This window comes from Trichomycterus rosablanca, chromosome 1, assembly GCF_030014385.1.
Source record: "Trichomycterus rosablanca isolate fTriRos1 chromosome 1, fTriRos1.hap1, whole genome shotgun sequence".
In the NCBI taxonomy this organism is placed as follows: domain Eukaryota; kingdom Metazoa; phylum Chordata; class Actinopteri; order Siluriformes; family Trichomycteridae; genus Trichomycterus; species Trichomycterus rosablanca.
This window is the reverse complement of record NC_085988.1, coordinates 55,983,489-56,271,846: the sequence shown is the minus strand read 5'-3', so window position 1 is coordinate 56,271,846 and position 288,358 is coordinate 55,983,489. Positions and strand designations below refer to the sequence as shown.

At 38.8% G+C, this 288,358-nt stretch overlaps 2 protein-coding genes across 2 annotated transcripts; both read right to left on the bottom strand.

Moving 5' to 3' along the window:
• Positions 1-51,299: 51,299 nt before the first annotated feature.
• Positions 51,300-115,187, bottom strand: ptprb (protein tyrosine phosphatase receptor type b). Its single transcript, XM_062994664.1, has 30 exons — positions 114,978-115,187; positions 114,592-114,874; positions 106,773-107,036; positions 101,721-101,984; positions 98,828-99,097; positions 97,519-97,791; positions 96,305-96,571; positions 92,090-92,347; positions 91,508-91,771; positions 88,857-89,120; positions 87,161-87,424; positions 85,470-85,739; positions 84,446-84,709; positions 83,520-83,777; positions 80,750-81,025; positions 79,659-79,937; positions 74,924-75,073; positions 71,872-72,133; positions 70,117-70,223; positions 69,923-70,028; positions 69,543-69,623; positions 65,528-65,609; positions 65,268-65,358; positions 63,924-64,000; positions 62,152-62,286; positions 61,910-62,032; positions 61,156-61,319; positions 59,874-60,009; positions 59,615-59,735; positions 51,300-54,107 (listed from the first exon to the last, which is right to left on the bottom strand). Exons 1-30 carry the CDS (start codon positions 115,029-115,031, stop codon positions 54,085-54,087), a joined length of 5,730 nt encoding a protein of 1,909 aa, XP_062850734.1. The 5' UTR covers positions 115,032-115,187; the 3' UTR covers positions 51,300-54,084.
• A 6,133-nt stretch (positions 115,188-121,320) lies between these two features.
• Positions 121,321-194,159, bottom strand: ptprr (protein tyrosine phosphatase receptor type R). Its single transcript, XM_063004357.1, has 14 exons — positions 194,078-194,159; positions 183,487-183,785; positions 167,779-167,892; positions 166,282-166,431; positions 161,357-161,467; positions 157,071-157,417; positions 149,976-150,165; positions 147,425-147,509; positions 130,887-130,966; positions 126,283-126,420; positions 126,097-126,207; positions 124,369-124,526; positions 123,047-123,160; positions 121,321-121,445 (listed from the first exon to the last, which is right to left on the bottom strand). Exons 1-14 carry the CDS (start codon positions 194,136-194,138, stop codon positions 121,343-121,345), a joined length of 2,061 nt encoding a protein of 686 aa, XP_062860427.1. The 5' UTR covers positions 194,139-194,159; the 3' UTR covers positions 121,321-121,342.
• Between the last annotated feature and the right edge of the window lie 94,199 nt (positions 194,160-288,358).

Sequence of the window (288,358 nt, the reverse complement as noted above, 5' to 3'; positions counted from 1 at the left end):
TCAGACAGCTTCCTCTTGCGTCCACAGTTAATCCTGTTGGATGTGGTTTGTCCTTCTTGGTGGTATGCTGACATTACCCTGGATACCGTGGCTCTTGATACATCACAAAGACTTGCTGTCTTGGTCACAGATGCGCCAGCAAGACGTGCACCAACAATTTGTCCTCTTTTGAACTCTGGTATGTCACCCATAATGTTGTGTGCATTGCAATATTTTGAGCAAAACTGTGCTCTTACCCTGCTAATTGAACCTTCACACTCTGCTCTTACTGGTGCAATGTGCAATTAATGAAGATTGGCCACCAGACTGGTCCAATTTAGCCATGAAACCTCCCACACTAAAATGACAGGTGTTTCAGTTATTTTGTCCAACCCCTGTATATTAGTGATGGGAATTATGGCTTCTTGACGGGAGCTGGATCTTTTGGCTCGGTTCCTTTCAAAGAGCCGTTCAAAAAGTGACTCTTCACGCTACTAGGTAAACTAGGTAAGACACCCTCGATATTAACATCAAATTTGCATTAAATGTAGGGCTAATTCAAACATCACTTAAATAAGAAAGATTAATTTCAAAAGGCAAAAACACTATAGGGAAGAGGCAGACTGTGGTTGCATTTCATTAAGTTTCAGAAAAATCCTCTCGTACAGAGATGTGACTGTGTTTGTTTCTGCTTTAAAACATAAGCACATTTAAATAATCAGATAACAGAATTAAACAAGTTTATAGTTTATTTCTCAATTATTTGTAATTATACTACCAGCTCTCTCTCTCTCTCTCTCTCTCTCTCTCTCTCTCTCTCTGTGTGTGTGTGTCTCGCTCTCCGCAATACTGAAAGTGTTTCGGATTTGAATATCGACAATACACAGCCTTTATTACGATTTACGATTAATTCCCCTTTACTGATGGAAGCTGAATGGGTGGATTACAGCCGATAAGAATTGTGCAGAAATAAAAGACTCGGCTCCTTTCGTTCATTTCAAAGATCCGTTCAATAGAATCGGCATGTGAGTGAGTGGGATGCGTCTGTTTAGCGGAGCAGCCAGGAACGAGATCAGTGAGCTTCAAACGCAGATCTGATCTGATAAAAGCGAGAGATCTACTGATAACTTTACTGATAATTTTACTGATAACTTTACTGATACGTTTCGGAAATTTCCAGATGGAAACCGCGAACGTGAAGTATAGACGTAATGAAGTACGGTGTCTGCGCAGCCCCGAATGTTTTAAATAACACATTAGTTTGAATACGATTTGTTTTAATTAAACTGATTTTATTAAAACAGAATTATAAGAATTTTATTAGTAATTTACACATTTTGTTATTTTTTTATTTATTATTATTAATTTTTTTTTTCGGTGCATGTAATTACTTTTCCGAGATTATCTGGCGTACCACCTCGTGCTGCTTCACGTACCACCAGTGGTATGCGTACCACAGTTTGAGAACCACTGATTTAAGCAATATTTACAATTTTTTTTTTTGATTATGAGTTAAATTTGATGGGTTAAATGCAGAAAATTACTTGTAATTTATCTATTTATTTACCTTTATTTAAACACTAAGAACAGATCCTCATTTACAATTACAGTCTGGAAAATGCCAAGGAACACTTGTGGAAAGAAGTGAAAGAGGACAAAAAACACTCAACACATAAAACAATTACAAAAGTCATTAAACATGCCTTTAATTAAATCCTTAAAAGCAGCAATAGAAATAAATGTATCTAGTTTTTGTAGAGATTTTAATCATTAGAAGCAGCAAATTGAAATGATATGTGACCAAAGAATGTCGTGGATTAAGGGGCTTTCACTTTGATATAGTGAGTGGACCTTGTATTATAGTGACTGATTTAGATAAGGGGGAGGGCAACAGAAAAGAGTTTTGTAAATAAACATGAACCAGTGGATATTGCTACTCAAGTGCAAAGAAGGTCATTTAGAGTAATGATGTGTTTTAGAGGGAATTGGTGGCAGTTGAAAAGCTGAATGATAAAAAGTATCAGGTGGAGATTTTAGCAATCATTAGTTTAGCAGCAGGAAGATGAGTAAAAGAGGAACAGTTCCTGTACAGAAAGCCTAACTTTATCCTAACCCTAGAACACAGTTTATTACTATGGTATGAAAAATAGAATATACAGCTCATCCATATTCCTAGGTATTTGTAAACCATAGCCTGCTCCAGGATGATATTATATCATATTGGGTAGTAATGTTAGGGGTGGAAGGGGGTAAAGTGACTTTTTGACTAAACCACATAATTTTAATCTTGCTTGAATTTAAAGATAGATAAAAGTTAGTAGAGGCCTGCTAAACTTGGAGGAAGCTTACCTGCATTTAATATAACACAGCGAGTGAGAGTTTTTGAAAACTTGAGGAATATTATTAATATAAAAAGAAAAAAGGGTAGGATCAGGTATTGAACCTTGGGGGACACCTTCAGTCACATACAGGGACTGAGAAAGAATGTGTTCAAGAGTGACACTTAGACAACATTAGGCAAGTTAATTTATACAGTACATTTCATACACAATTGAAAGTGCTTGAATGAAATGAAAAAGAACAGCATACATAGTTAAAATTTGAAAACAAATAATAAAATAAGTTAAAATTAAAGGATGATTATAATTAGAGAACAATATATATATATATATATATATACAGTATATATATATATATATATATATATACAGTGTATCACAAAAGTGAGTACACCCCTCACATTTCTGCAAATATTTCATTATATCTTTTCATGGGACAACACTATAGACATGAAACTTCGATATAACTTAGAGTAGTCAGTGTACAGCTTGTATAGCAGTGTAGATTTACTGTCTTCTGAAAATAACTCAACACACAGCCATTAATGTCTAAATACCTGGCAACATAAGTGAGTACACCCCACAGTGAACATGTCCAAATTGTGCCCAAATGTGTCGTTGTCCCTCCCTGGTGTCATGTGTCAAGGTCCCAGGTGTAAAGGGGGAGCAGGGCTGTTAAATTTGGTGTTTTGGGTACAATTCTCTCATACTGACCACTGGATATTCAACATGGCACCTCATGGCAAAGAACTCTCTGAGGATGTGAGAAATAGAATTGTTGCTCCCCACAAAGATGGTGAGGCTATAAGAAGATTGCTAACACCTTGAAACTGAGCTACAGCATGGTGGCCAAGGTCATACAGCGGTTTTCCAGGACAGGTTTCACTCGGAACAGGCTTCGCCAGGGTCGACCAAAGAAGTTGAGTCCACGTGTTCGGCGTCATATCCAGAGGTTGGCTTTAAAAAATAGACACGAGTGCTGCCAGCATTGCTGCAGAGGTTGAAGACGTGGGAGGTCAGCCTGTCAGTGCTCAGACCATACGCAACATACTGCATCAACTCGGTCTGCATGGTCGTCATCCCAGAAGGAAGCTGACGCACAAGAAAGCCCGCAAACAGTTTGCTGAAGACAAGCAGTCCAAGAACATGAATTACGGGAATGCCCTGTGGTCTGACGAGACCAAGATAAACTTGTTTGGCTCAGATGGTGTCCAGCATGTGTGGCGGCACCCTGGTGAGAAGTACCAAGACAACTGTATCTTGCCTACAGTCAAGCATGGTGGTGGTAGCATCATGGTCTTGGGCTGCATGAGTGTTGCTGGCACTGGGGAGCTGCAGTTCATTGAGGGAAACATGAATTCCAACATGTACTGTGACATTCTGAAACAGAGCATGATCCCCTCCCTTCGAAAACTGGGCCTCATGGCAGTTTTCCAACAGGATTACGACCCCAAACACAACCTCCAAGATGACAACTGCCTTGCTGAGGAAGCTGAAGGTAAAGGTGATGGACTAAACCCAATTGAGCACCTGTGGCGCATCCTCAAGTGGAAGGTGGAGGAGTTCAAGGTGTCTAACATCCACCAGCTCCGTGATGTCATCATGGAGGAGTGGAAGAGGATTCCAGTAGCAACCTGTGCAGCTCTGGTGAATTCCATGCCCAGGAGGGTTAAGGCAGTGCTGGATAATAATGGTGGTCACACAAAATATTGACACTTTGGGCACAATTTGGACATGTTCACTGTGGGGTGTACTCACTTATGTTGCCAGCCATTTAGACATTAATGGCTGTGTGTTGAGTTATTTTCAGAAGACAGTAAATCTACACTGCTATACAAGTTGTACACTGACTACTCTAAGTTATATCCAAGTTTTATTTCTATAGTGTTGTCCCATGAAAAGATATAATAAAATATTTGCAGAAATGTGAGGGGTGTACTCACTTTTGTGATACACTGTATATATATATATATTTAGGATTGGTAAGTGTGTGCAAAAATCTACAACTGAATGAGTTATGTTTACTGTGTAGAATGTAGGTAGGTCATGGTCAAATTGTAATTATGTGGTTATGAAACCAGTTTTGGCTACCTGTTTTAACACTAAATGAGTTTCAGATAGATATCTTTACTTGGAATTACATTTAGACAAAACAAAAGGTGTGATTTCTCAAATGTACTTAATGACTAGTCATAATTTAATTGAAGATATCTGAAATTTACATTAAAGATAACAATTATTAGCAAATCTCTTGAACTGGAGCTTCCATACAACTCACTGGTAAATTTGATGTCATTCACAATAGTCAAAATATAATTATATATATCTTAATTCAGTAATATGTCTAGTCATAATTGAATTACAGGTATTTGAAATGTAAGTCTGGTCACACAATTTAATGATAAAAAAGCTTGCCATAATAAGACAGACTTCGTTTTCACAGCTCAGAAGTTATACCGATAATAAAACAAAATTTTTGTACAACAAATATATTAATGAATATTAAAGTGTAGATAAGCACAATTTGTTTCCCAGTGATCATACTCCATAGCTTAGAAGCTTAAAAACTTGACTAAAATTTGCTTATGATCACATAGACAAAGTGGTAGCACTGGCTTCTTTCTTGCATGGCAGACTTTAAGTCCATTGCAATGTAAAGCTTGCTTAACTGTGGGGAGTGTTAACTGTGTTTCAATGGGTCCGGTTCAAGTAGCCCTTCTTATATGAGTACACTACATCATAATCACTAGTAAGAAACAAGAAGGCCATACAACAAAGTTTTCCATTATTTTTATTATCTGAATATTTTAAAGAGTGCACATTAATATTCATTTCTTTAATTCATTGATTAACTTAATAGTTGGAAAGTTATTGCATTTTACATTTTTTTACATTCGTTTCTCCGCAAAACGTAGATGTGAACGTTAAAAACTAATTTTTTTAAACATAAATTTTTACAAATGTTGCATATTTTACAAGACCATACTTTAGTTTACATAGCATTATATTGCCTCTTAATATATTACTTAACTTAACTTAACGTTATGTAATTCTTAATTAATATAACGGAAGATCTTTAATAGTAGCTTAAATCATATCAGTAGTACTTTACCTAAAACATTTACTGTGCAAACAGATAATACAGAGTGAGCAGCATTAATCAGTGTTCTTCAATGATGGATATATTACTACTGATAACATAACAGAAAAACCTTCATATAATAATAAATCCTATGCTTTCAAAAATATTTTTGGCCTTTGGCTAAAAAACTTACATATACACTGATTAGGCATAACATTATGACCACCTTGTTTCTACACTCACTGTCCAGCTTATCAGCTCCACTTACCATATAGAAGCACTTTGTAGTTCTACACTTAATGACTGTAGTCCATTTATTTCTCTACATACCTTTTAACCTGCTTTCACCCTGTTCTTCAATGATCAGGACCCCCACAAGACCACCACAGAGCAGGTATTATTTAGGTGTTGGATCATTCTCAGCACTGCAGTGACAATGACATGGTGGTGGTGTGTTAGTGTGTGTTGGGCTGGTATGAGTGGATCAGACACAGCAATGCTGCTGAAGTTTTTAAATACTGTGTCCACTTACTGGTCACTCTATTAGTGACTCCTACCTAGTTGGAGACGATCTTAATCTATTGCTCCTGTTTGAGTTGGTCATCTTCTAGACCTTCATCAGTGGTCACAGGACGCTGCCCACGAGGCGCTGTTGGCTGGAAATTTTTGGTTGGTGGACTATTCTCAGTCCAGCAGTGACAGTGAGGTGTTTAAAAAACTTCATCAGCATTGCTGTGTCTTATCCACTCATACCAGCACAACACACACTAACACACCACCCCCAAGTCAGTGTCACTGCCATGCTGAGAATGACACACCACCCAAATAAAACCTACTCTGTAGTGGTCCTGTAGGGGTCCTGACCATTGAAGAACAGGGTGAAAACAAGCTAAAAAAAGTATGTAGAGAAACTGATGGACTACAGTCAGTAATTGTAGAACTACAAAGTGCTTCTATATGGTAAGTGGAGCTGATAAAATGGACAGTGAGTGTAGAAACAAGGTGTATTTGTATTAAAGCACAGAAAGCTTTTTTAACTGGTCTGAGAAGTGGGGACTGTGACCTTTACAGCACAGGTTTGGATCATTTATATAATACCAATGGGTAAATGACCCATTTGTATGTTGCTGTATGGCTACTATTATAACATTATTGCTATTATGTTAAAAAAATAAATTTTAAGCAAATTATGAACTCCCCATAAATCTAGCTCCTATCACTATTGCTTTCTTTTTAAAATTGTAAAGCCTGTGCCGAAATGATTGAACTGCATGTGCTTGTCAAGCATTTTTAACTGTAACTGTATTAACACAAAGTATTTGTATACTTAACACTGAAAGTAACGTTTAAAAAAGTAAAACAATAACCTCTCACATGCCTTCCTGCTATTTACAGTATTCCTATCATTTACAGTATTCCAAGCGTTTATACTGTTTTGTCATTGTAACCAAAAATATTGTTTATGTTGCTTACAGTACTGATAATACATAATTGATCAAATAAAAATTATAGTGTAATTGTACGTATAATTTAGCAGAAATTAGATAGGTAGATTAATGTGAGGTCATATATTACAGTTCTGTCAAAAAGTATTTGTCCCCCCCATTTTATTTTACTATTGCATATTTGCCACACTTAAATGTTTCAGATCATCAAACTACTTTTAGTATTAGACAAAGATAACCTAAGTAAACACAAAATGCAGCTTTTAAATGATCATATAATTTTTTGAAGGAGAAATGCTCAGTTCAGTTCTATCTGGCCCTATTTGATAAAGTCATTGCCCCTATAGCGACTAAATCAATCAAATTGAGTTACGAACGGTTTACCATACAAACATTTCGGCTTACGAACGATTTTTTGTAACTTAATGTACGAACAAATTTCGGATTACGAACAGAAATTCGTGAAACACGTGACGTCACGAACAAGTTGACTCCAACCGTCTCTATCTCTATATATATACAGTGAGCGAACATTTGGACAGCGGATGGTGTTTTTCCGGTGTTTTTTTTTATATTTTGTAAAATTCTATATTAAAATGTCCCCAAAGAAGGTGCAGAGGAAGCTTAGTGGTGAGAAAATGAAAAAAAAAATCCCTATTTGTTGTTGTATAATTACTCCTGCCAGTAGGTGCCACTGTGTATCAGACAGAGGGGACAGTGAGTGAGAGAGAAGAAGGAAGTTGCTGAGTAAAGTATTCTGTCTTTCGTGCAATTACACCTACAAAATACAACACTATTGAAATAAAAAAGGAAATAATAGAGAAATATGAGAGTTATTGTTATTTCTGGTATAACAATATAATTTTTTATAATTTTATAAAAAAAGAAGGAAATGTATTATTGTGTATGGTACAGCACATGTACTGTACTGAAATGTGATGTGTTTTTTATGTACAGTACAGAACTACTGTGTATTGTTGTTTACTATTGTTTATTAGAGGAATGTCTATTCTATAATTTAAGAGTAAGGGAAAATATAATTGTATTTATAACAAAAAAGACCTTTTAAGACATTAGAAGAGTTAGGTAAGGGGGTTTGGGAGGTCTGGCACAGATTAATTCTGTTTACATTATTTCTTATGGGAAAAATAGGTTTAACTAATGAACATTATGACTTAAGAACAGCCCTTTAGAACCAATTAAATTCGTAAGTCACGGGTCCACTGTAGTTGGAAGATCTGAAATGTGACCAATTAGCAAAAACAGAAGAAATTAAGACAGGGGTAAATACTGTTTCACAGCGCTGTACTACTATCATACACTGGAACAAGAATAATGAAAAACCTTATTAAATATTATCCTGAGGTCTTACAAGTGACTTCTGAAGAGGAATCATTATTTTGGGATTGTGTCACATCAGAGCATTTTGTCTGGCTGAAGCTCATATTTAATTCTGTCATCATCCCGTGAGGTTCCTGTGATGGGTAACGTTGTACCAATTTTATGCCACAAAAGCAAAGCCACGATCACAGCAGCAATCTGGTAAAGTAATAATAATTAGTACATGATTATGCTGTTTCAGAGCAAATCGACCAACACATTAGTTCTGGTTACAACACTTATACTGGTAAAAAAAAAATCTTATACTGGTAAAGTATTATAAATAAAAATATTTCAAACAAATATATTGTGTAAAAAATGCATCCATGTGAGCTTGCATTATACTTTGCTTTTATGTTGTATATAGCTTTATTTGATAAATACAAGTCTATGTATAGAATTTCCATTTTACCCATCAATTTATACTTAATTACCCATAATGATAACATGAAAACATGTTTATTTTTCTATTTTATTTATGCATTTTCTAAAATTCTCTCACAATTTAGTGTAGTCAATTTGTCTTTCGCTGCTGGGGGATCCCTGATTGCAGTCGAGGTGGGTATATTGCTGCACACGCCTCCTAGCGGAACCCTTTTTCACCTATGCACTCTACACAGGCGCCTCTCTATCTGCCAATCAGGGTCCTTACACAGCGTTTGAAGACCCTACCCACATAGAACTGTGTCTGCTGCAGGCACTGCCAATTATGCCAGCTAGATGGCGCCCAGCCGACCGGTGGCAACGCCGAGTTTCGAATCGAGGAGTTCAGAATCTCAGTGCTGGTGTGCTAGCGAACATGTTACAAACATGTTTTTAAAGTTTTTTAAAAATCAAATACAAAAATTAAAAATACATGAGTATTCAGACCCGTTATTCAATATTTTGTGGAAGCCCCTTTGGCAGCAATTACAGCTGCAAGATTTATTAAATGTGTCTCAACAAGCTTTGCACACCTGGATTTAAGCACTTTATGCCAATTTTTTTTATTACAGATCATTGCAAGCTTTATCAGATTTGATGGCAAGCATCTGTGAACTGCCTTTTTTAGATCTGTTCACAGATGTTTAATATAAAGCTTATTCGATTCATCCAGCCATGTGGGGCTCTCATCTTTTCATCTTATCATCAAATATTAATGCAGCTAGGAAGCTTATAACTTGTGCAATTCTGGAAAAATTAAAGTTTGAAACTAAAGTATTTTAGTAAAGGTTCAGTCTCACCTTAATAGTTGCTAAAGTAAATATGATTCCAAGCAAGATCCTCATGACATTCCTCACATATGCCATCAAGATTGACCCACATGTCTGAGACAAGACAAGATTTTTTTTTTGTAATAATCGAGTGTGGAAAGAAAGTGAGAAATTACAAAAGCATCTTTTTATTACTTACCATCTTGTAAACATAGTATGGTCCAACCCAAGTGTTCCAAGGTGTTGTCAGTTCAGAGTCTGCTTTTGACATCCACTATATAAAACAGAGAAATAAACCAGAAGTATACACCGATCAGCCATAACATTAAAACCACCTCCTGGTTTCTACACTCAGTTACCATATAGAAGCACTTTGTGGTTCTACAATTACTGATTGTAGTCCATTTGTTTCTCTGCATGCTTTGTTATCCCCCTTTCATGCTGTTCTTCAATGGTCAGGATTCTCCCAGGACCACCACTGCGCAGGTATTACTTAGGTGGTGGATCATTCTCAGCACTGCAGTGACACTGACATGGTGGTGGTGTATTAGTGTGTGTTGTGCTGGTATAAGTGAATCAGACACAGCAGCACTAATACTGTATCCACTCACTGTCCACTCTATTAGACACTCCTTGTAGATTTACATTTACATTTACATTTTTAGCATTTAGCAGACGCTTTTATCCAAAGCGACTTACACACAATGAGCGGAACACGATGAGCAATTGAGGGTTAAGGGCCTTGCTCAGGGACCCAACAGTGGCAACTTGGTGGTGGCGGGGCTTGAACCGGCAACCTTCTGTTTACTAGTCCAGTACCTTAACCACTGAGCTATCACTTGTAGATGTAAAGTCAGAGACTCTCATCTATTGCTGCTGTTTGAGTTGGTCATCTTCTAAACCTTCATCAGTAGTCACAGGACGCTGCCCATGGGGTGCTGTTGGCTGGATATTTTTGGTTGGTGGACTATTCTCAGTCCAGCAGGGACAGTGAGGTATTTAAAAACTCTTCTTATCCACTCATACCAGCACAACACACACTAATACACCACCGCCATGTCAGTGTCACTGCAGTGCTGAGAATCATCCACCACCCAAATAATACCTACTCTGTGGTGGTCCTGTGGGGGTCCTGATCACTAAAGAACAGGGTAAAGCAGGCTAAAAAAGTATGCAGAGAAACAGATGGACTACAGTCAGTAATTGTAGAACTACAAAGTTCTTCTATATGGTAAGTGGAGCTGATAAAATGGACAGTGAGTGTGGAAACAAGTAGGTGGTTTTAATGTTATGGCTGATCGGTGTAGTGCAGGTCTTTAAACCCATTCCTGAGGATCCACAGCTGACACACTTGATTGAACTGATTAGCTAATTATTAAGACCCTGATAGGTGCTGTGTAGTGGGGACCTAGGACTGTTCAATACTTAGAGCAAAGATAACAATTAATTAAAAATGTTGAGTGAATAAAATAAATCTTATTTGCACTACTTTCCCAGAACCGTAGTGGTTACTTTAACATCCTGATTAATTATCTCCAAAATTGTTTTTTGTCTATATTACATATAGAAGGTTTTTAATAATGTTTTTTATATTCCAGCTTATTAAAAAATAAGTCAAACAGTGAACATTACAAGTTGATTGCATGGCTTTATAAATGTTGTTTAAATTGCAGTTGGCAGTCAAATTATACCTCAGTATTGCTCTGCACATAATGACATTTAGCCTTTTTGTCAGGGTAGTCTGAAGGACAGTTGCATGAAGGCGGCATGTGGTTGTTCCAGTCTGTGTAATTCTTCAGACCACAACATTCAGCCTGTTAACAAAAAGAAGATTAAAGAAATTAATATTGGTCACATTTTATTTTTGTTATACTGAGTAAACTAGTCATGTACAACCCCAAATCAGAAAAAGTTGGGACCGCATGAAAAATGCAAATAATAAAAAACACAGAGTTTCTTACATTTACTTTGACTTATTAGATTGCAGACAGGATGAACCTGAGATATTTCATGTTTTGTTTGGTCAACTTCATTTCATTTATTAATAAACATCCATTCCTGCATTTCAGGCCTGCAACACATTCCAAAAAAAGTTGGGACAGTAAAGCATTTACCACTTTGTAATGTTGCCATTCCTTTTCACCACACTTAAAAGATGTTTTGGCACCGAGGAGACCAAGTGATTTAGTGTTTTAGCTTTTATTTTGTCTCATTCTTCCTGCAAACACGTCTTAAGATGTGCAACAGTACGAGGTCGTCGTTGTTGCATTTTTCATTTCAAAATTCTCCATCCATTCTCTATTGGGGACAGGTCAGGACTGCAGGCAGGCCAGTCCAGTACCCGTACCCTCTTCTTAGGCACCCAAGCCTTTGTAATGTGTGCAGCATGTGGTTTTGCATTGTCTTGTTGAAAAATGCATGGACGTCCCTGGAAAAGATGACTGCTTGAAGGCAGCATATGTTGCTCTAAGATCTCAATGTACTTTTCTGCATTAATGCTGCCATCACAGAAGTGTAAATGACCTTTGCCAAGGGCACTGACACAGCCCCATACCATGACAGACCCTGGCTTTTGGACTTGTTGCTGATAACAGTCTGGATGGTCCTTTTCATCTTTGGTCTGGAGCACACGGCATCCATCTTTTCCATAAAAAGACCTGGAATGCTGATTCATCTGACCACAATACATGTTTCCACTGTGTGATGGTCCATCATAGATGCCTCTGAGCCCAGAGAAGTTTCTGGACATGGTTAACATAAGGCTTCTTTTTTTTTGCACAGTAACGTTTTGGCATTTAAAGGCATTTGTGCATGTAACTCTGTATTGTAGTGCTTGACAAATGTTTACCAAAGTAATCCCTCACCCATGTGGTTATATCAGCTATTGTTGAGTGGTGGTTCTTGATGCAGTGCCGTCTGAGGTATCGAAGATTATGGGCGTTCAGCTTAAGCTTGTGCCCTTGGCCTTTACGCACTGAAACATTGAATGGTTTAATGATATTATGCACTGTAGAGGGAGAAATATGCAAATCCCTTCCAATCATTCTTTGAGGTACATTGTTTTTAAACATTTCAATAATTTCCTCACACATCTGTTGACAAACTGGAGATCCTCTGATCATCTTTGCTCATCAGAGACTCAGCCTTTCCTGGATGCTGCTTTTGTACCAAACCATGATTACAATCACCTGTTGACATCACCTGTTTGGAATCACATCATTATTTAGTTTTTTTTTTTTTTTTTTTTAAACCTCATTACTAGCCTTAAATTGCCCTCATCCTAAATTTTTTTGGAATGTGTTGCCAGCCTGAAATGCAGGAATGGATGTTTATTCATAAATGAAATAAAGTTGAGCAGACAAAACCTGAAATATCTCAGGTTCAAACTGTCTGCAATCAAATCAAAGTCAAAGTAAATGTAAGGAACACTGCATTTTTATTTGCATTTTCCATACTGTTCCAACTTATTCTGATTTGGGGTTGTAGTTAATTGTCCACCTGCTAAACAAATGTTAAGAAAAAATCTGGTACTTCTTAAAACACAGGATTTGTCTTACTTTCTCTGTATATATAACAGGCAGGTTGCACCTTGCTATGGAAGGGCCAGATGAAGCCCCACTCATGTGAGCTCGTTAGAAATTAACCTAAATGCAATATACTGCATCATAATAGAACAATACTGTGGCTAAAGAAAACAGAAAAGGAGAATAAAAAAATCCAAAAATCAACAATCTGGAGCAACAAGGCAATAAAATAGATACACAAGGGTATAAGACATCACACACCACACACTCACCCTAAAAGAGAAAAAAGGGCGCTTGCCTCAAAGTGACACAGGCATAAGCTGCCCTAAGCAAATGTCAGAAAGCGCAGGTAGCCATGTGCTCACCCCACAAGGGCATCAGTAATAAGCCTTCAGCAAAATGCACAACCACATAGAAAAGCAAGAAAGGATAGGTAAAAGAAAACAGAATAAGAGCTGAGCTATTAAGTCTACATGCCAGTAACAGCCCAGGCTTCCAAGAAAGAGAAAGGCAGGGAGCTCTATCAAATTGGCAGCATATAAAAAGAAAAAAAAACAGACTATCACTCCAATGCATGACGTTATCTGCATCCAGAAAGGATCTCACATGGCAGCATGCTGCAAAGGATAAAATCCAAGTTTTTCTGGTTAAGTTCCCACAAAAAAGAGCCAGCTGGAAAAAAAAGGAACTGGGCATAGGCAAGCCAAACACCTCAGCCTCGATAGCATGCAGGTTATAGAAACACACATAAACATAACACAACAATCAGAAAGTAGGGAGGAGGTCAACAAAGCTGGTATTTAAAGTCCCCTTACAGCTGCAGCGATTTACCTTTTAATGAGGTACAGAGACTGCTGATTAATGAACCAGCACTGTCAACAGTGAATAAGGCAATTTTATATTAACTAAATACTACCTTTTGCATACAAAGAATACAAAGAATATTATTTTTTCCTGCCACTTAGCATCAAAATATTATTATCGGAAGCACTGTTAGTAGTAATTACCTCATGTTGTAGTTTGTCTAGCTCTCGCTGAAAGACCCCATCTGCATTATGAAGTGGGATAACTTTGACAAAACTGTCCTCAATTGCCTTATCCACCTGTTAAATAATAAATAACATGTCAAAGAGCAAAATCATAGTTCAAGCAGAAAAGCAGGACAGGTGTTATAAGCAATAAATACAGTAAATGTAAGGGTCAAGAAATCCAGGTATTAGGACTTACCTGTGGTTGTGCTACAATTGCTATGATGGCCAGGGTAATGAGGGCAATAAATTCAATGGTCATGAAAATGCAGTACTAAGGAGGGAACACAGGTTTTTATTAGGTGTGTTTGTATTCATTGTTAGCTCTTTTGACATCACAAAGTACTTGGTTAAAAGTTCTACAAAGATTTATTTAAACTGACAAATACTCTTGTGTTATAACTTAAACATGTCATTTAGCATTTACAATTTAAAGTGGCTTTTGAAGTGGCTTTGGGTTGGATTCTTTTGTTAAATAGTTGGTTTAAAAATTAGAAAAAGTGCTAAATGAATTCCAACAGCGGATAACAAACAAGTCTGTAAAAGATCATAGAAACTGTAATGTACCACTAATCCAGTAAAACAGAATAGTTTTCATCTTATACTGAGGCTAAATAGGACTGAACACTTGTAAATATACAGATTAACATTATGAATATTTATTAATACATACATGTCATTTTGAGAACATATGTTAATAGACAGTACACCAATCAACCACAACATTAAAACCACCTCCTTGTTTCTACACTCACTGTTCATTTGATCAGCTCCACTTACCATATAGAAGCACTTTGTAGTTCTACAATTACTTTCTGTAGTCTATCTGTTTCTCTGCATGCTTTGTTAGCCCCTTTTCATGCTGTTCTTCAATGGTCAGGACTCTCCCAGGACCACCACAGAGCAGGTATTATTTGGGTGGTGGATCATTCTCAGCACTGCAGTGACAATGACATGGTGGTGTGTTAGTGTGTGTTGTGCTGGTATGAATGGATAAGACACAGCAATGCTGCTGGAGTTTTTAAACACCTCACTGTCAATGCTGGACTGAGAATAGTTCACCAACCAAAAATATATCCAGCCAACAGCACCCCGTGGGCAGCGTCCTGTGACCACTGATGAAGATCTCAAAGATGACCAACTCAAACAGCAGCAATAGATGAGTGATCGTCTCTAACTTTACATCTACAAGGTGGACCAACTAGGTAGGAGTGTCTAATAGAGTGGACAATGAGTGAACACAATATTTAAAAACTCCAGCAGCGCTGCTGTGTCTGATCCACTAATACCAGCACAACACACACTAACACACCACCACCATGTCATTGTCACTGCAGTGCTGAGAATCATCCACGACTTAAATAATACCTGCTCTGTGGTGGTCCTGGGAGAGTCCTGACCATTGAAGAACAGCACGAAAGAGGGCTAACAAAGCATGCAGAGAAACAGATGGACTACAGTCAGTGATTGTAGAACTACAAAGTGCTTCTATGTGGTAAGTGGAGCGGATAAAATGGACAGTGAGTGTAGAAACAAGGAGGTGGTTTTAATGTTATGGCTGATTGGTTTCTTTTATTAATTGTTTGGGACTTTATACTGTTTGACACTAACTGTTGCAGTTTTGCAAGTTAAATTCTTGCCCATTCTTGCTATGTGTAAGAGACAGATCTGGACTGCAGGCAGGCCAGTCAAGCACACACACTTTGTCTATGAAGCCACACTGTTGGAATAGGAAGATGATTGCTTCAAGTGGGCAATTCTTAACTCTGCGTAGGCAATGCCCACCTCAGCCCACCCATAGACATGGCCCGGTCTGAATATTTTTGTTAATGATAAGTTGTCGTTTTTGAATTTTAATTAATTTTTGAAAAACATACTTTAGGTAAAATGATTGGTAATTAAGTGTAGATGTGTAGATAAAGTGTAGATGAAAAGTTTAATCTAAAATCAAATCACACAAAGTGTGCTTAAAAAGTTAAAGGGTCTGAAACGAGTTCTGAACCCACTGCACAATACAACGTTACAGTACATCTTAACATTATAGCACACATGGTTCATTGCCTCCAGGTCATATTGCCATGAGTTTGGATTCACATATTTGGATAAAGCTGACTCCTTCATTATAAAATATAGATGGCTACAGATTAATAAGCTAACTTAATTGGGTTCAAATGTGAGTTTTCCTCTGAAAAAGAAACATCATGCTGCCTCCAGGGCAGCTTGCTCGTTTAGGGCAGTTTTCTACACATCCAATAAAGGCCACAACAGCTGAATTCCCAGAAATACTGTAGATAAAAGTGTGCTGGCCTCATTCACCAGCAGAAAACTGGATCAGACCAAGCCTGGCAATACAGTTTTAAGAAAAAAATTGGCAGTCTGTGAGGAAAAAACACTTCAACCTGGAGCAAATTATCATTCACTGAGGCACACTTAACTGTCAAATAAGAGTCTCTTGATGCATGCGCAATAATCCAGGTACACAAATCCCAGATATACAGATCCTTTAATAGAAAACATTGGGGAACTGTCAGACTATGTGAAATCACAGGTAAAGAATCTTGGGGTAATATTTGATTCTGACCTGAAATTCGATAAACAAATAAACTCTGTTGTTAGAAGCAGCTTTTTTCACCTTAGATCAATTGCTAAGATCAAATCAATTTTGTCACCACAAGACCTGGAAAAGGTAATTCATGCACTTATTTCATGTCGCCTAGACTACTGTAACAGTTTGTATATGGGTATAAGTAAGTCTTCATTAGCTCGGTTACAGCTAGTCCAAAATGCAGCAGCACGTCTGCTCACAGGTACAAAGAAGTTTGACCACATTACCCCGGTCCTGGCATCACTCCATTGGCTTCCTGTAAGCTACAGGATCCAATTTAAAGTTCTTCTGTTTGTTTTTAAGTCCTTATATGGATTGGCACCATCTTACATAAAAGACTTGCTCCATTTCTATTGTTCTCCTAGATCTCTTAGGTCATCCGATCAATTGCTCTTGGCTGTGCCACGGTCACGGTCAAAGCTCAAAGGTGATCGAGCCTTTGCAGTTGCTGCTCCGAGGTTGTGGAACAGTCTACCTTTGGACATCAGGGCCGCTTCCTCCATTTCTGTTTTTAAATCTAGACTAAAAACGCACTTCTACCAACTAGCGTTTCCTGGATGAGTGTCATGGTCTGCGTTTATGTTGTTCTTCTGTTTTATACTTTGTGTTGCTTTTTTATATGTGTGTTTTATGTTTCAACATGTACAGCACTTTGGTTGTAAATGTGCTTTATAAATAAATTACTTACTTACTTTACTTATTACTTACAAATCCACAAAGTTGAATCAGTTCATTTGGACACAAGTTTGTTGTAGAGATACATTTCATTACTCATCCAAGTGACTTCTTTAGTCTGAGCTGGTGGTGAGTACCCCAACCTTATATGCAGTTGATTTGCATAACGACCGATCACCGCCCATTGTATAACAATGGAACCGGTGATCAGGTCCATATGCAAATCACAAAGACCATCAATTACAATATCCATGTGTTCCATTTACATATGATTGGGGTATAGCTCCTATCACGGCATTGTAAGATGGTGAGAGATGTACTCTCAGGCCCCCCGCTCGGTTCAGGGATGGTCGTTCCCTCTTCACATACAGTGTATCACAAAAGTGAGTACACCCCTCACATTTCTGCAGATATTTAAGTATATCTTTTCATGGGACAACACTGACAAAATGACACTTTGACACAATGAAAAGTAGTCTGTGTGCAGCTTATATAACAGTGTAAATTTATTCTTCCCTCAAAATATACAGCCATTAATGTCTAAACCACCGGCAACAAAAGTGAGTACACCCCTTAGTGAAAGTTCCTGAAGTGTCAATATTTTGTGTGGCCACCATTATTTCCCAGAACTGCCTTAACTCTCCTGGGCATGGAGTTTACCAGAGCTTCACAGGTTGCCACTGGAATGCTTTTCCACTCCTCCATGACGACATCACAGAGCTGGCGGATATTCGAGACTTTGCGCTCCTCCACCTTCCGCTTGAGGATGCCCCAAAGATGTTCTATTGGGTTTAGGTCTGGAGACATGCTTGGCCAGTCCATCACCTTTACCCTCAGCCTCTTCAATAAAGCAGTGGTCGTCTTAGAGGTGTGTTTGGGGTCATTATCATGCTGGAACACTGCCCTGCGACCCAGTTTCCGGAGGGAGGGGATCATGCTCTGCTTCAGTATTTCACAGTACATATTGGAGTTCATGTGTCCCTCAATGAAATGTAACTCCCCAACACCTGCTGCACTCATGCAGCCCCAGACCATGGCATTCCCACCACCATGCTTGACTGTAGGCATGACACACTTATCTTTGTACTCCTCACCTGATTGCCGCCACACATGCTTGAGACCATCTGAACCAAACAAATTAATCTTGGTCTCATCAGACCATAGGACATGGTTCCAGTAATCCATGTCCTTTGTTGACATGTCTTCAGCAAACTGTTTGCGGGCTTTCTTGTGTAGAGACTTCAGAAGAGGCTTCCTTCTGGGGTGACAGCCATGCAGACCAATTTGATGTAGTGTGCGGTGTATGGTCTGAGCACTGACAGGCTGACCCCCCACCTTTTCAATCTCTGCAGCAATGCTGACAGCACTCCTGCGCCTATCTTTCAAAGACAGCAGTTGGATGTGACGCTGAGCACGTGCACTCAGCTTCTTTGGACGACCAACGCGAGGTCTGTTCTGAGTGGACCCTGCTCTTTTAAAACGCTGGATGATCTTGGCCACTGTGCTGCAGCTCAGTTTCAGGGTGTTGGCAATCTTCTTGTAGCCTTGGCCATCTTCATGTAGCGCAACAATTCGTCTTTTAAGATCCTCAGAGAGTTCTTTGCCATGAGGTGCCATGTTGGAACTTTCAGTGACCAGTATGAGAGAGTGTGAGAGCTGTACTACTAAATTGAACACACCTGCTCCCTATGCACACCTGAGAACTAGTAACACTAACGAGTTACATGACATTTTGGAGGGAAAATGACAAGCAGTGCTCAATTTGGACATTTAGGGGTGTAGTCTCTTAGGGGTGTACTCACTTTTGTTGCCGGTGGTTTAGACATTAATGGCTGTATATTGAGTTATTTTGAGGGAAGAATAAATTTACACTGCACACAGACTACTTTTCATTGTGTCAAAGTGTCATTTTGTCAGTGTTGTCCCATGAAAAGATATACTTAAATATCTGCAGAAATGTGAGGGGTGTACTCACTTTTGTGATACACTGTAGATGGCCTGTTTGACTCCAAACCAGCGTTCCTCCTTGTCAAAGTTCTGCACATCTTCATCATTAAATGAGTGGCCGCTGGCTTGCAGGTGAGTGTAAACTGCGGAGTCCTGGTCAGAAGAGGTTGATCTTCTATGTTGGGCCATCTGTTTCGCCAGTGGCTGTTTAGTTTCCCTGATGTACAGTTCCCAGCAATCCTACCGGCACCTAACAGCATACACTACGTTACTCTGTGTCTGGGTCTGGGACCCGGTCTTTAGGGTGAACTAATTTCTGGTGTAGCGTGTTTTGGGTTTTGAAAGCAACTGATAAGCTATGTTTGGAGAATATGCGTCTCAATTGTTCTGCTACTCCCGGAATCACCACTGGTTTGCACTTAGACAGCGGTTGTTTTTCTCCTCCCTTCGATCCACTGGAGCCATGTTTGGGCATTTTTCCAGCTTTTACGAATGCCCAGTTGGGATAATCACATTCAACCAGGGACTTCCTGACATGAGATTTCTCTCTATCCTTGGCCGTAGTGCCTGTGGGGATGCTGTTTGCCCGGTGGTGCAGCATCCTGATGACTCCTAGTTTGTGCTCCAATGGATGATGGTAGTCAAACCTTAAGTACTGGTCCGTATGTGTTGGTTTGTGATACACATTTACTTTCAAACGTCCCCCAACTTGAATTGCAATTTCACAGTCTAAGAAGGCTAAACTGTTGTCAAATAAGAGGAACTGAGACGTTAGTCATCTGCGCCTAAATACCATATCTGTCGGCCATATCTAGCAAGGCAAAAAGGACATGATAACATAACTTAGCCATGCTGCTGATCACCACGGAAAGTGGCATTTTTATAAATTGTAATACTGTTTACCAAAACATTGTAATTACGAGATTTTTTGTAAATTCTTAATTTAAAAATCATATTGCCCTAGGGTGGCACAGTGGTTTGGTGGGTAGCACTGTCACCTCACAGCAAGAATGTCCTGGTTTCTAATGCCAGATGGAGCAGTCTCAGTCCTTTCTGCATGGAGTTTGCATGTTTTCTGTGCGTCTGCATGGGTTTCCTCCAGGTCCTCTGGTTTTCTCCCACAATACATAGACATGCAGTCAGGTTAATTGGAGATACTAAAATTGCTCTAGGTATGAATGTGTGTGTGTGTGTGTGTGTGTGCCCTGTGATAGACTGGCGACCTGTCCAGGGTGTTTCCTACCTTTCGCCCAGTGAATTGTACCCACCATGACCCTGAATAGGATAAAGCGCTGGTAAAACAGACAATGAATGAATATACTTGTTCTTGCTTTTTCTGTTTAATACTTGTTGGTTAAGCACAATGAATGAACACAATGCTCGTAGTCATAAATTATTGTGTCTAAAGTCCACAAGATTATTGTGGACTTTAGAAGAACAGGAAGTCAGGCACACGCCCCTATCTGCATCAACGGTGCTGTAGTAGAATGGGTGCCCTGCTTCAAATTCCTTGGCGTACACATCTCCGAAGATCTCTCTTGGTCCCACAACTCATCAGTCCTGGTCAGAAAGGCACAACAGTGCCTTTACTTTCTACGGAGACTCAAGAAAGAACTCTTGTGCTCCAGAATACTTGTAGACTTTTATTGAGAGCATTGAGAGCATTCTCACAAACTGTATCTCTGTGTGGTACGGCAATTGCTCCGCAGCTGACCGGAAAGCTCTCCAGCGGGTGGTTAAAACAGCCCAACGCATCACTGGCACTCAGTTACCCACCATACAGAACATCTATTACAAACGGTGCATGGGCAAAGCGAGGAACATCATCAAGGGCGTTTCTCATCCCAACCATGGACTTTTCACCTTGCTTCCGTCTGGCAGGCGTTACAGGAGCCTCCGCTCTCGCACCAGCAGGCTCAGGAAGAGCTTTTTTCCTGAGGCTGTAACCCTGCTACCACAACACTTTAAAATATCACTGCACCCTGGATCGCACTAAATTTTTTGACTTTTTAAGTGTTTCATCTCATCTGTTTACATATCAGTATTTGCAAATTTGCACATGGCACTACTGCACTAATCAAACCAGCACAACAATAATGTATGTACTGTATATATTGTATATTATCCACTGTACTTATATACTCTCTTCTATTTATTATCATTCATTTAGCCACTGTAGTTAATTGATTTAGCCACTGTAGTCACCTTGTAATTATTTAGTAGTCTATACACTGTACAACCATTATCTGTTTACTGTTTTTAATATATGCACCTTCATTTTTACTTATCTAGTCACTACTGCACTTTTTACTGTATTATACAGTGTATCACAAAAGTGAGTACACCCCTCACATTTCTGCAGATATTTAAGTATATCTTTTCATGGGACAACACTGACAAAATGACACTTTGACACAATGAAAAGTAGTCTGTGTGCAGCTTATATAACAGTGTAAATTTATTCTTCCCTCAAAATAACTCAATATACAGCCATTAATGTCTAAACCACCGGCAACAAAAGTGAGTACACCCCTAAGAGACTACACCCCTAAATGTCCAAATTGAGCACTGCTTGTCATTTTCCCTCCAAAATGTCATGTGATTTGTTAGTGTTACTAGGTCTCAGGTGTGCATAAGGAGCAGGTGTGTTCAATTTAGTAGTACAGCTCTCACACTCTCTCATACTGGTCACTGAAAGTTCCAACATGGCACCTCATGGCAAAGAACTCTCTGAGGATCTTAAAAGACGAATTGTTGCGCTACATGAAGGTGGCCAAGGCTACAAGAAGATTGCCAACACCCTGAAACTGAGCAGCAGCACAGTGGCCAAGATCATCCAGCGTTTTAAAAGAGCAGGGTCCACTCAGAACAGACCTCGCGTTGGTCGTCCAAAGAAGCTGAGTGCACATGCTCAGCGTCACATCCAACTGCTGTCTTTGAAAGATAGGCGCAGGAGTGCTGTCAGCATTGCTGCAGAGATTAAAAAGGTGGGGAGTCAGCCTGTCAGTGCTCAGACCATACGCCGCACACTACATCAAATTGGTCTACATGGCTGTCACCCCAGAAGGAAGCCTCTTCTGAAGTCTCTACACAAGAAAGCCCGCAAACAGTTTGCTGAAGACATGTCAACAAAGGACATGGATTACTGGAACCATGTCCTATGGTCTGATGAGACCAAGATTAATTTGTTTGGTTCAGATGGTCTCAAGCATGTGTGGAGGCAATCAGGTGAGGAGTACAAAGATAAGTGTGTCATGCCTACAGTCAAGCATGGTGGTGGGAATGCCATGGTCTGGGGCTGCATAAGTGCAGCAGGTGTTGGGGAGTTACATTTCATTGAGGGACACATGAACTCCAATATGTACTGTGAAATACTGAAGCAGAGCATGATCCCCTCCCTCCGGAAACTGGGTCGCAGGGCAGTGTTCCAGCATGATAATGACCCCAAACACACCTCTAAGATGACCACTGCTTTATTGAAGAGGCTGAGGGTAAAGGTGATGGACTGGCCAAGCATGTCTCCAGACCTAAACCCAATAGAACATCTTTGGGGCATCCTCAAGCGGAAGGTAGAGGAGCGCAAAGTCTCGAATATCCGCCAGCTCCGTGATGTCGTCATGGAGGAGTGGAAAAGCATTCCAGTGGCAACCTGTGAAGCTCTGATAAACTCCATGCCCAGGAGAGTTAAGGCAGTTCTGGGAAATAATGGTGGCCACACAAAATATTGACACTTCAAGAACTTTCACTAAGGGGTGTACTCACTTTTGTTGCCGGTGGTTTAGACATTAATGGCTGTATATTGAGTTATTTTGAGGGAAGAATAAATTTACACTGTTATATAAGCTGCACACAGACTACTTTTCATTGTGTCAAAGTGTCATTTTGTCAGTGTTGTCCCATGAAAAGATATACTTAAATATCTGCAGAAATGTGAGGGGTGTACTCACTTTTGTGATACACTGTATGTAAATAATCTCTGTTTTGCACTTCTGGTTAGATGCTACTGCATTTCATTGGCTCTGTACTTGTACTCTGCACAATGACAATAAAGTTGAATCTAATCTAATATAAAAAGTGCATTATGGATGCTTTATTAATTTATTTTTATTCACAGACCATATGTTATCCTAATTTTTGCATGAAACCACACGGGCGGTCAATTCTCTCTCAAAGGCAATTTCAATGTGCCCCTAGAATTCGTCATTTCTCAGTCAGTGGGAATCAAACAATTACAATGCATTGTCTGTTATTGCATTCCATACCAGTGGCCGGAAGAGGTTACAGGTCACTGCAAGAACTGTTGCAATTCTCTGCCACCCTTGCCCCCAACACATGCAAAGTGTTTACTTCCTGTTTTCTAATTCCAGTGTTTAACTGCAAGTTTTTATGGTTAAAATGTGTACAATTACATTTAGTTGTACCACATTAAGCTGCAAGGAATTCAATAAAAACTTTATGGATACAACACAATACAAATCTGGGACAATTATTTATTTCAGCTTTTATTTCTTTCATCACCTTCCCAGTGGCTTAGAAGTTTACATATACATAGTTAGTATTTGGTAGCATGTAAATTGTGTAATATGGGTAAAACAAGCTTCTCATAGACTTTAGTTTAGCATTCAACAACATAATTCCTCAGCTCCTGTTCGAAGAGCTGAGTTTGCTGGGCCTGAACACTTCTCTCTGCAACTGGATCATGTCTCAGTCTGTCCGAATCGGTAATAACACCTCCAGCACAACCAAACTGAGAACTGGAGCTCCTCAGGGCTGCGTGCTCAGTCCATTGCTGTTTACTTTGCTGACTCCTGACTGTGCAGAAACACACAGCTCCAATCCCATCATCAAGTTCCCAGATGAGATGACCATGGTGGGTCTCATCAGCAGGAATGAAGAGTCAGCTTACAGGGAGGAGGTGGAACAGTTCATGGACTGTCAACAACCTGTCTCTGACTGTGGACAAAACCAAAAGGTTGTTTGGAGATTGTTAAAGGTTGTTGACTTCAGAAGAACACAGTTACCACTCTCCACTGAACTAGTCTCCTATGAACATCATAGGCTCCTCCCAGGAGATTGTCAAGAGCAATAAATACCTTGGTGCTCAGCTAGCAGAGAACCTTACCTGGTCCCTCGCCGTGATCTTTTCTCTATTTTTCTTTTCCTGACTTCTTTCATCACGCTGGATATTATGGACTGAGATTCTCCTGTTTTTCGGACCGCTGCTGCCGTCTTGCTCGTTAATTTACTATGCGTATTATACTTGCGCTACTAACTTTTCTTTCTAATACCGGCTGCTACTGTTTGGCTGCGAGCCCGCTTACACGAATCGGCCCTGTAGCTTCGGCAAGGTGAGTGAATGTCTTTTCATTCTTTTTGTTGTTGGCTATCAGCTTCCATCAGTTTCGAGTGTTGCTGATTGTTTGTCTGGTTGGGTTCGGCTCTGTTTTGGCTAACGTAGTGCTTGCAACTTTGTGTCACGGTGTTGTAATGACGAGCCGGCGGCTATGCGGGTTGTCGGAGTTTTTACTTTTGGTCTACATTTTTGGAACTTCTGAATTTGGCTCTGTGATGGATGGGGTAGTTGGCACTCAATGCTCTAACCCCAAATACACATACACTACTACGGATCTCCGATGTCTACGCTCATTCCACCGGCTTGATGCTTCAGTGTATAGTCTATGCCGTTCTATTGGCATCACTAGGCGACCTCGCTACATACAGTGTATCACAAAAGTGAGTACACCCCTCACATTTCTGCAAATATTTTATTATATCTTTTCATGGGACAACACTATAGAAATAAAACTTGGATATAAGTTAGAGTAGTCAGTGTACAACTTGTATAGCAGTGTAGATTTACTGTCTTCTGAAAATAACTCAACACACAGCCATTAATGTCTAAATGGCTGGCAACATAAGTGAGTACACCCCACAGTGAACATGTCCAAATTGTGCCCAAAGTGTCAATATTTTGTGTGACCACCATTATTATCCAGCACTGCCTTAACCCTCCTGGGCATGGAATTCACCAGAGCTGCACAGGTTGCTACTGGAATCCTCTTCCACTCCTCCATGATGACATCACGGAGCTGGTGGATGTTAGACACCTTGAACTCCTCCACCTTCCACTTGAGGATGTGCCACAGGTGCTCAATTGGGTTTAGTCCATCACCTTTACCTTCAGCTTCCTCAGCAAGGCAGTTGTCATCTTGGAGGTTGTGTTTGGGGTCGTAATCCTGTTGTAAAACTGCCATGAGGCCCAGTTTTCGAAGGGAGGGGATCATGCTCTGTTTCAGAATGTCACAGTACATGTTGGAATTCATGTTTCCCTCAATGAACTGCAGCTCCCCAGTGCCAGCAACACTCATGCAGCCCAAGACCATGATGCTACCACCACCATGCTTGACTGTAGGCAAGATACAGTTGTCTTGGTACTTCTCACCAGGGCGCCGCCACACATGCTGGACACCATCTGAGCCAAACAAGTTTATCTTGGTCTCGTCAGACCACAGGGCATTCCAGTAATCCATGTTCTTGGACTGCTTGTCTTCAGCAAACTGTTTGCGGGCTTTCTTGTGCGTCAGCTTCCTTCTGGGGTGACGACCATGCAGACCGAGTTGATGCAGTGTGCGGCGTATGGTCTGAGCACTGACAGGCTGACCTCCCACGTCTTCAACCTCTGCAGCAATGCTGGCAGCACTCATGTGTCTATTTTTTAAAGCCAACCTCTGGATATGACGCCGAACACGTGGACTCAACTTCTTTGGTCGACCCTGGCAAAGCCTGTTCCGAGTGGAACCTGTCCTGGAAAACCGCTGTATGACCTTGGCCACCATGCTGTAGCTCAGTTTCAGGGTGTTAGCAATCTTCTTATAGCCCAGGCCATCTTTGTGGAGAGCAACAATTCTATTTCTCACATCCTCAGAGTGTTCTTTGCCATGAGGTGCCATGTTGAATATCCAGTGGCCAGTATGAGAGAATTGTACCCAAAACACCAAATTTAACAGCCCTGCCCCCCATTTACACCTGGGACCTTGACACATGACACCAGGGAGGGGCAACGACACATTTGGGCACAATTTGGACATGTTCACTGTGGGGTGTACTCACTTATGTTGCCAGGTATTTAGACATTAATGGCTGTGTGTTGAGTTATTTTCAGAAGACAGTAAATCTACACTGCTATACAAGTTGTACACTGACTACTCTAAGTTATATCCAAGTTTCATGTCTATAGTGTTGTCCCATGAAAAGATATAATGAAATATTTGCAGAAATGTGAGGGGTGTACTCACTTTTGTGATACACTGTACATCACGGTCGTAAACACCGATCTCACCCTCTACCTCCTGTGCCCTGTGTTAGTTACCCTGCAGTAAGGATTACTGATCGTGGGTTTAGGAGACGCTCTGGAAGTTTGCACCGTGGAGTAAACCACAGTGTTCTACGGGAGGTTCCTTGCTCTACCACTGTGCATCAGTCCACTACATCCACATCATCCCATCGTCTGTTTAATCTGGCTCTGCTGAACTGTCGCTCACTCACTGACAAAGCTGCACTAGTTAATGACCTCATTGGACAATACCACTTGGACCTATTTTTTCTAACTGAAACCTGGCAAGTACCTGGTGAGTTTTTTCACCTGAATGCTGCCACTCCCCCTAACTTTAAATACCTAGCCTCACCTAGGAAAACTGGCAGGGGCGGGGGTCTTGCAGTACTTTTCAGTGAAGGAATTGAACTGTGTATGTGCAATATACAGGAGGTCTCCTCTATCGAGCTCATGGTTCTCAAGGCACACGGATGCAGCCCATTTATCTTTGTGCTGGTTCATCGTCCCCCCAAGGGCTCTATACCTGAGTTTCTGTTGGAATTTGGAGAGGTTTTGGCTTCAGTCAGTTCACTTTCTGCCTCGTTTATTGTTCTTGGCGACTTCAATATTCACCTCGACTCTGGATCCTCTTTTGCCTCGGAATTTCTGTCACTTTTGAGCTGTTTTGATCTAATACAACACGTGGACTTCCCGACTCACAAGAAGGGACATATTGTAGACATAATTTGTTCTACATGTGGGATTATCAATAATTTGACTGGACATTGCATAGGTGTTTCCGATCATTTACTAATCAACACCTCTTTTTCTCTACCTGCTCCCAAATCTCGGCTCAAAACTGTAGTCTCTTATCGTAATGTAAAAGCTGTTGACTCTCTTTCTCTGTCTGCTTCTCTGGAGGCTTTCAACCTTGCTTGCATTAGCTCTATGGAATCTGTTGATGATGCAGTTTTATTTTACAACCAGACTCTCTGTGCTTGCCTTGACACCTTGGCACCAGTAAAAACTAGGTCTGTGCCCTCTACCCATAGGTCTCCCTGGTTTACGCCTGCTCTCCGAATTATGAAAACAGTTGGTAGACGTCTTGAACGTCTCTATAAGAAATCTGGGCTGCAGGTTCACTTTTTAACTTATACTGATCATCTGTCAAAATACAAGTCTGCATTAAATGATGCTCGTTCATCATTTTATGCAGATGTACTTAGGAAAGCCGGACAGGATCCTAAGCTTCTGTTTTCAGCTGTGAACAAGCTCCTACGCCCTCCGTCTGAATTACTGGCTGCCTCAACTGATTTATGTAATGCCTTCCTGAGTTTTTTCGATAACAAGGTGTCAACCATTTATCAGGAATTGCTAAACTCTCCTGCTGACCACCACTGGTCCCTCTCTTCCTCTTTTTCCCCATCATTTTCACTCTCAACCTTCTCTCTGACTGATTTAGCCAATATTGTCAAAATCATAACAAGCTCGAAGTCCTCATCCTCTCGACTTGACCCAGTCCCTACCCATCTTCTTCAATGCTGTGTCTCTGTCCTATCAGAACCTATCTGTCACCTAGTGAATCTTTCACTCTCCTCTGGTTATGTTCCTGTTCCATTAAAAACTGCTGCTGTTACTCCGATCATTAAGAAACCTGACCTGGACAGGTCAGTTCTGAGTAATTTTAGGCCTATTTCAAACCTTCCCTACATTTCCAAAGTCCTTGAAAAAGTTGTGGCCTCCCAGCTTCTTGACTTTATGAACTCTAATGAACTCTTCGAAAAATTTCAATCTGGCTTTCGTTCTCACCACAGCACAGAGACTGCTCTTCTGTGTGTCCTAAATGACCTCCTTTCATCTGCTGATTCCGGTTGTGCATCCATTTTATTGCTCCTGGACCTTACTGCTGCCTTTGATACAGTCAACCATAGCCTTCTTCTAACTCGGCTCACTGAGATTGGTCTCTCAGGGACTGTACTATCCTGGTTTAATTCGTATCTGACTGACAGGCATCAGTTTATCGCAATCAGGAATTATGTATACAGTGTCCATCAAGCAAGGTGTTCCTCAGGGGTCCGTCCTTGGTCCCCTTCTCTTTATTATCTATATCCTCCCACTCGGCAACATTTTTCGCAGGTACAAGTTAAATTTTCATTGTTACGCTGACGACACTCAGGTTTATCTTAGTTTCACTGAATATCTTACTGAATGCTCAGAAAACAGAGTTTCTAATTACTGGTACAAAGTCCACCGTCCACTCTCTCTCTAACTCTGTCCTTTCTATCAATGACATCATAATCACACCCTCAGACACTGTCCGCAATCTCGGTGTTCTGTTTGATCCCCTTCTGTGTTTTGAACCGCACATAAAATCTCTATCCAGGTCTGCATTCTTCCATCTCCGCAACATCACGCGTATCCGCCCTCTACTGTCCTCTGCGGCAGCTGAGACGCTGGTCCATGCCTTTGTGACTTCTTGGCTGGACTATTGCAATTCTTTGCTCCATGGGCTTCCCTTTAAATCTATACGCCCCTTACAAATAGTCCAGAATTCTGCTGCACGGATCTTAACCCATACAAAGAAGTTTGATCACATCACCCCAGTCCTGGAGCAGCTTCACTGGCTGCCCATTACCATGCGCATACAGTACAAAATTATACTTCTCACCTATAAGGCACTCCATGGGTTGGGTCCCCGTTATCTTTCAGACCTCCTAAAATTTTACAATCCATCCCGTAACCTAAGGTCATCAGATGCCGGTCTCCTAGTGGTCCCCAGGTTCAGACTGAGCACCATGGGTGGCCGATCTTTCAGTGTTGCTGCCCCTGCGCTTTGGAACTCTCTTCCATCCTCGTTACGGTCTACTACTACTCTATCCAAATTTAAAACTTTACTAAAAACCCATCTCTTTTCTCTGCACTTTTCCCCTTACTCCCCTGCTATTTTGGTGTGATTGTTATTTTTTGTTATTTTTGTTTGTAAAGCGACCTTGGGTTTTTGTGAAAGGCGCTATATAAGTGTAACTTATTATTATTATTATTATTATTATCTCTATAACCAAGAAAGCTTAACAGTGTATTTACTTTTTACAAAGGCTGAGTAAAGCTCATCTTCCACCTCCCATCCCCACCACATTCTACAGAGGAACTTTGTAGAGCATCTTGAGCAGCTGCGTCACTGTCTCGTTTGGGAATTGCACTGTATCTGACTGCAAACTCTCCAGCGAATAGTGAGGACAGCTGAAAAGATCATCAGGATCTCTCATAGATCTCTAACAAATATTTACAACAAACGCTGCATCTGGAAAGCTCTCAGCATTTTAAAGGACTGTCACACCCCTCACATGAACTCTTCATTTTCCTGCCATCTGGAAGAAGGTAACATAGCATTCAGTCCCTCACTGCTAGACTGTGCAACAGCTTTTTCTCCACAATACATCAGACTGAAGTCTAACTAAGTCTAAACTGATGAACACACTCTCTCTCTATCTCGCACACTCACACTCGCACTCACATACAGAAAATAAACACACACACTCACATACATACACACATTCACTCTAACATACACACACACACACACACTCACACGTACATACACACATTTACACACACACACATACACACTCCCATACACATACAAATACATACTCATACACACACAAGCCTACTGACACTCAGTTACACACACACTTATACACACACTCATGCACATATACTCACACTAGCACCAACACACACTATCACACACCTACACACTCATACTCACACACACATACAACCACACACACTCATACGCACATTCGTACTCACATACAAGAAATAAATACACATACACACACTCATACTCACACTAACATACAAACACTCACACACACATACACGTAAATACTCGTACACATACACAAGCCTACCCCCCCCACACAAAAAATAAATACATACTTACACACACTCACACTCACACATACTTACACACACACACACACTCACACATACTTACACACACACTTATACACACTCACATACAGTGCTGGCCAAAAGTATTGGCACCCCTGCAATTCTGTCAGATAATACTCAATTTCTTCCAGAAAATGATTGCAATTACAAATGCTTTGATATTAAAATGTTCATTTAATTTGTCTTCAATGGAAAACCACAAAAAGAATTGTCAAAAAGCCAAATTGGATATAATTCCACACCAAACATAAAAAAGGGGGTGGACAAAAGTATTGGCACCCTTTGAAAAATCATGTGATGCTTCTCTAATTTGTGTAATTAACAGCACCTGTTACTTACCTGTGGCACATAACAGGTGGTGGCAATAACTAAATCACACTTGCAGCCAGTTAAAATGGATTAAAGTTGACTCAACCTCTGTCCTGTGTCCTTGTGTGTACCACATTGAGCATGGAGAAAACAAAGAAGACCAAAGAACTGTCTGAGGACTTGAGAAGCAAAATTGTGAGGAAGCATGGGCAATCTTAAGGCTACAAGTCCATCTCCAAAGACCTGAATGTTCCTGTGTCTACCGTGCGCAGTGTCATCAAGAAGTTTAAAGCCCATGGCACTGTGGCTAACCTCCCTAGATGTGGACGGAAAAGAAAAATTGACGAGAGATTTCAACGAAAGATTGTGCGGATGGTGGATAAAGAACCTCGACTAACATCCAAACAAGTTCAAGCTGCCCTGCAGTCCGAGGGTACAACAGTGTCAACCCGTACTATCCGTCGGCGTCTGAATGAAAAGGGACTCTATGGTAGGATACCCAGGAAGACCCCACTTCTGACCCAGAGACATAAAAAAGCCAGGCTGGAGTTTGCCAAAACTTACCTGAGAAAGCCAAAAACGTTTTGAAGAATGTTCTCTGGTCAGATGAGACAAAAGTAGAGCTTTTTGGGAAAAGGCATCAACATAGAGTTTACAGGAAAAAAAACGAGGCCTTCAAAGAAAAGAACACGGTCCCTACAGTCAAACATGGCGGAGGTTCCCTGATGTTTTGGGGTTGCTTTGCTGCCTCTGGCACTGGACTGCTTGACCGTGTGCATGGCATTATGAAGTCTGAAGACTACCAACACATTTTGCAGCATAATGTAGGGCCCAGTGTGAGAAAGCTGGGTCTCCCTCAGAGGTCATGGGTCTTCCAGCAGGACAATGACCCAAAACACACTTCAAAAAGCACTAGAAAATGGTTTGAGAGAAAGCACTGGAGACTTCTAAAGTGGCCAGCAATGAGTCCAGACCTGAATCCCATAGAACACCTGTGGAGAGATCTCAAAATGGCAGTTTGGAGAAGGCACCCTTCAAATCTCAGGGACCTGGAGCAGTTTGCCAAAGAAGAATGGTCTAAAATTCCAGCAGGGCATTGTAAGACACTCATTGATGGTTACCGGAAGCGGTTGTTCGCAGTTATTTTGTCTAAAGGTTGTGCTACCAAGTATTAGGCTGAGGGTGCCAATACTTTTGTCCGGCCCATTTTTGGAGTTTTGTGTAAAATGATAATTGATTTGACTTTTTTTTCATTCTCTTTTGTGTTTTTTCATTGCAAGCAAAATAAATGAAGATATTAATACCAAAGCATTTGTGATTGCAATCATTTTCTGGAAGAAATTGAGTATTATCTGACAGAATTGCAGGGGTGCCAATACTTTTGGCCAGCACTGTACATGTAAAAATACATACTCATATACACACACAAGCCTACTCACACTCAGTTACACACACACACTTATACACACACTCATGCACACATACAAACACTAGCACCAGCACACACTATCACACACCTACACACTCATACTCACACACACATAGAACCACACACACTCGTACTCACATACAGAAAATAAATACACATACACACACTCATACTCACACTAACATACAAACACTTGCACACCTATACACGTAAATACTCGTACACATACACAAGCCTACCCACACACACACACACACAAATAAATACATACTTACACACACACACACAAAATAAATACATACTTACACACACACGTACATACACACAAAAAATAAATACACTTACACACACACTTACACACACACACACACACTTACACACACTTACACACACACACACCCACACACCCACACACACAACACACAGAACCAACACAGCCTTGCTCCCCGGACTCTGACAGCTTCAAAAATACAAAACTACTCAGTGACTGAATTTTTACCTGCATCTTTAAACAATATTGCATTATTGAACACTTTTCTCCAATATATCTGCTGCTACACAAACACTAAACTGTTACTTATATATCAAAATATATTGTATATTCTTTTTTTGTCTTGACATTTACTCAGTACCATGTACTGGTCAACACCACAGTTGACTTTTGGTCCCACTGTTTTAGGTTAGAAAATGTCCCCTGTATTTATTGTACATTTTTAATCTGCAATGTGTATATTGTGTTGTTTGCACTTGTGTTCTGTGTTGCACCCTGGTCCTAGGGAAACAGTGTTTTATTTCAATATGTGCTTGTGTATAGCTTAAATAACAATAAAGTCTCTTGAACTTGAATGCACTACAACAATGTGGCTTCAAAGACCCAGTGTGTGTGTACATGACTGTCAGTTTGATCATTTTAAATTAATTTGCTATTTTAGTTTTAGTAAGTTTTGCTGTTTTGAATAACAAATGTGTCTAAGATAGTAGAACAGATATACTTAAGCTAAATTCTGTGAAAGCAATACATATTTCTTGGTATTTGCATTCTACAGCAGTTACTGTACATTAACGATTCTTTTAGAAATATTTATGGTTTTATTATTTTAGAACAGTTTATCATAGATTTAAATTAACCAAAATAACCTAAAATAATTGTTATAACTTTGCCCTGTCTTTCTGTCATTTTCTGTGTCATTGTCATTCTTTATCAGTAAAATATATTTTAGAGGGTCCCTATGGGTACCCTAGCACACACATTTCTAGGTGACTAAAGCTTATCTCAGGATACAATCAACAGTAAATTTGTGGCAGTTTGTACAAAAAACTGATTGTGCAATGTGTATATAATACTAAAACAATAAATAAAAAGCCGACTAACCAAAAGAAGAGCCATCAATTGCTGTTGGTATGCTCCATAAACTCCCAGGATAGCAAGCAGGATGGTGGCCAATCCAAACCCAGCACTGAAGAGTACACTCTGTGAGCCATCCTGTATGACACACCAAAATACATTTGCTTTGTCTTACCACAAATATAGCTCATACATACGATGTAACAGGCTTAATAATAACCTGTGGTCATTAAGTACACCATCCATGCGCTCTACACACCTAATGCAAATAAAAATAAATAGATGTTTTATGTCTTTAAATATCTTTTTGATTGGACCACATTGGACAAGTGTTATGTTAACATATAAAGCAATTGTAAACAATAAAGAAAGCAGTAAAAGGTTTAAAACTCTCCATACAGATCTTACTTGCCTCTAGTGGTTCATACTTCACACTGTTTGTCACTATCCCATACAGAAACAAAATTACTCCAAATATCTATGAACACAAACATAACAGTGATAAATGTCCATTCTACTAAGACAACATGCTCTCAAATGCGATAAAATAGAAATAAAGTGCATTACCCCGAGTAGAATGTTGAGAATTATACATAATCCTTTCATGTAGGTTCTTCCTTCAGCCATTGTGAGTAGAGAAAAATAGCCCTTGGGTTTCAGTTCTTATATAATAAATAAGCAGAGGTCCTCTGAGTGTTTTTTAATGTGGTTCTTGGCAGAGACCTTCTGATTTAGGGCTGTTTAAAGATACTTCACCGGACTGTTTTGGTTACAGTAGTGGAAAATTACCAAATTTGGAGTCTTGCATGCCTTTATTGAACCTTCAAACAAATCTCCAGGACATTCTTGGCCAAGAGAAATATGTGTTCAGTTGGACTTGGTTCACAGCACTGTTTACTGCAGACTGTGATAGGCAAAGCTACATTTTTGGGCATTTCCTCCAATTATGAGAACATTCTTATACCAGGAGGGTACAGAGTACATAAACAAACAATTAGTGCCAGCAGTCATTATCCGGTTGATAAAGGCGTGTGCACACACACACACACACACACACACACACACACACACACACAGGGGCTGGACATGGCTGATTAGGTCTTAGATAATGATCTGATAAAAGCAAGGACACAGACAAAATAGACATAATATGATCTAAATAGCTTAAACAAGAGCAATGGGCAACATTTTTATGGGCATAGAGAGTGCACTGTTAGTTTGAAACACTGTAAAAGCCTATGTAGGGTGCATTGGTAGCGTATAGAAAGTTATTATAAGTGACTCTGGAGTGGCCGTCACCAGGAGCGAAAATCGTAGGAAGGGAAGGGGGGTGAGAGGGGTGCAACTCTGTTTTTCCCAGGAAGGCGGGGACATGTATAGTCTTTGTGAAACAAATCGTAAATCAGTAAGTTATATAAAGCAATATGCTGCATTGTAGCTGCATTAGATAACTTGCTGATTACAGACACAAAACATTTGTTTTTATGTTTTGAAGGATTAAATTTTCCCTTCATATGCCTCACAGTGGTTTTGTACACTGCCAACCTCACAAACAAAATTCTTCTGTATAAGTGCCTGGAATTGTGTTAGTACTGGCTGACCTTTAGTTACTACTTTGCAAAGGTTAAAACTAAAGGTGTGTCAGGCATTTTGCTTAACTTCTACCACTCAATAGTATAAATACATGTACAATGTAACCAAACTGTACTTTGTTCACTTCATTACCTTGCAATTGAATCTTGTGTGTCTCCTAATATGTAGCTAAGTTAGCTAACTGTGTCTAGGGTGACAGGAGATCCACTTTAAAAATCAACATCATGCGCTGAGTGTTTTTAAGCAGTTGGGTTTGTTACAAATGCCAGACATGTATTTATGATACAGGGTTACAGGCGGTGTGTGAGTGTGGTCTGTGTGGTCAGCCAGCCAGATCAGTTACAATAACAGAGAAAAGAAAATCATCTGCCAGGAATTTGTTAGATTCAGGGACACCTGACTAAATACATTTTGGTTGTTTTGTTTAGTCACACAGTGCTGCATGTGTTCTCCTCTGCCATAGAAACAGGTTGAAGTATGCTAGACATTGTGATTTAGTTTTAGTGTGCTACACAGTTATATAATTTTGACACAGTGCAGTATGATTAATTTACATTTCATTTATTGTTTAATGATTTACTTTATACTGTCACAACGGATATATTATAAAGAACAGTAAATGTTTAAGTTGCCCTACATTGGTAGTACATAGTTGTTCGTGGTTATTCTTTTAAAAGACGATGATACTGTGACATCTACAGGCCATTTTTGGTATTACATGTTGAACATACTAAAACCTGTAGACCAGTGGTTCTCAAACTTTTTAGACCGAGTACCACCCATTATCAAACCGAAACTTCCAGGTACCACCTATGTTTCTCATCACAGAACCACATAAGGCTCACATTCATTAGGTGTGTGTGTGTGTATATATATACATATATATATATATATATATATATATATATATATATATATATATATATATATATATATACAGTATATATATATATATATATACTGTATATATATATATACGTATATATATACTGTATATATATATATTAGTGATGGGAATTATGGCTTCTTGACGGGAGCTGGATCTTTTGGCTCGGTTCCTTTCAAAGAGCCGTTCAAAAAGTGACTCTTCACGCTACTAGGTAAACTAGGTAAGACACCCTCGATATTAACATCAAATTTGCATTAAATGTAGGGCTAATTCAAACATCACTTAAATAAGAAAGATTAATTTCAAAAGGCAAAAACACTATAGGGAAGAGGCAGACTGTGGTTGCATTTCATTAAGTTTCAGAAAAATCCTCTCTTGTACAGAGATGTGACTGTGTTTGTTTCTGCTTTAAAACATAAGCACATTGAAATAATCAGATAACAGAATTAAACAAGTTTATAGTTTATTTCTCAATTATTTGTAATTATACTACCAGCTCTCTCTCTCTCTCTCTCTCTCTGTGTGTGTGTCTCGTTCTCCGCAATACTGAAAGTGTTTCGGATTTGAATATCGACAATACACAGCCTTTATTATGATTTACGATTAATTCCCCTTTACTGATGGAAGCTGAATGGGTGGATTACAGCCGATAAGAATTGTGCAGAAATAAAAGATTCGGCTCCTTTCGTTCATTTCAAAGATCCGTTCAATAGAATCGGCATGTGAGTGAGTGGGATGCGTCTGTTTAGCGGAGCAGCCAGGAACGAGATCAGTGAGCTTCAAACGCAGATCTGATCTGATAAAAGCGAGAGATCTACTGATAACTTTACTGATAACTTTACTGATAACTTTACTGATACGTTTCGGAAATTTCCAGATGGAAACCGCGAACGTGAAGTATAGACGTAATGAAGTACGGTGTCTGCGTAGCCCCGAATGTTTTAAATAACACATTAGTTTGAATACGATTTGTTTTAATTAAACTGATTTTATTAAAACAGAATTATAAGAATTTTATTAGTAATTTATACATTTTGTTATTTTTTTTATTTATTATTATTAATTTTTTTTTTCGGTGCATGTAATTACTTTTCCGAGATTATCTGGCGTACCACCTCGTGCTGCTTCACGTACCACCAGTGGTATGCGTACCACAGTTTGAGAACCACTGCTGTAGACTATACATACAGTACATTTCTAACAGTAGTCTCTTTGGTAGCACCTTTGGCACAACTTGGCCAACATTTAAATAAAATTTACACCCTTGTTTTTACATGTTATTAGGGTGTGAGTGGCATCATTTTGATTAATGTGGCTTCTAGACAGTGCCATGTTTATTGCTGTATGTGAGTTTATTGAACATGTTCAATAAGTCACTAATAAACCACATATTCAGGGTTATATAGGGACAGTGGTAGTCTAATGGGTAGGGCTTTAAGCTATCAACTGAAAGATTGAAAGTTCAAGTCCCAGCTCTTTCATGCAGTCACTGTTGGGCCTTGACCCTCTTTGTTCCAGGGGCACCGTACAATGGCTGACCCTGCGCTCTGACCCCAGCTTTTAAACAAGCTGGGATATGCAAAGAAAGAATTTTGTTGTACTGTACATCTGTATATGTATATATGACAAATAATGGAATTCTATTAAGATCTTGGTCTTTTTTAATAAAAATGAATTTAGAGACTTAAAAGCACTTAAAGTCCCATATTTGGCCTTTCATACACAGGATTTAAATTATTCTGTCAATATGTCAAAATGCCTGTTGTAATTTTACCATAGGAAAACTCATATACGCTCACAGTCACACTCACACTCACACACTGAATTTTAATCACCGGGAAACAATCTCCATCACCCTTGATATTCTACTCGGACACATCATTGTAAAGCACAGCATTGGGTATTCTCTTGTGGTTTTTCTCGGCTGTTTTTCACTTGAAACTTAGTCACTACAAAAATCAGTGACTCTTTAAATGCCATAATAATTTTTTTTGTTTCAATTAAATAATTCAAATAACAATTAAACAAAACAGACATAATACATGACAATAGCATAAGGCTCTACAATTGGCCTCGTTGCAGCTCACAAGTTTGTGTGTAGGTTTTTGGTGGGCGATTGTGAGTAATGTGTAATGTGGGTAGGTCACAAATTAACCACATATTCAGGGTTTATTAGGGTCTTAATAAAAATATTTTTTTCTAAACAAATTTAGAGACTAAAAAACATATAGTAGCTATGGATCATAATATTTTCATGTTTATAGCAAGAATTACTATCTACAGTCATGTGAAAAAGTTAGCACACCCCATAAAAAAACCTGTCTTTTTTAACATATTTAAACATATGAAGATTTGAGCTTCATTTGAACAGTACTGAGAGATGGAGCTTATATCATTGAAACAAAAACAAAAAAACCCAGAAAAAATTACTTTTAAACACAAGTTGTAAATTGTAATTATCAAAATGGAAACTGATTGTGAGGAAAAAGTTAGGACACCCTATGCCCTTAGAGCTGGTGTTTCCCCCTTTTTTTACATGACTGTATGGATAAAATACTAAACTGATTGGCTGCTTTGGTTGCCAGCAAAAACTTTACAAATGACAATTACAAGTGACTGTAAATTGTAAATATATTGCTAATACATTATATTGGTATTAATGTTTAATTGGTTACAATAAGCATGAAGGTTAGTTTGTCAAATCAAATCACTTTTATTGTCACGTCACATTAACACAGGTGTGAAAATCTTGGGTGCACAGTCCCTCACACTTGTAATACACATTAAATACAAAATACACACATTTACTTACATACATTAGCACCATTTGTTCAGTACATACAGGTTAAGCTATTAATGTACTGCACAGACCGTGATTAGGAAAAGGGAATAAGGAATGTAAATGTTTAGAAAAATTATAGTATAAGTCCAAGATGTACAGGTATTATTGATGGTAATGTACGGGGTAATGTACAGGTCTGTCATATTTACCTTAGAACAGGGGTGTCAAACTCATTTTCACAGAGGTCCACATTAGCATTACGGGTGCCCTAAAAGGACTGTTTGTAACTGTAAGCCGGTATAAATGTAACTACTCCTTAACATATTGTTAAATAACCTGAGACATCATATCACATGCCATCCTCATCCATTGATTTGTTTGGTGTCAAAATGCTGATGTATACTTTGTCATCACTGCCTCATAGCACAAAAGATATTCCATTTTCCCCCTCAAAGCACAAACATGTATTCGCCGTTTTCTCTTTTTGGACATTGAGATTATTTGTAAATAGACCTCAACTCCACTTGTTGGAAAACCACTTTAGTTAAACACTGATGTGGAAACACTGCAACTAGTGGTGGGATGCGGGACACAGTCACATTGTGGCTCACACGAGCAACATGCATGTAGTTTATGTACGATTTTACAACATATGCTTCAAAGCATACCTTTTAGGCTCTCGATGGCCACATAAAATGACGTGGTGGGCCAAATTAGGCCTGCGGGCCTTGAGTTAGACACATGTGCCTTAGAACAAAAGTCCCATAATAGAAAGGGACTTGCACAAGCAGACCTATGAACTGTAGCTGGAGGAGTAGATTCAGTTGTTAAGATTCCTCATAGTTGATACTTTAAAACAAGACACCTTATACAGTTCTGATTTATGGTCAAGATCAAGTGTGGACATTATTGGAAATAACAGACTCACAAATGAGGAGTGGTTATATGTTTCATGAAGCTACAAATAATAGAAATGTCAAAAGTAAGATTGTGGAACAAAGCCAGTTAAATGAAGCAATAAGAGATAAAAAAAATTCAAAAAAGGTTTCTAAAGGCAAATTTTGCATCCATTGAAGAGTAGGCGGAACCAAGATTTAACCTCAGAGAGACACACATTATGGATTTTATAAACCAGAGGAAAAAGAGGGCGAATCAAACAGTGATTCTGAATGGTCCAGTAGCATGAAAGTAAGTGACTGAAGTGGAAGTAATCAGATTAAAAAACACAAAAACATCAACATTCAAAATGTAGAGAGAGAGAAAAAAATGCCAGACTTATTTGATGTGTACTCTTAAGTCAGTCAAAAGGAATCAATAAACTAAGACAGCCATGGACCCACATTCTTTATAACCAATTTAAAAATGAAAATCCCATGTGCACTTCATTTCACATACCAACATGTACATCTTTCAGACAGCAGAAAAAGCATGTCCTCTACCTGACAGTGCATGCCCTTGATATTTATTTACAATACAAAATAAACCCAACCAACTTTGGACAAGCATGACAGTGACCATTCGCTGTTGCTGACCTATTCGTCATCTAAAAACGGAGACACAGTTTAGGCAAGAGGAAAAATTGGGAGAGCAGTCCTTCATGGAGTTAGTCAGAAGTACAACAGACAAGAACACCACCAATCAAAGGGCTGATTGTTAGAAATTAAGAAAACCCATACATGTACATGACAATATTCTGATGGCATTGTACCTCACAACAAATTATGGAGTTCATTTATGCATGGAAACAGGGATTAACATCTTAGTACACCATCTCAGCAAGAAAAAACTGTTTTACTATATTTACACGCAACAGGTGTGGTGTCTAAAATACCAACAAACTCAAAGAGTCTTGTATTACTGTCTTAACTTACCTACCAAATTGTGAAATGCTTACAAATGAGTGCTTCATTGTCCCATGTACATTTTGGTTAATGCAGTGTTAATTAATAACAGCAGAGTAAAAGACATGGACACAAAGTAATTTACAGTTTGCACCTTTGCTCTGCACATACACTGCCTGGCCAAAAAAAAAGTCACCACCTGGATTTAACTAAGCAAATAGGTAAGAGCCTCCCATTGTATAATTACTGCATGGGTGATTATGTTTCAGCTGGCAACAAGTTATTTAACCCTAACTGATGCAGTGAGTAGCTTCTCATTTGTTAAACAACCATGTTGAAAGACACATCCTGTGGTCGTGGAAAAGATGTTAATCTGTTTCAGAAGGGTCAAATTATTGGCATGTATCCACCAGAGAAAACATCTAAGGAGATTGCTGAAACTACTAAAATCGGGTTAAGAACTGTCCAACGCATTATTAAAAAGTGGAAGGACAGTGGAGAAACATCATCTTCGAGGAAGGAATGTGGTCGGAAAAAAAATCTTGAATGATCGTGATCGGCGATCACTTAAACGTTTGGTGAAATCAAATCGTAGAAAAACTACAGTAGAACTCAGGGAGATGTTTAATAAGGAAAGTAAGAGCATTTCCACACACACAATGCGAAGGGAACTCAAGGGATTGGGACTAAACAGCTGTGTAGCCTTAAGAAAACCACTTGTCAGTGAGACTAACTGGCAAAAACGGCTTCAATTTGCTAGGGAGCATAAAGATTGGAAGGAGGTCATGTGGTCTGATGAGTCCAGATTTACCCTGTTCCAGAGTGATGGGCGCATCAGGGTAAGAAGAGAGGCGGCTGAAGTGATGCACCCATCATGCCTAGTGCCTACCGTACAAGCCTGTGGGGGCAGTGCTATGATCTGGGGTTGCTGCAGTTGGTCAGGTCTAGGTTCAGCAACGTTATGTGCCCAAAGAATGAGGTCAGCTGACTACCTGAATATACTGAACGACCAGGTTATTCCATCAATGGATTTTTTCTTCCCTGATGGCACGGGCATATTCCAAGATGACAATGCCAGGATTCATCTGGCTCAAATTGTGAAAGAGTGGTTCAGAGAGCATGAGACATCATTTTCACACATGGATTGGCCACCACAGAGTCCAGACCTGAACCCCATTGAGAATCTTTGGGATGTGCTGGAGAAGACTTTGCGCAGTGGTCCAAATCTCCCATCATCAGTACAAGATCTTGGGGGAAAATTAATGCAACTCTGGACAGAAATAAATGTTGTGACATTGCAGAAGATTGTGGAAACGATGCCACAGTGAATGCGTGCCGTAATCAAAGCTAAAGGCGGTCCAACGAAATATTAGTGTGTGTGACCTTTTTTTGGCCAGGCAGTGTATTTTCAAGGCAGTAATTTCTGTTAATGGAAAGTAGACTGATGACCGGGAACTTGATATCTCTACCTTTGTTTTTGCCAGACTGTAGAACACTGCCAACAAAACAGTACTGAAGTGCTTCACAGGCTTCCTTTACAGGTTAAGAACCTATGGAAAACTGGCAATTCAGCAACTGTCATTTCAGTCATACAATCCCCTGATGAAAATTTGACCTACACTTTGGAACACTGTTGCTCCTAACCTTTTCTGTGTTAGCAGATGCATTTGGTTAGTCTGTTAAGTATTGCATGAGGTTAATCATTTACTTGGCACTAGCTTTACTGGGTATGGTGCTTTTACTTCTATAATCAATAAACTTGTTCTGAACATCATATCTTGACCCTGTCCAGTGTATCTAAACCCATGTGCCAATAGATATACAACTTTGAATATACACTATTCAAGTTTATATTTTGCTGTTATTAATTATTAATTTTTTTTAAGACTTATCTGATGTGTTTACTCTTGATTAATCAATTTGGCCTAAAATCACACAGAGAAGAAAGAAAAGAAAACAACCATGGAAAAAACCCTCCAACAGCACATATAATGGAGGAGAGTAGCTCCCAAAAATGTATCAATAAACTAAGTCCAGCATGGACCCACAATATTTATAACCAGTTTAAAAAAGAAAATTCTTCATGTGCACCAACATGTATGTCTTGCAGGCAGCAGAATAAACCTACCTGACCGTACATGCCGTTTGCAAATCATCATCTTGTAAAGCTCAATATTAATTTACAATACAAAATAAACCCGACCAAGCATTACAGTGACTGTTTGCCATCATGGACCAATTTGTCATCTACAAAGAGACACATTTTAGCCCAGCAAGCAATATATGCAGTGGGAAAAATGGGAGAGCAGTCCTTTATGAAGTTAATCAGGCGTACTACAGACAAGAACACCAGTTGAAGAACTGGTATCTGGAAATATCACTTGGAGCCTAAATAAAAACATCATGAATATAATTGCCACAGAATTAAGAAAATCCATGCATGTACATTGTACCTCACACAGCACATTTTGAATGAGTGAGACACCAGTTTTTATAGTGCACCAGGTTACATACAGCATTTGCAGGTCAATCCTTTTGAAGTTTACTTTTACACAGAAACAGGGATTAGCATCTTGGTACACCATCTCAGGAGGAAAGAAAATCTGTGCTACTGTACTTACATGCAACAGGAGGTGTGGTGTCTAAAATACCAACAAACTTGAAGAGTCTTGTATTACTGTCTTACCTTAGCCATAATTTATCATACCTATTTGTGAAATGCTTACAAATGAGGCTCAACTCTTCCATTAACATTTTGGTTAATGCCGTTTACGCTTAAACTGTACAGGTACACCAGCCTCAGCAGAGTGAAAGACATGGACAGACAAAGTTTACATTTACAGTTTTGCATCTTTGCTCTGCCCATATTAACAAGTCAGTAATTTCTGTTATTGAAAAGACAACTGATGACTGGGGACTTTTGCCAGACTGTAGAACACTGTTACTTTGGAGGAAGCCTGTAATGTCTTCAGGCACTTCAGTACCATTTTGTTGGCAAAGCAGTTTAGTACAAAAGCCAAAAACTGTCTTGAACTTTAAGGCCCTTATATTCAACTAAAGATCACAAGTCCTTAAACATTGTACAAACCAGCAGTCTGGGATGATGAAGCTGAGAGGATGTCAACAAGACAATTATGGGCAGATGCCCATATTCCAAAGATTTTAAAAAGGTTTATGAAGAAGTAAAAACCACAAAGGATATGGATAAATGTGAAAACAATGAAGAATATGCCCATCATTGTCCTAAAATTCTAAAAGTTGGAATATTTCCTTTGTGGAATGGTACAATGCTAGGGGATCTCAGAAACTATGCAGTTAATAAAGAAACAACAAATGACAACCTTACTTTAGGGCAAACAAGGGACACAAATATTCATGTTAAGAAGTGGTTCCTTACTGTAAAAACTTCCATGATGCTTCAAAGAGAGATCCTATCCTGAAACAAAAAGCAGCATGAATGTGAAGGAATGTCCAGATCAATATATCCAAGAATAAAGAAACAAACCACTGATGGTATTGCTTGAAATAACATTATTTCAGTCATAACTTAGCAAATAAACCTAGAATCATATGTAAATACCACTTTTCACATATAAGGAACTTATGGAAAACTGCCAACACACAAACTGTCATGGAAGTTAAAAAAATCCCCTGATGGAAAGTTGACCTACACTTTGCAACACAAAGACTGACACTACAGCCCCATGAGCTGTTGAACGGCCATGTCAGTTCTTCATTAAGGATTTTATAAATATTAAAAAATTTTACCACCCAACTTTAACATTTTTAATTTGAACCAGTCTGTTTCACATTTTTTTAGACAATTGAATGCTACATTCAAGCCATTCTGAAAAAATACAATACAACTGGGCATCTACTTCTACTCAATCACTACATCAGTGGTGTAGTTCTTAATTGGACAAGAGAACAGGTCACATATGTAGACGGAAATGTGGAGAGGGTGAACAAATTCAACATCTTTTTTAATCGTTTTGACTACGCTGTTCCAGCACTAACTGCTTCTGACTGCTGAGACACCACACCCATACCCACCAGGATCCTGCTACTTCTACTGTTCACGCCTGTCCTGCTGTTAACTCTCACCTTCTCAAATGCAAACCCACACTCACCTCCCCCGGGATATCGGCACAGACACCACAGCCACATCTATACCATCTTCACACATTCTATTTACCAGCGCTTTAGACCAAGTCATCAGAACCCTTCCTCAGTCTCACCCATACATCACTGTGGATCAGGTTAAAGGTGAGCTAAAAAGACTTCACACAAGGAAAGCTGCAGGCCCGGACAAAGTGTGTTCTAAAAGTCCTGTGCTGCTGATCTGTACATTTTTAATCTGAGCCTGTGACTGGGTAGGGTCCCCACACTGTGGAAGACATCATGCCTCATTCCTGTGCCAAAATTGGGCATCCCAGTGTGCTAAATGATTTTAGGCCTGTTGCACTGTCACACATCATAAATACCATGGAAAGACTGCTCCTACAGTAGTGTTAAAAAAAATAGCAGTGATTTTAAAAAAGTGAATAAAGCACAAAATCATTATAATAACTTTTAATTCCATAAATGCAAATGCACTGAAAATACTACACTTTCAATTCTAAATCAAAACATTAACAACATTTAACCAGTTTGTGTTAATCCTTTACAGAAAGTTAAGAAAAATGAATATTAGGCTGTTCAAAAAAATAGCAGTGCCAGCTTTTTTTTTTTTTAACTCAAAAAATGTATCTATAAACTGAAAATGTTTGAGGTTTCACTTTACTTTAAATTACTGAACTAATATTTAGTGGCATAACAATTGTTTCCGAGATCCGTGTTGCATGGAGTTGACCAACTTCTGGCACCTCTGCACCATACCTGTCAAGTTTTGGATTTAAAAATAAGGGAAATTTTCCGCCGCGCACTTCGAGCCGTCCCACCAGCCCAACCGAGGTTCAGTATCCCTTACATTTTAAGACAGGTTTACAAGAAATCTAAAATAACCACCTGTGAACCACTTACAAATTACAATTAGATGATCAGAATCTGATAGGCCTACCTTTGTTGACACTGAAATGCTGTGGACATTCCTACATATGTAATTCTTATAATACAGCCTAAATGAAAACACAAAAGGGAATTGAAGCACATTTATTTATTTTACATATTTTCAGCATACAGTGTATCACAAAAGTGAGTACACCCCTCACATTTCTGCAGATATTTAAGTATATCTTTTCATGGGACAACACTGACAAAATGACACTTTGACACAATGAAAAGTAGTCTGTGTGCAGCTTATATAACAGTGTAAATTTATTCTTTCCTCAAAATAACTCAATATACAGCCATTAATGTCTAAACCACCGGCAACAAAAGTGAGTACACCCCTTGGTGAAAGTTCCTGAAGTGTCAATATTTTGTGTGGCCACCATTATTTCCCAGAACTGCCTTAACTCTCCTGGGCATGGAGTTTACCAGAGCTTCACAGGTTGCCACTGGAATGCTTTTCCACTCCTCCATGACGACATCACGGAGCTGGCGGATATTCGAGACTTTGCGCTCCTCCATCTTCCGCTTGAGGATGCCCCAAAGATGTTCTATTGGGTTTAGGTCTGGAGACATGCTTGGCCAGTCCATCACCTTTACCCTCAGCCTCTTCAATAAAGCAGTGGTCGTCTTAGAGGTGTGTTTGGGGTCATTATCATGCTGGAACACTGCCCTGCGACCCAGTTTCCGGAGGGAGGGGATCATGCTCTGCTTCAGTATTTCACAGTACATATTGGAGTTCATGTGTCCCTCAATGAAATGTAACTCCCCAACACCTGCTGCACTCATGCAGCCCCAGACCATGGCATTCCCACCACCATGCTTGACTGTAGGCATGACACACTTATCTTTGTACTCCTCACCTGATTGCCGCCACACATGCTTGAGACCATCTGAACCAAACAAATTAATCTTGGTCTCATCAGACCATGGGACATGGTTCCAGTAATCCATGTCCTTTGTTGACATGTCTTCAGCAAACTGTTTGCGGGCTTTCTTGTGTAGAGACTTCAGAAGAGGCTTCCTTCTGGGGTGACAGCCATGCAGACCAATTTGATGTAGTGTGCGGCGTATGGTCTGAGCACTGACAGGCTGACCCCCCACCTTTTCAATCTCTGCAGCAATGCTGACAGCACTCCTGCGCCTATCTTTCAAAGACAGCAGTTGGATGTGACGCTGAGCACGTGCACTCAGCTTCTTTGGACGACCAACGCGAGGTCTGTTCTGAGTGGACCCTGCTCTTTTAAAACGCTGGATGATCTTGGCCACTGTGCTGCAGCTCAGTTTCAGGGTGTTGGCAATCTTCTTGTAGCCTTGGCCATCTTCATGTAGCGCAACAATTCGTCTTTTAAGATCCTCAGAGAGTTCTTTGCCATGAGGTGCCATGTTGGAACTTTCAGTGACCAGTATGAGAGAGTGTGAGAGCTGTACTACTAAATTGAACACACCTGCTCCCTATGCACACCTGAGACCTAGTAACACTAACGAGTCACATGACATTTTGGAGGGAAAATGACAAGCAGTGCTCAATTTGGACATTTAGGGGTGTAGTCTCTTAGGGGTGTACTCACTTTTGTTGCCGGTGGTTTAGACATTAATGGCTGTATATTGAGTTATTTTGAGGGAAGAATAAATTTACACTGCACACAGACTACTTTTCATTGTGTCAAAGTGTCATTTTGTCAGTGTTGTCCCATGAAAAGATATACTTAAATATCTGCAGAAATGTGAGGGGTGTACTCACTTTTGTGATACACTGTATATACACATTGCTTGTCTTAAAGTGAAACACATTTTATTTTCATTACACATTTGCATCTCTCCCTGTTCCAGGTTTGTTCCCGCTGTCCGCACTAACCTTGCGAGAACTGCCACTTGCAGCAGCCTGGGTGGCAGTTCTCACGAGGTTAGTGACATTTCAGTTTGGAGAGGCACAGGAATGTTTTTTAAAATTATAATATAATACGGGAAATTTACGGGAAAATACTAATACGGGAGAACGGCGGGAAAGAGGGGTAAAATACGGTAGTTTCCTGGCCAAAACGGGAGACTTGACAGGTATGCTCTGCACAGGTATTCCAGTCCAGGATGATTAGACGACATTCCACAGTTCTTCTGCAATTTTGCGTTTTGCCTAAAAAAAAAACGTGTTTCAGATGTCAGCGCACAAGTTCTCTCTTGGATTGAAGTCAGGGGATTGGGCTGGCCACTCTATTACCTCAATCTTGTTTGTCTGTAATCAAGATGTTTTGGGTCATTGTCATGTTGAAACACCCATTTTAAGGACATTTCTTTTTCGACATAGGGCAACATGATCTCCTCAAGTATTCTGATATATTTAAACTGATCCATGATCCCTCGTATGTGATAAATAGGCGTAACACCATGGTATGAGAAACATCCCCATATCATCATTTAGTACCACCATGCTTTACTGTCTTCACAGTGTACTGTGGCTTGAATTCAGTGCTCGAGGGTCGTCTGACATACTGTCTACGGCCACTAGACCAAAAAAGAACAATTTTGCTTTCATCAGTCCACAAAATGTTGAGCCATTTCTTCCTTCTGCGTCTTTCAGGTTTTGGTTGTCACTTCAAGGCATTTGAGATCATTTTAGCTGAGCAGCCTATCATTTGCTGCACTTCTCTGTATGTTTTTTCCCTCTACAATCAACTTTTTAATCAAAGTACGCTGTTCATCAGATCAATGTCTGGAACAACTCATTTCACTGAGTATTTCAGAAGGAAATGCGCTATGACCAACATGTGCAACATTTGCCACCCTCCTACCTTAAATAAGGGCCAAAATTGACACCCGTTCTTCTGTAGAATGAATGACTTCACCAATTGAACTCCTCACTGCTATTATTTTGAACAACCCCCTTTAAATCAATGCTTCGATTACTCAGAATGAGCGGCATGCATGTCCTAATTGTTGGGTTTGTTTTGTTTTCACTACTCTACTACACTTTCAAGTAAATTTTTTGCTATGTAGAAATATCACTTCTACTTAAAACAGAGATTTATCAGGTTAATGGTGCTGTACTGCTATTTTTTTTAACACCACTGTACATCTCATCAGGCCCCAGGTTAAGCTGTGCTGCACTGTGAGAATCATGGTTTTTGATTTCTCCAGTGCCTTCAACACCATCCAGCCCCTCCTACTCAGAGATAAGCTGAGCAAGATGCAAGTGAACCCATACCCGGTAACATGGATCACGAAATACCTCACTGGCAGACCACAGTATGTCAGACTGAGGGACTGTACGTCAGAGACTGTGGTTAGCAGCACTGGAGCACCACAGGGAACTGTGCTTTCCCCCTTCCTGTTCACACTATACACATCAGACTTTAATTACAACTCAGAGACTTGCCACATGCAAAAGTTTTCTGATGACACTGTGATTATTGGGTGTGTACGGGACGGACAGGAGGAGGAGTATAGGAATCTGGTTGATGACTTTGTTGCTTGGTGCCGGTTGAACCTTCTACAGTTAAATACAGCAAAAACTAAAGAGATGGTGGTGGACTTTCATAGATCTGGGCTTCCCTTGCAGCCGGTCTCTATTGAGGAGTCTAATGTGGAGTTGGTAAGGACCTACAAGTACCTTGGTCTACAGCTGGACGATAAATTGGACATTTTAGAGGACCACGTGTTCCTCTAATACCACCCCACTGGTAAAGAACTCATAACAATGGCTGTTTTGGTACAGAAGAAAGCTGGTCTGCACCCACACCTTATGATGACAATCATTGCAACACAGAGAGCACATTAACATTTCTAAAAAATATTTTTATTTCAAAATATTTATTCAAAGTTATATGAAGCAGACTTTGATCAGGGTTATTTACACACTAGCATAAGACTGTGTGTTTATTCCTCCTCAACACTATCTTCTGCCCTGCCGGGCCATGTCTTTGTGATTGATCCAGCTCTTGCTGTGAATGATTTTGAAGGTTCAAGAAAAGCTGCCCCAAAATACCAGCAATATACACTGATCAGCAATACGATTAAAACCACCTCCTTGTTTCTACACTCACTGTCCATTTTATTAGCTCCACTTACCATATAGAAGCACTTTGTCTACATACTTTGTTAGCCCCCTTTCATGCTGTTCTTCAATGGTCAGGACCCCCCACAGGACCACCACAGAGTAGCTATTATTTGGGTGGTGGATCATTCTAAGCACTGCAGTGACACTGACATGGTGGTGGTGTGTTAGTGTGTGTTGGATCAGACACAGCAGCACTGCTGGAGTTTTTAAACACCTCACTGTCACTGCTGGACTGAGAATAGTCCACCAACCAAAAATATCCAGCCAACAGCGCCCCGTGGGCAGCATCCTGTGACCACTGATGACTTTACATCTACAAGGTGGACCAACTAGGTAGGAGTGTCTAATAGAGCAGACAGTGAGTGGACACGGTATTTAAAAACTCCAGCAGCGCTACTGTGTCTGATCCACTCATACCAGCACAACACACACTAACACACCACCACCATGTCAGTGTCACTGCAGTGCTGATAAAATGGACAGTGAGTGTAGAAACAAGGATGTGGTTTTAATGTTATGGCTGATCAGTGTATTTCTTACTTATTATTTAACTGATGATAAATTGTTGATCTGAATTGTGTCTGACAGTGCCTAATATTTGCAGAGATTACTTCAGAATGTACCTAAATTCTGAACAAGGATGGTTCAACATTAAATGGAAGCCTTGAATAAATCAGCACACTGTTCAAACAACTCCTCTCAATGCTCAATGCTAACAACAATGCTTTTTAATCCAGTTCTCTAGATCTGCTATTTAAAAAGGATAAACTAAGTTGTCCGACCAGACTTACAGGTGATGTGATGGCACAGCAGTCTATGTTTGCCATTGCCCCAAATAAATGAACCATCAATAAGCATTTGGCCTATTTGTTTTTAATGTTGTATGTACACTGATCAGCCATGACATTAAAACCACCTCCTTGTTTCTACACTCACTGTCCATTTTATCAGCTCCACTTATATAGAAGCATTTTGTAGTTCTACAATTACTGACTGTAGTCCATCTGTTTCTCTACATACTTTTTAGCTTTCACCCTGTTCTTCAATGGTCAGGACCACCACAGGGCAGGTATTATTTAGGTGGTTATTTAGGTATTATTAGGGCCACTGTAAAAAATAAAAAATAGGTTTCAATTTTGAGAATAAAGGTGGTTGTTTGTATTGTACGCTTCCATCCACATGAATTGACGACTAAACCCATCAATGCAACCATGCATAGTGATGCCATACGGCTTTAGTTTAGAGTCCATAAGCCTCGGTTGAAGTACTGGTGACGGCGCAGACGCCAAGCGCATCGGTGGCACACGTTCTTCTAAATCAACACAGTTTATTGCAAAGCCGAAAGTCTTGCTGCATACAAGCATAATTACATACCAGCTTTATCTTACAGACAGATAAACCTATATTCTTCAACATTTTATTAAAACAAGGTAATACAGGTAAACAGGATTTTTTACATTTCATTATTAGGTATCACAGTAAATCCATGCCCATAATTTAATTAATTATGCATATATTGATGTATAAAAATCACTCTTTGGGTAATAGTTGAATTAAAGTTTTTATTATAAAGACACATTTTTATAAAAAAAAAGTTTTACAGAACAGATTGAATTTATTACTTGAATGGTTAAATTAATTAAATAATGCAATGTCATTAAAACGGGTTTTGTGATCACATTTCAGTAATATGCTAGCTTGATTCTACGGCATGGCACAATTGGGCCTTAATCTAGCCAAATAAGGTAGATCTATTGATCATGCCATATTCTTCTTGTTTGTAATAAAATATACACTGATCAGACATTAAAACCACCTGCCTAATACTGTGTTGCCAAAAAGGGGCTAACCCATCTAGGCATTAAGGCATCTCCAAGACCTCTGAAGTTGTCCTGTGGCACTAAGATGATTGCAGCAGCACATGTCCCTTTGGCATTAGAGAAATATGTGTGTACAATGTTCAAGTAGCTGGTACGTGTGAAAGAACACAACCCCACAAGACCAGCAAATTAGTGGACGCTACTGGCCATCACAACTTGGCCCTTTTCAAAATCACACAGATCCTATGCTTGCCCATTTTTCCTGCTTCCAACACATCAACTTCAAGAACTGACTGTTCACTTGCTGCCTGATGTATCCCACCCCTAATGGGAAAATCAATGTTATTCACCTGTCAGTGGTTTTAATGTTGTGGCTAAATGCTCTACCATCCCAACTTTTTTGGAATGTGTTGCAGGCCTGAAATTCTTGAACTGATGTAGATTTACAAATAAAATAAGTTGACCAGACAAAACATAAAAAATATTTTAAATTCATATGAAAAAAATGAAAAAAATCAGTCCTTACTGATTTGAGGTTGACTTTTGAGGCAAAGTAATAGGTACAAATGTTTGTTGTATGAGGTAGTGGCAGCCCAACAGCATTCAAAATACAACAGTATAAATGCACAGCTTATTACAGTAATGAACTATTACTAAATGTAATGTTGATTGTATTTCGATTAGCTTTAAACAAAATATAACACAGTATAACAAAAATATAACACAGTACATAATATTATTTGACTGTTGGGTATGTCACAGAAATATCTATCTTTATTTAGCTACAGCATGTCAGCCTTTAACTTTTTAAATACCATAATATTTCATGTAAGGTAGATAAACTATCATGCAAAAAAAACCCAATATATTCGTAAAGATTAATGGCCAAAAAGTGAAAAGACAATGCTGGCAGTGTAAATGACCTGTTTTATCCTTTCTTTTACAGTAGGCTGAATTAGGCATGTTATATATTTATGCAAATATGATTCTGTTTATACCGAGATCATACTTTCAGCTGTTCAATACACATTTGCTTGTAATTTGGTTGTAATATTAACAAATCAATATTCCATCACAATATTCCTGCTTTTACTGGATTAAACCTTATTCAATTCACTGGTAAGTGCAACTTGTATAATGTTTAATTTCATTAAGCATAAACATTCATAAACAGTAAATGTCACCATTTAAATACAAACCCCATTTCCTAGAAATGTTTTTGTAAAATGCAATAAAAACTAAGAATCTGTGATTTGTTAATTCTTTTAAACCTTTATTTAACTGATTGTATATTGTAAATATAAATACAAATGCCATGATTGAGTATAAAATGAGGCTCCAGTAAAAGCTCAGTCTTTGCAAGCAAAGATGGGTTGTAGCTCATCATTTTGTGCCAAACTTTGAGGGAATTGTCAATCAGTTCAATAAAAACATTGTGAAAAGATACAGAGAATTCTTGGGAATCTCAGTCTATGTATGGCAAGGCTGGAATGTCTGTGGTCTCTGACCATCATGCTACTGTAATTAATACAGCCACTTTGGTTTGGGAGTACTTTGGAAAACATTTGTCACTTAATACAGTCTGCCGCTGCATCAAAAAATGCAACCTGGAACACTATTATGGAAAGAGATATAAATACATTAGTTGCCAAGTTCATTGGGCCCAAGTTTGTCTCAGGTAATTCTCCATGGCAAGGATAAACAGGACCATCCAGACTGTTATCAGCTATAGGTGCAAAATTATTTTAGTTTATGGTTGATTTGTTTAACTCTAATTCATTAAAATACTCCTCCAGGCCACCCAAGAAGGATGGGTCCCTGCTGAGTCTGATTCCTCTTAAGGTTTTTGGTTTATCGGTCCTGGATGTTGTGAAGTTGCTGAGGCAATGTCTATTGTAAAAAGAGCTATACAAAATATAATCGACTTGACCTGGGGACTTGCATATGTGTGATGTTTCAGTGACATAGAGGCATATATTGGGATTTTAGAGAGACATATACTGTTATCAAGGCAAAGTGTTTTTTCCCCAAGTCTGTATGTGACTCAACAGCATTTCTTTATGTGCTTGACTGGCCAGATCTGTCTCCTATTAAAATGTATGATGCATCATGAACAGAAGAATGAGACAGACTGTTGAGCACTGTTGACTGTTGAGTCTTGTATCATGCAAGAACTGGCAAAAATTTCACTTGCAAAACAGCAACAATTAGTATCATCAGTTCCCAAATGATTAAAATCTAATAGAAATGGTGATACAGTGGTAAACATGCCTCTGCCCAAGTTTTTTTTGGTGTGCAAATTCTAAATTTGTAACAATTAAAACATTGTACATCTTGTACTTTTGTCAGTTAAAAAAGGTTCTTATTGATTGACCAATTGTTGTTGTTTATTGCATTTTACAAAATGTCTTTATATTTTTTAAAAATAGGGTACATCTTACAAAGGTTCTACACAAATAAATGCTTTTACTGTAGTGCTCCAATAAATGTCCTTTCTATAGCAATGCTCAGTGCCCAGTATACACAAAACCTGTAAAAAAGGAACAGAGGCACTGTTATTATATATGTGTGTGTTCACTAAAATACAAAAATAAACACTAAACATTAAGTTTTTGAATGATCATATATTGCATTTCTTTTTTAGCTTATCCAAAAAAAAAAATCACAAAGTAACCCAAACAAACTTTGAATGAACTGTAAGCCGTAAAAAGGTTAAAAACGGGCATTTATGAACAAATCATTTATGACTTATACTAAATTAAAAAGACTACAAATACAATATATTAGTTTTATTTAATCAACTTTTTATTTACTCTCTTTGACAGGTATTTAGCTGGAAACAGCACAGATATTAGACATTTAATGTTTTATCTCATCAACTTTATTGATTTTTGTAAGTATGTATAAAAGTATTTTAAAGGCTCAGTTGTTTAAAAGCTAAGGCTGGTGGAAGTTTGCCTTACTGTGCTGCTATGTGGATTGCTTCTCAAAGCACAATAGCAAGTAATTCAAGGATTTCACCATCAGTCCAAAATAATATAACAAAAATATAGAGAATCCAGAGGAATTACTGCATAAAAGGCCAAAACCAATATTGAATGCCTGTGACCTCAGATCCCTTAGAAAGCACTGCATTTCACGTGCTTCTAATGTAACCACATGGGCTTGAAAACAGTTTGGGCAAAAATAAAAAGGTCATCTCAATGCTAAATGTAGCCAGAAATGCTACTAACTTCTCTCTTCTGTAGAAATACAAATGAAAACTTGCTGTGATCTGAAGAGTCCACACTTCAAGTTGTTATGGGACATAATAAACAATGCATTTTCAGAGCCAAAATTTAAAAAAGGACCATGCCAGTTTTTAACAGCCCCCAGATTGCTGGACATTCTGTGGTGCTACTTGGCAGTGTCATATGCAGTGATCCCTAACATCTCAGAGGTTCTAAATTGGATTCAGATTTGCGAAACGTAAGGGCCAGTCAATGAGATCAATGCCTTTATCATATATATATATATATATATATATATATATATATATATATACAGTGTATCACAAAAGTGAGTACACCCCTCACATTTCTGCAAATATTTCATTATATCTTTTCATGGGACAACACTATAGACATGAAACTTGGATATAACTTAGAGTAGTCAGTGTACAGCTTGTATAGCAGTGTAGATTTACTGTCTTCTGAAAATAACTCAACACACAGCCATTAATGTCTAAATAGCTGGCAACATAAGTGAGTACACCCCACAGTGAACATGTCCAAATTGTGCCCAAATGTGTCGTTGTCCCTCCCTGGTGTCATGTGTCAAGGTCCCAGGTGTAAATGGGGAGCAGGGCTTTTAAATTTGGTGTTTTGGGTACAATTCTCTCATACTGGCATCTGGATATTCAACATGGCACCTCATGGCGAAGAACCCTCTGAGGATGTGAGAAATAGAATTGTTGCTCTCCACAAAGATGGCCTGGGCTATAAGAAGATTGCTAACACCCTGAAACTGAGCTACAGCATGGTGGCCAAGGTCATACAGCGGTTTTCCAGGACAGGTTCCACTCGGAACAGGCTTCGTCAGGGTCGACCAAAGAAGTTGAGTCCACGTGTTCGGCATCATATCCAGAGGTTGGCTTTAAAAAATAGACACATGAGTGCTGCCAGCATTGCTGCAGAGGTTGAAGACGTGGGAGGTCAGCCTGTCAGTGCTCAGACCATACGCCGCACACTGCATCAACTCGGTCTGCATGGTCGTCATCCCAGAAGGAAGCTGACGCACAAGAAAGCCCGCAAACAGTTTGCTGAAGACAAGCAGTCCAAGAACATGGATTACTGGAATGCCCTGTGGTCTGACGAGACCAAGATAAACTTGTTTGGCTCAGATGGTGTCCAGCATGTGTGGCGGCGCCCTGGTGAGAAGTACCAAGACAACTGTATCTTGCCTACAGTCAAGCATGGTGGTGGTAGCATCATGGTCTTGGGCTGCATGAGTGTTGCTGGCACTGGGGAGCTGCAGTTCATTGAGGGAAACATGAATTCCAACATGTACTGTGACATTCTGAAACAGAGCATGATCCCCTCCCTTCGAAAACTGGGCCTCATGGCAGTTTTCCAACAGGATAACGACCCCAAACACAACCTCCAAGATGACAACTGCCTTGCTGAGGAAGCTGAAGGTAAAGGTGATGGACTAAACCCAATTGAGCACCTGTGGCGCATCCTCAAGTGGAAGGTGGAGGAGTTCAAGGTGTCTAACATCCACCAGCTCGGTGATGTCATCATGGAGGAGTTGAAGAGGATTCCAGTAGCAACCTGTGCAGCTCTGGTGAATTCCATGCCCAGGAGGGTTAAGGCAGTGCTGGATAATAATGGTGGTCACACAAAATATTGACACTTTGGGCACAATTTGGACATGTTCACTGTGGGGTGTACTCACTTATGTTGCCAGCCATTTAGACATTAATGGCTGTGTGTTGAGTTATTTTCAGAAGACAGTAAATCTACACTGCTATACAAGTTGTACACTGACTACTCTAAGTTATATCCAAGTTTCATGTCTATAGTGTTGTCCCATGAAAAGATATAATAAAATATTTGCAGAAATGTGAGGGGTGTACTCACTTTTGTGATACACTGTATATACAGTGTATCACAAAAGTGAGTACACCCCTCACATTTCTGCAGATATTTAAGTATATCTTTTCATGGGACAACACTGACAAAATGACACTTTGACACAATGAAAAGTAGTCTGTGTGCAGCTTATATAACAGTGTGAATTTATTCTTCCCTCAAAATAACTCAATATACAGCCATTAATGTCTAAACCACCGGCAACAAAAGTGAGTACACCCCTAAGTGAAAGTTCCTGAAGTGTCAATATTTTGTGTGGCCACCATTATTTCCCAGAACTGCCTTAACTCTCCTGGGCATGGAGTTTACCAGAGCTTCACAGGTTGCCACTGGAATGCTTTTCCACTCCTCCATTATGACATCACGGAGCTGGCGGATATTCGAGACTTTGCGCTCCTGCACCTTACTCTTGAGGATGCCCCAAAGATGTTCTATTGGGTTTAGGTCTGGAGACATGCTTGGCCAGTCCATCACCTTTACCCTCAGCCTCTTCAATAAAGCAGTGGTCATCTTAGAGGTGTGTTTGGGGTCATTATCATGCTGGAACACTGCCCTGCGACCCCAGGGAGGGGATCATGCTCTGCTTCAATATTTCACAGTACATATAGGAGTTCATGTGTCCCTCAATGAAATGTAACTCCCCAACACCTGCTGCACTCATGCAGCCCCAGATTATGGCATTCCCACCACCATGCTTGACTGTAGGCATGACACACTTATCTTTGTACTCCTCACCTGATTGCCGCCACACATGCTTGAGGCCATCTGAACCAAACAAATTAATCTTGGTCTCATCAGACCATAGGACATGGTTCCAGTAATCCATGTCCTTTGTTGACATGTCTTCAGCAAACTGTTTGTGGGCTTTCTTGTGTAGAGACTTCAGAAGAGGCTTCCTTCTGGGGTGACAGCCATGAAGACCAATTTGATGTAGTGTGCGGCGTATGGTCTGAGCACTGACAGGCTGACCCCCCACCTTTTCAATCTCTGCAGCAATGCTGACAGCACTCCTGCGCCTATCTTTCAAAGACAGCAGTTGGATGTGACGCTGAGCACGTGCACTCAGCTTCTTTGGACAACCAACGCGAGGTCTGTTCTGAGTGGACCTTGCTCTTTTAAAACGCTGGATGATCTTGGCCACTGTGCTGCAGCTCAGTTTCAGGGTGTTGGCAATCTTCTTGTAGCCTTGGCCATCTTCATGTAGCACAACAATTCGTCTTTTAAGATCCTCTAAGAGTTCTTTGCCATGAGGTGCCATGTTGGAACTTTCAGTGACCAGTATGAGAGAGTGTGAGAGCTGTACTACTAAATTGAACACACCTGCTCCCTACGCACAACTGAGACCTAGTAACACTAACGAGTCACATGACATTTTGCAGGGAAAATGACAAGCAGTGCTCAATTTGGACATTTAGGGGTGTAGTCTCTTAGGGGTGTACTCACTTTTGTTGCCAGTGGTTTAGACATTAATGGCTGTATATTGAGTTATTTTGAGGGAAGAATAAATTTACACTGTTATATAAGCTGCACACAGACTACTTTTCATTGTGTGAAAGTGTCATTTTGTCAGTGTTGTCCCATGAAAAGATATACTTAAATATCTGCAGAAATGTGAGGGGTGTACTCACTTTTGTGATACACTGTATATATATAAACAAATCTAATTGTGGCCTAAGACCTATAGTACTTAATTTCATTTGTGAATAAACGCCCATTCATGAATTTCAGGCTTGCAACACATTCCGAAAAAAGTTGGCATGGCAAAGCATTATTGCAGCTGTATTTCAATTCCTTCCCACAACAATTAAAAGACCATTTGGCACAAAGGTTACCAAATGCTGAAATGTTTCAGGTGTTTTTTTTTTTTACATTCTTCCTGCAAACATAGCTCAAGATGTACAGTACAGGATTGTTGTTGTTGCATTTTTTTTCTAAATTCTTCACACATTTTCTATTGGGGACAGGTCAGGACTGCTGGCAGACCAGTCCAGTATCCGTACCCTTTTCTTCCATGCCTTTCAGCCATGCCTTTGTAATGTACGCAGCGTGTGGTTTTGCATTGTCTTGTTAAAAATGCATGGACGTCCCTGAAATCTAAGCTGGCATCCCAGAACTTTACACAGTGTAAATGACCTTTGCCAAAGGCACTAATACATCCCCATACCATCACATACCCTGGCTTTTAGACTTGTTGTTGATAACAGTCTGGATGGTCTTTTCGTCTTTGGTCTGGAGCACATGGCTTCCATTTTTTCCAATAAAGATTTGAAACACTGATTCGTTTAACCAGAATCACAATCAGAATAGTTTGCCAAGTACATTTTCATATATGATACATTTTACTTGGTGTGAAGTTGGTGGCAATCAAAATAGTACAAAATAGAAAACTATTATATCTAACAAAATGCTAAATATATACAAAAGTGCAAAATTATTTTAGTTCATGTAAGTTTATTTTGGTAAAGGGACGCCTAAAGTTTTAAGTGGTATTTTTGAATGTGCCTGTGTGGTTATATCCGCTACTGATGAATTACGGTTTTTGATGCATTGCCGTTTGAAGTATCAGAGATCACAGGTGTTCGGCTTGCCCTTTACACACTAAAATACCTAATTACTAGCCCTAAATTGCCCCAGTCCCAACTTCTTTTGGAATGTGTTGCAGGCCTGAAATGGCGGAATGGAGGTATATGAACAAATTCTAAATAAATTTGACAAGATAAAACCTGAAATATTGTGGGTTCATACTGTCTGCAATAAAAGTCAAAGTAAACATAAGAAACACTATCCTATTTTTTTCTCTGAACTTAAAGACACAAGTAAGATACTAAGAATCAAAGAAACCAAAGCCATTTTTAACATTTGAAATCATACTAGGTATTGTGTGTAAATTGTGTAATCCATTTACCTCTGAAGTACTCAGGGTTAAAGTTCTCATAAATGGGATAAAGCAGATTCTCCTGTTCACATCGAAGTTTTCTGGCTCTTAGAACATCACGCACACACTGATGTATGTACACATATTGACCCTGGGAAACCACAAGAGAAATTTACGTGTTTGTCATTTATTTATTCTTCACCACAATTGCAACACTGATGTGCTAAACACATATTACAGACATTAATAACAATGACAGCTAATAACAGAAATCTTTAAAAATGCTGACCTCAGTTTGGACCATGTGAGAGCGTTGCAGTCGTATATCAAACACACATCCATAAATATCGATAGTGCCGCGATTATCCAGCTGCTGCAGAGCACGGTCCAGCACAATGAAGGTTCCTGTACGACCAACTCCAGCACTGAGGGAAAACATGTAAATATAATTTAATATAATGACACACTATCATCAATATTTAATAAATGAACCTTATACTGTATGTAATTGTTTGAGTTTAGTCATATTTCATAATGACTGGCTATGAACTGCTCTCTTTTAGGTCCCGGCTCCTGATTTGGCCACTGAAGAACATTCACTACTCTATCTTTAAGCCAAAGTTTTGTTTTTTTTGTGGTGTGTTTAGGGCCATTGTCGTGCTAAAAGATGAACCTCCTGCACACTTCCAGTTGTCTAGCAGAGGGCTGCATGTTTTTTTTTTTTTTAAGAATTTGGATTTATTTTGCAGCATCCATTTTTCCTGCAATCCTAACCAATTGCCCAGTTCCTGCTAAAGAGAAACATCCCCATAACATAAAGTTGCCACCTCCGTGATTTGTGGTAGGTATGGTGTATTTTCAGTGCTGTGCTGTTTGATATTCTTTAAACATACCACTTTGAGTTCAAGTCCAGATATTTCGTAATCTGTTCAACCTTTTTAACCCATGGCATAAGAATCTTTTAAGTCTTTCAGCATGGCACTTCTTCAGAAAACACAGCCATATGCATTGATTTCCCTGATCTATTCCTTGACACAGGATGATCACAGAGATCAGACCTTTATAGACCCAGGTGTGTACCTTTCCAAACTATGTCCATTCAGTTTAGATTGGAACAGGTGTACCCAATTAAGTTCTAGACAAATCTTAAAGATAATTAAAGTAAATAGGATGTACCAAAATCTGAAGTGCCACAGCAAAGGGTCTGAGTTTAATAAATAAGAGATTCTATGTTTTAATTTCACATTGTCCTTATGGATGTGTAGATTGATGGGTAAAATGGTAATTATATCCATTTAAAATCGAATCCATAACAGTGTGCTAAAACTCTAGGGATGTAATTTATGAATACAGTGTGAAACTAAAGCAAATAATGCATTAGAAGCAGAAAGCTTTAGCGTTATTGAAGAGGTTGCTACAACCTCTGAATTTTATTGGCTCACTATTGCTTTTGACAGCACAAGCAAACATAGACAGCTGACCATTTCATAGCAAAAGATGCATTTAACATAACTTAAATGCATCTTTAACATAACAATAAAAAAGAAGAAAAAAACTTAATTTACACTTACCTACAGTGGACCACTGTAGGGCCCAAACCTGGTGCCCTGTCGATGTAGTCTCTTACAGTTCTCACAAACTGAACTAGTGACTGTGTTGACTCAGGCACACCATGATCTGGCCACACTGTGTAATGGAAGTGACGGACTATTCTTGGAAAACTCAATTGACCTTCCTAAAAATAATAATAATAAAAAAGGATATTATAGAATAAATATCCTAACATCATGTCTATACATTTACGCTCAGTAGCATTATCTGTAAAAATGGCTTTAAATCTGATTTTGTAATAATGCTGGGAAAAAAATGGCTGATTGCCATATGGAGACTTGATTTATTGTTTTAAATCACATATTTTTTTATTCAGATCACTTATTATTATTATGATTATTAATGTTATTATTAATAATCTGCAATCACATTTTAATTTAACATTTGCAGTTATTATTTTAATAAAAAAACTGTCAATTTATTAGTATTTTCTTGATTAAACAGCCAATTTCAGGCCATAATAATGCTTGCAATGCTTTCAAAGTGTACAGAGCAACAGATAATAGTTGTTATACAGTAAATACTTGTATACCCACAAAGTTCATCTGTATGACAGATGTAGCTTATAAAATAATCAACTAATGTATGTATTAAATAGGCATACCTAAGAAGTTCTCATTGAGTGTAGATTAGACCACATTTTATGAATAACAAATGTTTTTTGCAACTGGATTAATGTTAATAATAAATATAGTATTTTATTCCTTAACTCACACAGCATATCTTGATCTCACGGATTGTCCACTCTGGCAGGACAGACTCAGATAGCATGTGGACCATAAGATCACCATAGTACATTGGCTCCCTGTCCATAGGCCAGTACTGATCACACTTTACCTGCGCACACACACACAGAAGCGAATAAATGACTTCAGCTTTTAAAATGACTGTTTTTACTTTCTTTTTTTGGGTGATGTGTTCCCATGACAGCTGTGATGCCCCTCATAAGTACTCACCCTGCCCTTTTCAACACACTGCGTCACCATGACTATGTTGTGCACATTTTGCTCCCAAACCATACGCCAGAAATCATCCTTGGTGTTAGGAAGTGGTCCCTGTGTGGCTATGTACTCCCGCCTGAAATTATTTCCCTGCAAAACAAATCCGGGGAGAGAAGGGATGTCATATTATTACTGTTACTTATCCAGACATGTAAATCAGCTATGATTAGTGAATGTAAAATGCCTTGTTGTTTTTTAGCCAGACAGTTTGTTATATATATATATTGTTCTTGTCTGTATTGTGTGTCAGATGTGAATTTCAATATTCAGATAATTAGAGAATGATGAGGTCTCTTAAATGTTACATTTTTTGACACAAAAAAATCACAGCATTGAGGGACAACATATCTACAAAGTTGAATCAGTTCATCTGGACACAAAGTTTAGTGTGGAGATACGGTAGGTTCCGTCACTTGTCCAGGTGACTTCTTCTCCAGCTACCATTACTTCTATTGATCCTCACACTGGACACCAAACACATACACAACTACAGGAAACTACTGACAAAATCAATCTTTTTCTCTAGCTACCATTATGTCTAAAGTGGGAGAAGTCACTTGGATGAATGATGAAAGTTTTTGTTTATGTTGCGTTCATTTTGCTTATGTTACTAACCTGAAGGTTCATGCCGTTTCTTTCTCACATCAGAGATTCAACCATTACTTTCTAAAGAAGCCACTCAGGTTTTTGTCCAGTCCCTTGTCAATTCAGGGCTGGACTACAACAATTCCCTCCTGGCAGGTCTTCCCATGTTTACTATTAGACACCTGCGACTCAAAATGCAACTAATTAACCCAAAAGCTGCCACATCACCCCACTGCTGTGCTCTCTTATTTGCTTCCTATTGCTGTCTGCATTCAATTTAAATCAATGATGCTTGCTTACACAGACAACAATAGATAAGCCCCAACCTACTGTAGAATTTTACCTTATCAGACCCTGTTCAGTACCACATACACTTCAAGCCACAAGATTTGTCAGAACTCGAGGAAGACAGGTATCAACGTTCATTTCCGTACTAGCACATAGGTGTGGAATGAACTTCCCATGTCTGTTTAAACAGCTGAGTCTCTCATTGTCTTCGAAAAACTACTAAAGTCCCACCTGGGTAAACACATATAATTTGTTTAAATAACTGCTTTATTTATTTATGGAAACACCAACTGCAACACCAACTGGCCCTGTAAAAAAGTAATTCCTCCTTATTATTGAGTTCAGGTGTTTCAGCTATACAGCTTTGGAGTCATGACTGGTGTCTCTGTCCATTTGGAGGACCCACTTGCACCCAAGCTATAACTGCCTGGCTGATATCTTAAGATGGTACTTCAACACCTATACATTGTTTTTCTTTCCCATAATGCCATCTATTTTGTGAAGTGCACCAGTCCCTACCTCAGCAAAGCACCCTCACAGCATCATGCCATCATGCCAATGCTTCACAGTTGGGATGGCTTGCAAGCCTCCACCTTTTTTTCCCATACATAACAATGGTCAGTTTTATTTTCGTTTCATTAGACCAGAGGACAATATAGGTGAAACGATCTGTTTGTAAACATTTGTTGGTAAAATTGCTTGTGTCATGTACAATATAGATATCCTAAACAACTTGCTACAGCTAGTTTTTTGGCATGGAATCTGTGGAGGGGATAAATACATCGTTTTTAAACTTGTTCATATTGGTGGTCCAGTGGTGGTGTTCTATTACTATAAATCATTTGCTAACTTACTGGAAGAAAGCTGGCGTTGATAAAGTCTGAACAGGGGTCATCTTCTAAGCATGAAAGTTTCACCCGGGTTGAGTCATCTACAAAAAAAAGGGAAAAAAGTTTGACAATATGATTTATTGTCATATTTTTATAAAATGACTTTCAAATCGTAGGATGAACTAGAAAAAAAAGATTTAAATGCCATAACAGTATGTAGACATCCCTCCTTTTTATTGAGTGTAGGTGTTTCAGCCATGCAGTTTGCTTAATTATATTCAGTTATACAAAATTTAGTTTTTCAACTTTATAAAATAGAGCACTAAGTCAGCCATTGTATCAAGCCCTTGCTCAAGGGCTACCCACTGTCCCAAAAATACAGCACTGTGTATTCTTAGGTGGTCTCCCATCTAGGTACTGACTAAGCTAAACCCTACTTTGTACTGCACTGCTGTACAGGTGTTTCTAAAAATGTTTGAAATAATATGGAATTGTGCATTGTAAACTCTATGCATTTATAAAGAATTTTTGCATACATTATATGGCCAAATGTATGTGGACACCTGACCATGAGCTTGTTGGACATGCCTATTTTAAAACCATAGTGTGTTAGGGTGAATTTTGTGCATATTTAATCAAAGCCTTTTTGAGATCAGGCACATCAGGTTTTGGATAAGAATTCCTGCTTGCGACTGATGTTTCAGTTTATCCAAAAGATGTTTAATGAAGTACAGTAGATGTCAGGGCTCAGTAGATGTACAGGCTACTGGAGTTCCTCTGCACCAAACTTGTCAAAGGACATCGCTTTGGGCACAGAAGCACAGTCATACTGGAACTGGAAAAAGGGTCTTTGCTAAAAAGAAGTTTATAGTGTATTTTATAAAATGTTAGCAATGGGTGTGGCTGAAGAATCTGAAAACCAAATTAGAAGAAGTGTTTACATTCTTTTGACAATATAATGCATGCTGAACACTTGACTGATTTTTACTTGCCTAGTCAGGTGAATTCAATTCACTGTGATTGATACTATAAATGTAATACAGAAGTACCGTCTAAACTCAAAATCACACTAACACAACTCGATTTTTAGTTGTTTTGAATTGTATTTCAGTTTTTTATATTATATTTGTGGTATTTTTAGTGTATAAGTGTCAAAAACAACCTCATTATTTTACATTAGCCTAAAATATATGCAATTCCACAGGACCATGGAACACATTAACAGGTTTCCCATACATCCTTATGGAAAAATACCTTGAAACTCGACGCCACTCCCGAACCAACTGACTTGAAATTCAAGGTATCACTGTATAAGTATTGTAGCTGTAACTGTGTAGATTTTTGCTTTAGGCCATTCCCTTTACTTACATGGCAGTATATTGTTGTATCGATTCTTGCAGCGGTTCTCGGGTAAACGTGCTGCATCCAGAGTTTGGTTACGCCCCACATCCTTTAGGTCCTGTTACATTAAAGATAGTTCATAATTTTTAGTTTTTAATAACTTATCACGTTCATTTACCTAAACAATTCAAAGGAGTGATGCATGGTTAATACCAGTACTGCAGATTTAATAGGACTTTAAAATAGGCCTGTAAATGCACTAAAATTTAATATGAAGTGTCTCCTACCTCAAACTCTTCTGAGAAAAAGTAATTGGAGTCTGCCTGAAGTTTAGCAAGATGGCCTTCAAAGTGGATTGCTTTGATGGGGCTGATTAAAAAACACCAACAAGCAGTCTTTTTTAAATCTTCATCAAGTGGTTACATTAAGCATTAAAGATGGTATTTAATTTTTAGAAAAAAAATGTTTACCTTGATATGCGCTTATTGCTGCAAAAAAGAATTGTAATATATAATTAAATTATATTTATCTTTGCAGCATATTTAAGAGCACAGAATTAACCACACAAGCAGATCAGACATTCACTCATAATCCAAAGAAAGCACATTCAAAAGTTGATGTTCAGGTCCAGCACAAAATTATTATTTTACACCCCAACCATCAGTACCGGTCTGTCGGTCATTTATCACCGGGCCACATAGAAAGAATAAATACAGATTGCTACAAAAGTAATAAAAACACTGCTTCCATTTCCAACATCCTATTTTGTTAAATGGGATTTTCTGCAGTGAAAACAAAGTTATGGAGTAGACTGGACATAAGGAATACACTTTGTGTGGTATTGTCTCCTATTACCCCTAGGTGGGAGTGTCTCGTTCCAGCAAAATAAAGCTCAGGGTTCCCACTGATTTACCATCATTGGTTAGTAGTGTTGTTATGCACTCTTTATGCATGTTTTTTTTTATTATGCTAGTCCTATAATTTTATTTTAAATCTTCCTGCCCTTGCCAGTCCGTGTAATTATATCTTATATGAAACCGGTCCATGGTGCAAAAAAGTTATGGGACCACTGTTCTACACTGTAAATTCTGTTTCGAGATTTTAGTTAATTGAGCAGATGAATCCAGATCAGTTTAGGGATCTACACAGTGCAGCTGCATTAATATGCTACAGTGCATCTGGAAAGTATTCACAGCACTTCACTTTTTCCACATTTTATGGAATTTAATGCGTTTTCTCCCCATTTTCCTTCTGATTTAGTGCACTCCAGTTTGTCTTCCGCTGTTACCAGAGATACCAGATTGCATCCGAGGAGAGCACGTTGCTGTACACGCCTCTTCCAACACGTGTACAGCCCTCCTATTCTTGCCCCTGCTTTCTGCACAGGCGTCTCTTCCGCCAATCAGGGTCCTTGCACAGCGTATGAAGACCCGCCCACCCACACATAGTCCGGCCCCCACCCTGCAGATACAGTGGCCAATTAGTATATCCTGCATGAACTGCCAATTAATTATGCCTGCTAGATGGTGCCCAGCCGACCGGAGGCAACACCGAGTTTTGAACCGAGGAGTTCAGAAACTCGGTGCTGGTGTGCAAGCGGAATAACCCACTGCGCCACCCAAGCGCCCCTTTTTCCACATTTTGTTATTCCAAAAGGGATCAAATGTATTTTTTCCCTCAAAATTTTACACACACAATACCCCATGATGACAAAGTGAGTTTGAAAATTTTACAAATTTATTAAAAATAAAACACAAAAATATAACATATACAGTGGGGGAAATAAGTATTTGATCCCCTGCTGATTTTGTAAGTTTACCCCCTTACAAAGACTTGAACAGTCTATAATTTTTATGGAAGGTTTATTTTAACAGAGAGAGACAGAATATCAACAAAAAATCCAGAAAAAAGACATTAAATAAAAGTTATAAATTAATTTGTATTTAATTAAGGGAAATAAGTATTTGATCCCCTACCAACCAGCAAGAATTCTGACCCCCACAGACCGGTTATGTGCACATGAGGCACACAAATTAGTCCTGTCCCTGTATAAAAGACTCCTGTCACAGAATCAGTTTCTTCCGTTCAAATCTCTCGACCACCATGGGCAAGACCAAAGAGCTATCAAAGGACGTCAGGGACAAGATTGTAGACCTGCACAAGGCTGGAATGGGCTACAAGACCATCAGCAAGAAGCTTGGTGAGAAAGAGACCACTGTTGGTGCGATAATTCGAAAATGGAAGAAATACAAGATCACAGTCAATCACACTCACTCTGGAGCTCCATGCAAGATCTCACCTCGTGGGGTAAGAATGATTCTGAGAAAGGTGAGGTCAGTCCAGAATTACACGGGAGGAGCTTGTCAATGATCTCAAGGGAGCTGGGAGCAGAGAAATGCTGGATATGACCCCAAGAACACCATCCCCACCGGGCATTTCTTTGCCTCCAAACACGGCAAGTGGAGTTGATGCCAAAGAGCTCAATTTTTGTCTCATCTGACCATATCACATTCTCCCAAGCTTTCTCTGAATCATTCAGGTGTTCATTGGCAAACTTCAGACGGGCCTGTACATGAGCCTTCTTGAGCAAAGGGACTTTGCGGGCACTGCAGGATCTCAATCCATTACGGCGAAGTGTGTTACTAATGGTTTTCTTGGTGACTGTGCTCCCAGCTCCCTTGAGATCATTGACAAGCTCCTCCCGTGTAATTCTGGACTGACCTCACCTTTCTCAGAATCATTCTTACCCCACCAGGTGAGATCTTGCATGGAGCTCCAGAGTGAGGGCGATTGACTGTGATCTTGTATTTCTTCCATTTTCGAATTATCGCACCAACAGTGGTCTCTTTCTCACCAAGCTTCTTGCTGATGGTCTTGTAGCCCATTCCAGCATTGTGCAGGTCTACAATCTTGTCCCTGACGTCCTTTGATAGCTCTTTGGTCTTGCCCATGGTGGTCGAGAGATTTGAACGGAAGAAACTGATTCTGTGACAGGAGTCTTTTATACAGGAACAGGACTAATTTGTGTGCCTCATGGGCACATAACCGGTCTGTGGGGGTCAGAATTCTTGCTGGTTGGTAGGGGATCAAATTCTTATTTCCCTTAATTAAATACAAATTAATTTATAACTTTTATTTAATGTTTTTTTTTCTGGATCTTTTGTTGATATTCTGTCTCTTTCTGTTAAAATAAACCTTCCATAAAAATTATAGACTGTTCAAGTCTTTGTAAGGGGGTAAACTTACAAAATCAGCAGGGGATCAAATACTTATTTCCCCCACTGTACATAAGTATTCACAGCCTTTGCTCAATACTTTGTTGAAGCACCTTTGGCAGCAATTACAGCCTCAAGTCTTTTTTCACCTCCCTGACTATAGCCCTTCTAACCTGATTGCTCAGGTTGGCTGGGCGGCCAGCTCTAGGAGTCCTGGTGGTTCCAAACTTCTTCCATTTATGGATGATGGAGGCCACTGTGCTCATTGGGACCTTCAATGCTGCAGAAATGTTTCTGTACCCTTCACCAGATCTGTGCATCGATACAATCCTGTCTCTGAGGTCTACAGACAATTCCTTGTACTACATGGCTTGGTTTGTGCTCTGACATGCACTGTCTACTATGGGACCTTATATAAACAGGTGTGTGCCTTTCCAAATCATGTCCAATCAACTGAATTTACCACAGGTGGACTCCAATCAAGTTGTACAAACATCTAAAGGATGATCAGTGGACAAAGGATGCACCTGAGCTCAGTTATGAGTGTTATGGCAAAGTCTGTGAATACTTATGTATATGTTATATTTTTGTGTTTTATTTTTAATAAATGTGCAAAAATTTTAAACAAACTTTTTTCACTTTGTCATCTTGGGGTATTGTGTGTGTAGAAATTTGAGGGAGAAAGTGAATTGAATCCATTTTGGAATAAGGCTGTAACATAACAAAATGAGGAATAAGTGAAGCGCTGTGAATACTTTCCGGATGCACTGTAAATTTTAAAATGCTTTTTCTCATGTAATATTAATTTAGATTAAGAAATACAATCAACAAAGTCTGATTTACAAGTGGGAAACATACATTTGACCCAGGCAACACAATGCATCTTACTCTGTCTATACAAGATGTAACATAAAGCATCCACAAGGGGGCCTTTGTGTACAAGCTTATTTAATTATTTTTTTTCTCTGCAACCCATTTTTTTCGGCTCGCAACCCACCTAAGAGTGCAGGCAGCACTTGAATTTGTTGCTGGTAAATCAGAAACCATTGTGTTAGCTTATTAGATCTGTAAAACAAACTTATCATACCTCCTGACTCCCAAGTACATTCCAGAGGTGGGCATGTCCTTCCACATACTCATCCTCACTAGAGGGCTTTCCTGCATAGCTCTGGATTGGAACACACACACACACACACACACACACACACACACACACCACAAGTCAAAACAGCTTCCAAACTAATTCTATTTTACTTTATAAATCTAAAATAATCAATCTTGGTTTAACGTAAGCTATTGGACAGATTTAATTACTGAACAGGAGATTTGTTTGTTGTTTAATTCCATAATTTTATTATCTATGAATTCCAGATCCACAGCTTTCCTGTTCCCATTTACCAATGTCACAGCTAATAGCTTGCTGGTAATGGCTTGCTAAAGGAAATGAGTGTATGTATATAAACTCACACTTTGCGGACTCTCTGTCTGTAGATCAGCAAGGCAGTTACAGCAATCATCATTCCAATGAGAAACAAGCCACTGCTAATGCCCTCAACAATGCCTCCCAAAGGCTCTGATTGAAAAAATAAACACATTAGTTTTTGGTGCTGGAGCACTGAGATAAGCAAGTAGAGGGGTGGAGTGTGTTTCTCCTGCTTTACCTGCTGGTGTTCGGAGTGGAAGTGAAAGGTAGGTGTCACTGAACAAAGGATTAGACAACTCTTTACTCTCATCATCATAGAGTTGAGTAAAGGCTCGAACACTTAGTCTGTAACAGATAAAGCTATCATTATTGATGGTAAGCTTTTACATGTATATGTAAAATGCAATAAAAACAAGAATATGTGATTTATAAATTCTCTTTATTTAAATGACAAAAATACAAAGATTGTTTTACTGGCCAACTTAATTGTATTTTAAACAAATGTATCTCTTGATGCATGTAACACACTCAAACAAGGTTGGTACTGTGCCATGTTTACCACTCACCCTTCCTGTTCATTGTTTAATTGTTTGAGAACTGAGGATACTATTGCCTCTTTGCTACATACAAGACCTCAGTTGCTCAATAGTCCACGATCACCATTTTCTAATTCTCCTCTTCATGCATTTTTAATAATAGACAAATCTGGACTGCAGGCAGGCCAGTCAGGCACACGCACTTTGTGTCTATGAAGCCACACTGTTGTAGTGTGTGCAGAATAAGGCCTAACATTAAATCTAAGTGATGAGCCATGGCCCATCATTGCTTGCAAAGACTGAGCCCTTTGTGTATCCTTCTATCATACCCAATCAATACCCATTAACCTGTTACCAATTCACCTGCATATAACTGGAATGTTTCAAGATGGTGTAACCCAAATATTCTACGTATAACCTTTTTTATTTTAATTTGCTCCTGTCTTAACTTTTTGAGTGTGTTGCAGGCATAATGTTTACATTTGTTCATACTTACAAAATAAAATCCTGTTTTTTTATTTATGGGTAAAATAAAATTAACCAAAGAGAGAGAGAGAGAAAATATATTGCATTTAATTACGTATTCTAGGTGGGTTAAATTATAAAATAGGGGGTGTTTGGAACACAATATCAATATAAAAACACAGTTAATTTGCAGTTTACATAAAATTAGAAAATGAAGTATCAAGCTGACGGTGGCTCGGTGGGTATCACTGTCGCCTCACAGCAAGAAGGTCCTGGGTTCGATTCCCAGGCGGGGTGGAGTTTGCATGTTGTCCCAGTGTCTGCGTGGGTTTCCTCTGGAAGCTCCAGTTTCCTCCCACAGTCCAAAAACATGCAGTCAGGTTAACTGGAGACAATGAATTGCCCTATAGGTGAATGTGTGTGTGTGTGTGTCTGCCCTGCGATGGCCCCGTCCAGGGTGTTACTGTGTGCCCCCAACCCTAATTGGATAAGCGGTTAAGAAAGTGAGTGAGTATCAAGCTGATTAAAAATAATAATGACATTTTGTGAGATGTTAAAGAGGCTCTGGGGTCTCAGGGATCCCAAACAGAACATACTGGTTAAATTATCCCAGTCTCAGATCTCTTTCCATGCTGTCTCCTTTAGCATTATGGGAAAAGATTCTAAGCTGTTAGTTTTTCAAAGAGAGGCTTCACAATGAAGTGGTGAAGGGATGCCAATGATTGTGATTTTTCCCAATCACTGCTTTTTAAATAACTTTTGTTTAAATGTTAAATAAAAGATTAAAAGGATAAGCAATAAAGAATGTTTTACAGCCTATTTTCTTAGTTTTTTAGGGGTACCAATAATTGTGGAGGGTACTATACATACATTAATAATTAAAGCACCACATTTCAAGCATTACACTACACACAGTAATGACCTAGTAAGTAAAAGTAAACCTCAGTAATCCTGTATAATGCACTTTTAACATTCAGTTTTATCAGTACTACCTGTAGGCCGTTCCGGATTTTAAAGGACCATCACAGTAATAGATTCCATTCTGTCTGAACTCCATATCTCGTTCACACGTTCCGCCGAGACGATCCATTCCAGCCCCGAGGTTGATCTCAAACAACTGATTTATTGAATCGGTGTCATCTCCGCAGAGGCTTTGGAAGTAGTTGGTCTGATAGGCTAACACAGAGCTGTTGTGCCTGTATTCTAGGTAGGAGGGTAAAGGATGTCTGTGTTCTGGCAGCACAGGTTCCACACCTGCAAATTGTCATATTAAAGTTTCAAATGTGAGCAGTAGTCAAATCCTACTAAAATTCTAGGAGGACCAACAGGGTGTCCTTCCTAATAACAGGTCAAAACAAAAATCATAATCAAATAATGCTTGAGAATGCTTATAATGGCATGTCAACTGTTTGCAATAAACCAATTAAACAAGAACAATTTAAATAACTCAACACAACTTATAACAAGCGGTTTCTCCAAATTCAACACAAAATGCCACCTTTATTTACTTCTGCAGTGTCAGCACTAATCAGCCCTTTAATGACAAGCATCTTAGTAGGACTTAGTAGAGCACCATTTTGCTGTGATACATGGCCAGATACCTGCTTCTGGCAGTGTTCCTGAAGAATCTTAGCCCATGCCTCATAGGCAACGGCCTCCAGTTCACTAATATTCTTGGGTGAAACCAAGCCTTGATGGACTTAGAAGGTCCAATGACACTCAAGCTTCAGTTTTCTCACAAAAGGCATGATGTTTTCTCCTAGAATTTCCTGATACTTGATTGAATCAATTTGGTCTTTATACACTCCAGTGGCAGAGAAAGTAAAGCAGCTTCCAAAGCATAACCATGTTCTTCATTCTTTTCCCTTCAGACATACCGCTGATCCATTGTTCCAGTTTTGTTTCATCTCACCAAAGAACAAAATCCCAACACTTCACTGGCTTATTTATATAGTATTGGAGCTGATTTCTGGGTCACCAGGGCATGGAATGTGTCCTACTGTGAAACTTCAGTGCCTGCTGCCACCAAATGTTGCTGCAGGTCTCTTTCAGTCACTTGTGGGTTTTTGACCACATATCTCCACATGAATCTGGTGGTAGCCAGTGATACCTTCCTTTGCCACATACAGGCGATATAGCCATTGTTCAAATAACTTTGAACTTCCAACTGTATCTCTAGGAACATTTAGTGCCTTTGCTATCTTTTTATATCCCTTTTCTTTTTCATGCAAGACAATTATCTCTTTAACTACACTGCTCAAAAAAATTAAGGGAACACCTAATCATCACAGTATAACTCAAAGTCATTTAAACTTCAAGGATATCAATCTGCCCAGTTAGGAAGCATAAGCGATTGTGAATCAAGTTCACCTGCTTTGGTGCAAATGAAAGTGACAACAGGTGCACTGGAGAGGCAACAGCAAGACAACCCCAAAAAAGTGAACGGTTTTGCATGTGGTGGCCACAGACAATTACTTAGACAACTGATTCTTCTCTAGTTTTGCATTTTGCTAGTGTCCTTGTCACTACTGGTAGCATGAGGTGGTACCTGCAGCTTTTTTAGGTTGCACAGGTAGTCCAGCTCCTCCAGGATGGCACATCCATATGTGCTGTTGCAAGAAGGTTTTCTGTGTCTCCCAGCACAGTCTCAAGAGCATGGAGGAGATACCAGGACACAGGCCGTTACACGAGGAGAGCAGGACAGAGCCATAGAAGGACATCAACCCAGCAGCATCATCCAGCATGACCGGTTTGGTGGTGGGTCAGTGATGGTCTGGGGAGGCATATCCTTGGAGGGTCGAACAAATCTTCACGTGATAGCCAATGATACCCTGAATGCTGTTAGCACTGATGGTCTGTAACGCGTTACTTAGTAACGCGTTACTCTAATCTGACCAAATTTTTCAGTAACGAGTAATCTAACTATTTCCAATCCAGTAATCAGATTAAAGTTACTTATCCAAGTTACTGTGCGTTACTATTTTTGTCATTTTCCTTAGTGAAAAGATATTTTTGCTTTCTTCTTGGCAGGGGTGGAGCCAGGGGGTGGCCAGTGGTTGCCATGGCCACCATAAAGTAATTTTGTTGGAAAACAATTTAATAGCAGGTAAATAACACTTCTATTTAAAAGAAAATCTTCCGTTTTAAGAAGCTCCAGCATTGTAGAAGGCTATTAAAAGTAAAGTCAATTTTCAATGCTGATTTAGCGTAATAGTGTTGGTCAGTCTGTATCATATTCTTGAAAGAAAATTAAAATTTGTTTTCCATGCATTCACACTAGCATGTTCTGGGATTCAATTGAGTCTCATCAGTACACACAAGTTGGCAGCCAAATGATAAAGTATTGCAAAGGAATATCTTTGAAATATTCCGCATTATATAACTAATAAAGTAACTTGTAATCTAACTTAGTTACTTTTAAAATCAAGTAATCCATAAAGTAACTAAGTTACTTTTTAAAGGAGTAATCAGTAATCAGTAATCAGATTACTTTTTCAAGGTAACTATGCCATCACTGGCTGTTAGGTACTGAGATGATTTAAGTGTTCCTTTTTTTGAGCAGTGTATTTGGATAACTCTCATGACTCTCAAATTTCTGGTAATGCACCCGATGAAACCAATGAAGCCCTTGATTAGTTGCATCAAGAGTGCTTAAGACAACACCTGATGTGCAAATATGTGCTCTTATTGGGAATTCTATCTAGGGGGTTGAATTATTCTATTATTGTACAGCTGTACTCATTATAAATGGCATTTTGTGTTGAATTTGAAGAAACCATTTGCTATATTAGTTTTGTTGAGATGTTTAAATTGTTCTTGTTTTATTGGTTTAACAGTGAAAAGTTTGTAAACTTTGCTAATAAACTTAATTTGCAGGGTGAATAATTCTGACTGCAACTGTATACACATGCCTTATTGAAAATAAGTGATGAATTTATCACAACCTTAAAAATATCGACAAACATTGATGTATTTTTAAATACATTAAAGGCATGCATAAGAAGTAAAGCTGTAGTTCATTAGGCCTTTCAGATGCAAACGTACCATCAGACTCTGCAACAATAATGGCAAAGAATCGAACAGCCCCATTGGTGTCGCTGAACCAGCTGCAGTTAAACTTGAAGAAAATGGTGGACTGGGTGATGTGGGAAACCTTCTCATTAACACGCACCATGGGGGGCGGGACTGGCGGGTCTGCAAACATGATGAACTAATATAAAGACTGTACCACATTACAGTTGTTAAGCATACTTAAAGTAAATATACCACTAAGGTCAGAAAGACCTTGTTTTAGGTTGTAATATCTTTAATGGTTAAATGATCACCTTGAGTTACTATAGTGATACATGAGCTATTAGATTATTGTACTATTATTATTGTTTTAATGAATATAGTTTATATAGTTTTTTAAAATTTATATTTTATGTGTTCTTTCTCCCAATTTAGCGTATTAAATTTGTCTTCTGCTGCTGGGAATCCCCTATATATATAAAAGTATATACAGTATATATATATAGTATAAAAGTATATATACAGTATATATACAGTATATATACATATATATATATATATATATATATATACTGTATATATATATATATATATATATATATATATATATATATATATATATATATATATATATACAGTGTATCACAAAAGTGAGTACACCCCTCACATTTCTGCAAATATTTCATTATATCTTTTCATGGGACAACACTATAGACATGAAACTTGGATATAACTTAGAGTAGTCAGTGTACAGCTTGTATAGCAGTGTAGATTTACTGTCTTCTGAAAATAACTCAACACACAGCCATTAATGTCTAAATAGCTGGCAACATAAGTGAGTACACCCCACAGTGAACATGTCCAAATTGTGCCCAAATGTGTCGTTGTCCCTGCCTGGTGTCATGTGGCAAGGTCCCAGGTGTAAATGGGGAGCAGGGCTGTTAAATTTGGTGTTTTGGGTACAATTCTCTCATACTGGCCACTGGATATTCAACATGGCACCTCATGGCAAAGAACTCTCTGAGGATGTGAGAAATAGAATTGTTGCTCTCCACAAAGATGGCCTAGACTATAAGAAGATTGCTAACACCCTGAAACTGAGCTACAGCATGGTGGCCAAGGTCATACAGCAGTTTTCCAGGACAGGTTCCACTCGGAACAGGCTTCGCCAGGGTCGACCAAAGAAGTTGAGTCTACGTGTTCGGCGTCATATCCAGAGGTTGGCTTTAAAAAATAGACACATGAGTGCTGCCAGCATTGCTGCAGAGGTTGAAGACGTGGGAGGTCAGCCTGTCAGTGCTCAGACCATACACCGCACACTGCATCAACTCAGTCTGCATGGTCGTCATCCCAGAAGGAAGCTGACGCACAAGAAAGCCAGCAAACAGTTTGCTGAAAACAAGCAGTCCAAGAACATGGATTACTGGAATGCCCTGTGGTCTGACGAGACCAAGATAAACTTGTTTGGCTCAGATGGTGTCCAGCATGTGTGGCGGCGCCCTGGTGAGAAGTACCAAGACAACTGTATCTTGCCTACAGTCAAGCATGGTGGTGGTAGCATCATGGTCTTGGGCTGCATGAGTGTTGCTGGCACTGGAGCTGCAGTTCATTGAGGGAAACATGAATTCCAACATGTACTGTGACATTCTGAAACAGATCATGATCCCCTCCCTTCGAAAACTGGGCCTCATGGCAGTTTTCCAACAGGATAACGACCCCAAACACAACCTCTAAGATGACAACTGCCTTGCTGAGGAAGCTGAAGGTAAAGGTGATGGACTAAACCCAATTGAGCACCTGTGGCGCATCCTCAAGTGGAAGGTGGAGGAGTTCAAGGTGTCTAACATCCACCAGCTCCGTGATGTCATCATGGAGGAGTGGAAGAGGATTCCAGTAGCAACCTGTGCAGCTCTGGTGAATTCCATGCCCAGGAGGGTTAAGGCAGTGCTGGATAATAATGGTGGTCACACAAAATATTGACACTTTGGGCACAGTTTGGACATGTTCACTGTGGGGTGTACTCACTTATGTTGCCAGCCATTTAGACATTAATGGCTGTGTGTTGAGTTATTTTCAGAAGACAGTAAATCTACACTGCTATACAAGCTGTACACTGACTACTCTAAGTTAGATCCAAGTTTTATTTCTATAGTGTTGTCCCATGAAAAGATATAATAAAATATTGGCAGAAATGTGAGGGGTGTACTCACTTTTGTGATACACTGTATATATATACAGTGTATCACAAAAGTGAGTACACCCCTCACATTTCTGCAGATATTTAAGTATATCTTTTCATGGGACAACACTGACAAAATGACACTTTGACACAATGAAAAGTAGTCTGTGTGCAGCTTATATAACAGTGTAAATTTATTCTTCCCTCAAAATAACTCAATATACAGCCATTAATGTCTAAACCACCGGCAACAAAAGTGAGTACACCCCTAAGAGACTACACCCCTAAATGTCCAAATTGAGCACTGCTTGTCATTTTCCCTTGTCATGTGATTTGTTAGTGTTACTAGGTCTCAGGTGTGCATAGGGAGCAGGTGTGTTCAATTTAGTAGTACAGCTCTCACACTCTCTCATACTGGTCACTGAAAGTTCCAACATGGCACCTCATGGCAAAGAACTCTCTGAGGATCTTAAAAGACGAATTGTTGCGCTACATGAAGATGGCCAAGGCTACAAGAAGATTGCCAACACCCTGAAACTGAGCTGCAGCACAGTGGCCAAGATCATCCAGCATTTTAAAAGAGCAGGGTCCACTCAGAACAGACCTCGCGTTGGTCGTCCAAAGAAGCTGAGTGCACGTGCTCAGCGTCACATCCAACTGCTGTCTTTGAAAGATAGGCGCAGGAGTGCTGTCAGCATTGCTGCAGAGATTGAAAAGGTGGGGGGTCAGCCTGTCAGTGCTCAGACCATACGCCGCACACTACATCAAATTGGTCTGCATGGCTGTCACCCCAGAAGGAAGCCTCTTCTGAAGTCTCTACACAAGAAAGCCCGCAAACAGTTTGCTGAAGACATGTCAACAAAGGACATGGATTACTGGAACCATGTCCTATGGTCTGATGAGACCAAGATTAATTAGTTTGGTTCAGATGGTCTCAAGCATGTGTGGTGGCAATCAGGTGAGGAGTACAAAGATAAGTGTGTTATGCCTACAGTCAAGCATGGTGGTGGGAATGCCATGGTCTGGGGCTGCATGAGTGCAGCAGGTGTTGGGGAGTTACATTTCATTGAGGGACACATGAACTCCAATATGTACTGTGAAATACTGAAGCAGAGCATGATCCCCTCCCTCCGGAAACTGGGTCGCAGGGCAGTGTTCCAGCATGATAATGACCCCAAACACACCTCTAAGACGACCACTGCTTTATTGAAGAGGCTGAGGGTAAAGGTGATGGACTGGCCAAGCATGTCTCCAGACCTAAACCCAATAGAACATCTTTGGGGCATCCTCAAGCGAAAGGTGGAGGAGCGCAAAGTCTCGAATATCCGCCAGCTCCGTGATGTCGTCATGGAGGAGTGGAAAAGCATTCCAGTGGCAACCTGTGAAGCTCTGGTAAACTCCATGCCCAGGAGAGTTAAGGCAGTTCTGGGAAATAATGGTGGCCACACAAAATATTGACACTTCAGGAACTTTCACTAAGGGGTGTACTCACTTTTGTTGCCGGTGGTTTAGACATTAATGGCTGTATATTGAGTTATTTTGAGGGAAGAATAAATTTACACTGTTATATAAGCTGCACACAGACTACTTTTCATTGTGTCAAAGTGTCATTTTGTCAGTGTTGTCCCATGAAAAGATATACTTAAATATCTGCAGAAATGTGAGGGGTGTACTCACTTTTGTGATACACTGTATATATACTGTATATATATATATATATATATATATATATATATATATATATATATATATATATATATATATATATATATATACCCTTTTCCACCCATGCTTTCCGACTGTGCTTGGTTCCACTAGGACCCTGTAGGACTAGAACTGTTTATCCCTTCCCTAGATAAGATGCAGAGCCTGGGGTTTCGTGATCATACATATTCGTGGAGGTTGTTGTTCTGCCTATCACATACAATCACTCAGGTTTGTCGATGGTGGCAGAGGTGGGCACTGATGTCCCAAGTGAGCCCTCATGGCTGTGGTATGTTCTGGTTCTCCCATTTTTATGCTGTAATAATTTAAGATGCCAGAGTCCTATACTATACTTTCCACAATTGACTTACAGTTAATAATGGTTTTGTTTATATCAAATTTTAACTTCTGATTTGTTTGTATTTTTGAATCTGGTTTTTAAGGTTTTATCCTTGTAATATTAGGGAGTTTTATCTTGCCAATTGTGCCCTTGCCCTTGTAACTTGCCCTGCAAAGTTGCTTTGAAACAATGTCCATTATAAACAGCGCTACACAGATAAATAAATAAATAATAAATAGCCAACTTGTGTAAGGGTCGGAGACTTGGTATTGTATATTCTCTTGTATGCTGTAGAAGAATATTTTTTTAGTATGACTTGGACTTTTTCTTGTTCTTTTTTTTTGTTTCATGGTTTGTTTGGTTTATACTGCTCTTTTTATACTGACTCCTTCCTGTGTTTTGGACCTTATCTTTTTACCATAACATTTTTAGTCTTTGGTGTTTTAATAATAATACAAATTGATCTTTATCCCCAATTAATATGTATTTGTGTGTGACTGCAACTTTTTTGTTTGTTAACTTCTAACATGCAAGGTTCAACTTACGGTCGATCATGGTGACTACACTATCCTGGACAGCTGTGCCTTTCTTATCTCCAGAGATCACTGTGACAGAGACTGTGTAGTTCCTGAAAGGCTCCAGCTTGTCGAAGTGTTGAAACAGGGCATCTGCACTCAGTGTGTATTTGTACACAGGATCTTTAACTCCTTGCTTTCTGCATTCTAGCAAATAAGCATTGTAATCCGATGCTGGTGGCTTCCAGGAGCAGGAGAGAGAAGTGGGGCTAAGAGGATGACAGTGGATGCTTTGAACCTCTGCTGGAGCTGAGGGGGGAAAAAGTGTGTTTTATTTGTTAAAGGTCTGGTAAGGTTACTACAGATGTGCAGAACTGTCAAAATATTTAATTCAGTATGAATTTATGGATAGTAAATTTTGTAAAAGTTCCACATATTGAGACAAACTTTATTTTGTCTTTCATCGGAAGTCTAAGTCTAAAACCAAAAGCCCCACACCTGCCAGATCTTAATGTACAAACAAACTCAATTGCAGGATACCTAACCAAGGTAGAACAATACTGTGAACAATACTGTGGTTTATATATATACACTGTATATATATACGTATATATATATATATACATATGAAGTGGATTTATGAACTAGTTATCCTCTGTTGTCCGCATTGTGGATCTACATCAGTGGATCTACATCAGTGGATCTACATCAGTGGATCTACATCAACCACCGGGTCGTGGACCGGTACCGGTCAGTGGGTCATTTATTGCCTGGCTGCGCAGAAAGAATAAATAATTAGCGATAGCTACAAAAGCACTTACATTTCTGAAACTCTTCGGGTGTTACTGTCTCCTATCACCACTAGGTGGGAGTAGCGTCTCATTGCAGCAAAAACAGCTTAGAATTCACACTGACTTTCCATTCCATAGTTATTCTATTTTAAATCCTCCTTCCCCTGCCGGTCCATGAAATTATATCTTATATGAAACCGGTCCATGGTGATAAAAAGGTTGGGGACCGCTGATCTACATGATCAGGCATCTTACAGTAATTAGGAACTAACTTAGGATTATCTTACATATTTGGTGAACAACTGAACTTGTAGTTGAATGCAGGCTTACCTATCCTGATGGTGTGGTAGACAGGTGAGCTGTGGGTCACAGGCCCTGGTGCTCCTCCACTCACACTGACCAGGCTGATGTTGTATGCTCTGCCTGGGTAAAGTCCAGTCAAGATTCGTCTTGTCGGATTTGGTTTGGACACAAGCAGTGCATCTCTTGGCAGCCACTTAACTTCAAAGTCATCATAATCTCCTTTGGCTGGAGTGTGCCAGATCACCTCCACTGTGCCAAGGGGGCCGACGTCTTTAAGGGACAGAGACAATGGTGGTTCGGGAACTAAAGAGAGACAGAGAAAAGTTACTGGGTAGTCCAAAGTAAGTGAAATTAAATTTTACCTGTCTCTGGGGTAGTCAATACCTGTGTACAGTAATGGTTCAGAAATGCAAAAGAATCAAATGTTTATTTCTTTACTCACATATTTTATTACAATTTACATTTTTAAATGTATTATTAAAAGTATTTTTTTATTTGACAGTTACATATTACTAAAATAAAAGTAACTTTTTGAAAAATCACAGATAATTCTGCTACTTTTGTCAATAAAGATTTTTTATGGTTAGTTTTGGTAAAATTGTCATCTTAAAGCTGTTAAAACATATATTCTATTTATATGTATTCTATTCTATTTATTCTATATCTGTCTATTATGATTATAGCCTATACTGTATACATTCGTCTATTATGTTCATAGCACCTTAATCTGTAGGTTCATGGCACCTTAATCTGTATATTATGTCTATAGCACTCCCATCTATATATCATATTTATAGTACTTGTTTATACCACTGCCTGTATCCTGTAAATAATGTTTGTTTGTTTGTTTATTAGGATTTTAACATCATGTTTTACACTTTGGTAACATTCATAACAGGAACGGTAGTTACTCATTATCAGAATACTTTATTAATCCCAGAGGGAAATTGCAGTTTTTACAGTAGCACCCAATTATGTAAAAATAATAAACACTCAACTAGCTTGAAACAAAGAAAAAAGAAGAAAAAATTAAAGTTAAAGTTAAAAAGTTATATACACACAATTAAATAATTAAAATGCTTACGTTATTATTATTGCAGATGTGAAAACTGAATATTGTACATATGAAAAACTGAATATTGTACATATGAAAACTGAATGTTGCACATATGAAAAACTGAATATTGTACATATGAAAACTGAATGTTGCACATATGAAAAACTGAATATTGTACATATGAAAACTGAATGTTGCACATATGAAAAACTGAATATTGTACATATGAAAACTGAATATTGCACATATTAATACTGAATATTGCACAGATAAACCATAGTGTCACACATTAAGGGAGGAATTATAGAGCTTGATGGCCACAGGTAGAAAAGACTTCCTGTGGCGCTCTGTGGTGCATTTTGGTATGATGAGTCTTGCACTGAATGTGCTCCTTTGTCTCATCACCGTGTCATAAAGTGGGTGGGAGCCATTGTTCATAATAGCCTGCAGCTTAGACAGCGTCCTCCTCTCCGATACTGCTGTCAGAGAGTCCAGCTCCACACCAACAACATCACCGGCCTTGCGGATCAATTTGTTGAGTCTGTTGGCATCTGCCACCCTCAGCCTGCTTCCCCAGCATGCAACAGCATAGAGGATAGCACTCGCTACCACAGACTCATAGAAGATCTTGAGCATAGTCCGGCAGATGTTGAAGGACCTCAGGCACCTCAAAAAATAGAGCCGACTTTGGCCCTTCGTGTAGAGGGCATCAGTGTTCTTAGCCCAGTCCAGTTTATTGTCAATGTGCACTCCCAAGTATTTGTAGTCCTCCACAATGTCCACACTGACCCCCCTGATGGACACAGGGGTCACCGGTGCCTTGTCCCTCCTCAGGTCCACCACCAGTTCCTTTGTCTTTGTCACATTGAGCTGCAGGTGGTTCAGCTCGCACCATGTGACAAAGTCCTTCACCTTTGCCCTGTACTCATCCTCATCACCCCTTCTGATACATCCAACTATTGCAGAGTCATCAGAAAACTTCTGTAGATGACAGTTCTCTGTGCAGTAGCTGAAGTCCGTGGTGTAGAGGGTAAAGAGGAAGGGAGAGAGTACCGTTCCCTGTGGAGCTCCAGTGTTGCTGATCACTCTATCCGACACACAGTGCTGCAGGCGTACATACTGTGGTCTGCCAGTTAGGTAGTCAACAATCCAGGACACGAGGGGGGCGTCTACTTGCATCACTGTCAGAGAAAGACGGGACACGAACCCAGGTCGTCTGGGTACAAGCCGGTCGCGTTCACCGCTGCACTAAGCAGGCGTTTTACACAAGGTTCATCAGTTTACACAAGGTTATATCGAACACAGTCATGGACAATTTTATATTTCCAGTTCACCTCACTTGCATGTCTTTGGACTGTGGGAGGAAACCGGAGCACCCGGAGGAAACCCACGCAGACACGGGGAGAACATGCAAACTCCACACAGAAAGGACCCGGACCGCCCACCAGGGGATTGAAACAGGACCTTCTTGCTGTGAGGCGAAAATAATGTATATCGTAGATACTGTACATCCTGCACTTGCTGCTTATTGCACTTCTGGTTAGATGCTAAACTGCATTTCGTTGCCTTGTACGTGTGTAATGCCGATAAAGTTGAATCTAATCTGATCTATTTCTAATTTATTTAGTTAAATCACATGACATATTTCAATAAACAGTTTATACTTTTAATAAATTTTGTCAGTTTGAAATATAAAATTGTGAAAATATATTGGGGAAAAAAATGTTAGGTTATACTGACCTGTGCGTCCTACTTTTGTGGCAATGTTCGTAAGATCTTCACTCCAGCTGAGCACCTTAGCAGTATATAATCGACCTGGCTGTAGATTATGAAAGATTGCTTGAGTTTCATCAGGACCTAGTCTCTGCTCTGGCTGCCCGGAGCCTCCCAGAAAGATGACGTATCCACTTAGACCACCAGGAGCACGCCTCCAGCTCAACAGGAGACTGTCCATATGTCCTTCATGGTTAACCTGCAAGTCCCTGACTGGAGCAGGAACTAAGAGAAATAAGAAAAATACACAGTAAAATGTATTTCTCCCATAATGTAAGTAATTTAGAATTTCTTTGTATTTGGTCTCTCCATATTTATAATAGTTGAAAATATAGTGTTCTGCAGCCAGCATACATAACAATACAGTACAATGCAAAACAACAAAAATACATAGTTAAAAAAAGAATAAACTAAACTAAATGATGATGGGTGATGGATAAATGTAGCATAGTGACAGTTGGGCAATGTAAAATAAACTGTACGAAACTGTACAATAAACAAAGAAGTTTAGCTCTAAGTAATGATCATGAGATTGGAAGATGGCATTGCACAGCCTAATGGCTACAAGGATCTTCGAAAACAATAAGAAACATTGTGAAATATTCTAAGAATTTCTAAAACTTATGCTGATTATGTAACTTTTAATAATAATAAAAAATATTGGTAGTAAATTTAGGAAGAATGTTAAAGCATTGAGCATAGTCCTTCATATTGCTGTGGATAAAATATAGCCCATAGTTCCCTGCAGAGCTGATTTAAAGCAGACACCATGCATATTTAAGAAGCATGATTAAGACGCAGTCAGAAAGGTGACAATTACTTTTTTCAGAGCACTGTATATGCAATCAGGTTTGACAAAACCTTCTGGTGCCCATAAGAAAAAGGTGTCTCACCTGTATGTGCCCACAAAAAGGTGTCGCTGCTCATTCCTCTGCTCTTGCTAATCACCACCAGCTTATAACGTGTTCCTGGTAGCAGGTGAGGGAAAGTGCAGCGTTGTTCTCCTGCCCCCACCCTTCTGTGATCCTGAAGAGTGTTATCCTCACTGTATAGATGAAGGTTATAGTAATCCACCCAGCCTTTAGATGCGTTCCAGCCAAAAGCAAGCTCACCTGTTTTGTTGGAAAGCAAATGAAGGTCTTGCACAGCATCTGGACCTGCACAAAACAATGAATTCCCCGTAAGCATGTATACATTAACTGTACAGCTAATGCAATGGACCTGTGTTTACTAAAACTCTTGTATTTTATCTTGCATACAAATATATCCTATGTCATACATGTAAATGGATGGGATAAATAAAACATACAGGTTCTTAAAGCAGTAAGGCATGCTACTTGCGTATTATTTGCTTTAGCTTAATAAAATATGGAATAAAGCAGGAATGTGTAACAGTCCCTCCCAGGGCATCACACTCTTACCCACTGACTCCCACCTAGAACCAATTTAGAGCAGTCAATACACCATTTTTGGAGAAAAACATTGCACCTACATCACTTTTTTGATTCCCTTTTAGACATAATATACTTTAAAAAGTTAATTTAGATAACATGGTAAAAAACTTTAAAAGAAATATCAATGACCTATTAGTCCAGAGCAAAACACTTGGCACAAGGCAGTTGTACACCCTGGACTTGGCATTGGTCAGTTGCAGAGCATCAGATTCTTACTCAGTAATGACAGTAGCTAATCCTTTTTGCATGTCTTCAAGGACTCTGAGTTGCAAAACAATTGAATACATTTATAATTTGCTTAATCTAGCAGCATGTGGATGCATTGTGGGAATATTTATAGATGCACACAGACAATGTGCGGAATTAACAAATTCATCTCCATTTCATTTTCTTAAACATGTTTTTACATAAACATAACATTAGGTGTTTTAAAAATAATGTTTAGAAATTTTGAGTATATTACGTGTCTGTCCTTTTGCTGTGACCTCCTTGCTGTGTGTAGAGTTGCTGAGAGTTTTGAGATAGACAGTGTATTCTTTTCCTGGGATCAAACCCTCAAACAGGTAAAATTTGGTCTCTGCAGGCACTGTGGCATTGGCTACTGTGGCTTCATCCTCATCCAACAGCTGCACACTGTAGCCATCATACACACCAACTGCTGCCTCCCAGCTGACTGTAAGGCTGTCTGTGGTATGCTCACTGTCTACCTGAAGACTTTTGACTGGTGAAGGAACTAGAGAACAAACAGACATAGTCAATACAAATTATCAATATTTTTATTACAACAATAACAATATAAGGACTACTACATAAAAGAAACTCTGGGTTTAAAGACAGCAGTTCATATGCATATTTAGAATATACAGTGTATAATGTATAAGTAGAACAAAAGTCATCCTCACAGACGTACAAAAACTGCCCACAAAAAAGAACTACCAAATGATTCCCCTAGTAATATAAATGTGCATTTTTTCAAACGTAATGACAATTTGGAACACAAATGGAACATTTTTAGTTTATTTAAATAAGATACTTTCCTTTTTAATAAAGACAGTTTCTATCATAAATAGTGTATTTAATAGTGGTTTGTTTTAAATGGGTAAGCAAATAGAACAGAGATTCGATTATGTCCTATTCAAGACATAAAAATGTAGTCAACTACAAAGTTGATTCTACTCAAAACTAATTTGGCTGGACTGGACTAATTGGCTGGATTAAACCTCGAGTACATTCTTGCTTGCCTATTGATAAAATAGTAAGAAAATCAATTCATGATCTGAGGTACATGTACTATACTGGCACACTTAAAATATTGCTTGATTAGATAGAGTGGTACCTTGTAACTCAACGTCCCCTTAACTCAAAATCTTTGAAACTCAACGCCCTTCGTCGAGAAATCTGTACCCTTAAACTCAACGTTTACCTTAAACTCAACATGTTCAGCTTTTTTAAAACTTGATTTATTTAATTTTAAATTAACAATAAACAACCACTTTGTTCGGCGCTTGGTTTGAGCAGTGCAGTAAAGCGTCATCAAAGTGCACATATGAGACGAATTTGCATTTGTGTGAAAAAAATACCTTGAAATGCCTTTTAAACTCAATGTCACTCCCAGAACCAACTGATGTTGAGTTTCAAAGTACCACTGTACTTGCACTAAAATATTTAATATCAGCTTTGCTTTAATGGTTTGTTTCTATTTTGTACAATACAAGTTGCAGAGCTATACAAGCTGTAATTCTTTTTTTTGCGTGATTATGCTACTTTGTTCTGTTTTTTATTGTTTATTTTAGCCCTTATCTTATTTATTTGTGCTGCACAAGATGCTAATTATGATCGGCATATGTTACTACATAAAATTACTCAAAATGATACAACTATCCCACTGTTATTTACAGCTGTAGCATGCTTGATTTAGATATCTGCTCTGTTGCTAACAGGTTGTACTCTACTTTTTTAAAAGAGAAAAATTACACAAAAGCATTTTTTAAACAACTAGTGGAGAGAAAGTTGTTTGTTTAGGTTGGTATGAAGCATGCTGTAGGTTTCAAATCAAACTTTCTCTTGCTTAGCAGTACAATGGCCCACAATGCTAAGTGTATGATGAGCAGTTTTCATGCTTGTTAACTGTTAACTGCACAGAATATATCTTACGTGTTCGTCCACTGATGGTTTTATTGTTGGTAAGTGTTCCTGCCACTGTCTGTACAGTAACTGTGTAAAGCTGACCAGGCACAAGTCCTTCAAAGTCTGTCTTGTTGTCTTGCTTTGGGACACGTCGTATCAGCTCAGTTTGCATATTCTGGAGCAGAAAGACTGTATAGAAGTCCATGTCTCCTCCTCCGGAACTCCATGAGGCTCTTAGACTGCCAGTAAGGGTCCCAGGGATGAGCTGAAGATTTGTAACCTGGCTGGGGTCTGTAGAACAGGATGAAAAAATACGAGGCTTTATGATCTTCATTTGGACACCCTTTATGCTCTTGATAAGTTTGACTAATTAAAACAACAACAATCAGTTTAAGGTCACATTATGCAGTACTGTCTACACACTGTTGCATAGGTACATTTTGTGCATCAGCAGGATTACAGGGGTTGCCACAGAGGATCACTCATCTGCATATTTGATTTGGCACAGTTTTTACACTGGATCCCCTTTCTGACACAACCTTCCTACTGGGACCATCACTAAGGGTCGTTGATATGTGAGACCCCCCCTCCGGTGGCTAGGTTAAGATAACAGTATACACCATCTGTACTGTATAGCCCAGCCTGGGGTTTGAACCCCGGGAACTTAGTCACTGCTGTTACCAGCACAGCAGTGTGGCTCTTACCATTACGCAATATAAGCTCACACATAACACCACACTGAATATTATGTTCAATTCGTTTCACACCAGTTTTGTTGCTACCAATTTGGCATCCATCTTTATTATGTTAAGTATGATTTGACACACATTAACTACCTTTTTTGCAATTTCCCCCCCAATTTTCTCCCTAATCTAGTGGTATCCAATTACCCTGATTGCATTACGCTTCCTCTGTAGCGGTACTACCCTGCTGACTGAGGAGTGCCACAACTGACACCCCCCCCCCTCCGACACGTGTGCAGTACCAACTGCATCTTTTCACCTGCACGAGGCGAGCTCATATGTGGATCAGCTTTGTGTACGGAGAGCCACACCCTGTCCACAATATTCCTCGACTCTGCGCAGGTGCCACCAATCAGTCAGCAGAGGTCGTATCTGCATATGTTATGAGGAACCCTGGTCCGGCTTTCCCACCCTGTGTGAACAACAGCCAGTTGTTGTTCATGTAGCCACCCAGCCTTTATGCTATTCTGAGACACATTTGTCTCTATGAAGTGTTATTAAAATGTAATGCAAATGCAAATGTTAGGCTCACTTTTCTGCCATGATCTCACTGAACATGAGTTGTGTTTTGTAGGAAAATAATTTAAAATACATTAAAGGTTTGCACAGGCTGTTGCTGACAGGCACATAATCCATGGGCTAAATAAACGCAAGAATTAAGCAGCAGCCATCTGGCTTATATGTTTACATAGTTGAAAGTGTACTAATACCTTTACAATGTAATTGTGTAAAGCCCATGCAGTAAATCATTTTAGATTTATCTTACGAATATTCATATAGTCATTATGTATAACTATAGTATATTTATAAATTGCAATAACGTGTACTTTATCACTCATAGTGCAAAGTCGACTGTACACTGTTCACACTTAAAATTACATATAATGTGTGAAACATTCGTGCAACAATGATGCAGATAAGTAGCAATAATTTGCAATTTAGGACCTTCTCAGTACAAAACATATTAAAATCGTTCTTACTTGTGCGGCCGTCAATGACCTGAGCCTTTACGTAGGACCCACTGATAGTGGATACCACTATTTTGTAGAGAAAGCCCGGTTCCAGCGGAGTAAAGCAATGCTCTTGTGCTGTGTTGTTTACTTGCTTGGGTGAGAAAACTGGTGTGTCATTATAAAGAATCTGGAGCTCATAGTGATCCACATCACCCGGTGCAGGGTTCCAGGACACACACAAACTAGTGGTGTCTGCTTTAGTCACAGTCAAGGTGCGCACTGCTGCGGGAACTGCATGACAAACATTAATACGTCAATTTACAAGATTATATGTCAAGACACAACATTAGAATCAATTCTGTCTCTCACTGTCTTTAAAAGACGATTAAAAACCCACCTCTTTACTAAGCACTTAAGCTGAGACATGTACTTACTAATGCTCTTATTTATTATTTATTTAAAAAAGGCTTTGTTTTAACAGCAGAATTGTATTCTTGGACTGTTGTCTACTTAAACTAGAGTAAGTAATGTTTACTATGGAAGCACTTCTGTAAGTTGCTCTGGATAAAAGCGTCTGCTAAATGCCAAAAATGTAAATGTTAAACAATTAAATCATTACTGGAAAAATGTGTTTTAAATTACAAATACAATATATACAATATGTATTTGTATCACAAATCTGCACAGGCAAGATATGTTTGACTAACTGCCAATTAAAAGCATGTACCTTTCATATAGTGTCAACAATAAGCACTATGATGTTTCAAAGCAATGTGGGGTGCTAATAAGGTCAAACAGTGGGTGTCTAAACTGCAGGTTCGATTTTTCTTTTTATTATTTAATGTTTCAAAATAAACAGTGGATGGTATTTTAAGCTCACTGACAGTAATAAACAGTTTACTGTAACGCAGGCAGGTAGAGACATGAGAATGGAACTGACCAGCAGGGGGTGTCTGTACCCAATAAGCTGGAGGAGCAAAGAGTGCTTTGTGAGGGGGATAAAAAGAAAAGAGGTCACCCGCTAGGTAGGGAAAAATGTCATACTACAAGGTGTGTAAAAATGGACTTGCTAAAGTCCAAATGTCATAGTGGGCCAGGCCACTGCACAGTGAGGGGGTGCTCCGATATCCACTAGCTCAGGGGTGTCAAACTCATTTTCACTGAGGGCCACATCTGCATTATGGTGGCCCTCAAAGTGCCGATTGTAACGTATCCTGCTGTAATTGCAGTCTGCCTTTTAAGTCTTGGACAATTTGTTGTTTTTCCTGTAGGGTACATTATGTGTTTGGTGTCAAAATGCCAAATTTATACTGTACATTTCTAATGTATATCTACCTCAGCTAAACGCTGATGTGGAAACACTGCCATCTAGTGGTGGGATGTGGTCACTTTGCGGGTTACAAAATCAGCATGCATTGTGGGAGATGCAGTTTATGTACGATTTTACAGTGTATTTTAAGATGATCATTTGTCTTTTAAGCTCTCGCAGGCCACATAAAACCGGACCTGTCGACACATGTCGACCAGCTACTCGATCCGTCAGTCACCTGACACACATCTTAAATTCTAAATGCTTCTCTCCCAGTGCTAAACTACAAAAAGGCAAGAAACAATGCCTTATGGAAGAGAAAGTCAATACAGCGACTTAATTTTGGGAATCAACTCAAGGAAATGATTTAGTTCCAAAAGCAATGGCTTTCGTAAAGTGGAAGCGAGCATAAACAAACAATCCTTTAGAAGCGTTGGAGGGTAAAGACATCTCGTGTTAGAACAAGCCAGGGAGAACCAAACACCGACTGAGATGAAAATCGACCTGTTACACTTTACAGTACAGTTGCAAAACAAAAAAAATACAGCCTTATAAAGTCTCACATAATTAAATAGCAACCACTATTATCTATCCACTATTTCAAAACCTTCTATAATATTTTTACATCTGCACAGATGTATGTTGAGAACAAGCCAAATAATGTTTTTAACCCACAATATCTACTACCATTTGTTATGTACAGTGGAGTCCATCTGGTAAAGGTCACAAGGCCCAGCTTATTTTTTTGCCAACAAATATGTGGCAGTGTCACAGAGCCAGATGCACCATGTGATGCAAACACTATTTTCTGCTAAAATTTTAATATTTTATCCATAAAGCCCTGTTAATACCATTATTTTAAAATTATTTTAATAAACACCAGATAAAATATCCAACCGCTAGGTAAGCATTGAATTATATGATGTAAATGTCCTTCCACCTGCATTACTCAAAGATCTGTAAAAGAGTTTTTAAAAGAATGCTCCAACATTCCAAAATTGTATAACAGCAAACAAAGATTATTTGAACATTTTTTTTAACACAAAAGCTGGTTCTGTTTCTTAGCTTATTGAAATAAAAAATATTACACATTACTACAAACCCCATTTACAGAAAAGCTGGGATATTTTGTAAAATGCAACAGGGTCAAAGGAATTAACAAATCAGAGTCTTGTTTTAATGCATTTTTTCATTACAAATTGTCTCGGCTTCTCTGGAAATGTGGTTTGTAGTACTTTGTCCACCCACTCTATACTGTGTACTGACTCTTTTATTACTGCCACAGTCAGAATTACACACTGGTTGTAGGCAGTACCTTAATATGTTAAACATAAAAAAAAAAAAAAAAACATTAATAGACTTCACTCACATGTTCTTCCCTCAGTGGAAATGCTGGACTCATACTCTCCACTCCAGGTACTGACAGTGACTGTGTAGAGACGCCCTGGTACCAGGTCACCAAACACACACTCATTTCGATTCCTGTTCACTGTCTGGTTCTGAAGGAGAGTGTTTTTGTGTAGGATTGCAACTTTGTAATGGTCATAGTCCCCAGCTGCATGGTTCCAATACACCTTCAGAACGTTTTCTTGGGCAGAGTGGATGGCAGTGGGGTTCTGCACTGGAGAAGGCTCTAAAAACATGGGTTGATTGATAATTAAAATAATGACTTGATATGTTTCTGAAATCGTACTTCTTATTGTAGTCTGTGGATCTTGCTCATAGATCTTTCTTAATAATTGCATGATTTGTCTCTTCTGTTTATTTTTTTTTGTAAGTAGATGTTAAAATTTGTTAAGTAATGTGTGAAATTTGGACTTTTTTATTATGAAAGGCCTTACATAGTTTTTCAAATTGTAAAATAAATTAAACTGATTAATTTATGTTTAAAAAAAGTTTCTGCTATTGAGTGTGTTTAAGTTATCTGTGGAGCAAAGCTAGTGTAACTCACGTGTTCTTGCTTGCATTTCAGTGATGTTTTTGTAAATGCCACTGCAGGTGCTGATAGAAATGGTGTACAGTCGTCCAGGCACAAGGCTGCTGAATTCTGAGCTTAATTTGGTTACAGTGAGTGTGTGCACAATCCTTTCACTGTTTTTTAGGATGACCTGGTAACTGTCTATATCTCCTGGTGCAGCTTTCCATGAGACATTGAGAAAGTCTGGGCGCCCATTGTTAGTGACTGTTACTCCCGCAATAGCTGCAGGCACTGAAAGAGAACAAGAAGACTTTAGTTTATCATGACATTTTTAGTATAAAATATTACAGACATGTTAATCTCTGTACCTTAATAAAAATATGCAATACATTTGTTTGCTTGACCTGTTTATTGTGGTCCTATTATTTGCTTCAGAAATACACTACGTATATTGCCAAAAGTATTTACTTGTCTGCCTTTACACACATATGAACTTGAGTGACATCCCATTCTTAATCCATAGGGTTTAATATGATGTTGGCCCACGCTTTGCAGCTATAACAGCTTCAGCTCTTCTGGGAAGGCTTTCCACAAGGTTTAGGAGTGTGTTTATGGGAATTTTTGACCATTCCTCCAGAAGTGCATTTGTGAGGTCAGCTCAATTAAGCTCCCTACGCACTGTTCTTGAGCTAATCTGAAGGCCACATGAGGTTTGGAGGTCTGTAGCGATTGACTCTGCAGAAAGTTGGCGACCTCTGCGCACTATGCGCCCCAGCATCCGCTGACCCCGCTCTGTCATTTTACGTGGCCTACCACTTCGTAGGCCACTTCGCGAAATTTCACGACTGGACTTGTTGCACAGGTGGCATCCTATCACGGTACCACGCTGGAATTTACTGAGCTCCTGAGAGCGACCCATTCTTTCACTAATGTTTGTAGAAGCAGTCTGCATGTCTAGGTGCTTGGTTTGGTGGCCATAGAAGTGATTGGAACACCTGAATTCAATGATTTGGATGGGTGAGTGAATACTTTTGGCAATATTGTGTACCTCTAGTTTTGCATATTTATCACATATTTTTCAGATCATCAAACTACTTGAAATATTAGACAAAGCTTAAGTAAACACAAATGTACTTGATTTTAAATAATGATTTCATTATTAAACAAATATACTTCTCAGCTCTACCTGGACCTATGTGAAAAAGGTACTAAATTATAAATGTTTACAGACAGTAAAAACTAAACTGTTTTTAATAGCGTTTACCCTAATCTGTTAAAAGGTAATCTACTTTACAGTGAAAATTCAGTGGAAAGTTATTTGAAAGTGTACTTTGTCTCTCCCATTGTTCAAGTTTTGTTTGACTTCATTAACAGTGGAAGTTCATAGCTGAAAATAGCCTCTGCTTCATGGGAAAACAGTTGGGTCCAGCCAGCAAGGCTTTGATAAGGACCCTTTTTTCCTCTATGCACAACTTCCTGAAATTCCTCAGATTCCCTGTTGTTTTAAAGCACTATTGTTTCACAGTGATTTTGTAACATGATTAATTTATTGTGGCCAAACATAACATTGTTCAAGTCCTTTAAGGACAGATATAATAGCTTACAAAATGTATACATTTTACATGTGTCCATTGTTACTTAAGATGTTTCACATATGTTTCAAAAGCATGTCCATTGTACAAACTTAAGTCTATCTAAACGCTGCATTATTTAGGAAACATATCTGCCTGGTAAACATGTTTAACTTTCACTCAGTTCAAGAAAATACACCCTTCTTTAATTCTGTGGTTTTATTAATCAGCCCTCACTTTTCTTAAGTTCAGAATCTGTCTCAAAGACAGCAAGGCTGGAAATAAGGCAGCCTTTACCACAATGCTTGACAATTGCTATGAGGAGGTCCTTGTGCTAATACACTATTTAATTTTGGCCAAACATGGTTATGTTATTGATGACCAGACATCTACATTCTGCTCTTATATTCTTTTTGGAAAGAAAATTGTTTTCTAATTGTGCTGATATGTACAGTTAACATAACAAAACATTTAATGTGCTTACAAAGGCCTATAGGTCATGTGATACAGTGCTTGGGTTTACTTTATATCTCTGGCTTGAATGTTCTTCATTTGTAAAGTGGTACCTTGTAACTCGATGTTCCCTAAACTCGAAATCTTTGAAACTTGACCCCCTTTATAGAGAAATTTGTACCCTTAAACCTGAGTTGAGGTGTGTGTGACTGCTGCTTTGTTCAGCGCTTGAATCGAGAGGTGTGGTAAAACGTCACCAAAGTGCGAACATGTACGAATCTGTATTTGTGTGGAATAACCGTCAAATTCACTCTGAAAGCTCCTCATACATTTGTGTTTAGCTGTGTTTACCTCACTGTTTCACTTTCAAACTTGTGTTATAGCTTGGGTGCTGAGAAACACTGAGAATCAGCTTTTCTGAGAGAGTCTAAAATGCTAATTGTTCAAAAAAGCTTGGTTTAATGGTTCAATGTGTTAAAAGAACAACATAGGAACACTAAACTTCTCTAATTATTACTGCTCATAAGTTCTCTCCACTCATTCCTCACTCATTGTTTTAGTACAATACGTCACATTAAGCTTTCACATCAAACATGTCAGCAGCAAACTGAGCAGCAAGCACAAAAATCGCAAGCCCAATGTGGAAGGGTAAAATGCAGGTTTTATTGTATTTTTTATTGATTTTTAACTTTTTTTCAATTGTGTTTCAGTGTTTTTTATTTGATTTTATTTGTGTTATTTTCAGTGTATAAGAGTCATAAACAACCCCATTATTTTACATAAGTCTAAAATATATACAGTTCCATGGGACCATGAAACGCATTAACAGGTTTCCCATAGATCCTTATGGGAAAAAATACCTTAAAACTCAACACCCTTTTAAACTCTTTCACTCTCATAACCAATTGACTGTAATCATTTTTACTGTTAAATGATGAATTTCAAATTGTTTGGAGAACTTATAACCCTTCCCAGATTGATGTGCAGCAACAATTGCTTCTCTTAGGTAATGACTAACGTCCTTCCATCTCGTCATGATGTAGACACACCTGAGTGCTCCTGAACACCAAGCTGCCAAAGGTTCTGCTTTTACAGATTTAGCCACAGTTTTGATAATTAATTAATTAATTAAAAAACTTGTGGTTGTGACGTGGGAAGGGTGTGCTTATTTTTTGCCATCTGGGCTCCTAAATATACATTAGAAATCCTACACATTGAAATCAGTTTTTTCTTTGTTGTCATTTAACTTTACTACGCCTTAATTAACATAGAACTAGAGGAGGGTGTACTTTCTTTTTCCCATATCTGTGTCTGTCTGTCAAGCCATCCTTCCCCCTTCTTCTTATAGACAGATGTTCCAAATTTATCAGTTTAAGGAACCCCCATAGGACCCCCACTAACCAGCTAATATTAGACACTAAAATGGAAATGACAAGGTATTGTGTGTTGTTTTGGTATGAGTATATCAGATGCAGCAGAGTCTTTTTAGGATGTTTAAATACTGTTTAAAGTACTGGCCTCTTTACTAGGAATGGATACCCTGTTATTACTTGTTAGATGTACAGCTACGCCCCTTATATAGCATCAGCATACAGCATCAAGTGGAGATGCCTACCACATTGTACTGTAGTACAGTGCAGTAAAAAAGGGAATTGGTGATTTTTTCATGTTATGTTACTCCAGTCTTTTATCAGTGACCAGTGTCTGATCACATGATGCTTTCAGCTTTGTTTTAGGAGCACTCCACTCCAAACAGAATTAACATTCAGGTGTTTAAAATCCCAACAATACTGCTGCACCTGCTACACTTTTCCAAGTACAACACAAACTACATGTCTCAATCTGATTGGTGGGAATACTAATGATATTTATTGCTATTATCAATTCTTAAAATTAAAGTTTTAGTAGAAGGAAAATAGGCAAGTTGTAACTGACGAACCAACTGTAAAGCTTGGCAGGAAGGAGTGGACTACAATATTATGGTCATTGGACTCCAGAAGCGGCATGACAGCATTTTTATAAGCAAACCCCACACAAGAATCCATGCTGGATGCCGGATGCATCAGTAGGTGGAGTGGCTGTTCCACTCTCTTCTTTTTTGTAGCTGCTGAGTTCCCTCTGTTCTCTGTTCTTTTTCACTTTAGAAAAAAACACTGTATTATGTGCCTCAGTGCATGGTGCCCTGGATGTTCATGCTCTTAATTTCAAAAACTGTTATGGGTACCTGTGTGGCAGTTGGCCTCAGCCTGCTTGGAAATCTGGTCACCACTGAGAGTAGTAACCAACAGTGTATATAAAGTTCCAGCTCTTAGAGAGGGCAGGTGAATAAACGTTGTATCTGAAGGAACAGTGATATTATGCACAGCATCATTCTTGTGTAGGAGCAGTACTTGATAAGAATCCAGATCTCCTTGAGGCCTGTCCCATGTGGCATTCAAAGAGTCTATGGTGCCCATATTGCTTAACTTCAAGGAGGTCACTTCAAGTGGCACTGAGAAAAGAGAAAATGATTACTTGCCAGCAGACAGCAAATGCAATTTCTTGTAAAATCATTTCTTGTAATCCCAGCTTTAAATTAGAGAGGTGGTTCTAACAGGTTGATTATTTTTGAGCCTTCTAGTTTTAGTTAGTTTTTTTTCTGATTGATTCGCGAGCTAAGATGATTCACTCGCTTGCGTTCAGGCATCTGATTTATTTGTTTGCTTGGACTACCTGCTAGCTCACACTGTGGAGTGCTCTACAGCAGAGCTGCTCCCACCTAGTGATAAGAGACAGTAACACACGAAGAGTTTTGGAAATTTAATTGCTCTTGTTGCGATCTCTTATTATTTATTCTTTCTGTGCGGCCCAGCAATAAATGACCCACGGACTGGTACCGGTCCGTGGCCCGGTGGTTGGGGACCACTGCTCTACAGCATTATATAGAATCCTGCCACAGAAAGCTGAGATCTTCTTGTTTTTATTTACCCTGTTAGTGTAAATTATTCTTGTTAATATGTTTCCCATATTTTTTTTTAAGATTCAGTTCAGCCCTTGCACTTAGGTCCAGAATCATCTTGTGGTGAGTCTGCTTCCTCACCATAGCCCCTACAGTGATGATATAATATCTTGCCATTAAAATATTTGTTTAATATGTGCAAATTTATTCTACACTTCTTATAACAATGAATAATTATACAAAAATTAAATAAAATAACGTAAGTTTTTTCTAAAGATTGTTATATTTAGTTATATATTAACAACGTCAGGTAAGTTAAATAAATAAGTTATATAATTAGTTAAATACATTTTTTAAAATTATCTCTTAATAACAGATATTACGCAATTTGCCTATATTCAGGATGTTTTTACTCAGCAGGAATATGTTGTCTAAGTGAAATCATAAATATAATGTTCGTTTGTCTTTAAAAAAAACAAAGACACAAAAGACGACCTTACATGTCCTTCCTGTTACTGAGGCAGAACTCCGGAGATTCCCACTGGTGGTGAGCAAAACAATCCTGTACAGACAGCCAGGAATAAGCACATTAAAGGTACACTCTCTCATATCCCGGTTTATTCTCCGGGTCTGAATGACTGTGGATCCATTAGCGTAGTAAAGCTCCACAGTGTAGCCATCGCGGGACCCTGATCCTGAACTGTGGTTCCATAATGTACTGAGTGAGGTCTCATCTGCATGTCGTATGTGTAGCTGTGACACAGGTGGTGGACCTGAGAGAGAGAAGAATTTATATTAAACTTTTAATTAAAGTGCCAGGGAGGTACAAAACCACTCATCGTAGTTCTAACTCATCTACAAAACCCACAAGCAGTAGCGCTCATCATGACTAATACTGCTATCTGTGAATCAACCATGTCTCATGCAAGCACATCAACCAGACAGCAGAGATTAGACACAGCCAATCATGTCAGTGTGGGTGCTTGGCCATTTGAGATTTAAATGTGAAAGCCTGCTATCAAAGGCTGGGTTGGTTGGGGCATTAGACTACTGTGCCACTCAAGTGCACCAATACAACACTAGCAACTAGGGATGTAACGATGCACCACAAGACAGTTAATAACCGATTCAAATTCAAAATTTCACGATTCAAGTTGATTTTAAATGTAAAATGAATTGATATTCACTTTAAACAGCAGAGGGCAATGGCGCTATACATCTCGCCTGGTTGACGTCACTGGTGCTTATGCCTGGTTGCCAGATTCGGGTTTTTTTTAGCCTAATTGGGTTTCATTCGAAATTGTTTTGCATAGTTTGTACTGACCACCTGGTCGCTGGTTCAAACCCCACCACTGCCAGATTGCCACAGTTGGGCCCTTGAGCAAGGCCCTTAACCCTCACTTGCTTAAACTGTATACTGTAAGTCGCTTTGGATAAAAGCATCTGCTAAATGCCGAAAATGTAAATGTACCTCAGAAATAAAAGGACATTCATTATTTAGATAAATGAAAGATAATCACAAATACAGTATTTCATTTATTTAAGACAAATAATAAAAGGAAACTTTGTCATAATTTGTCTTAAATTTCAGTTTAAGAAGTCGGGAAAAAATCGTAATGTGAACCCAGTATCGTGAATCGCTTCGCATCAAGGGTAGAGTGTATCGTTACATCCCTACTAACAACACTAAGTTTTTTTATTGGTTTTTAACTCTTAATGACAATGCATTTAAAAGTATTTATTCGCTTTTTCCATTAAAACATTTTAATAAGAAATAAATAAAATGATTGCATAATGACGTGCAGGTACCTATTCCTGCATTGCAGTAGACGGTGCTGGCCTGCCCTCCACTTTCCACACTTACTGCAGCTTTGTACAGTCTGCCTGGCTGTAGATTTAGCCCAGAGAAGCTAAACTCATTTGCCACTTTATCCACAGTTTTGTTAAGGAGCACCTCGCTGCTGTTGTATAACATTACACGATACTGCTCCCATTCTCCTTCAGCAGGAACCCAGCTAATCTTCAAGTCACCGAAATTGGTCTGGTTCTTCATCTTCAGCTGCGAGACTTCACCTGGAGCTGGGATAAACAGGTACAGTTATTGTGAGATACTTACATTGACATCAAAGGGACATGCATGTCATGGCATACAGTTATTTCTGCAACAGTGCTTTGTCTGAGACTGCTTAGAATATGGAGGAGGACTAAAATAATTATGTATTATGAACTTAAATGATTAGTTTTATGATTTGAAACGTTGATTGACCTTATTGTTATTGTGATTGACTATAGCTGAAAAATAATATCTGCCCACATATATATAGTGCTAGTTTGACTGATTACATTGAAAACTACATGGCAACTCGAGTTTAAGAGTTTAAATCTTAGTTCTGCTATCAGCAGGTCAGGACCTATACAGACAATGATTGGCTGCTGCAATTACAACATTTGCTGGCTAATTAAAGGTGCCTGCACAGAGACAGGTAATGGGGATCAGTGCGTAGATCTCCATTTGAACCCGCCTCATGCAAGTGAAAAGAAGTGGGTGGATACTGCATATGTGTCAGTCAGGAGTATACTGTATGTGAGCAGCAGTAAAGAAAGTGAAATGTGATCAGGTAATTGGATACAACCAGATTGGGAGAAAAAATTGGGGGTAAATGCATAAAAAATGCATGCAAAATGTAAATTAAAACAAACGCAGTGTTTATTACATTAACTTTGACTTTTATTTCATTGCAGACAGTATGAACCCAAGATATTTCGTACAACACATCTTAAAAAAAGCAGCGACGGTAAAGCATTTACCTCATTATAATGTTGCCATTCCTTCTCACAACATTAAAAGATTTTTTGGCACTAAAAATACCCAGCAATGCTATGTTTCAGATGTTATTTTTATCCCATTCTTCCTGCAAACACATATTAAGGTCTGCAACAGTAGGGGGTTGTCATTGTTGCATTTTTCATGTTTCAATTCTCCACACATTCTCTATCAGGACTGCAGGCAGGCCAGTCCAGTACGTCTACCGTTCCACAGCCATGCCTTTGTAATGTGTGCAGCATGTGGTTTTTGCATTGTCTAATTGCAAAATGCATGGACGTCTTTTGTAAAAGTTGCTCTTAAATCTTGATGTACTTTCCTGCAATAATGCTGCCATCACAAAGATGTTATTTTTGCCCAGGGTACTGACACAACTCCACACCATGACAGACCCTGGGTTTTGGACTTGTTGCTGATAACAGTCTACATGGTCATTGTTGTCTTTGGTCTGGAGTATACAACATTCATTTCTTCCAAAAGAGATCTGAAATACTAATTTGTCAGACCACAATACACATTTCCACTGTGTGGTGGTCTGTTTTAGATGACTCTGAGCCAGAGAGCTTCTTTTTTGCACAGTAAATGGTATTTGTGAATGTAACTCAGTATTGAGGTGCTTGACAGAGCAGTCTGCCAAAGTAATCCCTTGCCCATGTGGTTATATATACGGTTCTTGATGCAGTGTCTTCGGTTGTTCAGCTTAAGCTTGCGCCCTTGCCCTTTACACACAGAAATTCCTTCATATTCCTTGAACTGTTTAATAATATTATGCACTGTAGAGGGAGAAATATACAAATCCCTTCCGATCTTCCTTTGAGAAAAATTGTTTTTAAACATTTCAATCATTTTCTCATGCATTTGTTGACAAACAGGAGATCCTCTGGCCATCTTTACTCCTGAAAAACTCATTTTGTGAATACAGCTTTTGTTCCAAATCATGATTGCAATCACATAATTTCATTTTAACCTCATAAATAGCCCTAAACTGCCCCAGTCCCTACTTCTTTTGGAATGTGTTGCAGGCCTGAAATGCAGGAATGGATGTATAATAACAAATGAAATTGAAATTGACCAAACAAAACATAAAATATCTTGGGGTCATACAGTCTGCAATGAAATGAAAGTTGAAGTAAATGTAAGAAACACTGCATTTTTTTAAATTAGCATTTTCCATACTGTTCCAGCTTTTTCAGATTTGCGGTTGTACAGGGAAAAGCAGTCTCTTGCCACCAAACAAGAACCATGCTAATAAGGTTTGCAATCATTTAGAAAATGCTAAACTATTCATACTATGCATAGTTAACTACTTGTTAATGGCTGCTACTAAACTACCCCTAATTATATGGGCTCAGACAAGTTACCATGTATAGTTAATGATAATCACTATCAAGGAATTTTGAGGTCATGCCACCAAGGTAAATGGAATTATAGATCTTTACACTACAATACCATTTTGACCAAGTATATTTTAAGAAATAACACATAAACGGATTATCTATCTTTCTATTTATTCTGACCCATTACAGCTGCTAGTCTTCTTGGCTACTTTTTACAAGGTTTGGACACCTTGATATGGGCAGTTTATTCCATTCTTTTTGGCAGAACCTCTCAAGCTACATCAGATTGTAGCCTAATGTGGCCCAGTGAGCTTGTGACAAAGACATGATCTGATATACTATATATTTTATCACTCATTTAAAAGTGCATAGACAATTTGCTAAGACCAGTGGCTTGTTTTATTTGTAAAAACAAGGATATATTATAAAGTAAACAAAAAAAAAAACATATAGCCACATGGGCTACATACAGTAAGTCATTAAATCAGTTTACAATTATGGCCTTAAACTTGCAGTTTTAAACACTTTTAATGTTACATACCCGTTGTGCCCGTCACATTGACCTGGTTGCTCAGATTACCACTCCTGGTATAGATTACAGCTTGGTAGGTACAGCCAGGTTTCAAGTGGTCAAACAGAACTTTTGTGGTGTCTTGGGTCAGATTTCTTTCCTGCATATCTGAACCTAGATACAGCAGTTTGACCAGGTAACTGTCCACATCACCATAAGCTTGATCCCAGGAGACTGTGATGCTTGTCTGACTTCCATTGTTCTCAGTTTTGACATTAAAGACGGTACTGGGAACTGCAGGGTGGATAAAACAGGTTTAGTTGGGTAAATATAATTTTAGAAATTTTGTATGTCTTTGTTTTTGTTCACTACATTGCAAAAAAAAGCTAGTTTGTAATATTTAACTGCATTATAAAGGTTGGCATATTAATGAAGAGCTTTGATTATATGAAAAGTATGACTTCAATACTATACGTTTCAGTATGTCACCTATGGTAATATCTTTACTTAACAAGTGTATTAAATTAAATGCAGTTCAGAAATGTAAGAATTATCACATACATGGTTGTATTTAATTCGTGTTCTTTTGTAAAAGAAATGTGTGCACCCCTAGTTGAATCTTTTGAGTAGCTAAAACACAAATGAGAAACACTTTTTTGTATCAACATCCATATTTTAAATTGGCAAATATTTGAATGATTATAAACCAGTTATTTCTACAAACTTTTCTTATTGTCTCAGCTGGTTCACTGGTCCAATATACACTAACCAAGCACTTTATTAGGTACACCTGTCTGGTATGTACATTCATTGACTATAAGCTACACCTACCATACAGATAAATTTTGTAGGTGTACAATCACCTTTCTGCACCCACTTAAAAAGGATCAAATGAAAGGGAGCGTGATGGTATCCTTTCTGACCAGGTGTTATTGGCTTATATGGTAATAACATGGTTGTAACAAACTGCAATTCCCAGCAGCCACTGTCTCTTGTTCTGCCCTGGCTGAGCCACCATTGCACTAGGACTCACCTGATGACTAACACTTAAAGCTTATTCCAATACATAATCAAAGTGCTTTATAAACTCAAACTTCATTCAATCTTCTCAGTGCACAGCATTGTACCTAACCTTCTGCTTGTTTCTATGAGTTTCCTAGTGTCTTCTTAGTGTTTCTTAGTCTTAGCTCTTTGTTAATGGTAGTGTTATATAGTAAGATTCTATTTTGTATTGCTATCGGTTTTGTTTTAATTATAGTTCTCACTTATGGTCATGTAAGCAATAAGTGGTAGCATTTTGGTAGCCACGTAGCCTTAGCGCTTTAGCATAAGCATGGTATTTAGTGCACTGTTGTTTTTAATAAAACACTATTTTAATAAAACATCTGATAAGTGATAAATGGTGTATGGGGGTGATAAAATTTACAAAGCAACAGATTGGAAACATTTAATAATTGTATGCACAAAAATATGTATGGTAGATGTAGATTGTTTTAAAACAATGAATGCCTGTATCAGATTTATTTAATACATGCTAGATGAGTGTGTAGTTGATTATTCATGTAAATAAGGTAAATATACCTGAAGAACAAAATAAAACTGAGGAAACAGCATCTGGCTTATTTACATCCCCCCTGCTAGTTATGTTATAGACATGCCACCAAGAGGCCTTTACTTCATTACAGTTTTATTGCTCCTAAATTAATACATTACCAACTCAATGACTACATGGCTAGCATTTGAATGGTTGAAGGAAAAACATGTTGTGCTGCTCTAGATAAAACCCATACAGCCAAAATTTCACCCTCATCCTTTTTACATATTTTTATTTATTAGGTTACTTTTGCCAAATGCCTTAACATAATCAGGATTACAATAGGTCTGACAATTATCCACTTATTCATTAACTCACTTATTCATTTTATAGTAGGTAGTCGACATACTACATTATTCTAAAAGGTGGGAGTTAGATATGGCCAATATTCATTGACATACAGTATAATTTAGTAAACCCTAATGATTTGGGCATGTGTCTGCAAGTGTAAATGGTATGCCGTTTTAAAGTCATGACTGCAAATAACGTTCTGTAAAATAATTATCTGGCATTGGAACTGGTTCTTAGGGCATGAATGCTAAGCTGATATTCATCAGGTAAGTCCTGGGGGCAGAAAAGAGAGATTTATAAACTCTATGAAAATTTGATTGACAGTGCAGGGGGTGACTCAACACATGGGGCTGAAGGCTTAGCTTCCCACACACACACAGCAGGAAAGGGAGACAGGGCGTTTACCAAGTTGTCTGAAATATTGTGGAAAAGGTCACACGAACACACACACAGGGTTGCACTGTAAGCGTATTAGGAATACAGATATGAACTGTTGTATGGAGTTCAAGATATACTTTGAAAATGTAGTAGTCACATTTTAAAAAGCAACAAATACAGTCACTTAGGTGGGACAGCAGTCTTTTAGGTTAGTCCACCATAGCTGACACCCGGTTTAGATGAGATGGTTAAGCAATCTTGGGAAGGCAATGACATAAGGGGTATCATCTTGTTGCCACTATAACAGCGACTTCTTATCTCTGGTAGAGCCATCAGAACAAGTACATTGTGTTCCTCTATTCTGCCACCGCTGGCTGATAGAAGAAGACCCTGACGAAAATTTGATTGACAGTGTATATGCTAATCAGTGGTCGTCCTTGGCCAGCATGAATTTTGTCTATGAGGAGGAGATTGCAAATGGAAAAACTGGAAATTGGATCATTTAATCATTTAAACTGAAAAAAAAAATTACTGTGTTGTTTTTAACACATTTTGATGGTTTACATTGTAAGTAGTGTACTCCCATGCTTAAAAACATCATCAATTGTGGACTGCTGGTCTGCCTTCACATTTCTTTTGTACAGTGGTACCTTGTAACTTAACATCCCCTAAACTCAAAATCTTTGAAACTCAATGCCCTTTGTTGAGAAATTTGTACCCTTAAACTCAATGTTTCCCTTAAACTCAACATGTTCAGCTTTAAAAAAAAAAAAGAAAAAAAAAAGATTTATTTCATTTTTAAATGAACAATGAACAACCGCTTTGTTCAGCGCTTGGCTTGAAATAAGCAGTAAAACGTCATCAAAGTGTGAATATGAGACGAATCTGCGTTCGTGTGAAATAACAGTCAAATCCACTTTGGAAGTGTCCACATGTATTTGTGTTTAGCTGGATTTTTCTCCTGTTTCACTTTTAAACTTGTGTTATAGATTGGGGTGCTGAGAAATTCTCTCTTAATTATTACTGCTCAGAAGTTCTCTCCACTAATGAAATTCCTCGCTCCTTGTTTTAGTACAATAAGTTAAGTTAAGCTTTTTCACCACCACGCTCAATAGGAAATAACAGCACAGTCGGTGCAAAAGCGATTTTGGCGCTTCTCATGTGAATGCGCCTTTACTAAATGGAATACGGTATTCCAAGATCAAGCATCTCTACGATTAAGAAGCATAAACAATAAAGAAGTAAAGTGCAGGTTTTATGATATTTTTCTTGTTTTTAACTGTTTTTAATTGTATTTCAGTGTTTTTATATTATATTTGTGTTATTTTCAGTGTATAAGTATCAAAAACAACCCCATTATTTTTACATTAGCCTAAAATATATATGCAGTTCCACGGGACCATGAAACGCATTAACAGGTTTCCCATACATCCTTATGGGAAAAAATACCTTGAAACTTAATGCCTTTTAAACTCAACGCCACACCTAGAACTAATTGACGTTGAGTTTCATTTATACTATTTATACATTGGATATAAATGTTATAAATAAATAATGCTGTAAGTCAGTAAAATGATCTTCATATTCTTTCAGTTATACATTGTCAATAAACTGCTTCTTCCTAAGCAGGGTTGCAGGAAGGAATACAAAGGAATACAAATAAAATGTGTTCTTATTTACTTAATAATAATTCATATTTAAATAATCAACTTAATAATATAAATTTTTTTGAAATGTTTAGCATAACCAGACCACTCAGTTTGGAAATTTGGTTTTGAAATTGCCATTGGGCTTTATTATTCTCCAGCAAACTTTGATTTAACAAAAGCTATGCTTTACACAAACTGCTTTATGCACACTTGTACTTACAGTATATCATCATAACATTTAACATTTATAACATTCTTGTTATAATTTTGTCTGGCCTATTTATTGGAAAAATCTACTCCATGCTCCAGTGAAATTTAGCCAGAAAGGTGTCTATTTTGCTTTCATGTATTATGTCACCAGCTGCTAAAGTGTTATATTTTATGTTTGCAGACAAAGAGTGTGTGCTCCTAGGGAACTCTCTACATAGACAGCAATTTACGGCATCCTACACGGGAAGTAGGCTGTTCGAAATCCTAGATGCTTTAATATGCACACTCAGGTATCTTAAAATTTCAATTCTATCCTTCTCAAGAACGAGTGAGCATCCGATGCTGCCTTAGCGGTGGAGGCAATCCCAGCATTCAGTGCGGCACAACTTTTCTCACAAAAAAATAAGAAATATGGCGGACGGTGTGGAGAAACGAACAGTTATTTTCAAACGGAAATAAATTATTATTGATTTTTAATTTGTATAAACTTGCACAAGTGTTGTTTATTTGCTAATTCTGGCTTGTCAGCGAATTTAACCATTTTCGGTACAGAGAAAGATGTTAGTTAAAATTGCTAGTGCGTTGTGCCACCCCATCCCATTGGTTTGAATGGCATGAGGCTAACTGTATTAGTTTAGATAGCAAAAACTGATAGAATCGCTAAGTAGTGCATTTGAATAACCTGCCTTAAAAGTCAATGACTTATTAGAATTCTCTCTACTAAGGCAGCTGCCTATGTAGGCAGTAAGACAGCAAGGCAGCTCACTAGGTTTTCAAACACACTGTCTGCCTCTTGATTATCTATTTACTTATGTACATGTATTCTGTCCAAATATGCACACAACACACACATGTTCAATAACAGCATGATAGTAAAAGAAAAATTATTTATACACTTCTTAAATGCTATGTAAAATTCTGTAGATCTGTAGATTTCACTAATGAATGAATGATCATTACCTGTTTGTGCTTGCATAGACACAGAGTTTTGTAACCCTGCCCCCTCTGTGATGATGCTGATATTGTAGAGACGTCCAGGTATCAGACCAGTCATTTGGTACAAAGTTGTAACATTGTTTAATGTGACATTCCAGATGGAGCCCTGAGACTTGGTATCTCTGAGCAGAATTCGAAATTCATCCATTCTTCCTGGGCCAGGCTGCCAGGACAGACTAAGGTTATCCATGTGTCTGTCTACCTGAACCTTTTGCACAGCTAAAGGTCCTAGACAGTAGACAGAAAGAAAAATATTACAAAATCAATTCATTGTTTGTCATCTGTTCCCTAGCCTTGTCTGAAGCATTAGACACTCCAAAAGGATAATTTCAAAGAAACAATTCAATATTGAATCCTTGTATTCTATTGACATTGACTTTACTGACTAGTTTTTTGGGGTCCCAGAGACCTCAGTCTTGTGTGGGTAAAATAAAAATAACATTAAGTTCCAAATTAACCACATTAACTGGGAAGAGAGAGAGAGAAAGAGAGAGAGAGAGAGAGAGAGAGAGAGAGAGAGAGAGAGAGAGAGAGAGAGAGAGAGAGAGAGAGAGAGAAATCTATATGAAAATATACTGCCTTTAATCATGTATTCTGGCTGACACCCCAAACAGATGTATATAAATTAGGTGTTTGGAACACAATATCGGTGTAATAATATTGGGTCTTAGCAGCTTCCATTAAATTAGAAAAAAGTCATACAGCATCAAGGCCATAATTACAGCATATATATTGGGGGTACATGTTCATATTTGCCCACCCCCTTCCAGTAACCAATGTAAAAAACAAATACAGCAGAACCCTGTCATTTGAAATAACTTTTTCAAATAAAATTAGGCTTGGCAATCATACGTTGCCCCAAAATTCAGACCTAACCTATCCTTACTAACAAGTGTAATCATAGGTCCAAAAAAGATTAGTGATTCAACCAGCCCTAAAAGGACAGCAGTGAGAATGACAAATTAACTTAAAAAAAGAACTTATTGCAAAGTTTGAAGGTGGAACTTGTGTCTCAGTCATAACCTCAGTTATATAGAACCTCAGTCTCAGTTATATGTTATAACCTGTCAGTGTTCCAATACGTTGTTGATGGGGACACTTCTTATTGTAACACTGTACCACCAACACTTCACTTCAGCTAAGTCTTTATAACCGCTCTGACTTGCATGAAAAGGTAACATTATCACCAGTTTTTTTGTGCTGGAACTGTAATTGTGGAAGTAAATAACATTTTGCTAAAATAAACATTAGCTATAATATCATAGTAATCTGAAAAATTAGTTAGCCACACATTCCTGCTGTAACCAGCAATAGTTAAACTGCATATTTAACTAATGTTAATGCCTTATATTTGTTGGAAAACTTATGTGAAGTCTTATCAGAGCTGTGATGCATCTAATTAGGAAATCAACAGAGCACAAAACAGGCAGGCAAAACAAAGTTAAAGCTCTGGGGACTGAGAACAGGTGAGAAGTGTACTCAATTGACACTGGTGTGAACCATTAACATCATTAAAGTATTTTAAATATTATATATAAATATTATAGATATAATATAAAGCTATTCAATTGCCACTTATCCCCTCAGGTCTGGAACAGTTACTCATAGCCAAGGTATTCACCAAACTAGATATTTGTAGTGCCTACAATCTAGTAAGGATCTGCTATGGGGATACCTGCGTTCAGCACAACTTCTGGGCACTACAAATATGCCTTAAGGTTATTTTCAGCACCTAATGTGTTTTAGTGTTTAATGAATGATGTGTGAGGTGCATTGTACATTGATAACATTCTCTGCAAGCATCTATTTGGTGGGGGTGTGAATACTTTTTCTAAGACAGGTAATTATGTGTGTATAATCTCCAACAAAAAAACAGCAAACACAGCACATCTGACAGGTATTGCAAAGGTTACTGGAACACCACCTGTATGTAAAAAAAAAGAGTTTGATGTATCCACTACCTCCATTTTAGGGTACATCATTGACCCGGAGAATAGTGTCAACATGGATAACGAAAAGGTATGCACAGTAATAACTTGGCCAGTTCCAGCTAGAACTAAAGAGCTCCAATGATTTTTGGGGTTTGCCATCTTTAGCAGACATTTAAGTAGGGATTTTAGTACCATTACTAGTCCTCAAACCACATTACTTAACAAGAACTTGAGATATATAGAGTGGAAATCCATGACCTAACAAGCGTTTGATAAACTAAAGAACACTTATACTACAGCCTCCATTTTGCTACACCCAGATTCCAGCAAATTGTTTGTAGTAGAAGTAGACGCTGTCAAAAGTGGCGTAGGAGCAGACAGGAAGGACAAATCACATTCAGTACCCTTTAAAAAAAAAAAAAACTGACTTCCACAGAACATAATGACGTTGGGAATCGAGAGCTCCTGGCCATAAAATATGCCTTGGAAGAGTGGCGACATTGGCTGGAAGAAGCTGATCATCCCTTCACAATTTTTACCAACCATAAACATTTGGAATATTTAAATGCCACCAAAAACCCTCACTAAGCACAATGGGCCCTATTTTTTGCCAGATGTCAGTTTACCACCACATACCTGGTTTCAAAAATACAAAAGCTGATGCGTTGTCCTGCCAGTAACCTGCCAAGTTTGTAGAGCAAGCTCTGGATACCATTCTCACTCCCTCATGCTTTGTGAGAACCATAGACTGAAATATAGACATGTAATTCACTCAAAGTTTATACTCATACTCACGCATTCCTAAACAACTAAGAGGAAAACTGATAACCTGTGCACACACCTCTTAACCCACAGGATACCCAGGTATTCAATGCACCAGGAAGCTCTTAAAACACAAGTACATGTTGCCTGCACCCAATTAAAGGTGCCTGTGCCTAAAGCTTAGAGACCCTGGTCCCTTGATTTTATCACAGATCTCCCAGAATTACAAGATAATACTTCAATTTTAGTCATTGATAATTTTTTAAAAAGTTTCACGCTTCATTTCCCTACCCAAACTCTTGTGTCTGCTTTTGGGACTGCTGAGTAGTTGTTTAATCATGTTTTTAGATATTTTGGATTGTCGGACGATATAATCAGTGGCCGCGGCCCTTAATTCACATTCTACATGTGAGTACCAAAAAGACTAGGAATTTCAGTCAGCCTAACATCGGAATATTAACCCCAGAGAAACAGAAAGGTGGAAAGAGTGAATTAGGAATTCAGGAAATTTTTATACTCATCGACGAACCTAATGCCTTTTCAATCTGTCCTAGGCTATCAATTCCTTCTATGTCCCTAAGATGCCATACCCACCAACACCCCAGTGGTGGATAAATGGGTGAAAAGTAGCGTGCAGGTATGGGAACACTTCTACAGGTACAAGCCATAAGGAAGATAAAAAGAAATGCAGACCAAATACGCAGTGAAGCACCTCAGTTCCAACTGGGAGATCAAGTCTTGTTAGCATCCAGGGATTTGAGAACTGTACAGGGTTGTAAAAGGCTAAACTGGGTCCCCTTAAAATCCCTGAGAGAATCAATGAGGTAATATCTGCTGGTATTGAGTTTATGATAGATGATTAATACAGTGGGATACTTTACTACATTTACTGCTCACATACATCTGTCTGTTTGTGCCCGAGCTCTAGTGTTAACTGCTAATAGTCTCTATTTAGGTGTAATCTCACCATAGATCATGGTCCCAATGAAAGTTCCAGTAATGTTTGGCAAACTGTATGCACTTAAGTTTATTGGTACTTGAGAGCAGAGGCTTTCTTCTTGCAATTTTCCCAAACCACTTTTGGTTACGTTGATGGTATCTGATTGTAGTTAATAAGAAGTTCTGACCCCTAGACCTAACTAATGTTCTCAAACCATCAAACAACTATGGCACATGTAGATTTAAGATTTTTTTTCTTTCAGTTGGAATAGCTTTTTGTTAATATTTTGAATAAACGATCATCAAGATAAGCAATCATTTTTTCCAGGGGTGTCAATTTTTGTGGGAGGATAAAATGCCACACCTGCTCTGGCTAAATGGCTAGCACACATCCATTACAGTACAGGATCAAAGGATCACACTATGCTATCTGTACTTTTATATGCTTCCTGTCACCTCTCTCAAATAAAAAGTGTCTGTTGTGTCTCTGCTGCTACATTTTTATCTGGCTAAATATGAGATGCAGTTTTATTGGCACTATTTGTCAAGAATGGCTTATACTGTGTTTCATGTACAGACAAATATGGAATTTAGGAGACATGTTTAAGAACAGCCCTGTTTGCAAATCACTGCTATGAAGTATCTTGACAGTACCATATACAATGCAAAAAATACTTTTTAGCAGAAGCCAGTTAACTCCATTAACTGTTTAACTAGTCTACTACTAAAGCTGAGTTTTGCTCAGGCCAGTATAAGATTATACAGTGTCACAACAAAGGGATTTTGCATATTTGTCAGGCATACTTATTTCAGATGTCTTAACAAAATGTATTACAAGTAAAAAGTTAAGAGAATAAACAATTGATCCAGTGTGACAAAAAGTAATTATTAACCACATGTAAATATATAATAAAACTGGGTTTACTTAGACTAGGCCCACCCAGCCTTGATTGCTACCAGCCCCTTTGAATCTAAACATCTAAAAGGGCAGTTGTAGCCCAGTGGTTAAGGTAATAAACTAGTAATCAAAAGGTCGCTGGTTCAAGCCCCACCACTGCCAGGTTACCACTGTTGGACCCTTGAGCAAGGCCCTTAACCCTCAATAACTAAGACTGTATAATGTCACAGTACTGTAAGTCGCTTTGGATAAAAGCGTCTGCTAAATGCTGAAAATGTAAATGTAAACATCACTTAAAATGAATCTTTCAGCAATGTGACGTTAGCTAAAGGATCTCAACAAGCAGTATGCTATGCCACAACTAAGAATATTTCTTAGGGATTAAACAGAATGTTATTGAAAATATAAGATGAAAAGGGCTAAAAAAAAAAAAAACACTAAAAAGCACTTCAAAGAATCACAGTTAGAACCATTATCTCCAAATAGAGAGAGACAGAAACAATAGATTTTCCCAAACGTGGCCAGCCACCAAAATTCTTCAACTACTCATTTATAGTCACAAGAAATATGAATACACAGTGGATTCAGAATGTATTTAGACCCCTTGACATTTTGCACACTTTATTGTATATGTAAAAGTCCCTTTGCAATAATCACAGCTGTAAGTCTTCTTGCATTCATCTCCACAAGCTTTTGATTTGGGCAGTTTATCCCATCTCCATGGCAGATCCTTTCAAGCTCCTTCAGACTGGATGGGGAGTATATGTAAACTGCCAGCTTCAGGTCTCTGCCAAAATGTTCAAAAGTGGTTTATTTATCTGGACCACTTAGGAACATTCAAAGACTCAGAGCCACTCCAGTTTTGTTTCTGCTGTTTAAATATTAACCCCAGCCCGAGCTGGCATGTACACGAAAGGATAGCATAATGCTGCCACCTTTTACCACACAGATGGTATTAGTCAGGTGCTGAACAGTGTATGTTTTTCAAAGAGTCAATTTTAAGATAATTTTTTTCCTTATATTTCTAGTCCTTTACATGCAGTGTACCAAGGTCCAAGCGTGCTGTCATACGCCCTTTACTCAACAGTAACCATTCCTGCCACTCTATCATGAAGGCCTGATTTATGTACAGATGACTGTCCAACAGTTTCTTTTCTGCACATGATTTTGGAGCTCTTGTAGAGTAACAGTTAGGTTCTTTTTTAGCTCCCTGACCCATGCCCTTGTGCAAACTGTAGGAAGAATCAAGGCTGTGCCAAGCTTCTTATATTTCAAAATTATTGAGGCCAGGGTAGTCCTGGGAACACACAAAGCCTTAGATATTGTTTTATGTTTTTGTACTGATCTGTGCCTTTAAAACACTTTGATTGCAGATATCCACAAATGGACTTTATGGCTTGTTTTTTTCTGATAATGCAGTATAAAGTATGAGCCCTTATAAATCCATATATTCACCTTTCCAAATTAATCCACTTGATTTAAATTGCAACAGGTAGACTCCAATTGTTGACATTTGTCCAGAATAATTAAAATAAAGACACACCTGACCAGAATATAGGTGCCACAATAATGTGTCTAAAGTGTCTTTTACTTTTTTGAAGAGATTTCAGTTTTTAATTCTTAATTTTTGAAAAGCTCCATCATAATGGGTGTTTAAAAGTAGATTGATGGGTGAAATGACTCTAATCTTTATGTTAAATTTATTTCACAACACAAAAACGTGTGCAAAAAGTCAAAGGGTTTGCATACTTTGTGCATCTACTGAATATTTAAATTAGTAAGAACCTTTTAGTAAGAACCTTAGTAGAACTGAACCTGTAATACATTTGCTTTGGAAGTATGCGTTTAATGTGCAATTATAAAAGAGGTTCAGACAGTACATTCAGTAAAAGTGTTAGTAGGGGTCAAGAATAAAGCTGCACTAATTAAACCTATAACCAAAACAAACTGCAAACCCTCAGACCTCCACCCTCCATTTCCTTTAGCACAAAAGAACAATGGGGTGGAAAAGAGCAAGGGAGAGGCCAGAACAGTCTGGAAATGTCAGACTGCTGTTCTGGAGCAGGGCCAAAAGTTCAGTACAAAGACATGCTCACACACTTTAAGCACACACATACACACACACACACACACACACACACACAAAGAGATGTACAGTAAAAAAAATATATATTCAAATTCCATTTAAAAAATAAAATTGAATAAGTATTGATGTTATATGGAAAAATGTCTACAAAAAGATTATGCTGTTATCTAAGGAAATTGTAGAAAAACTTAAAAACTTTGGTTGAATTGTATTAATCTTTATACAAATCTATTTGTCAGGCTGTCTGGCTTCAAAGTGACAAACAATATTCCAACAAGGAAAATATCTGAAATAGTAAGAAGTAATATATAATGTAAATATAACTAAAGTAGCCACTGAACTACTTGTACTAAACTACTCAACTATCAAAATTTAAAAAGTGGCTGTACAACAGCGTACCTGCATAACAAGTCATAACACATTTATAGCCCAGTGTTTAAAATTTTACTCTAAAATGCAAAAATGCAAAAATGCAAAAATGCAAAAACAATGTAAACTAACTAACTAAATATAAATTTAAGTTTTTGACTGGCCTATTTGAAGATATGAGCACAACAGAACTGCCTTGGTGGCATGCAGTTCATTCCAGCAGTTCTCTATAGAAATTGCTTCACAGAGATGTGAACATTAAATGTATTTATATTAAATGTATATATATATATATATATATATATATATATATATATATGGTTATATTTATGAAGTTATATAACTATTAGTTATATAGTAATTGTAGTTACTATATATTTATATAGCCATTGCTTCAAAAGGTGGTCCAACCAGTTATTAAATAGGCAATACAGTTTTTACATAAATAATATGAATCTTGTAATGTGGTTACTTAAATTATTAAAATAATTAACTACAAATAAAAAAGTTAGTTGTCATTGTGAATTGTAAAAATGTATTTAATCTATTTAATTATATGATATCTTAATAGACACATTACCTCACTAAATTTTGAACTTTTTTTGTAAAAAGTGTTAGACACTAATGCGAAAACTGCAAAATAGCTAAAAAAAACATAGATTTTTCACAAGAACTGTGCCTATTATAGTTATAAATTTTTTGCACAAAACACAGTATTGACATTAAATGTATTACATTCAGTATGATGTTAAGCAGCATAGAAAAAAGTCATAAAACACAAACAAGCGCATCACTTACTTGTTGGCAGATAGACACTTTGTTGAGTATTATCTGTCTTTGATATTATATTCAGCTGGTACAATGTTCCAGGATCCAAATTCCCAATTTTGCACTTAATTAACTGTCTATTTTCCTGATCTTGATTACAGTCTGTTGTTTTATCCGGTCTGTCTCTGATTTCCATTCTGAATTCACAATTAACATCTGAGACGGTAAGTGTGACATCTATGGAACTGGTGTAAATTGGTAAAGCTTTGAGAACTTTGATGCTACATTGCTGGGCATTAGCCCGACACAGAACCTGTAAGAACATAAAAATATCAGTTTGAGATTACTGATATTCAAAATACCCAGAAGGGAATATAGTTATCTAATAGATATGTTTTCATATTTATAGTACTTACCATAACTCCACAAGCTACCCAAATGGCTACAGAAACAGCTTCAAGTTTCAGCATTTTGATTGTCGGATTATTAGATTATTTTGGTTAATAAATATACAGCTCAATTCAATTAAAAACAACACTTAAAAAATAATCCACGTTGACAAGATGAAATGTGGACACCCCAGGCGTTGATAGGTTGTTCAATAAGAGATTTTTCCAAGAGGTCATCAATAGCTGGAGTGCTGAATCAGTTAGGTTCTCTTGCTTCAACTGTCTCACTGACCCATGTGCTTAAAAAGTGAGTGAACCATTCAGTCTGTTTCTCTATCAGGATCCTAAATTCAAATCAGTGGCTAAATAAAACAATGACACAGTGCTTCTTTCCCTAAAAAACAAAACAAACTTGAGTATAGCTTATCAATTTTATTGACAAAAACGCTGGACTAGGATTTTTCTTACTATTAGACATCTGACAAATGCTGGTCCATGTACTGCTTTGCTATCTTTGAAGCCTTTCAGAGGGCCTGCCCCTTTTCCTTCCTGTATACCCACTGCTAAAACAACACTAGTTTTCATCCTTTCTTTCTTTACACAAAATAATTACATGTTATTTTACATTATTAAGTAAAGTACTGTGCTATTAATGATATTGCTCTAATTTCCCCTACATTACATAGGGAATATACAGTCATAAATGCAAATATGTGGTTACAGGTTAAGTGGCCATTAATGATATAGGTCAGATATTCAAATAGAATGTACCTTTTTTATCCTGGCAAAGACTGTTCTGATTACCTATATTTTAATGGAAAAAAATACATCAATTGTAGATTTGGTTTATTGGTTGTAAAGATCACACAATCATGTATATTATTACCTATATATATATATATATATATACAGTATATACTGTATATATATCATATAGTACTTAGTCCTGCAAAATATTATGGCTTATAGTTTAACACAGTCCCCAGTTTTTATTAACCCTCCTGTTGTGTTCCAGTCAAATTAGATTAATATGGAATTTTGACTATATTATAATATGCACATTAAGACTAAAAATGCCAATATGAATGACAGCTTGCTTAGCTGACTTATAGTTTGTTTAAATTTAGTTTGTGAAAGATTTGTGGTTCAAGTCTGATCCGATTAGCAGAAGGGTTATTAGAAATATACAATATAAATAAAACTAGATGTGAGATGTAATATGAAGAAAATGTAAATAAAATTAAGAAAGTACACAGGTCATACCTCACCACTGAAACAGTAGGTGTAGCCATACCAGCGAGACCTGAAAGACTGAACCCAATATGCAGAATAGTTAAACAAGGTGAAACAATACTGTGGCCTAAGAGCCAAACAAAATGGAAATGATTATTTAAAGTAACAAATGCCAAAATAACAAAACCAAATAAAATAAAAATAAAAAGTCCATAAAAAATGCGCAGCTTAGGGGTGATAGAACAGATAGAACATTATTGAAATAGTGGGTTTCACACTTCACATGATCACCTAGAAAAGAAAAAGAAATATAGGGATAACCAGAGATAAACTAAATTAAAACAACACTGCGCTACTTGGTTTACTGGTGTGTAATAACTCACATGAGGGGGGAACTCTGTACAAGCTGGGGTGGCAATAAAAAAGGAGTGAAGCAGCACTCAAATACTGATGGTGCCCTATACATCGGCGGAGCCCTGCTTAAAAGGGTGCCACGGCTAGAACTGAGGAGCACTGTACCTCTGATTGAGTTCCTTGAAAAGAAATTGAAAGAATGCCAGCATATGAACAGGTGGAACAAACAACCTTGCAGAGCATTTAGGTGTTGAAAAACCATGGACACTATAGAGCACAATGCCTTTGTGGAGCATGTATTGAGGAGGTCAACAAAGGTGGCATATAAAAGGCTTTATCAGCTGCAGAAAGTAAATCTGATGAGACACAGAGATGGTCCTCTGTGACTTCATTCCCCTTTTGGCCATAATGGCATAGCAGGTGGGTTATGATCTCCAGTCCATGCCCACAGCTGATTCCCATGGCAGGTGGACCCACTTTAATATGGTTCTGTAGAAATTAATTAAAAAACAGAGGTATCTTATGGGGAAGAGGAAGGGGAGGAAATGGATTAAAGGTGTAAGTAAATAGTTAATAAAATATTAAAATGCTTTATGAACATTTACATTTTCGGCATTTAGCAGATGCCTTTATCCAAAGTGACTTACATTACAGTTACAATTTACAGTCTCAGCAATTGAGGGTTAAGGACATTGCTCGAGGGCCCAACAGCAGCTACCTGGCAGTGGTGGGGCTTGAACTGGTAACCTTCTGATTACTAGACCAGTACCTTAACAAATAGGCCACGACTTTAAGAAGCCCATTTTTGCCTTTAAATAGCAAAGATCACAGCCTCGAACACAACATAAGGGTAAGCTATATATTTTAGTTAGTATATGTCTTCACATAATTCCTCTCACAGGTTAAAACAGTTCAAAGTCAAATCCACAGCTTGGGTTTATTCCATCTCTGTAACAGCAGTAGTATAGACGTTGCAGTAGTAACTACAAATACTTACTATAGGTATGCTAGACAGTTACATTTTTAAACATTTATGTTGATTAGCAAAAAAGACAAAAAAGCCACTCTGGGTATTAGGAAATACAAATATAGAAAGAGCTACAAACAGTAAGCCAACGTACAGTTACAGTTCTGACTGCCATAATTCCACCCAAGTGCTACACAAAATTAATGTAATTTCACAAATAGATTTTTAAAAACCTTTATATCACAAATAATTACAATTAGAATAAAAAAAATTACAATACAAGTAAAGAATAATAACTGTTATACAACAATTATCTATCATCTAAACAACTGCAATAATAGCAGCCTTACCTGGTCTAAAGACAAGCTGCCACATAACTTTAATAGCACTTATATACATTTTACCTAGATATACCTGTATCTCAGGAAAATGTGCTTACACTTTGATAAACTGAGGAAATGTTAGTAGCAGAATACAATGAAAAAACAGTGCTTTAAAATATATATATTAAAGGAGGACAAATGAACCCAAAGCAAAAAAAAAGTATTTGGTCTAAATGTTATGTCATGCCATTATACACCGATCAGCCGTAACATTAAAACCACTACACATACTGTCCATTTTATCAGCTCCACTTACCATATAGAAGCACTTTGTTGTTCTTCAATGATCAGGACTCTCCCAGTACCACCACAGAGTAGATTTTATTTGGGTGGTGGATCATTCGCAGCCCTGCAGTGACAATGACATGGTGGGGGTGTGTTAGTGTGTGTTGTGCTGGTATGACTGGATAAGACAGCAATGCTGATGGAGTTTTTAAATACCTCACTGACTGAGAATAGTCCATTAACCAAAAATATATCCAGCCAACAGCCCCCTGTGGGCAGCGTCCTGTGACCACTGATGAAGGTCTAGAAGATGACCAAATCAAACATCAGCAATAGATGAGCGATCGTCTCTGACTTTACATCTACAAGGTGGACCAACTAGGTAGGAGTGTCGAATAGAGTGGACACGGTATTTAAAAACTCCAGCAGCGCTGCTGTGTCTGACCCACTCATACCAGCACAACACACACTAACACACCACCACGATGTCATTGTCCCTGCAGTGCTGAGAATGATCCACCACCTAAATAATATCTGCTCTGTGGTGGTCCTGACCACTGAAGAACAGGGTGAAAGCAAGTTAAAAATATATGCAGAGAAACAGATGGACTACAGAACTTCAAAGTGCTTCTATATGGTAAGTGGAGCTGATAAAATGGACAGTGAGTGTAGAAACAAGAATATGGTTTTAATGTTATGGCTGATCAGTGTACCTACCATACAGCAAAGCTGTTGGGTGTTTATTATCAGATTGCCTTTAAAAACATCCAATATTTTGTACATTTCATCTTTTGCTACAAAATCAATTTACAAATGTAAATGTGGGCCACCTTATGTTAGACCAGGCCAGTGTTTAAAACACCTACATTACCAACTAAAACACTGACTGTCAAGTCTGACTAAACTCTAAAGACAGTCTTATTCATATACTGATAAAATGCTATTTACACATGTATCAGTTTAATTTTATTACATTATTTTTAACAATGATTATCTCAACATAAGTGCAATATGTATCATACAGTATACCTGTTCAATCACTGAAATTGCAGACTATGAAGTCACTGTTAGTATGCTTGCACCAGTTTGAGTATGGCATTTATTTGAATGAAAATTGATTTAAATAGAGAGAAGGGTGAAGTTTGATTTGATTAATTTTATTAACCACTTCATCCTGTTTATCCCCACCCAAGCAATACATAGCAAATCATGTCGGTGTAGACGTCCAGCTGGCTGATAGCACTGTGCAATCTGAGCATTTTGTAGATATGCAATTATTGAAATATGCAATTTAACTGAAAAAACAAGGCAGAAAATCACCAAAGAGCTTTAGCCACAGGATGCTGCTGGGGTTCTTTACCCTACAGTGACACTGGGGTGTTTAAAAAAATCTTAGCAATGATTATGTGCCTAATTTGCACATACAATGTAATATACCCTTCACACCATGCCCCCTCCTGTATTGGCACTGCTGTATTGTACATGATGATAATCCTGACGATCCTGTGGTAGTCTCTTTCTGTTGAAGGACAACTGGAAGGAGGACTAATGGCTAACTAAATGTTTATAGCAACAGATAGTCAGCAACAGATTATGGTAACAGAGTGCCAGGGTAAAAGTGGGTCCAGCACCACCACAAAAAAAGCCCTCGTATATTATAGAGGACAGTAGCCAACCAAAGATTTTGGAAGGTGGGAGGAAAATCAGATTATCCTGTGGAAAAAAGGCCACATAAGGGAAACATAAACTCCTTACAGACATTAAAAATAAAATTAAGATTCCCAGGAACCTGGTGCAAATACAGGAACCTAGCACTGTGCAAGACTCACTCTAACTCCAGTGGCACCACGCAGTCACGCAAATGTACACCTAAAATACACCTATCAGGCATAACATTATGAACACCTTCCTAATATTGTGTTAGTCCTATATTTGCTGCCCCATACGCAACAAACTGTGATGCACTGTGTATTCTGACACCTTTCTATAAGAACCAGCATTAATGTCTTCAGCAAAGTAGCTCGTCTGTTGGATCGGACCACACGGGCCAGCCTTCGCTCCCCACATGCATCAATGAGCCTTGGCCGCCCATGACCCTGTCGCCGGTTTACCACTGTTCCTTCCTTGGACCACTTTTGATAGATACTGACCACTGCAGACCGGTAACACCCCACAAGAGCTGCAGTTTTGGAGATGCTCTGACCCAGTCGTCTAGCCATCACAATTTGGCCCTTGTCAAACTCGCTCAAATCCTTACGCTTGCCCAGTTTTCCTGCTTGTAACACTTTAACTTTAGGATAAAATGTTCACTTGCTGCCTAATATGTCCCACCCACTAACAGGTGCCGTGATGAAGAGATAATCAGTGTTATTTACTTCAACTGTCAGTGGTCATAATGTTATGCCTAGTCGGTGTATGTCCTAGTTTTGGTAATGTATCTATAATATAGTAAGAGAACTGATATTTTGTCTTTGTCTTCAATGCTAAACTTAAATATAGTATAATATATAAATTTACATATATGACTGATGGAGTATATGCATACTTTACCACTGCATTACTACTGTATATTACTGTCTCTTCCACAAATGATTATTTAAATAAATTAATTAAGTTGTACCAAATGCATTGTTGTCAGAAATAAAACGTAAGATCCTGGTATTGTCTTTGTGCAATCTGACAGAAAAAAGCTTTGGTGTTTATATAAAGACAAAACTGACATTCCCTACTTGTGGCAACACCTGCTGAAACTTAACAAATGGATGTTGTATTTGATGATTTAGTGTATCCACTGTTATTATTAAATTATTATTCTCTAGTTTTTGACAACAAATATCAGCCACACATGATTTCATGTAATGTATTTAACAGTCTTCAGTGCTCTAACATTTTTGTCAGATTTTGGAAAAAGTGCTAAAGATAGTTGTATAAAACTGAATACTAGTACCATCAGTAAAGAAGTCCAAAGCTGGAGCTTAGAGAGTAAGTATACTGGTAGAGAGACTTCTTTTGGGGCAAGTAAGCTGGACACTGAAAGCAAAGGGGCTCCAAAACCAGAGCCTTGAGTACATTTTCATTTTGTCCATTGTCATGGTCCATCAAGAGTCAATCTTTAAAATTGCCCATCCACCAGATCCATTCTTGGTTTGAGTTTTAAAACATTGATAGATTGTTCTTTATAGTAAAGCTGAAGCAAACGTAAGCTATCTTGAACCATATTCTTCTTGCATTTATTTACATTCATTGTGCAGGTCTGCCGACAGGCGGCTCTCGTAGAGACTCAGGGCGTGGTGCACAAATTCATACTGTTCTCCAGTTTGGATCATTCCACCCCTAAAAGAATGAAAAGGTCACTTAGAAAAATGTGTATAAAGCTAATGCATTAACAGCATGTAATGGATTGTAAATATAAACAATTGGTAAAATCATTTAAATTAAAAAGATAGCATTTTAGCAGTTAGTCATGACAACCAGAGGTTGATTTAAATTCCCAACACTTATTAAATTATCAACATGCCAAAAATGTGTTACTGAAAAACAGATAATAGATCATATTTCAATGTGTTGATGCCGTTAATGATGTATTTGCTATATATAACTTTGTCAATAGCAATGATATTATATTAATATTAATATTAATAATACATTCATTACTTTAAAATTAAGTATGCACTATATTAATATGCTAGATCCACTTTCCAGAATTGCAACATGGCAATTGATAACATGCAACATTATAAACGAAAACAAAGATTACAGTCGACTAGATTAGAAGAATTTTTTGGCACGAGTGTGGGTTCTTACAGCAGTGGAAAAGCTGAAGAACAAAAAGCAGAGCTGTGGCCCTCCCTTTATATTGCTCTAGTCATATCACATTGGGTGTTGGACTTTGGAACGTCCATTCTGTGCTAACTGTTGTTTCTTTTTTTTTTAAATATATGTTCTTTATGCATTTTCTCCCCTTTATCTCCTTTTTTTAGCGCATCCAATTGCCCGATTGTGTCATGCTTTCTCTCCACCAATGCCGATCCCTGCTCTGATTGAGGAGAACTAAGCTAACCCATGCCCCCTCCGACACGTGGGCAGCATGCCGTATGCATCTTATCACCTACACTTTGACAAGTGCAGTGCAGCTCAGCACTGTGTACGGAGAGGCACACTCTGAGGCGCCATCAATCAGCCAGCAGAGGTCGTAATTGAATTAGTTATGAGACCCTATCCAGCTTAATCCCACCCATATCTGAACAACAGGCCAATCGTTGTTCATGTAGCTGCTCAGCCTAGCCGGCAAGCAGAGCTGAGATTCGATACGATGTATTTGAGATCCTAGCTCTGGTTCCAGTGTGTGTTTTTACCGCTGCACCACCTGAGCAGCACTACCCAGGTTTTATAATTAAGTGTTGTCATGTAAAAAAGGTGAGATGATAAATGAAAACAAAGATTACAGTTGACTGGATTAGAAGAATCTTTGGCAGGGTTGTGGGTTTTTACAGAAGGAAAAGCTGAAGAACAAAAAGCAGAGCTGTGGCCCTCCATTCTGTGCTAACTGTTTTTTCTTATCTGCTTACAATAGACATGTCTAAGCAGCATAAAACTAATATTCAGGCTATATTAAGCATAAAATAATTTTTTTTCATAACAGTATTCATACTTATACTGTTATACTAATTATATAATTTGTAATAAAAATTAATTAAATAAAAATTAACAAATGTGAAATAGAACATTAGAGGTCTCAGACTTCTGGCCCCAGTACACTGACCAGCCATAAAATCAGACCAGGCCCAGTATAACATAAGATTTATCAGACCAGACCATCTTTTTTTCCATTGCTCCATCGTCCAGTTCTACACAACTTTGTATTGTACATTTAAATCGTTTTTATTAATTTAAGGCTGGTATAATGTAAACAGTGTTCACAGATAAAATCATACCTGTCTGCTCTCAGCTTGCAGACAATTCTTAGAACATCCACCACTCCTTCTAGCTGCAGCTGATGACACCCTATTGTTGTGGCAATGAAGCAGCCGGTGCGACCAATCCCAGCACTGTAAATCATAAAACAAGAATTTATAATAACTAATAAATAACTGGCCAGTGACTAAAATTGTCTGATTAAATTAAATTGATTAGATTGTCTGTTTTCAGGACCAAAATAAACCTGGCCTTAAAGGTCTTTCTAAGATTTACTTACATCAAAATAAGATTACTAATCTACTATAATATAACTAATTTAATAATATTGTATTTACTTATATGCACACTAATATAATTGTAGCTACTGGCTACAAAATCAGTAAAGAGGACAGTCATACTAAAAAATGCTGAAATAAATGTCTTAATTCATGAATGTGCATAGTATATCTGAAACAGTGGTTCTCTTTAGCTTAGTCTTCTAGCCCTTTAAGTCAGGTCTGCACCAGCAGTGGGTTGCGAAAAGACAGCTCCTACTTGGGGAACCTAAGAATTTATTTCAAAGCTGCAGGGAACTTCATCTTTGCTCCTCCTGGCCAGGGCCTGGTGTCGCCCACGTTACCTCTTGAGATCTTATTAACCATTTTGGCCATTGGTGGCCAAAGCTTGGCATCCATTTCAGTGACCCATCAGACCTGCCCCATTATTATGCATCTGGGTAAGCATGTTGATAAAATCTGAATCTGCCACTTATATCGTGCTTTACCATGATGGCAGCAACACAATCCCAGAATCAACTGATACATGTGCTCCGTCTCCCTCTAGGGTCCCTCAAGCCAAGACGTGTTTAAAATAGAACTGGGATGCACCTGTGCTGGCTGCTATGTCCACAGATCGGCTTTCCTGGAGGACCACAATCTCCAGGTAAGCTTTAAACCATGTTTCCGCATTGTTGCCTTTGATGGGGACTTGAGGAAGCTATTCGGGTGGCTCAGCAGCAGGATGACAACAGTAAGTGTCATCCTGCTTCTAGCCCAACCCTAGAAGAAAGACATTGTTTGTTTCCACCGTAGTCAGAGCATGGATCCTGCAAAAGGGGCACATCGATCACTTTGAAAGTCACTCGGGGTCCAATTGCACACTTGGTGGCCTTTGATGTGCAGCCCTGCTTATCTACCACAAATCAGAAAAGGAGCTTTGGGTCCTCTTTTCAACTCCTTTCCAGTCCCAATCTTTACCCATTCTTAATGGTAGCTAGTGTTCCGGCACACCATGTCAGACATTTAGTCATTGCAACAACAAATCTAACTTTAATACCTTTATAATTTAATCTACAAATTACCTGCAGTGAACGATTACAGGACCACGAGACTCAGAAGCCTCTCTGCTTTTGTTCACATCAGTCATGAGCTGCAGCAGAGGCCCTGCACTGTCTGGAGTCTTATGATCTGGCCATGAAGTATACCAGTAATGTTGGACTTTGTGAGTCTGTCCCCCTTGCTAAAATAAAAGCAGATGCACACATACACTATTGATTTTGTTCCATATTATACACATATCACCCATAACATTAAAACCACCTCCTTGTTTCTACACTCACTGTTCATTTTATCAGCTCCACTTACCATATAAAAGCACTTTGTACTACAACACTAATTGTTCTACAATTACTGACTGTAGTCCATCTGTTTCTCTGAATGCTTTGTTAGCCTCCTTTCATGCTGTTCTTCAATGGTCAGGACTCTCCTATGACCACTACAGAGTAGGTATTATTTAGGAGGTGGATCATTCTCAGCACTGCAGTGGCACTGACATGGTGGTGGTGTGTTAGTGTGTGTTGTGCTGGTATGAGTGACTCAGACACAGCAGCGCTGTTGGAGTTTTTAAAATACCTCACTGTCAGTGCTGGATTGAGAATAGTCCACCAACCAAAAATATATCCAGCCAACAGCACCCAGAGGGCAGCGTCCTGTGACCACTGATGAAGGTTGTAAGGAAAAAAAGGAAGGACGTCACTCTGAACTTGATGAAAAATGGTCAATCTTTATTACAGGACGCAGTAGCAAGATACATGGATGTAACTTGGATTCAGCGGAGCTGGACTGAACATTTAGTGACCTAAGAACACAGCATATGTACATTTGAAAATACCGCCTACCATTTAAGCGCTTCCTGTAAAGGATGTGTATTACTAATTATCTTTTACCACTTTCATGTCTAGGCCAGTTCCCTCTGTCTGTGATGGTTGTTGATCACTCGTTATAATAATCCCTTTAAGTTGGTTAGAACTTGTAAGAGCTGTCGTTGCTCTTCCTGTTCACCTTTTTCATATGCTAAATAAGCCAGATGGTCTCCCCAACTTTGGGGAGAGACACCCTGGTTAAGACCTTGATTATGATACTAATGCCATTCAGTGCAGCTAGGTAAAACCAGTCATAATTGGGTCTATGCTGTAATTCTTACAAAATCTAGAAGATGACCAACTCAAACTGCAGCAATACATGAGCAATCGTCTCTGACTTTACATCTACAAGGTGGACCAACTAGGTAGGAGTGTCTAATAGAGTGGACAGTGAGTGGACACGGTATTAAAAAACTCCAGCAGCGCTGCTGTGATCCACTCATACCAGCACAACACTAACACACCATGTCATTGTCACTGCAGTGCTGAAAATGATCCACCACCTAAGTAATAGTCCTGACCATTGAAGAACAGCATGAAAGGGGGCTAACAAAGCATGCAGAGAAACAGATGGACTACAGTCAGTAATTGTAGAACTACAAAGTGCTTCTATATGGTAATTGGAGCTGATAAAATGGACAGTGAGTGTAGAAACAAGGAGGTGGTTTTAATGTTATGGCTGATCAGTGTAGTTAACTACAAACTACAAACTAGATGTATGATGAATTAATTATAGCATTAAATAATTATTCTATTTAATGGTATAAGGTCAAAAAACAATACAGAAATCGTCATTTTCAGTGTTGTCTAAATTAAAACAAAAATCTGTGGTTGTACACCTTCAAGTGTTGAGAAACCAGATCTTGATTAAGATAGCTGAGTACGTACTTTGAGTGTAAGCGTGCGGACAGTGTAATGGTCACATTCTCTGACACTGCTGATGAGGACCTCCACCTTTCCGTAGATGCCTCTTTTTTCCGGCCAGTACAAAACACATTTCTGTGGCAAAAATAATACATGTTAAACTGAACCAGTTTATTATGCAGTACTAAGTAAATAAATTAGCAACATTACCTCATTCTTCTCTTTTAGCTTGGTGATCATGATGATGACAGGCGAGTCCTCCTGCCAGGCCATTTGCCAGAAGTCATTTACGGTGTTAATCATAGGACCTTGCGTAGCAATGAAAGCTTTCTCATGTCCAGGATAACCCTAAGGTTATGAACATACACACATTTCTAATTAAGACATAATTAACAAGGTCTTATCAGTAAGTGGTAATACAATATTCACTATACGGCCATAAGTATGTGTGCATAAAATCAAAGTAAATACAAAGTAAATAATATGTTTCCAACTTTGTGCCAAGAATTTAGGAATGAGTCATTTTTGTTTCTGTTCATAAAGACATGGTTTGACAAGTTTGGTGTGTTTGTGATGGTGACGATAAACAAGGTTTTGTCTAGTTTGTGGAAATCATTTTATCCAGTTGACCCGCTATTGTTTTCTTGTGGAAAGTTATTAGATTGTTTGTGCGGACGTTTAGACGTGGCGTGTGCATCTCTATTTACTGTCCGCTATTCTAAACATCTAAGGAATTCCCACAAGGAAAACAAAAGTGAAATAATGAAAGTAATTAACACAAAATGGACAAAACATTGTTTATTAGGGACGGAACATTTGATACCGAGGCTTGTTGAAGTTTGTTTCACTTTTGTAACACTGGACTCAGTGTATCGGAGCTTATATTAAAGCAGCATGTGCGGGACTGATGAAGCTTTGGCGCTGTGTTTTATCTCACTCACTATATAAGAGACAATCAAACCAGGGTTACCCACCGTCCTGTAAAATACAGAATCCTTCTTTATTTGGAGACTAAACGTGGTGTTCAGTATTGAACTGATACGTGCTTTGTTCCGTATTTTTATCAATAGGAGACTGTGTGATGTGTATAAAACAAAAGGAAACTGCTGTTACTGTGGGAATTATATTAAGTAGTGTTCACTTTTATTCTTAGTAACGGTGTGTGTGCGCTGGTTATAGCAGCATAACCTGTTTAATACACCGCTGTATGAGCAGCTCAGTGGGCAGAGTGCGTTGTTTTGCCTAAAATATGGTTCTGACTTATTATTATAAAGAATGAAAATAATAAATGTTAAACACCATAAATAACACCTTTGTTCTCATGACTGTGTAAGGTGCCCCCCCAGGTATTTTCAGCACAAGAATAAAAGTGAACACTACTTAATATACTGTAGTTAATTAAACAGCAGTTTCCTTTTGTTTTATACACATCACACTGTCTCCCATTGATAAAAATACGGAACAAAGCGCGTATCAGTTCAATACTGAACACCACATTTAGTCTCCAAATAAAGAAGGATTCTGTATTTTACAGGACGGTGGGAAACCCTGGTTTGATTGTCTCTTATATAGTGAGTGAGATAAAACACAGCACTTTTGTTTTCCTTGTGGGAATTCCTTAGATGTTTAGAATAGCGGACAGTAGATAGAGATGCACACGCCATGTCTAAACATCCGCACAAACAATCTAATAACTTTCCACAAGAAAAACAATAGCGGGTCAACTGGATAAAATGATTTCCACAAACTAGACAAAACCTTGTTTATAGTCACCATCACAAACTCCGTTCACTTCACCGCTGATAAACAGTTTCATTGACAGCAGGTAAGCAAGACGCACTTCCGGTTTATTGTACCTACCTTTTCCGTCATAAATGTGCGGCCGAGAAGTGCAAAACAAATTTACATTTTAGAAAACAAAATTACATATGCCGACAACAAATTTACAAGTGCTGAAACACTTTTACATATGCCAAAACAAATTTACAAACACTGGGTACCCAAGCACTTGTAAATTTGTTTTTGTTTTTTTGTAATTTTGTTTTCTGAAATGTTAATTTGTTTTGCACTTCTCGGCCACCGTAGTAATGGGATGTCCAACAAGTTGTGGTAAGGTGTCAACACGCTTTTGGCCAAATACTGGACCATGAATTTTTAGCAGGACCATTATACAACAGTCCAATGTGTCCATTATAACACGTCTTCCTTAGTACAGATTCCATGTTTGGTCAACTATACTGACCTGCGGTAAATGCTGCCTACTAAGCCAACAGTCTCACTTAAAAAAAACCCAGATGTTAGATGAGTTTTTGTCAAGAGTAAAAAAAAAAAAAACAGCTTTAAAATAGCAACGACCTCATTTTAGTAGCAAATTGACTGTGCCTCTAAAGCCATGTGTGGCGCTAAAAATTTTTTAAGCATTAGCTATTTGTTTATTTAGTGATGTTAGAACTCAGAATCAGTAGCTAGTTATGTCAGAGACAGACAGATGGAAATAATAGATTCAAATATATTTTGTATTTTTACAGCTATTCTTTAACTATTATACAACTGCAAAATATAGTTGTCCCCTGTCTGAACAGCACTGACTTGGTTAAACCCTTTAGAATTACGATCACTGTGTTGAAATGTATTTACTGTTTAGAATTTATCATTAAATTGTTGCCATTTTCTTTTTCCTGCTTGTTTCCCTTGTAATTCCTAATCAAAACTGCATTTTCATCTGTTTAGGTAAATAACATTAATCAGGACAATCAGGATGTTTTGTAAAACCCACTAATAAAGAAGATTCTGTGGTTGGTTAATTCTCTTGAATCTTTATTTAACTGGTAAAAGTAGAAAGAAAAGATTTCTTTATATTTTCACTTATTCATTTTATTGTATTTTGTAAATATAAACACATTTAGAATGTGATGCCTGCAACACACTCCTAAAAAGTTGGGACAGAGGTGTGTTTACCCATCTCTTCCATTACTTTTCTTATTACTAAGGTAATTACTAAGGTAATTACTAATTTTACTAATTACTAATTAGTACTAATTTTACTAATTACTAATTTTAACTGTTTGGGATCTGAAGAGACTAACTGTTGCAGTTTTGCAAATGAAATATTTGTCTACTCTTGCTTGATACGAGACTCTTCATGCTGCACCATTCATTTTCAATAGGAGTCAGACCTGGACTGCAGACAGGCCAGTCAAGCACATGCACTCTTTGTCTACAAAGCCTCTGTTGTAGCCTGTGCAAAATGAGGCCTGGCATTGTCCTGCTAAAAACAGCCATAGACTTCCTGGGAAAAAATGACACTTTGATACAGGGGCAACCCCATGCCCTAAAAGATGTTGGCTTAGGGACCTTTCACTAATAACAATCTGAATGGTCTGCAGACAGGCCAGTCAAGCACATGCAAGTCACCCAAGCTATGGACACTGAGGCAACCCCATGCCCTAAAATATGTTGGCTTAGGGACCGTTCACTGATAACAATCTAAATTGTCCTTTTAATCTTTATATATTGATATAGACACAATAATTACCTCCTTATTCACTGGTTTGGGATACTCTACACCTCACCTCTGGCACCAGTCATAATTAAAGGATTCACATCCCATACGAGTTTTGAGCCAAAAATGCCCTTTGTCTACTTCTTTATTTGCAATTTTAATAAAACCTCTAGCAGCATCAATCAGACAAAACAGTAATATTTAATGTACATATGCACAAAATACACAACACAAGGTTAGTCAATATGCAGATTATATATTATCATACCTAAAGGACCTATCCAACTCTTTACAGGACACAATATCACTCACAAATAAATGTTCCAAAATATCTAGCTATTTAATCAATTGGAACAAGTCTTTTCCTCCTTCTAATAATGAGAGAGGATATAATGCAGCAATGGAAAATGTATCACTTTTGTTCTCATTTGGCAACCACAACTATTTGGGCATCACCAAACATCATCATCTTCCAAACTGTCTTGAGCTCTTTTCTCTCTGGTCAAAACCATGATGCTTGTTTGTCAGTCATCATTGGGCTAATTTGTGCTTGAACCTTGGAAATCACAGTTGATGCTACATTTATTATTGTTAATATTATTATTATTATTGAAATCTATATTAGCCTTAAATTAAATGTTGTCATTTTGGTTAATGCAGTTAATAAGCTGGTAAATATTAGTAACCTGTACCCTAAACAGGTTTTGTTTGTTTGTTTATTGGGATTTTAACATCATGTTCTACACTTTGGTTACATTCATGACAGGAACGGTAGTTACTCATTACACAAGTTTCTTTAGTTCACAAGACCCGGTCCCAGACCGCCCCACCTGGGGATCGAACCCAGGACCTTCTTGCTGTGAGGCGACAGTGCTACCCACCGAGCCACCGTGCCGCCTAAACAGGTTTTATGCATTTATTTTAAAACTATGTTGCGTTTTTGGGTGACAACTATGCAGCAACAGAAGAAACTATGCACTGTATCATGCTTTATCATCCTATGTTAATGTGCTGCTACACAATAAAGCAACAGGGAAGAACACTATAGCTGAAATGAATCTTTCTGCTGGAAAAGCAGCTCTATTGCATGAAAGGTTAACAGGGTGTTATAAGAGCTACATAGGTTCTGTAATATTATTCTTAAAGGTGATATCTAGGACAGCAAACATTTCCTAATTATTTACCTGCTTATTAAAAAAAATGTTTATTTACTTGGTGATAAGCAAGACCAAGATATTTTGTGAAAATAACACTATTTAGAATCTATTCAAAATAAACTAGGTAACTAAGAATAAACCATCAATATACTTACTCGTATGTAGTTGGCATTAATGTAACTGCTTAGAGCATCACAGCTATTCCTGCCCTTCAGAAGAACTCTGGAGTGTGGATCTGCAAACAGATTTCTTTAAACATTAAAAAGGTTTTAATTAAATAGCAAAAATACAAAACGGAAATAAATTGTTTACTTAAATGTTGCATCCATAAATCCTAAAACAATTTTTAATTTTCATATTTTCTTGTAGTATATTAGTTGTTTTAATAGCACATTACCAATTTTTTTTAACAAATACATATCTACATAGAAAATATTGGTACTGGTTAACTATTTAAGCCTAGTTACAAAATGTTGCTACCTACAAAAAGACTATAATTGTATATGTGTTTTATTTTAAAACTCTTTTAGAGTAAGCCGCTCAGGTAGCGCAGTGGTAAAGTATGCTAGCACACCAGAGTTGGGGTTTCGAATACATCGTATCAAATCTCAGCTCGGCGTTCCGACTGGGCTGGGCGGCTGCATGAACAATGATTGGCTGTTGTTCATAGGGTTTGGGTAAAAAAGTCGGATCATAGGTCCTCATAACTGGTGCAACTGCGGCCCCTGCTGGCTGACTGATGGCGCCTGCACAGGGCTGAGGAATAATGCTGATGTGGGGGTGTGGCTCTCTGTACACAGTGCCCGTCGGTGTATGAACTCGACTCGTGCAAAATGCAGTCTGTACTGACTGTATGTGCCGGAGCGTATGTCAGTTGAGAGGCGTCCTCAGTCAGCGGTGAAGGGTCGAATCAGTATAGAGGATGCAATCAGGGTAATTGGACACGACTAGATTAGGGGAGAAAATTGGGGGAAAAAGTGGGAAAAAAAAACTCTATTAGAGTAAGTCTACTTTAAGTAAGTCTACTACTATTATTTCACAGGATCCAACTTTGTAATGTAAGCATAACAAAGATTTTTATAGAACACTAATGTAGTTAATAATAATTTTATGTGTTACCAATCTGACAATGTAATCAAGGCATAGTGGAGACAGAGATTTAAGGCATCGTGAAAATATTCTTATTGAATATAAGAACATTGAAAATATTCTTATTGAATATAAGAACATTGAAAATATTCTTTTTTTCTCATACTGGGTAAATATATTTATAATGCCTTAATTAATTGTATTTGAAATTTATAATGAGTCTTATTAAGCTTATTAATATACTTTTTTATTTAAATCAATTTGCTTTTCTAATAACTTCCTCTCCTCCTGATCTATCTAGCTTTCTACTGCTGTGCAGCTATGCTCATTTTGCGTGTGTAAATAAGACACCTGCCATTTCAGTAAAACTGTATATTAAGACTCCCGATTTAATTACAGAACAAATCATTTTTAAAAGGTATTTAGTACATAAACACCACTCTTTTACCGTCTGAATTACTTATACTACAATTTAGCTATTACATTTTAATACTTGCTGAAAAACAATTATAACACAGGCCAAATCAAATGATTACAGCAAAGGAAAATAAATACATAAAAAACTGCATCTGAATAAACTTAAGAAGTTGTGCATCATTTTCTAGCTTGGCTCTCAGTGGCACAGTCAGCAGAAAATGTTTTGCCATGTATCATGTGAAAGCCTCGTGGTGAACAAAGTGCGAAACACTTATCATGTGAAAGCAGCATTATAGAAGAGAAAACAAGTATCTTTGGCAGTGAGGTGGAAAAGACAGCAAGGGGCTGTTCTTTTTACTTTGGCTTTTTCAAACCCTAATTTAAAAATAGACTTTGAATCCTTTGTAAGCTGTATTTATTCAAAACAGTACCAAGACAAACTATTAAATGTTTAAACAAAAGAACTATTCTGTATTTTGATATTTATGCTCACTTTAATATCTGGAACATGTTTCTGAAAAAAAGTTGGGACTTTTTCACATTTTTTAAACATTTAAATGTTTTGTAATTGTTTGAGAATCAAGAACACCAACTGTTGTAGTAAAAAAAAGATTTGTTTCCAATTGAAGCAATAATTTAACAGCCCAGTGTCTGTTATCGTAAATTGCTCTTCATAATGTACCACGCATTTTTATTAGTACTCATACTTCAAAGGCATATTGTTGTATCGCATACACATGTGTAAGTACCCCTTAGCATTAATAGTGATTTCACAGACTACTTATATACTTCCATATCATGACAAAGGCTTTTTGAGGTCTTTTGAAAGCACAATGTCCATTAATACCTAAAACAGTTTAAAAGGTAGACATCTGATTTCTGTGTGCAGAATTCTGGCCAAAAGGCCAAGTCAATCCCATATAGAAGATGGACCAGTGACAGAGCTGATACCTGTTCTCTGGGGTTTTCCTGAAGACAACTTTCGAGTGGGAAACCCAGCAACAGATTCCAAAGCTGCAGGCAGTGCCAGGACCTCTGCCTTGAGAACCACCCAAGCTGTCTGGTCTAATGAGCCACATGATTTGACCAACCTGTCAAAGTTGCCTCCAGAGTACCACAACCACCATGAGGTCTTTAGCAAACTTAAGACCCGAGTCCTCCCTCCCCACTTTCACTATGACTATGCCATTAACCTCGTTTGGCACCACCCCAGGAAAGGTTGTTCTTGCTCTCTGCCCAGGAGCAGAGGGTCATGTAGGAATACATCTGAAAGGTGTTAGCTCTTGAATTTATCCACCCTTTCACATCACCAACGGGCAGGTTTTTTATTTGTTTGTGGGGGAGATTAATGCATCCTTATGGCCCTGCATTGATTAGCGGTTCTCACAGTCAAGGACCATTAACCATGTCCTAAATGAATTCAGCTTTCAAATCACTAAAGCAGGCCTCAGGTGTTACCAAACACCTACAATCTGACCAGAATATGGAAAAGGGATGAGTAAAAGATGGTATTTATCACTTCATCAAACACGATGTCCTTTGGGCTTATGAATGCCCCCACTGTCTTTCATGGTTTATCAATAAGGCACTCCTTGAGGCTCTGGGGCTTTGTGTAGTACACATTAGGGGCACTATTCACCTGGTTTTGGAAATTTACCTTTACATTTAACAGGAGAACATGAATTTTACCATGGTAGCCTTATGCCTAGTTCACACGCTCGGCGACTGGTCGGCGCTAGATTTGCCGGCTCGGGAGCAACTCGGCGTTTGCTCGGCGATCAAAACTCGGCTCTCAATCGCTATGTGTGAACTACTTAACAACTCGATCCGACGGGCTCGCTGAGCACTCGGCGACCGGATCGAGATTTCTAGCATGTCAGATATCTGATCTGAGTTGCACGACTGGCAATGAGTGCTATGTCGAACAGTCAGTTAGAACGCAAGATACAGTGTGAGGAGAAACGCAGGAGAGGAGTGTAAACAGGTGGGACAGGGGGATAATATAGTTTATATCAGAATACACCGGCACACACACAAGTTTTACAGTATTTCTGACTTGATCGTTCTCTACAAAACATAACACCAACGATGCATTGCAAAAATATTAATTAACCTCCATCTTACTATAGAACAATCCAAACTGTTCACGCAGCCAAATCCACTCAGATTCATTTATTTTTCCTGCTTGCTTTTACGCTGCACATCAGCGCACAAACAACTTTGATCTCTCGCTACTTGTTGACATGCATTTTTGGACGTGGTATCATTAAACCCCTCGTCACTTCTCGCGTTTGTTTTCATGACAAAATGTAGTTTGGGAGACCAGAGAAGCTCACCTGCGATTCCAGTTGGTGATGGATTGTGTAGTGTGAAACCCCCTATCACCGATCAGTCATGTAGTGTGAAATATACACCGACTGAAAGACTCCCGAGTGCAAAAGATTCAGTCGTGTAGTGTGAACTGTACAGCGACCAGGCAAATCAGAAAGTCGTGTAGTGTGAACTTGGCATTACTGCAGATAAGACCAAGGCCATTGTAGGCCAACACTTCCTGGCCTACAGTTTATTTGTAACCATAGCACTATTGCAGCACCCCTGAGTCACCAGAACTATAAGAACAAGAGTCAAATTCAGTGGACATCCAAAGCCCAGAAAGAATTCGAAGAAATTTGGGGGCACCATAATTTGCCATTTAAAATGCCCTTTATTTTCAACATCTCACACTTAATTTAAATTGCTGAATTGAGACGCACCATCATGTACCACTGCCACTCACAAATGTAAAGAGAACTGCAGTTTTAACCAAATCAGGAAAACCTTTTTTAAGATTTTTCCCCATATTTTTCCCAATCAAGTCATTTTCCATTTCTGTCTGCAATTACTCTTTCTCTTGCACCACCCAACACACACTGACTAAGAAGCACCACAAACCATCACTGCTTCCCTCTGACACAAAGGCTCTTCTTGTTTTTGCCAAAAAGCATCAAAATGACCTTCAAAACTTTGGGGAAAATATTTTGTGGATTGATATGCCAAAGGTTTAACTTTTTGAAAGATATTGTTTCTGTTAAATCTGGCATAAGGCTAAGACCACATTTAACCATATGATTACCAACAGTTAAACTTCAGAATCAGAATCACTTTATTTCGCCAGGTATGTTACACATACGAGGAATTTGTTTTGGTGATACACTCAATGATACACACAACAGTCCACATAGTAGTACAAACAATACACATAATAGTACAGACAATTACACATGTATGACATGTAACATAGAACATATTTAACAGACCCGACAGCACACGGACTGTTAACCAGTATTTACCAACATTTGCCCAAGAGAACAACTTTGGTTGAAAAGTGTTACAGCTCTGGGGAAAAAGCTGTTAGCGTGTCTTGATGTGTTTGTTTTTATTGTCCTGAGTCTTCTGCCAGATGGAAGAGTTTGAAAAAGGTGATGTCCAGGATGAGAGGGGTCTGCTGTAATTTTGCCGGCACGCTTCAGCACTCTGCTGTTGTAAATGTCCTGAAGCGTTGGCAGACTACATCCAATGATCCTCTCCGCTGTCCTGATTATACGCTGGAGTTTGGCTCGTTCATGTGATGTTGAGGAACCAAACCAGATGGTGATGGATGATGTGAGGATGGACTCTATTATTGCTGTGTAGAACTGGATCAGCAGACTCTGTGGCAGGTTGAATTTCTTCAGCTGTCTCAGGAAGAACATTCTCTGCTGAGCCCTCTTGGTGATGGAGAGCGTGTTCTTTTCCCACTTTAGGTCCCTGGATAAGGTGGTGCCCAGGAACTTAAGTGACTCCACCACTAAGGCCATAGAGCCATTAATTGTGAGGGGGTGTAAGGAGGGTGCGTTGCGCCTGAAATCCACCACCATCTCTACAGTCTTTTGTGTGTTGATCAGCAGGTGGTTGTCGCTGCACCAGGAGACCAACGGCTCGACTTCCTTTCTGTAGGCAGACTCGTCACCATCGGTTATAAGGCCCACCACAGTGGTGTCATCAGCAAACTTAAGGATCTTTACAGCTGGTTCCTTAGAAACACAGTCATTGGTATAAAGACTGAAGAGAAGGGGTGAAAGCACACAGCCTTGTGGTACACCAGTACTTAGGTTCCGCTGGTCTGAAGTGTGTTTTCCTAGCCGTACCTGCTGTGTCCTATTAGTCAGAAAGTCCATGATCCACCGGCAGATGGCATCCGGCACTGACAGCTGGGACAGTTTGACCTGCAGCAGCTCTGGCACTATGGTGTTAAAAGCCGAGCTGAAGTCCACAAACAGAACTCGAACGTAGGTTCCAGGACTGTCGAGATGCTGTAGCATGAAGTGCAGGGCTACGTTGACTGCATCATCGACAGATCTATTTGCTCTGTATGCAAACTGCAGGGGATCCAGTAAAGAATTTGTGATGGTCTTCAGGTAGGCTAGGATCAAGCGTTCGAAGACCTTCATGACTACAGATGTCAGGGCTACAGGTCTGTAATCATTCAGTCCAGAAATGTTCGTTTTTTTGGGAACTGGTATGATGGTCGATGTTTTGAAGCATGAAGGAACAGAGCAAAGTTCTAATGATCTGTTAAAAATGTGAGTGAAGGTAGGCGCCAGTTGATTGCTGCAGTGCTTAAGCGTGGATGGAGAGATTCCGTCTGGCCCAGGAGCTTTTCTCACCTTTTGTTTCTTAAACAGTCTGTTAACGTCCCGCTCGTTGATGGTTAAAGGAGCCGGGGACAGAGGTGAGAGAGCCAGGGTGGAGGAGGAGGAGGATGAAGAATTAGCTGAGAAAGGCTGAGAATTGTCCTTATTGTATTCGAATCTGCAGTAGAACTCGTTCAGGTCGTTGGTGAGTTGACGGTCATTCAGGAGAAGGGGGGTCTTTCGCACCTTGTAGTTAGTGATCTCTTCGAGGCCCCTCCAGACTGAAGTTGGGTCTGTTACGTGGAGAAAGGAGGACTCAAATGCAGAATTCAAAATCAAAATGATATTTTATTTTTAATTAGAAATAAACAAAAACAGAGGAAAAATGAGAAACAAAAACCCAATCGGAAAGTCCGATGGTGCCGCAGAACTGCTGGGAAAAGAAAAACCCAAAAAGGGAAAATAACGACGTGGGACGCGAACCCCGGTCGTCTCGGTACGAGCCGGGTGCGTTGTCTCCGCGCTAATGTGGCGCGGGTAAATAAGAGACGGGGAGCGCTTTAGGCGCTACAGTGTCAAAACACGGGAGTAGATTACTCCCGGCAATCACTAGCCCCAGCACAGCGGAAGGCTAGGATAGAACGCGACCGGCGTCTGCTTTGCTGAGGTTCGCAGCTGAAGTACGCCGATCTAAAAAGGAGAAATAACAGAGTTAGATACACCAACTGCGAGTGCGGATTCGAACCGGTGAAGGCTGCGCGAGAACCGAAAGCTTAGCGGTGTCGCCACCCAGTGGTTCAGGAATCCAATTTTCGGGTTGGATCTAAAAGGATGTGCGGTTGCTGTACCAAGCGGACACGCTTGATGTACAGCAGCACCGCTAATGCTAAACGCATAAACAAAAGCAGCGCGAGGGCTGCACGGCGTCGCACCACGCTAATCCTAATAGGGACAATAACGAACGGTTACCTCGACCTTGCAGTCTACACACCCGAATGGCGCATGCCACCAGGGGATACCGTTTTACCTAGGAAAGGAGCGTGGACGAGCAGCCACATAAGATCAGGGAAACAAACAAAAGGTGCGACACCCGCCGCTGTGCAGAGCTGGCTTAAATAGCCAGCTTGACAGCTGCGGGTGATCAGCCCTAATTGGTCCTCCTGCCACTTAAGGCCTTTGTTTGCCTTGCTCTGTAAGACCTACTTCGCTGGGAACTCGGGGTGCATTCACCAGCTACCGTAGGTCTCCTAATAGAACCCCCTCCTCTAGGGACAGCTCCTGAGGTCCTAAGACCCGCAGCACGGTTCCGGCGGAACTCGCGGATCAGTTCAGGGTCCAGGATCTGCCGAGCCGGTACCCATGAACGTTCCTCAGGGCCGTAGCCCTCCCAATCCACCAAGTATTGGGTGCTACCCTGAACCTTCCTGCAATCCAGCAGGCGGCGGACAGTGAAGGCAGGGGCACCCTGGATGATACGAGGGGCGGGAGGCTGGGGAGGGGGTAAAACTCCCCCGCACATAAATGGTCGGAGTTGGGAGACGTGAAAGGTTGGATGCACTTTCATCCTGGGAGGAAGCTCCAACCTATAGGTCACCGGGTTGATCCGCCTGACCACCTTAAACGGGCCAATGTACCTGGGTGCCAGCTTGTGAGGGGCACCTTTGACGGGGAGATCCCTCGTCGACACAAGGACACGTTGGCCCGGCCGGAAGGTGAGAGCCGGCTGCCGCCTGCGGTCAGCAGTGTGCTTCATGGAGCGCTGATTGGCCACAAGTGCCTGCCTTGCTTTACGCCAGGCGGCGCGGCAGCGGCGGACATGAAGCTGTACAGACGGGACCGCTACTTGCTGCTCCTGCTCAGGAAAGAGCGGAGGAGGGTACCCGAACTGAGCTTCAAACGGTGACATTCCTATCGCCGAGTGATGCAGGGTATTGTGAGCAAATTCAGCCCACAATAATTTATCCGACCACGTGGCCGGATTCCCTGCCGTCAGGCACCTGAGCATCTTGCTCAGATCCTGGATGAGCCTTTCCGATTGCCCATTCGACTCGGGGTGATACCCCGAGGATAAGCTGGCCTTAGCACCAATGAGTTGGCAGAAGGCCCGCCAGCACTGGCTTACAAACTGCGGGCCCCGATCAGACACCATGTCTGATGGGACCCCATGCGCTCTCACCACATGTTGCAGGATGATCTGCGCAGTGCCCATGGCGGATGGTAGCTTGGGCAGAGGGACAAACAGGCAAGACTTGGTGAACCGGTCGACAATTACCAACACCGCTGTGAACCCTCTAGACTTTGGCAAGCCTGTCACAAAGTCTAGAGCAATATGGGACCACGGTCTTGAAGGTATCGGCAACGGATGGAGAAGGCCTCGTGGGCGCTCTCTGGGGCTCTTATTCAGAGCGCACACAGTACAGGCACGGACGAAGTCACGTACCTGATTCTCCATCCCCGGCCACCAAAATCTTCGGCGCAGCAAAACCAGGGACTTAGTCACGCCTGGGTGCGCCGCAAAAGGAGAGGCATGAGCCCACTCGAAAACCTGACGCCGTACAGTAGTAGGTACATACAGCCTGTCAGGAGGTCCCCTACCGGGGTCGGGTTCGGCCCTTTGGGCGTCCCGTATGACCTTTGAAATGCCCCAGGTGACTGGGGCAGCTATCTGGGTCGAGGGAATCACGGGATCAGGCTCGGTCTCCGGCCTGGTTGGTTCCCACTGTCTAGACAGGGCATCCGGTTTAGCATTCTTGGACCCCGGTCTATACGACAGCGTAAAATGGAACCTACCGAAAAATAAGGACCACCGTGCCTGACGCGAGTTCATCCTTTTGACTTGCTGGATGAATGACAAGTTTTTGTGATCAGTCCAGACAAGAAAAGGATGTTTGGCTCCCTCGAGCCAGTGTCGCCACTCATCTAAAGCCAACTTAATGGCTAGAAGTTCCCTGTCTCCGACCGGGTAATTCCGCTCAGCCGGAATCAGGCGGTGCGAAAAGAAGGCACACGGATGCAGCTTCTTTCCTGGCCCCACTCTCTGGGACAATACTGCCCCAACCCCAACCTCAGAGGCATCCACTTCGACCACGAATGGCTCCTCAGGGTCAGGCAACTGCAAAACAGGAGCAGTTGTCAAGAGAGCTTTCAGTCTGTCAAAGGCTTGTTGGGCCTGCACTGACCATTTAAAGGGCCCCTTACCAGTAAGGGCTGTTAGTGGCGCGGCGATAGTGCTAAAGTTCTTGATAAATCGCCTAAAAAAGTTTGCAAAGCCCAAAAACCTTTGCATTTGGCGAACAGAACTTGGAGTTGGCCAGCTCTCCACAGCTTTAATTTTAGCCGGATCCATACGAAGGGTGCCCTGTGACACTATGAACCCTAGGAACGAAACCGAAGGGGCGTGAAAGACGGACTTCTCCAGCTTGACGAAAAGATGGTGTTCGAGCAAGAGCTGGAGAACCCGTCGGACATGCCCTATATGTTCGTCGATGGATCGGCTAAAAATGAGAATATCGTCTAGATAAACGTAGACGAACTTATCAAGGGTCTCCCGTAGGACCTCATTGATGAATCTCTGGAAGACTGCGGGGGCATTCATTAACCCAAAGGGCATCACTAGATACTCATAGTGGCCAGTGGGCGTAATGAACGCAGTCTTCCACTCGTCCCCCTGCCTGATCCGGATCAGGTTGTACGCGCTGCGTAAGTCGAGCTTTGTAAAAATTGAGGCTCGCTGAAGGGCTTCAAAAGCCGTGGCCATCAGCGGCAGCGGGTACCGATCCTTGATCGTAATAGCATTTAGACCGCGATAATCGACACAGGGGCGCAATGTATCATCCTTCTTACCAACAAAAAAGAACCCCGCCCCGGCCGGGGAGGAAGAAGGACGAATGAACCCCTGTTTGAGCGCCTCGCGCACATACTCCTCCATGGCAACCTTCTCCGGACCGGAGAGTGAGAAAAGGCGCCCCCTAGGAGGGGTAGTGCCGGGCAACAAGTTTATGGCGCAGTCGAACGGTCTGTGGGGGGGCAAGTCCCGCGCCCTGGACTTGCTAAAAACCTCCTGAAGATCATGGTACACAGGAGGAACTGTGGCCAAATCCGGGGTCTCCATTTGTGGTACTGGCGGGTTGAGATTCGTGCCGGCCTGAAGCAAGCACGAATCTCTACACCGTGTTCCCCAAATGAAGATTGACCCGGTGGCCCAGTCGATCTGGGGGTTGTGTCTTTGCAACCACGAAAATCCCAGGACCACCTGGAGGTGAGGAACGTGAGTCACTAAGAAGGTGATCCGTTCCTCGTGGTCCTTCAGACGCAACGTCAAGGGCTGCGTCCGATGGGTAATCGGGCTGCCCGCTACGGCTCGACCATCAACAGCATGGACCGAGACCGGCTTGGTTAGCGGCTGGACCTCTATCCCCAGCCTGCGTACCAGATCGATGTCAATGAAGCTCTCTACCGCTCCCGAATCGACACAAACCTTGAGGTTTGTATTTCCCGAACCCCAAGACAATCGGGCCGATAAAAACAGGCCCTGACCAGGGATGCTAGTTTGGCCCTCTCTCGATTCCCTGGTTCGAGAGCGGCCTACTAGTTTAATGGTCGGCGGGGTCTGGAGTGGGAACCTGACGCCTGAGGGGCGTCAGGTCGTGTCGACCCCAATTGCATGGGTTCGGGATCGGGATTATGTGGAGGGGAGCTAGGAGGGACCAACGAGCGAGCAAACGGAGGACAGGAACCCCGTTCCCGCGCTCGCTGGCGAAGCCGGGTGTCTATGGACGTGGCCAGTGTGTAAAAGGCCTTAAGGGTGGTAGGAGGATCTCTAGTGGCCAGCTCGTCCTTTACCTTACTGGAAAGACCGCGATGGAAAATAGCGGTAAGGGCCCCTTCATCCCAACCACACTCTGCTGCTAGCGTTCGAAACTCAATCACGTAGTCTGCTACTGAGCGACCACCTTGGGTGAGTTCGAGAAGGCGTGGACCCACCTCTTGGCCCCCCGCAGGGTGAAAAAATGTCTCCTTAAGAGCCTCCTTAAAGGAGCTTTCAGACGAACATTCAGGAGCGTCTTGCTCCCAAAGAGCGGTAGCCCATTCCAATGCCCTCCCAGTGAGAAGGGAAATGATATAGGCCACCTTAGAACGTTCTGTGGGGTAGCGAGACGGCTGTAGCTCAAACGCTAACGAGCATTGGAGGAGAAATCCGCGGCACTTCTTCGCTTCTCCCGAGTATCTCTCAGGAGGAGGAATGGGCGTGTCACGGATTACAGACTCCCTAGAGTGAGCAGCGGGACTAGGAGTGGGCCCCGAGATGGGCACTTGTTGGGCGAGCGCGGCTACGCGCTGCACCAACTCGGTGAGGGCTACCTCATGCCTGCCCAACGCCACCCCTTGGTGGCGTAACACGTCGGAAACGGTTGTGGGTTCTGCTGAGTCCATGAGTGGTCGCACCTTTCTGTTACGTGGAGAAAGGAGGACTCAAATGCAGAATTCAAAATCAAAATGATATTTTATTTTTAATTAGAAATAAACAAAAACAGAGGAAAAATGAGAAACAAAAACCCAATCGGAAAGTCCGATGGTGCCGCAGAACTGCTGGGAAAAGAAAAACCCAAAAAGGGAAAATAACGACGTGGGACGCGAACCCCGGTCGTCTCGGTACGAGCCGGGTGCGTTGTCTCCGCGCTAATGTGGCGCGGGTAAATAAGAGACGGGGAGCGCTTTAGGCGCTACAGTGTCAAAACACGGGAGTAGATTACTCCCGGCAATCACTAGCCCCAGCACAGCGGAAGGCTAGGATAGAACGCGACCGGCGTCTGCTTTGCTGAGGTTCGCAGCTGAAGTACGCCGATCTAAAAAGGAGAAATAACAGAGTTAGATACACCAACTGCGAGTGCGGATTCGAACCGGTGAAGGCTGCGCGAGAACCGAAAGCTTAGCGGTGTCGCCACCCAGTGGTTCAGGAATCCAATTTTCGGGTTGGATCTAAAAGGATGTGCGGTTGCTGTACCAAGCGGACACGCTTGATGTACAGCAGCACCGCTAATGCTAAACGCATAAACAAAAGCAGCGCGAGGGCTGCACGGCGTCGCACCACGCTAATCCTAATAGGGACAATAACGAACGGTTACCTCGACCTTGCAGTCTACACACCCGAATGGCGCATGCCACCAGGGGATACCGTTTTACCTAGGAAAGGAGCGTGGACGAGCAGCCACATAAGATCAGGGAAACAAACAAAAGGTGCGACACCCGCCGCTGTGCAGAGCTGGCTTAAATAGCCAGCTTGACAGCTGCGGGTGATCAGCCCTAATTGGTCCTCCTGCCACTTAAGGCCTTTGTTTGCCTTGCTCTGTAAGACCTACTTCGCTGGGAACTCGGGGTGCATTCACCAGCTACCGTAGGTCTCCTAATAGGGTCATTAGCAGCAATCTGGCTTTTCAGCTTTTCTGAATATTCCTTTTTTGCTGATCGGATACCTTTCTCCAGCTTGTATTTGGCCTCTTTGTAGAGAACTCTATCTCCACTCCTGAATGCTGACTCCTTTTCCCTCCGAAGCTGTCTGAGTTCAGCCGAAAACCATGCTTTATTGTTGCTGTATTTTACCCGTGTTGTAGTAGAAATACAGCTGTCCTCACAGAAACTGATGTATGATGCTACAGTGTCTGTATATTCATCCAAGCTGTCTGTCGCCTCCTCAAAGACAGACCAGTTTGTGGATTCAAAGCAGTCCTGTAGTATTTCGATGTCTTCGCTGGTTAGTTTGGTTGAGCAGGAGTAGTTCTTCCAGTTTGTTGTGCAGAGATCGCAGATTGGAGAGGAAAAAAGACGGTAACGGTGTTCGGACTCCACGCCGCCTCATCTTTATGAGCGCTCCGGCTCATCTACCTCTCCGCCGCTTTCTTGCTAGGTTGAGTAGAGCCAGCGCACCAGTTGTGAGGATTTCCAAAAACTCTGAAGGATTTTGAGAAAACTCCGGAATAAAAGTTGGTGAAACATTGTCTCTGAAGGTCAGTAACTGTTCTTTGCTCCAACTGACCAAGTTTGACGCAAAATAAATAACATTAACAAACAAAAACCAACACAAAACATAGAGAGCTCTCACCGAGGCAGCCATCTGCGGCGCCATCCTACTACTAACGCCATCCTACTACTAAACTTGGTGAGTAAATTGTGAGGGTCTGGGGATGCTTTGCTCCTGCAAGACCTGGACAACTTGATTAATGGAACCATAAATTTTGCTTGTCAGTTTGTGACCTAAAGGATACAAACTGCGCAGTTGCATAATGCAGCAGATTAATGATCCAAAGCACACAAGCAAGTCCACCTCTGAATGGCTCAAAACAAGCAAAATGAAGATTTTGGAGTAATCAAGTAAAAGTTCTGATTGAATCCCACTGACATGATGTGTCAAGAACTTAAACAGGCAGTTCAGGCTCGAAAACCTTGGAGCCAAATTGAAACAATTATGCAAATAAAAGTGGGCCAAAATTCCTCTGCAGTGATGTAAAAGCTTCACTGCAAGTTATCACAAATGTTTGATTGCAGCTGTTACTGCCAAGGCTGGCACAGCCAGTTACTATTGAGTAATATAGGTTTTAAATACAACTTTATTTTCAATAAATGGAATAATAATTTAAAAGCTAAATTTGTGTTTACCCATGTTAACATTATCCTATAATAAAATCAGATGGAAGATTTGAAACATTTAATTGTTATAAATTAGCTTTTATACTTTTTCACAACACCGCATATTTAATCAAATGCTTTATTCTGGTCAGGGTACTTCCATCACTGGACTTCGACCTTCCCCTCTCAGACATAACCAATCATGTCTGGCTTGATGCCCTGCCATCAGATAGCACTACTGTTTGATCCTGGATATCAGGGGTGGTGGGCTAGTGTCATAGACCACTGCATCAACTGAGCACCTAATCTTAATAATACAACCACAAATCAGAAAAACGGTGGGGACAATATGGTAAATACAAATAAAATAAACACAGTGTTCCTTACATTTACTTTGACTTTTATTTAATTGCAGACAGTTTGAACCCAAGATATTGGCACAGAGGATCATGTGCATGTGGTTTTGCATTGTCTTGTTGAAAAATGCATGAGCGTCCCTGGAAAAGATGATGTCTTGAAGGCAGCATATGTTGCTCTAAGGTCTCAATATACTTTTCTGCATTAATGCTGCCATCACAGAAGTGTAAATGACCTTTGCCAAGGGCACTGATACAGCCACATACCATGACAGACCCTGGCTTTTGGTCTTGTTGCTGATAACAGTCTGGATGGTCGTTTTCATCTTTGGTCTGGAGCACATGGCATCCATTTTTTTCCAAAAAAGACCTGGAATGCTGATTCATCTGACCACAATACATGTTTCCACTACTGTGTGATGGTCCATCCTAGATGCCTTAGAACCCAGAGAAGTCGACGCTGGACATGGTTAACATAAGGCTTCTTTTTTTTGCACAGTAAAGTTTTAAGTGTCATTTGTACATCTATCTCCGTATTGTGGTGCTTGACAAAGGTTTGCCAAAGTAATCCCTCACCCATGTGGTTATATCAGCTATTGAGTAGCGGTTCTTGATGCAGTGCTGTCTGAGGGATCGAAGATCATGGGCGTTCAACTTAAGCTTGCGCCCTTGGACTTTACGCACTAAAATTCTTCCAGATTCCTTGAATGGTTTAATGATATTATGCACTGTAGAGGGAGAAATATGCAAATCCCTTCCAATCTTTCTTTGAGGTACATTTCAATAATGGTCTCACATGTTTTTTTGACAAACTGGAGATCCTCTGGCCATCTTTGCTCATCAAAGACTCAGCCTTTCCTGGATGCTGCTTTTGTACCACATCATGATTACAATCATCTGTTGACATCACCTGATTGGAAACACATCATTATTTTGTTTTTTTTACCTCATTACTAGCCATAAATTGCTCCCGTCCCAACTTTTTTTGAAATGTGTTGCAGGCGTAAAAATGCAGGAATGGAGGAATATTAACGAATAAAATGAAGTTGAACAGACAAAACATGAAATATTTTGGGTTTAAACTGTTTGCAATTAAATAAAAGTCAAAGTAAATGTAAGGAACACTGCATTTTTACTTTATTTTACTTTACTTTTTTAAAAAGGAAAATCTAACAAAAGCTCAGTCTTTGCAAGCAAACAAGAGTTGTTGCTTACTATTTTGAGAATTGTTAATCAGTTAAATAAATCATTGGAATTCTGAGAACTCCCAGTCTGTGGTGGGCAAGGCCGGAAACCACTGTTGTGCGTGACCTTTAAGCCCTCAGCTGGAATTGCACGAGTCATGCTACAGTGATAAAAATAGACACATTTGCTCATTGGAAAACCTCAAAAAAATCTATGATGCCAAAAAAGTCATACATCAATTCTGTCCAGTTATCTGGGCTTGAGCTCAACTCAGGTGGAAGTGTGTGCTGTGGTTAGATACAATGCTCAGCTTGTTTTCTGGAGTTCTTTATGCCAAAGTCAGCAAAAGGTGCAAAAGCCAACACCTCTCATAAGGTGACATGCATATGTGTGAAGGTACCAGTGATGCAGAGGTGTTTTACCGGGAAGTATATGGTTATTTCAGCAGGATAATGCCAGACCTTATTCTGCATGTGCTAAAACCACATGGCTTTGTATATACATTATGAAGAGGAGAATCAGACAAAAGGTGATAGCAAACTGTTGAGCAGCTGAAGCCAACAATGGGCAAAAAACATCTACAAAACTATTAATAAACAATGAAAAGTTATGTGACACATTTACAAAGTCATTATTAGCAGAAGCCAATGAGATTACCACATATTAATCACTACCCTCATCTGTGTGCATTAGTCAGTTTATAATGTATTGTGGCAGGTCAATTTTGTTAGCAGTTGTAGCCTAGTGGTTAAGGTGCTGAACTAGTAATCAAAAGGTCACTGGTTCAAGCCCCACCAATGCCAGGCTGCCACTGTTAAGCCCTTCAGCAAGGCCCTTAACCCTCAATTAATTAGAAAATATGATGTACTGTGAGTCACTTTGGATAAAAGCGTCTGCTAAATGCTAAAAATGTAAATGTAAAAACCCAAACCTTGTTTAATGTGTCAGACAAAATTTTTTTAAAGGCCTTAAATTTAAAAGGCCATTTGGAACTGTTAGCCATAAATGAATTGCCAGTAATTTTGTAAAAATACTGAGTGCAAATGAAGCTGTGGTCAATTCAGGCTAGGAGAGACAACATAGCACTGTCAGGAAAAAGACAGAGGAGTAAAAGAGTAAAAAAATAATCAGAAAGAAAAAACAAAAAAACTAAATCCACCCCCTCTGTTTATTGTATCATACGTTCTGTCCATAATTAAAAATCTGTTTGGACATATCGATTTTCTTGGGGCTCTAGGAATATGATCTGGAATCAGAATTATTATCTCATGTGACATTCTGCTTTAATACAGTAATACACCTTTATGCCTAAGATATGTCCAATACAGAACATACTGATATAGGTTGAAACAAAGATAATAAAATACTAACTTGGCAAAATGGTCTTGTATCTGTTTTTGGTTCCAAGACTGGGGATGGCCAGTTCCTTGGGATCAACAAAGTTCATTGGGATCTCCTGCAAAAAAACAAATAACAGCATTAGTTTCATACCTAAGAAATAACCCTGGAGTTTTAACATGATACCTAATTTCTTCTTTTGTTGGTTTTTATTTTTTAAAATTGTATTTATTAATTTAGCCTTTATTCTATTTGTTCAGAATTACACTTCCCTAACTGACGAGAGCTGCAGACTAACTTGCACTCCCTTTTGACACATTTGACACACCAGACGCAGAATGTCAGAGAGAGCCATATCCTGTACAGAGAGAAATGCTGTTTGCACCCCTTGTGCAGGCACATCACCCAGCCGGCAGAGATCACATTTGCAGCAACAATGAGGAACCCCAGAAACCTCCATCCCTTGAGCACAGCAAACTGTATTTGCTGGTTGCCTGCAGGTGCATGGATAAATTATTTATGTAGGGAGGCTGCTGATTTAATCTAAGATTGTTAAGCAACAAACAAACGCATGTACATGCATGAAAGGGATGACATAAAAAGTTTAAACAAGAAACAGCCAATGGCAAAAATGTTACCAACAAAACTATGAACTTTATCCTAGCAGCTGCTACAGGTGCTGAATAACTGAACGCTTACTGCACGCCAGCAGTGTTATCAGTAATCTCATGTTCAATCTGCATTTTAATGTGCTGCTGTGATGAAGCTTCTAAAAAGAGATGCTACATTCAGTTTGTGCAGAACACACAAATCTGCCAACCTTTATGTTATTTTAGGCACAAATGATCTTGATTGACCAATCTACTGTTTACATAACACAGAAAAACAGTGCTAGAAGATTGGTAGGTCAGAATGCACATTCTTTGCACGAAAAGATCATTTTTTGTAAAGACATGGCCTGGAGTTGATTGTGGAAGATAACACAAACTTTAAATGTGCAGGCTCCAAGTGAAGCTAAGAAAAAAACAATCAAACCAACAGGCTCCCAAAATATGACCTGGAAAACATGCCACATGTGTTTAAGAAACTTGATGATGCTAGGCATAATACAGAACCAAAAGATCTATGGATGAAACTTAAAAAGAAAATTCAAATTGGATGACTGATGTTACAGTGAAGATTGCAAAAAAGATCTATTAAGGGACCTAAATATGAATTCCAGAGAGCTTTAATGAAGGACAAGACCAGTACAACAACAAGAAACATGGAAAAACAGGATTTCTTTTCAGAAGATACATGACATTAGGAGTAAATTTAATTGTAGGCAAGGTCACAATGCTTTTCTCCCAAAAAAGAATAAACTAAAAGAAAGCAAGAGAAGGTGAGAGATACTGTGCTGTGAGTCAGTTTGTTAAACTAGTTCTTCTGAAGTGTCACTTAGCTGGAAAATGGCTTCCAATACTCATGGAGCTATACAGTACCAGTTTGAGACATAATACATAGAAAGTTAAGTTTATTCTCATGGCCCGAGGTAGCTGGAGTGTATAGGGTATCGGGTTAACCATTTTGAATGGTCCCACGTATCTGGGTCCTTCTTTAACTCCAGGGGAAGAGGAAGGTCTTTAGTAGACAGCCAGACTTGTTGACATGACATCTCATTTTTGTGAAAAAAAAAGGGCCCAAGCACCATTTCCTGACTGCTACATTAGTCTAAGGATGGAAACCCACAGTAAGCTGGCACAGTTTTATGCTGGATACCTTCAAATAAACAAAATAACCCTGCAGTGTTTCTTACATTCATTTTGACTTGTATCTTATTGCAGGCAGTATTCATGTTTTGTCAACTTCATATTATTTGTTAATACACATCCATTCCTGCATTTCAGGTCTTCAACACATTCCAAAAAAGGTTGGGACAGTAAGGAATTTACAACTATGTGATGTTGCCATTCATAACACTAAAAAACACATTTTGGTGATTCATGTGCTCCTTTCTGCAAGCACATCGTAACGTGCAACACAATGGGGTTGTCATTGTTGCATTTTCTTGTTTCAAAAATCTCCACATCTCTATTGAGAACTGTAAAATAGAACTGGTAACAGCAGAGGAAATCAAACACTGTGAAAAGCTAATGCTACACACTGAAAAAGGGAAGTGAGCCTGAATCAATAGCGCTAACAGTAGGAAAATGAAAACCTGAGAAATATAAGCACATATACAAAATAACAACTAAAAATATTTGCAGGAGATACTATGAAAACATATAAGTTGGTGAAGCAATGACACAAGGGAACAGTGTAATGCTGGGCCACATGTGCTAGTACCCAGGTGATACTGAAGGGAAGAGCAATGAGGGAACTGGAGTAACAGCTAGTGTAATATTGTTATATCAAAGAACTTTTAATACAAGGGTGATTTTGGTGAAAGAATATATTTTATCATGACAAATACGCAATAAAAGATTTAATTGAAAAGGATGTTGTTAATTTTCCACATCACTGTTTAAACTCTTAAAATAATCTTTTAAAGCTTATGCAACTTTTCATTAATGAAAGAGTGTCAGAGTACTGATGTGTTACTTACAGCAAACTCTGCATGCAGTGCCTGTGTGTTACGTGTAGTGTCTCGGAGCTGCTGCCGTGAAAGGACTCGACTGGCCAGCTGCAGGTACTCCTGGGTGACTCCCTCACTAGGAATGTTCACTCCACAATTCAGAGGCTCCACAGAGCCGAGTGCAGACATATCGAGCACCAAGGAAACATTTGAGCCTCGTCTGCATTATGCAAAAAAAGAAAAAGACAAATAAGAAAAAAAACATTACAGACCAGACCTGTGCATCTATACTACAACCCTAAATCAGAAAAAGTTGGGACAGTTTGGGAAAAAAACTTAGTTTTATTTTATTTGTTAATATATATCCAATTCTGCATTTCAGGCCTGCAACACATTACAAAAAAGTTGGGACAGTAAAGTATTTACCACTTATATATTGTTATATTGCATCTCACAACACTTAATAGATGTTGGCACCAAGGATACCAAGTGATTTAGTGTTTCAGGCTTTATTTTGTCCCATTCTTCCTGCAAACAAGAGGTGCAACAGTACGGGGTCGTTGTTGTCGCATTTTTCCTTTCAAAATCCTCCACACATTCTCTCAGGTCAGTCCAGTACCCATACCCTCTTCTTCTGCATTCTTTCATGCCTTTGTAATGTGTGCAGCATGTGGCTTTACATTGTCTTGTTAAAAAATGCATGGACGTCCCTAGGAAAGATGTTGTCTTAAAGGCAGCATATGTTGCTCTAAGATCTCAGTGTGCTTTCTGCATTAATGCTGCAACAGAAGTGTAAATGACCTTTGCCAAGGTCACTGAGACAACCCTATACCATGACAGACCCTGGATTTTGCTTTGGTCCGGAGCACACCGAGTCTATTTCCTCCAAAAAATGGCTAACAGAAGGCTTTTTTTTATGGACAGTAAAATTTTAAGTGGCATTTGCGAATGCAATTTCATATTGTAGTGTTTAACAAAGGTTTGCCAAAGTAATTTCTTGTCTATATGGTTATATCACCAATTAAACAATGACAGTTCTTGATGCAGTGCCGTCTGAGGGATCCTTTACACACTGAAATGATATTATGCACTGTAGAAGGAGAAATATGCAGATCCCTTTCAATCTTTCCTTAAGAAACATTGTTTTTTAAACATTTAACAATACTTTTAACAAACTGGAGATCCTCTGCCCATCTTTGCCCCTCTAGGACTCAGCTTTTAATGAATACTTCTTTTGTACCAAATCATGATTACAATCACCCATTGACATCAGCTGTCTGATCAAAGTTTTTTTTTTACCTAATCTTTAGCTCTAAATTGTCCCTGTCCCAACTTTTTTGGAATATGTTACAAGCCTAAAATGCAGGAATGGACATGACAAATGAAATGAAGTTGACCAGACAAAACATGAAATATCTTGGTTCAAACTGTCTGTAATGAATTGAAATGTTCATTTGCATTTTCCATACTATCCCAACCTTTTTTTGATTTCAGGTTGTATTTAAAAACCATGTTTTGTTTACAATAAAAATCACAAGGACTCAAGTACACGTTTCATTTATTTGTACAGCAGTATTAAATGTTTGTTTCTTAAACTATTAATAATATAAATAACATTTATGGGAGTGTAGACAAATTTCTTGACATTTGAAGGGTGTGTAAAATTAATTTATTCATTGTCTGTTTTACTACCATTTTATCATCTTTAGAATTAAGAAGGGTCACATTCACTGGGTTAAAGGCAGGAAACATCCTGGGCAGGTCACCAATCCATCACAGGGCAGACACACACATATTTACAAACACACACTTAGGCACTTAGGAAATTTTTGTAGCTCCAATTGGCTTGAATGCATGTCTTTGGACTTGTGGAAAGAAACTGGAGCTCCCGAAGGAAACCTGCACAGGACCCTGGTCGTTCAGCTGGAGAATCAAACCCAGGCCCTGTGAGGCACCAACGCTACCTACTGTGCCACCGTGATGCCCTTGTGCAAAACTGACTAAACTCAAAGACTGTAAAGTTAACATTTAATAAGGCCAGTTACATTTTAACCACAGCATGAATAAGTGTATAAACATGTAAAATATGATAATAAGCCATGCACATACATTTACTGACCCCAAAAGAATAGATTTAATGTATTTAAATTGTTGATGGCATGATGGCTTGCATTTGTTTTTGGACAGTGTTTAACAGTGTTTACTGTTTACAGAGCTTTACAATTTTCACATTACAACTAGCAAAGCTGTTGAGTAAAAATCTACATTATACTCCAGATAGATCTACACTACAGTTTTATTATTGTCTACATGGGGTGTTGTTCTGTTTACCACCTCTGTGTTTCCCATGAAGATGTGTGAAGCCTTTGGTTGGACGTGAATTCCTGAAATGTCAATCATTTGTGTCTCCATGTTCCATCTGCCAGCCAAATTTGAGAAGGCACGAAGAAATGATTCCATAGCTGAGAAACACACTGAACTCTACAGCATGTGGGCTCATTACACAAGATAGAACAATACTGTGGCTAAAGAGCCACAACCAAAAAGGTCAATGAAGAAAGTAAGGGGTGGTCAAAATAAAAAAAGCTATCTAAATTTTTTTAAGAAAATGCACAAAAACATCCACAGTCATAGCAGTGATAGTGGACATAAAAGTGATAGAACCAAAATGTAAAAAAGCGTGGGACCAGTGGCAGATTTGGAGAGTTCGTTGAGCCGGCCAGGACCGGCAAGAGTTTGGGCAAGCGGGCTGGGACCGGTGTGAGGCGGCTAGGATGAGCAAGGTGAGCTCGCTGGGCTGAAACCAGCAAGATCTCTAAAAAGGTCTTTAAGAGGTCTAAACCAGAGATCCAACTGTAACCAGCGAGAGGGCCAGGGGACTGGCTGGGACTAGCAAAAGAACCAGGGACCTGGCTGGGTCTGGCAAAGGATTTAGGGCCTCGTCTGGGACTGTAGACAGGATTGGAGGACTGTCTAGTATCAGCAATAAGGCATGGTACCCAGGCAATGGCATATTGATAACCGCTTAGAAGTTCAGTAGCTGAAATTTTAAGATCCCTAAAGAACAGGTGTTGTAAAAGTCAAGGGACATGTACATTGGTGGGATAGCTCAGCAACTGAATCCTGGAACCAAACCAACCGTCAGCATAGAATGCACCCAGTCTCACATGAACAAAGCGCGAAACACTTATCTTGTGAAATATCCCTAAAAAAAGACAAAACTAATTGCTAAAGAATACCAAGGTTACTTGCTAAACTGTACCCTGTGCTAACCGCTAAGCAATTCACTAAACTAGTGAACTAATTAAGGAAAACGACTATACTACTATATCTAATACAACAACATGATTATAAACTAACAATTTTACTTATACTGAATTAAGTTTAAGGATCTGAAACAAATAAATGCAACACATATGGAAAAAAAGGATAAATACTTTTTAACAACAATCTTTTTATAAAAGGGTTCCCTGTTCATCATAAGGAATTAAAATAAATTATAATTTTTAACAAGTAGATTACTGACAGACTGCTCATGATCCCCTTTTCTCTCTATTTGCCAAACATTGTGAAAAAAAGAGGTGGGCTACTGTACAGTCCACACGTACACTCTTGCTCACACCTGACCCCACTTGTAATGAAAGGCAATGGGCCAAAATTCTTGAGTGTGATAACAAATACTTATGTAAGAAGGATATATGAAAATGTTATATACAGTGCTGTGAAGAAAAGTATTTGCCCCTCTTCTGTTTTTGCTGATGTCACAATGTTTTAGATTTTCCAAACAATTTTAAAATAAGACAAAGACATGAAAAATAAATAAAAGGCAAAGCCTCGAATAAATCGTGAGGCAAAGCCCAGCAGCTGCAAAAATCGAAAGAACACACTGGCAAATGCTTTAACAAAGGAAGAACAATACCACTAATTAAAAGGGGATATTCCCAAATAAATAGGGTAGCTGCAATAACAAAAACAAAGCAACAAATAAAAGACACAAAAACATCTGCACCCCACAGTGGGAAAAGTGGACAGAACATGTATAGCACAGAACTGAGAACTTGTCAGAATCTGACAGGCTGCTCTGGCTGTCTGTGAAAGATAGGGAACCCTAAATACAAGCCGGGGTGGCAAAACACAGGTGGTAAGTGAACACCATCCACTGGTGCAGTCCACACTCAGCATGGATTCATTACATGGGGTTGCTTTAGAAAAAAGGGGTCATCACACCACCAATTATGTGGTGGCTTATCCAGGGTGGTTCCAAAGTGACAACCCCAAACTGCTGCAGTTGTAGCCAAGTGGTTAAGGTGCAGGACTAGAAAGTAAAAGGTTACTGGTTCAAACCCCACCACTGCCAGGTTGCCACTGTTGGGCCCTTAAGCAAGGCCCTTAACCCTGAATTGCTTGGACAATACACTGTCACTACTGTAAGTTGCTTTGAATAAAAGCGTCTGCTAAATGCTGAAAATGTAAATGAAAATGCTGCAACAATGATTGAGTTCCCCAAAAATAGATAAAGGATTAAGTCATCCAATGACAGCAGATAACTGGACCGGACCTAGCCAAATATCAAATAGGTTGGCCAGACAAAGGAGCTGGTGAATCTTAGAGGGAGAAACCAGGATATATAGAAGAATTTCAACAAATTAATGCTTACGAGGAGCAAGTGATTGTCAATCAAAAGGAATCAACCCATCAATCATGTGCGCCTTCTTGCCCTTTTTGCCCCTCTGCATCCTTTCTGTGTGGAGTTTGCAAGTTCTCCATGTGTCTGTGTGGGTTTCCTCTGGAAGGTCTGGCTTTCTCACACAGTCCAAAAACATGCAAGTGAGGTGAATTGTAGATACAAAATTGCCTGTGACTGTGTTTGACATTGAACTAGAACTGATGAATATTGTGTATCCCAACTACCTGTCCTGTTATGAATGTAACCAAAGTGTAAAAATGACCTATAAAATCCTAGGTATACATGGTAAATAGAACAGTAATGTAAGAACACAATATTTACGCTAAAACACAAATTATAAAATACTATTGCTTATTATTAAAATCAATAATTAATTTAGTAATACTGCTGCCACAATCATCAATCCAAAGATTCATATGATGCTGTATGGTGCAGCTATACCTATTTTATGGCTACACTTAAACCAAGGTTTTGCCTCCATCCAATCAGTCTTGTTTGGCAGTTTTGATAGACATTTAAAAAAAAGGTCAGTTAGTTCTAAAAGGTCATAGTCTAAAATAGATGTAAACAAACTTGACAACCAACAGTGGAACACGTGTTGGTGGAGCTTCTACTCCGCTGCTCTGATGAGATAAACATATTTGAGTCATGTTTGAGTGTTCCAAACACTCCTTAGTAGTGAAGCTCATAACCTTTACTGCACTTTTTTGTGTTTGTTGACTTTTTAATAACAGAGTAACAATATAATAGCTACTTCTGAGAGACTACAACTTGCAAAATAGTTTGCTTGCAAAAAATAGGAGTGCTGAATAGACTCTTTTTTACTAAGCATGTGTTTTAAAGCCTGCTACCTCATTAAGTACGCCAATTTGATTCAAGTAATATGAACTGGAACTTGGATTATTTTGAATCAAGGCAATGAAGCTTTTTCTAGGTCAGATTTTAAATGCATCTTAAGATCCTTTCTCAGCCTTGTCTCTGTTTTAACAAACAACACAGGGTTAATCTTCACCAAATACTACTTCCTGTTTACCACTCTGCTCCTTTGTAGAATGATTAGCTAAACACACTCTACTGTTCTGATACACTATTAATGCTCAAGGCTTTCATAAGGTCATTTTAAGTGGCTTTCTAAAACACTATTTTGAAAGCATATGAAACTTTATACAGCTCATAAATGAGCACAATTATTGGCACTCTGGTTATAAGTAATTCACTTTTTGGTAAATATGCTTAATCACACTCTGGAAAAAAGAAACTTTTTATTGAACTTCATGTATTCCAAGAAAAATATCCCTCATCCCTCAAAATCCCTCAATAAATATGTTTCAACAAAGCCACATGTGCCACAATTAACATTCACTTGTCAATAAAACAGCAGTTAGTCTTCACCTCTAACATAAAGCTAAAAAATATAGGGTATGTATTTTTTAACAGAATCTTTCTATATCATCCTGGGTTCTAAGGTCCTCCATTGTGCACTCTCACAATTATTTGGACATATATTTTTGGACATATGTTTTGGATCATTGTCCTGCTGGAGACTCCAAGGACAAAAAATGATGCCATAAACCCTTACAAGGTTCCCAAGGTCTTTGGATGATTAACAGCCCCACAACATCACCAACTTTCCACTATACTTAACAGTGGGCATCAGGTTATTTTCAGCTCAGTAATTCCTCTTTTAACAACAAACCCACTTTGAGTATGTGTTGCTAAGAACTTTAATTTTTGTTTAATCTGACCACAGATCATGGTTCCAGTCAAAGTCTAAGAGCCGTTTAACAAATTCCAGGCATTTACACATTTTGGTTAGGTAACACTCTTTTAGTATGGAGCTGGTGTCTGATGGTGGTTTGGAGACTTTGTGCCCCAGAATGCTATTTTATCTGTAACACTCTAACAGTGATCCTTGTGGATTTTTTGCCTCTCTAACCATCCTTTGCAAATCTGTGCTCAACCAGGCAGGTTTGTCACAGTTCCAAACCTGCAACCTTTCAATTATTGCCTGTAGATATGGGCATTTTAGATGAGAAGCTATTCTTATACTGTTGTGTTCTCTTATTTTTAGCATGTGTAAGCATGACTAAGATAATTTAACCTCTGAGTCACATCTTATATATATAACAGGAATTTATGGATTGCTGCTTGTAAAAGTACAATATAAATGTAAAGAATGCTTCAGTTACATATTGTTTCTTATAATTTCTAGAGGTGCCAATAATTTTATTATAATTTAATGTGGTTTAGGTAAAAAAAATTTGATAATTATTTTTGATGAATAATTTGGTTGGATTGTCTTTATTGTTTCAGCCCAAGATCAACACATGAATTTCTTATAACCCTTGTACTCATCTTTACCAGCTGTGCCAGTAATTGTAGCGGGAACTGTATCTATACTGTTTTTTGTGCATTATTTAGCAATCATAAACCCTTACCTCTCTTGCAGACCAGCTGCAGGCTTCATTCTCAAAGTTGATGGGCTGGAAGGTACACAGGGTTTAAACTCAGGAGGGCATGAAAGCCACGGGGGGCACTGCTGTTCAGTAGCCGAGGCACTGGTGTGTGTGGAGAAACTGCTCTGGTTGATCTGGGGGGTTGTGTTGGCTTTGGAGGATAGTCTGGTAATCGTAGTGGTGCAGGCTGGCTTGCTGGTTGGATTGGCCTGCACCATGCTGCTGGTAAGAGTCAGGGGTGGATGGGTGCCTTGCACAGACACTGGCACACCAAGACCCTTTTGTTGTTCTTCTGTGTACTCAACCTTTTCCTTAAGTCGGTAAAGCACCTGGTTCAAAGAAGCACACCACATTTCAGGCATTTAAAGACTAACAGTGTTTATAAATAATTTCATTTAATTAAGATTAAATTTGTTTAATCTTATGATTCTTTGCTTAACATGTGGAGAAACAGTTTCTTAAAAAAATAAAACTTAACAAAATTAGAAAAAACTTCTTTTAATGTCCATATTTTATATAACCCATATCCATTTGACACGTATGCCAACAAAAATGCAGGCTTGAATATTTAAGTCTTGCAATAACAGTGCTGTTATGCCATGGGGCTATGGCATAGTTTAAATCCAACCCTTAAAAAAAGGATTACTGCACATGAATATTCAGACACATTCTCTGACTGATCATCAGGTCAGTATGATGGAACATGTGTAGAACATGTGTGGAAGAATAGGTTAATGAAGCTATAATATTTAAATTTTATTTTTTTACAATCTGTACTTTACATTGAGGTTGGTAACATTAACTAACATCATACCTGCAGCAGTTACCATACGTTATTCAGTTACTTAGTATTAGTAAACAATCATAAAACTTGGACAGCATTACTGAACCATGTATAATGTTAGTAAAGTAAAAATCATTACAAGATTTTTGCTGCATGAATAGTAAGCCAAGATTGCATGAAGAACATCATACTGCTCCTTATCACCCTACCTAAGCAAAACTGCCCATCCTTCTAATACATGTAATTAAAATAAGAGTAATTTTGCATATACATGTACCTATGTTCTTTTTAGGGCGGCACGGTGGCTCGGTGGGTAGCACTGTTGCCTCACAGCAAGAAGGTCCTGGGTTTGATCCCCAGGCGGGGTGGTCCGGGTCCATTCTGTGTGGAGTTTGAATGTTCTCCCCGTGTCTTTGTGGGTTTCCTCCGGGAGCTCCGGTTTCCTCCCACAGTCCAAAAACATGCAGTCAGGTTAATTGGAGACACTGAATTGCCCTATAGGTGAATGGGTGTGTGTATGTGTGTTTGCCCTGCGTGTTTGCCCCACTGTGTGCCTTGCGCCCATTGAAAAGCTGGTTCCAGCACGTGACCCTAATTGGACAAGCGGTTAAGAAAGTGAGTGAGTGTTCTTTTTATAAGCACGTCACCACTATGGTTATGATTCATTAACAGTTAGACCTGTTGGGGCTTTGCACAGACAAATAGCAGTGTAAGGTGGCTGAGCATTGAAAATATTTTTTTGTTAAGAGAATTGTTATACTGTTTTAGAAATATGGAATTAAAGCTTCAGAAATGGTAAACCCAGTGTGTTTCTAAAATATGTTAAAATTATTCATGCATAATTACGTGTACGCTTGTGAGGTAATTTATTACTGTGCTTTAATAAAGTCGTGGTAAACATTACAAATCAAATTAAATACTGTACTGTAAACCCCTGTTACGTATTGTAAAAACACGCCAGTTACTGCAATTTTGGAATATTTTATATATAAGCTTGGGCTTTAATGACACCTAGTGTCTGGCTGTAATACTAATCTACACAGCAGAAAATACCTAAACCACCTTGTATGTATTATAGAGTAGGTGCCCCATGTTCCCATAGACAATTTTTTAAAACACATTAATCAAATTTCTACAGCCTAAGCCAAAATGTTAAACTTCTAAGCTCATGGCTTGATCCAATAAATTAGATAATAGGTGTGGGTATCCTGTCTTACAAAAAAAGCCACATAAAGTGACAAAGTCCATTACCTGATGATTTATACAAGTGATTATTATTATCATTATTATTACAAGAGCTATACCAAAATACAAAAACACCATATGGCCAAAAGTACGTAGACACCTGACATGACACACTATGGTAAAGAAGGGCCACATGCTACCACAAGTTTCTTCCAACATGCGAAACGGTCAGCTCCTTTTTTACCACAGGTAACTTTATGTTCTTTTGTCTGTACATGTAATATATAACAACAGAATGGTTTAAATAAAAGAAAATATATGTTTTAAAATGCCAGTTTAAAGCTAGTTTAAAGAATAAAAGGCCTTAACACATTTAAGATGTCCTCACGATTCGAGTAAGTTTTGTCAACAGCTACAAAATATTTTACTGTTTAAAAAAAAAAAATTACCTGTAAATAACCACGTTTCGCATATTTTTCTCAAGTATGAACTCTAAATAATTAATAAATATGTTCAATAAAGACATACAAATTACAATTGTTTATGTAGTATTAGTTAAAGCCAGGATTGTGTCTTTGAATCTTCTGTTTACTTTATCAGTCCACATCTTCGTAATACCATTTAGTTGTAGCAAGTGTATTTATTACTTAGGTAAAACAAAAACTTTTGGTCACATGGTTATTTGGAAATAATACTGGACACACCTAGTTTAGGCAGAATGTGTGTGTTTAAAAATCAGATCACATTTTCTAAATAAGAAAACCAGATAAAGTAAGTACTGCAAACATCCAGGCAATTTCCAGTAGTTTATAAAATGTTGTTGTTGTAAATGTAAACTCTTTACAACTGTAAAACTAAACCATAATATTCATTATCACATTATTACCTTTACTTTAAATATTACATTTACTTACTTATTTTTACATTAGCTTAATTTGTTGTTTTCAGCACTTTCTACCACTTCTCATACAGTGTGGACACAATACCCGTTGCAAATATTTACATTAAGGTAAACAATGTACATAGTTTTATATTTAGAGAAAGTAATATATTTAAAATTGGATTTCTGCAGCTGTTCTTTTTCTGAAACTAATTGAAATACATAAAAAAACTGATGAGCCCATGGTAACACAGCGGCTTCTCCGGGTCAGAAAACTGTTATAGTTTGTTGCCACAGTTGGCATTGTCCTTGTATTTATTACCTGTCCTTGTATTTACTACACTGTTTTTCTATCTGCACTGTGTATATTGTATTGTTTGCACTTGTGCTGTGTGCTGCACCCTTTTCTGGAGAAACGCTGTTTCATGGTAATATGTACTTGTATACAGCTGAATTAACAATAAAGCCTCTTGAATGTTAAGAAAAGACTTACATATGCTGGAAATGTTTGTCACACAGACAACTATAAACAGTAATCAACACTGACTGGTATTACATCCATCTACTGAAACAGAGGAGAAATCCTTACTACAATAGGCCTCCTGCCTTGGCTTCAACTTCATTTTTATTGGCTTACCAATTAACAAGGGATTTGCTCCTTAAACTCCTTGATCTATCAAAACAGGTGGGTAGCCTTACTCCGATATCAATATGATATCTTATGATTATTGAGACAGACTGTCAGTGCTGGTGGGATCAGAGATCAACCAAGCATAATGTGGCATCACAACATGAAAGCTGAATATTTAAAGGCTGATCCTCTTGAGGCTAAAAGTCAAGCTTTAGTTGTGTCACCACAAAGGATGAAGCATATAACCACTTACTTCCTCTCTGACACTTTCTTAAATACTGTTATTCTGTTTCCTCACAGTTGATCACACTGTTACCGTTTGCAATTTCTTTAATTCTCTTACTATTTGTACAATACTGTGATACTCTCGTCTCATATTTATTTTTTTCTTTTGCTTTTAGGCGATGCTATCTCATATTTCTCTTTCACTGATAAATACAACTGTAATACAGAAACATTCTAAACTGGATTTCAAAATTTGCCTTTAAACCTTTGAGATAATGAAAGTCCTCAAGACAAACATGTATTAATAATTGTGCAAAGCAGGAAGTGGTGGAGGGGAAAGCGTGGGCAGATAGTCAGCGATCTTAGGCAGTGTTTTTTCTCAGGGCCAAGCTACTGCACACAAAGACATATTTGCACAGATTCTAATTTTATTATGGTAAATCAGGAGGTAATTCTATCTGAAAGTCGAATTGTGTGTATAGGAAAGAGAGAGAGAGAGAGAGAGAGAGAGAGAGAGAGAGAGAGAGAGAGAGAGAGAGAGAGAGAGATTCAAAGAAACCTACCATTAAACAGGTGACAATAATGATGAAGATTGTGATGAAGATGACCACCACATAAAATCCCTCTTTGCTCCACTGGTTGTCCCTCTCATGTTGACCTTGAAGCACATTCTGCTGTCAGCAAAGGAAAGTAAAAAATACAATTATATATAGGCTAGTGCTTGCTAATTGAATGATACTTTCAAAAGCACTTTTCCCCAGCTCGTCCTAACAGCAAGATCTAGCAAGCCTGAAACAACCCGAACCTCACCAACTAGTCTAGACACGGCTGGCTCAAAGGAGCTCTAGCACATGTTATCTCATACACACAAAAAAGTGTGTTTTGTTGCTTGTGCTTAAAGGTGATATAAGGATTAACATGTGCAGCACTCAAAAGGCAAATCTTCTCTGACACATGGCCCTGAGTGAGAGAGACAGCTTGCTCCTCCCCTAAACCTGCCAACACACACACACACACACACACACAAACACACACACACACACACACACACACACACACTAACTAACCTTTAAAAACAACAACACAGCAACCTAAAAAGTCAAAAAATACACAAAGTAACCTGCAAAAAATATAATAAGGAGACACTACAAATGATCACAATAACAAAACTTTTGGTAGTCTAATACCAGTAACTAATACCAGTACTAATACCAGTAGTACTAATATCAGTAACAATTTTAAATTCCTGGTTCCAAACTGTACAACAGCACATGCGGAAACGCCAATTAAATATAATCCTTTATGTATATCTTATCTAAGTTCTGAGGTGATCAGCCAGTTTTGAGGGGTCAAACACTTCCTGCAATCTGACTGGTCGGTGGCAGCCATGTTTTTTTCCGGATATGATGTCAGGAGCATACAACCTGAATGAGGATATGATGTTATTTTATTTATCTGATATTTACAGCATTTATGGCTTTTATCCAAGCAACTTACAGTACTGTGACTGTGACATACTGTGTCTAAGCAATTGAGGGTTAAGGGCCTTGCTCAGGGGCCCAACAGTGGCAGCCTGGCGGTGGTGGGGCTTTAACCAGTGTCCTTTCGATTACTAGTTCAGTACCTTGCCTGCTAGGCTGCAACACAGAAGCACTATGCCAAATTTGACATCAATTAGACTACTTTTGTTTGCTTAACATTATCTTGCATGATAGACAGATTGGAAATTGCTGTCACAAACAATTATAAACACTGTATTAATCAACACTGACTGGTAATACAACCAACTACTGAAACAGAAGAGAAATCCTTACTACATTAAGCCTCCAGCTTTGGCTTCAACTTCTTTTTGATTGACTTACCAATCAACAGTGGATTTGCTCCTTAAACTCCTTGATCTATCAAAACAGCCTTACTCCGATATCAACCTATGATTATTGAGACAGACTTCCAGTGCTGGTAGTATCAGAGATCAACGGAGCATATTGTGGCATCCCAACATGAAAGCCGAATATTTAAAAGCTGATCCTTTTGAGGCTAACAGCCAAGCTTTAGTTTTGTCACCACAAAGGATGAAAGGATATAACCACTTACTTCCTCTCTGACACCTTCTGAAAAACTGTCATTCTTTTTACTCAGTTTTTCACAGTTTTGCACTTTCTTTAACTCTCTTACTATTTGTACAATGCTGTAATATTCTCTTGTCCATATAGTACAGTATGTAGAGTATGTTAAAGTATCACCTAGCACTGCAGTTACACCATACACAACTTCAAACTTAATACATTTTCGTGACAACAGGTTTGATCATTTCTGAGTTAGAGCAGTATATATGAGCTTTATGTTTGCTTGCTTCACTTATTTAATTGACATCTGGCAACAACACTAAAAAATAGCAAAATTTTTGGGATAATTATTTAAGTTTTTAGGCTTTATTTGATACCAGATTTGTGTATGTGAAGTGAAAATCCAGAGATTAGTTCACGCTCAAATGTTCAATTTTGCATATCATGCAAAGTAGCTCAAAATTAAAGTTAGCGGAGCTATGTGGTTCTTACAGCTTTTTTGTAGGGCATATAACAAGAAATCTGGGGAAAAAGAATTTTTTCCGTAAGACTTTTGTTTTGGTCTATGCAGCAGTTAAATAGAAGAATGTTGTCTTTAGGTCATACAAGGTAAGTAATATGGACCTCAAAGTTTGACAGTACACTTTAACGAGGGAGGACCTACTACCTGCTGACCAAAAAAAATCCTAAATAAAACAATAGGGGTTTCAGCACTTTTGCTTTTAGCACATTTGGTGCTTGGACCCATAACAAACACAAAGCAAAAGCCATATAGTATATTTGCACAAAAACCCCAGCAAATTCTTTGGGCCCAAAGTTATCTGAGATGGACCGACAGACAGTGGAAAAATGCTCTGTGGTCATATAAATCAATTTCTTTGCTGTTTTTTTTGGTAAAAAAATAGATGTCAGATTCTACATGCCAACAAGACCATCCAGACTGTGACCAACAAAATGTGCAAGCATCTGTAATGACATGAGGGTTCATCAGTGCCCACAGCATGTCAAGGTACCATTGATTCAAATTCTTATATTGGTATTTTGGAGAAAAAATATTTTGCCATCGAGACAAATATTCAATTTTTAACATTCTATTTCAACAGGACACTGCCAGGCCTCATTCTGTATTTACAGTCGTGGCTTAATAGACATTCAGTGTGTGTGTTTGTCTCCTATTGAAAATGTATGGCACATCATGAAGAGGATAAAGAGACAACGGCAACCATCGACTGATAAGCAGGTGAAGTCTTGTATAAAGCAAATATGGGAATTGAAAACACTGAAATTTTATTTGTCCTTTTGTCTGTTATATAAGTTCAAGTAAATTAACAAGTTACAGATTTCTGTTTTTACTGCATTTTTAAAAAGTGTCACAGCTTTTTTGGAAATGGGGTTTGTAGATGTTAACATCACTACTTTTAAATATACTGGCTTGCAAGTAGTTTACAAATAAAGCAGCTGAGTTATTTAATCAACTATTTATATATTTAACATTCAATATTTTGTTATTTACCACAAAAAAAGCCATGCTTTATAAAAAACCTTAATGGTTTAAATTGTACAATTAAATGACAAGTAGGCAATTACACTGCTAAACTAGCATATGTTACATAGATATTTACATTCCTATGTTACTTTATTACAACTATAAATACATACTGTTTTATTTCGTTTACCACTTAATCTCAGCCTGTGACATGGCGCATACAGTTCAACTAGTAAACATGTGGCACATGGCAGGAATTTCCTGGACATGCTGCAGATCCATCACAGGGCTTCAACCAGAGACATAGCCAATCATGTCTGTTTAGATCCTGGCCAGCTGAAAGCCTCACTAAGATTTAAACCTAGATCTCAGCAGTGGTGGGCTAGCCTAATAGACCACTGTCTCACCCAAGTGTCACTTTAAATCAATGTAAATAAAAACAGAAAAAAGTGATTGTCAAATCCTTTTATGGTTCAACTAAACAACTATTTTTTGTGTGCATACACTCATGATACCCTGTCAACTGACTAATAATGCATTATGCATATACTGCATAAATTACTGATTACTGGTTGACAATGCATTAATAAGGCATTAATGGTGCCTTCAGGGATGAACTGGCACTAACACCCTAACACAAACACACACACATACAATCATGAAAGACACTGGCTTTTAAACTTTACATTAATGACAATCACGATGGTCTTGTGTTTTTTTGGCCTAGTAGACACTGCACACATTTTTACTTTTGAGTCAGTTTGTCTCAGTTTAGCTTAAGCCAAGAGAAGTCAGCTACTTTTTAAAATGTTGTTAATATATGGCTTCCTTTTTGTGTAGCAGTGTTAAATGTTGCATTTGTAGATTCACCAATAAGCTGCATTAACGAACAAGGGTTTTCCAAAGTATTTCCAAATCTGTGTGCTTATTATATTCATTATAGACAAATGTTTTAAGTTCAAATGTATTTAATATTGTTTACTGGCCTCGCCCTTTTGTCACACACACACACACACACACACACACACACACATACACACACACACACACACATTTCTTTGAATTCTTTACATTTTTACATGGAGAAGGAGAAATTCTTAAATAACTTGTGAATGTGCACAGGACAAATTTTGTCTTTAAACTGTTGGACTATTAAACTATTGAACTGTTGTTGCTTACAATTTCCCCCTGTTTTTGGCATGTGTTACAGAAATTACATTATCTTATCTTACATTGTCTTAACAAAAATCAGTAAAGTTCATAAAAGAAAAAACATTACATATTTCCTTTTTGTGTCATTTTCAATTAAGCTGCCTGTTTAAAGTCAGGACTTAGTAAGGCCACTACTAAACTTTTATTTTATTTTATTTTTTAAGCTATTCAGAGTTTGACCTGTGTAATTTTATATTTGGTTTATATGTTTATATGTATTTTTATTTTTTTATTTTTATTTTTTTTAAATGTATGTAATTTGTAAGTCGTCAGTATGCTGGATCCTGGAGTACTTTTGGTTTTTGAAGTTTTTTGTCATGTGGATTTCTAGCAACCAGGAGTAAACATGAATATTTCACACTATGCCCCTCGTTACAAATGAGTATCTTAACTTTAAGTGAGGCTTAAACACCTATTTTTTTTTCTTTAAATATATGTTATAATCCTAAATGTTCTTATTTAAAAGGCCAATTTACCAGTTACCTTTTAATTTGCCATGGCTTCTGGAAGTTGTGAACAATGTTTAAAAATTCTTAATAAACAACTGACGAGTGTACATTTCATGCTAAATAATTCCCAATCCAAACAACAAAACCAAAGGGAGAAGTGTCACTATCTTTCAAATACAGAACAATTGGTCAAAATAGTGGAGGGCTAAAATATATGACATTTTAAGTGCAAATCAAACGTATAATTAATTAATAGTTAAAAAATGCAGACAAACCTCAGATGAAATCTCAGTAATGCCAAAAAAACGAAGATTTTTATGCAGAGTGTGGATATTGAGTGAACGAATCACTTCTTCTGAAGGCACTGGTTCTGATATACCCATTTTGTCCAATGATACGTACAGCTCGATGCCATTCTTCTGCTCCTGGAAAACATTAGAAGGAAAATAAAAATGCCATATACATCATATATTTGACCTTTAAGTTTGTTTGTTTATTAGGATTTTAACGTCATGTTTTACACTTTGGTTACATTCAGTTACTTATTATACAAGATTCATCAGTTCACAAGGTTATATTGAACACAGTCATGGACAATTTTGTATCTCCAATTCACCTCACTTGCATGTCTTTGGACTGTGGGAGGAAACTGGAGCAACCGGAGGAAACCCACACGGACACGGGGAGAACATGCAAACTCCACAGAGAAAGGACCCAGACCACCCCACCTGGGGATCGAACCCAGGACTTTCTTGCTGTGAGGCGACAGTGCTACCCACTTAGCCACCGTGCCGCCCTGACCTTTAAGTAAAAATATAATAAAAGATTATTTTAACTCGAAATAGGTAAAATAAAAGGTTTTTTTTTTTCAAAGCATGTCCAAAAAATTATACTGAAACACAAACAGTTATTTCCTTATTTGGTCAGTAATCATCATTGGTCAGAAAATTAAAATTCAACTTTTATAGAATTTGAAGTACTGTGTAGTAGTATTGTGGTATAACATTTGACGTCCCTAGTTCTACCTACTACAGTCTAACATTTGTCGCTGGTGGGTTTGTAGATGTGGCAGCCAACTTCCAAAATTTTTAAATATAAAAAGCCAGGTGAATATAGCTTTACTTACTGCAATGCTTGAATAACGATTAAAAACTTTTATGCACATTTACAGAATATAAAACATTTAACCACACTTTCATAAAGCATGTTTTGCACTGTAATAGTCAATGAAATAATTTCAGATGCTTTCCAAGTGTCAAAAAGTTTATATAATAATAAGTAGGACAGCATTTAAGTTAAAAAAGGTAATCCAGGTCGAGGCTTAATGACAAATCAGAAACTTTATTAAAGCTTATATCAAGTTAATAGCTGGTAAAATGACACTGAATAAATTTTTTATTGCAGTATATAGAGCACTCTTGTAATACCCTGTTTTCACAAAAGAAACTTCAAAACTTACAGCAACTAACAGCTAAATGTAGAATATCTGCAATTTGTTCAACAGATCACTTAAGCTGTCTTCCTTAAACCTGGGACAACAAAGCGGCAGATGTTTAAAACATGCCCAAACAAGCACCTAACAGTTAATTTTCAAATCTGTGTTTAATATTCTCTAAGGCTATAAAACTATGCACAAGTGAAACTAAATAAACATACAACAAACACCGGCAAGAACAGCCAAAGTGTAATCACATAAAGTTACATTACATACACAGATAAGAATAAAACTGATGATTGTGGCATAAGGGTTCATTACAGTATTGTTTTCTTACATTCAGGCGGTTGATGTGTACTTGATGTGGAGAAATGTCCAGGGCGGCAGCCACTCCTTCACGAAATGATCGCAGCAGACCTTCATTCAACTGCCGAACATCGACCTGCACAGCCTAAAAGAAAAAGAACCAGAGAGAGAGGTGAGGGAGGGGGGATAGATAAAGGGATGCATTACTATGGAAACCAGCCTGGCTCTTACCAAATGTCACAGTTAGAGAGAGCTGTGTCAATGTGCGAGTCCTGAAAAGCTGTTAAGAGGGAAAAACACCACCCACTATCATTTTGCCAGTGTGTGTCTGTATTTAGGACATATTTCCACCAAGAGCGCTAATGTAGACAGAATGCATTAGGTAAACATGGTAAGCATTCCAAGTAGCAAACAGCAGACGGTAGTTGAAACTGCAGCCTTTCAGTTATTTACATTTATAGCATTTAGCAGACGCCTTTATCCAAAGCGACTTACATTAAAGTTACAGTATACAGTCTGAGCAACTGAAGGTTAAGGGCCTTGCTCAAGGGCCCAACAGCAGCAACCTGGCAGTGGTGGGGCTTGAACCACCGGCCGTCTGATTGCTAGTCCTGTACCTTAACCACCAGGCTACAACTTGAACTACAGGTATAAGCAATTGTAACTTAATTAGCTGACCTATTTTTGACAGTTTGTAGTAAAGGCTTTGTGCGGGTGTCATTTCTAGTGGCACGTTTGAGCAGTTGCATATGTTTAAAACATGTTATGCTGTCAAGTGTGCCACAAGACTGAATAGTCCTGGAAGGCATTAAACAAGCCAGAGGACAAAAACCATGAAGCTGTGTAGTCATACCACACTAACCAGTGTACACAAACCACCCACGCTTCTGCAGAAAGATCAACCACTTAACTTTCCTCACCCCCTGTGGGCAATGCTTAAAATTCAGACAAACAGCAGTCAAGCACACACAAACACACCAAGCAAAACCTTCTTTTTGCCATTTCTTTGTTATTAAAAAAACCTAAATTCTTCTAGAAGTGCACAATCAATCTATACATTAAATTACAAAATAATACAGACACATACAGTATCTTAGAAACTGCAGGATTTGCTCGTATAAGATAAGATTTGTTCATTAATTACACACAAAAAAAGTTGCAAGGCAAAAAACCACTGCACCAGAGAAACACAAGTTGAAAGACACATCCAAGGTCCCATCACATCTGTCTAATGGCTAAGCAATCCTTAATCAGAACATCAAACAAACAGTCAGACATAATGGTGTGGTGGACTTAATTAAAGAAGTTTAACACACTAGCCCACCACCGCAAAGATCAAATCTGAATCTCGGCTGTGCTATTAACCGGCCAGACACCTACGATTAGCTGTGTCTGTTAGGAGGGATTGTCAAAAGGATTTTTTATTACTGCTGGCCTGCCAAAGGTGACTGTCCATACACGACAATGATTTCTGTGTAAAGCAGGCTCTGGCAGGTAAAAAGAATTCTCAGCTGCACATGTTGGAGGGGGTGTTTCCTGCAAACTAGACTAGTACTTTAACAGTGCTAACACTGCCCCAGCACAAGAGCAAATCCACCTTTGAATGTTTAAACTGTAATAAAATAACTTAAAATAACTAAGTCTGAGTTTTAACTTGATTCCAATTAGATGAAGTGGCAGAACAAAATATCTCCATTCCTGTACACCTCAAAATCCGGCCCACAACATCATTTTATGTGGCCCGTGAGAGCTTAAAAGAATTATGATAGTCTTAAAATACACTGTAAAATCGTACATAAACTGCATCTCCCAAAATGCATGCCGATTTGGTGACAGCATCTCACCACTAGATGGCAGTGTTTCCACATTAGCGTTTAACTGAGATGGTTTTCCAACAAGTGATGATGAGAAATATTTACAAATAAACCCAAAATGTACAAGAAGAGAAAATTGAAGCAGAAGGAAAGGAATTTAATGAAAGAGTGAAAGAGTGAAAACAAGTTTGTGCTTTAAGAAGAAAAACTGGTACGTCTCGTGTTATGAGGCCATGTCTGTGGTAAAGGAGTACAATATAAATGTACAGTAGATATACATTATAAATATACAATATAAATTTGGCCTCCAAGAAAACCAGAAATTGTCCATGACTTAAAAGGCAGACTGCAAACACAGCAATCTGCCCTTTGAGGGCCACCATAATGCAGATGTGGCCCTCAGTGAAAATGAGTTTGACAACCCTGATCTACACAGAATTTCTTTTTTTATAGGTGACATTTATTAAATGAAATGATTACTTAAAAACGTTTTCTGTTTAAACTACATTTTGTATTAGGATCTAAAACCTCCATCTAGTGTACAAACTATAAAAATAGCTTAAAATAGGTCTTTAAATCACATCTGCACCCCATTAGAGTTCATTCATAGCAAGTGAAAGCCTTCTAAATATCACAGTTCCTATCTCTGGCTGCTTTTCTCTAAAACTGTGATGCTGGGCTAGCTCCGGTCTATTTTTATGCTGGTGTGTGATTCTAGCACACTTAGCTCTATCTGAAAACTCACCTGGTGTTGTGACATTTATGGGCCTCACAACAGAATTGCCCTGGGAATTTCCCCAGAGGCAGCTGTTTCCGGAGACGTCCCTGTTTTCAGAAGGAACCCTGTTTCTGGGGTATTGGGGTGCCACTCGGGTGCCACTGGGGTTCCCACCTCATTTTAAGAGTTTCCTATCTTTCCTTTTTCCGAGGGTCAAGTTGTCACAGACAGCTGGAGCAACTCACCCATTACAGAGGCCAGATAGTTTTAGTGTCTTGACACTGCTTTAAATATATGACTTTATTTACAACACATTTCACTGCAGTGCAAACACATTATACAGATTTACATAGAGTACATGACATACATTTATTGCTGTATCATTTGTTACATGGAATTTGACAATAGGATTATTCTTAATATATACTGTTAGGCACATAAAACTATAAAAACAAATCTCAATTTTAATTTCTTTAAATCTTCAGGTGCCATCGTACTTCTAGGTTCTTAAGACTTTTAAGACCTTAAGTTTTATTTTTCTGAAGATGCCTTAAAAGCTTTAGAAGGTTTTATCTATCCATCTTTACTTAGAAGTATTACCAAGGAAGGGTCATTCACAATAGACAAGATCAAATAGCAAGGAATACAAAACATGCTATTTTTAAAAACTTAAGGTTAGAATAGCAAGACTGGTGTGGGAGAGTCCAGGAAGTAAACTGTGTATTATTAAAGCAAGGTTGCCTTTTGATGGCTTGGTTGTATAATTGCGCAAAATGTGGTATGGCTGGTTGGTATAGAAATGCTTTCTTGACAGGTGACTTCTGAAGCTGAATAATCCCTGCATCAGAGCCTTCTGCTCAATCAGGATCCTCGGCCGGGAACCAGAAGCGTTCTTTTAAACTACGGCCTTTCCAGTCTACCAGAGGATTAAATGACCCTGACGTTTAAAATTCAGCAAGCACTTTTCTCTACAGTCCTGGCCCATATCCTGGACTGTACAGAAGAAGGAGCAGGTTTAAGCATGGAGTCATGGAATATGTGGGATAATTTGTAACACTAGAGATAGAGCTGTTTATTAAACAGGGTTTATTTGTATAAGTATTCTAAACTGACCGTTGATGTAATGGCAAAGGGCGCATCTCACTAAAAAGAGAGCAAGTCGAATAGCCACATACGAAGTAGAAAAGAAATTAAACCCATAATGTAGAATCTCAAGTCAAGGTAGAATAATACTGAATAATAACCACAACTGAAAGGTGAATAATCTGGAAAGAAAACCATCCAATGTATAAATACATAATAACAAAGAAAATAATAATACAAAATATAAGGTCTGTAAACCACTGAGGAGAAACAGGGGATAGCAATGAGATGAGAGCTAGATGTCACAATGACAAGCTACCCCAGCTGCCTGCAACAAGCCAGACTTCAAAATAAAGACAGATAGGGAACCCTAACACATACCAGGGATGGCAAAACATGAGCGGTAAGCCCACAACACTTACTGGCACAGACCACACCCAGCAAGAATCCTGAAAAAAAAAGCGGTCGTAACACCACCTCTAGGGTCACTCACTCATCCAGCAAGGCTCTAACCAACAACAGTAGAAAACCAGGTCAAATCAAGTGATTTGGCAGAGAAGTCAGGTGTGCCATCAATAACATTGAGAATCTGTGATATATAAGAAACCTTCCACATGATGAATAACACTAATAAATTGAATGATGTCCATGTTTTGACACACCCTCCTCTGCGTCCACATAATCGGTTGGGAGATTTCCAACTGCTTTATACTTCAATATCTTGGACATTTTGTCTAACCAATTGCTAAAGTAACCTAGCATCTTTAGAGTTTGCCGAGTTTATAAAGTAAAAAATAAACTGTACATAAGATTAATACTTTACTGGCTTGTTCTTTTAAGGTGCAGCACAGACTACAGAGAGATGATCACGTGTGTAGAGAAGCACACTTCCATTGACTATGAAATTTACTCAATACGTAAACACATACATTATTGTCAGCAAACTACACCACAGACAAGTCTGTTACATTAACTTCATAGCCGTATGATTGATGGGACTGCCTCATATTGTGCCTCTTATTTCATATGCTACGCAAATCAAAAATGTTAAATTGCTAAACACAAACCTTAAATTTTGAATTTCACAGCAAATTGCATAGAAATGGCTCATTTCACAGTCTGTGACGTGATTTTTAGGGCAGTGAATTTGGTAAGGCCTTACTTATGAGACACAAAAATGACAGACACAACTGGACGTCATAACCCACCTCAACTTTGGTAAAAGAGGCAAAGTCTTAAGGCCTTTGTGGAGAGTCATATCTTTTTGTCTAAAGTTATAGTATGGATGAAGCCTCTTTTTTTAGTTGGTTTGGTACTTTTGTCTTTTCATTGTTCTCTGTAACTGTATGTGTTGTTTCCTCACCCCTTTTCTGCTTTGTTTTACTTCTGACTGAGCAGCTTTTTCCCTTGCAAGAAAACTGGTGAAGAACTGAAGAACCTGGTCCTGGACCTGGCAGTATTTCATGAAGGACAGATGCAGTGGCAGCACTCCCAGTACTCACACCCTGCTAACTGCCACCGCTACAAGCATTGGCATTGTCAGTGCCCCTGCATGTGCCACAAGCCGTGGTGGCAGTTGTGCCCTTAATACGCAATGCCTCAGCCCAGAACTGCAACAAAACCCACATGTGACCACATTCCACCGGAAGCAGCTCAACCCATCACCACCGGCAGCGATTTCACCAGAGCCCGGCCAGAAATGGCTGTCCTTTACAACAGAAGCCATAACGCTCCACACTTCTGCACCTTGTTAGAAGTGGGTCCCAACAGTTTCCCTGGAAGCAAGAATCTCCAGTGACAAATGAAAAAACATTAACACTGCTGGTCGAGAGAGAAATTACAAACGGGGAGTGTCAGAGCTGAAAAAATAAGAACCAAACAGGTGTGCAAAGGCAGTGAAGATCTGGGCACATCCGTGATGAGTGTTCCCAAAAGAACCACAGGGTCAGGGTTTTGGCAGCCTCATCAGTCACTCAAAGTACCAGGAAATAGTGAATATCCAAGGGGTTCCCATCAGGCTTTGGTGGATTCTGGTTGTAGTCAAACCATGGTGCAACAACACCTGATTCAAGGAAAGGCATTGGGTTCTTCGTTGGTGGCTAAAGATATAGTGAGTTTATGCAGATATGCACTTGCACACCTTGAAATATAAGAAACAAACACAGTGTAAAAGTGGTGATTGGTCCCAATTTCATTCTTACCCAGTAATCTTAAGGACTGTGCCAGATATGGCATGGTTTAGCTCAGGTTTGCAACTGGAGGCAAGAGACTGGGGGTTAAATAGAGGTTACATTTACATTTTCAGCATTTAGCAGACGCTTTTTATCCAAAGCAACTTACAGTACTTTTGACAGTATACTGTCTAAGCAATTGAGGGTTAGGGGCCCAACAATGACAACCTGGCAGTGGTGGGGCTTGAACCAGCAACATTTTGATTACTACTCCAGTTCCTTAACTGCTAGGCTACAACTGCCCATGTGGAAGACTAACTTACACATGTTGAAACTAGGTATCCTGTTTATTTAAACCCTAGGTGCTCTTCCACTCTGGAAGCTCTGAAAAAATGGTGGTGGGATAGGGCAGCCCCTGGCTGCACCTCCTGGCCATTGGTTGATTGAAGACATGCCTCAACTACTACACAGGTGCAACTGTTACGGGTAAATCTAACAGGGACACCACAGGCACAAGAGCATCTGCTGATGCAACTCCCCTCTCTATGCCATCTGCCCCCCAGTCCCTGTCGTGGTCACCCGATGCACCCAGAGGCATATCCAAGGCCATAGCTACACACACCAAACATCTTTTTGTCTGCCGGGACCCACCCAGTCCAATAATCACTGCTAGCTGCTCAGAACCTGACCAACTGGTTTCTGTAGCACAATCATGTCAACAAGCAAGGACTTAGTTAAGACATTTCTGTCTCTACAGCAGTTTATCTACAAAAGGTCAAATATAACCAACAAGGTTTTAGCAAACTAGATAATTCAACAAATCAACAGCTTTTCTGCTGTCCAGCTTTTTAGCCAGGCATTCTCTGTCATGCAGACATACACAAGAAAAAGCACACAAAGGAGGAAGAAAACACAATTTAAATAAGTAGGGTAATTAGCCTCCACAGGTGTATACACTAATCAGCCTTCAAGTTCATGCCCTAATCTCCCTCCTGTTGCAGCCTTGAGAGAAACCATATCCCACCTGTCACATATACAAACATTTCACCTGTAAGGCAGTTATTTTAAGGCAGTTTAGTATATTAAGCTGAGATCTTCTTCATGATGTCCTATGTAACAAGCACCATGATGTTTTATACCAGTTCTCTGGTAAGCGATGCAGCAGGTAATGTACTGACCTAGGTAATGTAAGGTTGCTGGTCTAAGCACTAGAACCTCCAAGTTGCCACCCCGGGCTAATGAGCAACTGAAATGTATGTGAAGCATTTTATTTGGTCAAATATGTTTGTTTATTTATTTATTTATTTATTTATTAGGACTTTTACACACTTACCTGTGCCAGATACTTTGTGGGATGCAGCCAAAGTCACAATACAATACTCCTGCACAAATGTCAAATTTAAACCTTACCAAATTTTTCATGCACGGGCAAAACTCTTGACCACATAAACTACACAAAAACTTTTCTTTTTCAAACAGACATGCTAATAATTTTTAAACAAGTCCCCTCGACTGCTTGCCCATCAGGTAAGGACAGTGCAATTAGAAAAAAAAAATAATAAATCTCTAATCTCTCTGACCATTATATCATTAACAGTGATTAACAGTGAATTTAACTATGAATGCCTATATAAAGTAGAAGCTACAGTCTCTTAGATAAAATTCCTTTAACAACTTTTAATCCTACAGTCTCTTCCTACAATGCCAGTTGACAGAGATAATCTCAGTGCTCCTTTTAGTCAAGAGGAAGTTTTGGATGTGCAATCCAATAAAACACCTGGCCCAGACGGATACCGACCAGAATCGAGTGAAATAGGGTTTATAAAATAGGGTTAATAAGTGTAAATAAGGTCCCATTTTTATTAATCTGCGTAAACTATTATATTCTGATCTTCAAGCTACATCTATAACCAATGACCTTAACTCTATTTTAGTCACTCATGTGTTATCTCACTTCTATTTTTAGGGACATAAACAATGTCTCTCTAGATTTAATTGGAATAATAGGTTCTCTAATCTTGTAAAACCAAAGGAGAAGGGTGGTGCAGCCCTACCAGATTTTCAGCTTTACTATTTGTCTGCCCAAATAAAACACATGACTACATGGTGCAATAATTAAATTGCTTCATTGTTATTGTTGTTTAAGGAATTTGATTCCAAGGAATATGTACACTGCATTATCCAATGAATGTTCATCATTTCTGACTAGTTGAAAAGCATTTGGGAGAGAGATCTGAGAATTTTACACAGAATATATCTGTAAAGATCTATGTTTTAAATCTCAATCACATGGTAGTTTTTTTTTCTATTTAGTTCAGGAATGTGAAAAAAATTTAAAATTACAAAAAAATGGTGGCATTTCACAGCTAAGAAAATTATTAACATACAATCTGAACTGTGTCCTAAATTACACTTATGCCAAGTTCACACTACACAACTTTCCAAGTCGTCAGATCGCTGTACAGTTTACACTGCACAACTGGATCTCTTGCAATCGGGAGTCTTTTAAGTCGTTGTGTATTTTACACTACACAACTGATCAGTGATACGCCGAGTTGCCTCTGAGCTGCCACATCTAGCGGCGACCAGTCGGCGAGCGAAAATCACATCTTCACCTTGTTATATAAGTTATATAATATAGTTAACTCCTTGGGCTCCCTTTTTTAATCTGTGACTTTTTCAGATTGTCTCCTACCTCTCAAGAAGCTTGATAGCCATAAAAGTGATAGCTATAAAAATCAGATACATTCTGGCAAATCTCGTCTTTTACTTGCTCTGTGTGATGGCACTGGCACTGTATGTGATATTGCATACTAAAGCCTTATTTTCATTGCACAGTACGCTATAATACAATACAGTAGGTCTACGCATTCAACTATTTACAACTATCTGTACTGCAACTTATGCGCTACTGACTGTTTCCAATTGCACAATGGTACCTACGAAAACAGGAGGAGCTCAAAGGTCAGGCTATAATGGCATTCTCTACCACACACTGAGAGCAAAAACAACATAATAACTGTAAACAATAGCAGTAGCAAATACAGGAAAAAATTTTGTTTGCCAGGTGCTTTTGTTTTGGTGTTTGATTTTCTGTTTTTCACAACCTGCTTTAATGAAATCTACTGAAGTTGAGTTCTCACCAATCGTGGTCTGCACTGTTCCCCACCCATACGCAACGCTTCGGTCAAGAAGGGTAACCAAATTTAGCTCTAGAGGGATGAAATTACTGCTAATGGATGAAATTAAGCATTAGGATTAAAAGTAAACAAGAGAGAGCCAGGAGGAACTGACAAAAACAGTCTAGATAATAGCACCTGTTTCCAGGCAACTGCTACCTGGTGAGGGGGCTTGCTCTAAACATTCACATTAAACTCCATTGTTATTAAAAGTGATTGTTATGTGTTTGTTTGTCCTGTGTGTGGGGCAGTATATTAACAACGAATTGGTGCCACTTTACTTAAAAGCATGTCATCTCATGTTTATCTTATATGTGACAATGACATATATACAGTGTTTTTTTAATGTATTAAAAACTAAATATAAAATTATTTATTCACCAAAGTATACAGAACCTTTGATGTGACACTCCAAATTGTGGTCAGGCGCATCCAGTTTGCTTTAATTATTAATTATCCTTGAGATGTGTTTAAAACTTAGAGTCCACTTGTTGCAATTTAAATTGATTGGGCATTATTTGGACTTACCAAGGCTTATCTTGGTCTCTAAGGGCCCACAATTTACACTGCATTGTTAGAACAAAAACGAAGTTAGCAGACTAAGGCACCTGTGCAGAATTGGATGAGCCTCATGTGCAAATCACCCAAAGCACGGGCAAAAAAGAAAAGGTTGAGGACTGTGCACGCATCAGAAGGTGCGTGGAGCAGGCAAATATACCCTCCTTCCCCAGCAGCGGAAGACTAATTGGCTATGCTAAATCGAGTGAAAAGGGGAGAAAATTGACCTAGTTAGGGAAGTAAGAAAGAACCTATGGTCATTCTAAAAGAGCTCCAAAAACCTGTGCAAAGAGAGGAATATCTGTTGGATGGACAGCCATCTAACACGCCATACATCAGAGTTGCAAGAGGTGTTGAGTAAAAGGCATATGACAGCCTGCTTGGAGTTTGCTAAGCAGTATGTAAAGAACTCTGGCAACATGATGAAAATGATATTTTGGTCTAATGAGATGAAAATGCCACACCCAGGCATGATTACTAACAGACCTGTTGAATCTAAACATCACTTAAATAGAACCTGTCTCACAATGTGAAGCAGCATGTGAAGCAGCAGTACAAAAAGCTGAGTGTGATGCCAGGTTTTAAAGTGATTCATATACTGAACCAAAACAAATATGTATCAATTCCATGCCTGGAAAAGGGTTACAAAGCTACTGCCATAATCCACAAACAGAGAAAACTTGGAACAGTAATGAACCTTCCAGGAGTTATGAGCCTATGAAAATGTAATCAAGGACGCATCAATGACACATCCAGGAGGTTACAAAGGAACAAAGATACACATCTAAAGAACGGCAAGCCTTACTTGCCTCAGTTAAGCTGAACATACGTGATTGCATGTCGAAAAAGACACAGGCCAAAAATAGCATCCATGGGATGGCACAATTTACTGTAGGTGCTGTTTTTTATATTTCTTGGAGCTCCAAAGCAGGGGTGTTTAGGTCATCTTATATTTTCTTGTTATTACAAGAAGGTCCCTTTAAGACACACAAGCTCATTTTTGTTTAACATGATTGTTTGCCACAAGAAGCACTGCTCAGTGTTGGTTGTAAGGTTGCTAAAGAATGCATTTTAATCATTTTGCAGTAAAATAATGCAAAATATGAATTTTATTATAAATAAACAAGCAAACTAAATAAACCAATCCAAAATAAAATGAAGGCCTATAACCAAGGGTAGGCAAAGAAAGGGTTTACCACATCAGTTTGTATATAAAACACTGGGATCTATAGGCTTTAATGCATTATCATCATATTCAACTTACATTTATTATAACATAAATAAATCATCTAAAGCTATAAAAGTTTGCCTTTCTCGGGTGAAGGAAAAGCACAAAGTAAATATTTAGATTGTTCAAAAGATAATGACATCACAATCTTCAGAGTAATGCCAGTGTAAAGATCAGCAGGGACACAAAATACAGAATCATGCCCATCTGCTATGCTATTTATGGCCAGTAGAGGGGACATGCAGGCACTTTTAGGTGCAAATACTGCATGGCTAGGCTTACCATGTGCTGGAAATTGTGGGCCCTTTTTCCAAACTGTCTGTTCAGTTCAGATTGCAACAGGAAAATCAATTGCAGCAGGACTCCAACTGAGTCATCGCAAGAATGATTAAAACAATCAGGATGTACCCGACCACAATTTGGAGAGCCACGGTAAAAGGGTCTGAATACTCAAATAAATAAATAAATAAATAAAAAATGCTCCAAAAACATAGGTTTACTTTGATTTATTGTGATTAATTGTCCATTTATGGTCAAAAAATTGAAAAAATAATAATTGAATACACAGCACCATAAAGTCTGGGGCTCTAAATACTTTCTAAATACACTACAAATTAGGAGATAACCTTAAATACATACTATTCTACAATATGTTATACATTGTAATATGGTAATTTTAAATATAATAAAAAACTTAAATGTGATTATAACCACTTAAATCAAAAACATCACATAATAATACACATTTTAAAATGTTTTGCCATTTGCCCTTACCCAAATACTAAAAGAAACCTAATGTGTAATCATAACCGCTGCACATAAAAAACATTTTAATGTAAATAACTTCCACTTTACAAAATCTACTTTGAAATCTTTGAAATGCCAGTACATTTATGTACAGAATACAGATATAAACCTACAAATACAGCATACAGTACACATTTTGTCTCTTTTAACAAAGAGAAAGTTTAGCATTAAGATTATAAATGTTTACAGTGACCCTGTAAGAAAGCTCCGGCTTTTACCTATAGTGCTAACTGTACCTCAGTTCATCTATCTACTTGACAGAACCATCTGCATTCATACAAGAGTGCATGCACACAAAAACATGAAGCTCATACACCTGAGTTTCACACAGGTTTCATTATGTTTCAGCAAGTGGAAACATTAACCACAGCCTGAAATCATCTAAGACCTGGTTTAGTATCAGTGGGGCTGTGGGGAAAATATAGGAGGTTGTGAAGGTGAGAATTTCCATTTCACATCATGATGAGTCACTTTTAGATGTGACTGATTCAAAACACATTTGTATGAAATAAGTCAGGGGTGTTAAACTCATTTTCACCGAGGGCCACATCTGCATTATGGTGGCCCTCAAAGAGCCAATTGTAACGTATCCTGCTGTGATTGCAGGCTGCCTTTTAAGTCTTGGTCAATTTGTTGTTTTTCTTGGAGGCTAAATTCTGTCTTTGGTGTCAAAATGCCAAATTTATACTGTATATTTATAATATATATCTACATTTACATTGTACTCCTTTACCACAGACACGGCCACATAACACAAGAGACGTACCGGTTTTTCTTCTTAAAGCACTTCTATTCACTTTCCCATCTTTTATTAAATTCCCTTCCTTCTGCTTTAATTTTCTCTTCTTGTACATTTTGGGATTATTTGTAAATATTTCTCATAATCACTTGTTGAAAAACCGCCTAAGTTAAATGCTGATGTGGAAACACTGCCATCTAGTGGTGGGATGCGGTCACTTTGCAGGTCCTAAAATCGGCATGCATTGTGGGAGATGTAGTTTATGTAGGATTTTACAATGTATTTGAAGACAATCATACGTCTTTTATAAAACGGATAGTTCCGGTCCTAAAATCTGATTGGCTGAGCCGCGTTCGAAGCCGTTGTAAAATCCCCGATAAACTCACACCTATGACCACCTCACATCATTCCATATTAATACGCCACTGAATAGAAAAAATTAATGTTATTTTCGCCCTCATGTTGCCTAGCAACACTGTTAATCGAACTATTTTGCGTCGCGGAAGAATGCTTTTATAAAATACATTTATGAATTAAACATTGTTGTATTTATTATATTTTATGTTGACCGCCGTTTTATAAAAGCAATAAGCCACTCGAGACCGTGCATTACTGTTAAGATTTTAGCACGGGGAAAGAAGTTTTAGGCACTCCGCTTCGCGTCGTGCCAAAAACGTCATCCCCGTGCTAAAATCACAGTAATGCACGGCCTCTCGTGGCTTATTGCTTTATTAAGCTCTCGCGGGTCTTGAGTTTGACGCATGTTAAATAAGGGGACAGATTCTAATGCTACACGAAAATGATGATTTGCTGGTTACATTTGATCATTGACAGACAGATACACTACCAAAGAGCTCAACTGTGCATTCATTTTTAACAATATTCTGTGTTTAGTAGAAAGCTGGAATATGTTTAGACTACATGCAAATTCAGGTTACATTTATTAGAAGAAAAGTAACATTAAAACAGCTTTATTAGCTTTAATGACTTTTAAAAGTCAATATCACACCAGTTATCCCTGCAAAAAATCATGTTTCTGTAAAATCTCTGTTGAACAATAATACCTCTCTAAACAATGCAATATTAAAAAGCACACTGCATAATTAATATAAATATAAGGTAAGAAATACAAGTTTAGGGTACTTTCACAGTTTTATTAGTTTTCCTTAGCTGGTACATTAATTTTTTCATTTATCTTTTTTAAAACACTTTATTCTGCTGAGGGTAGGAGAATCAGAATCATCCCAGAATCACTGTATGCAGGGTAGAAAAATAACCTGGTAGGGTGCCAGCCTAGCACAGGCATCACACAATTAATCAATTACACTTAAACCTAGTGAAAGCCTAAATTACACAATCTATCACCAATTTGTCGCCAACTACTGTCATGATTGTGGAAATTTGTGAAAAACTGAGTGCCCAGAGAAATCCAACAAAAGAGGTGGGAATCAAACCTCAGTCACAGTAGTTCTGCAGAACTAACATGCCACAGTGACACAACTATTGATAAATATTTCAACAATACTTGTATATACAACAATACATATATATGCTAAATAGTTAAATATATTACCTATTGAGTTTAAATGTTTTAGCATCACCAGTTGTATAAAATCAATTATACCAAATTACTTTTCTAACTTTGCGTTTAACAGTTTGCGGAAGAGAATTACTTGTTACAGCATAACTGTGCTGCTGTGCACAAAGTGAGGCCCATAAAGCAAGGTTTAATGAGTTTGGTATAGAGAAAACCCAGTAGCAAGCACAGAGCCCTGACCTCTTACTAAACTGGTCCATCTTCTGCCACCAACACAGCTCTGACATGTTGAGGCATAGACTCCACAAGACATTTAAATGTGTCCTGCGGTATCTGACACGAAGACATAGATTGGACATGTTAGTCCAGGACATCCCACAAATGCTAGAAACCAAGCCTAGAACACAGCCTAGAACTGTGTGTCATGTTACTCAAACCATTAATGAACAATTTTAGCAATGTGGCATGGCTTTGGGTGCTGAAACAAAACAATGTCATAAGGGTATACACAGTTGAGTCACATTATTATGACCACCAGCTAATATCCAGAGTAACCGTCATGTGCAGCACGGTCAGCAGCTAGACAGGCTGGAAGTGACTCAGTAAGGTCCTGGTAGGCTGTCACAGGTATCTGAAGCCATGCTGACTGCAGTGCATCCCACAGCTGAATGTGTCACAGTAACATCTATATGAATGCCAGGACCAAGGGGGTTTCCAGCAGAAAATTTACCAGAACATCACACTTCCTCAAAAAAACTACCAGACCATGCCAAAACTGGGGGAGTGTAACATTTTAAAGCATGAGATATTTACAAGATTAGGTGTTTCCAGGTATTTGGTGACAGATCATTGCAACCAGTTTTCAAACAAATTTTATGTCTCTATGTAAAGCTTAGGGGTTTGACACAGAAACTGATCACAGCCTATCATCACCAAACAAACTTAAATGGCAGAGGTAAAGAGGAATATGAGACTATGATCACAATAAGGCAAGTCGTCCTTTGCTACTGAGGTGGCAGGTGTAGTCCCGTACCTGTGAGAATGGGGCCATTGAACCCAATAGGCAGGATGCTTAAACAAGCTGGAGGGAAGGGTATTGGTACTGGAATGGCATGCTAGAGAAAATGTGTGGAAAATTTTGCAACGATCAATGACAACCCCATACTGTTGCATACCTTAAGACGCGTTATAAGAACGAATAGCAACATTACAGTGGTAAATGATTTACCATTTAATTTTGTTTAGAATGTGTTGCAGGCCTGAAATGCGGGAATGGAGGAATATTAACAAAATAAATAAAGTTGACCAAACAAAACATGAAATATTTTGGGGTCATACAGTCTGCAATGAAATAGAAGTCTAAGTAAATGTAAAAAAAAAACCCTGACTTGACATATAGGAAGAACAGGAAACTTTCTACAGACAGTGACTAGAAGTGAAGATTAAACCCAGAATATGTTATTGTGCAGCACTCACTCTACCAGCTGCTTCTTGATCTGACAGGTTAGGGTCACCACTGGTCTCAGTATTAACACAAACCAATAAAAACTGCAACTACTTTATTTAGAATCATAAAATCATCATTTAATTGATAGTTGGCTGAAATTTCTATTTGGTTTTGCCAACATTTTAGTTTGACAAAAGCGGAATGTATGTTTAATCAGTTTTAAAGAAATACAGGCCATAAAATACACAAGCATCTTTCCATTAATGCAACCAGAATTGTACCATAAAGGTTTGCTCACTTAGTTAAATCAACCAGCTTTACAACACACTTTAACATACACCTGCACAGCTAGTATCCACAAGCTTAAAAAAGTTTTGCAAATGTATTATTCTAAAGGCAAATGTAAGATACAACAAGTCATCCAACCTCTATTTCACCTTTTGCCAACAAGCACTTACCATAGTGACAATATGATGAGCTGATATGGGTATGTTTTCCACATGCACCTCATTGTCTGGCCTGGCAAGGAGACTGAGTTCTGAGTGATCCTGTGGACTCTTCCTAAAATTTACTTCCAGGAACTTGGCCGGCTTACGCTTGGCTGAAAGTGCCTGGGATAGAGCATGGAGAGGCCCACTGTGATATTTTAGTTCCTGCTTAGTGCCCTGGTTGTCCAAGTGTCGATACGCCGAAGCAACAGGTGCCATATAGCTGTGCTGATGTGACTGGTAACTCTCATCATCCCCTGAGAAGCTTCCTAAAAAGAAACAGAGTGCCACACTTAGATAATCTTTTTGTACTAATTGGGATTTGTTATTAAATTGAAGTTTGTAATTGAAATGCAATTTTAATTATTTATACACCTTATCATTCCCTGGCTTTTATAAATAAATGGACATGATTTCATACATAAGACAGAGCAAATAGTATGACAACCAATCCTATGCCCCAAAATCAGTTAACATATGGCAATCATGTTGCTTACCTTTTCTTTACATTTCAAGCCCTAATTTGTTGAATTATAACTGTCCAGTTAAAAGCTTTCTGCCTAATACACTACCAAACATTCATTAAATAAACTTTATATCAGTGGTGTCAAACTTAGCTCCTGGAGAGCTGCAGCAATACAATGATTTGCTGATTCGATTATGTGTAATTATACGTTATTATTGTACAGGGATGATTGTATGCTTGTTTAGTATGATTGTTTTAGTTATGCAACTCTCACTGATTCTGTATTGATTTGTTTGACCTGTTTTGTCTTGTAATTATTTCAGCTATCACATTACCAATTAAAAGCACAAACTAGTGAGCTGAAGAGTTTAATCAGGTGTGTTAAATAACAGAGAATGCTAACTTTTGAGGAACTGTGACCTTTCAGGATTAGAGTCTGACACCCCTGATCTACATCAGCATTGTTCCCTTGGTAATATTTCGTTGGTCGTCATTGTTCACTGCTCTTTTGGGGTTTTTGCACACTACACACACAAAATAGCATACATTATCAATTAATATACAGTACAGTTTGCAGTGGTATTGATTTAATTTATGGTCCAAAATATAAGTGATTTAATATCATTAGTATGTAGGGTGTCCACACATCTGGTTTTAGGGTGACAGACTATTTTTTTAACTGCTTGTCTGCAGTCTGGTGCAATGCCTGGACGGACACATATTTGCCCCCTTTTCTAAGCTAACCGGATGCTTGTAATAATCATAATTAATTTCCCTGTCATTGGATTACAAACATGTCAGAAGAAATGACTTGTACAGTGATACATGTAACTCAACGTCCCCTAAACTCAAAATCTTTGAATCTCAACACTCTTCATTGAGAAATTTGTACCCATAAACTCAACGTTTCTCTTAAACTTAACCTTTGTGCGTCTGCTGCTTTGTTCAGCGCTTGGCTTGAGCGGTGCGGTAAAATGTCATCAAAGTGCGAACATGAGACGAATCTGCATTTGTGAGGAATAACCGTAAACTTTACTCTGAAAGCTCCACGTGTATCTTTGTTTATCTGGATTTTCCTCACTGTTTTACTTTTAAACTTGTGTTATATCTCGGGGTTCTCAGAGACTGTAAGAATCAGCTTTTCCGAGAGAGTCTAAAACACTTATCGTTAAAAAAAGCTTAATGTGACTTAATTTATTAAAAGATCGACACAGGAACACAGGAAACTTCTCTTATATTATTGTTCATAAGTTCTCTCCACTAATTAAGAAGCATAAGAAAACAATAAAGAAGTAAAGGTAAAGATCAGGTTTTATTGTATTTTTTAATTGATTTTGAACTGTTTTTCAATTGTGTTTTTTTAATATAAAATTTTTGTTATTTTAAGTGTATAAGTGTCGAAAACAACCCCATTATTGTACGGTAGCCTAAAATATATATGCAGTTCAGATTTCATACATCCTTACTGGAAAAAAATACCTTAAAACTCAATGCCTTTTAAACTTAATGCCATCCAGAAGCAACTGACGTTGAGTTTCAGGATATCACTGCTCGTATTATGCATGTATTATGGCATTATATATACAGTGTATCACAAAAGTGAGTACACCCCTCACATTTCTGCAAATATTTTATTATATCTTTTCATGGGACAAAACTATAGAAATAAAACTTGGATATAACTTAGAGTAGTCAGTGTACAACTTGTATAGCAGTGTAGATTTACTGTCTTCTGAAAATAACTCAACACACAGCCATTAATGTCTAAATGGCTGGCAACATAAGTGAGTACACCCCACAGTGAACATGTCCAAATTGTGCCCAAAGTGTCAATATTTTGTGTGACCACCATTATTATCCAGCACTGCCTTAACCCTCCTGGGCATGGAATTCACCAGAGCTGCACAGGTTGCTACTGGAATCCTCTTCCACTCCTCCATGATGACATCACGGAGCCGGTGGATGTTAGACACCTTGAACCTTCCACTTGAGGATGCGCCACAGGTGCTCAATTGGGTTTAGTCCATCACCTTTACCTTCAGCTTCCTCAGCAAGGCAGTTGTCATCTTGGAGGTTGTGTTTGGGGTCGTTATCCTGTTGAAAAACTGTCATGAGGCCCAGTTTTCGAAGGGAGGGGATCATGCTCTGTTTCAGAATGTCAAAGTACATGTTGGAATTCATGTTTCCCTCAATGAACCGCAGCTCCCCAGTGCCAGCAACACTCATGCAGCCCAAGACCATGATGCTACCACCACCATGCTTGACTGTAGGCAAGATACAGTTGTCTTGGTACTTCTCACCAGGGCGCCGCCACACATGCTGGACACCATCTGAGCCAAACAAGTTTATCTTGGTCTCATCAGACCACAGGGCATTCCAGTAATCCATGTTCTTGGACTGATTGTCTTCAGCAAACTGTTTGCGGGCTTTCTTGTGCGTCAGCTTCCTTCTGGGATGACGACCATGCAGACTGAGTTAATGCAGTGTGCGGCGTATGGTCTGAGCACTGACAGGCTGACCTCCCACGTCTTCAACCTCTGCAGCAATGCTGGCAGCACTCATGTGTCTATTTTTTAAAGCCAACCTCTGAATATGACGCCGAACACGTGGACTCAACTTCTTTGGTCGACCCTGGCGAAGCCTGTTCCGAGTGGAACCTGTCCTGGAAAACCGCTGTATGACCTTGGCCACCATGCTGTAGCTCAGTTTCAGGGTGTTAGCAATCTTCTTATAGCCCAGGCCATCTTTGTGGAGAGCAACAATTCTATTTCTCACATCCTCAGAGAGTTCTTTGCCATGAGGTGCCATGTTGAATATCAAGTGGCCAGTATGAGAGAATTGTACCCAAAACACCAAATTTAACAGCCCTGCTCCCCATTTACACCTGGGACCTTGACACATGACACCAGGGAGGGACAACGACACATTTGGGCACAATTTGGACATGTTCACTGTGGGGTGTACTCACTTATGTTGCCAGCTATTTAGACATTAATGGCTGTGTGTTGAGTTATTTTCAGAAGACAGTAAATCTACACTGCTATACAAGCTGTACACTGACTACTCTTAAGTTATATCCAAGTTTCATGTCTATAGTGTTGTCCCATGAAAAGATATAATGAAATATTTGCAGAAATGTGAGGGGTGTACTCACTTTTGTGATACACTGTATATATATATATACAGTGCCTTGCAAAAGTATTCGGCCCCCTTGAACTTTTCAACCTTTTGCCACATTTCAGGCTTCAAACATAACGATATGAAATTGTAATTTTTTGTGAAGAATCAACAAGTGGGACACAATCATGAAGTGGAACGAAATTTATTGGATATTTTAAACTTTTTTTAGAAATAAAAAACTAAAAAGTGGGGCGTGCAATATTATTCGGCCCCTTTACTTTCAGTGCAGCAAACTCACTCCAGAAGTTCAGTGAGGATCTCTGAATGATCCAATGTTGACCTAAATGACTGATGGTGATAAATAGAATCCACCTGTGTGTAATCAAGTCTCCGTATAAATGCACCTGCTCTGTGATAGTCTCAGAGTTCTGTTTAAAGCGCAGAGAGCATCATGAAGACCAAGGAACACACCAGGCAGGTCCGAGATACTGTTGTGGAGAAGTTTAAAGCCGGATTTGTATACAAAAAGATTTCCCAAGCTTTAAACATCTCAAGGAGCACTGTGCAAGCGATCATATTGAAATGGAAGGAGTATCAGACCACTGCAAATCTACCAAGACCCGGCCGTCCCTCTAAACTTTCAGCTCAAACAAGGAGAAGACTGATCAGAGATGCAGCCAAGAGGCCCATGATCACTCTGAATGAACTGCAGAGATCTACAGCTGAGGTGGGAGAATCTGTCCATAGGACAACAATCAGTCGTACACTGCACAAATCTGGCCTTTATGGAAGAGTGGCAAGAAGAAAGCCATTTCTCAAAGATATCCATAAAAAGTCATCTGGGAGACACACCAAACATGTGGAAGAAGGTGCTCTGGTCAGATGAAACCAAAATCGAACTTTTTGGCCACAATGCAAAACGTTATGTTTGGCGTAAAAGCAACACAGCTCATCACCCTGAACACACCATCCCCACTGTCAAACATGGTGGTGGCAGCATCATGGTTTGGGCCTGCTTTTCTTCAGCAGGGACAGGGAAGATGGTTAAAATTGATGGGAAGATGGATGGAGCCAAATACAGGACCATTCTGGAAGAAAACCTGTTGCAGTCTGCAAAAGACCGGAGACTGGGACGGAGATTTATCTTCCAACAAGACAATGATCCAAAACATAAAGCAAAATCTACAATGGAATGGTTCACAAATAAACGTATCCAGGTGTTAGAATGGCCAAGTCAAAGTCCAGACCTGAATCCCATCGAGAATCTGTGGAAAGAGCTGAAAACTGCTGTTCACAAACGCTCTCCATCCAACCTCACTGAGCTCGAGCTGTTTTGCAAGGAAGAATGGGCAAAAATGTTTGTCTCTCGATGTGCAAAACTGATAGAGACATACCCCAAGCGACTTGCAGCTGTAATCGCAGCAAAAGGTGGCGCTACAAAGTATTAACGCAAGGGGGCCGAATAATATTGCACGCCCCACTTTTCAGTTTTTTATTTCTAAAAAAAGTTTAAAATATCCAATAAATTTCGTTCCACTTCACGATTGTGTCCCACTTGTTGTTGATTCTTCACAAAAAATTACAATTTCATATCGTTATGTTTGAAGCCTGAAATGTGGCAAAAGGTTGAAAAGTTCAAGGGGGCCGAATACTTTTGCAAGGCACTGTATATATATACAGTGTATCACAAAAGTGAGTACACCCCTCACATTTCTGCAGATATTTAAGTATATCTTTTCATGGGACAACACTGACAAAATGACACTTTGACACAATGAAAAGTAGTCTGTGTGCAGCTTATATAACAGTGTAAATTTATTCTTCCCTCAAAATAACTCAATATACAGCCATTAATGTCTAAACCACCGGCAACAAAAGTGAGTACACCCCTTAGTGAAAGTTCCTGAAGTGTCAATATTTTGTGTGGCCAACATTATTTCCCAGAACTGCCTTAACTCTCCTGGGCATGGAGTTTACCAGAGCTTCACAGGTTGCCACTGGAATGCTTTTCCACTCCTCCATGACGACATCACGGAGCTGGCGGATATTCGAGACTTTGCGCTCCTCCACCTTCCGCTTGAGGATGCCCCAAAGATGTTCTATTGGGTTTAGGTCTGGAAACATGCTTGGCCAGTCCATCACCTTTACCCTCAGCCTCTTCAATAAAGCAGTGGTCGTCTTAGAGGTGTGTTTGGGGTCATTATCATGCTGGATCACTGCCCTGCAACCCAGTTTCCGGAGGGAGGGGATCATGCTCTGCTTCAGTATTTCACAGTACATATTGGAGTTCATGTGTCCCTCAATGAAATGTAACTCCCCAACACCTGCTGCACTCATGCAGCCCCAGACCATGGCATTCCCACCACCATGCTTGACTGTAGGCATGACACACTTATCTTTGTACTCCTCACCTGATTGCCGCCACACATGCTTGAGACCATCTGAACCAAACAAATTAATCTTGGTCTCATCAGACCATAGGACATGGTTCCAGTAATCCATGTCCTTTGTTGACATGTCTTCAGCAAACTGTTTGCGGGCTTTCTTGTGTAGAGACTTCAGAAGAGGCTTCCTTCTGGGGTGACAGCCATGCAGACCAATTTGATGTAGTGTGCGGCGTATGGTCTGAGCACTGACAGGCTGACCCCCCACCTTTTCAATCTCTGCAGCAATGCTGACAGCACTCCTGCGCCTATCTTTCAAAGACAGCAGTTGGATGTGACGCTGAGCACGTGCACTCAGCTTCTTTGGACGACCGACGCGAGGTCTGTTCTGAGTGGACCCTGCTCTTTTAAAACGCTGGATGATCTTGGCCACTGTGCTGCAGCTCAGTTTCAGGGTGTTGGCAATCTTCTTGTAGCCTTGGCCATCTTCATGTAGCACAACAATTCGTCTTTTAAGATCCTCAGAGAGTTATTTGCCATGAGGTGCCATGTTGGAACTTTCAGTGACCAGTATGAGAGAGTGTGAGAGCTGTACTACTAAATTGAACACACCTGCTCCCTATGCACACCTGAGACCTAGTAACACTAACAAATCACATGACATTTTGGAGGGAAAATGACAAGCAGTGCTCAATTTGGACATTTAGGGGTGTAGTCTCTTAGGGGTGTACTCACTTTTGTTGCCGATGGTTTAGACATTAATGGCTGTATATTGAGTTATTTTGAGGGAAGAATAAATTTACACTGTTATATAAGCTGCACACAGACTACTTTTCATTGTGTCAAAGTGTCATTTTGTCAGTGTTGTCCCATGAAAAGATATACTTAAATATCTGCAGAAATGTGAGGGGTGTACTCACTTTTGTGATACACTGTATATATATATATATATATATATATATATATATATATATATATTAGGGCTGTCACACGATTAAAATTTTTAATCGAGATTAATCGCGATTAAAGAACAAAATTAATGTAGATTAATCGCGATTAAAATTTTTAATCGTGTGACAGCCCTAAATATATATGTATTCATCTCAATTAATCGCAAACTAATAATTAAGCAAAATTTGAACAGTTATGCACATTGTTATTGCAAGAACGTGTTTACCAATAAAACATTCATAAAATATGATAGAATTATTAAATCTAAATTCATTGTAGAAAGCACATTATCTGACAAAAGTGAGGATCTTTTCCTGTTCATGACCCTGACACTGAAAACAGGTGCACCAATCATAATGTTTTGATCTAATATAAGGCATCAATAAAGCATCAAAACACAGATATGATTATTTCATAGATCTATTAAGAAAACCCTTTAATACTGTGTTTGTGCAGAAAGAATACTGGGAAATACTGTTCTAAATGACCATTTAAACACCTATAAATACCTGAAACAGTCAAGTTAGCAGACATTATCTATAAGTAATTGACTGTAGCTATATAAAAAAAGGTGTTAATTAAAACAGTCCATGTAAACGCTTAGTCCATATAAATATCAGATACGAATGTGTTTTTAGAAAACTACAAACATCACAAATATAAATCATGTTTATAACCATGTGATAGAATAAGCTGAATAAACTGTAGAGATGAAACATCACGCAGTTTCACTTTTTACCGGAGGGGGAGGAGGCGGAGCTACGCGGTTTTGATGGACAGCTCTAGCAGCCAATGGAAATACTCGTTACAAAGCTTGCGTGATTTCATTCATCTTTTCATCAACACGTAAAAAAGTGAAAACCGCTAAAAGTAGTTTATCATCGGACAGTTCATGTGTTTTACATCCTAATTCATCTGAAATACAGATAATTACCACAGAGACACACATGTATATGCCAAATAAAAATAGTTAGATTAAACATTTTAATCTTGATTAATTGTTTTTAATCGCGATTAAAATTTTAACGCGTTAATCGCGTTAATTAACGCGATTATCGACAGCCCTAATATATATATATATATATACAGTGTATCACAAAAGTGAGTACACCCCTCACATTTCTGCAAATATTTCATTATATCTTTTCATGGGACAACACTATAGACATGAAACTTGGATATAACTTAGAGTAGTCAGTGTACAGCTTGTATAGCAGTGTAGATTTACTGTCTTCTGAAAATAACTCAACACACAGCCATTAATGTCTAAATAGCTGGCAACATAAGTGAGTACACCCCACAGTGAACATGTCCAAATTGTGCCCAAATGTGTCGTTGTCCCTCCCTGGTGTCATGTGTCAAGGTCCCAGGTGTAAATGGGGAGCAGGGCTGTTAAATTTGGTGTTTTGGGTACAATTCTCTCATACTGGCCACTGGATATTCAACATGGCACCTCATGGCAAAGAACTCTCTGAGGATGTGAGAAATAGAATTGTTGCTCTCCACAAAGATGGCCTGGGCTATAAGAAGATTGCTAACACCCTGAAACTGAGCTACAGCATGGTGGCCAAGGTCATACAGCGGTTTTCCAGGACAGGTTCCACTCGGAACAGGCTTCGCCAGGGTCGACCAAAGAAGTTGAGTCCACGTGTTCGGCGTCATATCCAGAGGTTGGCTTTAAAAGATAGACACATGAGTGCTGCCAGCATTGCTGCAGAGGTTGAAGACGTGGGAGGTCAGCCTGTCAGTGCTCAGACCATACGCCGCACACTGCATCAACTCGGTCTGCATGGTCGTCATCCCAGAAGGAAGCTGACGCACAAGAAAGCCAGCAAACAGTTTGCTGAAAACAAGCAGTCCAAGAACATGGATTACTGGAATGCCCTGTGGTCTGACGAGACCAAGATAAACTTGTTTGGCTCAGATGGTGTCCAGCATGTGTGGTGGCGCCCTGGTGAGAAGTACCAAGACAACTGTATCTTGCCTACAGTCAAGCATGGTGGTGGTAGCATCATGGTCTTGGGCTGCATGAGTGTTGCTGGCACTGGGGAGCTGCAGTTCATTGAGGGAAACATGAATTCCAACATGTACTGTGACATTCTGAAACAGAGCATGATCCCCTCCCTTCGAAAACTGGCAGTTTTCCAACAGGATAACGACCCCAAACACAACCTCCAAGATGACAACTGCCTTGCTGAGGAAGCTGAAGGTAAAGGTGATGGACTAAACCCAATTGAGCACCTGTGGCGCATCCTCAAGTGGAAGGTGGAGGAGTTCAAGGTGTCTAACATCCACCAGCTCCGTGATGTCATCATGGAGGAGTGGAAGAGGATTCCAGTAGCAACCTGTGCAGCTCTGGTGAACTCCATGCCCAGGAGGGTTAAGGCAGTGCTGGATAATAATGGTGGTCACACAAAATATTGACACTTTGGGCACAATTTGGACATGTTCACTGTGGGGTGTACTCACTTATGTTGCCAGCCATTTAGACATTAATGGCTGTGTGTTGAGTTATTTTCAGAAGACAGTAAATCTACACTGCTATACAAGTTGTACACTGACTACTCTAAGTTATATCCAAGTTTTATTTCTATAGTGTTGTCCCATGAAAAGATATAATGAAATATTTGCAGAAATTTGAGGGGTGTACTCACTTTTGTGATACACTGTATATATACATGTATATATATAATGACATTTGTTGAGTGGGCCCAAAAAAATTTTTTGCACTGGGGCCCATGAGCTCCTAGTTACGCCACTGACTGTGACAGTATACTGCCTAAACACTTGAGGGTTAAGGGCCTTGCTCAAGGGCCCAACAGTGGCAACCTGGCAGTGCTGGGGCTTGAACCAGCGATGTTTTGATTACTAGTCAGGCCACCGCTAGACCACAACTGCCAATAATATGACAATTTCTAGTTCATTAAGTTGCATCACAATTATATCAATTGAAATCTTAATTTTGTGTGCTGTAGACACTATCCTAACCACACACTATCATGTTCTTTTTGGTGTGATGTCCTATTTTTTGGGGTTATGGAAGTGTCCACCCTATTTGTATAAACATTAAGACTGTACAGAGAACTGTGATCTATATATTATGTCATTAATACTAATAAAAATCATTCACTGAAGCTTTATTTAATTAAAGAAGGTACAAATCTGATTAGCATCTTGTAACAGAGCAGTTAACGTTGTCTTCCTGACAACAGCGGTTTTCGGGAAAGCACGCAAACAGCCAATCATGTGACCACAGGCGGAGCGTAAAGACGCCGTTTGCGCACCACGCCACAGGAAAACATGTAGTGAAACTGATTCACACGATACTAAACATATACATTTATATGCAACATCGTAAATGCATACAATATGTGTAATGTCAGGTTTAAAGGCTACATAAAATAATGCAAATGTAATAGCTAAGTGGTGAAGAAATAGGACACAATTGCAATAATATATATATTAATTATATGGAGGTATGGATGTCAATCCAATATGGTCGAGGTGCATAATATTAAACCTCTACACAGTAATCTACAGCCAGAAAGAAGCTGCATATAGGCATATAATCATGTCCACTAACTGACAAGACATGTAATACGCAATACATATGTTAAAAACATACAATATATGCACTTACCTGCGATCTGCGCTGCAAACAGCAAATAAATGATCAAACAAATGCCGCATCGTTCATTCATGACTGTATTTATTCGAACATGTGTCCGTCTGTAAAGCTAATATACTGACACGCCTTATGTATCCTACAAAAGCGACTGATTTTGGTAAGATGTGCAGCATCCACGCTTGTTTTTCCCAGTGGCCACACCGGTGTTAAGTGGGGATGTGAACAGACAGGAGGATCAGCTCGCATCTCTGTAAGCAGGATGCTGAGGAGGGAGGCGCCTGAACCCTGCTGTTTAAATCTTAAACATTATTTATACAATTTTGCTCCAGAGAACATGCAAACTCCACACAGAAAGGACTTTGCACTGTGGGAGGAAACCGGAGCTCCCGGAGAAAACCCACGCAGACACGGGGAGAACATGCATACTCCACACAGAAAGGACTTTGGACTGTGGAAGGAAACCGGAGCTCCCGGAAAAAAACCAACGCAGACACGGGGAGAACATGCAAACTACACACAGAAAGGACTTTGGACTGTGGAAGGAAACCGGAGCTCCCGGAAAAAAACCCACGCAGACACAGGGAGAACATGCAAACTCCACACAGAAAGGACTTTGGACTGTGGGAGGAAACCGAAGCTCCCGGAAAAAAACCCACGCAGACATGGGGAGAACTCCACACAGAAAGGACTTTGAACTGTGGGAGAAAACCGGAGCTCCCGGAGAAAACCCACACAGACATGGGGAGAACATGCAAACTCCACACAGAAAGGACTTTGGACTGAGCTCCCGGAGAAAACCCACACAGACACGGGGAGAACATGCAAACTCCACACAGAAAGGACTTTGCACTGTGGTAGGAAACCGGAGCTCCCAGAAAAAAAAACCCATGCAGACATGAGGAGAACATGCAAAATCCACACAGAAAGGACTTTGGATTGTGGGAGGAAACCGGAGATTCCGGAGAAAACTCACGCAGACATGGGGAGAACATACAAACTCCATACAGAAAGGACCCAGACCGCCCCTCCCGGGGATCGAACTCGAATCTTTTTGCTGTAAGGTGACACTGCTACCCACTGAGCCACAGTGCTGCCCTATGTATACAAGTCATATAAGAACATGAATAAAGGGAATAAATGATGACAAAAGTGCACAGCTGATAAAAGACAAACACTGCAAAATTATTTACAAAAGTCTTCAAACTATTGACCTGCAAGTACTATTCGCTTAAAACTAAAGATAAAATGTAAAAGTGAATCAACAAACTACTGTTTTCTGATAAATACATTAAAAAATGCAAAATTAAATATATAGACCAACTGCATGGTTCAGCTTGCTGTCATGTTTGTAAAGATTTGAATGGAAACAGCACACTGTTAAACATTATCATTATTTACAAGACCACAATCACAAGAATCACAATATGCAGACAGCCCCCCCCCCCCCCCCATTCTAAAATATGTTTAAAGGGTTCCCCTCACAATATACTGATGTAAAATATTTTAATTAACATATTCCACTTACTAGGGCAGCGCGGTGACTCGGTGGGTAGCACTGTCGCCTTACGGCAAGAAGGTCCTGGGTTGATCCCCAGGCGGGGCTGTCCGGGTCCTTTCTGTGCGGAGTTTGCATGTTCTCCCCGTGTCTGCATGGGTTTCCTCCGAGTTTCCTCCCACAGTCCAAAAACATGAAGTTAGGTTAACTGGTAAAACTGAATTGCCCTATAGGTGAATGGGTGTGTGTATGTGTGTCTGCCCTGCGATGGACTGGTGCCCCGTCCAGGGTGTTACTGTGTGCCTTGCGCCCATTGAAAAGCTGGGATAGGCTCCAACACCCCCTGCGACCCTAATTGGATAAGTGGTTAAGAAAGTGAATGAGTGAGTGAGTGAGTATTCCACTCACTAGTGGTCTGTAATGTTAAGATTTTTGAGTGTTCCATCAGTTGTTGATGGGACACTTATTACTGTAACACCATAGTACCACCTGCCACTTCAAGTCTTTATAACAGCTCTGATTGGGATAAAAAGGTAACTTTAATATATGTTATTAAATATGTCATTTTGATCTGTCATTATCTACAATTTTCCACATTTTTTGGTAAAATTGGGCAAATTTGCATGTGCTAGTTAATCAACCATCACTAACATTAGCCATCATAGCTAAGTTTCCTGGAGAGTTAGTTAGCCACAACCAAGAATACATTTACATTTACATACACAATAGTCACTGCGTATTCAACCAACATTAATGTCTTGGCATTATATTTGTTAGAAAACCTATATTAAGTTTTATTAGTGTCAATCATCGTAGCAATGTATGTGTATTTATTTATTTATTTGGATTTTACACACTGGTTATATTCATGATAGGACAGGTACTGTAGTTACTGGTTACACAAGATTCTTCAGTTCTAGTTCAATGTCAAACACAGTCATGGACAATTTTGTATCTCCATTTTACATTTACATTTTCAGCATTTAGCAGACGTTTTTATCCAATGCGACTTACACAATGAGCTGGACACGATGAGCAATTGAGGGTTAAGGGTCTTGCTCAGGGACCCAACAGTGGCAACTTGGTGGTGGCGGGGCTTGAACCGGCAACCTTCTGTTTACTAGTCCAGTACCTTAACCACTGAGCTATCACTGAAATCTCCAATTCACCTCACATGCAAACTCCACACAGAAAGGACTTTGGACTGTGGGAGGAAACCGGAGCTCCCGGAAAAAAACCCACGCAAACATGGGGAGAACATGCAAACTCCACACAGAAAGGACTTTGGACTGTGGGAGGAAACCAGAGCTCCCGGAAAAAAACCTACGCAGACATGGGGAGAACATGCAAACTCCACACAGAAAGGACCCGGACTGCCCCTCCCGGGGATCGAACTCGGGACCTTCTTGCTGTGGATTTTACACACTGGTTATATTCATGATAGGACAGGTATATGAGAGGCCGTGTAGGCCATAATTCTGAGTTGAATTCTCTCACACACACCATCATACTCTCTCACACACTATCATACTCTCTCACACACACCATCATACTCTCTCACACACACCATCATACTCTCTCACACACACCATCATACTCTCTCACACATACTATCATACTCTCTCACACACACCATCATACTCTCTCACACACTATCATACTCTCTCACACACACCATCATACTCTCTCACACACACCATCATACTCTCTCACACACCATCATACTCTCTCACACACACTATCATACTCTCTCACACACACCATCATACTCTCTCACACACCATCAAGGTGTTCAAAGGAGGACAGGAAGGAGGAGGAAGGAGGACAGGAAGTCAGATTACCTGATTGGCTTACAGCTGTAAGAACAGAGCCTGCACATGAATTGGTTTACAAAAAACATTTAAATCTGGCAGCAGACCTTTTAACAATGACTTTACACTTTTGTTGAGCTTTGTTGAGCTAGCCATGATATTTCTACTTTCTACCTTTTTATTACAAGGTCACTTTGGTTTGTGGAAATAAATGGTAATGAGGAGGACATGTTTTACTATTTTTGTCTATCACAATGAGATGCATTTAGAACATTGAAAGGAAAACTGACAGCATGGGACATACCAGCATGATTGTGGAAATATTATTTTGTGAGCTTAATGGATAAACACTGACAACTTTTTACTTTCTTTTAATTAGCCAGCAGTTAGAAGGAGGTGACAGTCAATGAAGTTTGGGTGCACTGGAGGCACTTTATGCATGTTTTTGTTCCCTAAAAAATTCATATGAAAACTCAAGATCAGTAGAAATTAGACATAGGGATATACTGTATTTACTCCAAGAGTACCTCCAACAATCAGAACTGGTCATCCTGGTTGCCATCAGTACAATATACTACATAAACAAATTACCTTTGGTTTGTCTCTTGAAATTCGTTGCTAAAGAATAGCTGTATGCTTTGGAATCATCAGGAGGAAATTATACAGGCACAGACAGCAACTTCAAATTGGTTAACTGACGTATACAGCAATGTCTGATGCGGCTTTGGCTGACATTGTTAATAAGATTCTTCAAACCACCCCAAATGCAGATGAAAGGTACGTGCTAGGAGGACTACAGTCTTGCAACATCAGAAAACAGCGCTGGCATGCGCTGCAAGTGCTTGACCCAAATGGACATGCCTTCCGTCACGGGCGTGCAACTGGCCAAAGAATTTACAATGTTCAAATTCCCAATTAGTTATGGTTATTAGAGTTATTTGTGATAGTAATTAAACTTCATAAAGTATTTCTGATAAATGAAACAATGCAGTAATGTAAAAAAATGAGGACACCCCATATAATATTTAGATATTTATTATCAAGTTATGGACAGGTCAGGAAATCACTATTAGACTGGTTAACAAAGATCTTGTCCCAGGCAAACAAATGTTTCTTATTTATTGTTGCATGCAGAAACCAAATATTTCAGAACAGTCTCAACAGCAAATAATCTGTCACTCAGGTAGATTAAGGTATCCTTAGCCCTTGTAGTCATACAATGACTGGTGTGGTACTTCTGTGGTCACTAGATGCTGTTGTCGTGTCAACCTCCACACCACTGTCCTCTAAATCTGTGGTGACAAACTAAAAAACAAAACAAACACACACACAATGCATTTAGAAAATGTTGGGGGGGGGCTACAAATTACTTATTATTATTATTAATATGCAATATAAACATACTGCTTACATTATTTTTAAATAACTTACCGTAAATGTGTAATGGTCTACTGTACACTGCCTTTGATGTAAATGTATTGTGAATCATGAAGCCATTTAGTTTCTGGCCCTCGTGCAACTTTGGTGAAACTAGTTTGTTTCCACATGCCATCAAAAGTTCAATACTGAAAACACAAAAATTGAATTTAGTTTCAAAACCAGTCTATAGCAATTCACCCAATACAACAAATATTTAGAGAACTGTTACTCAAAAGAGCTTGGTCTCAATCTATAATGAATTACATAACTTTTCTGTAATAAAAGAAATATAACAAACTTTAATAGTACAAGTGACTAAGTTAGAATGACCACTGAGACAGATTTTGAAATGTTAGACTGTAAGTCTGTAGCTTTCCATGTGCAGCAGCTTGTTTATGATTGTGTATATAAAATGAATCTATATTTTATTTTACTTATCAAGATAACCTACATAGGGAAGAGTCCAAAAGTTCCATGTAATTCGACTTAAAAAAACACTCTAATGTAGTGACACATTAATGTGGAGCAACTATAGCCATTAAAATGATAAAGTAAATTTATTTATTGTTCTTTAAGAAAGCTTCCAAGACAGAGTTTCTTATAAATGTGCGTTATGAGAACTCACTTACTTAGTTTGGCATTACTAAAACGTTTAAAACGTGTAATTTTTAGACGGTCCCTTACAAAGAGGAATATTCATTAAATATCCCAATCTAAACCCGAATCTATCAGAAGCTAAATGAAGAGTTGAATGATATGTAGTGAACTCACCTGTCCCCTGACTCTGGAGCCTCTGCTCTCTGTGGTTGAGGCTGATATGGAGCTCGCATCACCTGGCTGATGATTCAGATATAAAGCTTCACCGCATCTCTTCCTCCGCGGCCGCGTTTAGACTCCTGTCGGGCTGTCTACATTAAATCCACATTTCTGACATGGATGTGGCAGCGGTGGAAAAGTTTAAAATGTTGTTAACAGGCCGATGCTCCATTGATCCTCTCTCGGTCCACTATCCTCTCCTATCAGTAATAATGAGGAAGGCGGGACATGTCTGTGAAATCCCGTGTCTTCTACCAATCAGGTACTGAGAATTTAATATTACTTCCGTTTCAATCAAACTCGTTTCCGTTTCAATCAAACTCTCTCACACATACAACTATTCTCATTCACATGCACCATCATTCTGTTTTGTATTTACTATCATTCTGTTCCATAAACATGATTATTTGCATTCACACACACTATTTATTATGCTTACCAATGCTATTATTCTGTTTTACATATAATAATATTCTCTTACACATATAGTAGATTTTGTTTTACATACAGTGTTAACGTCCCTTACACAGACTACCAAACTTACATACATATACTACTATTCTCTGTTACACAGATTATCATGAAAGCACATAATGCATGTTTAAGTAGCTATAGTTATCTGTGCAAGAGAGAATAGTGCTGTGTGTATGAGAGTATGATAGTGTGTGTGAGAGAGTATGATGGTGTGTGTGAGAGAGTATGATAGTGTGTGTGAGAGAGTATGATGGTGTGTGTGAGAGAGTATGATGGTGTGTGTGAGAGAGTATGATAGTGTGTGTGAGAGAGTATGATAGTGTGTGTGAGAGTATGATGGTGTGTGTGAGAGAGTATGATGGTGTGTGAGAGAGTATGATGGTGTGTGTGAGAGAATTCAACTCAGAATTATGGCCTACACGGCCTCTCATACCAGGTAGTTACTTGTTACACAAGATTCATCAGTTCTAGTTCAGTGTCAAACACAGTCATGGACAATTTTGTATCTCCAATTCACCTCATTTGCATATCTTTGGACTGTGGAAGGAAACCGGAGCTCCCGGAGGAAACCCACACGGACACGGGAAGAACATGCAAACTCCACACAGAAAGGACTCGAACCGCTCCACTGCGGAATGTTGTGAGGTGACAGAAGCTTTAATTTACTGCATATTCATATGCTATCCTGTGTAGCTGTCCTTGCTTATGATAAATATCAGTATTAGTGTTATATTAACTTTTCTTGTTTACTGCAATAAGCTTTCATGCACAGTGAGTCATTATGAGAAAAGGGAAGGGTTGCAGTGACATTCGCCAAAAAAAGTAAGTTGAGAGCAGTAAGAAAATTAGTTCTAATCAAATGATAAAAGTATACAGTAATACTTGATTAAATAATTCAGTCAGATCAGATAAGGTCAACACTTCACTCCTGAACATCAGACATAACAGTTGTTTATTGATATTTCTTTTGTGTTTACTTGGTAGGGTTAAGGCTAAAGAGAAAGAGGGAGCGAGAATGCTGACAGAGCAGTGTGAGCAAGTGACATTAGTGTGAAGCTAATTTTAAAGATGAGAGACCTGGGGAGCAGAGCAGATGAAAGGAGAGAAGAGATGGCTTGAGAGCAGCGGAGTGAAAAAGATTACTGGGAAGATATATTAGAATATAAGACCAGAGGAGAGAGAGTTTGAGAAAAGAAGATAGGTCTTCTTATATAATAAAGAATGGTGTAAGAAATGAAGAAGCTGCTGAGGAAAATGAGAAGGTCACAGATTCAAGGTCACCTGAAAGCAAAATATTGGATGAGATATAATGATAAATGAAAACATATTGAACAAATAATGTAATAAAGGTGAAGAAAAATGAAAACTGATAAACAGAAAAATGAATAAAAGAATATCACATGCTACTCAGTCTATTGTTTTGGTTTGTAAAAAACTAACCCTTAGATTTTTTTTTCTGCAGCTTCAAATGTGGCATTGGGTTATTTTTCTTGTGAATTTTATTTGAGCTAAGGTGGTGATCTGTCTCCATCAAGAGCTCTTTCAACAGAGGCTAATATGCACACCAGCCATCTACCTTTACCAGCTTAAGTCAAATTAATGACTCATCTTTCTTTAAAGGTTCCGGGAACAGGTGCAGAGCATTAAGTCTAATGAGCACCATGGCTCCTGGGATTTCTAGCTGTTTAGGACTACAGCCCGTCAATCTATGTTTCCTGCCATGGGAAGAAGAAGATGAAGGCACTTGAAATGTTACAGTAAATGCAGTTTCTTAAACTATGAAAAAGCACTTGGAAACTGGGGAATACTTGGGTGGTATATTAGATTCAGTTTCTGTGACATTTCAAGTTTGGATACTTTCTCAATAAGGAATCTAGGATTGTTGATATTATTCTCTATTAAGAAAGAATAATCTAGAGCTTTGACTTTTTAGAAGTGCATGTTTAGGGTTAACTCAGTTAGGGTTTTGATGGTACTAATTAGAAACACACAGTGGCTTAGTGGGTAGCACTGTCACCTCACAGCAAGAAGGTCCTGGGTTCGATCCTCAGGCGGGGTGGTCCGGGTCCTTTCTGTGTGGAGTTTGCATGTTCTATCTGTGTCTGTGTGGGTTTCCTCCCACAGTCCAAAAACATGCAGTCAGGTTAATTGGAGACACTAAATTACCCTATAGGTGAATGTGTGTGTGTGTGTGTATGCAACTAGCAACTACTTCAAATGAGATAGTTATGTGAGAAAGGCCTTGTCTCCAAAATATATTAAAGGCTTTGTCTCCAAAATGTATTCATATATTATGGCCTTAGACCAGGGGTGTCAAACTCATTAAAAGTCTAATGAAAGCGTCTGCTAAACGTAAAATGTAAATGTAGTAGACATTTATATTCTCAGTTGTTTGTAAATGTTTAGCGAGTTGTTACAGCATTTCAGTTACGAATTTACTGTAATTCCGTAATTAAATATGGTTATTACCGTTACTACAGCAATTAGTATTTTTACACATGTTAGCGCTATTTTACGTTTGGTTAAATTTCATAGTGTACTAGATGTAACACTTAACTACAGCTATGTGCATGTACTGTATTAAGTTTTTTATTGTTTGTATGTATTTTGTAGTTTTACTTCACACAGTGTACAGTTGGGAAGCAAATAAAACCAACGTAACTGTATTTTGGAGGGAGCTGTCTGTCTGTCTAGCTGAGAAAGGGGGAAAACTTGGCGAGGGCAGAAGAACTGTCTTAAAATACACTGTAAAATCATACATAAACTGCATTTCCCACAATGCATGCCGATTTTGTGACCTGCAAAGTGACCGCATCCCACCACTAGATGATGTTGAGAAATATTAACAAATAATTCCAGAATGTACAAGAAGAGAAAATTAAAGCAGGAGGGTAATTTGATCAAATATGGAAAAGTGAATACATGTTCGTGCTTCAAGAGGTATAAATTTGGCATTTTGACACCGAAGACAGAATTTAGCCTCCAAGAAAAACAACATATTGTCCAAGACTTAAAAGGCAGACTGCAATCACAGCAGGATATGTCACAATCGGCCCTTTGAGGGCCACCACAATGCAGATGTGGCCCTCGGTAAAAATGAGTTTGACAACCACAGCCTTAGACGTACACACTCTTAACAAAATAAAAACTCCTTGGGAAACAGGAGTTGGGCATTGTGTTCACTCAACAATGGTGGGACAGAGCAACAGGTAAAATACATATAAGTGCTCCCTGTGCGAGACTTCAGTTAATACAATTCAAGGTTTACACAGAGTTCTAATTCCGTCAGTGATATATTTTCTAAGCCATATGTTTTTTCTCTGTCCCTCATTACAGAAATTCCAGTCTGAATACTTCAGGACCATGTCAAAGGTTTTGGGTATTCATATCACTTCTCTCCCCTTCATAGCAATGTTTGGTCTAGCAACTGGATTGCCCTCCTTAACCGAAGTTCAGACGGGCATCTTAGCCTTTACATCTCTACTAGCAAGACGTTGGATTTTATTGCTGTGGAAATCGATAAAACCGCCTTTTTTTTTTTTACTCCAAATGGAATCCTTTTCTTTAATACTTTAAACTGCTTCCATTAATGCCGGCTGGCTGAACCACCCCATCCCCTTTTTATGATAGTTAGTAGGGCTGGCTCTATACCACTTTTTTATGTCCAATAAATACCGCAAATACCGCAAATTGAGTATCTGCCGATACCGATATCAATCCGATACCGTCATTTCTCCTCTCAAACAACTAGGCAGTAATAAATCATGTCTCAATGCACCATGGTTAAACTAGCTATCTAAATAACAATGCTCAGACTGTGAAACAAATATTCTAAAGGAATAAATACAGAACCTACAACATCACACTTATGCAAAACTGCTGTTTTTATTTTTTTTATTTTTTATATTTTATTTTATGCATTTTCTTCCCTTTTTCTCCCTTTTAGTGTGTCCAATTGCTCGATTGCATCATGCTTCCTCTCCACCAATGCCGATCCCTGCTCTGATTGAGGAGAACGAAGCTAACCCACACCCCCTCCGACACATGGGCAGCATGCCGTATGCATCTTATCACCTACACTTTGACACCTGCTGTTTTTATTTTAACTTATACACACAGAACATTTAGCAGCATTTTTGGTTTCACTTTTGTTCAAGCTGTTGTTCACGTTACACATCTCGCCTTACGGCGCGTCGTCCAAAGTGTCTACAATTGGAAGATGTAGATGTCAATCAAACGCGATGGACGCAGAGTTGAGATTTTCCATTAAAGTTCTGTCACGTTTTTAGATTATTAAACTCTGCTGGATTTTGAAGAGGACATCTGTGGCTAAACAGGAAACGGTGTAGTTTGTTTTATTTCGTAACACTAATAGATTAATCGTTGAGGATGTGAGAGATCTCCAAGTGAGATGTCACCAAGATGCACCTTGTTACAGCAGTTGCCGAGTGAGCTGGCAATAAACGGCACTATGATGGAACGTATCTTCGTGTGTTATTTGCTTTACACACAAACAATGGTCTTTTTTACATTAAGTGTTATTTACATTAAACAACACTTGGATCAGATTACAAGTTTTTTTCTTTCAAATATATCCAGTGATATCGGCCAATATCGGACCAATACCGATACAAATTATCGGATCGGTGCCAGCCCTAATAGTTAGTTATGTGAGTTGTCTTTACAGTGAGGCCTATGTCTTTGTCATAAATTGTGGCTACCCCTCCTACATGACCATTAAGACGTGAGTTATGTTTCCACTGAGAATGTTTTCACTTACAAATGACACGGTGAACGGACACAGTTTCAATAGTTTGGGACCTGAAAGTTATAGGTGACGTCTGATGGCGACTCGCTGACTGTCGGTTTAGCGTGTTTGTCTGCTGCCTTGTCTCGGCTCTGGATAGTCAATTACCACTATCTACTGCTACTCTGACACCATTAAGCCCGTCAGCAATGCTGCATGAAATGAGAGTAGCACCCTTCCGCAAGGGGTGGAGGGAGCCTGTGCTACACAACACCAAAGCCTAAAAGTTCCCCAATGCTTAACAATCACAATCCTTATTAGTTGGCAAGATGTTCTTTAAATCGAATGCTGTGCCTTTTTTTTCCCCAAACATACATTTTGTTGATTGGAAATCCATGTTTACTTCATCGGTCCAACACTTTCATCTGGCTAATATAAAAGCTGCTTTCTCACTTCTACAAGCATTACATGTTTGTCCAGGAGTACATGGATCTCAGCCCCATCTCATTAACAGTAGCAAAGTATTCAACACTAGAGAACTGGACAGCATGAAAGAAACCAAGATTAAAACCTAACAGTTAAATCAAGAAATTACCAACTTAAAATACAAAATAATATAACATCAGGACAGAAGTGCTAAACAAACACCTACATCCTCACTTTTAAAAGACCACCCCCAACCTCAAGGAAATGGAAATTGACTATTTGAACACCAAGGATTCAATCACCGAAAGCTAAACCAATACCCATCATCAAAAATCAATGGAAACCATACTTAGCACCAAGACGAATAAAAGGTCAAGAAATTAACCAAAATAGGAAAGAAACTCTGAAAGATATGGAAATGTCAGAACCACCAACAACACATGTTCGGAACCCACCCTTAGGAAGTAGGCCAAAATAAAATATCCCAGTACAACCTATATGACGGCAGAGACAACATCATCCAGTGGAACAGCAATGGTACCCAATGTATCCAGGACTTCAAAGATTAGCCTTAATGCTAAACACAGTGGCATTCTGTAAATCTAAGAGATTAGACTGTGTACGACACATATGGCCAACCCTAAATGGAGGAACATCTATTTTGATCCGATACATCATTATTAGGGCTGTCAAACGATTAAATTTTTTAATCGCGATTAATCTCAGAATTTCATATAGTTAATCGCGATTAATCGCATTAAATAAAATCTGTGTAAATGTTATAGAAAACAAGGTTTTTTAAGTGAAATGTGAAAAGTGGACGTTTCTACACGAAGTGAGTGTGTTTTGACCCTTTTGGGGCTTCCATAGTTCATGGACTAGCGTGCTTGACTCCGGTATTCAGTGCCGTAACAGATTAAGTTAATAAAGTGTTTTGCTCCCGACAACTTGTGAATATACCGTGTATTTATTTCTTTATTATGCAAGTGCATCCCTACGACGCTCAGTTATATTATTTTAACAAACCGCAAATGAACAACGGTGGCAAGTCCGACATTAAAACGTTGGTTCTACCAGTCAAGTCTCAACATGAACTAGAATTTGCGTTAACGGCACTATTTTTTTTAATCGCGTTAAATTGAGATTGCGTTAATGCGTTATTATCGCGTTAACTTCGACAGCCCTAATCATTATCCATAGCCGAATCCCAATCCAGGCCAACGTACAAGTGTCAGCTATACACTGATGAACCTACTTAGACTGATAACCCTCTGCTCTATGTATTTACCCCCAGACATCTATTCCACCCCTCAAAACTAGATGACAAACCAATTAACCATACATCATCATGGAGGTCTTTACTTTAATAACATGCTCTGGGGTGGCGACAAAACAGACAAAATGAAAAGGTAAAAGTATAGAAGAATCCAAACGCCTGCGGGGGTTAGACATGCAGGGGTGCTGAGAAGTAGCCATGGTTAGTACCCACCACCAGGAGTCACAAACTGTTTACAGGTTGTTGGGCAGCCAAGACAAGTTTATGGCACCTGGTACTGACCTAGAAAATAGATATAGTGGCTCAAGTTGGTGATAATTGTGATACTAATGATAAGGTGAATGTGTTATTCAGTGTGTTAATACCAGATACCTCAGAACTCCTTCAAAAATCTTGTCCATGTCTGTTTTGACAGCACATTAGATGGTAATCCTAATGTTTATACTGCTTTTATGTTGTTATTTCTTTGTGATTCATTTTTTTTTTTAACTGATCTAGCCATGTGGGCCTTTGAACATGCAAATTTTGGACAAGGCTTATACCATGTCCTTGGCTTGAAGCTCTGGGTAAGTATACTATTTAAAACAATAGTGCTTAGTATGTAAAATGTAAATAAACAATGTGTACATTTTTAAATTCTAAGACACAGTCTCCCCCTTTAAACTTACATCATTTTGAAATACAAAAGCCCTTTTATGTCTGCTTCTTACACAATGACCAACAACTGCCAGAAAGATGAGCACACTTCCTGCCTTTACAGCAAGGCAGAAAATCTTTTGGTTATTAATTTGGTTGCTTTTAAACTTTGAGTATGAGTGGAGGGTGCTAAATGTGAGAGAAATCAATATGGCAGGACACCTTTATAATGTAATTTTAGTTAATATCAGTTATCAAAATACTGGTTAGCAAATAAGGTTGTTGATATTCATAGGAGTGGGATAAATTGGATAAATAAGGTTGTTGATGAGAATGGGGAGGAGGTTAGTATCAATATTGAAGATGGTCGGGATACTGACAACTCTATACATGGGGCAAAGCCCACCAAAAACAACACAATACATCAAACCAGTAAATTAACACAGATGCAAACGGCCTTGACAGCATGGAAAATGCTAATAATAAAAAAAACACATAGTTTCTTACATTTACTTTGACTTTTATTTCATTCCAGACAGTTTTTGTCATTTCATTTATTAATAAACATCTATTCTTGCATTTTAGGCCTGCAACACTTTCCAAAAAGTTGGGACAGTAAAGCATTTACCACTTTGTACATAACACTTTGTCACCACACGTAAAAGATGTTTTGGCACCGAGGAGACCAAGTGATTTATTGTTTCAGCTTTTATTTTGTCCCATTCTTCCTGCAAACACGTCTTAAGATGTGTAACAGTACGGGGTCGTCGTTGTCGCATTTTTTCTTTAAAAATTCTTCAAACATTCTCTATTGGGGACAGGTCAGGACTGCAGGCAGGCCACTGCAGTACCCATACCCTCTTCTTCCGCAGCCATGCCTTTGTAATGTGTGCAGCATGTGGTTTTGCATTGTCTTGTTGAAAAATGCATGGACGTCCCAGGAAAAGATGACATCTTGAAGGCAGCACATGTTGCTCTAAGATCTCAACGTACTTTTCTGCATTATTACTGCCATCACAGAAGTGTAAATGACCTTTGCCAAGGGCACTGACACAGCCTCATACCATGACAGACCCTGGCTTTTGGACTTGGAATTTTACTGCATTGTTTGTTTGTTTATTAGGATTTTAACGTCATGTTTTATACTTTGGTTACATTCATGACAGAAACGGTAGTTACTCATTACACAAGGTTCATCAGTTCACAGGTTTATATAGAACACAGTCATGGACAATTTTGTATCTCCAATTCACCTCACTTGCATGTCTTTGGACTGTGGGAGGAAACCGGAGCTCCCGGAGGAAACCCACGCGGACACGGGGAGAACATGCAAACTCCACACAGAGAAGACCCGTACCGCCCCACCTGGGGATCAAACCCAGTACCTTTTACTGTGAGGCGACATTAATGTGGACTGCATTAAATAATCGTCAACATGATTTTCTGGTGTGTGCTATGAGTAGGCATTTTTTATAGATATTAAATGAAAAAAAAAAACATTTAAAAAATATTTAAAGAAGAACTTACCTCTTTCAATCTGCCTGCCACTGAGTGTTTTACAGATTTGTTAACAAACTGTTGGCATAATTCAGAAGATTAAACACCATCTTGAAAAAAATGCTGTTGTGATGTTATTGATTTGTGTGGCTTTCTTTATTAGTAGTAATCTCAGGGTCTGTCTGACTTCATCTTCAAGCAATAAAGGTTCTTCAATGTAGCTGAATTAACACAAGTGTCTTGGCAACTTATGTTTGTAGAAATCTTCTATGTATTCCTTACATTGTTGATTGATCATTGTTTGGTCAGTTATGAACTGTCCAAGGAGAAGTGATTTACCCAGGTGCACACTGATGATCTGTTAGTTTATATGTGTGGAAGAGTGATTTACCCAGGTACACACTGATGATCTGTAAGTTTATATGTGTGGAAGAGGGATTTACCCAGGTACACACTGATGATCTGTAAGTTTATATGTTTGGAAGAGTGATTTACCCAGGTACACACTGATGATGTGTTAGTTTATATGTGTGGAAGAGTGATTTACCCAGGTACACACTGATGATGTGTTAGTTTATATGTGTGGAAGAGTGATTTACCCAGGTACACACTGATGATGTGTTAGTTTATATGTGTGGAAGAGTGATTTACCCAGGTACACACTGATGATCTGTGAGTTTATATGTGTGGAAGAGTGATTTACCAAGGTAAACACTGATGATGTGTTAGTTTATATGTGTGGAAGAGTGATTTACCCAGGTACACACTGATGACCTGTAAGTTTTTATGTGTGAAAGAGTGATTTACCCAGGTACACACTAATGATGTGTTGGTTTATATGTGTGGAAGAGTGATTTACCCAGGTACACACTGATGATCTGTTAGTTTATATGTGTGGAAGAGTGATTTACCTAGGTACACACTGATGATCTGTTAGTTTAAATGTTTGGAGGAGTGATTTACCCAGGTACACACTGATGATGTGTTAGTTTATATGTGTGGAAGAGTGATTTAACCAGGTACACACTGATGATGTGTTAGTTTATATGTGTGGAAGAGTGATTTACCCAGGTACACACTGATGATCCGTAAGTTTATATGTTTGGAAGAGTGATTTACCCAGGTACACACTGATGATGTGTTAGTTTTAATGTGTGGAAGAGTTATTTACCCAGGTACACACTGATGATGTGTTAGTTTATACAGTATGTGTGGAAGAGTGAATTACCCAGGTACACACTGATGATCTGCTAGTTAATATGTGTGGAAGAGTGATTTACCCAGGTACACACTGATGATCTGTTAGTTTATATGTGTGAAAGAGTGATTTACCCAGGTACACACCGATCATGTGTTAGTTTATATGTGTTGAAGAGTGATTTACCCAGGTACACACCGATGATGTGTTAGTTTATATGTGTGGAAGAGTGATTTACCCAGGTACACACTGATGTTCTTTTAGATTATATGTGTGGAAGAGTGATTTACCCAGGTACACACTGATGATGTGTTAGTTTATATGTGTGGAAAAGAGATTTACCCAGGTACACACCGATGATGTTTTAGTTTATATGTGTGGAAGAGTGATTTACCCAGGTACACACTGATGATCTGTAAGTTTATATGTGTGGAAGAGTGATTTACCAAGGTAAACACTGATGATGTGTTAGTTTATATGAGTGGAAGAGTGATTTACCCAGGTACACACTGATGACCTGTAAGTTTTTATGTGTGGAAGAGTGATTTACCCAGGTACACACTAATGATCTGTTATTTTATATGTGTGGAAGAGTGATTTACCCAGGTACACACTGATGATCTGTTAGTTTATATGTGTGGAAGAGTGATTTACCTAGGTACACACTGATGATCTGTTAGTTTAAATGTTTGGAGGAGTGATTTACCCAGGTACACACTGATGATGTGTTAGTTTAAATGTGTGGAAGAGTGATTTACCCAGGTACACACTGATGATCTGTTAGTTTATATGTGTGGAAGAGTGATTTACCTAGGTACACACTGATGATCTGTTAGTTTAAATGTTTGGAGGAGTGATTTACCCAGGTACACACTGATGATGTGTTAGTTTATATGTGTGGAAGAGTGATTTAACCAGGTACACACTGATGATGTGTTAGTTTATATGTGTGGAAGAGTGATTTGCCCAGGTACACACTGATGATCCGTAAGTTTATATGTTTGGAAGAGTGATTTACCCAGGTACACACTGATGATGTGTTAGTTTTAATGTGTGGAAGAGTTATTTACCCAGGTACACACTGATGATGTGTTAGTTTATACAGTATGTGTGGACCCAGGTACACACTGATGATCTGCTAGTTAATATGTGTGGAAGAGAGATTTACCCAGGTACACACTGATGATGAGTTAGTTTATATGTGTGGAAGAGTGATTTACCCAGGTACACACTGATGATGTGTTAGTTTTAATGTGTGGAAGAGTTATTTACCCAGGTACACACTGATGATGTGTTAGTTTATACAGTATGTGTGGAAGAGTGAATTACCCAGGTACACACTGATGATCTGCTAGTTAATATGTGTGGAAGAGTGATTTACCCAGGTACACACTGATGATCTGTTAGTTTATATGTGTGAAAGAGTGATTTACCCAGGTACACACCGATCATGTGTTAGTTTATATGTGTTGAAGAGTGATTTACCCAGGTACACACCGATGATGTGTTAGTTTATATGTGTGGAAGAGTGATTTACCCAGGTACACACTGATGTTCTTTTAGATTATATGTGTGGAAGAGTGATTTACCCAGGTACACACTGATGATGTGTTAGTTTATATGTGTGGAAAAGAGATTTACCCAGGTACACACCGATGATGTTTTAGTTTATATGTGTGGAAGAGTGATTTACCCAGGTACACACTGATGATCTGTAAGTTTATATGTGTGGAAGAGTGATTTACCAAGGTAAACACTGATGATGTGTTAGTTTATATGAGTGGAAGAGTGATTTACCCAGGTACACACTGATGACCTGTAAGTTTTTATGTGTGGAAGAGTGATTTACCCAGGTACACACTAATGATCTGTTAGTTTATATGTGTGGAAGAGTGATTTACCCAGGTACACACTGATGATCTGTTAGTTTATATGTGTGGAAGAGTGATTTACCTAGGTACACACTGATGATCTGTTAGTTTAAATGTTTGGAGGAGTGATTTACCCAGGTACACACTGATGATGTGTTAGTTTAAATGTGTGGAAGAGTGATTTACCCAGGTACACACTGATGATCTGTTAGTTTATATGTGTGGAAGAGTGATTTACCTAGGTACACACTGATGATCTGTTAGTTTAAATGTTTGGAGGAGTGATTTACCCAGGTACACACTGATGATGTGTTAGTTTATATGTGTGGAAGAGTGATTTACCTAGGTACACACTGATGATCTGTTAGTTTAAATGTTTGGAGGAGTGATTTACCCAGGTACACACTGATGATGTGTTAGTTTAAATGTGTGGAAGAGTGATTTACCCAGGTACACACTGATGATCTGTTAGTTTATATGTGTGGAAGAGTGATTTACCTAGGTACACACTGATGATCTGTTAGTTTAAATGTTTGGAGGAGTGATTTACCCAGGTACACACTGATGATGTGTTAGTTTATATGTGTGGAAGAGTGATTTAACCAGGTACACACTGATGATGTGTTAGTTTATATGTGTGGAAGAGTGATTTGCCCAGGTACACACTGATGATCCGTAAGTTTATATGTTTGGAAGAGTGATTTACCCAGGTACACACTGATGATGTGTTAGTTTATACAGTATGTGTGGACCCAGGTACACACTGATGATCTGCTAGTTAATATGTGTGGAAGAGAGATTTACCCAGGTACACACTGATGATGAGTTAGTTTATATGTGTGGAAGAGTGATTTACCCAGGTACACACTGATGATGTGTTAGTTTTAATGTGTGGAAGAGTGATTTACCCAGGTACACACTGATGATCTGCTAGTTAATATGTGTGGAAGAGTGATTTACCCAGGTACACACTGATGATCTGTTAGTTTATATGTGTGAAAGAGTGATTTACCCAGGTACACACCGATCATGTGTTAGTTTATATGTGTTGAAGAGTGATTTACCCAGGTACACACCGATGATGTGTTAGTTTATATGTGTGGAAGAGTGATTTACCCAGGTACACACTGATGATCCGTAAGTTTATATGTTTGGAAGAGTGATTTACCCAGGTACACACTGATGATGTGTTAGTTTATACAGTATGTGTGGACCCAGGTACACACTGATGATCTGCTAGTTAATATGTGTGGAAGAGAGATTTACCCAGGTACACACTGATGATGAGTTAGTTTATATGTGTGGAAGAGTGATTTACCCAGGTACACACTGATGATGTGTTAGTTTTAATGTGTGGAAGAGTGATTTACCCAGGTACACACTGATGATCTGCTAGTTAATATGTGTGGAAGAGTGATTTACCCAGGTACACACTGATGATCTGTTAGTTTATATGTGTGAAAGAGTGATTTACCCAGGTACACACCGATCATGTGTTAGTTTATATGTGTTGAAGAGTGATTTACCCAGGTACACACCGATGATGTGTTAGTTTATATGTGTGGAAGAGTGATTTACCCAGGTACACACTGATGTTCTTTTAGATTATATGTGTGGAAGAGTGATTTACCCAGGTACACACTGATGATGTGTTAGTTTATATGTGTGGAAAAGATATTTACCCAGGTACACACTGATGATGTTTTAGTTTATATGTGTGGAAGAGTGATTTACCCAGGTACACACTGATGATCTTTTAGATTATATGTGTGGAAGAGTGATTTACCCAGGCACACACTGATGATGTGTAAGTTTATATGTGTGGAAGAGGGATTTACCCAGGTACACACTAATGATCTGTAAGTTTATATGTTTGGAAGAGTGATTTACCCAGGTACACACTGATGATCTGTAAGTTTATATGTGTGGAAGAGTGATTTACCAAGGTAAACACTGATGATGTGTTAGTTTATATGAGTGGAAGAGTGATTTACCCAGGTACACACTGATGACCTGTAAGTTTTTATGTGTGGAAGAGTGATTTACCCAGGTACACACTAATGATCTGTTAGTTTATATGTGTGGAAGAGTGATTTACCCAGGTACACACTGATGATCTGTTAGTTTATATGTGTGGAAGAGTGATTTACCTAGGTACACACTGATGATCTGTTAGTTTAAATGTTTGGAGGAGTGATTTACCCAGGTACACACTGATGATGTGTTAGTTTATATGTGTGGAAGAGTGATTTAACCAGGTACACACTGATGATGTGTTAGTTTATATGTGTGGAAGAGTGATTTACCCAGGTACACACTGATGATCCGTAAGTTTATATGTTTGGAAGAGTGATTTACCCAGGTACACACTGATGATGTGTTAGTTTTAATGTGTGGAAGAGTTATTTACCCAGGTACACACTGATGATGTGTTAGTTTATACAGTATGTGTGGACCCAGGTACACACTGATGATCTGCTAGTTAATATGTGTGGAAGAGAGATTTACCCAGATACACACTGATGATGAGTTAGTTTATATGTGTGGAAGAGTGATTTACCCAGGTACACACTGATGATGTGTTAGTTTTAATGTGTGGAAGAGTGATTTACCCAGGTACACACTGATGATCTGCTAGTTAATATGTGTGGAAGAGTGATTTACCCAGGTACACACTGATGATCTGTTAGTTTATATGTGTGAAAGAGTGATTTACCCAGGTACACACCGATCATGTGTTAGTTTATATGTGTTGAAGAGTGATTTACCCAGGTACACACCGATGATGTGTTAGTTTATATGTGTGGAAGAGTGATTTACCCAGGTACACACTGATGTTCTTTTAGATTATATGTGGAAGAGTGATTTACCCAGGTACACACTGATGATGTGTTAGTTTATATGTGTGGAAAAGAGATTTACCCAGGTACACACCGATGATCTTTTAGATTATATGTGTGGAAGAGTGATTTACCCAGGCACACACTGATGATGTGTAAGTTTATATGTGTGGAAGAGGGATTTACCCAGGTACACACTAATGATCTGTAAGTTTATATGTTTGGAAGAGTGATTTACCCAGGTACACACTGATGATCTGTAAGTTTATATGTGTGGAAGAGTGATTTACCAAGGTAAACACTGATGATGTGTTAGTTTATATGAGTGGAAGAGTGATTTACCCAGGTACACACTGATGACCTGTAAGTTTTTATGTGTGGAAGAGTGATTTACCCAGGTACACACTAATGATCTGTTAGTTTATATGTGTGGAAGAGTGATTTACCTAGGTACACACTGATGATCTGTTAGTTTAAATGTTTGGAGGAGTGATTTACCCAGGTACACACTGATGATGTGTTAGTTTATATGTGTGGAAGAGTGATTTAACCAGGTACACACTGATGATGTGTTAGTTTATATGTGTGGAAGAGTGATTTACCCAGGTACACACTGATGATCCGTAAGTTTATATGTTTGGAAGAGTGATTTACCCAGGTACACACTAATGATGTGTTAGTTTTAATGTGTGGAAGAGTTATTTACCCAGGTACACACTGATGATGTGTTAGTTTATACAGTATGTGTGGACCCAGGTACACACTGATGATCTTTTAGATTATATGTGTGGAAGAGTGATTTACCCAGGCACACACTGATGATGTGTAAGTTTATATGTGTGGAAGAGGGATTTACCCAGGTACACACTAATGATCTGTAAGTTTATATGTTTGGAAGAGTGATTTACCCAGGTACACACTGATGATCTGTAAGTTTATATGTGTGGAAGAGTGATTTACCAAGGTAAACACTGATGATGTGTTAGTTTATATGAGTGGAAGAGTGATTTAACCAGGTACACACTGATGATGTGTTAGTTTATATGTGTGGAAGAGTGATTTACCCAGGTACACACTGATGATCCGTAAGTTTATATGTTTGGAAGAGTGATTTACCCAGGTACACACTAATGATGTGTTAGTTTTAATGTGTGGAAGAGTTATTTACCCAGGTACACACTGATGATGTGTTAGTTTATACAGTATGTGTGGACCCAGGTACACACTGATGATCTTTAAGATTATATGTGTGGAAGAGTGATTTACCCAGGCACACACTGATGATGTGTAAGTTTATATGTGTGGAAGAGGGATTTACCCAGGTACACACTAATGATCTGTAAGTTTATATGTTTGGAAGAGTGATTTACCCAGGTACACACTGATGATCTGTAAGTTTATATGTGTGGAAGAGTGATTTACCAAGGTAAACACTGATGATGTGTTAGTTTATATGAGTGGAAGAGTGATTTACCCAGGTACACACTGATGACCTGTAAGTTTTTATGTGTGGAAGAGTGATTTACCCAGGTACACACTAATGATCTGTTAGTTTATTTGTGTGGAAGAGTGATTTACCTAGGTACACACTGATGATCTGTTAGTTTAAATGTTTGGAGGAGTGATTTACCCAGGTACACACTGATGATGTGTTAGTTTATATGTGTGGAAGAGTGATTTAACCAGGTACACACTGATGATGTGTTAGTTTATATGTGTGGAAGAGTGATTTACCCAGGTACACACTGATGATCCGTAAGTTTATATGTTTGGAAGAGTGATTTACCCAGGTACACACTAATGATGTGTTAGTTTTAATGTGTGGAAGAGTTATTTACCCAGGTACACACTGATGATGTGTTAGTTTATACAGTATGTGTGGACCCAGGTACACACTGATGATCTGCTAGTTAATATGTGTGAAAGAGAGATTTACCCAGGTACACACTGATGATGAGTTAGTTTATATGTGTGGAAGAGTGATTTACCCAGGTACACACTGATGATGTGTTAGTTTTAATGTGTGGAAGAGTGATTTACCCAGGTACACACTGATGATCTGCTAGTTAATATGTGTGGAAGAGTGATTTACCCAGGTACACACTGATGATCTGTTAGTTTATATGTGTGAAAGAGTGATTTACCCAGGTACACACCGATCATGTGTTAGTTTATATGTGTTGAAGAGAGATTTACCCAGGTACACACCGATGATGTGTAAGTTTATATGTGTGGAAGAGGGATTTACCCAGGTACACACTGATGATGTGTTAGTTTATATGTGTGGAAGAGTGATTTACCCAGGTACACACCGATCATGTGTTAGTTTATATGTGTTGAAGAGTGATTTACCCAGGTACACACCGATGATGTGTTAGTTTATATGTGTGGAAGAGTGATTTACCCAGGTACACACTGATGTTCTTTTAGATTATATGTGTGGAAGAGTGATTTACCCAGGTACACACTGATGATGTGTTAGTTTATATGTGTGGAAAAGAGATTTACCCAGGTACACACCGATCATGTGTTAGTTTATATGTGTGGAAGAGTGATTTACCCAGGTACACACTGATGTTCTGTAAGTTTATATGTGTGGAAGAGGGATTTACCCAGGTACACACTGATGATGTGTTAGTTTATATGTGTGGAAGAGTGATTTACCCAGGTACACACCGATCATGTGTTAGTTTATATGTGTTGAAGAGTGATTTACCCAGGTACACACCGATGATGTGTTAGTTTATATGTGTGGAAGAGTGATTTACCCAGGTACACACTGATGTTCTTTTAGATTATATGTGTGGAAGAGTGATTTACCCAGGTACACACTGATGATGTGTTAGTTTATATGTGTGGAAAAGAGATTTACCCAGGTACACACCGATGATGTTTTAGTTTATATGTGTGGAAGAGTGATTTACCCAGGTACACACTGATGATCTTTTAGATTATATGTGTGGAAGAGTGATTTACCCAGGCACACACTGATGATGTGTAAGTTTATATGTGTGGAAGAGGGATTTACCCAGGTACACACTAATGATCTGTAAGTTTATATGTTTGGAAGAGTGATTTACCCAGGTACACACTGATGATCTGTAAGTTTATATGTGTGGAAGAGTGATTTACCAAGGTAAACACTGATGATGTGTTAGTTTATATGAGTGGAAGAGTGATTTACCCAGGTACACACTGATGACCTGTAAGTTTTTATGTGTGGAAGAGTGATTTACCCAGGTACACACTAATGATCTGTTAGTTTATATGTGTGGAAGAGTGATTTACCCAGGTACACACTGATGATCTGTTAGTTTATATGTGTGGAAGAGTGATTTACCTAGGTACACACTGATGATCTGTTAGTTTAAATGTTTGGAGGAGTGATTTACCCAGGTACACACTGATGATGTGTTAGTTTATATGTGTGGAAGAGTGATTTAACCAGGTACACACTGATGATGTGTTAGTTTATATGTGTGGAAGAGTGATTTACCCAGGTACACACTGATGATCCGTAAGTTTATATGTTTGGAAGAGTGATTTACCCAGGTACACACTGATGATGTGTTAGTTTATACAGTATGTGTGGACCCAGGTACACACTGATGATCTGCTAGTTAATATGTGTGGAAGAGAGATTTACCCAGGTACACACTGATGATGAGTTAGTTTATATGTGTGAAAGAGTGATTTACCCAGGTACACACTGATGATGTGTTAGTTTTAATGTGTGGAAGAGTGATTTACCCAGGTACACACTGATGATCTGCTAGTTAATATGTGTGGAAGAGTGATTTACCCAGGTACACACTGATGATCTGTTAGTTTATATTTGTGAAAGAGTGATTTACCCAGGTACACACCGATCATGTGTTAGTTTATATGTGTTGAAGAGAGATTTACCCAGGTACACACCGATGATGTGTTAGTTTATATGTGTGGAAGAGTGATTTACCCAGGTACACACTGATGTTCTGTAAGTTTATATGTGTGGAAGAGGGATTTACCCAGGTACACACTGATGATGTGTTAGTTTATATGTGTGGAAAAGAGATTTACCCAGGTACACACCGATGATGTTTTAGTTTATATGTGTGGAAGAGTGATTTACCCAGGTACACACTGATGATCTTTTAGATTATATGTGTGGAAGAGTGATTTACCCAGGTACACACTGATGATGTGTTAGTTTATATGTGTGGAAAAGAGATTTACCCAGGTACACACTAATGATGTGTTAGTTTATATGTGTGGAAAAGAGATTTACCCAGGTACACACTGATGATGTGTTAGTTTATATGTGTGGAAGAGTGATTTACCCAGGTACACACTGATGATCTGTAAGTTTATATGTGTGGAAGAGTGATTTACCCAGGTACACACTGATGATGTGTTAGTTTATATGTGTGGAAAAGAGATTTACCCAGGTACACACCGATGATGTTTTAGTTTATATGTGTGGAAGAGTGATTTACCCAGGTACACACTGATGATCTTTTAGATTATATGTGTGGAAGAGTGATTTACCCAGGTACACACTGATGATGTGTTAGTTTTTATGTGTGGAAAAGAGATTTACCCAGGTACACACTGATGATGTGTTAGTTTATATGTGTGGAAGAGTGATTTACCCAGGTACACACTGATGATCTGTAAGTTTATAAGTGTAGAAGAGTGATTTACCCAGGTACACATGATGATGTGTTAGTTTATATAAGTGGAAGAGTGATTTACCCAGGTACACACCGATGATGTGTTAAATTATATGTGTGGAAGAGTGATTTACCCAGGTACACACCGATGATGTGTTAGTTTATATGTGTGGAAGAGTGATTTACCCAGGTACACACCGATGATGTGTTAGTTTATATGTGTGGAAGAGTTATTTACCCAGGTACACACTGATGATCTGTAAGTTTATATGTGTGGAAGAGTGATTTACCCAGGTACACACTGATGATGTGTTAGTTTATATGTGTGGAAGAGTGATTGACCCAGGTACACACTGATGATGTGTTAGTTTATATGTGTGGAAGAGTGATTTACCCAGGTACACACTGATGATGTGTTAGTTTATATGTGTGGAAGAGTGATTGACCCAGGTACACACCGATGATGTGTTAATTTATATGTGTGGAAGAGTGATTTACCCAGGTACACACCGATGATGTGTTAGTTTATATGTGTGGAAGAGTGATTTACCCAGGTACACACCGATGATGTGTTAGTTTATATGTGTGGAAGAGTGATTTACCCAGGTACACACTGATGATGTAATAGTTTATAAGTGTAGAAGAGTGATTTACCCAGGTACACATGATGATCTGTTAGTTTATATGTGTGGAAGAGTGATTTACCCAGGTACACACTGATGACGTGTTAGTTTATATGTGTGGAAGAGTGATATACCCAGGTACACACTGATGATGTGTTAGTTTATATGTGTGGAAGAGTGATTTACCCAGGTACACACTAATGATGTGTTGGTTATATGTGTGGAAGAGTGATTTACCCAGGTACACACTGATGATGTGTTAGTTTATATGTGTGGAAGAGTGATTTACCCAGGTACACAGTGATGTTCTTTTAGATTATATGTGTGGAAGAGTGATTTACCCAGGTACACACTGATGATGTGTTAGTTTATATGTGTGGAAAAGAGATTTACCCAGGTACACACCGATGATGTTTTAGTTTATATGTGTGGAAGAGTGATTTACCCAGGTACACACTGATGATCTTTTAGATTATATGTGTGGAAGAGTGATTTACCCAGGCACACACTGATGATGTGTAAGTTTATATGTGTGGAAGAGGGATTTACCCAGGTACACACTAATGATCTGTAAGTTTATATGTTTGGAAGAGTGATTTACCCAGGTACACACTGATGATCTGTAAGTTTATATGTGTGGAAGAGTGATTTACCAAGGTAAACACTGATGATGTGTTAGTTTATATGAGTGGAAGAGTGATTTACCCAGGTACACACTGATGATCTGTAAGTTTATATGTGTGGAAGAGTGATTTACCAAGGTAAACACTGATGATGTGTTAGTTTATATGAGTGGAAGAGTGATTTACCCAGGTACACACTGATGACCTGTAAGTTTTTATGTGTGGAAGAGTGATTTACCCAGGTACACACTAATGATCTGTTAGTTTATATGTGTGGAAGAGTGATTTACCCAGGTACACACTGATGATCTGTTAGTTTATATGTGTGGAAGAGTGATTTACCTAGGTACACACTGATGATCTGTTAGTTTAAATGTTTGGAGGAGTGATTTACCCAGGTACACACTGATGATGTGTTAGTTTATATGTGTGGAAGAGTGATTTAACCAGGTACACACTGATGATGTGTTAGTTTATATGTGTGGAAGAGTGATTTACCCAGGTACACACTGATGATTCGTAAGTTTATATGTTTGGAAGAGTGATTTACCCAGGTACACACTGATGATGTGTTAGTTTATACAGTATGTGTGGACCCAGGTACACACTGATGATCTGCTAGTTAATATGTGTGGAAGAGAGATTTACCCAGGTACACACTGATGATGAGTTAGTTTATATGTGTGGAAGAGTGATTTACCCAGGTACACACTGATGATGTGTTAGTTTTAATGTGTGGAAGAGTGATTTACCCAGGTACACACTGATGATCTTTTAGATTATATGTGTGGAAGAGTGATTTACCCAGGTACACACTGATGATGTGTTAGTTTATATGTGTGGAAAAGAGATTTACCCAGGTACACACTAATGATGTGTTAGTTTATATGTGTGGAAAAGAGATTTACCCAGGTACACACTGATGATGTGTTAGTTTATATGTGTGGAAGAGTGATTTACCCAGGTACACACTGATGATCTGTAAGTTTATATGTGTGGAAGAGTGATTTACCCAGGTACACACTGATGATCTGTAAGTTTATATGTGTGGAAGAGTGATTTACCCAGGTACACACTGATGATGTGTTAGTTTATATGTGTGGAAAAGAGATTTACCCAGGTACACACCGATGATGTTTTAGTTTATATGTGTGGAAGAGTGATTTACCCAGGTACACACTGATGATGTGTTAGTTTATATGTGTGGAAGAGTGATTGACCCAGGTACACACCGATGATGTGTTAATTTATATGTGTGGAAGAGTGATTTACCCAGGTACACACCGATGATGTGTTAGTTTATATGTGTGGAAGAGTGATTTACCCAGGTACACACCGATCATGTGTTAGTTTATATGTGTTGAAGAGAGATTTACCCAGGTACACACCGATGATGTGTTAGTTTATATGTGTGGAAGAGTGATTTACCCAGGTACACACTGATGTTCTGTAAGTTTATATGTGTGGAAGAGTGATTTACCCAGGTACACACTGATGATGTGTTAGTTTATATGTGTGGAAAAGAGATTTACCCAGGTACACACCGATGATGTTTTAGTTTATATGTGTGGAAGAGTGATTTACCCAGGTACACACTGATGATCTTTTAGATTATATGTGTGGAAGAGTGATTTACCCAGGTACACACTGATGATGTGTTAGTTTATATGTGTGGAAAAGAGATTTACCCAGGTACACACTAATGATGTGTTAGTTTATATGTGTGGAAAAGAGATTTACCCAGGTACACACTGATGATGTGTTAGTTTATATGTGTGGAAGAGTGATTTACCCAGGTACACACTGATGATCTGTAAGTTTATATGTGTGGAAGAGTGATTTACCCAGGTACACACTGATGATCTGTAAGTTTATATGTGTGGAAGAGTGATTTACCCAGGTACACACTGATGATGTGTTAGTTTATATGTGTGGAAAAGAGATTTACCCAGGTACACACCGATGATGTTTTAGTTTATATGTGTGGAAGAGTGATTTACCCAGGTACACACTGATGATGTGTTAGTTTATATGTGTGGAAGAGTGATTGACCCAGGTACACACCGATGATGTGTTAATCTATATGTGTGGAAGAGTGATTTACCCAGGTACACACCGATGATGTGTTAGTTTATATGTGTGGAAGAGTGATTTACCCAGGTACACACCGATGATGTGTTAGTTTATATGTGTGGAAGAGTGATTTACCCAGGTACACACTGATGATGTAATAGTTTATAAGTGTAGAAGAGTGATTTACCCAGGTACACATGATGATCTGTTAGTTTATATGTGTGGAAGAGTGATTTACCCAGGTACACACTGATGACGTGTTAGTTTATATGTGTGGAAGAGTGATATACCCAGGTACACACTGATGATGTGTTAGTTTATATGTGTGGAAGAGTGATTTACCCAGGTACACACTAATGATGTGTTGGTTATATGTGTGGAAGAGTGATTTACCCAGGTACACACTGATGATGTGTTAGTTTATATGTGTGGAAGAGTGATTTACCCAGGTACACAGTGATGTTCTTTTAGATTATATGTGTGGAAGAGTGATTTACCCAGGTACACACTGATGATGTGTTAGTTTATATGTGTGGAAAAGAGATTTACCCAGGTACACACCGATGATGTTTTAGTTTATATGTGTGGAAGAGTGATTTACCCAGGTACACACTGATGATCTTTTAGATTATATGTGTGGAAGAGTGATTTACCCAGGCACACACTGATGATGTGTAAGTTTATATGTGTGGAAGAGGGATTTACCCAGGTACACACTAATGATCTGTAAGTTTATATGTTTGGAAGAGTGATTTACCCAGGTACACACTGATGATCTGTAAGTTTATATGTGTGGAAGAATGATTTACCAAGGTAAACACTGATGATGTGTTAGTTTATATGAGTGGAAGAGTGATTTACCCAGGTACACACTGATGACCTGTAAGTTTTTATGTGTGGAAGAGTGATTTACCCAGGTACACACTGATGATGTGTTAGTTTATATGTGTGGAAGAGTGATTTACCCAGGTACACACTGATGATCTGTTAGTTTATATGTGTGGAAGAGTGATTTACCTAGGTACACACTGATGATCTGTTAGTTTAAATGTTTGGAGGAGTGATTTACCCAGGTGCACACTGATGATGTTTTAGTTTATATGTGTGGAAGAGTGATTTAACCAGGTACACACTGATGATGTGTTAGTTTATATGTGTGGAAGAGTGATTTACTCAGGTACACACTGATGATCCGTAAGTTTATATGTTTGGAAGAGTGATTTACCCAGGTACACACTGATGATGTGTTAGTTTATATGTGTGGAAGAGTGATTGACCCAGGTACACACCGATGATGTGTTAATTTATATGTGTGGAAGAGTGATTTACCCAGGTACACACCGATGATGTGTTAGTTTATATGTGTGGAAGAGTGATTTACCCAGGTACACACCGATGATGTGTTAGTTTATATGTGTGGAAGAGTGATTTACCCAGGTACACACTGATGATGTAATAGTTTATAAGTGTAGAAGAGTGATTTACCCAGGTACACATGATGATCTGTTAGTTTATATGTGTGGAAGAGTGATTTACCCAGGTACACACTGATGACGTGTTAGTTTATATGTGTGGAAGAGTGATATACCCAGGTACACACTGATGATGTGTTAGTTTATATGTGTGGAAGAGTGATTTACCCAGGTACACACTAATGATGTGTTGGTTATATGTGTGGAAGAGTGATTTACCCAGGTACACACTGATGATGTGTTAGTTTATATGTGTGGAAGAGTGATTTACCCAGGTACACAGTGATGTTCTTTTAGATTATATGTGTGGAAGAGTGATTTACCCAGGTACACACTGATGATGTGTTAGTTTAAATGTGTGGAAAAGAGATTTACCCAGGTACACACCGATGATGTTTTAGTTTATATGTGTGGAAGAGTGATTTACCCAGGTACACACTGATGATCTTTTAGATTATATGTGTGGAAGAGTGATTTACCCAGGCACACACTGATGATGTGTAAGTTTATATGTGTGGAAGAGGGATTTACCCAGGTACACACTGATGATCTGTAAGTTTATATGTGTGGAAGAGGGATTTACCCAGGTACACACTAATGATCTGTAAGTTTAAATGTTTGGAAGAGTGACTTACCCAGGTACACACTGATGATCTGTAAGTTTATATGTGTGGAAGAGTGATTTACCAAGGTAAACACTGATGATGTGTTAGTTTATATGAGTGGAAGAGTGATTTACCCAGGTACACACTGATGACCTGTAAGTTTTTATGTGTGGAAGAGTGATTTACCCAGGTACACACTGATGATGTGTTAGTTTATATGTGTGGAAGAGTGATTTACCCAGGTACACACTGATGATCTGTTAGTTTATATGTGTGGAAGAGTGATTTACCTAGGTACACACTGATGATCTGTTAGTTTAAATGTTTGGAGGAGTGATTTACCCAGGTACACACTGATGATGTGTTAGTTTATATGTGTGGAAGAGTGATTTAACCAGGTACACACTGATGATGTGTTAGTTTATATGTGTGGAAGAGTGATTTACTCAGGTACACACTGATGATCCGTAAGTTTATATGTTTGGAAGAGTGATTTACCCAGGTACACACTGATGATGTGTTAGTTTTAATGTGTGGAAGAGTTATTTACCCAGGTACACACTGATAATGTGTTAGTTTATACAGTATGTGTGGACCCAGGTACACACTGATGATCTGCTAGTTAATATGTGTGGAAGAGAGATTTACCCAGGTACACACTGATGATGTGTTAGTTTATATGTGTGGAAGAGTGATTTACCCAGGTACACACTGATGATGAGTTAGTTTTAATGTGTGGAAGAGTGATTTACCCAGGTACACACTGATGATCTGCTAGTTAATATGTGTGGAAGAGTGATTTACCCAGGTACACACTGATGATCTGTTAGTTTATATGTGTGAAAGAGTGATTTACCCAGGTACACACCGATCATGTGTTAGTTAATATGTGTGGAAGAGAGATTTACCCAGGTACACACTGATGATGTGTTAGTTTTAATGTGTGGAAGAGTGATTTACCCAGGTACACACTGATGATCTGCTAGTTAATATGTGTGGAAGAGTGATTTACCCAGGTACACACTGATGATCTGTTAGTTTATATGTGTGAAAGAGTGATTTACCCAGGTACACACCGATCATGTGTTAGTTAATATGTGTGGAAGAGTGATTTACCCAGGTACACACTGATGATCTTTTAGATTATATGTGTGGAAGAGTGATTTACCCAGGCACACACTGATGATGTGTAAGTTTATATGTGTGGAAGAGGGATTTACCCAGGTACACACTAATGATCTGTAAGTTTATATGTTTGGAAGAGTGATTTACCCAGGTACACACTGATGATCTGTAAGTTTATATGTGTGGAAGAGTGATTTACCAAGGTAAACACTGATGATGTGTTAGTTTATATGAGTGGAAGAGTGATTTACCCAGGTACACACTGATGACCTGTTAGTTTTTATGTGTGGAAGAGTGATTTACCCAGGTACACACTAATGATCTGTTAGTTTATATGTGTGGAAGAGTGATTTACCCAGGTACACACTGATGATCTGTTAGTTTTAATGTGTGGAAGAGTGATTTACCCAGGTACACACTGATGTTCTTTTAGATTATATGTGTGGAAGAGTGACTTACCCAGGTACACACTGATGATGTGTTAGTTTATATGTGTGGAAGAGTGATTTACCCAGGCACACACTGATGATGTGTAAGTTTATATGTGTGGAAGAGGGATTTACCCAGGTACACACTGATGATGTGTTAGTTTATATGTGTGGAAAAGAGATTTACCCAGGTACACACCGATGATGTTTTAGTTTATATGTGTGGAAGAGTGATTTACCCAGGTACACACTGATGATCTTTTAGATTATATGTGTGGAAGAGTGATTTACCCAGGCACACACTGATGATGTGTAAGTTTATATGTGTGGAAGAGGGATTTACCCAGGTACACACTAATGATCTGTAAGTTTATATGTTTGGAAGAGTGATTTACCCAGGTACACACTGATGATCTGTAAGTTTATATGTGTGGAAGAGTGATTTACCAAGGTTAACACTGATGATGTGTTAGTTTATATGAGTGGAAGAGTGATTTACCCAGGTACACACTGATGACCTGTAAGTTTTTATGTGTGGAAGAGTGATTTACCCAGGTACACACTAATGATCTGTTAGTTTATATGTGTGGAAGAGTGATTTACCCAGGTACACACTGATGATCTGTTAGTTTATATGTGTGGAAGAGTGATTTACCTAGGTACACACTGATGATCTGTTAGTTAAAATGTTTGGAGGAGTGATTTACCCAGGTACACACTGATGATGTGTTAGTTTATATGTGTGGAAGAGTGATTTAACCAGGTACACACTGATGATGTGTTAGTTTATATGTGTGGAAGAGTGATTTACCCAGGTACACACTGATGATCCGTAAGTTTATATGTTTGGAAGAGTGATTTACCCAGGTACACACTGATGATGTGTTAGTTTTAATGTGTGGAAGAGTGATTTACCCAGGTACACACTGATGATGTGTTAGTTTATACAGTATGTGTGGACCCAGGTACACACTGATGATCTGCTAGTTAATATGTGTGGAAGAGAGATTTACCCAGGTACACACTGATGATGAGTTAGTTTATATGTGTGGAAGAGTGATTTACCCAGGTACACACTGATGATGTGTTAGTTTTAATGTGTGGAAGAGTGATTTACCCAGGTACACACTGATGATCTGCTAGTTAATATGTGTGGAAGAGTGATTTACCCAGGTACACACTGATGATCTGTTAGTTTATATGTGTGAAAGAGTGATTTACCCAGGTACATACTGATGATGTGTTAGTTTATATGTGTGGAAGAGTGATTTACCCAGGTACACACTGATGATCTGTGAGTTTATATGTGTGGAAGAGTGATTTACCAAGGTAAACACTGATGATGTGTTAGTTTATATGTGTGGAAGAGTGATTTACCCAGGTACACACTGATGACCTGTAATTTTTTATGTGTGAAAGAGTGATTTACCCAGGTACACACTAATGATGTGTTGGTTTATATGTGTGGAAGAGTGATTTACCCAGGTACACACTGATGATCTGTTAGTTTATATGTGTGGAAGAGTGATTTACCCAGGTACACACTGATGATCTGTTAGTTTAAATGTTTGGAGGAGTGATTTACCCAGGTACACACTGATGATGTGTTAGTTTTTATGTGTGGAAGAGTGATTTAACCAGGTACACACTGATGATGTGTTAGTTTATATGTGTGGAAGAGTGATTTACTCAGGTACACACTGATGATCCGTAAGTTTATATGTTTGGAAGAGTGATTTACCCAGGTACACACTGATGATGTGTTAGTTTTAATGTGTGGAAGAGTTATTTACCCAGGTACACACTGATAATGTGTTAGTTTATACAGTATGTGTGGACCCAGGTACACACTGATGATCTGCTAGTTAATATGTGTGGAAGAGAGATTTACCCAGGTACACACTGATGATGTGTTAGTTTATATGTGTGGAAGAGTGATTTACCCAGGTACACACTGATGATGAGTTAGTTAATATGTGTGGAAGAGAGATTTACCCAGGTACACACTGATGATGTGTTAGTTTTAATGTGTGGAAGAGTGATTTACCCAGGTACACACTGATGATCTGCTAGTTAATATGTGTGGAAGAGTGATTTACCCAGGTACACACTGATGATCTGTTAGTTTATATGTGTGAAAGAGTGATTTACCCAGGTACACACCGATCATGTGTTAGTTAATATGTGTGGAAGAGTGATTTACCCAGGTACACACTGATGATCTTTTAGATTATATGTGTGGAAGAGTGATTTACCCAGGCACACACTGATGATGTGTAAGTTTATATGTGTGGAAGAGGGATTTACCCAGGTACACACTAATGATCTGTAAGTTTATATGTTTGGAAGAGTGATTTACCCAGGTACACACTGATGATCTGTAAGTTTATATGTGTGGAAGAGTGATTTACCAAGGTAAACACTGATGATGTGTTAGTTTATATGAGTGGAAGAGTGATTTACCCAGGTACACACTGATGACCTGTTAGTTTTTATGTGTGGAAGAGTGATTTACCCAGGTACACACTAATGATCTGTTAGTTTATATGTGTGGAAGAGTGATTTACCCAGGTACACACTGATGATCTGTTAGTTTTAATGTGTGGAAGAGTGATTTACCCAGGTACACACTGATGTTCTTTTAGATTATATGTGTGGAAGAGTGACTTACCCAGGTACACACTGATGATGTGTTAGTTTATATGTGTGGAAGAGTGATTTACCCAGGCACACACTGATGATGTGTAAGTTTATATGTGTGGAAGAGGGATTTACCCAGGTACACACTGATGATGTGTTAGTTTATATGTGTGGAAAAGAGATTTACCCAGGTACACACCGATGATGTTTTAGTTTATATGTGTGGAAGAGTGATTTACCCAGGTACACACTGATGATCTTTTAGATTATATGTGTGGAAGAGTGATTTACCCAGGCACACACTGATGATGTGTAAGTTTATATGTGTGGAAGAGGGATTTACCCAGGTACACACTAATGATCTGTAAGTTTATATGTTTGGAAGAGTGATTTACCCAGGTACACACTGATGATCTGTAAGTTTATATGTGTGGAAGAGTGATTTACCAAGGTTAACACTGATGATGTGTTAGTTTATATGAGTGGAAGAGTGATTTACCCAGGTACACACTGATGACCTGTAAGTTTTTATGTGTGGAAGAGTGATTTACCCAGGTACACACTAATGATCTGTTAGTTTATATGTGTGGAAGAGTGATTTACCCAGGTACACACTGATGATCTGTTAGTTTATATGTGTGGAAGAGTGATTTACCTAGGTACACACTGATGATCTGTTAGTTAAAATGTTTGGAGGAGTGATTTACCCAGGTACACACTGATGATGTGTTAGTTTATATGTGTGGAAGAGTGATTTAACCAGGTACACACTGATGATGTGTTAGTTTATATGTGTGGAAGAGTGATTTACCCAGGTACACACTGATGATCCGTAAGTTTATATGTTTGGAAGAGTGATTTACCCAGGTACACACTGATGATGTGTTAGTTTTAATGTGTGGAAGAGTGATTTACCCAGGTACACACTGATGATGTGTTAGTTTATACAGTATGTGTGGACCCAGGTACACACTGATGATCTGCTAGTTAATATGTGTGGAAGAGAGATTTACCCAGGTACACACTGATGATGAGTTAGTTTATATGTGTGGAAGAGTGATTTACCCAGGTACACACTGATGATGTGTTAGTTTTAATGTGTGGAAGAGTGATTTACCCAGGTACACACTGATGATCTGCTAGTTAATATGTGTGGAAGAGTGATTTACCCAGGTACACACTGATGATCTGTTAGTTTATATGTGTGAAAGAGTGATTTACCCAGGTACATACTGATGATGTGTTAGTTTATATGTGTGGAAGAGTGATTTACCCAGGTACACACTGATGATCTGTGAGTTTATATGTGTGGAAGAGTGATTTACCAAGGTAAACACTGATGATGTGTTAGTTTATATGTGTGGAAGAGTGATTTACCCAGGTACACACTGATGACCTGTAATTTTTTATGTGTGAAAGAGTGATTTACCCAGGTACACACTAATGATGTGTTGGTTTATATGTGTGGAAGAGTGATTTACCCAGGTACACACTGATGATCTGTTAGTTTATATGTGTGGAAGAGTGATTTACCCAGGTACACACTGATGATGTGTTAGTTTATATGTGTGGAAGAGTGATTTAACCAGGTACACACTGATGATGTGTTAGTTTATATGTGTGGAAGAGTGATTTAACCAGGTACACACTGATGATGTGTTAGTTTATATGTGTGGAAGAGTGATTTACCCAGGTACACACTGATGATCCGTAAGTTTATATGTTTGGAAGAGTGATTTACCCAGGTACACACTGATGATGTGTTAGTTTTAATGTGTGGAAGAGTTATTTACCCAGGTACACACTGATGATGTGTTAGTTTATACAGTATGTGTGGAAGAGTGAATTACCCAGGTACACATTGATGATCTGCTAGTTAATATGTGTGGAAGAGTGATTTACCCAGGTACACACCGTTCATGTGTTAGTTTATACAGTATGTGTGGAAGAGTGAATTACCCAGGTACACATTGATGATCTGCTAGTTTATATGTGTGGAAGAGTGATTTACCCAGGTACACACTGATGATCTGTTAGTTTATATGTGTGAAAGAGTGATTTACCCAGGTACACACCGATCATGTGTTAGTTTATATGTGTTGAAGAGTGATTTACCCAGGTACACACCGATGATGTGTTAGTTTATATGTGTGGAAGAGTGATTTACCCAGGTACACACTGATGTTCTTTTAGATTATATGTGTGGAAGAGTGATTTACCCAGGTACACACTGATGATGTGTTAGTTTATATGTGTGGAAAAGAGATTTACCCAGGTACACACCGATGATGTTTTAGTTTATATGTGTGGAAGAGTGATTTACCCAGGTACACACTGATGATCTGTAAGTTTATATGTGTGGAAGAGTGATTTACCAAGGTAAACACTGATGATGTGTTAGTTTATATGAGTGGAAGAGTGATTTACCCAGGTACACACTGATGACCTGTAAGTTTTTATGTGTGGAAGAGTGATTTACCCATGTACACGCTAATGATCTGTTAGTTTATATGTGTGGAAGAGTGATTTACCCAGGTACACACTGATGATCTGTTAGTTTATATGTGTGGAAGAGTGATTTACCTAGGTACACACTGATGATCTGTTAGTTTAAATGTTTGGAGGAGTAATTTACCCAGGTACACACTGATGATGTGTTAGTTTATATGTGTGGAAGAGTGATTTACCCAGGTACACACTGATGATCTGTTAGTTTATATGTGTGAAAGAGTGATTTACCCAGGTACACACTGATGTTCTTTTAGATTATATGTGTGGAAGAGTGACTTACCCAGGTACACACTGATGATGTGTTAGTTTATATGTGTGGAAGAGTGATTTACCCAGGCACACACTGATGATGTGTAAGTTTATATGTGTGGAAGAGGGATTTACCCAGGTACACACTGATGATGTGTTAGTTTATATGTGTGGAAAAGAGATTTACCCAGGTACACACCGATGATGTTTTAGTTTATATGTGTGGAAGAGTGATTTACCCAGGTACACACTGATGATCTTTTAGATTATATGTGTGGAAGAGTGATTTACCCAGGCACACACTGATGATGTGTAAGTTTATATGTGTGGAAGAGGGATTTACCCAGGTACACACTAATGATCTGTAAGTTTATATGTTTGGAAGAGTGATTTACCCAGGTACACACTGATGATCTGTAAGTTTATATGTGTGGAAGAGTGATTTACCAAGGTTAACACTGATGATGTGTTAGTTTATATGAGTGGAAGAGTGATTTACCCAGGTACACACTGATGACCTGTAAGTTTTTATGTGTGGAAGAGTGATTTACCCAGGTACACACTAATGATCTGTTAGTTTATATGTGTGGAAGAGTGATTTACCCAGGTACACACTGATGATCTGTTAGTTTATATGTGTGGAAGAGTGATTTACCTAGGTACACACTGATGATCTGTTAGTTAAAATGTTTGGAGGAGTGATTTACCCAGGTACACACTGATGATGTGTTAGTTTATATGTGTGGAAGAGTGATTTAACCAGGTACACACTGATGATGTGTTAGTTTATATGTGTGGAAGAGTGATTTACCCAGGTACACACTGATGATCCGTAAGTTTATATGTTTGGAAGAGTGATTTACCCAGGTACACACTGATGATGTGTTAGTTTTAATGTGTGGAAGAGTGATTTACCCAGGTACACACTGATGATGTGTTAGTTTATACAGTATGTGTGGACCCAGGTACACACTGATGATCTGCTAGTTAATATGTGTGGAAGAGAGATTTACCCAGGTACACACTGATGATGAGTTAGTTTATATGTGTGGAAGAGTGATTTACCCAGGTACACACTGATGATGTGTTAGTTTTAATGTGTGGAAGAGTGATTTACCCAGGTACACACTGATGATCTGCTAGTTAATATGTGTGGAAGAGTGATTTACCCAGGTACACACTGATGATCTGTTAGTTTATATGTGTGAAAGAGTGATTTACCCAGGTACATACTGATGATGTGTTAGTTTATATGTGTGGAAGAGTGATTTACCCAGGTACACACTGATGATCTGTGAGTTTATATGTGTGGAAGAGTGATTTACCAAGGTAAACACTGATGATGTGTTAGTTTATATGTGTGGAAGAGTGATTTACCCAGGTACACACTGATGACCTGTAATTTTTTATGTGTGAAAGAGTGATTTACCCAGGTACACACTAATGATGTGTTGGTTTATATGTGTGGAAGAGTGATTTACCCAGGTACACACTGATGATCTGTTAGTTTATATGTGTGGAAGAGTGATTTACCCAGGTACACACTGATGATGTGTTAGTTTATATGTGTGGAAGAGTGATTTAACCAGGTACACACTGATGATGTGTTAGTTTATATGTGTGGAAGAGTGATTTAACCAGGTACACACTGATGATGTGTTAGTTTATATGTGTGGAAGAGTGATTTACCCAGGTACACACTGATGATCCGTAAGTTTATATGTTTGGAAGAGTGATTTACCCAGGTACACACTGATGATGTGTTAGTTTTAATGTGTGGAAGAGTTATTTACCCAGGTACACACTGATGATGTGTTAGTTTATACAGTATGTGTGGAAGAGTGAATTACCCAGGTACACATTGATGATCTGCTAGTTAATATGTGTGGAAGAGTGATTTACCCAGGTACACACCGTTCATGTGTTAGTTTATACAGTATGTGTGGAAGAGTGAATTACCCAGGTACACATTGATGATCTGCTAGTTTATATGTGTGGAAGAGTGATTTACCCAGGTACACACTGATGATCTGTTAGTTTATATGTGTGAAAGAGTGATTTACCCAGGTACACACCGATCATGTGTTAGTTTATATGTGTTGAAGAGTGATTTACCCAGGTACACACCGATGATGTGTTAGTTTATATGTGTGGAAGAGTGATTTACCCAGGTACACACTGATGTTCTTTTAGATTATATGTGTGGAAGAGTGATTTACCCAGGTACACACTGATGATGTGTTAGTTTATATGTGTGGAAAAGAGATTTACCCAGGTACACACCGATGATGTTTTAGTTTATATGTGTGGAAGAGTGATTTACCCAGGTACACACTGATGATCTGTAAGTTTATATGTGTGGAAGAGTGATTTACCAAGGTAAACACTGATGATGTGTTAGTTTATATGAGTGGAAGAGTGATTTACCCAGGTACACACTGATGACCTGTAAGTTTTTATGTGTGGAAGAGTGATTTACCCATGTACACGCTAATGATCTGTTAGTTTATATGTGTGGAAGAGTGATTTACCCAGGTACACACTGATGATCTGTTAGTTTATATGTGTGGAAGAGTGATTTACCTAGGTACACACTGATGATCTGTTAGTTTAAATGTTTGGAGGAGTAATTTACCCAGGTACACACTGATGATGTGTTAGTTTATATGTGTGGAAGAGTGATTTACCCAGGTACACACTGATGATCTGTTAGTTTATATGTGTGAAAGAGTGATTTACCCAGGTACACACCGATCATGTGTTAGTTTATATGTGTTGAAGAGTGATTTACCCAGGTACACACCGATGATGTGTTAGTTTATATGTGTGGAAGAGTGATTTACCCACGTACACACTGATGTTCTTTTAGATTATATGTGTGGAAGAGTGATTTACCCAGGTACACACTGATGATGTGTTAGTTTATATGTGTGGAAAAGAGATTTACCCAGGTACACACCGATGATGTTTTAGTTTATATGTGTGGAAGAGTGATTTACCCAGGTACACACTGATGATCTGTAAGTTTATATGTGTGGAAGAGTGATTTACCAAGGTAAACACTGATGATGTGTTAGTTTATATGAGTGGAAGAGTGATTTACCCAGGTACACACTGATGACCTGTAAGTTTTTATGTGTGGAAGAGTGATTTACCCAGGTACACACTAATGATCTGTTAGTTTATATGTGTGGAAGAGTGATTTACCCAGGTACACACTGATGATCTGTTAGTTTATATGTGTGGAAGAGTGATTTACATAGGTACACACTGATGATCTGTTAGTTTAAATGTTTGGAGGAGTGATTTACCCAGGTACACACTGATGATGTGTTAGTTTAAATGTGTGGAAGAGTGATTTACCCAGGTACACACTGATGATCTGTTAGTTTATATGTGTGGAAGAGTGATTTACCTAGGTACACACTGATGATCTGTTAGTTTAAATGTTTGGAGGAGTGATTTACCCAGGTACACACTGATGATGTGTTAGTTTATATGTGTGGAAGAGTGATTTAACCAGGTACACACTGATGATGTGTTAGTTTATATGTGTGGAAGAGTGATTTACCTAGGTACACACTGATGATCTGTTAGTTTAAATGTTTGGAGGAGTAATTTACCCAGGTACACACTGATGATGTGTTAGTTTATATGTGTGGAAGAGTGATTTACCCAGGTACACACTGATGATCTGTTAGTTTATATGTGTAAAAGAGTGATTTACCCAGGTACACACCGATCATGTGTTAGTTTATATGTGTTGAAGAGTGATTTACCCAGGTACACACCGATGATGTGTTAGTTTATATGTGTGGAAGAGTGATTTACCCAGGTACACACTGATGTTCTTTTAGATTATATGTGTGGAAGAGTGATTTACCCAGGTACACACTGATGATGTGTTAGTTTATATGTGTGGAAAAGAGATTTACCCAGGTACACACCGATGATGTTTTAGTTTATATGTGTGGAAGAGTGATTTACCCAGGTACACACTGATGATCTGTAAGTTTATATGTGTGGAAGAGTGATTTACCAAGGTAAACACTGATGATGTGTTAGTTTATATGAGTGGAAGAGTGATTTACCCAGGTACACACTGATGACCTGTAAGTTTTTATGTGTGGAAGAGTGATTTACCCAGGTACACACTAATGATCTGTTAGTTTATATGTGTGGAAGAGTGATTTACCCAGGTACACACTGATGATCTGTTAGTTTATATGTGTGGAAGAGTGATTTACCTAGGTACACACTGATGATCTGTTAGTTTAAATGTTTGGAGGAGTGATTTACCCAGGTACACACTGATGATGTGTTAGTTTAAATGTGTGGAAGAGTGATTTACCCAGGTACACACTGATGATCTGTTAGTTTATATGTGTGGAAGAGTGATTTACCTAGGTACACACTGATGATCTGTTAGTTTAAATGTTTGGAGGAGTGATTTACCCAGGTACACACTGATGATGTGTTAGTTTATATGTGTGGAAGAGTGATTTAACCAGGTACACACTGATGATGTGTTAGTTTATATGTGTGGAAGAGTGATTTGCCCAGGTACACACTGATGATCCGTAAGTTTATATGTTTGGAAGAGTGATTTACCCAGGTACACACTGATGATGTGTTAGTTTTAATGTGTGGAAGAGTTATTTACCCAGGTACACACTGATGATGTGTTAGTTTATACAGTATGTGTGGACCCAGGTACACACTGATGATCTGCTAGTTAATATGTGTGGAAGAGAGATTTACCCAGGTACACACTGATGATGTGTTAGTTTATATGTGTGGAAGAGTGATTTACCCAGGTACACACTGATGATCTGTTAGTTTATATGTGTGAAAGAGTGATTTACCCAGGTACACACCGATCATGTGTTAGTTTATATGTGTTGAAGAGTGATTTACCCAGGTACACACCGATGATGTGTTAGTTTATATGTGTGGAAGAGTGATTTACACAGGTACACACTGATGTTCTTTTAGATTATATGTGTGGAAGAGTGATTTACCCAGGTACACACTGATGATGTGTTAGTTTATATGTGTGGAAAAGAGATTTACCCAGGTACACACCGATGATGTTTTAGTTTATATGTGTGGAAGAGTGATTTACCCAGGTACACACTGATGATCTGTAAGTTTATATGTGTGGAAGAGTGATTTACCAAGGTAAACACTGATGATGTGTTAGTTTATATGAGTGGAAGAGTGATTTACCCAGGTACACACTGATGACCTGTAAGTTTTTATGTGTGGAAGAGTGATTTACCCAGGTACACACTAATGATCTGTTAGTTTATATGTGTGGAAGAGTGATTTACCCAGGTACACACTGATGATCTGTTAGTTTATATGTGTGGAAGAGTGATTTACCTAGGTACACACTGATGATCTGTTAGTTTAAATGTTTGGAGGAGTGATTTACCCAGGTACACACTGATGATGTGTTAGTTTAAATGTGTGGAAGAGTGATTTACCCAGGTACACACTGATGATGTGTTAGTTTTAATGTGTGGAAGAGTGATTTACCCAGGTACACACTGATGATCTGCTAGTTAATATGTGTGGAAGAGTGATTTACCCAGGTACACACTGATGATCTGTTAGTTTATATGTGTGAAAGAGTGATTTACCCAGGTACATACTGATGATGTGTTAGTTTATATGTGTGGAAGAGTGATTTACCCAGGTACACACTGATGATCTGTGAGTTTATATGTGTGGAAGAGTGATTTACCAAGGTAAACACTGATGATGTGTTAGTTTATATGTGTGGAAGAGTGATTTACCCAGGTACACACTGATGACCTGTAATTTTTTATGTGTGAAAGAGTGATTTACCCAGGTACACACTAATGATGTGTTGGTTTATATGTGTGGAAGAGTGATTTACCCAGGTACACACTGATGATCTGTTAGTTTATATGTGTGGAAGAGTGATTTACCCAGGTACACACTGATGATGTGTTAGTTTATATGTGTGGAAGAGTGATTTAACCAGGTACACACTGATGATGTGTTAGTTTATATGTGTGGAAGAGTGATTTAACCAGGTACACACTGATGATGTGTTAGTTTATATGTGTGGAAGAGTGATTTACCCAGGTACACACTGATGATCCGTAAGTTTATATGTTTGGAAGAGTGATTTACCCAGGTACACACTGATGATGTGTTAGTTTTAATGTGTGGAAGAGTTATTTACCCAGGTACACACTGATGATGTGTTAGTTTATACAGTATGTGTGGAAGAGTGAATTACCCAGGTACACATTGATGATCTGCTAGTTAATATGTGTGGAAGAGTGATTTACCCAGGTACACACTGATGATCTGTTAGTTTATACAGTATGTGTGGAAGAGTGAATTACCCAGGTACACATTGATGATCTGCTAGTTAATATGTGTGGAAGAGTGATTTACCCAGGTACACACCGTTCATGTGTTAGTTTATACAGTATGTGTGGAAGAGTGAATTACCCAGGTACACATTGATGATCTGCTAGTTTATATGTGTGGAAGAGTGATTTACCCAGGTACACACTGATGATCTGTTAGTTTATATGTGTGAAAGAGTGATTTACCCAGGTACACACCGATCATGTGTTAGTTTATATGTGTTGAAGAGTGATTTACCCAGGTACACACCGATGATGTGTTAGTTTATATGTGTGGAAGAGTGATTTACCCAGGTACACACTGATGTTCTTTTAGATTATATGTGTGGAAGAGTGATTTACCCAGGTACACACTGATGATGTGTTAGTTTATATGTGTGGAAAAGAGATTTACCCAGGTACACACCGATGATGTTTTAGTTTATATGTGTGGAAGAGTGATTTACCCAGGTACACACTGATGATCTGTAAGTTTATATGTGTGGAAGAGTGATTTACCAAGGTAAACACTGATGATGTGTTAGTTTATATGAGTGGAAGAGTGATTTACCCAGGTACACACTGATGACCTGTAAGTTTTTATGTGTGGAAGAGTGATTTACCCAGGTACACGCTAATGATCTGTTAGTTTATATGTGTGGAAGAGTGATTTACCCAGGTACACACTGATGATCTGTTAGTTTATATGTGTGGAAGAGTGATTTACCTAGGTACACACTGATGATCTGTTAGTTTAAATGTTTGGAGGAGTAATTTACCCAGGTACACACTGATGATGTGTTAGTTTATATGTGTGGAAGAGTGATTTACCCAGGTACACACTGATGATCTGTTAGTTTATATGTGTGAAAGAGTGATTTACCCAGGTACACACCGATCATGTGTTAGTTTATATGTGTTGAAGAGTGATTTACCCAGGTACACACCGATGATGTGTTAGTTTATATGTGTGGAAGAGTGATTTACCCAGGTACACACTGATGTTCTTTTAGATTATATGTGTGGAAGAGTGATTTACCCAGGTACACACTGATGATGTGTTAGTTTATATGTGTATAAAAGAGATTTACCCAGGTACACACCGATGATGTTTTAGTTTATATGTGTGGAAGAGTGATTTACCCAGGTACACACTGATGATCTGTAAGTTTATATGTGTGGAAGAGTGATTTACCAAGGTAAACACTGATGATGTGTTAGTTTATATGAGTGGAAGAGTGATTTACCCAGGTACACACTGATGACCTGTAAGTTTTTATGTGTGGAAGAGTGATTTACCCAGGTACACACTAATGATCTGTTAGTTTATATGTGTGGAAGAGTGATTTACCCAGGTACACACTGATGATCTGTAAGTTTATATGTGTGGAAGAGTGATTTACCAAGGTAAACACTGATGATGTGTTAGTTTATATGAGTGGAAGAGTGATTTTTCCAGGTACACACTGATGACCTGTAAGTTTTTATGTGTGGAAGAGTGATTTACCCAGGTACACACTAATGATCTGTTAGTTTATATGTGTGGAAGAGTGATTTTCCCAGGTACACACTGATGATGTGTTAGTTTATATGTGTGGAAAAGAGATTTACCCAGGTACACACTGATGATGTGTTAGTTTATATGTGTGGAAGAGTGATTTACCCAGGTACACACTGATGATCTGTAAGTTTATAAGTGTAGAAGAGTGATTTACCCAGGTACACATGATGATGTGTTAGTTTATATGTGTGGAAGAGTGATTTACCCAGGTACACACCGATGATGTGTTAATTTATATGTGTGGAAGAGTGATTTACCCAGGTACACACCGATGATGTGTTAGTTTATATGTGTGGAAGAGTGATTTACCCAGGTACACACCGATGATGTGTTAGTTAATATGTGTGGAAGAGTTATTTACCCAGGTACACACTGATGATCTGTAAGTTTATATGTGTGGAAGAGTGATTTACCCAGGTACACACTGATGATGTGTTAGTTTATATGTGTGGAAGAGTGATTTACCCAGGTACACACCGATGATGTGTTAGTTTATATGTGTGGAAGAGTTATTTACCCAGGTACACACTGATGATCTGTAAGTTTATATGTGTGGAAGAGTGATTTACCCAGGTACACACTGATGATGTGTTAGTTTATATGTGTGGAAGAGTGATTGACCCAGGTACACACTGATGATGTGTTAGTTTATATGTGTGGAAGAGTTATTTACCCAGGTACACACTGATGATCTGTAAGTTTATATGTGTGGAAGAGTGATTTACCCAGGTACACACTGATGATGTGTTAGTTTATATGTGTGGAAGAGTGATTGACCCAGGTACACACTGATGATGTGTTAGTTTATATGTGTGGAAGAGTGATTTACCCAGGTACACACTGATGATGTGTTAGTTTATATGTGTGGAAGAGTGATTTACCTAGGTACACACTGATGATCTGTTAGTTTAAATGTTTGGAGGAGTGATTTACCCAGGTACACACTGATGATGTGTTAGTTTATATGTGTGGAAGAGTGATTTAACCAGGTACACACTGATGATGTGTTAGTTAATATGTGTGGAAGAGTGATTTACCCAGGTACACACTGATGATCCGTAAGTTTATATGTTTGGAAGAGTGATTTACCCAGGTACACACTGATGATGTGTTAGTTTTAATGTGTGGAAGAGTTATTTACCCAGGTACACACTGATGATGTGTTAGTTTATACAGTATGTGGACCCAGGTACACACTGATGATCTGCTAGTTAATATGTGTGGAAGAGAGATTTACCCAGGTACACACTGATGATGAGTTAGTTTATATGTGTGGAAGAGTGATTTACCCAGGTACACACTGATGATGTGTTAGTTGTAATGTGTGGAAGAGTGATTTACCCAGGTGTACACCGATGATGTGTTAGTTTATATGTGTGGAAGAGTTATTTACCCAGGTACACACTGATGATCTGTAAGTTTATATGTGTGGAAGAGTGATTTACCCAGGTACACACTGATGATGTGTTAGTTTATATGTGTGGAAGAGTGATTTACCCAGGTGCACACCGATGATGTGTTAGTTTATATGTGTGGAAGAGTTATTTACCCAGGTACACACTGATGATCTGTAAGTTTATATGTGTGGAAGAGTGATTTACCCAGGTACACACTGATGATGTGTTAGTTTATATGTGTGGAAGAGTGATTGACCCAGGTACACACTGATGATGTGTTAGTTTATATGTGTGGAAGAGTGATTTACCCAGGTACACACTGATGATGTGTTAGTTTATATGTGTGGAAGAGTGATTGACCCAGGTACACACTGATGATGTGTTAGTTTATATGTGTGGAAGAGTGATTTACCCAGGTACACACTGATGATGTGTTAGTTTATATGTGTGGAAGAGTGATTTACCCAGGTACACACTGATGATGTGTTAGTTTATATGTGTGGAAGAGTGATTTACCTAGGTACACACTGATGATCTGTTAGTTTAAATGTTTGGAGGAGTGATTTACCCAGGTACACACTGATGATGTGTTAGTTTATATGTGTGGAAGAGTGATTTAACCAGGTACACACTGATGATGTGTTAGTTTATATGTGTGGAAGAGTGATTTACCCAGGTACACACTGATGATCCGTAAGTTTATATGTTTGGAAGAGTGATTTACCCAGGTACACACTGATGATGTGTTAGTTTTAATGTGTGGAAGAGTTATTTATCCAGGTACACACTGATGATGTGTTAGTTTATACAGTATGTGGACCCAGGTACACACTGATGATCTGCTAGTTAATATGTGTGGAAGAGAGATTTACCCAGGTACACACTGATGATGAGTTAGTTTATATGTGTGGAAGAGTGATTTACCCAGGTACACACTGATGATGTGTTAGTTTTAATGTGTGGAAGAGTGATTTACCCAGGTACACACTGATGATCTGCTAGTTAATATGTGTGGAAGAGTGATTTACCCAGGTACACACTGATGATCTGTTAGTTTATATGTGTGAAAGGGTGATTTACCCAGGTACACACCGATCATGTGTTAGTTTATATGTGTTGAAGAGTGATTTACCCAGGTACACACCGATGATGTGTTAGTTTATATGTGTGGAAGAGTGATTTACCCAGGTACACACTGATGTTCTTTTAGATTATATGTGTGGAAGAGTGATTTACCCAGGTACACACTGATGATGTGTTAGTTTATATGTGTGGAAAAGAGATTTACCCAGGTACACACCGATGATGTTTTAGTTTATATGTGTGGAAGAGTGATTTACCCAGGTACACACTGATGATCTTTTAGATTATATGTGTGGAAGAGTGATTTACCCAGGCACACACTGATGATGTGTAAGTTTATATGTGTGGAAGAGGGATTTACCCAGGTACACACTAATGATCTGTAAGTTTATATGTTTGGAAGAGTGATTTACCCAGGTACACACTGATGATCTGTAAGTTTATATGTGTGGAAGAGTGATTTACCAAGGTAAACACTGATGATGTGTTAGTTTATATGAGTGGAAGAGTGATTTACCCAGGTACACACTGATGACCTGTAAGTTTTTATGTGTGGAAGAGTGATATACCCAGGTACACACTAATGATCTGTTAGTTTATATGTGTGGAAGAGTGATTTACCCAGGTACACACTGATGATCTGTTAGTTTATATGTGTGGAAGAGTGATTTACCCAGGTACACACTGATGATCTGTTAGTTTATATGTGTGAAAGAGAGATTTACCCAGGTACACACCGATCATGTGTTAGTTTATATGTGTGGAAGAGTGATTTACCCAGGTACACACTGATGTTCTGTAAGTTTATATGTGTGGAAGAGGGATTTACCCAGGTACACACTGATGATGTGTTAGTTTATATGTGTGGAAAAGAGATTTACCCAGGTACACACCGATGATGTTTTAGTTTATATGTGTGGAAGAGTGATTTACCCAGGTACACACTGATGAACTTTTAGATTATATGTGTGGAAGAGTGATTTACCCAGGTACACACTGATGATGTGTTAGTTTATATGTGTGGAAAAGAGATTTACCCAGGTACACACTAATGATGTGTTAGTTTATATGTGTGGAAAAGAGATTTACCCAGGTACACACTGATGATGTGTTAGTTTATATGTGTGGAAGAGTGATTTACCCAGGTACACACTGATGATCTGTAAGTTTATATGTGTGGAAGAGTGATTTACCCAGGCACACACTGATGATGTGTAAGTTTATATGTGTGGAAGAGGGATTTACCCAGGTACACACTGATGATCTGTAAGTTTATATGTGTGGAAGAGTGATTTACCCAGGTACACACTGATGATGTGTAAGTTTATATGTGTGGAAGAGTGATTTACCCAGGCACACACTGATGATGTGTAAGTTTATATGTGTGGAAGAGGGATTTACCCAGGTACACACTGATGATCTTTTAGATTATATGTGTGGAAGAGTGATTTACCCAGGTACACACTGATGATGTGTTAGTTTATATGTGTGGAAAAGAGATTTACCCAGGTACACACTAATGATGTGTTAGTTTATATGTGTGGAAAAGAGATTTACCCAGGTACACACTGATGATGTGTTAGTTTATATGTGTGGAAGAGTGATTTACCCAGGTACACACTGATGATCTGTAAGTTTATATGTGTGGAAGAGTGATTTACCCAGGTACACACTGATGATCTGTTAGTTTATATGTGTGGAAGAGTGATTTACCTAGGTACACACTGATGATCTGTTAGTTTAAATGTTTGGAGGAGTGATTTACCCAGGTACACACTGATGATGTGTTAGTTTATATGTGTGGAAGAGTGATTTAACCAGGTACACACTGATGATGTGTTAGTTTATATGTGTGGAAGAGTGATTTACCCAGGTACACACTGATGATCTGTTAGTTTATATGTGTGAAAGAGTGATTTACCCAGGTACACACCGATCATGTGTTAGTTTATATGTGTTGAAGAGAGATTTACCCAGGTACACACCGATGATGTGTTAGTTTATATGTGTGGAAGAGTGATTTACCCAGGTACACACTGATGTTCTGTAAGTTTATATGTGTGGAAGAGGGATTTACCCAGGTACACACTGATGATGTGTTAGTTTATATGTGTGGAAAAGAGATTTACCCAGGTACACACCGATGATGTTTTAGTTTATATGTGTGGAAGAGTGATTTACCCAGGTACACACTGATGATCTTTTAGATTATATGTGTGGAAGAGTGATTTACCCAGGTACACACTGATGATGTGTTAGTTTATATGTGTGGAAAAGAGATTTACCCAGGTACACACTAATGATGTGTTAGTTTATATGTGTGGAAAAGAGATTTACCCAGGTACACACTGATGATGTGTTAGTTTATATGTGTGGAAGAGTGATTTACCCAGGTACACACTGATGATCTGTAAGTTTATATGTGTGGAAGAGTGATTTACCCAGGTACACACTGATGATCTGTAAGTTTATATGTGTGGAAGAGGGATTTACCCAGGTACACACTGATGATGTGTTAGTTTATATGTGTGGAAAAGAGATTTACCCAGGTACACACCGATGATGTTTTAGTTTATATGTGTGGAAGAGTGATTTACCCAGGTACACACTGATGATCTTTTAGATTATATGTGTGGAAGAGTGGTTTACCCAGGTACACACTGATGATGTGTTAGTTTATATGTGTGGAAAAGAGATTTACCCAGGTACACACTGATGATGTGTTAGTTTATATGTGTGGAAGAGTGATTTACCCAGGTACACACTGATGATCTGTAAGTTTATAAGTGTAGAAGAGTGATTTACCCAGGTACACATGATGATGTGTTAGTTTATATGTGTGGAAGAGTGATTTACCCAGGTACACACCGATGATGTGTTAGTTTATATGTGTGGAAGAGTTTTTTACCCAGGTACACACTGATGATCTGTAAGTTTATATGTGTGGAAGAGTGATTTACCCAGGTACACACTCATGATTTGTTAGTTTATGTGTGGAAGAGTGATTTACCCAGGTACACACTGTTGGTTTATATGTGTGGAAGAGTGATTTACCCAGGTACACACTGACGACGTGTTAGTTTATATTTGTGGAAGAGTGATTTACCCAGGTACACACTGATGATGTGTTAGTTTATATGTGTGGAAGAGTGATTTACCCAGGTACACACTGATGATGTGTTGGTTATATTTGTGGAAGAGTGATTTACCCAGGTACACACTGATGATCTGTAAGTTTATATGTGTGGAAGAGTGATTTATCCAGGTACACGCTGATGATGTGTTAGTTTATATGTGTGGAGGAGTGATTTACCCAGGTAAACACCGATGATCTGTAAGTTTATATGTGTGGAAGAGTGATTTACCCAGGTACACAATGATGATGTGTTAGTTTATATGTGTGGAAGAGTGATTTACCCAGGTACACACTGATGATGTGTTAGTTTATATGTGTGGAAGAGTGATTTACCCAGGTACACACTGATGATGTGTTAGTTTATATGTGTGGAAGAGTGATTGACCCAGGTAAACACCGATGATCTGTAAGTTTATATGTGTGGAAGAGTGATTTACCAAGGTACACACTGATGATGTGTTAATTTATATGTTTGGAAGAGTGATTTACCTAGGTACACACTGATGATGTGTTAGTTTATTTGTGTGGAAGAGAGATTTACCCAGGTACACACTGATGATGTGTTAGTTTATATGTGTGGAAGAGTGATTTACCCAGGTACACACTGATGATGTGTTAGTTTATATGTGTGGAAGAGTGATTTACCCAGGTACACACTGATGATCTGTTGGTTAAATGTGTGGAAGAGTGATTTACCCAGGTACACACTGTTGGTTTATATGTGTGGAAGAGTGATTTACCCAGGTACACACCGATGATGTGTTAGTTTATTTGTGTGGAAGAGTGATTTACCAAGGTACACACCGATGATGTGTTAGTTTATATGTGTGGAAGAGTGATTTACCCAGGTACACACTGTTAGTTTATATGTGTGGAAGAGTGATTTACCCAGGTACACACTGGCGATGTGTTAGTTTATATGTGTGGAAGAGTGATTTACCCAGGTACACACTGATGATGTGTTAGTTTATATGTGTGGAAGAGTGATTTACCCAGGTAAACACTGATGATCTGTTAGTTCATATGTGTGGAAGAGAGATTTACCCAGGTACACACTGATGATGTGTTAGTTTATATGTGTGGAAGAGAGATTTACCCAGGTACACACTCATGATTTGTTAGTTTATGTGTGGAAGAGTGATTTACCCAGGTACACACTGTTGGTTTATATGTGTGGAAGAGTGATTTACCCAGGTACACACTGATGACGTGTTAGTTTATATTTGTGGAAGAGTGATTTACCCAGGTACACACTGATGATGTGTTAGTTTATTTGTGTGGAAGAGTGATTTACCCAGGTACACACTGATGATGTGTTGGTTATATTTGTGGAAGAGTGATTTACCCAGGTACACACTGATGATGTGTTAGTTTATATGTGTGAAAGAGTGATTGACCCAGGTACACACTGATGATGTGTTAGTTTATATGTGTGGAAGAGTGATTTACCCAGGTACACACTGATGATGTGTTAGTTTATATGTGTGGAAGAGTGATTGACCCAGGTACACACCGATGATGTGTTAATTTATATGTGTGGAAGAGTGATTTACCCAGGTACACACCGATGATGTGTTAGTTTATATGTGTGGAAGAGTGATTTACCCAGGTACACACCGATGATGTGTTAGTTTATATGTGTGGAAGAGTGATTTACCCAGGTACACACTGATGATGTAATAGTTTATAAGTGTAGAAGAGTGATTTACCCAGGTACACATGATGATCTGTTAGTTTATATATGTGGAAGAGTGATTTACCCAGGTACACACTGATGACGTGTTAGTTTATATGTGTGGAAGAGTGATATACCCAGGTACACACTGATGATGTGTTAGTTTATATGTGTGGAAGAGTGATTTACCCAGGTACACACTAATGATGTGTTGGTTATATGTGTGGAAGAGTGATTTACCGAGGTACACACTGATGATCTGTAAGTTTATATGTGTGGAAGAGTGATTTACCCAGGTACACACTGATGATGTGTTAGTTTATATGTGTGGAAGAGTGATTTACCCAGGTACACACTGATGATGTGTTAGTTTATATGTGTGGAAGAGTGATTTACCCAGGTACACACTGATGATGTGTTAGTTTATATGTGTGGAAGAGTGATTGACCCAGGTAAACACCGATGATCTGTAAGTTTATATGTGTGGAAGAGTGATTTACCCAGGTACACACTGATGATGTGTTAATTTATATGTTTGGAAGAGTGATTTACCTAGGTACACACTGATGATGTGTTAGTTTATTTGTGTGGAAGAGAGATTTACCCAGGTACACACTGATGATGTGTTAGTTTATATGTGTGGAAGAGTAATTTACCCAGGTACACACTGATGATCTGTTGGTTAAATGTGTGGAAGAGTGATTTACCCAGGTACACACTGTTAGTTTATATGTGTGGAAGAGTGATTTACCCAGGTACACACTGATGTTCTTTTAGATTATATGTGTGGAAGAGTGATTTACCCAGGTACACACTGATGATGTGTTAGTTTATATGTGTGGAAAAGAGATTTACCCAGGTACACACCGATGATGTTTTAGTTTATATGTGTGGAAGAGTGATTTACCCAGGTACACACTGATGATCTGTAAGTTTATATGTGTGGAAGAGTGATTTACCAAGGTAAACACTGATGATGTGTTAGTTTATATGAGTGGAAGAGTGATTTACCCAGGTACACACTGATGACCTGTAAGTTTTTATGTGTGGAAGAGTGATTTACCCATGTACACGCTAATGATCTGTTAGTTTATATGTGTGGAAGAGTGATTTACCCAGGTACACACTGATGATCTGTTAGTTTATATGTGTGGAAGAGTGATTTACCTAGGTACACACTGATGATCTGTTAGTTTAAATGTTTGGAGGAGTAATTTACCCAGGTACACACTGATGATGTGTTAGTTTATATGTGTGGAAGAGTGATTTACCCAGGTACACACTGATGATCTGTTAGTTTATATGTGTGAAAGAGTGATTTACCCAGGTACACACCGATCATGTGTTAGTTTATATGTGTTGAAGAGTGATTTACCCAGGTACACACCGATGATGTGTTAGTTTATATGTGTGGAAGAGTGATTTACCCACGTACACACTGATGTTCTTTTAGATTATATGTGTGGAAGAGTGATTTACCCAGGTACACACTGATGATGTGTTAGTTTATATGTGTGGAAAAGAGATTTACCCAGGTACACACCGATGATGTTTTAGTTTATATGTGTGGAAGAGTGATTTACCCAGGTACACACTGATGATCTGTAAGTTTATATGTGTGGAAGAGTGATTTACCAAGGTAAACACTGATGATGTGTTAGTTTATATGAGTGGAAGAGTGATTTACCCAGGTACACACTGATGACCTGTAAGTTTTTATGTGTGGAAGAGTGATTTACCCAGGTACACACTAATGATCTGTTAGTTTATATGTGTGGAAGAGTGATTTACCCAGGTACACACTGATGATCTGTTAGTTTATATGTGTGGAAGAGTGATTTACATAGGTACACACTGATGATCTGTTAGTTTAAATGTTTGGAGGAGTGATTTACCCAGGTACACACTGATGATGTGTTAGTTTAAATGTGTGGAAGAGTGATTTACCCAGGTACACACTGATGATCTGTTAGTTTATATGTGTGGAAGAGTGATTTACCTAGGTACACACTGATGATCTGTTAGTTTAAATGTTTGGAGGAGTGATTTACCCAGGTACACACTGATGATGTGTTAGTTTATATGTGTGGAAGAGTGATTTAACCAGGTACACACTGATGATGTGTTAGTTTATATGTGTGGAAGAGTGATTTACCTAGGTACACACTGATGATCTGTTAGTTTAAATGTTTGGAGGAGTAATTTACCCAGGTACACACTGATGATGTGTTAGTTTATATGTGTGGAAGAGTGATTTACCCAGGTACACACTGATGATCTGTTAGTTTATATGTGTAAAAGAGTGATTTACCCAGGTACACACCGATCATGTGTTAGTTTATATGTGTTGAAGAGTGATTTACCCAGGTACACACCGATGATGTGTTAGTTTATATGTGTGGAAGAGTGATTTACCCAGGTACACACTGATGTTCTTTTAGATTATATGTGTGGAAGAGTGATTTACCCAGGTACACACTGATGATGTGTTAGTTTATATGTGTGGAAAAGAGATTTACCCAGGTACACACCGATGATGTTTTAGTTTATATGTGTGGAAGAGTGATTTACCCAGGTACACACTGATGATCTGTAAGTTTATATGTGTGGAAGAGTGATTTACCAAGGTAAACACTGATGATGTGTTAGTTTATATGAGTGGAAGAGTGATTTACCCAGGTACACACTGATGACCTGTAAGTTTTTATGTGTGGAAGAGTGATTTACCCAGGTACACACTAATGATCTGTTAGTTTATATGTGTGGAAGAGTGATTTACCCAGGTACACACTGATGATCTGTTAGTTTATATGTGTGGAAGAGTGATTTACCTAGGTACACACTGATGATCTGTTAGTTTAAATGTTTGGAGGAGTGATTTACCCAGGTACACACTGATGATGTGTTAGTTTAAATGTGTGGAAGAGTGATTTACCCAGGTACACACTGATGATCTGTTAGTTTATATGTGTGGAAGAGTGATTTACCTAGGTACACACTGATGATCTGTTAGTTTAAATGTTTGGAGGAGTGATTTACCCAGGTACACACTGATGATGTGTTAGTTTATATGTGTGGAAGAGTGATTTAACCAGGTACACACTGATGATGTGTTAGTTTATATGTGTGGAAGAGTGATTTGCCCAGGTACACACTGATGATCCGTAAGTTTATATGTTTGGAAGAGTGATTTACCCAGGTACACACTGATGATGTGTTAGTTTTAATGTGTGGAAGAGTTATTTACCCAGGTACACACTGATGATGTGTTAGTTTATACAGTATGTGTGGACCCAGGTACACACTGATGATCTGCTAGTTAATATGTGTGGAAGAGAGATTTACCCAGGTACACACTGATGATGTGTTAGTTTATATGTGTGGAAGAGTGATTTACCCAGGTACACACTGATGATCTGTTAGTTTATATGTGTGAAAGAGTGATTTACCCAGGTACACACCGATCATGTGTTAGTTTATATGTGTTGAAGAGTGATTTACCCAGGTACACACCGATGATGTGTTAGTTTATATGTGTGGAAGAGTGATTTACACAGGTACACACTGATGTTCTTTTAGATTATATGTGTGGAAGAGTGATTTACCCAGGTACACACTGATGATGTGTTAGTTTATATGTGTGGAAAAGAGATTTACCCAGGTACACACCGATGATGTTTTAGTTTATATGTGTGGAAGAGTGATTTACCCAGGTACACACTGATGATCTGTAAGTTTATATGTGTGGAAGAGTGATTTACCAAGGTAAACACTGATGATGTGTTAGTTTATATGAGTGGAAGAGTGATTTACCCAGGTACACACTGATGACCTGTAAGTTTTTATGTGTGGAAGAGTGATTTACCCAGGTACACACTAATGATCTGTTAGTTTATATGTGTGGAAGAGTGATTTACCCAGGTACACACTGATGATCTGTTAGTTTATATGTGTGGAAGAGTGATTTACCTAGGTACACACTGATGATCTGTTAGTTTAAATGTTTGGAGGAGTGATTTACCCAGGTACACACTGATGATGTGTTAGTTTAAATGTGTGGAAGAGTGATTTACCCAGGTACACACTGATGATGTGTTAGTTTTAATGTGTGGAAGAGTGATTTACCCAGGTACACACTGATGATCTGCTAGTTAATATGTGTGGAAGAGTGATTTACCCAGGTACACACTGATGATCTGTTAGTTTATATGTGTGAAAGAGTGATTTACCCAGGTACATACTGATGATGTGTTAGTTTATATGTGTGGAAGAGTGATTTACCCAGGTACACACTGATGATCTGTGAGTTTATATGTGTGGAAGAGTGATTTACCAAGGTAAACACTGATGATGTGTTAGTTTATATGTGTGGAAGAGTGATTTACCCAGGTACACACTGATGACCTGTAATTTTTTATGTGTGAAAGAGTGATTTACCCAGGTACACACTAATGATGTGTTGGTTTATATGTGTGGAAGAGTGATTTACCCAGGTACACACTGATGATCTGTTAGTTTATATGTGTGGAAGAGTGATTTACCCAGGTACACACTGATGATGTGTTAGTTTATATGTGTGGAAGAGTGATTTAACCAGGTACACACTGATGATGTGTTAGTTTATATGTGTGGAAGAGTGATTTAACCAGGTACACACTGATGATGTGTTAGTTTATATGTGTGGAAGAGTGATTTACCCAGGTACACACTGATGATCCGTAAGTTTATATGTTTGGAAGAGTGATTTACCCAGGTACACACTGATGATGTGTTAGTTTTAATGTGTGGAAGAGTTATTTACCCAGGTACACACTGATGATGTGTTAGTTTATACAGTATGTGTGGAAGAGTGAATTACCCAGGTACACATTGATGATCTGCTAGTTAATATGTGTGGAAGAGTGATTTACCCAGGTACACACTGATGATCTGTTAGTTTATACAGTATGTGTGGAAGAGTGAATTACCCAGGTACACATTGATGATCTGCTAGTTAATATGTGTGGAAGAGTGATTTACCCAGGTACACACCGTTCATGTGTTAGTTTATACAGTATGTGTGGAAGAGTGAATTACCCAGGTACACATTGATGATCTGCTAGTTTATATGTGTGGAAGAGTGATTTACCCAGGTACACACTGATGATCTGTTAGTTTATATGTGTGAAAGAGTGATTTACCCAGGTACACACCGATCATGTGTTAGTTTATATGTGTTGAAGAGTGATTTACCCAGGTACACACCGATGATGTGTTAGTTTATATGTGTGGAAGAGTGATTTACCCAGGTACACACTGATGTTCTTTTAGATTATATGTGTGGAAGAGTGATTTACCCAGGTACACACTGATGATGTGTTAGTTTATATGTGTGGAAAAGAGATTTACCCAGGTACACACCGATGATGTTTTAGTTTATATGTGTGGAAGAGTGATTTACCCAGGTACACACTGATGATCTGTAAGTTTATATGTGTGGAAGAGTGATTTACCAAGGTAAACACTGATGATGTGTTAGTTTATATGAGTGGAAGAGTGATTTACCCAGGTACACACTGATGACCTGTAAGTTTTTATGTGTGGAAGAGTGATTTACCCAGGTACACGCTAATGATCTGTTAGTTTATATGTGTGGAAGAGTGATTTACCCAGGTACACACTGATGATCTGTTAGTTTATATGTGTGGAAGAGTGATTTACCTAGGTACACACTGATGATCTGTTAGTTTAAATGTTTGGAGGAGTAATTTACCCAGGTACACACTGATGATGTGTTAGTTTATATGTGTGGAAGAGTGATTTACCCAGGTACACACTGATGATCTGTTAGTTTATATGTGTGAAAGAGTGATTTACCCAGGTACACACCGATCATGTGTTAGTTTATATGTGTTGAAGAGTGATTTACCCAGGTACACACCGATGATGTGTTAGTTTATATGTGTGGAAGAGTGATTTACCCAGGTACACACTGATGTTCTTTTAGATTATATGTGTGGAAGAGTGATTTACCCAGGTACACACTGATGATGTGTTAGTTTATATGTGTATAAAAGAGATTTACCCAGGTACACACCGATGATGTTTTAGTTTATATGTGTGGAAGAGTGATTTACCCAGGTACACACTGATGATCTGTAAGTTTATATGTGTGGAAGAGTGATTTACCAAGGTAAACACTGATGATGTGTTAGTTTATATGAGTGGAAGAGTGATTTACCCAGGTACACACTGATGACCTGTAAGTTTTTATGTGTGGAAGAGTGATTTACCCAGGTACACACTAATGATCTGTTAGTTTATATGTGTGGAAGAGTGATTTACCCAGGTACACACTGATGATCTGTAAGTTTATATGTGTGGAAGAGTGATTTACCAAGGTAAACACTGATGATGTGTTAGTTTATATGAGTGGAAGAGTGATTTTTCCAGGTACACACTGATGACCTGTAAGTTTTTATGTGTGGAAGAGTGATTTACCCAGGTACACACTAATGATCTGTTAGTTTATATGTGTGGAAGAGTGATTTTCCCAGGTACACACTGATGATGTGTTAGTTTATATGTGTGGAAAAGAGATTTACCCAGGTACACACTGATGATGTGTTAGTTTATATGTGTGGAAGAGTGATTTACCCAGGTACACACTGATGATCTGTAAGTTTATAAGTGTAGAAGAGTGATTTACCCAGGTACACATGATGATGTGTTAGTTTATATGTGTGGAAGAGTGATTTACCCAGGTACACACCGATGATGTGTTAATTTATATGTGTGGAAGAGTGATTTACCCAGGTACACACCGATGATGTGTTAGTTTATATGTGTGGAAGAGTGATTTACCCAGGTACACACCGATGATGTGTTAGTTAATATGTGTGGAAGAGTTATTTACCCAGGTACACACTGATGATCTGTAAGTTTATATGTGTGGAAGAGTGATTTACCCAGGTACACACTGATGATGTGTTAGTTTATATGTGTGGAAGAGTGATTTACCCAGGTACACACCGATGATGTGTTAGTTTATATGTGTGGAAGAGTTATTTACCCAGGTACACACTGATGATCTGTAAGTTTATATGTGTGGAAGAGTGATTTACCCAGGTACACACTGATGATGTGTTAGTTTATATGTGTGGAAGAGTGATTGACCCAGGTACACACTGATGATGTGTTAGTTTATATGTGTGGAAGAGTTATTTACCCAGGTACACACTGATGATCTGTAAGTTTATATGTGTGGAAGAGTGATTTACCCAGGTACACACTGATGATGTGTTAGTTTATATGTGTGGAAGAGTGATTGACCCAGGTACACACTGATGATGTGTTAGTTTATATGTGTGGAAGAGTGATTTACCCAGGTACACACTGATGATGTGTTAGTTTATATGTGTGGAAGAGTGATTTACCTAGGTACACACTGATGATCTGTTAGTTTAAATGTTTGGAGGAGTGATTTACCCAGGTACACACTGATGATGTGTTAGTTTATATGTGTGGAAGAGTGATTTAACCAGGTACACACTGATGATGTGTTAGTTAATATGTGTGGAAGAGTGATTTACCCAGGTACACACTGATGATCCGTAAGTTTATATGTTTGGAAGAGTGATTTACCCAGGTACACACTGATGATGTGTTAGTTTTAATGTGTGGAAGAGTTATTTACCCAGGTACACACTGATGATGTGTTAGTTTATACAGTATGTGGACCCAGGTACACACTGATGATCTGCTAGTTAATATGTGTGGAAGAGAGATTTACCCAGGTACACACTGATGATGAGTTAGTTTATATGTGTGGAAGAGTGATTTACCCAGGTACACACTGATGATGTGTTAGTTGTAATGTGTGGAAGAGTGATTTACCCAGGTGTACACCGATGATGTGTTAGTTTATATGTGTGGAAGAGTTATTTACCCAGGTACACACTGATGATCTGTAAGTTTATATGTGTGGAAGAGTGATTTACCCAGGTACACACTGATGATGTGTTAGTTTATATGTGTGGAAGAGTGATTTACCCAGGTGCACACCGATGATGTGTTAGTTTATATGTGTGGAAGAGTTATTTACCCAGGTACACACTGATGATCTGTAAGTTTATATGTGTGGAAGAGTGATTTACCCAGGTACACACTGATGATGTGTTAGTTTATATGTGTGGAAGAGTGATTGACCCAGGTACACACTGATGATGTGTTAGTTTATATGTGTGGAAGAGTGATTTACCCAGGTACACACTGATGATGTGTTAGTTTATATGTGTGGAAGAGTGATTGACCCAGGTACACACTGATGATGTGTTAGTTTATATGTGTGGAAGAGTGATTTACCCAGGTACACACTGATGATGTGTTAGTTTATATGTGTGGAAGAGTGATTTACCCAGGTACACACTGATGATGTGTTAGTTTATATGTGTGGAAGAGTGATTTACCTAGGTACACACTGATGATCTGTTAGTTTAAATGTTTGGAGGAGTGATTTACCCAGGTACACACTGATGATGTGTTAGTTTATATGTGTGGAAGAGTGATTTAACCAGGTACACACTGATGATGTGTTAGTTTATATGTGTGGAAGAGTGATTTACCCAGGTACACACTGATGATCCGTAAGTTTATATGTTTGGAAGAGTGATTTACCCAGGTACACACTGATGATGTGTTAGTTTTAATGTGTGGAAGAGTTATTTATCCAGGTACACACTGATGATGTGTTAGTTTATACAGTATGTGGACCCAGGTACACACTGATGATCTGCTAGTTAATATGTGTGGAAGAGAGATTTACCCAGGTACACACTGATGATGAGTTAGTTTATATGTGTGGAAGAGTGATTTACCCAGGTACACACTGATGATGTGTTAGTTTTAATGTGTGGAAGAGTGATTTACCCAGGTACACACTGATGATCTGCTAGTTAATATGTGTGGAAGAGTGATTTACCCAGGTACACACTGATGATCTGTTAGTTTATATGTGTGAAAGGGTGATTTACCCAGGTACACACCGATCATGTGTTAGTTTATATGTGTTGAAGAGTGATTTACCCAGGTACACACCGATGATGTGTTAGTTTATATGTGTGGAAGAGTGATTTACCCAGGTACACACTGATGTTCTTTTAGATTATATGTGTGGAAGAGTGATTTACCCAGGTACACACTGATGATGTGTTAGTTTATATGTGTGGAAAAGAGATTTACCCAGGTACACACCGATGATGTTTTAGTTTATATGTGTGGAAGAGTGATTTACCCAGGTACACACTGATGATCTTTTAGATTATATGTGTGGAAGAGTGATTTACCCAGGCACACACTGATGATGTGTAAGTTTATATGTGTGGAAGAGGGATTTACCCAGGTACACACTAATGATCTGTAAGTTTATATGTTTGGAAGAGTGATTTACCCAGGTACACACTGATGATCTGTAAGTTTATATGTGTGGAAGAGTGATTTACCAAGGTAAACACTGATGATGTGTTAGTTTATATGAGTGGAAGAGTGATTTACCCAGGTACACACTGATGACCTGTAAGTTTTTATGTGTGGAAGAGTGATATACCCAGGTACACACTAATGATCTGTTAGTTTATATGTGTGGAAGAGTGATTTACCCAGGTACACACTGATGATCTGTTAGTTTATATGTGTGGAAGAGTGATTTACCCAGGTACACACTGATGATCTGTTAGTTTATATGTGTGAAAGAGAGATTTACCCAGGTACACACCGATCATGTGTTAGTTTATATGTGTGGAAGAGTGATTTACCCAGGTACACACTGATGTTCTGTAAGTTTATATGTGTGGAAGAGGGATTTACCCAGGTACACACTGATGATGTGTTAGTTTATATGTGTGGAAAAGAGATTTACCCAGGTACACACCGATGATGTTTTAGTTTATATGTGTGGAAGAGTGATTTACCCAGGTACACACTGATGAACTTTTAGATTATATGTGTGGAAGAGTGATTTACCCAGGTACACACTGATGATGTGTTAGTTTATATGTGTGGAAAAGAGATTTACCCAGGTACACACTAATGATGTGTTAGTTTATATGTGTGGAAAAGAGATTTACCCAGGTACACACTGATGATGTGTTAGTTTATATGTGTGGAAGAGTGATTTACCCAGGTACACACTGATGATCTGTAAGTTTATATGTGTGGAAGAGTGATTTACCCAGGCACACACTGATGATGTGTAAGTTTATATGTGTGGAAGAGGGATTTACCCAGGTACACACTGATGATCTGTAAGTTTATATGTGTGGAAGAGTGATTTACCCAGGTACACACTGATGATGTGTAAGTTTATATGTGTGGAAGAGTGATTTACCCAGGCACACACTGATGATGTGTAAGTTTATATGTGTGGAAGAGGGATTTACCCAGGTACACACTGATGATCTTTTAGATTATATGTGTGGAAGAGTGATTTACCCAGGTACACACTGATGATGTGTTAGTTTATATGTGTGGAAAAGAGATTTACCCAGGTACACACTAATGATGTGTTAGTTTATATGTGTGGAAAAGAGATTTACCCAGGTACACACTGATGATGTGTTAGTTTATATGTGTGGAAGAGTGATTTACCCAGGTACACACTGATGATCTGTAAGTTTATATGTGTGGAAGAGTGATTTACCCAGGTACACACTGATGATCTGTTAGTTTATATGTGTGGAAGAGTGATTTACCTAGGTACACACTGATGATCTGTTAGTTTAAATGTTTGGAGGAGTGATTTACCCAGGTACACACTGATGATGTGTTAGTTTATATGTGTGGAAGAGTGATTTAACCAGGTACACACTGATGATGTGTTAGTTTATATGTGTGGAAGAGTGATTTACCCAGGTACACACTGATGATCTGTTAGTTTATATGTGTGAAAGAGTGATTTACCCAGGTACACACCGATCATGTGTTAGTTTATATGTGTTGAAGAGAGATTTACCCAGGTACACACCGATGATGTGTTAGTTTATATGTGTGGAAGAGTGATTTACCCAGGTACACACTGATGTTCTGTAAGTTTATATGTGTGGAAGAGGGATTTACCCAGGTACACACTGATGATGTGTTAGTTTATATGTGTGGAAAAGAGATTTACCCAGGTACACACCGATGATGTTTTAGTTTATATGTGTGGAAGAGTGATTTACCCAGGTACACACTGATGATCTTTTAGATTATATGTGTGGAAGAGTGATTTACCCAGGTACACACTGATGATGTGTTAGTTTATATGTGTGGAAAAGAGATTTACCCAGGTACACACTAATGATGTGTTAGTTTATATGTGTGGAAAAGAGATTTACCCAGGTACACACTGATGATGTGTTAGTTTATATGTGTGGAAGAGTGATTTACCCAGGTACACACTGATGATCTGTAAGTTTATATGTGTGGAAGAGTGATTTACCCAGGTACACACTGATGATCTGTAAGTTTATATGTGTGGAAGAGGGATTTACCCAGGTACACACTGATGATGTGTTAGTTTATATGTGTGGAAAAGAGATTTACCCAGGTACACACCGATGATGTTTTAGTTTATATGTGTGGAAGAGTGATTTACCCAGGTACACACTGATGATCTTTTAGATTATATGTGTGGAAGAGTGGTTTACCCAGGTACACACTGATGATGTGTTAGTTTATATGTGTGGAAAAGAGATTTACCCAGGTACACACTGATGATGTGTTAGTTTATATGTGTGGAAGAGTGATTTACCCAGGTACACACTGATGATCTGTAAGTTTATAAGTGTAGAAGAGTGATTTACCCAGGTACACATGATGATGTGTTAGTTTATATGTGTGGAAGAGTGATTTACCCAGGTACACACCGATGATGTGTTAGTTTATATGTGTGGAAGAGTTTTTTACCCAGGTACACACTGATGATCTGTAAGTTTATATGTGTGGAAGAGTGATTTACCCAGGTACACACTCATGATTTGTTAGTTTATGTGTGGAAGAGTGATTTACCCAGGTACACACTGTTGGTTTATATGTGTGGAAGAGTGATTTACCCAGGTACACACTGACGACGTGTTAGTTTATATTTGTGGAAGAGTGATTTACCCAGGTACACACTGATGATGTGTTAGTTTATATGTGTGGAAGAGTGATTTACCCAGGTACACACTGATGATGTGTTGGTTATATTTGTGGAAGAGTGATTTACCCAGGTACACACTGATGATCTGTAAGTTTATATGTGTGGAAGAGTGATTTATCCAGGTACACGCTGATGATGTGTTAGTTTATATGTGTGGAGGAGTGATTTACCCAGGTAAACACCGATGATCTGTAAGTTTATATGTGTGGAAGAGTGATTTACCCAGGTACACAATGATGATGTGTTAGTTTATATGTGTGGAAGAGTGATTTACCCAGGTACACACTGATGATGTGTTAGTTTATATGTGTGGAAGAGTGATTTACCCAGGTACACACTGATGATGTGTTAGTTTATATGTGTGGAAGAGTGATTGACCCAGGTAAACACCGATGATCTGTAAGTTTATATGTGTGGAAGAGTGATTTACCAAGGTACACACTGATGATGTGTTAATTTATATGTTTGGAAGAGTGATTTACCTAGGTACACACTGATGATGTGTTAGTTTATTTGTGTGGAAGAGAGATTTACCCAGGTACACACTGATGATGTGTTAGTTTATATGTGTGGAAGAGTGATTTACCCAGGTACACACTGATGATGTGTTAGTTTATATGTGTGGAAGAGTGATTTACCCAGGTACACACTGATGATCTGTTGGTTAAATGTGTGGAAGAGTGATTTACCCAGGTACACACTGTTGGTTTATATGTGTGGAAGAGTGATTTACCCAGGTACACACCGATGATGTGTTAGTTTATTTGTGTGGAAGAGTGATTTACCAAGGTACACACCGATGATGTGTTAGTTTATATGTGTGGAAGAGTGATTTACCCAGGTACACACTGTTAGTTTATATGTGTGGAAGAGTGATTTACCCAGGTACACACTGGCGATGTGTTAGTTTATATGTGTGGAAGAGTGATTTACCCAGGTACACACTGATGATGTGTTAGTTTATATGTGTGGAAGAGTGATTTACCCAGGTAAACACTGATGATCTGTTAGTTCATATGTGTGGAAGAGAGATTTACCCAGGTACACACTGATGATGTGTTAGTTTATATGTGTGGAAGAGAGATTTACCCAGGTACACACTCATGATTTGTTAGTTTATGTGTGGAAGAGTGATTTACCCAGGTACACACTGTTGGTTTATATGTGTGGAAGAGTGATTTACCCAGGTACACACTGATGACGTGTTAGTTTATATTTGTGGAAGAGTGATTTACCCAGGTACACACTGATGATGTGTTAGTTTATTTGTGTGGAAGAGTGATTTACCCAGGTACACACTGATGATGTGTTGGTTATATTTGTGGAAGAGTGATTTACCCAGGTACACACTGATGATGTGTTAGTTTATATGTGTGAAAGAGTGATTGACCCAGGTACACACTGATGATGTGTTAGTTTATATGTGTGGAAGAGTGATTTACCCAGGTACACACTGATGATGTGTTAGTTTATATGTGTGGAAGAGTGATTGACCCAGGTACACACCGATGATGTGTTAATTTATATGTGTGGAAGAGTGATTTACCCAGGTACACACCGATGATGTGTTAGTTTATATGTGTGGAAGAGTGATTTACCCAGGTACACACCGATGATGTGTTAGTTTATATGTGTGGAAGAGTGATTTACCCAGGTACACACTGATGATGTAATAGTTTATAAGTGTAGAAGAGTGATTTACCCAGGTACACATGATGATCTGTTAGTTTATATATGTGGAAGAGTGATTTACCCAGGTACACACTGATGACGTGTTAGTTTATATGTGTGGAAGAGTGATATACCCAGGTACACACTGATGATGTGTTAGTTTATATGTGTGGAAGAGTGATTTACCCAGGTACACACTAATGATGTGTTGGTTATATGTGTGGAAGAGTGATTTACCGAGGTACACACTGATGATCTGTAAGTTTATATGTGTGGAAGAGTGATTTACCCAGGTACACACTGATGATGTGTTAGTTTATATGTGTGGAAGAGTGATTTACCCAGGTACACACTGATGATGTGTTAGTTTATATGTGTGGAAGAGTGATTTACCCAGGTACACACTGATGATGTGTTAGTTTATATGTGTGGAAGAGTGATTGACCCAGGTAAACACCGATGATCTGTAAGTTTATATGTGTGGAAGAGTGATTTACCCAGGTACACACTGATGATGTGTTAATTTATATGTTTGGAAGAGTGATTTACCTAGGTACACACTGATGATGTGTTAGTTTATTTGTGTGGAAGAGAGATTTACCCAGGTACACACTGATGATGTGTTAGTTTATATGTGTGGAAGAGTAATTTACCCAGGTACACACTGATGATCTGTTGGTTAAATGTGTGGAAGAGTGATTTACCCAGGTACACACTGTTAGTTTATATGTGTGGAAGAGTGATTTACCCAGGTACACACCGATGATGTGTTAGTTTATTTGTGTGGAAGAGTGATTTACCCAGGTACACACTGATGATGTGTTAGTTTATATGTATGGAAGAGAGATTTTCCCAGGTACACAATGATGATGTGTTAGTTTATATGTGTGGAAGAGTGATTTACCCAGGTACACACTGATGATCTGTTGGTTAAATGTGTGGAAGAGCGATTTACCCAGGTACACACTGTTAGTTTATATGTGTGGAAGAGTTATTTACCCAGGTACACACCGATGATGTGTTAGTTTATTTGTGTGGAAGAGACATTTACCCAGGTACACACTGATGATGTGTTAGTTTATATGTGTGGAAGAGTGATTTACCCAGGTACACACTGATGATGTGTTAGTTTATATGTGTGGAAGAGTGATTTACCCAGGTACACACTGATGATCTGTTGGTTAAATGTGTGGAAGAGTGATTTACCCAGGTACACACTGTTAGTTTATATGTGTGGAAGAGTGGTTTACCCAGGTACACACCGATGATGTGTTAGTTTATTTGTGTGGAAGAGTGATTTACCCAGGTACACACTGATGATGTGTTAGTTTATATGTGTGGAAGAGTGATTTACCCAGGTACACACTGTTAGTTTATATGTGTGGAAGAGTGATTTACCCAGGTACACACTGACGATGTGTTAGTTTATATGTGTGGAAGAGTGATTTACCCAGGTACACACTGATGATGTGTTAGTTTATATGTGTGGAAGAGTGATTTACCCAGGTAAACACTGATGATCTGTTAGTTCATATGTGTGGAAGAGAGATTTACCCAGGTACACACTGATGATGTGTTAGTTTATATGTGTGGAAGAGAGATTTACCCAGGTACACACTCATGATTTGTTAGTTTATGTGTGGAAGAGTGATTTACCCAGGTACACACTGTTGGTTTATATGTGTGGAAGAGTGATTTACCCAGGTACACACTGACGACGTGTTAGTTTATATTTGTGGAAGAGTGATTTACCCAGGTACACACTGATGATGTGTTAGTTTATATGTGTGGAAGAGTGATTTACCCAGGTACACACTGATGATGTGTTGGTTATATTTGTGGAAGAGTGATTTACCCAGGTACACACTGATGATCTGTAAGTTTATATGTGTGGAAGAGTGATTTATCCAGGTACACGCTGATGATGTGTTAGTTTATATGTGTGGAGGAGTGATTTACCCAGGTAAACACCGATGATCTGTAAGTTTATATGTGTGGAAGAGTGATTTACCCAGGTACACACTGATGATGTGTTAGTTTATATGTGTGGAAGAGTGATTTACCCAGGTACACACTGATGATGTGTTGGTTATATTTGTGGAAGAGTGATTTACCCAGGTACACACTGATGATCTGTTGGTTATATGTGTGGAAGAGTGATTTATCCAGGTACACGCTGATGATGTGTTAGTTTATATGTGTGGAGGAGTGATTTACCCAGGTAAACACCGATGATCTGTAAGTTTATATGTGTGGAAGAGTGATTTACCCAGGTACACAATGATGATGTGTTAGTTTATATGTGTGGAAGAGTGATTTACCCAGGTACACACTGATGATGTGTTAGTTTATATGTGTGGAAGAGTGATTTACCCAGGTACACACTGATGATGTGTTAGTTTATATGTGTGGAAGAGTGATTGACCCAGGTAAACACCGATGTTCTGTAAGTTTATATGTGTGGAAGAGTGATTTACCAAGGTACACACTGATGATGTGTTAATTTATATGTTTGGAAGAGTGATTTACCTAGGTACACACTGATGATGTGTTAGTTTATTTGTGTGGAAGAGAGATTTACCCAGGTACACACTGATGATGTGTTAGTTTATATGTGTGGAAGAGTGATTTACCCAGGTACACACTGATGATGTGTTAGTTTATATGTGTGGAAGAGTGATTTACCCAGGTACACACTGATGATCTGTTGGTTAAATGTGTGGAAGAGTGATTTACCCAGGTACACACTGTTGGTTTATATGTGTGGAAGAGTGATTTACCCAGGTACACACCGATGATGTGTTAGTTTATTTGTGTGGAAGAGTGATTTACCAAGGTACACACCGATGATGTGTTAGTTTATATGTGTGGAAGAGTGATTTACCCAGGTACACACTGTTAGTTTATATGTGTGGAAGAGTGATTTACCCAGGTACACACTGGCGATGTGTTAGTTTATATGTGTGGAAGAGTGATTTACCCAGGTACACACTGATGATGTGTTAGTTTATATGTGTGGAAGAGTGATTTACCCAGGTAAACACTGATGATCTGTTAGTTCATATGTGTGGAAGAGAGATTTACCCAGGTACACACTGATGATGTGTTAGTTTATATGTGTGGAAGAGAGATTTACCCAGGTACACACTCATGATTTGTTAGTTTATATGTGTGGAAGAGTGATTGACCCAGGTAAACACCGATGATCTGTAAGTTTATATGTGTGGAAGAGTGATTTACCCAGGTACACACTGTTAGTTTATATGTGTGGAAGAGTGATTTACCCAGGTACACACTGACGATGTGTTAGTTTATATGTGTGGAAGAGTGATTTACCCAGGTACACACTGATGATGTGTTAGTTTATATGTGTGGAAGAGTGATTTACCCAGGTAAACACTGATGATCTGTTAGTTCATATGTGTGGAAGAGAGATTTACCCAGGTACACACTGATGATGTGTTAGTTTATATGTGTGGAAGAGAGATTTACCCAGGTACACACTCATGATTTGTTAGTTTATGTGTGGAAGAGTGATTTACCCAGGTACACACTGTTGGTTTATATGTGTGGAAGAGTGATTTACCCAGGTACACACTGACGACGTGTTAGTTTATATTTGTGGAAGAGTGATTTACCCAGGTACACACTGATGATGTGTTAGTTTATATGTGTGGAAGAGTGATTTACCCAGGTACACACTGATGATGTGTTGGTTATATTTGTGGAAGAGTGATTTACCCAGGTACACACTGATGATCTGTAAGTTTATATGTGTGGAAGAGTGATTTATCCAGGTACACGCTGATGATGTGTTAGTTTATATGTGTGGAGGAGTGATTTACCCAGGTAAACACCGATGATCTGTAAGTTTATATGTGTGGAAGAGTGATTTACCCAGGTACACACTGATGATGTGTTAGTTTATATGTGTGGAAGAGTGATTTACCCAGGTACACACTGATGATGTGTTGGTTATATTTGTGGAAGAGTGATTTACCCAGGTACACACTGATGATCTGTTGGTTATATGTGTGGAAGAGTGATTTATCCAGGTACACGCTGATGATGTGTTAGTTTATATGTGTGGAGGAGTGATTTACCCAGGTAAACACCGATGATCTGTAAGTTTATATGTGTGGAAGAGTGATTTACCCAGGTACACAATGATGATGTGTTAGTTTATATGTGTGGAAGAGTGATTTACCCAGGTACACACTGATGATGTGTTAGTTTATATGTGTGGAAGAGTGATTTACCCAGGTACACACTGATGATGTGTTAGTTTATATGTGTGGAAGAGTGATTGACCCAGGTAAACACCGATGTTCTGTAAGTTTATATGTGTGGAAGAGTGATTTACCAAGGTACACACTGATGATGTGTTAATTTATATGTTTGGAAGAGTGATTTACCTAGGTACACACTGATGATGTGTTAGTTTATTTGTGTGGAAGAGAGATTTACCCAGGTACACACTGATGATGTGTTAGTTTATATGTGTGGAAGAGTGATTTACCCAGGTACACACTGATGATGTGTTAGTTTATATGTGTGGAAGAGTGATTTACCCAGGTACACACTGATGATCTGTTGGTTAAATGTGTGGAAGAGTGATTTACCCAGGTACACACTGTTGGTTTATATGTGTGGAAGAGTGATTTACCCAGGTACACACCGATGATGTGTTAGTTTATTTGTGTGGAAGAGTGATTTACCAAGGTACACACCGATGATGTGTTAGTTTATATGTGTGGAAGAGTGATTTACCCAGGTACACACTGTTAGTTTATATGTGTGGAAGAGTGATTTACCCAGGTACACACTGGCGATGTGTTAGTTTATATGTGTGGAAGAGTGATTTACCCAGGTACACACTGATGATGTGTTAGTTTATATGTGTGGAAGAGTGATTTACCCAGGTAAACACTGATGATCTGTTAGTTCATATGTGTGGAAGAGAGATTTACCCAGGTACACACTGATGATGTGTTAGTTTATATGTGTGGAAGAGAGATTTACCCAGGTACACACTCATGATTTGTTAGTTTATATGTGTGGAAGAGTGATTGACCCAGGTAAACACCGATGATCTGTAAGTTTATATGTGTGGAAGAGTGATTTACCAAGGTACACACTGATGATGTGTTAATTTATATGTTTGGAAGAGTGATTTACCTAGGTACACACTGATGATGTGTTAGTTTATTTGTGTGGAAGAGAGATTTACCCAGGTACACACTGATGATGTGTTAGTTTATATGTGTGGAAGAGTGATTTACCCAGGTACACACTGATGATGTGTTAGTTTATATGTGTGGAAGAGTGATTTACCCAGGTAAACACTGATGATCTGTTAGTTCATATGTGTGGAAGAGAGATTTACCCAGGTACACACTGATGATGTGTTAGTTTATATGTGTGGAAGAGAGATTTACCCAGGTACACACTCATGATTTGTTAGTTTATATGTGTGGAAGAGTGATTGACCCAGGTAAACACCGATGATCTGTAAGTTTATATGTGTGGAAGAGTGATTGACCCAGGTAAACACCGATGATCTGTAAGTTTATATGTGTGGAAGAGTGATTTACCAAGGTACACACTGATGATGTGTTAATTTATATGTTTGGAAGAGTGATTTACCTAGGTACACACTGATGATGTGTTAGTTTATTTGTGTGGAAGAGAGATTTACCCAGGTACACACTGATGATGTGTTAGTTTATATGTGTGGAAGAGTGATTTACCCAGGTACACACTGATGATGTGTTAGTTTATATGTGTGGAAGAGTGATTTACCCAGGTACACACTGATGATCTGTTGGTTAAATGTGTGGAAGAGTGATTTACCCAGGTACACACTGTTGGTTTATATGTGTGGAAGAGTGATTTACCCAGGTACACACCGATGATGTGTTAGTTTATTTGTGTGGAAGAGTGATTTACCAAGGTACACACCGATGATGTGTTAGTTTATATGTGTGGAAGAGTGATTTACCCAGGTACACACTGTTAGTTTATATGTGTGGAAGAGTGATTTACCCAGGTACACACTGGCGATGTGTTAGTTTATATGTGTGGAAGAGTGATTTACCCAGGTACACACTGATGATGTGTTAGTTTATATGTGTGGAAGAGTGATTTACCCAGGTAAACACTGATGATCTGTTAGTTCATATGTGTGGAAGAGAGATTTACCCAGGTACACACTGATGATGTGTTAGTTTATATGTGTGGAAGAGAGATTTACCCAGGTACACACTCATGATTTGTTAGTTTATATGTGTGGAAGAGTGATTGACCCAGGTAAACACCGATGATCTGTAAGTTTATATGTGTGGAAGAGTGATTTACCCAGGTACACACTGTTAGTTTATATGTGTGGAAGAGTGATTTACCCAGGTACACACTGACGATGTGTTAGTTTATATGTGTGGAAGAGTGATTTACCCAGGTACACACTGATGATGTGTTAGTTTATATGTGTGGAAGAGTGATTTACCCAGGTAAACACTGATGATCTGTTAGTTCATATGTGTGGAAGAGAGATTTACCCAGGTACACACTGATGATGTGTTAGTTTATATGTGTGGAAGAGAGATTTACCCAGGTACACACTCATGATTTGTTAGTTTATGTGTGGAAGAGTGATTTACCCAGGTACACACTGTTGGTTTATATGTGTGGAAGAGTGATTTACCCAGGTACACACTGACGACGTGTTAGTTTATATTTGTGGAAGAGTGATTTACCCAGGTACACACTGATGATGTGTTAGTTTATATGTGTGGAAGAGTGATTTACCCAGGTACACACTGATGATGTGTTGGTTATATTTGTGGAAGAGTGATTTACCCAGGTACACACTGATGATCTGTAAGTTTATATGTGTGGAAGAGTGATTTATCCAGGTACACGCTGATGATGTGTTAGTTTATATGTGTGGAGGAGTGATTTACCCAGGTAAACACCGATGATCTGTAAGTTTATATGTGTGGAAGAGTGATTTACCCAGGTACACACTGATGATGTGTTAGTTTATATGTGTGGAAGAGTGATTTACCCAGGTACACACTGATGATGTGTTGGTTATATTTGTGGAAGAGTGATTTACCCAGGTACACACTGATGATCTGTTGGTTATATGTGTGGAAGAGTGATTTATCCAGGTACACGCTGATGATGTGTTAGTTTATATGTGTGGAGGAGTGATTTACCCAGGTAAACACCGATGATCTGTAAGTTTATATGTGTGGAAGAGTGATTTACCCAGGTACACAATGATGATGTGTTAGTTTATATGTGTGGAAGAGTGATTTACCCAGGTACACACTGATGATGTGTTAGTTTATATGTGTGGAAGAGTGATTTACCCAGGTACACACTGATGATGTGTTAGTTTATATGTGTGGAAGAGTGATTGACCCAGGTAAACACCGATGTTCTGTAAGTTTATATGTGTGGAAGAGTGATTTACCAAGGTACACACTGATGATGTGTTAATTTATATGTTTGGAAGAGTGATTTACCTAGGTACACACTGATGATGTGTTAGTTTATTTGTGTGGAAGAGAGATTTACCCAGGTACACACTGATGATGTGTTAGTTTATATGTGTGGAAGAGTGATTTACCCAGGTACACACTGATGATGTGTTAGTTTATATGTGTGGAAGAGTGATTTACCCAGGTACACACTGATGATCTGTTGGTTAAATGTGTGGAAGAGTGATTTACCCAGGTACACACTGTTGGTTTATATGTGTGGAAGAGTGATTTACCCAGGTACACACCGATGATGTGTTAGTTTATTTGTGTGGAAGAGTGATTTACCAAGGTACACACCGATGATGTGTTAGTTTATATGTGTGGAAGAGTGATTTACCCAGGTACACACTGTTAGTTTATATGTGTGGAAGAGTGATTTACCCAGGTACACACTGGCGATGTGTTAGTTTATATGTGTGGAAGAGTGATTTACCCAGGTACACACTGATGATGTGTTAGTTTATATGTGTGGAAGAGTGATTTACCCAGGTAAACACTGATGATCTGTTAGTTCATATGTGTGGAAGAGAGATTTACCCAGGTACACACTGATGATGTGTTAGTTTATATGTGTGGAAGAGAGATTTACCCAGGTACACACTCATGATTTGTTAGTTTATATGTGTGGAAGAGTGATTGACCCAGGTAAACACCGATGATCTGTAAGTTTATATGTGTGGAAGAGTGATTTACCAAGGTACACACTGATGATGTGTTAATTTATATGTTTGGAAGAGTGATTTACCTAGGTACACACTGATGATGTGTTAGTTTATTTGTGTGGAAGAGAGATTTACCCAGGTACACACTGATGATGTGTTAGTTTATATGTGTGGAAGAGTGATTTACCCAGGTACACACTGATGATGTGTTAGTTTATATGTGTGGAAGAGTGATTTACCCAGGTAAACACTGATGATCTGTTAGTTCATATGTGTGGAAGAGAGATTTACCCAGGTACACACTGATGATGTGTTAGTTTATATGTGTGGAAGAGAGATTTACCCAGGTACACACTCATGATTTGTTAGTTTATATGTGTGGAAGAGTGATTGACCCAGGTAAACACCGATGATCTGTAAGTTTATATGTGTGGAAGAGTGATTGACCCAGGTAAACACCGATGATCTGTAAGTTTATATGTGTGGAAGAGTGATTTACCAAGGTACACACTGATGATGTGTTAATTTATATGTTTGGAAGAGTGATTTACCTAGGTACACACTGATGATGTGTTAGTTTATTTGTGTGGAAGAGAGATTTACCCAGGTACACACTGATGATGTGTTAGTTTATATGTGTGGAAGAGTGATTTACCCAGGTACACACTGATGATGTGTTAGTTTATATGTGTGGAAGAGTGATTTACCCAGGTACACACTGATGATCTGTTGGTTAAATGTGTGGAAGAGTGATTTACCCAGGTACACACTGTTGGTTTATATGTGTGGAAGAGTGATTTACCCAGGTACACACCGATGATGTGTTAGTTTATTTGTGTGGAAGAGTGATTTACCAAGGTACACACCGATGATGTGTTAGTTTATATGTGTGGAAGAGTGATTTACCCAGGTACACACTGTTAGTTTATATGTGTGGAAGAGTGATTTACCCAGGTACACACTGGCGATGTGTTAGTTCATATGTGTGAAAGAGTGATTTACCCAGGTACACACTGATGTTCTGTTGGTTAAATGTGTGGAAGAGTGATTTACCCAGGTACACACTGTTAGTTTATATGTGTGGAAAAGTGATTTACCCAGGTACACACTGATGATGTATTAGTTTATATGTGTGGAAGAGTGATTTACCCAGGTACACACTGATGATCTGTTGGTTAAAGATGTGGAAGAGTGATTTACCCCGGTACACACTGTTAGTTTATATGTGTGGAAGAGTGATTTACCCAGGTAGACACCAATGATGTGCTAGTTTATTTGTGTGGAAGAGTGATTTACCCAGGTACACACCGATTATGTGTTAGTTTATATGTGTGGAAGAGTGATTTACCCAGGTACACACTGTTAGTTTACATGTGTGGAAGAGTGATTTACCCAGGTACACACTGACGATGTGTTAGTTTATATGTGTGGAAGAGTGATTTACCCAGGTACACACTGATGATGTGTTAGTTTATATGTATGGAAGAGTGATTTACCCAGGTAAACAATGATGATGTGTTAGTTTATATGTGTGGAAGATTGATTTACCAGGTGCACACTGATGATCTGTTGGTTAAATGTGTGGAAGAGTGATTTACCCAGGTACACACCGATGATCTGTTGGTTATATGTGTGGAAGTGTGATTTACCCAGGTACACACCGATGATGTGTTAGTTTATATGTGTGGAAGAGTGATTTACCCAGGTACACACTGATGATGTGTTAGTTTATATGTGTGGAAGAGTGATTTACCAGGTGCACACTGATGATCTGTTGGTTAAATGTGTGGAAGAGTGATTTACCCAGGTACACACCGATGATCTGTTGGTTAAATGTGTGGAAGAGTGATTTACCCAGGTACACACTGATGATGTGTTAGTTTATATGTGTGGAAGAGTGATTTACCCAGGTACACACTGATGATGTGTTAGTTTATATGTGTGGAAGAGTGATTTACCCAGGTACACACCGATGATCTGTTGGTTAAATGTGTGGAAGAGTGATTTACCCAGGTACACACCGATGATGTGTTAGTTTTTATGTGTGGAAGAGTTATTTACCCAGGTACACACCGATGATGTGTTAGTTTATATGTGTGGAAGAGTGATTTACCCAGGTACACACTGATGATGTGTTAGTTTATATGTGTGGAAGAGTGATTTACCCAGGTACACACTGATGATGTGTTAGTTTATATGTGTGGAAGAGTGATTTACCCAGGTACACACTGATGATCTGTTGGTTAAATGTGTGGAAGAGGGATTTACCCAAGTACACACTGATGATGTGTTAGTTTATGTGTGGAAGAGTGATTTACCCAGGTACACACTGATGATGTGTTAGTTTATATGTGTGGAAGAGTGATTTACCCAGGCACACACTGATGATGTGTTAGTTTATGTGTGGAAGAGTGATTTACCCAGGTACAAACTGATGATGTGTTAGTTTATTTGTGGAAGAGAGATTTACCCAGGTACACACTGATGATCTGTTAGTTTATGTGTGTAAGAGTGATTTACCCAGGTACACACTGATGATGTGTTAGTTTATATGTGTGGAAGAGTGATTTACCCAGGTACACACTGATGATGTGTTAGTTTATGTGTGGAAGAGAGATTTACCCAGGTACACACTGATGATGTGTTAGTTTATATGTGTGGAAGAGAGATTTACCCAAGTACACACCGATGATGTGTTAGTTTATATGTGTGGAAGAGTGATTTACCCAGGTACACACCGATGATGTGTTAGTTTATATGTGTGGAAGTGTGATTTACCCAGGTACACACCGATGATGTGTTAGTTTATATGTGTGGAAGAGTGATTTACCCAGGTACACACTGATGATGTGTTAGTTTATATGTGTGGAAGAGTGATTTACCCAGGTACACACTGATGATCTGTTGGTTAAATGTGTGGAAGAGTGATTTACCCAAGTACACACCGATGATCTGTTGGTTATATGTGTGGAAGAGTGATTTACCCAGGTACACACCGATGATCTGTTGGTTATATGTGTGGAAGAGTGATTTACCAGGTACACACTGATGATGTGTTAGTTTATATGTGTGGAAGAGTGATTTACCCAGGTACACACTTATGATCTGTTGGTTAAATGTGTGGAAGAGTGATTTACCCAGGTACACACCGATGATCTGTTGGTTATATGTGTGGAAGAGTGATTTACCAGGTACACACTGATGATGTGTTAGTTTATATGTGTGGAAGAGTGATTTACCCAGGTACACACTGATGATCTGTTGGTTAAATGTGTGGAAGAGTGATTTACCCAAGTACACACCGATGATCTGTTGGTTATATGTGTGGAAGAGTGATTTACCCAAGTACACACCGATGATGTGTTGGTTATATGTGTGGAAGAGTGATTTACCCAGGTACACACCGATGATCTGTTGGTTATATGTGTGGAAGAGTGATTTACCAGGTACACACTGATGATGTGTTAGTTTATATGTGTGGAAGAGTGATTTACCCAGGTACACACTTATGATCTGTTGGTTAAATGTGTGGAAGAGTGATTTACCCAGGTACACACCGATGATCTGTTGGTTATATGTGTGGAAGAGTGATTTACCAGGTACACACTGATGATGTGTTAGTTTATATGTGTGGAAGAGTGATTTACCCAGGTACACACTGATGATCTGTTGGTTAAATGTGTGGAAGAGTGATTTACCCAAGTACACACCGATGATCTGTTGGTTATATGTGTGGAAGAGTGATTTACCAGATACACACTGATGATGTGTTAGTTTATATGTGTGGAAGAGTGATTTACCCAGGTACACACTGATGATGAGTTAGTTTATATGTGTGAAAGAGTGATTTACCCAGGTACACACTGATGATCTGTTAGTTTATATGTGTGGAAGAGTGATTTACCCAGGTACACACTGATGATGTGTTAGTTTATATGTGTGAAAGAGTGATTTACCCAGGTACACACTGATGATCTGTTAGTTTATATGTGTGGAAGAGTGATTTACCCAGGTACACACTGATGATGTGTTAGTTATGTGTGGAAGAGTGATTTACCCAGGTACACACCGATGATGTGTTAGTTTATATGTGTGGAAGAGTGATTTACCCAGGTACACACTGATGATGTGTTAGTTTATATGTGTGGAAGAGTGATTTACCCAGGTACACACTGATGATCTGTTAGTTTATATGTGTGGAAGAGTGATTTACCCAGGTACACACTGATGATGTGTTAGTTTATATGTGTGAAAGAGTGATTTACCCAGGTACACACTGATGATCTGTTAGTTTATATGTGTGGAAGAGTGATTTACCCAGGTACACACTGATGATGTGTTAGTTATGTGTGGAAGAGTGATTTACCCAGGTACACACCGATGATGTGTTAGTTTATATGTGTGGAAGAGTGATTTACCCAGGTACACACTGATGATGTGTTAGTTATGTGTGGAAGAGTGATTTACCCAGGTACACACCGATGATGTGTTAGTTTATATGTGTGGAAGAGTGATTTACCCAGGTACACACTGATGATGTGTTAGTTTATATGTGTGGAAGAGTGATTTACCCAGGTACACACTGATGATGTGTTAGTTTTAGGGCTGTCAAACGATTAAAATTTTTAATCGCGATTAATCTCAGAATGTCATATAGTTAATCGCGATTAATCGCATTAAAAAAAAATCTGTGTAAATGTTATAGAAAACAAGGATTTTTAAGTGAAATGTTACAATTAAAATGGTGAACACATTTTATGCTAAATGTACTTATGTTAAAAACTGCTGGGACAAGAGAAAACTGTAAGGGAGTTTTATTCACTCACATACTAGGCAGTAAATGTCAGATTGTAGGTTAGAATTTCTCCATCAGCAAACATTGTAGATCAGCGGTGCTTTAGGTGGGATAAGGCGTAGTTATTGTATCAGACTTGTCTGTGGTTGTATCGTGACGATGGTTTGATGGACGTTTCTACACGAAGTGAGTGTGTTTTGACCCTTTGGGGCTTCCATAGTTCATGAACTAACGTGCTCGACTCAGCTTTCCGGTATTCGGTACAGAAGAAGAAGTTAATTAAGTGTAATAAAGTGTTCTGCTCCCGACAACTTGTGAATATAGCGTGTATTTATTTCTTTATTATGCAAGTGCATCACTACCACGATCGGTTACATTATGTTAACAAACCGCAAATGAAAAACGGTGGCAAGTCCGACATTAAAACGTTTGTTCTACCAGTCAAGTGTCAACATGAACTAGAATTTGCGTTAATGGCACTAATTTTTTTAATCGCGTTAAATTGAGGTCGCGTTAATGCGTTATTATCGCGTTAACTTCGACAGCCCTAGTTAGTTTATGTGTGGAAGAGTGATTTACCCAGGTACACACTGTTAGTTTATATGTGTGGAAAAGTGATTTACCCAGGTACACACTGATGATGTATTAGTTTATATGTGTGGAAGAGTGATTTACCCAGGTACACACTGATGATCTGTTGGTTAAAGATGTGGAAGAGTGATTTACCCAGGTACACACTGTTAGTTTATATGTGTGGAAGAGTGATTTACCCAGGTAGACACCGATGATGTGCTAGTTTATTTGTGTGGAAGAGTGATTTACCCAGGTACACACCGATTATGTGTTAGTTTATATGTGTGGAAGAGTGATTTACCCAGGTACACACTGTTAGTTTACATGTGTGGAAGAGTGATTTACCCAGGTACACACTGACGATGTGTTAGTTTATATGTGTGGAAGAGTGATTTACCCAGGTACACACTGATGATGTGTTAGTTTATATGTATGGAAGAGTGATTTACCCAGGTAAACAATGATGATGTGTTAGTTTATATGTGTGGAAGATTGATTTACCAGGTGCACACTGATGATCTGTTGGTTAAATGTGTGGAAGAGTGATTTACCCAGGTACACACCGATGATCTGTTGGTTATATGTGTGGAAGTGTGATTTACCCAGGTACACACCGATGATGTGTTAGTTTATATGTGTGGAAGAGTGATTTACCCAGGTACACACTGATGATGTGTTAGTTTATATGTGTGGAAGAGTGATTTACCAGGTGCACACTGATGATCTGTTGGTTAAATGTGTGGAAGAGTGATTTACCCAGGTACACACCGATGATCTGTTGGTTAAATGTGTGGAAGAGTGATTTACCCAGGTACACACTGATGATGTGTTAGTTTATATGTGTGGAAGAGTGATTTACCCAGGTACACACTGATGATGTGTTAGTTTATATGTGTGGAAGAGTGATTTACCCAGGTACACACCGATGATCTGTTGGTTAAATGTGTGGAAGAGTGATTTACCCAGGTACACACCGATGATGTGTTAGTTTTTATGTGTGGAAGAGTTATTTACCCAGGTACACACCGATGATGTGTTAGTTTATATGTGTGGAAGAGTGATTTACCCAGGTACACACTGATGATGTGTTAGTTTATATGTGTGGAAGAGTGATTTACCCAGGTACACACTGATGATGTGTTAGTTTATATGTGTGGAAGAGTGATTTACCCAGGTACACACTGATGATCTGTTGGTTAAATGTGTGGAAGAGGGATTTACCCAAGTACACACTGATGATGTGTTAGTTTATGTGTGGAAGAGTGATTTACCCAGGTACACACTGATGATGTGTTAGTTTATATGTGTGGAAGAGTGATTTACCCAGGCACACACTGATGATGTGTTAGTTTATGTGTGGAAGAGTGATTTACCCAGGTACAAACTGATGATGTGTTAGTTTATTTGTGGAAGAGAGATTTACCCAGGTACACACTGATGATCTGTTAGTTTATGTGTGTAAGAGTGATTTACCCAGGTACACACTGATGATGTGTTAGTTTATATGTGTGGAAGAGTGATTTACCCAGGTACACACTGATGATGTGTTAGTTTATGTGTGGAAGAGAGATTTACCCAGGTACACACTGATGATGTGTTAGTTTATATGTGTGGAAGAGAGATTTACCCAAGTACACACCGATGATGTGTTAGTTTATATGTGTGGAAGAGTGATTTACCCAGGTACACACCGATGATGTGTTAGTTTATATGTGTGGAAGTGTGATTTACCCAGGTACACACCGATGATGTGTTAGTTTATATGTGTGGAAGAGTGATTTACCCAGGTACACACTGATGATGTGTTAGTTTATATGTGTGGAAGAGTGATTTACCCAGGTACACACTGATGATCTGTTGGTTAAATGTGTGGAAGAGTGATTTACCCAAGTACACACCGATGATCTGTTGGTTATATGTGTGGAAGAGTGATTTACCCAGGTACACACCGATGATCTGTTGGTTATATGTGTGGAAGAGTGATTTACCAGGTACACACTGATGATGTGTTAGTTTATATGTGTGGAAGAGTGATTTACCCAGGTACACACTTATGATCTGTTGGTTAAATGTGTGGAAGAGTGATTTACCCAGGTACACACCGATGATCTGTTGGTTATATGTGTGGAAGAGTGATTTACCAGGTACACACTGATGATGTGTTAGTTTATATGTGTGGAAGAGTGATTTACCCAGGTACACACTGATGATCTGTTGGTTAAATGTGTGGAAGAGTGATTTACCCAAGTACACACCGATGATCTGTTGGTTATATGTGTGGAAGAGTGATTTACCAGATACACACTGATGATGTGTTAGTTTATATGTGTGGAAGAGTGATTTACCCAGGTACACACTGATGATGAGTTAGTTTATATGTGTGAAAGAGTGATTTACCCAGGTACACACTGATGATCTGTTAGTTTATATGTGTGGAAGAGTGATTTACCCAGGTACACACTGATGATGTGTTAGTTTATATGTGTGAAAGAGTGATTTACCCAGGTACACACTGATGATCTGTTAGTTTATATGTGTGGAAGAGTGATTTACCCAGGTACACACTGATGATGTGTTAGTTATGTGTGGAAGAGTGATTTACCCAGGTACACACCGATGATGTGTTAGTTTATATGTGTGGAAGAGTGATTTACCCAGGTACACACTGATGATGTGTTAGTTTATATGTGTGGAAGAGTGATTTACCCAGGTACACACTGATGATCTGTTAGTTTATATGTGTGGAAGAGTGATTTACCCAGGTACACACTGATGATGTGTTAGTTTATATGTGTGAAAGAGTGATTTACCCAGGTACACACTGATGATCTGTTAGTTTATATGTGTGGAAGAGTGATTTACCCAGGTACACACTGATGATGTGTTAGTTATGTGTGGAAGAGTGATTTACCCAGGTACACACCGATGATGTGTTAGTTTATATGTGTGGAAGAGTGATTTACCCAGGTACACACTGATGATGTGTTAGTTATGTGTGGAAGAGTGATTTACCCAGGTACACACCGATGATGTGTTAGTTTATATGTGTGGAAGAGTGATTTACCCAGGTACACACTGATGATGTGTTAGTTTATATGTGTGGAAGAGTGATTTACCCAGGTACACACTGATGATGTGTTAGTTTTAGGGCTGTCAAACGATTAAAATTTTTAATCGCGATTAATCTCAGAATGTCATATAGTTAATCGCGATTAATCGCATTAAAAAAAAATCTGTGTAAATGTTATAGAAAACAAGGATTTTTAAGTGAAATGTTACAATTAAAATGGTGAACACATTTTATGCTAAATGTACTTATGTTAAAAACTGCTGGGACAAGAGAAAACTGTAAGGGAGTTTTATTCACTCACATACTAGGCAGTAAATGTCAGATTGTAGGTTAGAATTTCTCCATCAGCAAACATTGTAGATCAGCGGTGCTTTAGGTGGGATAAGGCGTAGTTATTGTATCAGACTTGTCTGTGGTTGTATCGTGACGATGGTTTGATGGACGTTTCTACACGAAGTGAGTGTGTTTTGACCCTTTGGGGCTTCCATAGTTCATGAACTAACGTGCTCGACTCAGCTTTCCGGTATTCGGTACAGAAGAAGAAGTTAATTAAGTGTAATAAAGTGTTCTGCTCCCGACAACTTGTGAATATAGCGTGTATTTATTTCTTTATTATGCAAGTGCATCACTACCACGATCGGTTACATTATGTTAACAAACCGCAAATGAAAAACGGTGGCAAGTCCGACATTAAAACGTTTGTTCTACCAGTCAAGTGTCAACATGAACTAGAATTTGCGTTAATGGCACTAATTTTTTTAATCGCGTTAAATTGAGGTCGCGTTAATGCGTTATTATCGCGTTAACTTCGACAGCCCTAGTTAGTTTATGTGTGGAAGAGTGATTTACCCAGGTACACACTGTTAGTTTATATGTGTGGAAAAGTGATTTACCCAGGTACACACTGATGATGTATTAGTTTATATGTGTGGAAGAGTGATTTACCCAGGTACACACTGATGATCTGTTGGTTAAAGATGTGGAAGAGTGATTTACCCAGGTACACACTGTTAGTTTATATGTGTGGAAGAGTGATTTACCCAGGTAGACACCGATGATGTGCTAGTTTATTTGTGTGGAAGAGTGATTTACCCAGGTACACACCGATTATGTGTTAGTTTATATGTGTGGAAGAGTGATTTACCCAGGTACACACTGTTAGTTTACATGTGTGGAAGAGTGATTTACCCAGGTACACACTGACGATGTGTTAGTTTATATGTGTGGAAGAGTGATTTACCCAGGTACACACTGATGATGTGTTAGTTTATATGTATGGAAGAGTGATTTACCCAGGTAAACAATGATGATGTGTTAGTTTATATGTGTGGAAGATTGATTTACCAGGTGCACACTGATGATCTGTTGGTTAAATGTGTGGAAGAGTGATTTACCCAGGTACACACCGATGATCTGTTGGTTATATGTGTGGAAGTGTGATTTACCCAGGTACACACCGATGATGTGTTAGTTTATATGTGTGGAAGAGTGATTTACCCAGGTACACACTGATGATGTGTTAGTTTATATGTGTGGAAGAGTGATTTACCAGGTGCACACTGATGATCTGTTGGTTAAATGTGTGGAAGAGTGATTTACCCAGGTACACACCGATGATCTGTTGGTTAAATGTGTGGAAGAGTGATTTACCCAGGTACACACTGATGATGTGTTAGTTTATATGTGTGGAAGAGTGATTTACCCAGGTACACACTGATGATGAGTTAGTTTATATGTGTGAAAGAGTGATTTACCCAGGTACACACTGATGATCTGTTAGTTTATATGTGTGGAAGAGTGATTTACCCAGGTACACACTGATGATGTGTTAGTTTATATGTGTGAAAGAGTGATTTACCCAGGTACACACTGATGATCTGTTAGTTTATATGTGTGGAAGAGTGATTTACCCAGGTACACACTGATGATGTGTTAGTTTATATGTGTGGAAGAGAGATTTACCCAGGTACACACCGATGATATGTTAGTTATGTGTGGAAGAGTGATTTACCCAGGTACACACCGATGATGTGTTAGTTTATATGTGTGGAAGAGTGATTTACCCAGGTACACACTGATGATCTGTTAGTTTATGTGTGGAAGAGTGATTTACCCAGGTACACACTGATGATGTGTTAGTTTATATGTGTGGAAGAGTGATTTACCCAGGTACACACTGATGATGTGTTAGTTTTAGGGCTGTCAAACGATTAAAATTTTTAATCGCGATTAATCTCAGAATTTCATATAGTTAATCGCGATTAATCGCATTAAAAAAAATCTGTGTAAATGTTATAGAAAACAAGGATTTTTAAGTGAAATGTTACAATTAAAATGGTGAACACATTTTATGCTAAATGTACTTATGTTAAAAACTGCTGGGACAAGAGAAAACTGTAAGGGAGTTTTATTCACTCACATACTAGGCAGTAAATGTCAGATTGTAGGTTAGAATTTCTCCATCAGCAAACATTGTAGATCAGCGGTGCTTTAGGTGGGATAAGGCGTAGTTATTGTATCAGACTTGTCTGTGGTTGTATCGTGACGATGGTTTGATGGACGTTTCTACACGAAGTGAGTGTGTTTTGACCCTTTGGGGCTTCCATAGTTCATGAACTAACGTGCTCGACTCAGCTTTCCGGTATTCGGTACAGAAGAAGAAGTTAATTAAGTGTAATAAAGTGTTCTGCTCCCGACAACTTGTGAATATAGCGTGTATTTATTTCTTTATTATGCAAGTGCATCACTACCACGATCGGTTACATTATGTTAACAAACCGCAAATGAAAAACGGTGGCAAGTCCGACATTAAAACGTTTGTTCTACCAGTCAAGTGTCAACATGAACTAGAATTTGCGTTAATGGCACTAATTTTTTTAATCGCGTTAAATTGAGGTCGCGTTAATGCGTTATTATCGCGTTAACTTCGACAGCCCTAGTTAGTTTATGTGTGGAAGAGAGATTTACCCAGGTACACACTGATGATGTTTTAGTTTATGTGTGGAAGAGAGATTTACCCAGGTACACACTGATGATCTGTTAGTTTATGTGTGGAAGAGTGATTTACTGAGGTACACACTGATGATGTGTTAGTTTATATGTGTGGAAGAGTGATTTACCCAGGTACACACTGATGATGTGTTAGTTTATGTGTGGAAGAGTGATTTACCCAGGTACACACTGATGATGTATTAGTTTATATGTGTGGAAGAGAGATTTACCCAGGTACACACCGATGATGTTTTAGTTTATATGTGTGGAGGAGTGATTTACCCAGGTACACACTGATGATGTGTTAGTTTATGTGTGGAAGAGAGATTTACCCAGGTACACACTGATGATGTATTAGTTTATATGTGTGGAAGAGAGATTTACCCAGGTACACACCGATGATGTTTTAGTTTATATGTGTGGAGGAGTGATTTACCCAGGTAAACACCGATGATCTGTAAGTTTATATGTGTGGAAGAGTGATTTACCCAGGTACACAATGATGATGTGTTAGTTTATATGTGTGGAAGAGTGATTTACCCAGGTACACACTGATGATGTGTTAGTTTATATGTGTGGAAGAGTGATTTACCCAGGTACACACTGATGATGTGTTAGTTTATATGTGTGGAAGAGTGATTGACCTAGGTAAACACCGATGATCTGTAAGTTTATATGTGTGGAAGAGTGATTTACCAAGGTACACACTGATGATGTGTTAATTTATATGTGTGGAAGAGTGATTTACCAAGGTACACACTGATGATGTGTTAATTTATATGTTTGGAAGAGTGATTTACCTAGGTACACACTGATGATGTGTTAGTTTATTTGTGTGGAAGAGAAATTTACCCAGGTACACACTGATGATGTGTTAGTTTATATGTGTGGAAGAGTGATTTACCCAGGTACACACTGATGATGTGTTAGTTTATATGTGTGGAAGAGTGATTTACCCAGGTACACACTGATGATCTGTTGGTTAAATGTGTGGAAGAGTGATTTACCCAGGTACACACTGTTGGTTTATATGTGTGGAAGAGTGATTTACCCAGGTACACACCGATGATGTGTTAGTTTATTTGTGTGGAAGAGTGATTTACCAAGGTACACACCGATGATGTGTTAGTTTATATGTGTGGAAGAGTGATTTACCCAGGTACACACTGTTAGTTTATATGTGTGGAAGAGTGATTTACCCAGGTACACACTGGCGATGTGTTAGTTCATATGTGTGAAAGAGTGATTTACCCAGGTACACACTGATGTTCTGTTGGTTAAATGTGTGGAAGAGTGATTTACCCAGGTACACACTGTTAGTTTATATGTGTGGAAAAGTGATTTACCCAGGTACACACTGATGATGTATTAGTTTATATGTGTGGAAGAGTGATTTACCCAGGTACACACTGATGATCTGTTGGTTAAAGATGCGGAAGAGTGATTTACCCAGGTACACACTGTTAGTTTATATGTGTGGAAGAGTGATTTACCCAGGTAGACACCGATGATGTGCTAGTTTATTTGTGTGGAAGAGTGATTTACCCAGGTACACACCGATTATGTGTTAGTTTATATGTGTGGAAGAGTGATTTACCAAGGTACACACTGATGATGTGTTAGTTTATATGTGTGGAAGAGTGATTTACCCAGGTACACACTGATGATGTGTTAGTTTATATGTGTGGAAGAGTGATTTACCCAGGTACACACTGTTAGTTTATATGTGTGGAAGAGTGATTTACCCAGGTACACACTGACGATGTGTTAGTTTATATGTGTGGAAGAGTGATTTACCCAGGTACACACTGATGATGTGTTAGTTTATATGTGTGGAAGAGTGATTTACCCAGGTAAACACTGATGATCTGTTAGTTCATATGTGTGGAAGAGAGATTTACCCAGGTACACACTGATGATGTGTTAGTTTATATGTGTGGAAGAGTGATTTACCCAGGTACACACTGATGATGTGTTAGTTTATATTTGTGGAAGAGTGATTTACCCAGGTACACACTGATGATGTGTTAGTTTATATGTGTGGAAGAGTGATTTACCCAGGTACACACTGATGATGTGTTGGTTATATTTGTGGAAGAGTGATTTACCCAGGTACACACTGATGATCTGTAAGTTTATATGTGTGGAAGAGTGATTTATCCAGGTACACACTGATGATGTGTTAGTTTATATGTGTGAAAGAGTGATTTACCCAGGTACACACTGATGATGTGTTAGTTTATATGTGGAGGAGTGATTTACCCAGGTAAACACCGATGATCTGTAAGTTTATGTGTGGAAGAGTGATTTACCCAGGTACACAATGATGATGTGTTAGTTTATATGTGTGGAAGAGTGATTTACCCAGGTACACACTGATGATGTGTTAGTTTATATGTGTGGAAGAGTGATTTACCCAGGTACACACTGATGATGTGTTAGTTTATATGTGTGGAAGAGTGATTGACCCAGGTAAACACCGATGATCTGTAAGTTTATATGTGTGGAAGAGTGATTTACCAAGGTACACACTGATGATGTGTTAATTTATATGTTTGGAAGAGTGATTTACCTAGGTACACACTGATGATGTGTTAGTTTATATGTGTGGAAGAGTGATTTACCCAGATACACACTAATGATGTGTTAGTTTATGTGTGGAAGAGTGATTTACCCAGGTACACAGTGATGATGTGTTAGTTTATGTGTGGAAGAGTGATTTACCCAGGTACACACCGATGATGTGTTAGTTTATATGTGTGGAAGAGAGATTTACCCAGGTACACACTGATGATGTGTTAGTTTATGTGTGGAAGAGTGATTTACCCAGGTACACACCGATGATGTGTTAGTTTATTTGTGTGGAAGAGTGATTTACCCAGGTACACACCGATGATGTGTTAGTTTATGTGTGGAAGAGTGATTTACCCAGGTACACACTGTTAGTTTATATGTGTGGAAGAGTGATTTACCCAGGTACACACTGACGATGTGTTAGTTTATATGTGTGGAAGAGTGATTTACCCAGGTACACACCGATGATGTGTTAGTTTATATGTGTGGAAGAGTGATTTACACAGGTACACACCGATGATGTGTTATGTTATATGTGTGGAAGAGTGATTTACCCAGGTACACACTGACGATGTGTTAGTTTATATGTGTGGAAGAGTGATTTACCCAGGTACACACCGATGATGTGTTAGTTTATATGTGTGGAAGAGTGATTTACCCAGGTACACACCGATGATGTGTTAGTTTATTTGTGTGGAAGAGTGATTTACCCAGGTACACACCGATGATGTGTTAGTTTATGTGTGGAAGAGTGATTTACCCAGGTACACACTGACGATGTGTTAGTTTATATGTGTGGAAGAGTGATTTACCCAGGTACACACTGATGATGTGTTAGTTTATATGTGTGGAAGAGAGATTTACCCAGGTACACACTGATAATGTGTTAGTTTTAGGGCTGTCGAAGTTAACGCGATAATAACGCATTAACGCAACCTCAATTTAACGCGATTAAAAAAATTAGTGCCATTAACGCAAATTCTAGTTCATGTTGACACTTGACTGGTAGAACAAACGTTTTAATGTCGGACTTGCCACCGTTTTTCATTTGCGGTTTGTTAACATAATGTAACCGATCGTGGTAGTGATGCACTTGCATAATAAAGAAATAAATACACGCTATATTCACAAGTTGTCGGGAGCAGAACACTTTAATTACACTTAATTAACTTCTTCTTCTGTACCGAATACCGGAAAGCTGAGTCGAGCACGTTAGTTCATGAACTATGGAAGCCCCAAAGGGTCAAAACACACTCACTTCGTGTAGAAACGTCCATCAAACCATCGTCACGATACAACCACAGACAAGTCTGATACAATAACTACGCCTTATCCCACCTAAAGCACCGCTGATCTACAATGTTTGCTGATGGAGAAATTCTAACCTACAATCTGACATTTACTGCCTAGTATGTGAGTGAATAAAACTCCCTTACAGTTTTCTCTTGTCCCAGCAGTTTTTAACATAAGTACATTTAGCATAAAATGTGTTCACCATTTTAATTGTAACATTTCACTTAAAAATCCTTGTTTTCTATAACATTTACACAGATTTTTTTTAATGCGATTAATCGCGATTAACTATATGAAATTCTGAGATTAATCGCGATTAAAAAATTTAATCGTTTGACAGCCCTAGTTAGTTTATATGTGTGAAAGAGTGATTTACCCAGGTACACACTGATGATGTGTTAGTTTATATGTGTGGAAGAGTGATTTACCCAGGTACACACCGATGTGTTAGTTTATATGTGTGGAAGAGTGATTTACCCAGGTACACACCGATGATCTGTTGGTTATACAGTAGTGTTAAAAAAAAATAGCAGTCCAACACCATTAACTTGATAAATCATTGTTTTTAGTAGAAGTGATATTTCTACATAGCAAAAAATTCACTTGAAAGTGTAGTAGAGTAATGAAAACAAAACAAACCCAACAATTAGGACATGCATCCCACTCATTCTGAGTAATTGAAGCATTGATTGAAAGGGGGTTGTTGAAAATAATAGCAGTGAGGAGTTCAATTGGTGAAGTCATTCATTCTGCAGAAGAACAGGTGTCAATTTTGGCCCTTATTTAATGTAGGAGGGTGGCAAATGTTGCACAGGTTGGTCATAGCTCATTTCCTTTTGAAATACTGGGTAAAATGGGTTGTTCCAGACATTGTTCTGATGAACAGCGTACTTTGATTAAAAAGTTGATTGTAGAGGGAATAAACATACAGAGAAGTGCAGCAAATTATTGGCTGCTCAGCTAAAATGCCTTAAAGTGACAACCAAAACCTGAAAGACGCAGAAGGAAGCGTGGAACTACTGTTCAAATGGATCAGAGAATAGCCAGAATGGCAAAGGTTCAGCCAATGATCACCACCAGAAAGATCAAGGAACATCTAAAGTTACCAGTAAGTACAGAAGATGATTAAGTGAAGCCAATTTACCAGCAAGAACTCCTGCAAAGTCCCGTTGTTAAGATAAAGACGTGTCCTGAATGGGTTCAAATTTGCCAAGGAACACATTGACTGGTCCAAAGAGAAATGGCTCAACATTTGTGGACTGATGAAAGCAAAATTCTTTTTGGGTCTAGTGGCCATAGACAGTATGTCAGACGACCCTCGAGCACTGAATTCAAGCCACAGTACACTGTGAAGACAGTAAAGCATGGTGGTACAAAATGATGATATGGGGATGTTTATCATACCATGGTGTTACGCCTATTTATCACATACGAGGGATCATGGATCAATTTAAATATATCAGAATACTTGAGGAGATCATGTTGCCCTATGTCGAATAAGAAATGTCCTTAAAATTGGTGTTTCAACATGACAATGACCCAAAACATCTTGGTTACAGACAAACAAGATTGAGGTAATAGAGTGACCAGCCCAATCCCCTGACTTCAATCCCAGAGAGAACTTGTGGGCTGACGTCTGAAACACGTTTTTTTGAGGCAAAACCCAAAATTGCAGAAGAACTGTGGAATGTAGTGTAATCATCCTGGACTGGAATACCTGTTCAGAGGAGCCAGAAGTTGGTCGACTCCATGCAACACAGATCTCGGAAACAATTGTTATGCCACTGAATATTAGTTCAGTAATGTAAAGTAAAGTGAAACCTCAAACATTTTTTCATGTTATAGATACATTTTTTTAGTTTTTAAAGAAAAATGCTGGCACTGCTATTTTTTTTAACAGCCTAATATCCATTTTTCTTAACTTTCTGTAAAGGATTAACACAAACTGGCTACATTTAGTTAATGTTTTGATTTAGAATTGAAAGTGTAGTATTTTCAGTGCGTTTGCATTTATGGAAATAAAAGTTATTATAATGATTTTGTGCTTTATTCACTTTTTTAAAGTCACTGCTATTTTTTTGAACACTACTGTATGTGTGGAAGAGTGATTTACCCAGGTACACACCGATGATGTGTTAGTTTATATGTGTGGAAGAGTGATTTACCCAGGTACACACTGATGATCTGTTAATTTACTGGTGCTGATCATAAAATTAGAATATCATGAAAAAGTTGATTTATTTCAGTAATTCCATTTAAAAAGTGAAACTTGTATATTATATTCATTCATTACACACAGACTGATATATTTCAAATGTTTATTTATTTTAATGTTGATGATTATAACTGACAACTAATGAAAACCCCAAATTCAGTATCTCAGAAAATTAGAATATTATTTAAGACCAATACAAAAAAAGGATTTTTAGAAATGTTGGCCAACTGAAAAGTATGAACATGAAAAGTATGAGCATGTACAGCACTCAATACTTAGTTGGGGCTCCTTTTGCCTGGATTACTGCAGCAATGCGGCATGGCATGGAGTCAATCAGTCTGTGGCACTGCTCAGGTGTTATGAGAGCCCAGGTTGCTCTGATAGTGGCCTTCAGCTCTTCTGAATTGTTGGGTCTGGCGTATCGCATCTTCCTCTTCACAATACCCCATAGATTTTCTATGGGGTTAAGGTCAGGCGAGTTTGCTGGCCAATTAAGAACAGGGATACCATGGTCCTTAAACCAGGTACTGGTAGCTTTGGCACTGTGTGCAGGTGCCAAGTCCTGTTGGAAAATGAAATCTGCATCTCCATAAAGTTGGTCAGCAGCAGGAAGCATGAAGTGCTCTAAAACTTCCTGGTAGACGGCTGCGTTGACCTTGGACCTCAGAAAACACAGTGGACCAACACCAGCAGATGACATGGCACTCCAAACCATCACTGACTGTGGAAACTTTACACTGGACCTCAAGCAACGTGGATTCTGTGCCTCTCCTCTCTTCCTCCAGACTCTGGGACCTTGATTTCCAAAGGTAATGCAAAATTTACTTTCATCCGAGAACATAACTTTGGACCACTCAGCAGTCCTTTTTGTCTTTAGCCCAGGCGAGACGCTTCTGACGCTCTCTTGTTCAAGAGTGGCTTGACACAAGGAATGCGACAGCTGAAACCCATGTCTTGCATACGTCTGTGCGTGGTGGTTCTTGAAGCACTGACTCCAGCTGCAGTCCACTCTTTGAGAATCTCCCCCACATTTTTGAATGGGTTTTGTTTTACAATTTCTACCACATCTTTTCCTTCCCTTCGCCTCTCTATTAATATGCTTGGATACAGAGCTCTGTGAACAGCCAGGCTCTTTAGCAATGACCTTTTGTGTCTTGCCCTCATTGTGCAAGGTGTCAATGGTCGTCTTTTGGACAACTGTCAAGTCAGCAGTCTTCCCCATGATTGTGTAGCCTACAGAACTAGACTGAGAGACCATTTAAAGGCCTTTGCAGGTGTTTTGAGTTAATTAGCTGATTAGAGTGTGGCACCAGGTGTCTTCAATATTGTACCTTGTCACAATATTCTAATTTTCAGAGATACTGAATTTGGGGTTTTCATCAGTTGTCAGTTATAATCATCAACATTAAAAGAAATAAACATTTGAAATATATCAGTCTGTGTGTAATGAATGAATATAATATACAAGTTTCACTTTTTGAATGGAATTACTGAAAAAAATCAACTTTTTCATGATATTCTAATTTTAATATATTTTAATATACTGTATATTATATAATATAATATAAGCCTGAATGACAGTAACATTGAACGGTTGTGACAACAGTTGGCAGTTTGTAACACGAGTAGTATATGGTATATTATCCTGTCTATTTTAATTTGATAATCCAGCAGATGTTTATATGTGTATGATCCATTTCCATCTTTATGACTTCCACCTTGCCATGGATTATACTTCCATTTAAAACTTATTAAAAACTATAAACGCTGCTGTAACTGACACCTTGATCCAACTTATCCAATGTATTTTTAAACATAACAGGAGCAATACAAAATAAAGGGGGTCTACTTAAGCTCTCGCTTATTATTGGCATAATTAAATGCATAGGGTAGTGGTAGCTCAGAAAGTCACTGGATCAAGCTTCACCTTTTCCACCCCATTACTGTTGGGCCCTTGAGCAAGGACCTTAACCCTCACTGTTTGCATTTTT

Coding starts and splice junctions, on each gene's coding strand:
- ptprb (XM_062994664.1), bottom strand. CDS start 115,031: ATGCTGAAACTTGAAGCTGTTTCTGTAGCCATTTGGGTAGCTTGTGGA. Junction 101,985..106,772: donor GTCTATGCAAGCACAAACAG/GTAATGATCATT, acceptor TCCACCCTGCAG/TTCCCAGTACCGTCTTTAAT. Junction 79,938..80,749: donor CTACCACACCATCAGGATAG/GTAAGCCTGCAT, acceptor TTCCCCCCTCAG/CTCCAGCAGAGGTTCAAAGC.
- ptprr (XM_063004357.1), bottom strand. CDS start 194,138: ATGAATGAACGATGCGGCATTTGTTTGATCATTTATTTGCTGTTTGCA. Junction 147,510..149,975: donor CACTGCATGCAGAGTTTGCT/GTAAGTAACACA, acceptor GTTTTTTTGCAG/GAGATCCCAATGAACTTTGT. Junction 126,208..126,282: donor AGCTAAAAGAGAAGAATGAG/GTAATGTTGCTA, acceptor TTTTTGCCACAG/AAATGTGTTTTGTACTGGCC.